The sequence below is a fragment of the Lissotriton vulgaris genome, chromosome 9 (genome assembly GCF_964263255.1).
Source record: "Lissotriton vulgaris chromosome 9, aLisVul1.2, whole genome shotgun sequence".
Classification (NCBI taxonomy): domain Eukaryota; kingdom Metazoa; phylum Chordata; class Amphibia; order Caudata; family Salamandridae; genus Lissotriton; species Lissotriton vulgaris.
In genome coordinates, this window is record NC_141697.1 from 873,329,161 (window position 1) to 873,617,518 (window position 288,358).

The 288,358-nt window shown below is 45.9% G+C and overlaps 1 long non-coding RNA gene across 1 annotated transcript; it reads left to right on the plus strand.

Annotated features, from left to right (window-relative positions):
• Positions 1-323: 323 nt before the first annotated feature.
• Positions 324-146,470, plus strand: LOC147692410 (uncharacterized). Its single transcript, XR_015299824.1, has 4 exons — positions 324-426; positions 893-956; positions 143,849-143,912; positions 144,034-146,470. It is a non-coding gene; the product is annotated as an uncharacterized LOC147692410 (long non-coding RNA).
• The last annotated feature ends 141,888 nt before the right edge of the window (positions 146,471-288,358 follow it).

Sequence of the window (288,358 nt, forward strand, 5' to 3'; positions counted from 1 at the left end):
GCAGTTGACCGTGATGCGTGAGAGTATGACGAATAATGATTGGAGAGTTGGTCATGCTCTGTAACATTTAGGCACTATATTATGTCCCGCTAAGCCATGATGAAGCACGGAAAGACATCACGTTCTTGCAACATTCTTGGGCTAGCATTATAACAGTGTTTTATAAGTTTCATGGATCGATGTAGGGAGAGTACTACATCTCCCAATAGGCACTGGGGTCATGTGCCCCGGGCAATCGTGAGCGTCATGACGTCATCATAACAGAATAGGGAGAGTACTACATTTCCCAATAGGCACTGGGGTCATGTACCCCGGGCAAACGTGAGCGTCATGACGGCATCATAACAGAATACAAAGATGGTGCTCACCTCCGCCGCTGTACCTCCCCGAGACGGCCCAGAGGACGCCCAGAGTACAGACGGAGAGGTGAGCGTATGTGTGGCGTGGGTTGAGGTGCCGAGTACGGTTCTATTAACATTACTACGAGCAAGGTTTGCTGCGCGCTCCAACAATATGGTGACTCTGCTGTTTCGCTAATACAACTTCTAGTACGAACAGTAGCTTCCTTGCTGAGCGCAACACCATGTATACATATATGGGGTTTCGCCGAGCACTTGCTACTTGCTAACTCATGCTCAGGGCGTTTTTCAAACGTTGCAATTGATATCATTTACATACCACGATCTTACATAGAAGGGGCTTACAAACAAGGCATCATTTATCCATCTACATATATCTGCCTACATTTGATTGAATAAGACCAATACATGCCATCTATTACTGTGGTTCTTTCAACATTTTTTACATTAGTAACATTACGTTGTCAACCTGATGTGACCAACACTGTGTGTGATGTTTTTATGTGTACTCCTTCCTTTTTTGTCATTCATAGCGCGGTGCTCCTCCTACCTGAGCCGCAGCCAGGCGAGGCGTAGCTTGTGCCTCCTACCTAAAAGGTAAGCAGGGGTTTGGTCTAAACAGGAACCTCAGATGCTTACAAAATGGCATCAGTGGGGATATGTAATCTGCATACCTGCATTTTGGTCGAAATGAATTATGTATCTGGCCTTAATTTGATTGTTTTGTCTGTTGTCCGTGTCTGTTGTCTCTACTTTTTTTTATTAAGGAGGACCAGTACCTGTCAAGGAACATTCTGTTCACTTGCAAAACACGTAAAGTAAAATTCTTTTTAATATACACCTCCTTTTGGAGGTGAAAGCAGTAGCGAGATGTGGTGCTGATGAAAGCAGCAGGATACCTAGGTGGGTCCATAGTCTGCAGAAACATGTCCACCGTTCAAAATCAATAATAGAAGTTAATTGTTCTTCTACTATATCTCAGCACTTATTTTTAACTTTTGGAAATATAGGAGATACCTAAGAAAGTTTTTCTCTCCTAGTTCTCCAATTTTATATTCCCTCACTATTCTTCACACCATTATTTGTTCTTTTTAAGCACTGCTTTTTTCAGTTATCATCTCACAGTTATCTGTCTTACACCGGTAAACACATCAGGGCAACCACTCTTTCAACATCAAGTGGTTGCAGGTTTGCTCTCCTCGGTGTAAGGAGTCCCAAATGATGATAAGGGCGGAACCAATCGATAACTGATGGGTACTTTTACAAATGTGGAGGTTCCCTGTGACACTTGATTCACTCTGGTCCTTTATGTTCTTTTTGAGTTAAGTCCCAGGCATTGTTCAATAGACATTACTCATAGACCCACAGTCACTCTTTGGTGTATACACAACATGCGGAACTCTTGGAGCGTCTGCAATGCCACAAATTCAAGACCCACACGGCCCGTACCCACGCTACGGCGGATAGAGCGGGCAGTCTACTGGCCTGGCTGCTGAAAAAGAAGTGTAACCGTACCCCAATCAGAGCCATACGTGCACCAGACGGGACCCTGATATACACACGTGAAATACACAGGGAGCTGTCAGATCCCTATGCAAAACTATATCAATCCAAGGGACGTTGCCGTAGTCCTGATCTAGAGAGGTTCCTTGAACCAACTCAATTGCCCACGGCCTCAGAGACACCCCAGGAGGCGCTTAATGGGCCCCTCACCGTAGAGGAAATCGGGGATGGGATTGGATCCATGGCGTCTGGGAAAACACCTGGACCAGACGGCCTACCTGCGGAGTACCTCAAGGCCTATCGGGAGTCTCTGGTGCAACGTCTGCACATCCTTTACACCACAGCCATAGAAGAGCAAACGCTACCTTCATCAATGCACGAGGCCTATCTGGTGACCCTGCTCAAACCCGACAGGGGCACGAGACCCTGGGATCGTACAGACCCCTGGTGCTTCTCAACGTGGACTATAAGATACTTACTAAAGTGCTGGCGGAGTGACTAGCACCGGTGGTCCCCGAGTTAGTTCACGCTGACTAGAATGGATTTGTACCCAAACGCAGCACATCAATGAACCTGCGGAGGTTCTTTAGGGTGGCATTGGATAGTGTGCCGGCATGACCTAGAGAGGGATGCCTTGTATTAGACCTCAAAAAGGCATTTGATTGTCTGGAGTGGAGCTATCTAGGAGCAGTACTGTTGCGGTACGAGCTGGGCCTGGGTTTCTTTAGATGGTCGACTTATTATACAAAAATCCCACAGTCCGGGTGCGATTGGGGCCGTACATCTCTAACGCCATACCAATACACAGAGGCACCAGACAGGGGTGCCCACTGTTGCCCCCCCTATTTGCACTTGCAATAGAACCCCTGGCGGCGGCGTTGCAGGCGATGCCAGGAGATGGAATCCCCCTAGGAGTCGTGGTACATCAGGTGTCGCAATATGCAGATGACCTTCTGGTCTTTGTGAGGGTCGCAGATAATATCCCAGCTCAGCTGACACACATCTTGTGTGACTTTGCCGCCCTCTCGGGACTCCAAGTTAATGCTGCCAAGTCCTGTCTTTATGCGTTCAGAGGGGAAACACAGGATCCAGGTTATATCCAAGATTGCACAAGAGTGCAGTGGAGGGCTGAGACCTTCCACTACCTAGGAATCCAAATATATCGTCAGCCGACAGATTTATTTGATGGTAATCCGGGAAGGGCCTTGACAATCATCAAGTCACAGATGCACTTCTATAAAAACGCTCCCTCTGACGGTCACAGGCAGGGTAGCACTGTCTAAGATGGTGATCCTTCCCCATCTCCTGTACTACTTTTCCAACCTACCACTATATGTTCCGGTGTCCTTCTTTAACACGTTCACTAAGCTACTTAGGGACTTCCTCTGGGGATACGCGCGTCACAGGATGGCGATGGCAAAATTGTTTCTGCCCTCTGATCAAGGGGGCCTTGCAGCACCCTGTTTTGAGCACTACTATTTGGCGGCGCAACTGCAGTGGATAGCTTGCTGGCTCGCAACCACGCTACCCCCTCACTCTCTGGATCACATCACAAAATTATTTCATCAAGCTACTAAAGCTGCAACACTGACACAGCTCCTCTTGGCGGTGGCGTATACAGGCTACCTCCGAAGCTTGTATCTAACCAGAACACTGGTCCCCTATGCGCCGGCCATACCACTGGAGTGCTCTCCTAGCGGGCCTGGGTGCTCACGTCTCTCGAACTAACAGAGTGGCACGAAGCTGACATACAGACTCTGGGGGATCTGTATAGAGATGGCACCCTCATACCATATGGCTCCCTGATTGAGGAGGTGGGATTGCCACTGGGGCAATTCCTGAGGCACCGCTCACTGATCGCGGTGCTAACCTCTAAATGGGGGGGCATGACCGCGGAGCCGAGCCAACACCTTACCATACAATACCTTCATGTCATGGGACGTGGAAGACACCTGGTTTGCTGGTTTGCGGCGTCCCTCTGCAAACATACGGCGATAAGTCTGGACCCACTCCACCATAAATGGGAAACAGACCTAGAGCGACAACTGGAAGACAGGGAATGGGACAAGATAATTAAGAGCCCTGTATGTATACCCAGAAACATGAGGTTCAGACAGATACAACTGTTCATCGTCCACAGAGCATACCTTACACCTGAGTCGATAAATAGGTACTTCCACCACGCAGATGCAGTGTGCCCTCGCTGCACCAAAACAGGGGCTGGCTTGATACACATGTTGTTGGGATGCTGCAGATTACATACATATTGGCGGGTGGTTGGTGGGCTCCTGCACAAATGTACAGGTCGAGACATACCCTTTGAATGGCCCATTTACTTGTTACACCCCTTCCACAGAACTCCGGCCACGAAGGTTACATCGCGGTTTCTTGACCTGGGAATGGTGGTGGCTAAGCGGCTTCCGACCAAGAGATGGAAATCTCAAGACCCGCCACATATACAGGCATGGAGGTACTCACTCCTAGCATGGGCCAAAGCAGAGGGAATTGCCATTCTACGGGAGGAAACACTGGGGCTCCGGAAGGAACCCATAGCGTCGCAATGGGAGGGACTTCTACGGGCCTTGAAACAAACAGAGGGAGGTGATCCTGAGGGACAACCCATGACTGAGGGAGGCATGTCAACAGTACGCGATAAACCATCCGTTGGCAGGGCTATGGTGTGCCGTACACATGCACATACGGACTCTGCTTCCTGAGGTGGACGTCGCTAAAGGCAATAAACAGCGACAGCTGGCTAGCAGATGTGGGGGGGTGGCGGGAGCGGGGGGGGAGGACAAGTTGCGAGATAATTACACAAAAGTCGGTTTATGCTGCTGTTACGGGTTTTTGTTTGAGAACTGTTGGTTTTAGCTTATAGCATCTGTTCCATTGTCCAAGTAGTATGATCTGAAAGAACTCTGTACAGCATTCTAACGGAATCGCCTCACTATTGTATGATGACTTTACCCCTGACGAATTAGACTAATGTGGAGGTTCAATTTTTATCTGGACTAAAAATACCACGGACATGCATATTATGATTAATATACGTCCAACTGTAATTTTTTGCTGACATTAATAGATGATTCTACATATGGTCAGTGTGATGCAATGTCATTTGTCTTTCATGAAAATGTATAATGAAAAACAATAAAAACAGATTTAAACAAAAAATCATATACCAGGCCAGCTTCTCACATTCTGGATCTGGGGTCATGCCCTCAGCTGAGAAAATGTGTGCAAAGAATTTGAGCTACATCTTGTGAAATTCACACTTGCTGAGATTGAGTGTAAAGCCAACCTCCGTGTGCTGCTGACACACTTGGTGGAGAGCTTTGTTATACTCCCTTCTTGTGGTGCCAAAAATCAGTGGGCCTCATTTATGAAAACAGCGATGCGTCTCTTTTCACTGCGCCCTCCTTGCGACACCAATGATGCGTCATATTTACAGTATGACGCATCATGGCGCATGGAGTTACAGATACATCAGTATTTCTGACGTATCTGTATGGCACAAAAGTGGCGCATTGCTGGAGTGGGTCACAAAAGTGAGGCAACTCCAGCAATGTGTCCTTTCACATGGGGCAAGCCCCATGTGAAAGGGCCTGTGTCAGTCTTACGCCTGCTGTGAGGCAGACGTAAATAAATTCACGCATTTGTGTCCTAGAAGTGGCGCAGTGAAATCTTATAGATTTCACTGCGTCACTTCTATTACCCTTTCTTGCGCTAGAACGCCCTCTTGCATACATTATACCTGGCGTAGGTATAATGTGGCGCAGGGGTTTACAAAGTGACGCATCTACCTAGATGCGTCACTTTGTAAATATGGTGCAACAAGGCACATTTTTTATGCTGCTGGTACGTCACAAAAAGTGACGCACCGGCTGCGTAAAAGTGTCGCACGGCCTCATAAATGAGGCCCAATATGTCATCACTATAATGGATGCCTCTGGGGACTGGACTCACCTGATGAAGTCTTGAAATATATTTCAGCAGCGGACGAGAGGCAGAAATGTGTTTGTTTTATAATGAAAGAACCCTACGTGTGTTGCAAACTCAGTGATGTATCTGCAACTTTCTTTTATCTCTAGTTAGTGAAAGCCCATTTTCAGGTCGAGTTTGCAGAATACCTTGGCTCTGTTTAGTTGGACAATCTTTTCAGCTATGTGGGGTCCGTGGTGTTGTTCCTATTGCATCACTCTATTGCATTGCTGCATGTCAGCACAGATGAGTAAGTATCACAACACAACGAGCGAGACCCATGGAGTATGCTCGGTGATGTCCAGCTTTAGGAGGTTTGTTATTTTATTCTTCATGGCCTTTTGGAGGTGAACAGCACCTGGACGGTGTTGTTGTGCCACCAGGCTAATGTCTTCATTGATGTGGAACTGAACTTGGATGCCTTTGAGTTTTTCTAGACCCCAGAATAATGACGGGAATTTTGCAATCTCTGGGCTCGTAGGTATTTGGTAATTGATGGATGTCAGTTCTATTTCCGCAGCCATTGCCAATCTAAGGAGGCAGGCACCTGATGCCTTGCCTAGTAGCACATGGATGGTTATTTGCGCAAACTTTCAGCCTTATTCATGAAGGCTAAATCGGCTCGCAAAGGGCCGGATTCTGAGAATCCGGCCCTTTGCGAGTGCGATTTTTGCATTTGGGATTCAGCATCCCAAATGCAAAAATCGCTAATTGCGATGTCGCAAATGTGCGAGGAATTACATTTAAGGAATCTCTATTAGAGATTCCTTAAATGCAATTCAACATCCAATTTAAATTTGCGAATTCGCAATTTCTTGCCGCAATTTACCGCGAGGTCAGACCTCGCGGTAAATTGCGATAACTCAGAAAAATGCATTTAAATGCATTTTACTGAGTTGCATGTTACACACACACATGTCCTTTGGACATGTGTGTGTGCAACACCTGTGTGAAATTTCATTTGAGGGGTGCTACAGGGTGTCCTGTGGACACCCCTGGCACCCTTCAAATCGCAATCTTATTTGCGATTAGCTAATTGCTAATCGCAAATAAGGAATACTCCCCATTCATTCCTATGGGCCTTTTGGCCCATAGGAATGAATAGCGAGTTATTCCTTATTTGCGATTAGCAATTTGCTAATCGCAAATAAGGAATCAGTAGGAATCGCATTTTATTATGCGATTCCTACATGATTACCGTTTTGCGAGTCCTTAATAGCGAATCGCTATGATTCGCTATTAGGGGCTCGCAAAACGGCCCCTTCATGAATAAGGCTGTTTGTCTTATGTTGTATCTTCGCTGTGAATGATCCACAGCTGAAGAGAGGTTAGTACGTCAGAGGGGGATGAGGTCTGGGATTGGTTGGAGCTGTCTAAATCAATCCAGTGGAATGATATTGATGGAGGCTCCAGTCTCAATGAGGAGTGGTATGGGATGGTCATTGACATTAAATTGAACAATTGGGCATTTGTTTGTGCGCCCTCTGACTGCATATGCATGGCCTCATCTTTTTTCTGTGGATGGTGGTTATCACTAGTCGTGTTGATGTGTCCAGGCAGATGATGCTGGGAGCTGATGAGCGTCCTTCTCTGATGTGGACAAGCGCACTGGTTTCTCTCCTTTGATATTGAAAGACTGATGTGAACTTTTGCGCACATTTCAGGGGGTGGCCGGCAGATCTTTCTCAGGGACGCTTGTACCAATGGTTCAACACCCAAGGGGCTTAGCTTCTTCTGGCCCACCATGTTTACTGAGGTCTTGCTATCGACTACAAAGTAAAAGGTTTGGTCCTCAGTTTGAACTGAAATTTTGCAAAATGGGGTTCAGGCTCGTCCATGGACATAATTAGCAGGTAGCCATTCCCTTCACTCTAACTCAGTGTGGACATATGTGGTGATTCATTGGAGGATGACCTCGGCTAGCTCTGACTTTGGATAGATTGAACATGGTGTTTCTTTTTGTTGTCTCCTGGCCTTTGGTGGTTGTATCTTGTATCTGATTTCCGTTCTCACCGTGCTTTGAGATCTAACTTTTCTTTTTTGTTTCTTCGATCGACAAACAGTCTTGAAGGGGCATATTATCAAGCAAGGGCGATACATAGGAAACTGCCGATAAAGTGGCGATAATGGGCTTGATAATATGGTCTATGGAATTCCAATCGAAGCTCATGTTAAATGGGAAGGACATCTAACATGAGCCTCGATTGGAATTCCATACAGCATATTATCAAGCCCATTATCACCACTTTATCGGCAGTTTCCTGGCGATAATTTTATCGCCCAGGCTTGATAATATGCCCCCAAGTTCCTTTGCAGCCTTTGCATGTTGGTCCGAGTAGTGCATTTCCCTATTTGAGGAAATGCAAGGTACATCGGTAGCATGACTTCACCTCTTGTCTGGGTGAGGTTTTGTCCTTGTGACGGTTTTTCTTGGGGTTGCTTCTTATGGCCAGTGCCATCTTGTTGCCCGAGAACCGTTCCTCCATCAAGGCCACCTACCGTTACACTCTTTCTTCAACTCTGACAGTTGTGAGCATCTTCTCTAGACTGTGAGTTTCCCTAAGCATCTGCCTCTGAAATAAGGCAGACAGGCATCCATCTGAATTTCTGAGATACATGGCTTCTTCATTGTTAAAGTTACTAAATCAGCAGTGCTTAATGAGTGTCTCTAAGAGTTAAATTAAGTTGTCTATGGATTCTCCAGGCTGTTGTCACGCCTTGTGAAAAAGGTAACTCTCATAGTCGATATTGGTCATTGGGTCAAGCTTCTCAGTGAAAGCCTCCTTGACTTATTTATATGAGGCAGTGTCTGCACTGGGGAGTTTACTTAGTACTATGTTGACACCCTCAACCGCTAGGTTCTTAAGGTACTTAACGATCTTGGCATCGTCGTTTTTCCTCAGGGCATTAAGGAAGTCATCAAATTATTTGATCCAGACAGATCAACGGGCTCAACTGTGGGTTTTCTTGACAGTGTGAAATGCAGGAGGTGGTTTCAAGAATGCAGCAGCATCGAACTTGGCCCCTCCGCCGTGTGCCATATTGTGGGAGTAGCTGGAGAGTTCGTTGATGGAGCAGGTACGATTGGTACAAAGGGCTGGTGGGTGGATACAGTAGCACAGCAGGTGTGCTTATTTTACGTGTTGCAACTGGGACGGGTGAGAGGCCAGCAGGTGGCATCACTGTAATAGAGCACTTTGGTGGCCCCATGAGGTTCTGCCTATGTTGAAGAGCGCTTCAGATCACCCTCTACAGGCCTGTTGGCAGCCGTGGTGCGAGGGGGTGGAAGTGTCTGGATGGGGTTAGTGGCCTCTGGAGTACTGGCAGGTGTGGACCTTGGGTGGACCTTCTTCTGCAGTGCATACATGGTAAATATCTCAACCCAGGGTAATGGCTTCTGGGACTTTTGGGTATACGGGTAACACAAAAGTTGTCCCCTGGGTCTAATTTAATTTGAAGGTTTTGGGGTATCCCTTTCTTAGGACGATTCCTCTCACCCACCCACAGGTGGCAAGCTTCATCATAGGGGATCTCCTCACACTATGAACCTAATCGTAGTGCGGGCTACAACCCAATCTCTGAAAGGGAGGAGCTCAGGGATGTTTTAAATAGAGCTAATGAGGTAGACTAAACCTCTAGATGAGCAGGGTGCACGAATGGGGGAGGTGAAAAACTGTGAAGGTGATTAAAACTAACTGTATGATATGCCCAGTAATTGTAATGTTGTATTCATAGATCAGGATTAAAAGGATATAGCACAAACTGAGGGAAATTCAAACTTTCAGAGTTGGTGACAGGTCGATATGTTTCAGCTTGAGGCTCCCCAGCAGGGATGCAGCGGCTTTCACCAGGACCATAAATATGTTAAAAAATGATTACAGTGACCACATGAATTGCCTTGAAACAGTTGAAAAATGTATATGCCAAACCAGTAGGTGGAGTGAAATGTCACTCAAACTCAGGTTGTACTGGTTAGGGTGCTCCCCACAATGTTGGGTGAGCCCATGGATACCTGTGGCCTCATTTATGAGGCTGTGCCTCACTTTTACGCCGCCGGTGCGTCACTTTTTGTGACGCACCAGTGGCGTACAAAATGCGCCTTGTTGCGCCATATTTACAAAGTTACGCATCTAGGTAGATGCGTGTCTTTGTAAACCCCTGCGCCACATTATACCTGCGCCAGGTATAATGTAAAGTAAAGGTAGCCAATGGCAGAATGGGCTGACGCATTGCCCCATGACGCATGTTGTAGTGGGTGGAATTAAAATATTAATATTAAACGTTAGTTTCCTGTAATTTCTGCATGCTCACTTCATTATAGAAATGCATTTCCAGGACAATGTAAATGCGAAGTGCATCACGTAAAGTTTCATGGAAAGCCCCTCTATTACGGTAGACAAACCGGAGCCATTTCAGCTGAGGCAAGCTCGATTCTCTATGGAGGCAGCTATTTAACTGGCTGGTCAGTAAATACTGAAAGGCAGATTTACAAGCCCCTTGCGCCACCACTACGCCACTTTTTGTGACATACTGGTGGCTCAGGGGGCTCCTCCATATTTACAAGGAGAGGAAAAGCCACCCTGCGTGACTTTTCCTCTCCTCGTAAATATGGCCCCTTCACACGCAGCACTGTGCGTGGAAGCGGCGTTCCATGGGTGTTTCTGTGGGTGTTCCCACGCAACACTCATGGAACAAGGCACATTTCCAGATTTACGAGAAATCGTAAATCTGGAGATGCGTGTGAATGCTACGCCACCCTAGAGGTGGCGTAGCGAGGCGCAACGAGGAGAAATGTTTTAATTTCTCCTCGTTTTTCCTCTTTCAATGCGTGCTGCATTCTACAGCACCCATTGAAAAAGGAAAAAGCCTCTTGTGATTGTTTTTGTGCAGGAAGGTAGGCCTTCCGGCACAAAAACGATCTCCCCACGACCAAGGCATCGTTGCAGCATGGTGCAAGGGTGCCTGTGCCGGGGCATGGCTGCAGTTTGTGCGCCAGCGCAGGGGAAGCATAGAGATGCAACATATTCTTGTAAATATGTCTCATCTCTGTGCTTTCCAAACTAACGCTGCACGGTGCAGCAAAATGACTTGCTGTACCTTGCTGCGTTACTTAGTTGTAAATCTGCCCCTGAATTTTCTCTGCTCCTTATCCCTCTGTTGATGAAAACGTATAGCTGCATAGCCATCAGTTCTCAGAAAATGTATCATAAATTTGCGTAACGCAGCAAGACACCTTGCTATGATGCATGAAAGGTTCACGACAGGAATGCACTATATTTAACATTATATGGCACATTCCTTGCTCTCTGCCTGCACCCAAGGCGGGCGCTAGGCATGGGCAGTGTGGGCAGCTGCCCAGGGCCTCACGCTCAGCTCAGAAATATGGGGCCCCCGTTTCTGCTAAAAAAGACACACTTTCCGAGTCAGTCCACCTGCTCCTTCAGGGCCCCCTCCCCAAAGCAATCACTCCGCTAATGTGTTTTCAATTGAGGTGCCTCGACTTCGCTGCTCACTGTGTGGGGTCATTCAGGGGGGTGCAGTGGTGGGGGGTGGGAAAGTGTTGTAAATAAGATGGTGATAGATGACAAGATACATCTAGTTGATTACATGTAGATTTATTGTAGGACACAGCTGAGTACAAACCTCGCCAGCTGACCAGACCATCAACTGACACGAGTAGAACACTCTGGGACAGGTTAGAACACACACAGGTATTCTAGGAAGCTGAGGCGGTAAGAACACTAAGGAAGGGCTAATGACTATTGTCAGCCATATCACATGAAGAATCAATATACAACACATCTTCCTCCTTTACAGAAAAGAAATTAAACAAAACATAAAAACTAAAGCTTAAAGTATGGGAGACAGCAACAATAATATTAAAGACAGATAGGAGGTCTAAGACGACTTGAACTATTTTAGTTTATGAAGGCAAAAGAGCATTTTGGGGCAAAGAGTGTAAAAGTGAAGTGTGAGGTGAGACACAACACTCAAAACAACTAATAGGCATCACCACTACCTACTCCCCTTAGACTGACAAAACAGGAAGAGACAGTCCACTCTCTGAAATCTGTTTCCGTCCACCAACACTTTAGGCTCTGATTTGAAGATAGACAGTTCAACCTACGCCATCATGCTTTACAAATACCACAGTCTTAGATAAACTTTGAGAATTCTATACTTAGGCACTCTTCAAGATTACTAAGTGCATGTGATGTAAAGAGATTCATATTTTGGCTTGAAGTGTTCACTTCAAAAGATGGATACATATTCCTAGGCGTGACTAGCTTTAACACTGTCTGGACAACTGTCCATCCTTGATGTTAATCCTGGAACCTTTGTCCCCATTTTAGCCTTTCCATCCAAGCTCTGTCCTGGGACGTTTGTCCCCATTTTGGACTTACTGTCTAGACTCTGTCCTTGGACCTTTGTCCCGGTTGTGGACTTTCTGTCCAGACTCTGTCCTGGGACCTTTGCCCCCGTTGTGGACTTTCTGTCCTGGGACCTTTGTCCCCATTGTGGACTTTCTGTCCAGGCTCTCCATCTTGGTACTGGGACATTCCGCTCCTTGTTCCGGGACAATCTTGTCTCCTCTTTGCACGACCATTGTCCATACTTTGTTTTTGGAACGTCCTTTGTCCAGTCCTGTTTCTTTTACCTCTGTCCTCTCGCTTCTTCGGCGCACTTATAGATTAGATTTGCCCTGCTTTTTGGCTTTCTGAAAATAACAAGTGCTAGTTGTGGAAGACTGTTCCGAGTCAACAGACGCACTTTTGGTTCAGAAACATTTACTACCTGCAGGTTCTGTACACCGTTAGTTATTGGACATTTGTCCGTAGGTTCTCTGTGTGTATTTTAGGCCCTCAGGTACATTTCCGCGCTAAAATGTCCTACTCACGAAACTATAGTGGAAAAGGATTGCTTGATCTGTTCTTAAACACTCTGTGCTGATTCTAGTTTGGATAAAACAATCCAAAGGAAAATACTTAATAAGTCCACAAGATGGCACTGTTGTAAAGGAATACCATCAAACTGTCTTCAAATACAGATACGAGTGCACAGTACTGCCGTGTTGAATGCTGTTGTCTTAAATGTTCTTCATGCAGTTTAAACTAAACACTAGCAATGGATATGGAGACTCGAGAAATACCTTCGCAAAGTGTGAAGCTTAGTTGCAGCAGTTTAGCACACACGGGAACATTTGATGAAGAATGCCAAGATTAGAAAACAAAATGAGAATGTCTTCGCTTACCTATACTTTCGGCAAGAACCTTGGAGGGCAGCAAATGGTTGCCTTCAAAAAATAACAAATAAAACTCAATCTTGGCAACTAGGGACGTGCGCTGTCTCAAGGAAATGATAATCAAAACAAGTGTGATTAGAAACCCTTGGTCTTCGCTCTCTCACACAAGTTTATTTCATTGCGTTGTGCTCCCGTAACTCCGTTGCCATGGGACCAAAAGGACACGGAGAATGAAGCTATAAAATGAGCGTGTGACGTCGCGCAGTGACGTTTTTACGCTGCGCGACAATGCGTGATGATGCACACAGTCTTGCAGCAAGGAATGATTCTATGGCAGGACCGGAGACTTCTGATTATGCTGTCTCATTTCCAGCAGCGGTGCGTCCATTGGGGCGTAGGGGCGTAGCCCCACCAGCCCACATGGAAGCATCGCGGCCGCCGAGCAAATCTACTAGTATTATAAATAACAGATCAGCCGCCGGTTGCGCAGGGGGGGTGGGCGTGGCCTGCTGCAGCTTGAGTGACAGTCCACACACTCAGGCTGCAGCAGACCGTAGTGGGGAATTTACAGTGCGCATGCTTGGGAAAGTTTGAAACTTTCTCAAGCATGCTCACTGTAAGTTCCCCTGCGGGACCCAGGGGTACTTGTTTCAGTTGTTTGGTGCCACAGCCCGGGTTTAGAAAGGCCGAAAGGGCGAGCAGCAAATATGCCTCGGTAGCCAATCCTGGAGCGGCAGCAGTGCCAGGATTGGCTGGTCCACCGGCGCAGCATCCCATTGGATGCCGCGCTTGGGGGTGAGGTCTGTCGCTGGCTCCCGTACAGTGGTCTAGCTGTCGCCGTGATTGGGACCCTTCGAAATCTTCTGGGGCGCGGGGGAGCACTTAATGGATTAATATAGCGACTTTCATGACCGAAAAAAGGAACCCGGACTCCCGGAGTAGTGTCATATGCACAAAGAATCACACGGATCCCTCCATTAGCTGGCCAGGCGCCGCTGCCCAGCGCTACTCTTGTTGCGTCCACACTGCCGCTGCTGCACCCAGAGAGCTAGAACTGCTTTACCGACTGTTTACCTTGTTCTTTCTGACAATTTGTTTAGAAACAAAGTTGATCGAAAATATCTGGAAACTTTCATTGCCTCTTCTACGGTGTGTGACTCTGGACTTGGCTGTGCCGTGACTATACTGCAGGCGTCATTCCTCATGAGGCTCCTGGATGCTTAGCATATTACTGCTCTTCTTTGCGTTCAGCAAAGTATGTAAGAATTCGCCCCAATTCTATAATATAAAAATTGCGCCTGCTGTGTGGTGGCTCTGATGTGCATATGGCTCAGAATTCAGAAGGCGAATTCAAACAAACATTCACCAAAGCAACACATCTCTGTCATGCCAACTCCGGTGAGTCGAGGGAAATTGTGGGCAAGCACTAGCATGTGTAGCTGGGCAGGCAGTATTGTGTGTAGCTGGGCAGGCACTAGTATGTGTAGCTGGGCAGGCAGTAGCGTGTGTAGCTGGGCAGGCACTAGCACGTGTAACTGGGCAGGCACTAGCATGTGTAACTGGGCAGGCAGTAGCGTGTGTAGCTGGGCAGGCACTAGTATGTGTAGCTGGGCAGGCACACCCAGAGCTACCCTTGCTAATATTAAGTCAATAAAGGCAATTTCGTGGCAGTGGTGTAACGGGAAATAATGCATCTGTGGCTGCCTCGCATGCACAGGGAGGAGCCGGAGGACGTGATTAAGTTCGTGCATAACCTCCACACACGCGGTGGCACACCCGGCAGAAGGACTTCCAGCTCACCACAGCACTCCCCAGTCCCCACGGGAGACGATATTTGTGCAGTTTGCCTGTGAGAAGAGAACTACTTCGGTGTTACACATGGCAGCAATGTCCGAGCTGAAAGTTTAGTATTAGGTGGCAGCCAGGTTCTCATGAGCTCAGAAAAATAAACGATTGAATGCGAGTAACCATCAGGGTTCAAATCTGTGAACTGCAAGTTATTCACCGCTCTCTTCGGCTGGTGGAGGTGCGTTAACCCGCTAGCTACCTTATCATTTTGGTCAGAAGTTGTACGCCTGATACTGCTGGCGTGTGCTATTGCTGTTTAGTACTAATAGTTCTGCTGCTAGTTTGAAGTCAGGGTGTGCCCTTTCCATGGCTGTTGACGAGGGATTAAAAAAAAAAACGTTCTTAACCGAAAGGTTTCGGATGTCCATTCTTCTTCCTCAGTTGCAGGTTTTTTTTAAACTATACTTTAGTTCAGTGCTTCATTTGTGAAATAAAGAGTGCCGGTGCTCACAACTCTGCTCAGAAGCTGACTATCGCACACTGAATACAAAGGCAGGTAGTCTTTAATCCACTAACACACAGCACAATCCCTGCCATTTTCTCACATGTGCAGGTTAATTTCTGTTTGTGACGGGGTTGCCGTCTTTTTCTTCCTCCGTCTTTGCTACCTGCGTATTTTTCCTCTCATGCACTCGTTATATCATAAGGAAAAATCCGTGCAGTTCGGCCCCCACCCGGTTCAAATTAAGCGCGGCGTTGGTTATGACATTTTGCGTCTCTTTTCTCTCTGGATGGATTATCAAAAAACATGGCAGCCTCTTACTCGAGCACCTGGGTGCACTTCGGCGCCTTGTCTGGTGCATGAGGCGCTAGAGACATACTACACTAATTAGTACTACCTGCCCATGTTCCAGTACTGTGTCCAGCCGTGAGGATGGGTGGTGGAGGAAAAGAGGATTGACAGTCGCCTGACCCCTGACAAGTAGGCACTAGCTAGGGGCGCAGTGAGTCATTTTTTAGCAGCTAACTATGAGTATCAGAAAGGGAACACAGGGAGAAGAAGACAGAAAGGTACAGCGGGAAAGTGGAAGCGAAAAAGCAAGAAAACAACCAGAGGCGCTTTGAACGAAGAAATGAGAGTAAGGTAAGGTAATGGAGGAAGTGTGAAAGGAAAGTACGGTGAAAGGATGAATGGAAAGATGGAAAATTAAGTGGGAAGGAATACAGTGCTGAATGGATGAGAGGATAAAAAGATCCAAGGGAGAAAGAAGAGTTAAATTCAAAGTCACAGCGTGAGCGAGAATGCTGTTGCGAACCCTAGAACTCTCTTTCATTATCACTCAGTGACTGAGTTGTTTCTGAACTTTTCTTTTAATACATCTCAACCTTATTTCAACTTCTGTCATTCTTTTTTCATGTGTGCACCCTAACTCCCTTTTTTTTCGCTTTCTTTCATTACCATATATCCTTCTTCCTTTGTCTCCCTTCTGCATCTTTCCTTTTTTATTTGTTTTCTTTCGTAGTTCGTACTTCTCATCTTCTGATGTTATTTCTCTTTCTGTTACTCCCGCGTTGCTACCTCTCCTCATCTTCACTCCGTGCTTTCCCCTTTTCAGTCCTCGCTCTCAAGGTTCCTTCTTTGTTATTCAGCCCTTTGCGCTGTCCCTGCACGTGGTACTGAGCACAAGTCTGAGCAAAGGGACAGGGGCGTAGCTGCAGGGTGTGTTTGGGATGGTTACACCCCCCCATATAAATGTATTCTGTATTGAATAGATTGGTACAAGTGCTTTAAGTTCGGTATGGTGAAGTGTTTGTTGGATTTCACTTCACATGCAGACAAGATCACACACACACACTCTTGCCTAAAGGTCTTAAAAACGGTGATTTTACAAAATGAGGGTGATAAGTAGTCCTCACAATCCGCACTCCTCTCCCTTCCTACTGATCCTTAAGGCCCCCTCCTGCATTGCTGCTCGTATAATCAGCACAATAGTTGGGAAATCTGAAGCTGACCCACCCTCCCCCATACATAATGACCAAGCGATGCCCCTGCAAAGGGACACTAAGATGATACATGCAATATGAGTGCAACACCATCAGACCTACCAACTCACCTGGTGCCACCATGTGTCACGTGATTTCGGTTTGTACTTCCCATTTTCCAGGATTGGCTGGTCCACTGGCGCAGCATCCCATTGGATGCCGCGCGTGGGGGTGGCCCGGCATTCATCTCGCAAGCCAAGGAGGACTGGTCATTGGCGCCGGCGGTGCCCGATTCTGGTTCCATGTTTCCACAGTGAGTGACTGTTTCAATTCATTTTAGCTGTGGAGTGTTGTTAAGTAGCAGCCATCCCATGCGAGCAGGCATGCTAAGGAGTGAGGTGTCCACCATTTACTTTACTAATTTACATCGCAAAGTCCTTCTCATCGTCACCTTTCACATCGGATAGAGTGGGGCTCAAGAGAGAGAGAGCGAGAGGCGGGAGCGAAGTGGAGGGGGCCGAGGGAGGAAAACGAGATAAGAGCGTGGACGGAGAGAACGAGACGCAGAAAGAGAGACGGGGGCGACGTGCAGAGAAGGGGACGAGAAGAGAGAAGATAAGAGAATGTAAGAGAGAGGGAGAAATAGAGAGGGGGGGTGAGGAGAGAAGCTAGGTCACTGCTGAGAGGGGAGGGCAGGCACGAAGGAAGAGGAAGAGCATGTGAAACATAGGGAGGGGGGCGGGGGTTGAGGGAAAGAGTGACCCAAGCAAGGGAGAAGAGACAGCTCGGTGGAAGAGAAACGTGTGAGGTGAAGGACAGTAGGAGGAAGTGAGGGAAGAGGGGACAGAACGTGGGAGGGAGTGACACAGAGGGAGGGGGTGACACAGAAGGAGTGAGTGACACAGAAGGAGTGGGTGACACAGAGGGAGGGAGTGACACAGAGGGAGGGAGTGACACAGAGGGAGGGAGTGACACAGAGGGAGGGAGTGACACAGAGGGAGGGAGTGACACAGAGGGGGGAGTGACACAGAGGGAGGGAGTGACACAGAGGGGGGAGTGACACAGAAGGAGTGAGTGACACAGAAGGAGGGGTGACACAGAGGGAGGGAGTGACACAGAGGGAGGGAGTGACACAGAAGGAGGGGGTGACACAGAGGGAGGGACTGACGCAGAAGGAGGGGGTGACGCAGAAGGAGGGGGTGACACAGAAGGAGGGGGTGACACAGAGGGAGGGGGTGACACAGAGGGAGGGGGTGACACAGAGGGAGGGGGTGACACAGAGGGAGGGGTGACACAGAGGGAGGGAGTGACACAGAAGGAGGGGTGACACAGAGGGAGGGGGTGACACAGAGGGATGGAGTGACATAGAGGGAGGGAGAGACACAGCGGGAGGGACTGACACAGAAGGAGGGGGTGACACAGAAGGAGGGGGTGACACACAGGGATAGAGTGACACAGAGGGAGGGAGTGAGGGATGGAGTGACACAGACAGAAGGAGGGGGTGACACAGAAGGAGGGGGTGACACACAGGGATAGAGTGACACAGAGGGAGGGAGTGAGGGATGGAGTGACACAGAGGGAGGGAGAGGCAGTTGTTGCAACGCCAATACGTTGATTGCTATTGGGCAGTACTTAACTTCGCAGACCACGAAATCGCATGCCCCGACAACACGTTTTGTTTTTTGTTCCCCTCTGTTTCATGTGTGAACTGCTCTTTTATCCTACTGAAATGAAATTGTTGTAAAAAAGACAAGAATACATATCCCATATCCGTCCGTATTTAGCCAGCCACGCATTTCCCAGAGTGTGCTTGCTGCCCGTCCTATAAGGCACCTGGACGCCACCCAAAGCGCTATGAAGCGCTATGTAAATATCATTACTGTTGGGGATAGTCTGGTCCGCTGTGCATGAATTGTGATTGGCTTTAAAATCTGTTCCCTAAAGTGCAATTTATATCTGTGCCTATTTCGTCAGCCACGCATTTAGCAGATTGCGCTTGCTACCCGTTCGATAAGGCACCTGTACGCCACCCAAAGCGGTACGAAGTGCTATGTAAATACCATTAGTGTTCGAGATAGTCTGGTTCGCTGTGCATAAAATGTGATCAGCTTTATAATCTGATTTCTAACATGCATTTTTCTTTTCTGCTGTGTGCCTGCAATTCCATCCATCCACCCTGTACAGACTTACATGAAGCAATTATTAAGTATTTGTTTGCAAACTATCCACCCATTCATCCATCCACCCACCCTTTGATCCATCCACATACCCATCCAGCCATCCTTCACCCATCCACCCTTTGAAACATCCATTCATCCATGCACTATTTCATCTAGCCATCCACCAATCCTTCACGCACCCACCCTTTCATCCGTCCATGCATCCAGCCACCCTTTCATTCAGCCAGCAAGCCATCCGTCATCCACCCACCCTTTCATCCATCCAGCCAGCCTTTCACCAGTCCTACCATACACCCTTCATCCATCCACCCACCCTCTCCCCATCAATCCACCATCACATTAACAAAGGAATGATGATATTGACATTGCGCACAATTTACGTTATTTGTAGCTTTGTTGAGCGTTTGCAGTATTAATGAATGCATTACAAACAATTCAATCAACTGGCATTAAGTATATGACCGTTATTAAGTATATGAGCGTTATTAACGCGCGCGTCAATAAGCTAAGGTGACATAGCCGCTGTTTAAAATAACTATGTCTTCAGCTTCCTGGAGTGCCTCTGACTTCGTTCTGTTTCTTTACTTTTTGTGACTGTTGGTCCTGCTGGGAAACATTTTCAATTTATGTTGTCTTGTTTACTGGGAGCATTGCTTTTATTTTCCTTTAGTGTAATAGGCTGGCTGGTGAAGTGCACTTCCCATAGTATGCAGTCACTTCAATTTGCCTTTAGGTGACTACCTGGCTTGATGGTGGTTTTCTATTTGATTTCATGTAACTCCTTGTCTTGATGAGTGCATTGGTTTTAGTTTGTTTGAGGTAACTGCTTCACATGCTGGTTTCATCACACAGCTGACACCCACCCTGAGAAAGCCAGAGCTGCCCTGTTATTGTTATCAACACCAGTGCGCTTAGGTTCCTTACAGCTCCTTCACTTGAAGTGGGTTACCACCTACTCGTTTACTTTTTGTATCCTGCTCGTACCAAGTCAGATCCAGACCCAGACCAGTCATTTTTCTTTCATTAAACTGTTTTACTTGCTTGGTGCTTTTATGTTGGTGCCTGCATGCTGAGGTGTACTCTTCTTCAGTTTAAATGTATGTGACTGGCCTGTTGACTAGCACCCTGCTTTCAAAGTGAAGGTTCACAGGTTCACACTTGCTTTAGTTTACTTTTGTATGGTTGACTGCATGCACTGTTTTGCTGGATGCATTGCTTTAAGTTACTACTTGATGCATTGCTTTCAGTTTGCTTTCAAGTAATTGCCTCTCATTTTCCTAATGCTTTGTGAAGGCTGTTTCCCAACTGCTGTGCAACTTCTTCTACTCTTAGAGCTGAGATTTTCATGAAAGTCTTATAGTCTGAATTCAGCACCTGAGCGTAATAGGACGGAATGAATGAAGCTCTGTGGTTATACTGAATAAGCAGCTACCTATGTTATGCCATCTATTAATGTAATAACTGCACTTTCACAATTGCTTTATTAACCTTCCTGCTTTCTCAAATTTGCTTGAAAATGCACGATTTTTCTTCTTTTTTTTCAAAATTTTCTTGGGGGGGATTATCCCCCCAAACCCCCCTTTTGGGGTTCGGGCTCGCTCGCTTTGCTCGCTCGCTACGGTGCTGTATGCAAATCACTTCACGCCCCACCACTTTGAAATGTCACCCACCGCCCCTGCTCATTTCTTTCCTGCAAAACACAGCAGCCAATGAAAGTAAAACTACAGTATTGAAAAACCACAATACCCATGAGGCTTTGAACCACGCCTCTATCATTACAGCCAATCACAGCATGCAATAACATACAATGTAGAGAGACACTAATCTGGCCTCCTCTTTCTTTCCTGCTCCGCAGCCCAGATAAGTGCCTCTCTACCTTATATGCTAAATCGTGTTATTGTACTCTGATTACGATATATTTGATTGTAAAATGTTGTTGGAGAATGTTTATTTACTTGTGCCTAGGCTTATTGTTGCCGATGTGTATAATGTCCTTGTCGCGCTGATGCGCTTTTAAGTTGTGCCCGAGTGTAATATTTCCCCTATTTTCCCCCGCGGCGTGGCCCGCTTCTTTCTGGCTTGTCCCGAAGGGTACACAGACAAAATATCGATTTTTAAATATCGATATACAAAAATATCGAAGTTTAAATATCGATGGGACAAAATATCGAAGGTAAGTAATATCGACAGTCTTAATATCGATATTAGTATGATACCAGTAATATCGAAGTTTTAAATATCGATGTCAATAATATCGAAATAAATAACTTCGATGTTACTAATATCAATTTTTAAATAAATTTAGTGTATATTATATTGTATTTATTATGTTTTATTATTTATTTTTAATGTAATTTCATTAAATATTGTCTTTTACTTCTGTAGCGGGTTGTGGGTTTATAGGGGAATAGGGTGGGAAGTAATTTAATTATGTTAAATTAATTATTAATTAGTAGGAATTATTAATTAATTAATTGAGAAATAATGTAATTCATTTTAATTAATTGATTAATTGATAAATATGTTCTGTAGCGGGTTATGGGTTTATAGGGGAATAGGGTGGGAAGTAATTTAATAATAATTAATTAATTAATATATGTTTGTACATATTTTAATCAATAATTAATTGGTAATTAATTTATATTAATTAGTTAATTAATTAATATAATTTTGTACATATTTATAATTATTAATTAGTTGGTAATTAATTAATATTAATTATTTAATTACATTAATTATAGTAATTTTTTTATATATACATTTTTGTTATTCTTAATTAATTATTTGGGAAAAATAATATTAATTATTAAATTAAATTAATTACAGCTAATGTGCTAATATATTTACTTTATTGTTATTGTTAATTAATAATTAATTGGTAATTAAATAATATTAATTAATTTTGGGTAAAGGAGTATTTTTAGGGTTCAGGGTCAGTTTTCAGTTTTTGGGTAAAGTGGTATTTTTAGGGTTCAGGGTCAGTTTTCAGTTTTTGGGTAAAGGGGTATTTTTAGGGTTCAGGGTCAGTTTTCAGTTCATGGGTAAAGGGGTATTTTTAGGGTTCAGGGTCAGTTTTCAGTTCATGGGTAAAGGGGTATTTTTAGGGTTCAGGGTCACTTTTCAGTTTTTGGGTAAAGGGGTATTTTTAGGGTTCAGGGTCACTTTTCAGTTTTTGGGTAAAGGGGTATTTTTAGGGTTCAGGGTCAGTTTTCAGTTTTTGGGTAAAGGGGTATTTTTAGGGTTCAGGGTCAGTTTTGGGTTTTGGGGAAAGGGGTATTTTTAGGGTTCAGGGTCAGTTTTGGGTTTTTGGGGTACAGGGATATTTTTGGGGTTCAGGGTCAGTTTTGGGTTTTTGGGGTACAGGTGTACAGGGTAAAAAAACAAAAATATTACATTAAATCAATTAAATAACATTAAAAAAATTACATTAAATTATTAAGTGTTTTATTTATTTTAAATGTATATGTATTACTTTTAATTTTGTTTTAATATTTTTATTTAATGTTTGTAAAAATATATGTATTTTAAAATTATTTTTACATTATTATTAATACATTTAAAAAAACAATATTTTTAATTCCGATATTTTTGTACTACGATTTTTTTTTTGTTCATATTTTTGTACTTACCTTTATGAAGATAGGATTCTGATATTTTTGATGTCGATATTTTTGTTCCGATATTTTTGTAGTTCGATATTCTGTCTGTCGATATTATCAATCAATCAATCAATCAATCAGTGACACTTATAAAGCGCGCTACATACCCATGGGGTCTCAAGGCGCTGGGGGTGGGGGGGAGCCGCTACTGCTCGAACAGCCAGGTCTTCAGCTTCTTCCTGAAGGAGAGGTGGTCTTGGGTCAGGCGCAGGTCGGTCGGGAGGGAGTTCCAGGTCTTGGCGGCCAGGTGGGAGAAGGACCTTCCTCCTGTAGTCGCTCTTCGGATGCGGGGGACGGCGGCGAGGGCGTGGTTGGCTGATCGGAGGTGGCGTTTGGGAGCGTAGAAGTTGACTCGGCTGTTGAGGTAGCTCGGGCCTTGGTCGTGTAGGGCTTTGTGTGCGTGGGTGAGGAGGCGGAAGGTGATTCTTTTGTTGACGGGGAGCCAGTGAAGGTCTCGCAGATGTCCGGAGATGTGGCTGGTTCGTGGGATGTCGAGGATGAGTCTGGCTGAGGCGTTCTGGATCCGCTGGAGTCTCTTCTGGAGCTTGGCGGTGGTCCCGGCGTAGAGGGCGTTGCCGTAGTCCAGTCGGCTGGTGACGAGGGCCTGGGTGACGGTCTTCCTGGTCTCGGTGGGGATCCACCAGAAGATCTTCCGTAGCATGCGTAGGATGTTGAAGCATGCCGAGGAGACGTTGTTGACTTGCCTGGTCATGGAGAGGGAGGAGTCCAGGATGAAGCCCAGGTTGCGTGCATGGTCTGTCGGTTTGGGTGCGGTGCCCAGGGCGGGAGGCCACCAGGAGTCGTCCCAGGCGGAGGGAGAGGGGCCCAGGATGAGGACCTCCGTCTTGTCCGAGTTCAGTTTCAGGCGGCTGGTCGTCATCCACTCGGCTACCTCTTTCATCCCTTCGTGCAGGTTGGCTCTGGCGGCGGCGGGGTCGTTGGTCAGGGAGAGGATCAGCTGGGTGTCGTCGGCGTAGGAGATTATGCTGAGGTTGTGTTTGCGTACGATGGCCGCGAGGGGGCTCATGTAGACGTTGAAGAGGGTGGGGCTCAGAGATGATCCTTGGGGGACGCCGCAGATGACTTCGGTGGCCTCTGACTTGTACGGTGGTAGGCGGACTCTCTGTGTTCTCCCGTCGAGGAAGGAGGTGATCCACTCCAGCGCCTTGTCCTGGATTCCGACGTTGCTGAGGCGCCGTACTAGGGTGCGGTGGCAGACCGTGTCGAATGCCGCGGAGAGGTCTAGGAGGATGAGGGCCGCTGTTTCTCCATTGTCCATCAGGGCTCGGATGTCGTTGGTGGCGGCGATGAGGGCGGTCTCGGTGCTGTGGTTGGCTCGGAAGCCGGACTGTGAGGGGTCGAGGGATCCGTTCGTCTCGAGGAAAGCGGCCATCTGCTTGTTGACGGTCTTCTCGATGACTTTGGCTGGAAACGGGAGGAGCGAGATGGGGCGGTAGTTCTTGAGGTCGGTGGGGTCCGCTGTTGGTTTCTTGAGTAGGGCGCTGAGTTCGGCGTGTTTCCAGCTCTCGGGGAAGATGGTGGTGTCGAGGGATGTGTTGATGATGTCTCGCAGGTGGGGTGCGATGACAGCGTCGGCTTTGTTGAAGACGTGGTGAGGGCAGGGGTCGGTCGGTGATCCGGAGTGGATGGAGTTCATCGTGCGGATGGTGTCTTCGGTGCTGATCGGGGTCCAGGCGTGGAGGGTGGTGGTGGGGGGTGGTTGTTCGGTCATGGTGTGCGTTGGTTGGTTGTTGAAGCTGTTGTGTATGTCCGCGATCTTGTTGTGGAAGTATGAAGCCAGGGAGTTATGTCAGACATTCGTCCCGAAGCGCGTGTTGTGCTGTAGGCCCCCACCACTCTCATCGCGTGCTGCCAGCAGTGCTTGGCTGCAACGTGGACGCAGGGAGAGCGGCTTGGCCCCCACCACTGGGAGCTGGGAGCACGTCGAGGCCTTTGTAAGTGCCCAGCATGCGTCCCCAAGGCTCGCGCGCGTCTTAACACGCGTGCAGCCCTGAATCAGTGCCGATCAGAGACGCCTTAACCCGGGCTGAACTGGGAATACCGCAGCAGGCCAGCAGTCGATTTGGGGCCCGTTTTTCACTCCTAATTAACTGTTTAAAGATCGGTCGATCCCCAGGCACCTGATTAACCCTTGAGCTACACAAGGCCTTAGAGCCTGAATTTTTGGGACCCTTCTGCTGGCTGCAGATAAGGGCTTTTTTCCTCCATTAGTCCTAGACTGGGACTGTGACTGTGAGTGTTTTTTCCTGGTATTTTATTGGCTCCTGCGCCAGGCACTGTTCCCATCCGACACCCTTCTTAGGGTTGGATAATTGAGTTTCCCTCTGGGGACTGTGATTTGGAATATTTTTTCTAGTGGATGATGGCAGAATTTGATTGCTATCAGGAGGAAGTTGACGCTTGCGGTGAGCAGGGGGATGATGAATATTACGAGGAAGAGTCCATGGAGGACCTTATTGACAAACAACTTGACGCCAAACTTGATAAAGCCCTATCGTCTGCCCTGCTACCTCTAGCTAAGAAACTAGAACTGCTCATCACCACGGGTCCTAAAGTTCCTCCTCCCACAGTCCCTGGTCAGATTGCATCTCCTACACCCCTTTAAGCATGGGCGAATTTTGCAAATTCGCGGTCCGTGAATTTGCGGATTTGCCAATTTGCGATCCGCAAAATTCGCGAATTTGTGCGAATTTGCGGATTCTTGTTTTTTTGCGTGTTCGCAGGGTTTTTTGCATCATCGCGAGCCGTTTGCATAGCGAAGTTACCCATGCAGTCGTTTATGGGAGAGGGAGATAGATAGATAGATAGATAGATAGATAGATAGATAGATAGATAGGAGAGAGAAAGAGAGGGAAAGAGAGAGGGAGAGAGAGAACGAGAGAAAGAAAGAGTGGCCAGATCTCTGAAGGGCCTGATTCCTGAGTTGCCCCTACAGAACATACAGCTTTTAATTTTTAGCAAAATGCATATGAAAATTGTGCTGTAAAGGTCTCTTTTAGTTTAACCCCTCCTGACAACTCAAAATGGGTGTATTTGCCTTCCTCTCCCTTCTTACTGTTTTTTATATCTGTAAGTGCTTCCTGATGAGGTTTAATTCCTTGGACAGGTGCCTCGTTGCCTACTTGTAACTATTCTCTGACCCTGCTTCAAGGGTCAGAGCAGGGTCAGAGAATAGTTGCAAGTAGGCAACGAGGCGCCAGGAAGCAATTAGCAGCAGGTGTCCAAGTTGAAGTTAATTTGTTTGTAACCCTTTTGTAAAAGGTTACAAAGAGTCAAGTCAAGTCAAAACCACTTTATTCGATTTAGTTAAAAATCATAAAAGCATTCTACAATCACATAAAAAAAGGGCAATGCAAATTCATGGGGAAATACAGTAATCAACAATCAATACTATTTACATATTCGTGGTAAAAAAGATGATATGAGGAAACATCGATAATAATTAATTAATATACAGTATAAAAAAGATACATCATAAAAAGAGTAAATACTCAATAAAAAATACAATTTTTTTTTATATAAACAACATTTCCATTTTAGTCTTCTATACAAAACCCTAGTGTTGCGTTTTTAAGTCTTCTCCTCCTGATCCTAACAGCAGCAACTAGATAATTGGCCACGCTAAACATAGCCAACACAGAGTCCAATAATTGGAGATACAGGAGGGCAGGTTTAGCCTGGTAGAAGGCTTTATCCTTCAGTAATGGTACCAGGTATTTCTGTCTGGGCGTAGTGTAAAAATTACAAAACAACATAAAGTGCATATTATCTTGTGCAGAGAAATTATCGCAATTGCAGACAGGAGCGTCTTCCTCCTTGTACCAGCCTTGCCTATCACACAAAACTGTATAAATCTGGTTAAACCGAAGTTTAACCAGAAGCCACCTATGAAAGGGGATATTGACGATGGTAAGGTACGGTTGGATAGTAAGGCTGGTAATAGTCAGGTAATGGGCTCTGACCGTGGGCTTAAGTAATTGGCGTTCCTCCCTCTCCACATTTTTCAGTTTAATAAAATTGACCTTCACCCAGTCTAGGTCCGATTTCTTTAGACCCTGAGGGGCCCAAAAAATATCAGGACGACCCATGTCCACAGAACACTTTTGTATGTATGAGAGCCAAGTGATATTTTTGTAATTGTCCAATTTTAGACAGTCCACCAATATTTTGTGGTTCAGACCTAGGTTATTATTGGTCCAGAGCCTTATCCATAGCAAGATAGGGGCCATTTGAAGGATGTCAGATATGTACCCAAGACCAACTTCCTGGTGAACTGAGAACGTGGCTGTCGATTGGGGAAGCCCTAAGGTGGAACGTAGAAACTTATTTTCTTCTCTTTGGACAGAATCACTATTTACATGGCCCCACAAACCCGAGCCATACCTGGCTATTGCTACTGATTTCGCCCTGTACAGGTTAAGTAAAGCACCCGTTGGCTTCCCGCCCAGTCTCCTAGAAAAACTTAAAATGGCGTTGGCTGAGCTCCTGACCGCTTTAGTTTTGGCTACAATTTGTGGAGCCCAGCTCCCCTTAGTGTCAAAAATTACACCCAGGTACGTAAAAATTTTGACATTAGTGATAACGTCACCATTGCAGTAGAACTGTTTAGAATTATTTTTACCAGCCCCAAAAGCCATGACGTGGGATTTAGAGTTATTTATCACTAAGTCTAATGATGACATAAAATCATTAAAAGCATTTAAAAGTTTTTGCAGACCTATGGGAGTCCGAGCTATTAAAGCTGCGTCATCCGCGTACAGGAGAACAGGAATACGAGTGTCCCCTGCACGCGGAGTATCCAAGGTAGCAGTTAAAAGAGTCTCCTCAAGTGAATTTATGTACAAAGTGAATAGCAAGGGAGCAAGGATGCAGCCCTGCCGCACGCCCCTACTGGATTTGAACCAGGCAGTACAATTGCCATCTTGGTCCATTCTAATTGAGGCTTTTAAGTCCTTATGTAGTTCTGCCAAAAAATATACAAGGGGAGGATCAAGACCTAGTTTTAATAACATAGTCCACAGCCGGGCTCTATTCACCAAATCAAAAGCCGTGGACAGGTCCATAAAAGCAACAAAAATTGACCCTTTTTTAACAGATGTATATTTCGAGATTAACATATGAAGATTTAAGCATTGGTCCTCAGTCCCCCTACCAGCACGGAACCCATACTGAGCATCTACTAGAATATCATTATCTAGGGACCAGGTGTTTATTCTAGCTAGCAGGACTTTGCCCAAAATCTTCATAGAAGAATCCAATAATGAAATTGGTCGAAAACACTTAGGGCCCCATTAGGATGGCGGGCGGGCTTTGCCCGCCCGCCATCCTGTCGGAAATCGGGACCGCCCGCCCTAAGGGCGGGGGTCCCGCACACACCATTAGGATGTGCCCCCCACAGTGGCGGGCACATCCTGTATTTTCAGCATTGTGGCGGGCGGTGCGCTCTGCACCGCCCGCCACAATGCAGAAAATGCACTTTCACATTTTCATTTGCAAAGCGGCAGGCACCGCGCGGTGCCTGCCGCTTTGCAAATGAGAATGAAGGGGGGTACCACAGGTACCCCCCATGTGCACCCCCCACCTGTACTTCACTCTGGGGGCCCGCAGGGGGCCCCCAGAGTGAAGACCGCATGCCTTTCCGTGGCGGCAGCGCCGCCGCGGAAAGCCATCTAAAAATGCCCATGGTAATATTGCGGGCGGTGTCTAACAGACACCGCCTGCATGTTACTCGTTTTCCGCCCCGGCCGCTAGGCGACCGGGGCGGAAAACAGGCGGGCGGTATTTTGCACCGCCACCTTCCCCTCCGCCATCCTAATATGGCGGGGGGATTTGGGCTTGCAATGTCGGGCGGTTTGCCTCCGCCAGGCCGGCGGTGGCCACCGCCAGCCTGGCGGAGGCAAACCGCCCGTCATCCTAATGGGGCCCTTAGGGTCAGTTCTTTGCCCCTTTTTAAAAATGGGTACAATAATAGAACAAGCCCACGTTTTTGGCAGACCCCCCTCATACACACAGTTAAAAACATTAGCTAAAATCTCAGCCCACATCTCAGAGTTGAGTTTGTATAGGTCCAGGGGTACCCCATCTGGGCCCGGGGCTTTATTTGCAGCAGAGCCTAGAATTGCCAGCTCTACTTCCGATTTACTGAAATTTAAGTTAGTTGTGGACGGTAGGGAGTGGGGTATTTTAAACGCCTCAACTGATTCATTTGAACCATATATATTAGAAAAATGGTTGATCCAGTCAGCCTCAGAGATATTAATATCAAGATCCAAGTTGTTAGTGTTAGAGAACAGGGGATTATTTATTGTGGCCCAAAATTTGGAGCTATGTTTAAGGGTTGCGGGATCCATTAAAGAATCCCATGCTTCATCTTTGATGGCTTTTTTCCGAATTTTAACTACCAAAGCATATTTTCTTCTTAACTGTGCCACCAAAGACCTGTCTCTAGGGGATTGTTTAAGAGCTTTCAGCAGAGCTGAATGTGCCTGTGAGCAAGAGCGGTCGAACCATCTACATACTGGTGCAGAACCCCTCACTGGTTTAGCTCTAAGCTCTTTTTCTATTCTAGCACAAATAGTTTCAAAGGCACTCACAACCTCACCCCCACTCCTCTCTCCATCCCTACATTTCTCAATTTCGGCTGACATATCTTGTACAATTTGACCATGAAAATCCTCTGGACAAACTCTACACCATTTGAGGCGTCTCCCCTGATCTTTGCTCCTTACGTCCCTCGTAGAGGTAGCCCTTAGTTCTCCTTTATGCAAACCAGAGAGAGCGTCCAGAACCAACAGCACAGGGTTGTGGTCACTAAACCCACTTACAAATGCATTATAAAACAATACATAACGGAGGAGCCCTGAAGACATAAAAAAATAATCGATAATCAATTCACTGCCCCTTGCGTTATAAGTGACCACACGGTTTATAGGATCTGCAAACCCTGGTTCATATAAGTCATTTGATGATAACAGGTTTTCCATTGCCACACCCTTGGGGCTATGTTCAAAGTGTGGCAGCGAAGTATAATCAGGACCGGTATCATCAATAATCTGGCAATGGGACTCACACAGATGAACATTAAAATCACCCATCATTATAAACTGAACAAAAGTGGTTTGTTTTGACATATATTTGGTTAAAAAGGCCGATAAACCGTCTAAAACAAAATTTGGGGGTCCCCCCTGCATAGAGTTATAACAATTTATTAATACAATCTTGTTTTTCTCTACAGAGCAAATTTCCACCAATTGAAAATAGTGCGAAGAACTGGGGATTTCTCTAACATTCCCTGCAATTTTAACTGAAACAAGAAATAGCAAACCCCCTCTATCCCTTCCCGATATGGAGCTCTGGGCATCAACAAAGAAGGAGATGAATCCGTCTACCCAAAAAACTTTTTCTTTCGTCCAAGTTTCTTGTAAGGCAACTATATCATGGTTCTTCACTAGTTTTAGCCAAATCTGGTCATCCTGTTTTGCCCGTAGGCCCGCAATATTCCATGATAATAACCGAATATGCCCTCCACCTAGTTGTAATGGGTCATTAATAACCGTCTCAACCCTGACAGTGGATGGGGCAGCCTCAGCATTGCCTGGGGTAGGCGAGTCAGGTTCTTGTGTTCAGGTTCTAGTCATTCAATGTCAATTCTATCAGCTAAAGCTGAAAACATGTTAGACAGTGGTAACTCATTAGGGGATGTGTTCCTTACAGCATTTACAACCCCATTGCCCTTGATTGGCTTAGTCTTCCAGACATTAATAGGCATAGGTAATATAACTTTGTCTTCTGCCCAAGTATTATCAGTAAACTGTGACTTATTGTTCTCCACTGCACTTGGTCTATAAGGTTGGCGATAAAAGAAGCCAAGGGGCATCGCCCGAACCCCTTTATTTACAGGATCCAGAGGAGAGTCATTCCAGAAAAGTCGACTAGCGACATTCCTGGATTTAAAATTAACAATGACGCAATCACCAGATACCTCTTTCTTGCTTCTGCCCACCCAATTCACCCGTCTACTTGTTACAATATTGTCAGCAATGTTACTTTCTCCCGTGCAGTTAGCATTACACCATTTCTTAACGTGCCTGAGAAGGGTTTCATGATGTTCCACCACCCCTTCTTCTAGTTTAGGCACGTTAACCAAAATTGCAACAAAGGGTGTTGCGTCCGGAGGTAAGTTTATTGGGGGTACCCTTTTTTCCACAGCCCCCAGCTGGCCACTAGGCCTTGTGGAGGAGCTAACACTGTGGGCTTTCTCCGCTATGGGAATATATATCCCATTATCCACTTTCCCTTTTTGTCACACGGGGTTAACAATGGGCAAAAGAGGGGTAACAGCCGGCCTAAATGTAAGTGGGTCCCCCACTTTGGGGGCGGGCACCTGCATAACTGTAGGGCATGGAGCCAAAGACATAAATGAAGGAGGGGCCCGAGTGTTAAGTGCATCATTTATGCGATCACATTTTGCCATGAGATTCTTGACACAGTCCTTCAAAGTTTCAGTAATGTCCGAGGCAATCTGAATTAAAGCAGTCTCCAGTCTTTCAGAGAACAGTTTTTCCAGTAATGTCATAATGCCCTCCTCCGTTACAAAAGCTGGCTGGGGAGCACCAGCCATACTCGGAGCAGAACTTCCAATATCCACAGAGTTCACTGGGAAGTTAGGAATCACAGTTTCAGGTAAAGCCGGACATGGAAGAACTGTGGCGGATTGTGACAAAGTAGGTCTACAGGCCTCAATAATAACCCGAGGCTCCAACGGAATACAGTTTATGGCAGAGGAATTGGATATATCAACAATACCAGGACTAGGAGCAAGGCCTAATTCACGCTCAGACTCCGCAATCTGTGATGATAGTTCCCCCACCTTTGTTGTTAAATAAGTTATTATACTGGTAGTGTACTTAGGCACTTTCGCTTTAGCTTCATCTGCCGTTGATGTCGCCAATTTACGCTTACCCATAATGAGTGATGTGAAGGACGTGGCCCGTCCCGTCCCTGGTCGTCCTCGGACGGCCTTAGACGGCCCGCCCTCTGCCCGAGCTCCGCCCGGTGACGCCCGCGCGCGTCCGCGACGCGGAGGTAGCTCTCGCCTTTAGTAGCGCCTCCTGGCGCTTGTGCAGGAAGTGGGCGGAGGATGATGCTGCAGGGCTCGCTGGGAGTTGTGGTCCGCTCCGCTCCGCAGCCGTGCGATGGCGCTGCACAGCGGCGGGGGCGGCCACAACGTCAGGGACCCAGCGGCGCTGTGTGGCAAGCGGCAGTGTAGGCAGCGTCTGTGCGACCCCTCCTGGAGCCGGTAAGCTGTCGGTCAGACCAGGCTCTTTTGTTTCACGGACTAGCCGGACATTAACAAGTAAGGAGAGGTTGCTTGAGGGGAGGAGGGAGCATTCAGATTAGACTGGCATGGCACACTAGTGCAGTGTTTAGCAAAGTGTCTTGCTACTGCTTTGTGGCACAGGGGAGGTGTTTCTCCTTCCTATTGGCCTCGAAGCACTGGATCAGGTTACAAGGTCATCTTTGGGGCCCCTTTCACTGGGACTTTGCCCATTATCCAGTGCTGAGAAGCCCAGGGCAGGTGGGCCTCACAGCATTCCATTAGGCTGCAAGGTCCTGGTGTGGGGCCCCCTTTGCAAGGCCTAGTATCCATTATGTAGTGCTGGGAGGCCCAGGGCAGGGGGGCCCTGTCCTTGGCCTAGCAGTGCTATACTGTTAGATCACTACATTTTATTCCACAGAGGGACTAGCATGGTTGCTTCTCAGACCAGGCCACCAGTGCTAAACTTAGAGGGCTAGAGGGGTAAATGCAGCTAAGTGCAAAAAAACTGATAACCACCCAATTCCCCAGCAGGGAGCTCTGTGGCCCATCTTTTCATGATTGTAGCAGATTAACTGCTCCATGACACACTTTGAGTCCCCTGACCCACTTATGTCCCAGGGGCTGTGAATTAGTAATTTCTTGTCCATATAATTACTTGTAGATTTCATAGATACAGTTTTGGCAGCCAATGGTGATTGCTACTCCTGGGTCTTGTTTAACAGAGCAGTGAGGGTGGGTTGCCAGGGCAGACAGAAAGGATCTACTGTAGCTAGACAAGGTTTCTCATTGTGGAAGAGTGCAACACGCTGTCAGCCAGCAGCCACGAAATCTCGCCACCTGCCTTTGCAAATGAAGAAATAGCAAGCAACTTATTTGATATGATGAGTGGAAAGACATTTAAAAAACCTATTAAGTGTAATGTGCAACGGTATAGATGTATTCTCATGAACTACTCCAGTCAAGGCCACCCTTTATCCATTGGCCCCAGCCCCCAATCAGTTCCTTATGAAAAGCCTTGAGGGTCATCACATATCCTGAATTTTTTCGTTCTTCCTCTTGATCTCTGAAGAGTTCGAAATGCAGCTGCGCACGTGATTGTTGGACATTTTTTAGTGCTACTCTGACCCTTTTTAGGGTCGAGCCTGGGAGAGCATATGCTACCTAATGTGTCTTGCTTGCAAGACACTGTTGTATACATAATAGGACTTACAGCCCACCCGTTGCTTACCATGTGTTGATTTGCGTGGCACTCTTCTTTACAGCCTCGTAATTTGTCAAGACACACCTAACATCATTTCTGTTCCTCACTGTGGTGCAGAGACCACACACTGATTGTGTCAACTTAATCAGTGCACGTCCATTGCTCCGGACGTCATTGAGGTACTATTCTGTTCTGTTTAACTTTTAGTGCCCTGCAATTAGAAGGCATGCGACTGGCATAAACATGCCCAGCAGAACAAACAATTGCAAAGATTTATTTTCTTTAGTCAAGTTTTTTTTTTATTTTGCCAAGTCTTCTTTTCTTAATTTGCACTCATGCCTTCTTTTGTTTTTGCTTGTGTACACTGTTCTCAAAAGATGAGGATTACTTTGTTGCAAAGCACAATGTTGCTTCTTTCTTATGTGTATTTTCTGAAATTATGCTTTGACACGTAATCATGCAGTACACCCCAATACGCCCAACTGCAATCCACCCCTCCCCACTTCACCTCACCCCACACCAATCCACTCCACTTAATACAATCCACACCAAACCAATCCACCCCATTCCACCACATTCCAATCCTCCCAACCCAATCTGCCCCACTCCAATCCAGAACAATCTGCCCCACACCAATGTACCCCACTCCAATCCAAAACAAACTGCCTCACTCCAATTTACCCCACTACAATCCAAAACAATCTGCCCCTCTTCAATTTACCCCACTCCAATCCACAACAATCTGCCCCACTCCAATCCAAAACAATCTGCCCCACTCAAATGTACCCCACTCCAATCCAAAACAATCTGCCCCACTCCAATTTACCCCACTCCAATCAAAACCAATCCACCCCATACCACCACATTCCAATCCTCCCACCCCAATCTGCCCCACTCCAATCCAGAACAATCTGCCCCACTCCAATCCAAAACAATCTGCCCCATTCCAATTTACCCCACTCCAATCCAAAACAATCTACCCCTCTCCAATTTTCCCCACTCCAATCCACAACAATCTGCCCCACTCCAATCCAAAACAATTTGCCTGCTCCAATCCACAATAATCTGCCCCTCTCCAATTTACCCCACTCCAATCCGCAAAAATCTGCCCCACTCCAATCCACAACAATCTGCCCCACTCCAATACACCCCACCCCACCCCACTTCACCTCACCCCACAACAATCCACTACACTTAATACGATCCACACCAAACCAATCCATCCCACTCCACTGTAGGAGAGTAGGGTCTGCTTCCTATGGTCACCCCCACTTTTTGCCGTGATTCTCTGTTTTTTTTACTTTAGTGTGGCTGTGGGCCTGCTAATCAGACCCAGAGCCCAGCTGTTCTCTCTCTAAATTGATACCATGTACTTTAGGTGCATACCAGATTGGTTACTGGGTCACCCTTGTGAGCCCCTGTATAGTGTACCATAGGTACCCAGGGCATAGATGCGCCCTAGGCCTACCAGGGGATGCAGCATGTATTGTGCAGCCCCTGGTTTGCCTTCGAAACTGACACCACAGGTCTGTTCACACAGCCTGGGTAAGGTGGTGCAATCACCCCATACTTAGATATATAATACCTATATCTACCTTTATATATAGACACATACACACCTATAAGCCACTCCTATGGTAGGCCTCGACAGTCCTGGAGGCAGAGTGCTTGGTTTTATGTGAGAGGGTGCCCTAGCATGAGCTGAGCCCCTCTGCAGCTTTCAGAACCATCTCCTTATAGCTGTTTATTGATATAGCCATACCATATACTCCTAAGCGCATTATAATCCTTGCGGTTAATGCTAACATTGGTTTGGCTTTATCAAAACATGTTGTGTAAGATGTCAAACACTTTGGAATACTACCCCCACCCCGCCAATTCTGGCAGCGGGGGTAGCATTCCACCCTTCTAGAGGGTAAAGACATGTAGCTTACTGCTTTACCCGGTTAAAGTTAAACAGAGCCTCAGCATCACAAAATGGATGCTGCTGCCACAGTCATGAGTCTGACCTCCTGTTGCTGGGGGAAACTCCAGCAAGGGCGGCCTGGACAATAGGTTTCCTGTCCAGGGAGGTGCCAGCACCTCCCCAGACAGGGGTTTTGTGTATTGGAGCAGGGAGGGCTGCATTCAGTGAATGCATCTAGACACTGCCTGGGGCACACAAGGTGCTCCATGCATAGCCTGTTTCAAACCAGTTGCTGGGGCACTCCAGGTAATCCAGCCCCCATCCTTAGTATAAGTATAGGAGCTGTATCACTGGGACTTTAGATTATCCTGGACGAATCTTTGAAAGACATATCTTGGACCTTTGACATTCCATTCCGACTGGAAGACATCTCCCTTGTGGTCAAGGAGTGACCACCCTGTGCAAACAGGCACCAACAGCATCTTCGCCAGTCTGCAGTTTCAAGGTTATCGAACCCGCAGACTCTGCGATGCAAGAACTGGACTTCCTGACTTCTCTGACCCCGATCCACATCCACAACAAAGCTGAGACCCGTGGCAGACACGAGAGACGTGGGACCGGACAGCTTGAACATCCTGCATTTTGCTACCTGCACTCCTGTCCTGAAGCCTGAGTAAGTTGTGCATTGGGGTACGAGGAGCCCCAGCCCGAGCACCATTTACACCGAATCCCAGGCCCCCACACTCTGCGAGTGTCCCGTGGACCCCGCCTTTGCATTTGAGCTTGACGCGTCATCCCGGTTCCTTGACCAGTGGCTAGTGAGCCCCCTGAAGATGCCATCTTGAATTTACTTTGCTTTCCTGGTTGCCTTAGGCTTGCTCCAGCTTCCCTGAAAAGGAGAAGTGCCACAGACCTTGCTGGTCTGCAACAGAGCCAATCTTGACATCCTGCGTGGGTTGCGGTTGCCAAGGCTTGTTGGGTCCAATCCAGATACCAACACCGCAGTCATCTAGATACATCATGGGACAGTTCAAATCCAGCACCTGGTCATCGTCGATGCTTCCTGGACCTCGTGGCTGAAGAGACAAACTCACCTTCTTCACCTTCAAGCACCCAACATCGCCTGGTTCCTTCCTGGTACCTTCCTGGTCACTGGTTAGTGACCCAGACTCTGTCCCCCTTTCTTTCAGGTTCTTCACATCTGCAATCCACCCTTGGATCCACCCGTACACTTTTCTTCTGGTCGCCTGCAGTACTTCTTTGCAGCTCTCCATAGAAAACGACGACGAAACATGACACAAAAAGACACCTATTTTTTTTTATATCTATGACATTTTTTTTCATTTTCCTAACACATTCAAATTAAGCAGTAGTACATGTTGCACTGTTGTACAAGATCAATATCGCTACGTCGCTGTAAATATAATTCCAGGTATTATCAGCTTAGAACCATAGCATAAGTAGCATCTGTGTCACAGAAATTAACGTGCATTTATAAGTTAGCATGGGTAACTACATCCCACGCATACCGTTACCTCAAATTGAGGAGCAGGGCTTGTTTATTACCTGTGACTCCCCGTGACAGTAATTGACCGTAGGCAAACATGACAATTATTACAAAGGTGCATGGCCCCTATGCAGTTCAACTCTAGGATCACAGTAGCCAACAGGACATGGGCGACAAGCAGTGAACATCATAACTGGTTACAAAATATCTACAGTTTTATTATTTGAACTATAACTAACAAAAATAAATAGAATAAAAGAAAGAGAGACATCCAGTACTTAAAGGAACGTGTATCTGGTGATGTATGCGCTCTTCAGTGGAAGTCATGCCAAGGGCCTTATGTACATAGCGGATGCAAGTTACTTGTCGCATGGACACTAAGGAATCCTGCATCTGAAGGTGTGTCTACGGAATGTCATAATGGAATGAGGGGTCATTGCCCAATCCAACAACTATGGCCGTGAGTACAGCTCGTCAGTCCCACCCAGGCAACACTCGAGGCATCATCTCCCATTTGCTGTGCTAGTGGCGTATGTTCTGTGACGTTAGCTTGTGTTAGGGCTTTCAGAATATCATCCCAGGCCTGTGAGATGGGAAACTTACGCAACCCAGCCGTCTCTTCCCTATGAAGAATAGTACTCTCTGCCCGTGCCCAAGTCTCTAAGAATTTTAACCAGTGGGGTATCTCCGGAGGGTCTTTATGTTTCCATCTCTTGGTTATCAACCGTTTCGCCGTTATTAAACCTAGAGCTTACTTTGTTAGCCTTTGTCCATTTGTAGAATCCTAAAATGCATACCACCCATGTGTTTGGTACCTCAGTGTTAGTACTGCTTGTGAGTGTTTCCGTTATCGTGTGCCAGTAAGATAGCAGTAGGGGGCAGGACCACAACATGTGTAATAGGTCAGCATCCAGCAAATGGCATCGCGGGCAACCAGAGGAGGTGATGTTAAAGTACTTGTTGATTTTGTCTGGTGAGAGATACGCTCTATGCAATATGAATGTTTGTATGAGTTTAAAACATGAATTGCATGGTATGTGTGTGGTGCCGGCTAAGACACGCTCCCAGTCCTTATCAGTCCAGGGTCGGCCTCTATCTCCAGTCCAACGTGCACGGAGTCTCTGTGACGACCGCAACATGTGCGCAAGCAGAGCTTGTACCAGCCAGTGGACCACATGTGATCCCTCTCCCATTACATGTAGATACTGCAACAACAGATGTGTCGGCAGCTCAATTGTTAAGTCTCCCCCTTTTAGCGTCAGTGTCCGCATGATGGCTGCATGAAAGAGGAATTGACCCGCTGGCAAACCAGTATCAGCCGTCAGGGTTGCAAAAGGCAGCAGAGCTCCGTCTGCATGCAGGTCTCCAAGTGTCTCAACTCCTGCTTCAGTCCAAGGCGTCAGCGCTATGTCAGATACAAAATATCTACCTCTCGGTGTCCCAATAAGTGGCAGTATTGGAGCATAAGGAGTTATGCCTTTTGTAAGTTGAAGGCTCCTCAGGTAGCATCTATGGGCCAACTCCATATATATCTGTGTCGGGCAGGGAAATGCCGCCAGTGGATGAAATAAACTATATATATGAGAGTCTGTGTACAGGATGAAGACTCAGTCGCAGTAACCGTCAGGTTCCTGCCACTCAGCCATTCAGCGACCCATTGCAGCTGCACAGCTATGTAATATAATTCTAAACGAGGCTAAACTGCTAAGCCCCCATTTTCCGGTGGTGCATACAGTTTCTGCAGTGCTATTCTGGGCCGCCTTGCATTCCAGATTAGACCTCTGACCAGTCCCTCCAACTCCCAAAACAGTCGTACCGGGACATACACCGGGAGGTTTGCAAAATAATACAACAATCTTGGTAAGACTATCATCTTGGTTAAAGTAATACGGCCCATCACATTGAGCGGTAGGGTCTTCCAGAATTGTATCTGCGCATTTACAGAGGAGATGGCGCACACCAGGTTGCCTTCCAGTATGTCTGCTGGGAGTCTGTAAATATATATGCCCAAGTATCTGAACATGGTCGGGTACCAGGCAAGCACCGTCCCATTGATGACTATGTCTGTCACAACCACATCCTCATGGAAAGAATCGGCACCCAATTTAGCCCAGTTCACCTTAAGGCCTGACACTTTCTCGAAACCACGAAATATCGCGAATATGTCTGGAGGGATAGCATGCAAGTCCCGTATGTACAGCAACAGGTCATCAGCATACAGAGACACCGTATGGAGACCATCATCCAAAGGGATACCCCAGTTCACGCCGTTCTCCCGAAGCAGAGCTGCAAGAGGTTCCATGGCAAGGGAGAAAAGCAATGGGGACAGAGGGCATCCCTGCCTAGTTCCACATCTAACTCTGATTGTGCCGGAGATAAGCCTACCTGTGTGGTCTCGTACTGTGGGTCTCTGGTACAGTAATTACACTAGCTGCAAGTACCTGTCTCCTAACTCGTATTTACGCAGAACTGCTGCAAGATAGGACCACTCCAATGAATCAAAGGCCTTCTCTAGGTCAAGCACTAAGCACCCAGAGCTTGGCCAATTCGTCGCAGCATATTTCTGAACCCTAAATAACCTACGGATGTTAATAGAGGTGCTCCTGGTTGGGAAAAATCCATTTTGGTCGCCATGGACCAGATCCGGTACAAACGGGGCTATTCGCTTAGCTAGGGTGGAGGCTAGTGTTTTATAGTCCGTGTTCAGCAGGGCCAGCGGGCGGTATGAGCCAAGGACTGCAGGGTCCCTGCCCGGTTTCAAGAGTGAGATCAGCGTCGCCTCATTTTGCGTGGGTGTGAGAGTCGAATCATCTAGGGCTGTTGCGTATACCCGCAACAATTCCGGCAGTAAACGAGCGCCCAAGTCCTCTTGCTGATGCTCCGCCAGTTGCGGCAGCATCAGGGTAGAAAGAAACTCCTGTATGTCCACTGCTGTAGCTAGCAGGTAGGACCTGTACATGGTGGAGTAATGCTCCACAAAGGCATGGTGTATGTCCCTCTGGGTATGTATTATATAGCCATGCTTGGTTTGTATAGACATCACAGGTGTGGTGACTGCATCCTGTTGTATCAGCCACGACAGCAGCTTACCAGGTTTATCTCCCTGGTGTTGGGTGCGCGCTGAGTGCGCTGCATAGTTCAAATTGCCGAGCCGGTCCTCAGTCTGGAATGTTCCCCTCTACTTCACCCCAAGGAACCATAGTCGCCTTCTAGTGCCTCTCCCTCCCTTTGGAACAGATTGTTTTCAAGGTGTGTGAGTTCAGTCTCTAGCTGTCTCTACATGCCCGCTTGTGCACAGACGCATGCACCCCTAACCTCTACCTTGAACGCATCCCATTCAATCTCAGTCGTTGTGGCTGTGCCTGTGTTTCCTTCAAAATATTGCGTGATGTTCGTGGCTAGTAGGCCCCGGAAGGGTGCATCTAAAAGTATATCAGTCTGTAGTCGCCAAGTTGGGATTGGCAGCTGGGGGTGTTCCCATGATACCTCTAATACATGCGGATTATGGTCTGAGTGTGTCCTGCCCAAATAATATACTGCGGAGATATGTGGGAGCAGCTCTTCCAAAAGCATGTAACGGTCTAACCGTACATGCAGATCATGAGCACCGGAGTAGTAGGAATACACCTTGTCGTGGGGATAACGGTGTCTCCAAATATCTCTGAGGCGCCACCGTTTTGCCCAATTAGCCAGTGCCTTCATGGCATTATGTGTGTTCGTGCCCGGAAGGGGTGGAAAGGAGCGATCCAATGAGACGTCAAGTACGCTGTTGTAGTCCCCCCCAAAAAACATAGGTATATCATGCCATGGCGCCAGGACGCGCAATATGTTGTAAAAAAAACCTGCTTGGTCCATGTTGGGAGCATACAGTGATGCGATTACGACCTGTTGGCCATCCAATGTGCCCCTAACTACCACATACCTGCCCTCCGTGTCTGCCAATGAATGTTTGATTTTGAACGGGACCCAGGGCCGCACCCAGATCAGCGCACCCCGCGCATAAGCTGAATACCCTGTGGCATATAGTTGGCCGCGCCGGCGGCGGTGTAAGCGTTGTATTTCCGATTTGGCCAGGTGTGTCTCTTGCAAAAGAGCTATTTGTATGTGATGTCGTTTAAGGTATGAGTATATCTGATACCTATGTGACGGTGTATACATGCCCCGCACATTCCATGTACAAATTTTAAGTACATACATAGTATTTACAATGTTTTAGGGGGCCAAGCGCCTGCAGCAGTCCAACTAACAGATGTAGCGGAAATGGCCTGGCAATGTGCGACTTCTCCAGCAAAGTGACTTGTGACATTGTGAATTGTGTGACAACAGCATGCAGTAAAGGATATCTTATAATAAAACCAAACAGTGATATAAACATGAGAAAAATTCCAAAAGGGCGATGGTACAACTAGCAATCGTCCAAACTCCCAATAGAGGCAACAGTCAAAAATTACCTGGGGGATGCGCTACGTACTACGCACAGATACCTTACAATGTATGTGTCCAGTGTTTCAGAGGCTTCCCGTCTTCAGGCATAATACAGCATAGTAAAAGCAAACTTTGCACCCCAGCGCAGGAGCTCCCGCCAGACAAACAGTGTGTACCGATGCCTGCGCGGCAGCGACAAAGTACAAAATCAGGTTCCACCCTTCGCTCTTATATCAAGACGCCACTCACCATACCATGTGGTACTCTGAAACACAGCAATGACCATTACACATGAGGACATCTTTAACAACTGTATACTTCTATATATTACCCACAATACCTCAGGCCACAGTCCAATCATGGATAGGATCTCGTGATGTTCATATGATAGTGTCAGCTGTCTGCGGAGTGACGTCCGGCTGTTCAGTCGAGTCCTGTGAGTTCTGCCTGCCATACACTTGTTTATTGTCACTGGAGAGTTTTCACTGACTGGAGTTGGATGCGTCCTCAGCCACCAAGGAGCTGCTGATCTCCGCCATCGCCTGAAGGGCATCCCATTGTCCGTTTAGTATCAAATCCGTGTGGAGTCCCACCACAGTTGAAGGCGGCATCCGGGCCCCGGACGATCGTCGCTCTCTCCACCGGCAGCGGAAGGGGCCCCTTAGCTTCCATAAAGTCGTTATCGCAGAGGTGTTCCGGGGTCCCTCATCAGTAAAGGTGTCCAGCCAGTCCTCCGCCTCTTTGGATGTGGTGAAGAATTGCATTTTATCACCTGCCACCACCCGCAATCGCGCCGGGAAGAGCAGAGAATATTGCAGGTTGTGCTGTCGGAGTCGTTTCTTCACTGCCATAAAGGAAAAACTTTGTCTCTGCACCTGGATGGTATAGTCCGGAAAGAAAATTATTTTATGATTGTTTATTTGAACGTCGTTCAGCTTCCTGGTTTCCTGCAGAATGGAATTGTGATCTCGGTAATTGAGAAGTCGGAGGAGCATGGGCCGCAGATTCGATCCCGTGGGAGGGGGTCTCGGTGGGACTCTGTGTGCGCGTTCCATGACAAAGTGAGGCGAGAGGGTTCCTTCCGGAAGCACGTCTCTGAGCCACTTTTCCATGTGCAGGGTGGACTCCCATCCCTCCCAGCGCTCCGGCACACCCACTACGCGAACATTGCTTCTTCGTGCCCGCCCTTCAGCATCCTCAACCCTGTCCTCCAGGAACTACACGCGGTTAATCAAGTCCTGTACCTGTTTGTCAGTCTGGGCCACTTGTGGTTTGATGTCAGTATACGCGGTTTCCAGAACTGTAGTGCGGTCTGTTAGCTTCCGATGATCTGCATGGAGATGAGTGAGGTCAATGGCCACCTTATCAATCTTGGATTCCAAGGAGGTGCGTGTCTGATGGAGAGTTTCTTCTAGTCGCTCCATTGCAGCAAGTACCGCATCCAATGTATTCGCTGTTTGATCGGCATGTCCGTGTTTCGCCATTTTGTCTGCTTCAGGCCTAGGTGGCGGCAGCTGGGCCTGTGTTCCTCCCGTTCCGGTCCACGCCCGGGTACCACCCGACATGAGTCGCTGAGGTCGCACTCCTGTGCCGCTCTGTGTTAATTGCAGGGTTGCAAGGCAATGTCCCCAAAGTGTGTGTTTCACAGCGGCGCCCGCACTGAAGTCAGTAGGTCATGAGCAGCAGCAGCAATTGTCTCGCAGTCCGAGTCCTCATTGGCGGAACACTCCCTCTGCACATAGATATTTTCACCATGGCACCACTATCGTCCACACCACGCAGTCATGTGGGTTACTCTAGGCAGCAGTGTCGGTCCCCGCCTGTCCGTGAGTGTCAGCAGGCCTCACCTCCGAATAGCGCTCAGGCGATCCGCACAGTATCATCCAGGCGTGGCACGTCAGTGCGGAAGTGGCCCCTTGCCAACAGTTCAATAGGTGGCCAGCAGTATGCGTCTCCTCTCCGGTGCAAATCCCAGGGTGTTATACGCTTGAGTGACATCACGATTGCTCAGCTGTGGCTCAAAGGGTTTATAAATGCCGCCACTCACAGGCATCAGGCATGGCAGGTTTGGGCCCCCGCATTAAGTGCCACATGGTTCCCACAGGGGCATTAACTGAGCACCTCCCATCACACTGTCACTAGAATAATGCAAGACAACAGCATCACAGTTGGCAGCACCCTAAGTGGCATCTGGGTGGGCATAGGCAGTCCAGTTACAGAGCTACAGTTTACAGCAGGCAGCTCTAGAGCGGGGCGCACGCCACGTGATCCTGTTATGAAGGTGACTGTAGTGATAGCATTCCGGGCAGCCCCACCACAAACCACCCTCCTCCAGCTCCAGTATCAGTCAGCAGCCCAATGAGAGCCCCGCCGCTCTCCAGCACACAACCCAAGGAGCAAGTGGGATAATGGCAGGGCGGGCAGCAGCAGCTCCTCTCTACCTGTAGGATTCCTCCGCCGCAACACGGGCCCAAAGGCAGTCCAGGCAATGTAGGCAGCGTTTGTAGGCAATGTAGGCAGCCCCTCCGCTGCTCACACAGCGGCAGCCATCAGCCAACGCCGGGGGTGCCACGCAACAAAAGGGCGGAATTGGCCCAGCAGGGGTCTCAATATCGCTCCGCTGCTGCCGGCATAGTCGTTCGCAGCAGAGGGTAAGAACAGCTTGCGACGACTTCAGGCGGCGGGGGTCCGCAGGTCACAGCCGTGCCGTGTGGGCAACGGCAAAGCAGGGTAGCCCGGGTGTCGCTACGGCCCACAGTCAACTCATGCTCAGTCCAGGCAGCAGCCAACACAAGAACCACAGTCAGCATGTGCAGGCAAGTGACGGGTGCTCTAATCGCGTCTCTCCACCCATCGGCATGTGTTTAATTAGGTGGCGGCAGGGCTAGTACTCACAGTCTGTTTACAACAGGGCATCGCTGCCACGCCTTTTTGCAGCCTGGTGGGCGGGGCCAATCCCCGGGCTTTCGTAGATCATGCCTGCCACAGGGATCATGCGTCGGGCGGCCCGCACAGGCAAAATCCACAGAGATAGATAAAGGCCAGATGAAATCAGCAAGGGGGGCCCGGGTGGTGCCCGTGATAAGGCTGCGTCCGACAAGAACCCCTCCGGGTGCCCATATGCAGAGTATAGGGCCTGTTTGGGCAAGCCCCTGGAAGAGCTCTACCCGGACACGTCTTCCTCAATTGTGATTGTAGCCACGCCCCCACAAAAAGACACCTATGCACCCGTCTTCCCTGGGTGAGGTAAAACAAGTACTCCGGTGCTCCCATGGGTCCCTTAACTCTCAAAGTGTCCTAGTTTAAAAGGGTTCCATCCTAGTCCATCCGGAAGAGTCCTTAAACTGTAACTTTGCAACTTTTACGAACGCCATAAAAGTCAATGTAAACCTGCGCCTGTGTTTAGACACTGCACACGGCTCCCGTGGGTCTCCTACTTCCTAACCTTTGGCTGTTTAGTGTAGCCCCAGCGATTCTACAGGCCCTAGGCCTGCTTTCTAACTCTCACGTGGTACTTATACCACTTTCTTAGTATATGTTTTGGAGGCCCCTAGGGCATAACGTATAGTGTGCAACTTATTGTATATTAACTGGTAACTTGTATTGTATTTTTACCTCTGACCTCATAAAGAGTGCAGAGGGGTTGTGTTTAGATTAAATATATATATATTTGATATATACCTTGTGTGGTGTCCTTTCATTTGGTATTCAAGGGATTATATATGGTTAAACAACTTGCTTAACTCGCCTACTGAAGTCTTAGCCTGAATACTGCTGGTTCATGCTACCACTTGGATAGCTTTCTATAAGGTTGGCTTTACAACCACCATCAATAAAGGTCGATTAGACTGGTGCAAGGTGCCCACTAGAACTAGTGGACATCATACGCCAGGCTAACATCTCACATTGGTGTGCAGCGTTTGGGATAACAGCTTGCAATTTGTTTTACCAAATAATCTTGAGATATCATCTGAAAGATCATATCAAGGTACCTGTAGGTACATATAAACCAAGTCTTATAAACATAAGTTCTACTGAACTTAGTAGTTGTAGGTTGCAAGGGCTTAGCACACCCTGACTACAACTCCTAGAGAGGTTCTAGTAGGAAACCATTTAGTGTAGGTAGGTGCACACACCACACGTCACTAGAAAATGTCCTTGGAAGCAGGACCTAGTGGGCCTCTGCCAGAAGACACCCAAGGTTGCCTTCTAAATATGACACATTTACTTTTCAAGAACTGAGAAGTCTTTGTTCAGTCAGAAGATTGAGACAATGATAGAGTCCAACCATTAACCACCTGGTATATATGTTGGTGGCTCATGATGTAGAGAATGCATCAGACCCAGGTAACCAAGGTAGTAGAGAGGGGGGCCATCCCTCCACAGAAGAGAATAATACTGGGGAAGATCCAGTGGTCTCTGATGAGGAAGTGGATGCTGACCAGGATGAGGTTGAGGAACCTGACCTGGGCAACACAGGACTATCTGGAGGTGGAGAAGGCCATGGTAGGCCCCACTCTAACCTTCCAAATAGGCCTAACAGTGGAAACAGAAGGCGCAGATCCCTTTCCAGTGGTTCTGATCTTTCTGATTCCTCAGTAGAGTCCAGTGCCTCTGCTCTGAGGAGGATGACTTCCCATCAGAGGAGAGAGCACAAAGCTAGAATGAAAGAGGACAAGCTGAGGATCAATAGGCAATAAGTTGCCCTTGTAAAAGATACCCTGGCTCTTGAAAGAGAGAAAAAGTTAAGTGGACTAGAGCACACTGGTGGCAGCATAATTCCTAGAGATAGGGAAAGGTCTCATGACCATAGAAACCTGAACAAGATTGTCCCTCCCTATCAGATTGGGGATGACATCCACAAATGGATAACTGCTTTGGAGAGGGCTTGGAAAGTACAGCAGGTACCCCAAAGTCAGTGGGCAGTAATCTTGTGGCTGTCCTTCTCAGATAAAGGCAGAGATAAGCTCCTGACAGTTAATGAACATGATGCTGACAACTACTATGTCCTGAAGAATGCTCTGATAGATGGGTTTGGCCTAACCACTGAGCAGTACAGGTTGCTGTTCAGGGATACCCAAAAGACACAGACTCAGGACTGGACTGATTTTGTAGATTGTGCTACTAAGGCTCTGGAAGGCTGGTTGATGGGCCGTAAAGTAAGTGACTATACAGGATTGTATAACCTTATTATGAGAGAACAGATTCTTAATAACTGTCAAAACCAACTATTGCATCAACACCTGATTGACTCTGATTTGAGCTCTCCACAAGAATTGGGTAAGAGGGCAGACAAATGGGTCAGAACCAGGGTGAAGCAGAAGGTACAGAACCAAGGTGGTGATCAGAAGAAGCAAGACCAAAAGGGTGGGGAGAAAGCAAAAGACCAGAAGTCTTCTCAAGGTCCCCAAACAGCTTCTAATGGTGGGGGTTCCCAACAATCTAAAAAGAAAGAAGGCCCAAAGAAACCATGGTGCAAGTTTTGAAAGGTAAATACTCACTGGACCAGTGATTGCACCAAGAAGGAGGCAGCTCCAGCCACCATTGTCCCTAAGGAAACTGTTCCCCCTAGTTCAGCTCCAAGTGGTGGTTCTCAACAGAAGGGTGTAGTAGGATTAACCCTGGTAACTGAGATGGATTCTGGCCTAGTCAGAAAACCAACTCAAGCTGTTTTGATCTGTGATGGGGACACAATTCTGTCCTCTACTGTGAGTGCCAATAACTTGGGCAAGTACAGACAAACTCCTTTGATTAATGACAAAGTGTCTCAGGCCTACAGGGACACATGTGCTAATCTCACAATGGTGACACCTGGCTTTGTGGACCCTGGACAGATCATACTAGGTGAAAATTACCTAGTGACCAATGCTAGCAATGTCACTACCACTCACAGTTTGGCAATTGTTAATTTCTCCTGGGGAGGGGTAACTGGCCTCAAAAAGGTTGTGGTTAGCTCAGACCTCCCTGTAGAATGTTTGCTTGGCAATGACCTGGAGACTTCAGCTTGGGCTGAAGTGGAGTATAGGACCCATGCAGAAATGTTAGGGATATCAGCACATGTCCTTGCTGTGACTAGGTCACAGGTCAGAAATTGCAACACTGAACAGGTACTGGATTCTGGAACAATGGACCAGTTGCCTACCAGGAGGAAAAGCAGTAGGGTTAATGCAGTGCCTTCCCCCTTGCCTCAGGAAGAGGATCAGCCTTCTCAGGAAGCTGATTGTGAGACCCAGGAGAAAACTGTCCTAGAAGAGCTTGAGCCTGATCAGGTTGAGTTTTTTGGGACAGGGGGACCCTCCAGGGCAGATCTGCCCTTCTCTTGAACCCCTCTGATAGCAAGCTGCTGCTGAGGCTGCTGGGAATGCTAGTGGAGCCCACAAAGTCTATTGAGATGATGGGCTCCTGTATTCAGAGGCTAGAGACCCCAAGCCTGCAGCTTCCAGGTGGTTGGTCATACCTTTGGCATTCAGGGGCTTCCTTCGCACACTAGCCCATGATATTCCCCTTGCATGACACCTTGGCCAGAACAAGACTTGGGACAGGCTTGTTCCTCACTTTCACTGGCCTCATATGTCAGAAGATACCAAGGAGTTTTGCCGCTCCTGTGTCACCTGCCAAGCCAGTGGCAAATCATGTGGCACCGCAAAGGCTCCCCTAATACCACTACCTGTGGTGGGGGTTCCCTTTGAACGTGTAGGGATTGACATTGTTGGACCAATGGATCCCCAATCAGCTTCTGGGCACAGGTTTATTCTGGTGGTAGTGGATCATGCCACAGGATACCCGGAAGCTATTCCCCTAAGGACCACAACAGCACCTGTTGTTAATTTCTCCTGGGGAGGGGTAACTGGCCTCAAAAAGGTTGTGGTTAGCTCAGACCTCCCTGTAGAATGTTTGCTTGGCAATGACCTGGAGACTTCAGCTTGGGCTGAAGTGGAGTATAGGACCCATGCAGAAATGTTTGGGATATCAGCACATGTCCTTGCTGTGACTAGGTCACAGGTCAGAAATTGCAACACTGAACAGGTACTGGATTCTGGAACAATGGACCAGTTGCCTACCAGGAGGAAAAGCAGTAGGGTTAATGCAGTGCCTTCCCCCTTGCCTCAGGAAGAGGATCAGCCTTCTCAGGAAGCTGATTGTGAGACCCAGGAGAAAACTGTCCTAGAAGAGCTTGAGCCTGATCAGGTTGAGTTTTTTGGCACAGGGGGACCCTCCAGGGCAGATCTGCCCTTCTCTTGAACCCCTCTGATAGCAAGCTGCTGCTGAGGCTGCTGGGAATGCTAGTGGAGCCCACAAAGTCTATTGAGATGATGGGCTCCTGTATTCAGAGGCTAGAGACCCCAAGCCTGCAGCTTCCAGGTGGTTGGTCATACCTTTGGCATTCAGGGGCTTCCTTCGCACACTAGCCCATGATATTCCCCTTGCATGACACCTTGGCCAGAACAAGACTTGGGACAGGCTTGTTCCTCACTTTCACTGGCCTCATATGTCAGAAGATACCAAGGAGTTTTGCCGCTCCTGTGTCACCTGCCAAGCCAGTGGCAAATCATGTGGCACCGCAAAGGCTCCCCTAATACCACTACCTGTGGTGGGGGTTCCCTTTGAACGTGTAGGGATTGACATTGTTGGACCAATGGATCCCCAATCAGCTTCTGGGCACAGGTTTATTCTGGTGGTAGTGGATCATGCCACAGGATACCCGGAAGCTATTCCCCTAAGGACCACAACAGCACCTGTTGTGGCAAGAGCCCTCCTGGGAGTTTTCTCAAGAGTGGGTTTTCCAAAGGAGGTTGTGTCAGACAGAGGTGCAAACTTTATGTCTGGATATCTGACTGCTATGTGGAAGGAGTGTGGAGTGAACTGCAAGTTCACCACACCCTATCATCCACAGTGCAATGGTCTAGTTGAGAGATTCAACAAGACCTTAAAGGGCATGATTAAGGGTCTCTCTGAAAAGCTCAGGCGGAGATGGGGCATCCTGCTGCCCTGCCTTTTGTTTGCTTACAGAGAGGTCCCACAGAAGGGGGTTGCCTACAGCCCTTTTGAACTTCTGTTTGGGCATCCTGTAAGATGACCCCTTTGTCTGGTGAAGGAGGGATGGGAGTTACCTCTCAAACCTCCCAAACAAGACATTGTGGACTATGTTCTTGGTCTCCGCTCCAGGATGTCTGAGTACACGAAAAAGACATCCAAAAACCTTGAGGCTAGTCAGGAATTGCAAAAGGCCTGGCATGACCAAAAGGCTGTGCTGACTGTTTACCAGCCAGTACAGAAAGTGTGGGTGTTGGAGCCTGTGGCCCCAGAATCTCTCCAAGACAAGTGGAGTGGACCCCATACTATTGTTGAGCAGAAGGGAGAAGTCACCTATTTGGTTGACCTTGGAACTCCCAGGAGCCCCCACAGGGTGCTTCATGTCAACATATTGAAAGTATATGTTGAAAGGGCAGACATGGGCTTGCTCATGGCTACAGATGAGAGACAGGAGGAAGAGAGTGACCCTCTCCCAGACCTGCTCTCTCAGAACCCTGATGATGGTTCAGTTGATGGTGTAGCCTTGGCAGGCAGCCTCACTGACCAACAGAAGCAGGACTGCAGACAAGTTCTACAGTCCTACAGACATATGTTTTCACTGACTTCAAGTCAGACTACCTGGTGCACTCATGAAGTGGGCACTGGGGACAGTCTGCCTGTTAAAAGTAAGATTTACAGGCAACCTGATCATGTCATGGACTGTATCTGGACAGAGGTCCAAAAGATGTTAGATTTGGGAGTCATTGAGCCCTGAGAGAGCCCTTGGGCCAGTGCAGTAGTCCTGGTGCCTAAACCTCACAACCAAGATGGTAAGAGAAAGATGAGGTTTTGCGTGGATTACAGAGGCCTCAATGCTGTCACTAGGACAGATGCCATCCAAGACCCAGGACAGATGAACTCATTGACACATTAGCATCTGCCAAGTTTTTGAGTACATTTGACCTGACAGCTGGCTACTGGCAGATCAGACTAGCTGATGATGCAAAGCCAAAGACAACATTTTCAGCCCCTGGTGGGCATTATCAATTTGTGGTGATGCCCTTTGGTCTGAAAAATGCACCTGCCACATTCCAAACGTTGGTGAACCAAGTCCTCTCAGGTCTGGATGACTACTGTGCAGCTTATCTAGATGATATTACTGTCTTTAGCTCCACTTGGGGAGATCACCTGAAGAATGTTTTGGAGGCCCTGCAGAAGGCAGGCCTAACTATCAAGGCTACCAAGTGCCAGATAGGGCAGAGCCAGGTTGTATACCTGGGCCACCTTGTAGGTGGAGGCCAGGTTCAACCATTGCAGAGCGGGGGCGTGGCTAGCCGAGCTGCGAGATGGCCGCTTTCTGAACGAGCTCCGCCGGCCGGGGAAATAATCCTGTTTTTTATCCTGTTCCAAGTACTTTTTTAAAAGTGCTGCGGGCTGTGAGCTGGTGGGGAGAAATCACTGTACGCATGTAGGCTGGAGCGGAAGACTTTGTTGCGGCTGGGAGGAAGATCTGAGGCGAAGTGGGGCTAAGGGAGACCGAGGCTCGAGCGCTGACCCAACTGCCGCCGGATTGACTACACACTCGAGCCCGAGGCGGAAGACTTGCCTGCAGGCCGTGATTCAATACACATGGAGCGGAGACGGCGGGAAGAAACGCGGTGAGAGGCCGAGACCGGGCGCATTGCGGAACTCCCCACCGGCAAGTGATCGACACATTGGCTTGCTGAGCTGGAGAATACCGAGGAGCAGAAGGCGCGAAACTGGAGTAGATGACTGAAAATTTGGTGGCCCCATGAGGACCTATGGAGATAGGCTCCTTGTGGTGAGGAGAGGAGACCCATGGGGCCGTCTGGCGCTGGAGTGTGCTCACTGTGGAGCTGCGGCACAAGTGTGAGGAGCTGACTGATTTTGGCGCTGAACTTTAGGACTAAGTTGTGACGCGCTATACTGCGTCGGCCTACTTTGGGGATCTTGGCCGCTTACAGGGGCGAGTAATACCAGCCTGCATGTGTGCTGAAGTGTGCTTTGAGATATTTGGTGGACAACTTGTGGACTATAACACAGTGGCACGACTGTGCTTGAAAGCGTCTGGTGGTGAAGCAGAGGACTTTTTCCGCCTAGGGGCAATGTCAGTGAAATTAGTCAACAAAATGAAGAGAGGATGATGGAGGTGAACAGTGCATAACGCAGGGCTGAGGACACTTGCAGCGCTTGGGCACTATTCGGTGGAGAGAGGGGTGTACTGGTGAGTCTGACGGAGGTGGGATACGCTAGAGCTATTGCACTCATTGAAGTTTCTGTTTGCAACTGTGTGAAGATTGCGTCTGGGTGCTCTCCTGTGAAAGCTGTTGAAGTGGGCGACGTTGGAGGCTCACTGGGGTCCCACTGCACCAGTGCATGAACATACCCTTTGGACGCCGTGGCTGAGACAGGAAGTCTGACCTTGGGCAAATATGGGGAAGCAAGATCCTAAACAGCCAAAGATAACTTTTGACGCACGTCGTTCGACCAGGCAAGCCGACACTGAGGCTGGAGCGCAGGGTGGTTCAGACATGGATGTACAATCTGGAGCGGGAGACAAGGATGTAAAGACCTGCTGCTGGAAATGTGCACAAGCCTCAAAAGTATTGATGCCAATTTGGACACACTAACTCAACAGCTGGATAGTGTGAAAACCCAGGTCTCTGTGCATGAAACACGACTAGACGGCCTGGAAAACCGGCAGGTAGAGTTCCTCGAATTCCAAATGGAGACCAAGGACCAGCTCTTGCATATGGACAAGCTTTTAGGAGTAATAAGGGCAAAGAACGATGACTTAGAGGCGAGGTCTCGAAGAAGCAACCTCCGTGTCACGGGCATACCGGAGACGACAGCAATGTCCAAAATGGAGGACTACATGGCAGATCTCCTACACGCTCTATTTGATCCACACCGCTCGAAGGTGTTCACTTTGGAAAGGGTGCACAGAACATTGGGCCCAAACCACCAGTGGGTGGTACACCACGGACTATTTTGATTAAACTGCTAAATTACCAGGATAGAAACACCATTTTCAGACTAGCGAGAGAGAAAGGTCAGATTACACATCAGGGAAACTCCATATCTTTCTATCCAGATTTCACGCCGATAGTGCACGCCGCTCAGAGAGAATTTCTACCAGCTAAAAGACTCTTGCTGCAGGCGCAGATACCGTACTCCTTGTTGTATCCGGCCAAATTGAAGGTGTTGCATGACGGAACAGCGCATTACTTCACAGATGCGAAATCAACGCTAAAAGTTGCCAAACATGTTGCGGGCAAAGTGCCTAAGAAAAGAAGTGATGGAACTGAGCTATCAACGGACAGGCTGAGTGATAACAATTAAATTGATTTTCTTCCAATTTGCATGTTAAGAAATGTTGTGTTGTCCCCTACGTTGCATTATCCCGCAGTACGCCCATACGATACACTGATGGGGTTGTAATAGATCCCTGCGGAGTTCCCTGCTTGAGAAAAGATGTACTTCTTAAACTGACCCTGTACCATATGAGGAACGTATGCTGTAGTAACCCCGGCCACCCTGCGAAAGTGGGGGCTTATGCCGGTCTACCCTCGCCCCCTCTGGAAGGTTCCCTAGGGTCTGTTTGATGTTTACAGATGTTGTTCTTGGGTGGGATATGCTACAACCTGATTGGGGGGGTTGGTGTGGGTGGGGGGTGGGAAAAGGGTTGGTTTGTTCTTATGTGTGAGCCAGTAAGTCACAGTCTTGAATGTAACACAAAAATATGGTTGGTTCCATGTTCTATCCAGATTGGACGGTGCAGTACACCTTGTTTGACTTGGGAATGTCGTGCATTACTACTCTGAATGTTGCAACCTGGAACGTTCGGGGGTTAAATGATGGACGCAAGGCGAGACTAGTCCATGCATATTTAGTAAGGCCTGCTATAGATATTTGTTTCCTGCAGGAAACCCACATTAACGTAACACAGTCCCAGAAACTTAAACATAGAAGGTTGGGGGAGATATATTCAGCAATATATTCTAATTATGCTAGGGGGTTGCTGTTTTGATACGGAGAGGATCTGATTGGAAGAGTGCATACTCCTTTGTGGACCCGGAGGGTCGCTTCGTGTTGCTGAATGGGAGATTGGGTGGTAGGGAAGTGACACTGGCTGCTGTGTACGGCCCAAATACGGACTCTCCTGATTTTTTTAGACAACTGTGGTATAGAATTAGAGCAATAGGATGGCACACTATAATCTGGGGTGGGGACTTCAACGCGGTATTCTCAGACACTGCGGATAGACTGGGGACTGCTAGAACATTACACCCTCAAGCACGCACTGCTCTACACGACATAATGGTAGATGGGGACCTTTTGGACATTTGGAGGGAACAGAACCCCGCCCTATGAGAGGTTATGTGTGTATCGACCCATCACCGGGCCTGGTCGAGGTTAGACTTCTGGTTGATATCGCGGGAGGTGGCAACTTAGACGGTGGAGGTATCCCATATGGCAAGATCGCTGTCAGATCACGCACCTTGTGTCCTCCGATTGCTCCTCCACGTGCTTTCGGCTGGCGACTGCCTCAGCATGCGTTGCTAGATGAGGCATGCAGGGAGGAGATAAGATCAGATATTAAGGCATACTTTGATACGAACACTGGTTCAGTGGACTCTGAGGCCACTTTATGGGATGCATTCAAAGTAGTCATAAGGGGACAATGTATTGCTAGGCAGGCGGGGTGCTAAAGGCCATCAGAGGGACATTGGTGCGATTATAGAAAGTAATTAAAACCTTGGAGAGCCAGCTATACTTGCATACGGAGCCTGAGACAGCAGGCCTGCTAAAAACCAAAAAACTTGAATTTGAAGAAGAGGCTATTAGGGAGGTGAAATTCTTAGGTAAATATGCGGAGGCCTGGCGGTACGGAGAAGGTGACAGGCCGGGACACACACTGGCAAATATGATTAGGCCTACCAGAGATATGGCATTTGTGCACAAGATAAATGATATGAAGGGAGAGGCTGCCAGGGGGCAGGAAGGGGTGCTGACTGCATTTCGTGATTTTTATTCTAATTTGTACAGGACGGCTGAGATGACCGACGTTGACAACATGTCGGAGTTCTTAAACTCTATTGCACTTGCGTGGTTTAATGATAATCACAGATTATATATGGACCTGTCTATCACCAAAGAGGATGTGGCACAAGTAATTAAAAGTCTTCCGTTGAATAAAGCCCCAGGTCCGGATGGCCTTACGACGGGCTTTTATAAGGCTTATGCTGAGGAGTTGGCACCTCGACTGCTTTCAGTGTACGAGGAGGCTTTGGAGGTAAAGGTTGTGCCCCAATCCATGAGAGAGGCTTTGATCATTACATTGCTGAAGCCAGATAAGCCAGAATTAGAACAAGACTCCTATAGACCGGTGTCTCTGATAAATGTTGATGTCAAGATTTACGCAAAATTGTTGGCGAATCGTCTGCAGCCAATGTTACCCATGATTGCGCTCCCTGATCAATCGGTATTTATCCCAGGGAGGTTGACGTCGAATAATTTGCGCATATTGTTTTCAGTTGTACATTATTTGCACTCGAGTGTACAGGCAGCGGCAGTCTTTCTCGACGCCACTAAGGTGTTCGATTCCTTGGAGTGGCTGTACTTGTTCTTGGTATTACAGAGCATGGGGTTCAGCCCTCTATTTGTAAAGAGAATAAAGTTGCTATATGAGGCTCCAAAGGCCCGTGTCAGGGTGAATGGCATGGTGTTGGATCTCGAAGGGTACAAGGCAGGGGTGTCCGCTGTCGCTGTTATTATTTGCCATAGCTATGGAACCGCTGGCGGCGAGAATTAGACAACATCATACGGCCAGGGACATAGGGTTTGGCACACGTAGCCTCTTGATATCGTTATATGCAGACGATGTCTCCCTATACATACATGACCCGGAGGTGAACCTTGCTCCGGTGCTGCGGGAGTTTATAAGATTTGGGGGCTTTGCAGGAATATCCATAAACTGGACCAAGTCAGTGATTTTCCCACTAACTGATGGTACGAGGGAAGTTTGCTCTGAGTTCCCACTACGATGGGAAGCCACAGAGGTTAAATATTTGATGCGTACTCATGGCTGGAGGGTAAGGTTGCTATCTGGTCTAAGTTGCCTCTATCGGTGGCAGGTAGGGTGGCACTGGCAAAGATGGTTATACTGCCCAAATTTCTGTATTTATTTGTGAATGTGCCAATTCCTCTTACTAAACATTTCTTTGGGCTCCTACGCTCGCAATTGTTAGCCCTAATATGGGCAAATAGGCAAGCCAGAGTATCATGGAACCTTTTGACCCTCCCCCTTAAGCAGGGTGGACTGGGAGCCCCTAATATGCACGTATATGCCTTATGTGCGCGGACTCAGTTTCTACATTTCTGGGTGCCTGAGACACCATTTCAGCTCCATGTCGCGGTTGAGAGAGACGCGGTGTCTCCATTGCCACTGGACGTTGCTTTGTATCAGAGTGCGAGTCGCCCGGGGACAGACGTGGACACTTCAGGAACATTGCGCTGGGTGTGGCGTGAGTTGCAGAAAAGGACGGGTATTCAGATGCTATATATGCACCATCGATGGTATTGGAGCATAACCCTCTACTGCCTTGTATGGAGAAAGGTGTTAGCATGACGCTACTTACCGCAATGTAGTTAAATACGTTTGCTGACCTCTATCCTGACGGAAATTTCTGACCTCCTTCCTTAGAGGAGGAAGATCATGAGAGGCCGTTTGCTGAAAAGTTTTTATATCAACAAATAAGCACAGCATGCCGTGCGCTGTATCCGGGATTCCCCGAGGCCCCACAGACTATGCTAGCTCTGGAAAATGTTCTTAAAATAAAGTTGTCTAGGAAACTAGTCACTAGGCTCTACACGGTCATGCAATCTGATTGCCCAATTCTGAAGCCAAAATTCATGGAGCTTTAGAATAGTGAATTGGACCCGTAAATGACGGAAGAACAGTGGGAATATCGTTGTGGTCAACTCGCTGTATTGTCCCCGAACTACCGTTTGAGACTGATACATTTCAAATTCCTACACAGGTATTACCGAACGCCGGCTAACTTGCACCGTATGCGCTTAAGGGAGGATGCGCGATGCTGGAGATCAGGCCACCTTTTTACATGTGGTTTGGGAATGTCCGCATTTACAATTGTTTTGGGGTGAGATATTCAATGTAGTCAATCAAATAATTGGCAGGGAGGATCCACCTTCGCCTATGCTGGGTCTTTTAGGATATGTACGTGATACAATACCCAAGCGGCGTAAGCTACACGCACTTCTGTTGCTTTATGCCCGCAGACAGATTGCTACTCGCTGGGGAAGGAGGCGGGTTCTGGATTTTAAGGGTTGGTTAATGGATGTGACCTATGGCCACACTCAACTAGAATTATTTTGGGATCAGATACTCTCCACGTCCCGTCCGACTGATATATGGAGGCCCTTTTTGGATTGGACACGATTGACCACTAGTCAGGCTACACAAGATGAGGATACTGAAGTGCATGATGTGGGGGCTAGCTAAATTGTGAAATTGATATGTTTGTAAATGCATGGAGAAATCTCAAGACCGCTGGTAAATTCCATTGGTGATGTAATTGCTGCTTTGTAACTGTACCTAGAGATCTGGCATGCGCCATAATGATGAAAAGGTTGCACTGTTTTATGTTCCCCTGACATTACGTACTGTAAAGGCAATGTAATGTGTCCAAGAATCTGGTATAAAGCAATTTTGAACTATAGAACCTGATGCTGTACTGGGAAAGAGAATACTGCATTTGAACCTAAAATATGTGTTGTAAATGTGCTGTGACTGGCTAAAAGTTAGCGCCCTGCGCTTTTGTTTTGTAATCTGTTGAAAAAAATCGATAAAAAAATAAAAATAAAAAAACCATTGCAGAGCAAAACCCAGACCATAATGGACTGGACTGATCCAACCAACCAGACTCAGGTCAGAGCATCCCAACACCGCCCGCAGCAGATCCCCTGCAGATGCTGGAGCAAAGCCACCACAGACCAGCTAACCACATCACTGAGCCAGAACCCACCAACCAACACTGCTGAAACCAATGACGCAGTGCGCAACCTCACACCGTGGATCATCAACTGCGCCGTCGCCCTTGCACCACTAATGAACCCTCCAGGCAAGCCCGGCAACAGGAAAACCACATGGTTCACCGACGACCTCAAATAATCGAAGAAATCCTGTTGAACCCTCGAGAAAACCTGGTGCCAGAAACAGACGACAGAACACCTGACAGCCCTCAAGAACGCCACTCAGAAACACCACCAGCTGATCCGCACCACCAAAAAGACATTGTTCAAAGAGCGGCTGGACAACAACATACACAACAGCAAGGAACTCTTCAGCATCGTAAAAGAGCTCTCCAACCCCAGCGCCATCAGCAACAACATCACACTGTCGCAAGACCTTTGAAACTCCCTCGCCACGTTCTTTCACCGCAAGATCGCCGATATACACGACAGCTTCGGCGTACAGACTCCGACCCCAGCCACAGAGCCAACGCCCCCTACAACCACCCTCAGCGCTTGGACTCCTATCAGCATAGAAGACACCGCCCACGCAATGAACACCATCCACTCTGGCTCTCCTTCCGACCCATGCCCTCACCACTTCTTCAACAAAGCTGACACCATCATCGCACCCCACCTACGGAACATCATAAACAACACCCTCGCGTCCGCCACCTTCCCAGAGAGCTGGAAGCATGCAGAGATCAACGCCCTACTGAAGAAACCCACAGCGGACCCTAAAGACCTCAAGAACTTCCGCCCCATCTCTCTTCTTCCCTTCCCTGCAAAAGTTATCGAGAAGATCACAAACAGCTGACCACATTCCTCGAGGCCAATGACTGCCTCGACCCATCCCAGTCCAGATTTCAAGCCAACCACAGCACCGAGACCGCCCTCATCGCAGCCACCGACGACATCAGGACCCTGCTTGACAATGGGGAAACAACCGCCCTCATCCTCCTAGACCTCTCAGCCGCCTTTGATACAGTCTGCCATCGCACCCTAATAACCCGCCTCCACAACGCCGGGATCCAAGGTAAAGCCCTGAACTGGGTCACCTTGTTCCTCTCCGACAGAACCCAGAGAGTCCGCCTCCCTCCCTTCCGCTCCGCTGCCACCGAGATCATCTGAGGCATACCCCAAGGCTCATCACTCAGCCCAACGCTCTTCAATATCTACATGAGCCCCCTCGCCGCCATCACACGCAAAAACAATCTCAACATCATCTCATACGCCAACGACACCCAGCTGATACTCTCCCTCACCAAAGACCCAGCCACCGCCAAACTCAACCTCCAGGAAGGAATGACAAACATCGTGGAATGGATGAAACTTAGCCGTCTGAAAATGAACTCAGACCAGACGGAGGTCCTCATCCTCGGACCATCCCCATCTGCCTGGGATGACTACTGGTGGCCCACAGCACTGGGCACCGCACCGACACCCACTGACCACTCACGCAACCTGGGATTCATCCTGGACTCCTCTCTCGCGATGACCAAGCAAGTCAACGCCATCTCATCCTCATGTTTCAACACCCTGCGCATGCTCCGTAAGATCTTCCGGTGGATCCCTACCGGAACAAGAAAGACGGTCACCCAGGCCCTCGTCACCATCCGACTAGACTACGGGAACGCCCTATACGCAGGAACCACAGTCAAACTTCAGAAAAAAACTCCAGCGCATACAGAACGCATCCGCATGACTCATCATCGACATCCCTCGCCACAGCCACGTATCAGCCCACCTGAGAGACCTGCACTGGCTCCCCGTCAGCAAAAGGATCACGTTCAGGCTCCTCACTCATGCACACAAAGCGATCCATGACATATGCCCCAAATACCTCAACAACTGCCTCACGTTCCACACTCCAACCAGCATACTCCGCTCCGCCAGCCTCACCCTCGCCACCGTCCCACGGATCCGCAGAGCCCCCACCGGAGGAAAATCATTCTCCTACCTGGCGGCTAAGACGTGGAACTCCCTCCCCGTCCACCTATGACTTACCCAGGACCACCTCACCTTCAGGAAACATCCCAAGACCTGGCTCTTCTAACAGTAGCAGCACCCCCCCCCCCCCCCCCCCCCTCCCTTCAGCGCCTTGATACCCTTACGGGTGAGTAGCGCGATCTATAAATGTAGTGATTGATTGATTGAGAGATTTCTTGGGCCTGAATGGGTATTACAGGAAATTTGTCAAGGGGTATGGTTCCATACTGACACCCCTTAATGACTTAACTTCCAAGAAAATGCCAAAGAAAGTTCAGTGGACAGTAAGCTGTCAAAAGGCATTTGATGACCTGAAGCAGGCCATGTGCACTGCTCCTATTCTGCAAAGTCCAGACTACTCCAAAGAGTTCATTGTTCAAACAGATGCTTCTGAGTTGGGGGTAGGTGCTGTGCTTTCACAGCTGAATAAAGATGGTCAAGACCGGCCAGTAGCTTTTATTAGCAGAAGGCTGACCCCTAGAGAGAAACAATGGTCAGCTATTGAGAGGGAGGCCTTTGCTGTGGGTTGGGCCCTGAAGAAGATGAGGCCATACTTGTTTGGTACTCACTTCAAGATTCAGACAGACCATAAGCCCCTTCTGGCTAAATCAGATGAAGGGTGAAAATCCCAAACTGCTTAGGTGGTCCATTTTCCTACAGGGGATGGACTTTACAGTGGAACATAGACCTGGGACTGACCATGCCAATGCAGATGGACTATCCAGATATTTCCATTTAGAACATGAAGACTCAACTGGTCAAGGTTAGTTTAATATCCCTGCGTTTGGGGGGGGGGGGGCGGGTGTGTAAGAGAGTAGGGTCTGCTTCTTATGGTCACCCCCACTTTTTGCTGTGATTCTCTGTTTTTTTTACTTTAGTGTGGCTGTGGGCCTGCTAATCAGACCCACAGCCCAGCTGTTCTCTCTCTAAATTGATACTATGTACTTTAGGTACATACCAGATTGGTTACTGGGTCATAGTGTACCATAGGTACCCAGGGCATAGGTACATCCTAGGCCTACCGGGGGCTGCAGCATGTATTGTGCCACCCCTGGTTTGCCTTCGAAACTGATACCACAGGTCTGTTCACAAAGCCTAGGTAAGGTGGTGTAATCACCCCTTACTTAGATATAGTATACCTATATTTACCTTTATATATAGACACATATACACCTAAAAGCCACTCCTATGGTAGGCCTCGACAATACTGGAGGCAGAGTGCTTGGTTTTATGTGAGAGGGTGCCCTAGCATGAGCTGAGCCCCTCTGCAGCTTTCAGAACCATCTCCTTATAGCTGTTCTGTGATATAGCCATACCATATACTCTTAAGTGCATTATGATCCTCGCGGTTAATGCTAACTTTGGTTTGGCTTTATCAAAACATGTCATGTAAGGTGTCAAACACTTTGGAATACTATCCCCCCCACCACTTCTGGTGGAAGGGGTAGCATTCCACCCATCTAGAGGGAAAAGACATGTAGCTTACTGCTTTACCCGGTTAAAGTTAAACAGAGCCTCAGCATCACAAAATGGATGCTGCTGCCACAGTCACGAGTCTGACCTCCTGTTGCTCGGGGAAACTCCAGCAAGGGCAGCCTGGACAATAGGTTTCCTGTCCAGGGAGGGTCCAGCACCTCCCCAGACAGGGGTTTTGTGTATTGGGGCAGGGAAGGCTGCATTCAGTGAATGCATCTAGGCACTGCCTGGTTCAAACCAGTTGCTGGGGCACTCCAGCCCCAGCTCCGGTGCAAAACTGGACAAAGGGAAAGGGGTGTAACCACCCCCTTCTCAGGTCCACCAATAGGAGGGACCTAGTCAGGTAATCCAGCCCCATCCTTAGTATAAGTATAGGAGCTGTATCCCAGTGACTTTGGATTATCCTGGACGAATCTTTGAAAGACATATCTTGAACCTTCGACATTCCATTCTGACTGGAAGATGGAAGACATCTCCCTTGTGGTCAAGGTGTGACCACCCTGAGAACACAGGCACCAACAGCAACTTTGCCGGTCTGTAGTTTCAAGGCTCCTGTCGGAACCCAAAGACTCTGTGACTCAAGAACTGGACTTCCTGAATTCTCTGACCCCGATCCACATCCACAGCAAAGTTGAGACCCGTGGCAGACACGAGAGACGTGGTACCGGACATCTTAGACATCCTGCATTTTGCTACCTGCACTCCTTTCCTGAAGCCTCAGTAAGTTGTGCATTGGGGTAAGAGAAGCCCCGAGCACCATTTGCACCAAAGCCCAGGCCCTCACACTCCACGAGTGTTCCGTGGGCCCTGCCTTTGCATTTGAGCTTGATGCATCTTCACGGTTCCTTGCCCATTGGCTAATGAGCCCCCTAAAGACGCCATCTTGAATTTACTTTGCATTTCTGGTTGCTTCAGGCTTGCTTCAGCTTTTCCTGAAAAGGAGAAGCACCACAGACTTTGCTGGTCTGCAACAGAGCCAATCTTGACATCCTGCATGGGTTGCAGTTGCCAAGGCTTGTTGGGTCCAATCCAGATACCAACACCGAAGTCATCTAGATCCATTGTGAGACAGCTCGAATCCAGCGCCTGGTCATCGTTGATGCCTCCTGAACCTCGTGGCTGAAAAGACAAACTCACTTTCTTCACCTTCAAGCGCCCAACAACGCCTGGTTCCTTCCTGGTACCTTCCTGGTCACTGGCTAGTGACCCAGACTCTGTCCCCTCTGCTTACAGGTTCTTCACATCTCCGATCCACCCTTGGATCCACCCAGACACTTTTCCTCTGGTCACCTGCAGCACTTCTTTGCAGCTCCCCATAAAAAACGACGATGAAACCCGACACGAAAAGACACCTATGCACCCGGCTTCCCTGGGTGAGGTAAAACGAGTACTCCAGTGCTCCTGTGGGTCTTGACTCTCGAAGTGTCCTAGTTTAAAAGGGTTTCATCCTAGTCCATCCGGAAGTGTCCCTAAACTGTAACTTTTACGAACTCCATAGAAAGTCAATGGGAACCCGCGCCTGTGTTTAGACACTGCACGTGGCTCCCGTGGGTCTCCTACTTCCTAACCTTTGTTTGTTTAGTGTAGCCCCAGCAATTCTACAGGCCCTAGGCCAGCTTTCCAACTCTCATGTGGTACTTATACCACTTTCTTAGTATATGGTTTGTGAGGCCCCAGGGCATAACGTATACTGTGCAACTTATCGTATATTGACTGTGTGACTTGTATTGTATTTTTACCTCTGACCTCATAAAGAGTGCAGAGGGGTTGTGTTTAGATTAAATACATATATATTTGATATATACCTTGTGTGGTGTCCTTTCATTTGGTATTCAAGGGATTATATATGGTAAAACAACTTGCTTAACTCGCCTACTGAAGTCTTATCCTGAAGACTGCTGGTTCATGCGACCAATAGGATAGCTTTCTATAAGGTTGACTTTACAACCACCATCAATAAGGGTATGTTAGACTGGTGCAAGGTGTCCACTAGAACTAGTGGTAAGGTAATCATTTATTTGTACATGATTAATTAAAATCTTTACAAAATTATTAACATTACTAAAAACTATGTTGAAAGTTAATTTGTGCGCATTCTCCTCAAATTAAAAGTTGTAGTTAATATCAGTTCATGATTGTCCATGAAATCTTTTTTCTGCTAAATCAAAAAACTTTACGATCTGGCAGTTTAATTTGGTGTTGCTGGGATTAACACACAGTTTAACAGCCTGCCTGCATGTCCGAACGCCGTATGATTTGAAAAAGGACCGTAATAAATTGTATCTCAAATCCTTTAGTTTGAGACAAATACAGATCGCGGGGACAATGTCTTCCTTGTCAGTTTTACACAGGCGGCACTGCTGTGAAAGGTTTTTTCTTGCCCAGGGTGGTAAATGTGGGATTACTGGAATTACGCCGAGCCGTAGTTTTAAAAACATTTCTTTAGTTTTTAGATTCATGCCAATGTTAAGGTATGCTTGTGGTTGCATTCTTCCGTAGTCACTGAGCGTGATCCAGCCATGCGCTCTTTTTGGTAATGCCTCCTTGTCCTCAATAGATGAAATAATACGTGCTGATTTTTTCGTAACTTTTTTGAAAGACGAGAGGTCTATTGGGGTGTCCCAGATATCAGACAGACCTAGAGCTTGAAGCAAGTCAAGTAGATAGTCTCTGGCTGAGGATTTAGGATGTCGAAGCAGCTCTTCCCATACGTTGGATTTAAGGAGCCAACCTCCGCAGTGCGAATCTTATAACAGCTGGTGACGTACGCACTCTGCCTTTCTAGTGTTTGTATGAAAATACCGAATTCAAGACGGATCTGTGCAGGCGAGACGTATCTTGGCAGGTTGAAGATAGCCCTGTATGAGTTAGCTATAACTATGTCCAGTAATGCGGCGTCCTTCCCTTGAAGGGATTCGCTTCCATATGTGAGAGTCAGCTGTAACTTTGCACACAGGATCTGGAGGAGAGGGTTGAGCGTTAAGTCAGGGAGTTTGGCCTTTAAAGATTTTATAGCCAGGTGGGTTATGGTTCCCTTCCCTCGTGAGGAGTCCAGTTGAGGTTTGAACGTATTCTTGGAATCCAGAATTACACCCAAATACCTATAGGTAGTTACCAGGTCCAGTCGTTCTCCGTTTAAGTGCCAATCGATTTTCCTTTTCTTTTTGTAATTCACAGCCATGACCTTCGATTTATTCAAATTTATTTTGCAGGGCATTCTTTATTGAAAAGGAGTAGGCTACATTCAGGAGATGCTGGAGGCCCGCAGGTGTCCGGCTTATCAGCACCAAGTCGTCCGCAAATAGCAGATTGGATAGGGGGATTTTCCCTAGTTTGGGTGCATGACTAAGGCATTTGTTGAGTTCCCCTGGTAGATCTGCATGGAAAAGATTGAATAAAATTGTTGCTAACACACACCCCTATTTTAGCCCTTTTGTCTTCGGAATGGGTTTGGAGAGGTGTGTGCCTGCTCCTAGTTTAACTTTAATCCAGGTGTTTGAGTGTAGGATTATCAGCATATCTATGAGGTTTTTGGGTATTCCCCAGTTGTCCAATTTCTGCCAAAGTTTGTTATGATCCACATGATCGAATGCAGCAGTATAGTCAATGAAGGAGAGATATAGGGGTTTTTTGATCTCCTTTGCTGCTTCCATCAGCAGGGTCAGTGCCATGATGTTGGTAGTGGTCCCTTGGCCCCTGCAGAACCCTGTTTGATTGATCGGGATTACTGCGTTAACTCCTCCAGTATGGTTCCCGCAAAATACTTGGCTTACACGTAGGGCGATAAGCCGATAATTGTTTGGGTGTTTCTTGTTGCCATGCTTAAACTCCCTCTGTGATGTAATTTCTCCCCTTAATGAATTAACAATGTGTATTTTCCATTTTGAGTGTTCTCCGTTGAGACTTCCATGCCGTTTGACTAAAGAAATCTTATCCTTTATCACTAGGTATTTTGCCCACCCCGGCCCTTCTCTCCCTCCATTGTCCTGAAGAAGACCCGCCTAGCAAGTTGCAATCTCCTGCACTACATGTTTGGTCAAAACGTAGACTACCATTTCACCCCACCAGTCTCCGCCGCTAGCATGATTTCTACGGCTGTTATAGGGGCATGGTGTTTTTAAAGTGTTTCATATTGATTTATACTACATCTTTGACCCTGGAGATCACTTTACTACTATCACAAAAGTGGATTAATTACTTGCTTCTATTTGTTCAAGTGGAGTTTATAAAATTGTGTGTATATTCCGACTTGTTCTTCCTTTGCACCCTTCCCTTCCCCCCCCCCCCCCTTTTATTCCCCCCTTGAAATTTGGGTATGACTATATAATGAATTCCATTTGAATGTATTTAAATGTATAGTCATTGATCGTGACTTTCAGTGCATTGTAAATAAAAACTCTGCACTCCATTCTTTGTTTCTACGTATGTATTTTTTACTGCTTTGAAAATTCTTGTTACTTTTTCCTTTGTTGTCCGGGACCATTCTGTCCATATCATCTACTACCCATGTCCCAGTGACTTTTTGGGTTCAACCCTGTTCTCTATACCTTACTTCGTGCAGGCACCCGCCTGCGAGGTTGTCTCTTTCTTGTTCTTAAGAGTACATTGACTGTTCACCTACCAGATAATGGTAGATAATGAGATTCTTACATACATAGAGGACTATATTCAGCAGTTACTGGGCGATCTCAGTAACAATTTTCTTTCCCCCAATACCCCTGCAATAAATTTTACTCTGAATGATAAAATTGCCCAACTAGAACGCCTGGAGAAAAAACTCATCAGGACTAAATGCCATGGACATTTCCTTGCACAATGCCTGCAATTTAACATCATTCCCATAGGATTACAGGTGAAGGTGGAACCAGCGATCTTTGTTGACATCCCCAAGTTTAGGGAGGGTTTTAGCTTTGTGGCCAACAACTGCTCCCGGCACTGGATGGTGCTGGGGATTGAGACCGCAGCAGAGCAAGTTCAAGCCCTTACTCAACAAATATCCGCCCTCAAGGCAGAGATCACCGGGGACGCTACTTTCACTAATTCTAAGGATGCCTTATCCAAATTGGTAATCAACAAGAAAATGCCAGTACTGCACTTCAATTTAATGTTTTTCTAATTGAGTAACAATCCTCAATTATAAAGGACCAATCTTTTAGTCTTGTTTTTTGAATCGTTCTTTTTATTATTAGAACATTATTCCTTCTGTTTTTTATCTATTTTTGTTGAACCTTGTTTCACAACAAGAATGATATCACAAAAATGGAGACTTGGAAAATAGATTACAAAATACACACAATATGTCAAAAAATTCTCACTATTCCACATTGTATGTATCACATTGCAAGAAAAGTAGACACGATAAACATTCAAAAGACAACATTACGTGAACTTGGTAGCCACACTCCAAGACTTCGAAACCACCACGATACAAAAGAAATTGGAGAAGCTAGCACGTGACGTACATTTCTATGACAAAAAGAAAACTAATCCATACCTCCAGGACGACTATTACTGCCAAGACTCACAGGGCCGTTTTTCCAACTGTGGCCGTGGATTTGGGCGAGGTAGACGTAATTACACAACTTTCTCCGACTCATCTTACAGCTCTGGAGAAGAGGCGGAACAAGCTGGCCCCAGTGCCCCTTACCGGCACCAACAACCATTCGGTCCACCATACCAACAGGTTTCTTTTTTAGGACAAGGAGGATGGAGACCCCCACGTGGGCATGGGAACCAGTGGAACAGTGGCACCAGTGGAGGCCCACAGAACATATCACAGGATTGGGACAATGCCCGAGGAAGAGGGGGGAAACAAGTCAGGTTACCCCAGGAGGAACATGGCGAGAGATCAACACGATGCAAGAATTACAGGTGGTGAAACAACCTACCACACCTGTGATCAATATCTCTTCTTACGAGATGAGCGATGATGAAATGAAGATACTGAGTAGGGGCCTGTCATATGTTCCAACGGCATTGCCGAATGAGTTTAACACTCTTGCCGAATTACACAGATTCTTTGGAAAGATCAGGCTGCGCTATTTCTTTAGAGATACTCCATCTCACAATAATACATCTGCCACAGGCCTGCGACCACCGTCGACTTTTGTCCCTCCCACTCATGCAATGACACAGAGAATACTGGCCTACGAAAGTTTGGTAACACGTGACGTTAAAATCATTCTTAAAGAACGCAAATATATCAAATTTAATGTCAGCAGAAACGAAAAGATGGCCCTTGCTTCACTCAAAGAGAATAAGCAGATCACTGTGAAACCAGCTGATAAGGGTGGGGCCATAATCATACAGGATGTATCTAACTACAAAGCCGAAATCCTGAGACAACTGAATGATGGAACCAGTTACAAACTACTTGCAAAAGATCCATCAGCTGATTTGGCAATCGAAATCCAACTAATAACAAAGGAGGGCTTGGATCAGGGTTTCCTATCCGAACAAGAATATCTTTTTTTTAACAAAAAAGACCCTCGCCTAACTACAATATACACATTGCCGAAGGTTCACAAGGACATGCAGAGACCTCCTGGCCGTCCCATAGTTTCCGGCTGTGGTTCGCTGCTGGAACCTCTTTGTGTCTATGTTGACTTTTTCCTTAAGCCTTTAGCGGAACAAACTGTAACTTATCTACGGGACACCACTCATACCATCAACATTGTGGATGGCCGTCCTTTTAATCCCAGGGAACAACTTCTGGCATCGTGTGACATTGTGTCACTTTTTACAAGTATTCCGCAAGATGAGGCATTAGAAGTTGCTGCTGCTGCTCTTAATCGACGGGTGATGCCAGCACGCGTCCCCACATCCTTCATCATATTATTACTTAAGATCGCTATGAGGCGAAATTTCTTGGGGGCGTGGTTTGGGCGCCGAGCAGGATGGCGGCGTGAGCCTGAAGCTCCGCGCGGGATCCCAACATTTATCCTGTGTCCTGCCACACAAGCACCAGTCGGCGGCCGGAATTTCCATCGGCGGCGTCCTAAAGGTGCGGAGCCTTGATAACGAGCCAGTGGGGGCCGGAGGACAGTACAGACGGCCGAGATTGGGAGCTGGACAGAGCGGACTGACAGAGCCAAGATGGTGGCAGCCCAGACCTGAGGCGGCCGAGCGGAGCACAAAGGAGCAGCAGCCCACAGCGGGATTACAGCGACGGAGGAAGCAGGCTGGGTGTGGACGGCTGGAGAGCCCACCGATCGGACCTCCTGAGGCAGCGAGAGAGTTGGGGAGAGCGCAACGCCACCTTTCCTCTCGGCGGAGGGGACGCCCATCCCCCATCATTGCCATAGCGGAGGCGGAGGCACTGCCCTGCGATCGAAGGGCGCCCTGGGCACAACGGAGTCCCTTGCACGAGCGGACCTCCGCAGTGGTGCTGGTTGGGCGAGCAGGGAGTGGAGCAGAGGACGAGGTGGTCTGGCGCTCGATATGGGGGCCGCCTGCAGCGACTGAGCAGGAGCCCTGAGACGGTGAGCGGGTCCTCCTGAACGGACTATTGACTGCTGTGGGTGCTCCTGGTAGGGGCGAGTGGTGCTCGAGACACGGATCTGACCACTGAGTCTGCCTGAATTAGCCCGACGATTCCTGGTGGCACACGGGCACTGCGGAGGAGGGGCGGCTCACTTGGCTGAGGGTGAGAAGTGCTGCGTAAGAGGCGGACCGTGCCTGGGTGAAGGTGGTGCTATTGGACGCGGCCGATTGCTCCGGCCCCACGCAAGTCTCGCCACGAACTGGCTGAGAGCCCCTTGCGACCCCCTTGTGAGGAGGTGCTGTCACTACGCTGGCTATACCAACAGGGCTATAGGGAGGCTGGCTGGACTTATGGGTGAGCTGAACTATTCCTGTCGGCCATTTTGACGTGGTGCTCCGGATCAGAGGTGGTGGACCTACTGGAAGGGAGATAGCTACGGGGAGAGACAGTCGCCTTCACTACGGACACTGGGGCCCGCTGCTCGACTAGCGGTTGGAGGCAGGGACGAGACCCCTCCGGGACCCGAGCTATAGCGGGTGCGCGCTGAACTCAAGATGGCGGCCACGGAGGGCGACCTGCAAGGGCAACAGAGGACGGCCATGACGCGCGCTCTGGAAGCGAGTGGTGGGTCGCAGGGCGCCACGGATGCAGACGCACAGGAACAGCGGCTGAACAAAAGATTGGATGGAATACTAGAGGCCATAACGGCGACCAAGGAATCACTGCACCACGATATCGCGCAGGTCGCCACGGGACTGGGCCTCCTCAAAGCGGATCATGCCAAACTATCAGACAGGGTGAAGGAATCCGAACAGCTGCTGCAGGAGCTCAAACCAGCTGTGGTGACCGCGGAACATAAATTATCGGACATCCTGGGACGCTTGTCAACACTGGAAAAACGAGTGGAGGATTCCGAAAGTCGCAACAGAAGGAATAACGTGAGGGTCGTAGGCCTTCCGGAAAAAGTTGAGGGGGAGGACGCAGTGGCCTACATGGAAACTTGGTTTAAAACAGTAGTGGCCCCGGAGGGTCTCTCGCCATTCTTTTCCATGGAGAGGGCGCATAGGGTCCCGGCCCGCCCACCCACGCTCGATGGCCCTCCCCGACCAATGGTTGTCAGACTGTTACACTTTAAAGACCGAGACTTACTGATCCGGAGGGCGCATTCGGAGGGCCCCTTCCAGGTGGACAATAGTTCAGTTACAGTTTTCCCGGACTACACCCAGGAGGTCCAGAAGAACAGAGCGTCCTTTTTGGCCTTCAAAAGGGAACTGAGAGAAGAGGGTATACAATACTCCCTTCTTTTTCCAGCAAGGTTAAGAGTGATCCTAGATGGCAAGACCCAGTTCTTTCACACACCTAACGAAGTGTGGTCGTGGCTTGAACTGTACCGTGCTGGCACGGACCGACAGCACAGGGGTGAAAGAGAGCGCCCGAAATCTGTCCCTACTCGGAAATCGCAACGTATCCACAAGAAAAACAGACTCAAAAGGGCGATGCGGGAGGATCAACTGGCAGCGGACAGGAAGGGTGCGGTGGCGGCGGCGGCTATCATCACGGGGTCGCAACAGGGGAGCATATCGATGGGCTCGGACACCGAAGACGACAGCAGGAAATCGGGAGGCGACGTCTCGGAAGTGGACAGCTCGATGGGTCCAAAGGTCACCCCGCAGACAGCGGATGGATTGTTTAATGAATGACAGCGGGGATAAGGACTCTATTGGTTCATCCCGTGGAACTGGCTTACCTTACAGGTTGGCGCGCTGACAGGTACTGTGTTGCAACAGCAGTATGGGATCGTGGGCGCGGGGCGGGCGCCGGTTTGCCCCTGGTCGGCCCTGAGGTACCCTCCTATTGCCCTTAAGGCTTTCTGTAGTGGCGACTACAGGTTAGTAGAATGAGTGTGGTGTTACAGGTTTGGATGGGGGCTGATGCTACGTTATTAGGTCCTGTTCTGGGGTGTGGGGTTTAGGAAGTTTTCTGGGGAGTTTTGAGTGGGGGGTCATGCTGCTCTGATATGAGTGTTCAACGGACATGGTGGAAATGGCGGGAAATTTGCTGCTATGGGGACATTACCTAATTTGAAACGTGTCACATGGAATGTCCGAGGACTTCGAACAATGTCTAGACGATATAAGGTACATGCCTATTTGGTGAGACGGGGTGTACAAATAGCAATGTTGCAAGAGACTCATCTAACTAAACAAGAATGTATGGCGTTACAGAAACGTTGGCATGGGCAGGTGTTTGGCACCGCATACTCTGCCTTTGCAAGAGGGGTGCTGATTTGGGTGAGAGCGGGGGTCCCGTTCAAGGTCACGAACCAATTAGTGGATCCTGAGGGGAGGTATGTGGCAGTGGAGGGGAGACTCTATGGCAGGGATGTGGTTTTATGCAGTTTGTACGCTCCCAATGTTGATCAGGCCCGCTTTTTTGATGGCCTCACCGGTTCGCTTGCACACTTCCTGGAGGGGCCCGCCATCGTAGGAGGGGACTTTAACTCAATCGCTGATGTGGCGCTAATCAGGTCGCATCCGCCATTGACTGATTCCCCGGTCCGCAGATTAGCCACACACAGGAGGGATTGGCAAGAGAGGTGGGGACTGGTGGATGTATGGAGAACGCAGCACCCGGAAGTTAGGGACTACTCCTTTTATTCGGCTCTTCATGCATTACATGTCAGGATAGATTCGGTGTTGTGCGTAGGGCCAATGGCCGCACTGGTCCCACACACGGAGTACTTGGCCAGGACTATCTCAGATCACAACCCCTTATTGGTGAGGATGCAATGGCAACAGGCGAGGTCGGCGGTCCCAACATGGAGGCTGCGGCCTGACACGCTGGAGGACTTGGTGTTTAGTGATGCGATCCAGCAGGGTATTGAGCGCTATTTTGGTGAGAATGAGGGCTCGGCTGCTACGAGGTCGATAGAATGGGATGCGATGAAAGTGGTGGTGAGAGGTGTCTGCATGGGACGGTTCTCGAATGTGAGGACGGTGGTACTGTCTGAGCTGGAAAAGGCGGAATGCAAGTTGAGGGAACTGGAGAGGCGTAGACCTGAACGGCCGGAGTGGCAGGATCGGCTGATGGAAGCGAAGGAATTGGTAGCAAAGGAGACAGAGCGGCTGCGATGTTATGACTACAAGCTTTACAATATCAAGGTACATGCAGAAAGGGATAAGGTGGGCACTCTGCTGGCGAAGCTGGCCACGCCGGAACCTAGGGGATGTCCTGTCCTGAGCCTTAGAAAGGCATCAGGGGAGATGGTATACTCTCAATAAGCGGTTCTGAAATGCTTCAAGACGTATTACACCACACTATACGAGAGTCAGCTTGGGGTGGAAGTAGCAGAGATAGATGATTACCTGGAGGCAGTCCGTCTTCTGGTGCTGGATAGTGAGGATGCGAAGGATCTAGGAAGCCCAATAACCCTATCGGAGATCCGAGTGGCCATCAAACAAATGGCCAGAAATAAGACAACGGGAGTGGATGGCCTCCCGATCGAGTTCTATGTGAAATACATAGACAGTCTGGCTCCCAAACTACTGGCGGTGTACTCGGAGGCTATGGGGTTGGGCTGTTTGCCTGAATCGATGAGGGAGGCCCTGGTAGTGCCGCTGCTGAAGCCCGGCAAGGTGGCTTCGGATGTGAAATCCTATAGGCCCTTGTCTATGCTGACTGTGGACTACAAGATATTAAGTCGTATACTGGCTACTAGGCTGCTGCCACACATGACCACTCTGATCCACGAAGACCAAGCCGGGTTTATCCCGACGAGGAACACTTCCATAAACACACGTCGCCTGATCCGTATTTTAGATGCCTCCCAGGACTCGGACCAGAAGCCAGCGGTGCTGTCGGTGGACATCGAGAAGGCCTTCAATAGCCTCGAATGGAAGTATTTAGATGAGGTCCTGAAGAAATTCGAACTGGGAGATGGATTTGGGCGTTGGACGAGGGTTCTGTACTCCTCTGCAACGGCCAGGGTGCGTTTGGGATCAGTGGTTTCCGAGGCCTACCCGGTATGTAGAGGGACGAGACAGGGTTGCTCGCTATCTCCTCTGTTGTTCGCTTTAGCGATGGAGCCGCTAGCGGCGCAAGCACGGCGGGGGGTAATGTACAGCGGGGTCAGAGGGGGAGAGGACATACATTATATTTCCTTATATGCAGACGATCTGTTGCTCTACCTGGAAGACACGGAGAGGGCATTGGAGGGGGCAGTAGAGATGCTGTCCGATTTTGGGAGGCTTTCGGGCCTCAAAGTGAATTGGAACAAGACTTGTGTGTTCCCGCTGCGAGCGGGGGTGTTATACCCTCCTCTTGCGGTGGAAGTGGTCTGGGAAGGCATGTCCTTCACGTATTTAGGCGTCCGGATCTACCACGACGCCGCCAGCCTGTTGGAAGGGAATATTGGACGAAGCATAAGGGCATTGAAAGGTAGCATGTCCTTCTGGGCCTCCCTACCCCTATCAGTGCAAGGCAGAGTGGCACTGTTGAAGATGGTGGCACTGCCACGGCTCCTATACTACTTCCGTACTCTACCAGTCTGCATTCCTCAGCGGATTTTTCAGGATTTGAGGTCAATGGTCAAAGGATTCCTTTGGGGACAGGGGCGACGTAGGGTGGCATTGGACACCCTGATCAGGCCTAAACAGGACGGGGGACTGGCGGTGCCGGACTTCGAGCTATTTTATCTGGCGGCACAGCTACAGGTACTGACCCAAAGCGTTGCTAGGGAATTCAGAGGTCTGGACCACTTGCGGGGGACAGGTATTCAGCGGCACATATTGTCATATATCGTAATGCAGCAGAAGCTAGAATTGGGTGCCCTAACCATGGAGGAAAAGACGCTTCGGTTGTGCTGGCAGAGGAGTCTGGCACGGGCGAAGGTGGCTAGGCTGTACGCTCCGGAGATCCCTCTTGGAATGCTGACGGCACTTCCGCACGGGGGCGATTGGTCTCCGTTATTAGCTTGGGAAGAGCTGGGACTACAGATGGTGGGGGACCTTTATGTAGATGGGGAGCTGGCTCCCTTTGGGGAATTACGTGATCAGTTCGGTCTCCCGGAGGGGCACTTTCTCCTGCATGCAGCGGTAATTGCAGCGATTCAAAAGCACTGGAAAGGAGGGCTGGCAGAACCGGAGGTAACTATGGCCTGTCAGTACGTGGTGATGGCTGGGGGCACAGTTAAAGCAGTGACCTGCCTTCACTCCCGAATGCTGACCGAGGGTCTGGAGCCATTGCACACGTTGAAATCAAAGTGGGAGGAGAGCATAGGAAAACCCATACCGGATACAGTCTGGGGTCACATATTGAAACGGACATGGAAGGGTAGCAGGAACGCCCGCTTCCAACAGATACACTTCTTCATACTACATAGAGCCTATCTGACCCCGGGGAAACTCAGGAGACACTTTCAGGTGCAGGGGGCAGTCTGCCCGAGGTGTCTGGCATCGGAGGTCGAGCTGGATCACATGTTGTGGGGTTGCCCAAAGTTGGGGGATTATTGGCCCGAGGTGGGAGAGCTGCTGAATGCAGTTACAGATCGAGAGGTGGAATTCGATATGGCATTGTGCTTGCTGCTCTGGTTCCCCCACACCACAAAGACTAAGGTTACGAGTAAGTTTATTGATCTGGGACTTCTACTGGCCCAGAGAGAAATTACATGGCACTGGAAGTCTAGGGAGGGACCGTCAATGCGGAGATGGACGAATGAATTGTTGAAGTGGGCCAGCTGTGAAAGTGTGGTCAGAATGCGGCAGGCTACTAGGATGGACAACGAGAAGTGCTTAGAGATGGCAAGGGCTTGGGAAGTGGTTGTGCAGGCTTTGAGAGACTACCTGATTGAAGACGACGAATAGGCATTTTAGGAGCGAGGAGTTACATGGAGACAGGATGGTAAAATGCAAATACCCGACTAATATTGAACCCTTTATTCACAATTGACGGTTGTAAACAGTATCAGCAGCAAGTTGGGAGGGTGGGGTTTTGTAGGGGAGTTACTAGAATGCCGTGGGAACGTTAAGGGGAGTGCCAGTGGTGAGGGTTCGGGGTCGTGAACACGGGGTATGAGGCTTTGAGCAACATCCTGGGAATAGCAGTGAGTTACGGTCGGAGGTCATCAGAGCTATCCACTGCAGTGCGGTACGGACCGGACCTGCTCCAGAGCGCACTGCTACCACTGGGGTTGCCCACACAGGGGGCATTACCGACTAGGTCAACGGCTAGTGGGGGGGTGGGGGGAGTTTGGGGTAAAAAGCGGATACTAAATTGTGCTGACACCCAGTCAACTCTGAGATGTTTAATATGATGGATTGCAGGAAGGAGTTGTTGCGCCGCCCAGCCTCAGGGATGTGGGCTGAATGGCTGTGTACAATCTTAAACGGCAAGTGGATGTGTTATGCAATACCATGACGGGGTTGGGTGACTTGTTTCAATGTCGTGCATGTAAATCTGCAATAAAAACAAATTAAAAAAAAAAAAAAGATGCGAAATTTCTTTGTGTTCCAAAACTGTTTCTATCTCCAGGCAAAGGGAGTCGCCATGGGCGCTTCTTTTGCCTCAGACTTGGCAATTCTTTTTATGGCCACTTTTGAAGACACCTTTGTACTGAATGATACCAACCCTTTCAGGGCCAGTATACTATTGTGGATGCGTTACATCGACGATATCCTGCTCATCTGGTCAGGAAGAGAATTGGAAATTGGGGCTTTTCATGGTTGGTTGAATGGTAGATCATCGGACATTCAATTCACTTTTCAAACCGACAGTAAAAGAATAGACTTCTTGGACCTGTCTATTGTGGTGGAGGATGACAAACTGTATACGACACTCTACAGAAAACCTTCTGAAAGAAATTCTTTGCTTCAATATTCTAGCCATCATCCCAGATATTCTAGCCATCATCCCAGAGGCCTCAGAGACAATCTTCCCTTCGGCCAATTCCTCTGGATCCGCCGTAATTGTAGCAAAAAGGAGGATTATATGGCCCAATCAGACGTTCTCATGGTCCGTTTAACCGAACGTGGATACCCTAAATGACTCGTTAAAAAAGCCAGGAAGCGAGAATGGTTTAACCACAGAGACTCTCTCCTGGAACCATCTGAACGCAACAAAAACATTGAACATCGGTTGATATGTGTTACCGCTTTTTCCACCAAAAGTAATGCTGTTAAACGCACAATCAACAAATATTGGAATTTAGTTGCAGAAGATCTAGGAATTCCAAGTACTCCAATGCATTCTTTTAAGAAGGCCAAAAATATACGGGACCATGTGGTGTCGTCATTTTTGACAATGCCTGACAGTCCGACCTTAACAACTGTGTGGCACCTACCACCCATTACTGGGCATTTCCGGTGCGGCTCTTGCAAAGCCTGCCCACAAACTATTCAATCAAAGGAATTTTGCTTCAAACATCACCGGCCGGGTCACACTGAAATCACGCACCAATTGTAACACCACGGATGTGATATACTGTGTTACTTGTCCCTGCGATTTAATATACGTGGGTCAGACTCAACAAAAAGCTAAGGTACGCTTTTTACAACACTGTAGCCGCATCAGGTGCGGAGTTTTGGGAGCCCCGATGGTGGAACATTGCATAAAAAACAAGCATGCCCCTAAAGTTTTGAAATGGATTGTTTTGGAACATGTGAAGCTCGGTCCCAGAGGTGGCAGTGTAGCCCCTATCCTTAACTTGAGAGAACTGAAATGGATACATTTCTTTGATTCGGTTCTCCATGGCCTAAATGAATTGGAAAGTAGTTTCGCGCAAATGGCCAATCTCTGAAATATCTCCTACCTCTGACTTTCAAATAACCATTATCTCTGTTCTATCACACTGAATCTTCGTAGTCCGCATTTTTACCACCATGTAGGTAGGTACATGCGCCTACACTCAATAACCGCTACTTTCTAACCTTCAGGTGATTGTGATGATATCATATGTTGATATTTACAGTGTGATTGTGACTACCCTCCAGCGAATTTGCTAAGGAATTTGGATTTGCACTTTTACCACCGTGTGGGTAGGTACGTGCATTGCTTATTATGTAACTGTAATTGTGATACATGAATGTGTGCCTTCTCAGTACCTCTTATCATCAATCTACGGCACTCCACAATTTGCACCTTTACCACCGTGTGGGTAGGTACGTGCATTTTAAATATGCCATGTATATATTTTTTCAATGGAATACCCCATCATTTCAGCCTTGGATATATGCAATGTAATATTTTGGTAACGAGTGGAGCGGGAATTCACAGTACGTTTTTGTTTCATCATACAAATTATCATTATGAGTGCCCTGTATTATTATTATACTCCATTCGTTCTCATGGACAGCTGTGATCCCCTTTTTTTCTTAGTGTTTTCTGTCGATTGAAGGTTTTCATGCATTTGTCCCTCCTTTGTTACTGTTACACTGAGCTGTCGTGACGCCCCCTTGGTAACTCCCCCTTGAACTATGCTCCAATATGTGGTGTCGCGCTCTAGTTTACCAGCGTGTACGCGATGACGCGTCACGTGGTAAACGAGAGCGGAGGACGTGCGCAGGCGCAAAGGGAATAAACTGGAAGAGCGCGAAGGCAGAACGGCAGTTGGCGACCGGAGCGGAGGCTATTCATACGCTCGGCGCTCTATGACCTTTCCACTTGTGTAAAAGCTGAATAAACCAACTATCATACACCCGCTGACTCAGAGTGTTGTGTGTAGGACACAATAACATCATTACACAATAGTGCATCTCCTTATTAGTATGCCGCTGCCTTTTGGACGGCGTTGCAGGCACTGTGTTTCGTTCTCGGAGATCGCCGACACGGTAAGAGAAATCGCGTGTCCTCCTTTCTCTGCGTTTTTTGTGATGCATTTGCATGGACCGATATTCCCAACTGATGGTTTATTCTTACCCTTTAGATGTCTTGAATTTGTTCAGTGTGATCAAGTCGCATCCGTCCCCACCCGGTGGAAGTGGTGGTCATACAGGAATAGCATGCACGATCAGCAACCTTCTGTCAGCCTTACGTTGCGTTGATAGGTAAGACACATGGCTCTAATACATTTTGATAGGAGTGTCCAATCCATCCACATTAGGTGCATCAGTTAACGGTTCCCCTGATTTCTGCTCTTTAGATACCCGCACCGGTCCTTGGCACATTCGAAGTGAGCTACTGAGCTTGTGTCCCGCATTGATCTCCCACTACCCGATAATGTCACAGGTGAGACCAGGCATGACAAATGAATGTTTCGCGTTAATAGTACGCTGGGATCTATTCATGTTTTAGTGTCTGATCTGGTCCTTCCCCTTTCCGTTTTTATAGACTACACCTATCAGACCCAAGCGGTGCACAGTCCCCCGTCACGAAACGTTTATAGCATCTCGAAAAACGATCGAGGTAAGACTTCACTTTTGAAGTATGTCAGAAAGTTACAATGATAGGTCTACAGCTAGTGACCTTTGTGTTTTCCGTCCCCTTTTCAGACTCTCTGGGCAGTTGAGTCTAACCCCTGCACTAATGACGACGGCGAATCTGCTCATGTGCCTGCATTCTGGCAGGTGAGCCTCAATTACCCACTCCAGTCTTTGACTATACTCCCAATTGTCATAGCATTTCAATTAAATGCTCCTTTTCTTTCAGAAATACTGGCTTAAGACGTTCCAATTTTTGATATCCTCACCTACTCTTTCCGTCTCTGGAATCACTGATGGGTAGGTAGGATGCAGTTTGCCGTTACGATTATTTATTAATTTTTAATTTTCATTTTTATTTTTATTTTTTAGTTCAGGATGGAGCTGTTCACTTATATATTGTTCAACTTTTTTATAAATGTTTTTATAACTTTATCCAAACTAAGGGTATGCCATCAAGTTAGTACACCTTTAGACTGACACTGTTAGTCTTACCAAGGTTCACTCCCTCTCCCTCTGTGATGTAATTTCTCCCCTTAATAAATTAACAATGTGTATTTTCCATTTTGAGTGTTCTCCGTTGAGACCTCCATGCCGTTTGACTAAAGAAATCTTATCCTTTACCACTAGGTATTTTGCCCACCCCGACCCTTCTCTCCCTCCATTGTCCTGAAGAAGACCCGCCTAGCAAGTTGCAATCTCCTGCACTACATGTTTGGGGCAAAACGTAGACTATCATTTCACCCCACCAGTCTCCACCGTTAGCATGATTTCTACAGCTGTTATAGGGGCATGGTGTTTTTAAAGTGTTTCATATTGATTTATACTACATTTGTGACCCTGGAGATCCCTTTACTACTATCACAAAAGTGGATTAATTACTTGCTTCTATTTGTTCAAGTGGAGTTTATAAGATTGTGTGTATATTCCGACTTCTTCTTCCTTTGCGCCCTTCCCTCCCCCCCCCCTTTTTTCCCCCCCTTGAAATTTGGGCATGACTTTACAATGAATTCCATTTGAATGTATTTAAATGTATAGTCATTGATCGTGACTTTCAGTGCATTGTAAATAAAAACTCTGCACTCCATTCTTTGTTTCTACGTATGTATTTTTTACTGCTTTAAAAATTCTTTTTACTTTTTCCTTTCTTGTCCGGGACCATTCTGTCCATATCATCTACTACCCAGGTCCCAGTGACTTTTTGGGTTCAACCCTGTTCTCTATACCATGCTTAAAATGCTGATGACTGACCCATGCCAGGACTCAGGAAGAGTCTGGGTGTTCTTTATGCTGTTAAATATTGGTGTTAGTGCTGCGCTCCAAAATTCTGCATCAGATTTATACAGCATTGGTGAAATGCCATTTGGCCTGGTGGCTCCTGTCGATCTGCCCCTTGCTATTTGCCTTTTGACGTCGGTTGGCGCTGTCGTCAGTAGTCCAAACTCAGTATAGGAAGTATAGGAAGAAGAACTTTGTACAGGCTTTAGTTTATCCGATCTGGGTGGGAGCATGACCCCATTCTCGCGTGTTTCTTGGGTCCTAGTCGCCAAGTGGCAGTTGTTAGGTTTTTCCCTCACAGCTTCTTTACTGAGTTTTTTTTGTCACCACCTCTTCAAGGCCATCCTCATTGTTAAAGTGCTTGAATAGATATTTTGTCTATACTTCCTCCGATATGTTTGAACTTAGGCCGAGATGCTCTGGATTCTTTATTCTTTTAATCATTTGCCAGAACCTTGAGCTATTTTTCTGTTTTGCTTCATAAAGAAGTTTCGCCCATAGGTCATCATTTTTTTGTTTCTGTTTTTCCCATTTCTTCCGTTTCAACAGTTTTTTCGCTTTACCTAAGACAGTTTGCAAGTTGTGACTTGTTGTATCCGTTCGCATCTGCCTCAATGTTTTGTTTATTTACCATTTTTGTGTTTTCATTTCTAGGGTAAATTGTAATTTATTTGGAGTTCCATTTCCTTTCCTTGGCGTAGGCAATTTGGTGAGTTTTTTTAGCAATTTTTTTTTTTTATTTATTTCAACCGATTTTATTGAGAAATTTTTATAATACAAATACAGTACAGTGGTAATGCAAGGGGCGATACAGGTATTATCGTTGGTGCCTTTTGTGGTTAAATTATGCATGTATCTGGGTAGGTTGGTCCGGGTGATGCGGAGTTCCTGTAATGCCCCCAAGAGTGAAAGAAGAAAGAGTGAGAAGAAAGAAGGGGGGGGGGGGAAAGAGGGTAAGGGGGGAGGGGCGGGGGACCTGCCCATATGTTGGTTATAACCCTCCTGCCTTTGGCGTACGTGCAGGAGTCCACATTCTGTGCCTCTACGGAGGTTTGTGTAGCCCCAGGTACGCGTCTAGAGAGGCCCACATTTTGCTCCTCGTTGTGTGGTCGGGCACGAAGTTGGCCGTGATATTGTCCGCTGCCCTGAGGAAGGTGACCCAGTTGACCCATCGCTTAAATGTCGCTCTAGCAGTGTTCTTCCAGTTCGTTAGAATGATTTTGACTGCTGCTGTTAGTAGGATGTCAACCAAATCCCTGTCTCCGCTGCTTCCTAGGTCTGGGGCCATGAATGCGGTCGCTAGTCCTCCGAAACCAGGATGTATGTTTCCTCCCACTACTGTGCTAATTAGGTCGCACACTTTCTTCCAGAATGTTTTAACTTTCGAGCAGTCGAATATGAGGTGTGTTAGGTCTCCCTTTGCTTTCTGGCAGTTCCAGCACGTGTCGCTCCCTCTAATGCCGACCTCTGCTAGGCGCGCTGGTGTCCAGAACACCCTGTGCAGAAGCCAGTATTTTGTTTGGGCTAATTGCGGGGAGACCTTGTTCTTCGAGGCTGAGACCCTGAGACCCAGAGGCGGCTCTTTTCCTCATTGCTGAAGTAAGTGTCTGTTGTGCAGTGTTTCCCAGAAGCCAATTGTTTTGTTGTTTAGGTTGGACGTGTTGTGGTGTAGGAGTTTGTATAGGTGGGCTGGTGTCCGATCTTGTTGAGATTGTGCATGTATTGAATGATGGAGGGTGTCTCTTTGCTTAGAATTGCTTTGGTTATGGCTGTTCTTACCTTTAGGAAGTTGTAGAATTTTATGTTGGGTAGGTTGTGTGTCAGTTTGAGGGTGTCGAAGGTTAATGGGTAGGGGGCGTAATTCGCGAAGTAGCGCTACTTGAAGCTACGCGAAGTGCACTTCGCACTACGTGAACTTCACGTAGCACTACGCGAGCTGCGTAGTAGCATGTTTGCACTGTGCAAGATGCATTTTAAATGATTGCACAGTGCGGACAAGCATCCCGCACTGTGCAATCATTGAAAACGGCATCTTGCACAGTGCGAGCTGTAGTTTTCTGCTGCTCGAGTAGATTTTTACTCAAGCTGCAGCTTTCAACGCGAACTGGTAGTTTCTCGTCCTGAGCGGTCGCGAGCATGCGCAACCACTCGCAATGAGAAACCTGATCTCCCCGCATTGAGAATCTCGCCGGGATGTAATTTTGCTTGCTCGCGGTCGAGAATATGACGTTGAGGACCGCGAACAAGCAAAAAATGACCGCTGCACTACGCTACGTTGCACTACGCGTGTTTGCACTGTGCTACGTGCAGCTCATGTAGTGCGAAGTTGCGCAAACTTCGCTAATGACGCGAGCGTAGCGTAGTGCTTCGCCCAGGGTTATTAATGAGTTGTTGTCTTTTTCTAGTTGTATGGGTGTTGTGATCCCACTCGTATACCAGGTTTTGTTGTCTAGTATTCGCCCTTTGTATTGCATCTTGTGTTGAACCATATTGATTCCCATCGTGTCCTGATGCTTTGCTGCATTCTCTTATCCACCTTCAGTAGGGCTGTTTTGGTGTGTTTGATGATTACCTTGTTCCCTACTGGGTGTTTGTTGGCTGTGAGCATGGCAAAAGGGTCTAGACCTCCCAGGGTGTCTCTTTCTAGGTCTAGCCATACTGGAGTATATTCTTGCGATGGGATGAGCCAAGCTATCCCCTGTTTTGCCAGGCATGCCGTTTGGAAGACTTTAAAGTTTGTGATATTTAGCCCCCCTAAGCTTTTGTGTAGTCTCAGTTTTTGCAAGCTGATCCTAGGTTTCATTTCCTTCCATATGAACCTGTTTATCATGTTGTCTAGTTTCTCGTGGAAGTCATCCGACATTGTTAGTGGCAGCATGCCTAATATGTAATTGATCATAGGTGTCACCATCATCTTTATCGTCTCCACCCTGCCCCACCAGCTGATGTATTTAGGGGACCAGGAGTCTAATTTGGCCTTGACTTTCATTAAGATGGCTTCCTCGTTGTACGCCAGAGTCATCCTCAAGTCTCTACCAAAGAGGAGGCCCAGGTATTTTAAGGGTTTTGTTTGCCAAGCCAGTCCTGAGGTGCCTAGGACTGCCTTCGTCGTGTGGACGTTCATGGGTTTACACTCTGATTTTTCCCTATTTAGCTTATAGCCTGATACCCGCTCGTACTCCTCTATGGTGTTCATTAATGCAATATGGAGGTGGTCGGTTCCTTTGTTATGATCAGTACGTCAACCGCGTACGCTGCCAGTTTCACTGTGTTCTCCCTGATTTGGATGCCTTTGATATTTGGGCTGTTCCTTATCATGGCTAGCAGTGGTTCTAGTGCTAGCAGGAATAGGGCAGGAGGGAGCGGCACTCCTGTCTTGTCCCTCTTTCTAGGGTGATTGGCTCTGACGAGCCACCATTTACTACGACTCGGGCCTCGGGCCTTTTGTACAGTGCCATGACCATATTTCGGTTCCTAGGCCGAACTTCCCCATGCATAGGTCCAGAAAGGGCCAAGAGACCCTATTGAAGGCCTTTTCTGCATCTAGTGCGATCATAACTGCCTGATCTGCGCTATTTGCTGTGTTGTTGATGAGGTGGCAGAGGAGTCTAGTGTTGTCCTGAGACAGCCTATTCTTCAGGTATCCTAGTTGCGAGTTGTGGATTAGAAGTGGCAAGAGCGCATTAAGCATTAACGCCAGAATTTTGTCGTAAATCTTACAGTCTACATTTATTAGCGAGATTGGGCGGTAGTTTTGAGGGTATTGAGGGTCCTTGCCCTCCTTCGGGATAACTATGATGTTTGCTTCTGCCATAGAGTCTGTCATCCGTCCCTCGCGGACGCAGCGAGTGAAGACTGCAACCAATGTGGGTTTGAGTAGCTGTAGGAATTGTTTATAGAAGGCTGCTGTGTAACCGTCAGGCCCTGGCGCTTTGTTTGCTTTGAGTGCTATTATGGCCATCTCTATTTCTGCCCCTGTTATGTCTGCGTCGAGCGATGTCCTCTGTTCTGCTGTGACCGTTGGTAGGTTACGTTTGTCCAGTAAGACCGAACCTCTGTCCGCTATTAGCCCCGCGTCCGCCCTGTGCAGCTCTTCATAGAATTCTTTAAACACCTTCAAAATACCTTTGTTAGTTGTTTGTGTTTTCATAGTCTTGTCTGTTATTGCAGCGATTGCGTGTTGTCTTTGTTTTGCTTTCAGGTAGGTTGCTAACACCTACCCTGCCTTGTTGGCCGAGCATAGGTTTATGGATTTATATTTGTTGATCCATGTGCCTGCTCTTTCACTTAGTAGCTTGTTAAGTTCGTACTTCCTATTCGTCAGATCCGTCAGGGTGTTTTTGTTTGCTATGTTGGCGCAGTGGCCTTTTTCAAGGTCTTTGATCTGCTCCTCAAGTTCGGCTATTTTCTTGTTCCTGCCCTTGTTCATTCTGGCTTTGATGTTTATTAGTTTGCCTCGTATCGTGGCTTTTAGGGCTTCCCAGAGGGTGCCCTTGTCTACCTCTGTATTGTCATTGAATGCTAGGTATTCTGTAATGGCTACTTCAATTTCTGCTATGTTTCCGGGGATTTGTAGGATGTAGCTGTTAAATCTCCATCTACGGCTCGGCGTCTCATTGTGCCTGCCACTAACCGTCTGGGTGATGTGTGCATGGTCTGAGATTGTGATTGGGGCTATTTCCGTTTGTTCTATCAGGTTCGTGTGAGAGTCAGACATTAGGATATAGTTGATTCTGCTGTATGAGTTGTGTGGGTGAGAGTAGAAGGTGTATTCCCTTGCGTCTGGGTGTTGCAACCTCCAAGGGTCTCTGAGTTGAAGTTTGGCACATAGGTTCTTTAGGATGTTGGGGACTTGTGACTTATGGCTTGGTCTGCACGGGTGCCTGTCTGTGGCCTGGTCTAGTACCTGGTTTAGGTCGCCTGCTAGCAGCAGTAGCTCGCCCTGGGGGAGGACGCTTAGTCTGGACTCTACATCGTCCCAAAATTCCTTATCGTCTGAGTTGGGCCCGTATATGTTGGCAACGTGTATCGTCTCCTCTCCTCTCTTAAGGCTTGTCACCAGAAATCTGCTGTCACTGTCTGCGTAGCTCTCGTGTAGGGTTGGATTAGCTTTCTTGCTTATTATTGTGATGACCCCTCTTTTCTTATGTATGGCTGGTGAGCAAAAGACCTCCCCTATCCATCCCGCTTTAAGGCGTTGTGCGTCCTTGTGAGAAGTTGGCCTGATATATGATGTTTCCAATTCTGTAACCACCTTGTATCAGTCCAAACAATCCCTTATGGTGTCTGGTTGTAAGTCAACCTTATAGACAAGCTATCCTAGGGGTAGCATGGACTAAGCAGCCTGAAAGGCTAAACTCAAGAGGTCCTGTTAAGCGAGCTGTTTTACCAATCACAATCCTGTAATATCAAATGAAAGGACAACACACAAGTATATATTATAAAAATATATGCATTTATTACTAGAATAATCCCATGTACTCTTTATGAGCAAAGGGGCACAAGCGTTTAAACAAAAGCACAGTATAACATATGAGAGTTGCACAATTATGGATGAGGGCGGGTGGCCACTCAAACCATATATTAAGAAAGTGGTATAAGAGATACCAATCGAACAGTGGTTAGGCCTAGGGCCTAGGGAATAGCTTGGAGCAGTCGGGACTAGCAATGCTGAAGTCGGGAAAAGCCAGCGGGATTCGGGTGCAGCTCTTAAAGCACACGCATGCACCAATGCAAAGTCAATAGTGCGCAAAAGTTACAAAGTTATAGTTTAAGGATACTTCCGCTCAACCTAGAAGGATACAACTTTAGACACAGGCCCTAGAGATGTGTACCAGTGTGGGAACACCGGCGTTGCTGAGTTACCTCACCCACAGGAAGCGGGTGCATAGGGTCGAAGTGGCGTCGGGTTTCGTCACGCAGGTTGATGGTGCTTGAAGCTGAAGAGGCTGCAGGCGCTGTGAAGGAGAAGTGTCCGGTGTGATCCAAGGGTGGATCAGAGTTGTAGAGTACCAGAAAGCAGAGGGGACAGAGTCTGGGTCCCTCAGCAGTGACCAGGTTGGAACCAGGACGGAACCAGGCAATGTCGGGCGCAATCAGGTGGTTGTCGAGGAGCTTCTCTCCACTGCCACGTGGGCTCTAGGGCATCTGCGATGTCCAGGAGCGGGTCACGAGCTATCCCACAAAGATTCTCGCCGTCGGCGCTGTCGGCTTTGGGATTGGAGCAAACAACACTTGGCAAGAGCAATCCATGCAGGACTGGAAGATTGCTTTTCACTTGGACCAGGAGGGTCAGAGCGGGTGCTCCTTTTCAGAGGAGCGGGTGCAAGTCTGGAGCAACCAGAATCACAAGTCGGATTTCAAGTTTCGTCAGCACAGGGGCCACAAGCCAGCAGGCAAGTGACCGGGCCGACGCGGTGCGCCAAAAGAAGCAGAAGGGCCTCACGCAGCACTCGGTTAGTGTAGAGAGGTGAGCTTTACTGCAAAAGTGGCTCAGGGCTGGGGCTTCTCAAACCCCATTGTACAGCTTTGAGGGTCACTCGTGGGCTGCACGGTCAGAGTCTCGTGGTCTTTTCAATATGGCGGGCCCCACGCTTCCTGTCGCCTCCACGGGTCTCAGCTCTGCAGGGACTGTAGAACGGGCTGGTAGAAGGCAGGCAAGCTTGATCTTGTTGATCTCTGTTGCTCGAGTTCCAGCGGGAACTGCAACAAAGCAGACGTCAAGGTGCTGGATGGTGCCTGTTTGCACAGGGTGGTCACTCCTTGACCACAAGGGAGATTCTTCAGTCTTCTACGTCGAGAAGGATGTCGAAGGGTCCAGAGTTTTGTTTCAAATGTTTCATCAGGATAATCTGAGTGCGTTGGCACTGCTCCCATTCTTATACCAATCTAGGGGGCTGGATTACCTGCTAGGTCCCCTCCTATGGGTTGGACCCAGGAAGGGGGTGGTTACACCCCTTTCCCTTTGTCCAGGGTTGCGCTGGGATCGGGGCTGAGATGCCCCTGAACCGGATTGACCGGATTATGCAAGGGGAAGCCTTGTGCTCCCCAGGCAGTGTCTGGTTTCTTTCAAACCTCCCTGCTACAATCCACTATCTCCTGTCTGGGGTGGTGTGACACCTCCCTGCGACAGGAAAGACTTTGTCCAGGCCTCCTCTGCTGAGTTTCGGTCAGCAGCAGGAGGTCAGACTCGTGTCTGTGGCAGAAGCATCCATTTTGTGGATCTGAGGCTCTTATAAAAATCAACCGTGTTTCAGTAAAGTAACATGTCTTCTCCCTCTAGAGGGGTGGAATGCTATCCCCGTCGACAGGACTGTCGAGGGGATAGTATTCCCAATCGTATGACACCTTACACGACATGTTTTGATGAAGCCAAACCAAAGTTAACATATAACCGCGAGGATGATAATGCACTTAATAGTATATGGTATGGCATTATCCCGGAACAGCCTAGGGAGTTGTTCCCGACAGCTGCAGACAGGCTCAGCTCATGCTCGAGCTCCATCTCACATTAAACCACGCACTCTGCCTCCAGGATTGATAAGGCCTTCCATAGGAGTTGCTCACAGGTTTATATGTGTCAGATATAGGTTTAGATATAGGTATACTATATCTAAGCAAGGGGTGATTACACCAACTTGCCCCAGCTGAGTGATCAGCCAGTTGTGTCAATTTAAGGACCAGCCAGGGGTGGCAAAAGCTATGCTGCAGCCCCTGGTAGGCCTTGGTGGCACCTATGCCCGGAGCACCTATAGTGCATGGTACAGGGGCTGACAAGGAGTCCAGTTCCAATTGGGTTATGTACCTATAGTACATGTATGTGAATTTAGAGAGAGAACAGCAGGCTGGGGGCCTGATTAGCAGGCCCACAGCCTCATTAAGTCGAAAACCAGGGAAGCAAAAAGCAAAAATTGGGGTGACCATAGGATAGCAGACCCTACTCTCCTACAGTCCTCCTCAGAGATTTTAGTCTCCTGGAGGACGCACACGTCCCCTTTGAATTTCGCCAGGTAGTCTAGTGTCTTCCTACATTTGATTCGGTGATTGAGGCCCTTTACGTTAAGGGACACCACCTTGAGGTCTGAGCTCAGTTGGCTTTGTGTTTGCGTTGTCATGGCTGTTTATCCCTCCAGCTATCTAGTTTGGTGTGTTCCGAAGGTACTTTCTCTATCGTCTTAGCTTGACTGGTCTTAGTGTATGACCACGCTTTGCTATAACGGCTTAGAGGTTTCATCTTGATCCCTGTGGTTGTGGTTCTGTCCCCTTGGTGTGTGCTAGGTGTGGGTAGGAAAGTGAGTATAGAAAAGACATAGAAAGAGAAAAACGCATATGACTGTACTGGAAACATTCCCCGCCCCCGCTCCCCCCACCCCCCATAGCTGAAGCTGTAGGCGTGCGACAGCAAGGGCCCTCCCCCCTCCCGCCCCCCGAGTTCAAAACAAATGTAACCCTCGTATTTGTCAGACCAGGGCTGCTTCTCAGTTATCGTGCTGCGTGTCCCCATATTGCGATACAAAAGGGGGTAGTGATGGACGGAGCATCTGAATCAATCAAACACTCACACCCAGTCAAAAGATCTGGGTTTAATCCATCACCGTTCTTTAGCCCACTCTGCCACCCCAGTTTAGACATGGCTATATGCAAATCAGTCTGACCCTGTGTCTCATGGGAACAGTCCAGCCCGAACTGCCAAGCCATGTCTTCTCTGGACCGGAAACAAGCTTCCGAGGACCGGTTTCTGGCATTCCAGCCGTCTTCAGCCCGGCTTGCTTGAATCCAGTGGCAAAGTGAGCAAGGGACTCACGTCTGAGCATACCCTGCCACACTTATGGCGGCCAAAAGCGGTACAAAAGGGGGTGGTGATGGACGGAGCATCTGAATCAATCAAACACTCACACCCAGTCAAAAGATCTGGGTTTAATCCATCACCGTTCTTTAGCCCACTCTGCCACCGCAGTTCAGACATGGCTATATGCAAATCAGTCTGACCCTGTGCCTCATGGGAGCAGTCCAGCAAAGACATGGCTTGGTAGTTCGGGCTGGACTGTTCCCATGAGGCACAGGGTCAGACTGATTTGCATATAGCCATGTCTGAACTGGGGTGGCAGAGTGGGCTAAAGAACGGTGATGGATTAAACCCACATCTTTTGACTGGGTGTGAGTGTTTGATTCAGATGCCTTGTCAATCACCACCCCCTTTTGTACCGCGTGTCCCAATATTGGCCTGGCAGCCCAGCGAAAAGTAAAAAGACATTGGTGCTTCTTCTTGGTTTGTTCTGTGGCAAGAGTCGATTGAGGTAGTGTGTTGCGCATGTGGTATAGTTCCTATTATCTTGTTTGAGTTGCAGTTTGCGCAAGCATGAGGTAGGTAGGTTGACCTCTTATAGTCAGTGTTTGCATCATTCTGGTCCTCCTTCAGCATTGTCCGGTGGAGCTCTTCTCTTGGTTGACCCTTGGCCCTGTGACTCCATGTCCTCTGGGTCCGGGCCGTGTAGGTACTTCCTTAGTTCGTTGGGGTTGTCGAAGATAAAAGTTCCGCGTCTGTCCGTAATCTTCATTCTTGCCGGTCCTGCGAAGTTGAAAGTAATATTATCTTTCCGGAGTTTGTCTCTCAGGGCTAGGAATCCCTTCCTGGTTTCCACCTTTAGTCTCGAGAAGTCTTGTGTTATGATGATCTTCTGTCCGCTCCATCTCAGGTTCTGTCCTTTCCTGGCAAAGGTGAAGATTGCTTCTGTGTGGTTTGCGCGGAGTGGCTTACATATGATTGGTCTTGGGCCTCTTCCCTGTTGTGGTTTGGTCGCTGGCACCCTGTAGGCCTTATCCACTTCAAAAGGTCTGTCGAACTTCAAACCAGTTAGCTTCAGCAGGAGGTCTTCGAGTTGGGCTGTGCATGAACCTTGAGCATCCTCTTCCCCTTCAGGTATGCCCAGGTGCCTTATATTCCCCTTCCTGCTGCGATCGTCCTGCTCCGCCAGCAGCTTCTGCAGATTGTTTGTTGTCCTGGCCACGTACCCCATGTCCTTGTGCGCTTTAGTGGTGTTGTCTTCTAGGTTGCTCATTCTCTTTTCCGCTGCATCTATTCTACAGTTTGTTTTGCATTGGTCTACTCTTATGGCGGCCAGCTCTAGTTGTATGTTGTCTATTGTCTTTTTTGTGGCTTTGGCTAGCTCATTTCCTTAGTTTATTTTCTTTAGGAGTGTGTCCAGTGTTATTTCGTTTTTGTGGTCTTTCAGCTTTATTGGCGATTCCAGTAGGTCTTTCCTGACCTTTTTGTTGTTGTTGGCGTTTTTTTCGTCGCGTCCCGCCATGGTATCGAAACCCCTTCTGGCCTGGTATGTGTACAGCCTGTCGTTCTTCTGCTGCTTTGCCGGGTCGCTTTTTGTGCCTCTCGCAATTGCCCCCTAGAGTTTGGGTGCAATATCCGAGCGGAATCTACTTGGCCCTCGGACCGTTCTTATCCTTGTCTTGGCCCCCGCCAGCTCAACCGTGCCTACAGCTGTCCCTTGCCTTGCTGGCTTAGGGCACCTTGTCCACGGTAATCCCAAGTTCGAGGCCGGAAGCTCTCTTTAGCTAGTTCCAGTTGGCTCCACTTATGGGCTTGGTTTTAGTGTTCCCCACACGTCAGTTGTGCATGTACTCATCTCTTGGGTGCGTCTATCTGTTTCTCTGCTGGCCCTGTGGCAGTATGCGCACTCTTGCTGGCGCTTTTATGGCCAGGCCCTTTTCCAGTTACCGGGTGATGCCTGCCGGCGTGTTTAGCCTCCGGTGGGTCTGGTGACTCTCTGCCTTCTCCCTGCCCCTCGTTGATTACAGGAGCATGGGCATTCCCCCACGTCGGCTTCTGTGTGCCGCTATGTTGTCTCTGGCGTTCCCTTAGGATGGCCGCGCCCAGTGTTCTTTTTGGTTTCGTTTTGGTTTCGCCTCTTGTGGTCTTTTACCATACCCATGCTGGTTTCGCCTCTTGTGTCTGCCTCCTCTAACGACTGTGGCGTGTTAGCTGTGTCTCTCCATTCACGCCGCCCTGCTGTGCAGCTAGTTTGTTTTGCCTTTGGAGCTTCTCCGATCGCACAGACTCACATGTTAGCCTCTGTGCGCCGCCATGTTGTTTCTGGTGTTGCTGTAAAATGGCTGCCTCCGTGATGCTTTTGGTTTCATTCTTGCGCTTGCGCAGTCGCTGCTTTAACTGGGTGCGATGCTTGTTGCTCTGTGGGGCTTCTTCGCTAAAGCGCTGCTTGTGGCTTTGTGGGCACTCGGTATTCAGGCTGGACCGTTCTGGCTTACCAGGTGCAGGCTGCCGGCTTATTTGGTCATCGGGGCTCTTCAGCTCTGCGTCTCACGTCTTGCGCGCCAGCTTCCGGGAATAGCTCTGAAGATTGCCGCGCCCAATACAGCTTTCGGTTTCGTTCGCGCTTCCAGTACCGCCTCAGAGTGTGCATTTCCCCGCGGTATTGTGTCCGCTTACCTGTTTGTCTGTTGTACCGCTGACCGGTATGGCTCAGGTAGTGTCACTCTTGCAGCCCTTCTGCTGCCTGGCTGCTTCGGTTCCCTTTTAAAATTGGGTGTGTTCCTGGCCGGCTCAGTGTCCCGCCATCTTGTGCTCGTCCCTTCAGCTCCTCGCCTGCACCTTTCCGCTTCTTTCTTGCTTGTTTCTCCTTTTTTTTCAGGAATGGTTCCTACGCTTTGTGCTCCGTTGCTTCAGACACCCTTTCTTCTCCTTTGCGTTCGAAAAGGGGGTTATTTAGTTCCAGAGTTAGCAGTTTGAGTAAAAATAATTTTCGCTGCGAGGCTTATAGAGTCGATGTTATCGGCATTACACCGAAGCCGCCTTAGATTTGAAGTCACTTCAATGTCAATACCTTTGTGTGGGTCAGTTTCCGGTTGTAAGTTGACTTTTATTGTAACTTCCTGGGGCAGGTGATCACTAAGGTCGCTTGCCCCTATTCGTTGAATTGACTTCCAGTTGAGGAGAGTGACTGGCGAAACGTGACCACAGTTCCTTGGCTCTTGTTCAGATAAAAATGTTTTTGTATCTTGGGGGTACGCCCTTGGAGAATTGCTCCTAGCTCCTTTCAGTACTGAGTTGGTATTTTTTCACGCCGACACCCTGATAAAAGGTAAAAAAGGCGTCGGTGAGCGAGGTTGCTTTTCAAGGCTCAATTTTATCCCCCATTGTTGGAACTAGTGGACATCATATGCCAGGTTAACTTCTTACATCCACCACATTCCAATCCTTCCACCCCAATCTGCCCCACTCCAATGTACCCAAACTCCAATCCAGAACAATCTGCCCCACTCCAATTAAAACCAACCTGCGCCACTCCAATGTACCCCACTCCAATCCAAAACAATCTGACCGACTCCAATCCACAACAATCTGCCCCACTCCAATCCTCAACAATCCGCCCCACTCCAATCCACCCCACTTCACCTCACCCCACACCAATCCACACCACTTAATACAATCCACACCAAACCAATCCACCCCACTCCATCACATTCCAATCCTCCCACCCCAATCTGCCCCACTCCAATGGAAAACAATCTCCCAACTCCAATTTACCCACCCCAATCCAAAACAATCTGCCCACTCCAATTTACCCCACTCCAATCCAAAACAATCTGCCCCACTCCAATTTACCCCACTCCAATTCAAAACAATCTGCCCCTCTCCAATTTACCCCACTCCAATCCACAACAATCTGCCCCACTTCAATCCAACAATCTGCTCCTCTCCAAATTACCTCACTCCAATCCACCAAAAATCTGCCCCACTCTAATCCAAAACAATCTGCCTCACTCCAATCCACAACAATCTGCCCCACTCCAATCCACTCCTATCCAATCTGCCCCACTCCAATCCACTCCTATCCAATCTGCCCTACTCCAATCCGCCACACTCCAATCCACCACACCTCACTACATTCCACCCCACTCCAGTCCACCCCATTTCTGTGCACCACACTCCACTCCAATCTACCCCACCCCATTTAAATCCACCTCTGCAGTCCACTCTACTCAGGTTCACAGCACTCCTGTTCACTCCACTCCATTCCACACCACCCCATTTTAATCCACCCCAATCAGTCCACCCCACTGCAGTCCAATCCACCCCAATCTGCTACAATCCACCTCACTCTACCCCAATCCAATCCACCCACCCCAGTTCAATCCACCCCACAAAATGCAATCCCTCCAGCCCACTACATTCCAATTCACCCCAATCCAGTCCAATCCACCCCACTACACCAGTCCAATCCACCTCCTCCAGTACAGTCCAATCCACTCCCTCCAGTCCACTCTAATTCACCCCACTCCAAACCACCCTACTCTAATCCAATCCACCCAATCCAATCCACCCTACCCCAAACCAATCTAATACACCCTACTCCAATCCACCTCAATCCAATCCGACTCACCCCATTTCAATCCACTCAAGTCCATCCACTTCAATCAACCGCACTCCACTCAATCAAACTCACTCTACAGTCCAATCCATCCCTATCTTCCCCACTCCACCCGATTTAAACCCAACCCACTCCACTCAGTAGCACTCCGCTCTATCGTACTACACTATATGACACTGCACTCTGCCACTGAACCACACTCCCCTCTACTCAACTGTATGACAGTGTACTCTCCCCACTCCACACTGCAACACTCTACTCCAACAAATCCAGTCTATGACACTCTACTCCATCACTCCACTCAAGGGCACTCTGTGCCACTAACTTTTAACCATGCTGAACAGCAGCCACGCTAGTGTACAACATGCCAAATACACATTGCCAAAGCCAAATGCTCTTATAGGCGAGACCTATTGGCTTTGCCAATGCTTGTTATTGATTATGTTATCCTGAGCCTTTGCCTAGAATATTTACCATGAAAAGATGCAGACAACACATTGGGTATTAACACAGTGGTGAAAAGCACAATACCTATGTGGTAGTGTGCCAAAGGTATTTTTTAGCTTTCATTTGAACTACCACTACCATATAAAAGTGTTTCATTCCACTTTTATCTAAGGAGTCTCTATTAGACTATTTAATGACGCTCAGATAATGGACCCTAGAAGGATGATTGTGCATTGATAGATTCAAACTACTGATCTGCAGTTATACAGCCAGGGTGCAACTCGCTCAACTATTCTGCTACCATCTGTGAAGAAACAGAGGCCTTTGCTTGCCTCCTCTCCAGGCTTTGTTGGTCAACAGATTTACTATCCAATGCAATTACTCAATTATTAGTGACCACACACAAGGATCAAGGCCTTGCACTTATTTAGCCTTGTTTGTTGCTGGTACTGAGCACAAACACACTTTGTGTAGCGGGGGAGAGGGAATGAAATTAAAAAAAATACACGCTTACCTGTGTGCCGCTCGCCATCACCGCCGCCTCCTCTCGGTCCTCTTCCCCGCTTCCAGGGCAGGAAGCAGGATGCATCCCGCTCCCAGCCTCCTGATGGCCAATCACAAAGCTGCAATGCAGCGTTGTGCTTGGTCTGAACACCATGGATCGGTGCTCAGCCAAAGAATGGGAGGCTGGGCATGCCCCAATGGCGGGCAAACGTTAATGCGCACGTTAGGGAGTGCAATCCACTCCTCCAGTCCCCTGCTCTGTCAGCAGAGCAGCCACAGCCCATCCCTTCCGCAAAGCTGCCGCAACAATGAAAAATAAAATAATAACTTAGCTGTTATAATTGTATTTTTCCTTAAGTGACACTGCTTAAAAGCAGTGGGACGACCCTCCGCCACTGGATGTCGGTTTTCCATGATGTCACTTCTTGTGATGTCACATGCAAATTAGAGGGTCCTCGCATCTTCCATTTCGCCCAGGGCCCCGCAATTCCTAGGACCGGCTCTGCCTGCACCAGCGCACAATCTGCTGCCCAGCACGAATGCAGGCAACTGTGCAGGGTGCACAGGGTGCCTGCATTGTAGGTGGGAATGTTTTTGTGCAAGAATGGTCTTTTTCCTGTACAAAACCATCCTCTGATATTTATCCTCTTTCTATGTGTGCTGCAGAATGCGGGACACATAGAAAGAGGAAACAACAATGAGAAATAAAGATATTTCTCCCTGTTGCGCATTCCCTGGGGAGGTGTAGCATTTCGACACATTGCCAGGTCTACCAGTAAAGGTAAATCTGGGAATGCGCCAAAATGTGTGGTTGGATGCGTGGGAACACCCACGGTCCACCCATGGAATGTCTCCCTGGGCAGAGTAACGCAAGGCAGCAATTTGTGCTGCCTTTCATTATTCCAGACTTATCAAGCCATGCAGGGGCACGCAAGTTGGTCTTGCATGGCTTGATAACTCTCTCTAAGGTTTTGCAACCCCCATGCGCCCCATCGCATGGACCAAGGGCGACATAATGGGGAGGGGGGTCTATTAGTGATACAAATCTCCAGCAGCGCCTTCTTAGTGCCACAGGACCACAGCAGTATGATAATCCTCTAGCAGTGCCATCCATTTAGAAGCTGAGAACCGAGATATCCTAGATAAGTATTAATACGGAACAAATATTTGCTGTCAGCCCTGTACAGATTTTATATTATTGGATGGCCAATGCTGCCATCTACTGTCTGGAATTGTTTTGTACGCTTTTCTCAGAGGGAAGTAGGCTGCTAATAATCCATACTAATATAATAAAGAGAGAGCCCAAACCTTTGAGGCGGGTAATCTCAGGAACCACAGCACCAATCGCAACACCCAATACAGCGTTGGAAAGGGCAGTTACAGCAGAAGGACATAGGCTTTGCAGACACCCACCATATACATTTAAAAGGTAAAAGAACTGTGCCAGCAAAGTAGTCCCTTGTGGGCGTGTCTGCTGTGGGCGTGTGCTGGGGGCGTGACAAACGCTGGGGGCGTGTGGTACGTTCCGCCCTTCATGCCATGTCTCATATTGTGTGCTAATCCCACCCTGCTCCCTTTAAATACCCCTGCACCCCATAATCATAACCCACCCTTCCTCCTTAAAATACCCCAACACCCTTAAACACTAACCCATCTTAACCCTATAAATATACCCTGTACCCCAAAACCTAAACCTATCCCTAAACCCTAAAAATACCTGTGTACCCCAAAACCCAAACCTAGCCCTGAACCTTAAAAATAACCCTGTACCCCAAAACCAAACCTACCCCGGAACCCTAAAATACCCCTGTACCCCAAAACCCAAACCTAGCCCTGAACCCTAAAAATACCCCTGTACCCCAAAACCCAAACCTAGCCCTGAACCCTTAAAAAAACCCTGTACCCCAAAACCCAAACCTAGCCCTGAACCCTAAAAATACCCCTGTACCCCAAAACCCATACCTATTCCTAAACCCTAAAACTAACCCTGTACCCCATAACCCAAAACTATATCTGAACCCTTAAAATACCCAAACACCCCAAAACATATACCTCAGTACCCCAACACAAATGTAAATGTAAATGTATAGGCATTTATATAGCGCACTACTTACCCGTAGGGTCCCAAGGCGCTTCGACCGCTGCAAAACCCTTCCTGGCTTCCCTGAGAGATGGTCCCTTAATGGGTATCTCCAGGGTGAGACCAGGCATCCCCGGCGGTCTGGTAGGGCCGTTAGTGAAGATGAGGCAAGCTAATGCCCAGAGTTGCCGAGTGTGATCGCTGATCAGAGTGGGCACCGAGGCGAGAGAATTATCGAGTCCGCTGACCCTGGTCCAGAAACCTGCGGCACCAACCCCGGGCCGTCCTCTGCTCTTGGGTCTGCCGCCTCTAACCAGTGAGCCACACTACTTCGCTATATATACCCCTATACCCATACTTACCTTATCCAAACATTAAAAAAATGCTTTTACCATTCATGTATTTACAACGAATTTCGTTGTAAATGTATGCGTGGTAAAAGCATATAAAATGTAATGCCATGCGTTATAATGGCAATCCTACAAAACAACATACTACTGGCCAGCAGCAATTCATACCCGGACAACGTCGGGACGGGCTGCTAGTAATTAATATGCAGGGCGTTCTGTCTATGCCTCATCCTAGTACGTCTTTCTTTTCATTTGTGCAGGATTGGTACCCGCGAATATGCCACACCAGCTTTTGAGGTACTGATGGAATTGACTGTGGTGGGGCAGGGCAGCTTCTTGTCGGATCTCCTGGCCACTGGCCTAACGCGAAACAAAATGCTGCATGCCTCTCCCACACAGAATGCGATGAGCGATCACAACTTTCCCATATAGGGCCTAATTTGTAAAAAAACAAAAACAAAAAGTTAAGAACCCTTGTCGGTGTAGTAATGCCCCCTGCGTCTCAGCGACGCTACAGTCGGGAGGCCACCTGCACCACCCATTGCCCCTACCAACGCAGCCAATTACAGTACCAACCCAACTAGCCGTCACACACATACAAGTGTGACAATTCAGACTATTACAGACCCCAAAATCTTAAATGTATATTGAATTATGTTGTGCTGATCTCTAAATTAGACGAACAGTGCCACCATGTGGCAGACTGTCGCAAGTGCCAGAGTTGACAATTAAGTTCCAGAGCCGAGCACGGTTGTTCTGTAATATCTGATATCCCCATCGTAGAGTGTGCCCCCTGCCCTTCCGCACCCCTCGAATCGAAACTCAACCCGGGCAGGTTCAGAGAGAAGCAACTGATCACTGCTCGGGCTGAGTTAGGGGGATATACGAGTCAACACTTTGCCAACTCGACTCGAGTAGAGACAGACAGAAAGCGCAATTATTACAAAGAGGGAAACCTGATTTAAAGGGCAATTAAGTTAAAATACATTGTCAAAGTAAGAAACATATTTACTGGAGCGAATGATTAATAAGGAAATAATCGCCAGGGGAGAAAATTAAATAGAATAGAAACAAAAGCAGGGGTAAAATAGAGGGAAAACCAAAATCAAAACGTGCAAAAGATTAAAAGGTGATTGTAAAAAAAACAATGAAAAAAAGGAAGGTATAACAAGCATTTGCAATCAAATAGGTTTCGCATTTTGGAAACTTGGACCTATTGCTATTGTAAATGACCATGCCTTTTTATTATTGCAGTTTTTTTAAGACAAATTGTCATCTACAATGCCAATAGCTCAAAATCTCGCATTTGCGAGACCTATTACATTGCCAATGCTTGTTTTCTTTGCACTCGAGGATTATGAGTCATGTTTACCTCCTTATAAAATCCCAAAGTTCCAGAAAGAAGGAAAACACTCGGATTTGATGAGCAATTCACACATGGACCTATGGAATTTGAGATTAGATTTGCTGCATGTCAGCCAGTCATGGCTTTTCTGCTATAAATAATTGTTTTCAAGTTAGTCCATCCAATGGGGACAGCTGAAACAGGCACTCAAACGAAACTCCACCACTGGTTTATGTTACTATGACAATATGAAGCGAGGTCCCTGTCCAGTTGAGGTGATCCCAAATCACAACTCCCAATATGCATTATTAGGTTGTTCAATGATTGCCTCAGAACAGAACTTGGTGGTCCTAATGACTTAAAATTAAGACAACTATTTTGAGGCAAGGTACCGTTGTCCAATAGGGTCCTATCTTTTGGAAGAAAAAAAACATATGGCATTCCTGAGCGACGTCTATTTTGTAATTGAATCTATAGAAAGCGTACAAAGACATTTGAGAAAACATACGCGTATGGGCCCAACATTTTACGGGGATGTTGCAGGAACTTCAGAATATCGGGTTGTCGAGTACAAAGGTTCCGTACGTTCGATTCCACCTATTGCCTCTTCTACAACCCTACGCTATCTTTTATCTTACTCATGCCGGTACCTTTTTCATTTCCGCGTTCTCCATTAGTCAACTTTCCCTTCACTTCCGTCTTGCACTTTGTCAAAATACCCGCAGAAGAGAGCCGGAATCCACTACCTGATATCACTGGCACATATGAAAAGACTGTGAACACCTTGGCCTAGATGTATCAAGCCTTTTGCGATTCCTTAAGGCCGAAATTCTGCGAATTTCGGCCTTAAGGAATCGCAAACGGACATTTAGCATCTTTTGGGATGTATCACACATTAGCAAAATAAGGAATCGCAAAAAATTGCGATTCCTTATTTTGCTTATGCATTTAAGGAATCGCAATTTTGCGATTCCTTAAATGGCATGTATGAAACTTTTTTAAATTGCGAATTTGGGTTAAGGAATCGCAAATTAACACCAATTTGAGGTTCGTGTTAATTTGCGAAATCCTTTTAAAAAACAAAATATGACTATTTTGAAGGTGGCATGTGACACACATACATGCCCATAGGGCATGTATGTGTGCCATATGCACACACATGTAAGTTTCAGGGGTGCAGCAGGGTGTCCATGAGACACCCCTGCACCCTTGAAATAATTCTCAAATTGCGATTAGCAAATTGCGAATTCGCAATTTGAGAATTACTGCACAATCATTCCAATGGGCCTCCTGGCCCATAGAAATGAATGGGAAAATTATTCCTTAATTGCGATTAGCAATTTGCTAATCGCAATTAAGGAATTTTAAGGAATCGCTAAAAAATAGCGAAATTCTACATACATACCATTTTGCACTTCTCAAATAGCGATTCCTTAACAATCGCTATTAGAGAAGTGCAAAATGGTTTCTTGATACATCTGCCCCCTTGCCTTGTGTTTTGGCATTTTCTTAGCTCTTTGTCCATTCTCAGTTAACGCACGTCGCTTGCATTTCGAGGACAAAGCACAGCAGATCTTTCTGTGTTAAAGTGAAAAACAACAAGCATTTGCAATGCAATAGGTCTCGCATTTACACAAGTTTGAGCTATTGACATTGTAAATGGCAATGCCTGTCATTTTTGTTTTTCGTTTTTAAAACATAAATAAAAAGCATTGTCATTTGGAATGCCAATAGCTTAAACTCGCTGTGAGAAGTTGGCCTGATATATGATGTTTCCAATTCTGGAACCACCTTGTATCAATCCAAACAATCCCTTATGATGTCTGGTTGTAAGTCAACCTTATAGACTAGCTACCTTAATGGTAGCATAGACTAAGCAGCCTTAAAGGCTAAACTCAAGAGGTCATGTTAAGCGAGCTGTTTTACCAATCACAATCCAGTAATATCAAAGGAAAGGACACCACACAAGTATATATTATAAAAATATATGTGTTTATCACTAAAAATAATCCCCAGTACTCTTTATGAGCAAAGGGGCATAAGCGTTAAATCAAAAGCACAGTATAACATACAAAGTTGCACAATTATGGATGAGGGCGGGTGGCCACTCAAACCATATATTAAGAAAGTGGTATAAGAGATACCAATCGAACAGTGGTTAGGCCTAGAGCCTAGGTAATCGCTGGGAGCAGTCGGGACAAGCAATGCTGAAGTCGGAAAAAGCCCGCGGGATTCGGGTGCAGCGCTTAAAGCACACGCATGCACCAATGTTAAGTCAATGGTGCGTAAAAGTTACACAAATAGAGTTTTAGGATACTTCCGCTGAACCAAGATGGACAAAACTTTAGACACAGACCCTAGAGGTGTGTACCAGTGTGGGAACACCGGCGTTGCAATGTTACCTCACCCACAGGAAGCGGGTGCATAGGGTCGAAGTGGCGTCGGGTTTCGTCACGCAGGTTCTTGGTGCTTGAAGCTGAAGATGCTGCAGGCGATGTGAAGGAGAAGTGTCCGGTGTGATCCAAGGGTGAATCAGAGTAGAAAAGTAGCTGAAAGCAGAGGGGACAGAGTCTGGGTCACTCAGCAGTGACCAGGGTGGAACCAGGACGGAACCAGGCAATGTCAGGCGCAAGCAGGTGGTTGTCGAGAAGCTTCTCTCCGCTGCCACGTGGGCTCTGGGGCATCTGTGACATCCAGGAGCAGGTCACAAGCTGTCCCACGCAGGCGCTCACCGTCGGCGCTGTCGGCTTTAAGATCAGAGCAAACAACACTTGGCAAGAGCAGTCCACGCAGGACGGGAAGATTGCTTCTCATTCAAACCAGGAGGGTCAGAGCAGTTGCTCCTTTTCAGAGGAGCTGGTGCAAGTCTGGAGCAACCAGAATCGCAAGTCGGTTTTAGGTTTTCGTTGGCACAGGGACCACGAGCCAGCTGGCAAGTGACCGGGCCAACGCGTCGAGCCAAGGCAAGCAGAAGGGCCCAACGCAGCACTCCTCGAGTGTAGAGGGGTGAGCTTCAGTGCAAGAGTGGCTCAGGGTTAAGGCTTCTCAAACCCCGGTGTACAGCTTCGAGGGTCACTCGTGGGCTGCACGGTCAGCGTCTCGTGGTCTCTTCAAGATGGTGTGCCCCAAGCTTCCGGTCGCCTCCACGGGTCTCAGCTCTGCAGGGACTGTGGATCGGGCTGTAAAAAGGCAGGCAAGCTTGATCTCCTCTATCTCTGTCACTCGAATTCCGGCGGGAACTGCAACAAAGCAGACGTCGAGGTGCTGGATGGTGCCTGTTTGCACAGGGTGGTCACTCCTTGACCACAAGGGAGATTCTTCAGTCTTCAACATTGAGTAGGATGTCAAATGGTCCAGAGTTTTGTTTCAAATGTTTTATCAGGATAATCTGAGTGCGTTGGCACTGCTCCCATTCTTATACCAATTTAGGGGGCTGAATTACCTGCTAGGTCCCCTCCTATGGGTGGGACCCAGGAAGATGGTGGATACACCCCTTTCCTTTGATCCAGGCCACGCTGGGACAGGGGCTGGTGTGCCCCAGAACCGGTTTGGCCGGATTATGCAAGGGGAAGCCTTGTGCTCCCCAGGCAGTGTCTGGTTTCTTTCAAACCTCCCTGCTACAATCCACTATCTCCTGTCTGGGGTGGTGTAACACCTCCCTGCGACAGGAAAGCTTTTGTCCAGGCCTCCTCTGCTGAGTTTCAATCGGCAGCAGGAGGTCAGACTTGTGTCTGTGGCAGAAGCATCCATTTTGTGGATCTGAGGCTCTTTTAAAAATCAACCACGTTTCAGTAAAGTAGCATGTCTTCTCCATGTCTTCTCCCTCTAGAGGGGTGGAATGCTATCCCCGTCGACAGAACTGTCGAGGGGATAGTATTCCAAATTGTATGACACCTTACACGACATGTTTTGATAAAGCCAAACCAAAGTTGCTATATAACCGCGAGGATTATAATGCACTTAATAGTATATGGTATGGCATTATCCCGGAACAGCTTAGGGAATTGGTGCCGACAGCTGCAGACAGGCTCAGCTCATGCTAGAGCACCATCTCACATAAAACCAAGCACTCTGCCTCCAGGATTGTTAAGGTCTGCCATAGGAGTGTCTGATAGGTATATATGTGTCCAGATAGGTTTAGATATAGGCATACTATAACTAAGCAAGGGGTGATTACACCACCTTGCCCCAGCTGAGTGATCAGCCAGTTGTGTCCATTTTAGATAGCCAGCCAGGGGTGGCAAAAGATAAGCTGCAGCCCCTGGTAGGCCTTGGATTCACCTATGCCCTGGGCACCTATAGTGCTCTGTATAGGGGCTGATAAGGTGACCCAAGCCAATCTAGTTATGCACCTAGGGTACATGGAATCCATTTTACAGAGAGAGCAGATAGTTGGCCTGGTTCCCTGCTAATCAGGGCCCCAGGCTAAGTCGAAAACCAGCTAAACACAAAGCAAAAAATCTGGGGTAACCATAGTCAGGTAGCCACCGTCCTACATAACCCCCCCCCCCCCAAACGAAAGGAGATAAGGCTATCCATGGCCAGGTAAGCCTATATTGCCTGAGTGGCCATATAAGAAAGTACCTGCACTAGCATGGGTACCCCCTGCCTCATGGTCCTCTAAGCAGTCCCTCACCCTTGGGGTATTAAAGGGTCTCCACTGTGCTCTCAGGGTCAACCTCTGGCTACCTAAAGCTGGAGGCGGGGTCCCTCTGTTTGGGTTGCTGGAGGGACAGTTCAGGTTTGGGCCCTTTGGGTCCCAGGTTTGGCTGTGCCCAACAGAATCCATCTGTGGGAGGTCCCTAACTACGTTTAAGGGGGTTCCCTCAGGAGTTTTTAAAGTTTTCACCTTACTAGGGCTACTAGGTTTGGTGCCCCTAATCTGTTGATGGTGGTGCTTTATTTGACAGGGGGCCCTCTGGGTCTCACTGTCCTTCTTGTCCTCTGCAGCCCTGGGCTGACTAAGGCAAGGTAGATAGGGGCTAGTTACCTGCTCCATACTGGGTCCCACCTGAGAAGGGTCCACTGCCATCAGAGGCTCTGTCAGGCCAGGCCTAACAACCTCTGGGGCAGTTCCTTCATCAGGGGTAAGATCAGTTCCCTGAGGAGGCTGATCCTGTCCTAATGTCTGGTGAGGGGAAGATTTCTCCTCCTCCTCCATGCTCTCAGTTTGGGTGGAGTGATCCATCATTTCAGGCTTCACAACGCACATATCTGTTTGAGTTTGGGCTGTGGCCATCACAGCCCCACCAACCTTTTCAGGAGGAGACTCAGTTTGGGTATCTGCTGTTATCATAACAGCTTTGCTATTCTATTCAGGAAGAGCTTCTGCTAAAGATGGGGCAGAGAGTTGCTCAGCCCTACAAACCTTTTCAGGAAGGACATCTTGGATTGGGGCTGTAGCCATTACAGCCCCACTAACCTTTCCATTGGTTTTTACCATTCTAGAATGGATTTCCTGTTCAACCTCAGCCCAGGATGAGATCTCTAAATCATTACCAAGTAGGCAGTCTACAGGCAAGTTTGGTGACACTGCCACTCTCTTTGGGCCAGTGACACCTCCCCAGCTGAGACTTACTACTGCCATGGGATGATTTGCCTGGATTCCATCAATGTTTGTTACCTGGTATGTGGCACCTGGTAAAAGTTGCTTAGAGGGGACTATACAGTCAGCCACCATGGTGATGCTAGCCCCTGTGTCTCTAAAGGCTTCAACTTTCAAACCATTGATGATGGGTTCTTGTCTATATTTACTCAAGGTGTTTGGGCAATCAGAGAAGTTGGCAAACCCCATGCCAGTCTCATAAACAAGATCATTTGGTGATGGGGACCTGGATAGGCCAGGGTCCACCAGGGCTCCAAAAGTAAACCCACCCAGATTCCTGGGTGTGCTCCCACTTCCTGGGGGATTACTGCTGACAGTAACAGGAGGTGTTGGAACTGGCTTTGGAGGTATATTCTCTTTATTGCCATTCTTGGGACAACAGTGTCTGTTTTGTAATGCCCAACCTGGTTACAGGCATGACAATAAGGCTTTTTCTGAGTTGAAGAAGTGTCTTGGGACCCACCCCCATTCTTGGAGTTTTGGGGCCCTGGGGAAGTCTTTTCCTTACTTTTATCCCCACCCTTTTCTTGAGGCTTGGTAGACTCCTTCTGGTTACTGTCCTGATTCTTAGGCCTAATCCTGGTTCTGACCCATTTATCTGCCCTCTTTCCCAATTCTCGGGGAGAGGTCAAATCTGAGTCCACCAGGTGCTGGTGTAAGAGCTGGTTCTGACAATTACTTAGGATCTGCTCCCTCATAATCAAATTATACAATCCTGTGAAGTCATGTACTTTGCTGCCATGTAGCCAACCCTCCAGAGCCTTAGTAGCACAATCTACAAAATCAGTCCAGTCCTGTGTCTGTGTCTTCTGGGTGTCTCTGAACTTCAACCTGTACTGTTCAGTGGTTAAGCCAAACCCATCTATTAGAGCACTCTTCAGGACTTTGTAGTTTTTAGCATCCTCATGTCTGACAGAGAGGAGCTTATCTCTCCCTTTCTCTGAAAAGGAGTACCATAAGATTGCTGCCCACTGTTCCTGATGAACCTGCTGTACCATGCAGGGCTCTCTTAAGAGCAGTTATCCACTTGTAGATGTCATCCCCTTCTGTGTAGGGGGGCACAATCTTTGTCAGGTTTCTAGTATTATAGGACCTGTCTTTCTCTCTAGGATTATTGTTGCTGCCACCAGTGGCATCTAAGCCACACATTTTCTGTTCCCTTGCTAAAGCAAGTTTAGCTTGGGCCAAGGCTATCTCTTCCCTCTCTATTTGGAGTTGGACAGCCCTCATCCTGGCCTTATGCTCTTTCCTCTGGGGGGGGGAAGTCATTCCCCTCTGAGATTTTCTTGAGACACTAGAAATGTGAGAGTCCCCTGATGGAGTCTCACCCTCCTGTTGCCTGGGGGAATTATGTTATGGGATCTGGGGAGGTGCTGGCCCTCTCCATTCCCATGTAGGTCTAAGTTGACCTGGTTAAGCCTGGCAACTACAACCTGGTCAACCCTCTGATCCTGATCCTCAGGCTCATCTACTTCTGAGCCCTCCTCCTCCTCTTCCTCCTCTTCTTCCTCCTCTGGAGTGGTCTCATTCTCAGGGGTGTTCACTCCATCTCCTAATCTAAGGGAGCTGCACTTGCCTTATCTAAGTAATCCTTTTCCAGGATGGCTATCAGGGAAGGAATGGTGGGGTTTCTGCCCCTTTTTAGCCCCCTTGCAGTGCACAAGGCACTCAAGTCTTTGTGGCTAAGTTTGTCATAGCTGGAAGTTGCCTTGGTAAGGTCAACTGTCACAGGGGCAGAGCCTGAAGCTCTTCCTGTGTCAGACATGACTGGTAGTGAGGTGCAAGTGGTGCACTTACCTACACTAAGTGTTTTCCTACTGTACCTTGCTAGTGAGTTGTAGTCAGGGTGTGCTAATCCCTTTAATCTACAACTACTAAGTTCAGTAGAACTTAATATGCTAAGCTTTTGATTTATATGTACCTAGGGTACTTTATGTGATCTTTCAATTTGATAAAAAGATTGCAATGGTAAAACAGCAAGCTCAAATCTGCACACCAATGTGAGAAGTTGGCCTGTTATATGATGTTTCCAATTCTGGAACCACCTTGTATCAGTCCAAACAATACCTTATGGTGTCTGGTTGTAAGTCAACCTTATAGACAAGCTATCCTAGGGGTAGCAAGGACTAAGCAGCCTGAAAGGCTAAACTCAAGAGGTCGTGTTAAGCGAGTTGTTTTACCAATCACAATCCTGTAATATCAAATGAAAGGATACCACACAAGTATATATTATAAAACTATATGTGTTTATTACTAAAAATAATCTCCAGTACTTTTTATGAGCAAAGGGGCACAAGCGTTAAATCAAAAGCACAGTATAACATACAAAGTTGCACAATTATGGATGAGGGCGGGTGGCCACTCAAACCATATATTAAGAAAGTGGTATAAGAGATACCAATCGAACAGTGGTTAGGCCTAGGGCCTAGGGAATCGCTGGGAGCAGTCAGGACAAGCAATGCTGAAGTCGGGAAAAGCCAGCGGGATTCGGGTGCAGCGCTTAAAGCACACGCATGCACCAATGTTAAGTCAATGGTGCGTAAAAGTTACACAAATAGAGTTTTAGGATACTTCCGCTGAACCTAGATGGAAAAAACCTTAGACACAGACCCTAGAGGTGCGTACCAGTGTGGGAACACCGGCGTTGCAATGTTACCTCACCCACAGGAAGCGGGTGCATAGGGTTGAAGTGGCGTCGGGTTTCGTCACGCAGGTTCTTGGTGCTTGAAGCTGAAGATGCTGCAGGCGATGTGAAGGAGAAGTGTCCGGTGTGATCCAAGGGTGGATCAGAGTAGAAAAGTACCTGAAAGCAGAGGGGACAGAGTCTGGGTCACTCAGCAGTGACCAGGGTGGAACCAGGACGGAACCAGGCAATGTTGGGCGCAATCAGGTGGTTGTTGTGGAGCTTCTCTCCACTGCCACGTGGGCTCTGGGGCATCTGCGACGTCCAGGAGCGGGTCACAAGCTGTCCCACGCAGGATCTCACCATCAGCGCTGTCGGATTCAAGATCGGAGCAAACAACACTTGGCAAGAGCAATCCACGCAGGACGAGAAGATTGCTTCTCACTCGGACCAGGAGGGTCAGAGCGGGTGCTTCTTTTTAGAGGAGCTGGTGCAAGTCTCGAGCAACCAGAATCGCAAGTCGGTTTTAGTTTTCCATCGGCACAGGGGCCACGAGTCTGCTGGCAAGTGACTGGGCCAATGCGTCGAGCCAAGGCAAGCAGAAGGGCCCCACGCAGCACTCGTCAAGTGTAGAGGGGTGAGCTTCAGTGCAAGAGTGGCTCAGGGTTGGGGCTTCTCAAACCCCGGTGTACAGCTTTGAGGGTCACTCGTGGGCTGCACGGTCAGCGTCTCGTGGTCTTTTCAAGATGGCGTGCCCCACGCTTCCGGTCACGTCCACGGGTCTCAGCTCTGCAGGGACTGTGGATTGGGCTGTAAGAAGGCAGGCAAGCTTGATCTTGTTGATCTCTGTTGCTTGAGTTCCAGCGGGAACTGCAACAAAGCAGACGTTGAGGTGCTAGATGGTGCCTGTTTGCACAGGGTGGTCACTCCTTGACCACAAGGGAGATTCTTCAGTCTTCTACGTTGAGTAGGATGTCGAAGGGTCCAGAGTTATGTTTCAAATGTTTCATCAGGATAATCTGAGTGCGTTGGCACTGCTCCCATTCTTATACCAATCTAGGGGGCTGAATTACCTGCTAGGTCCCCTCCTATGGGTGGGACCCAGGAAGGGGGTGGAAACACCGCTTTCCTTTGATCCAGGCCGTGCTGGGACAGGGTCTGGTGTGCCCCAGAACCAGTTTGGCCGGATTATACAAGGGGAAGCCTTGTGCTCCCCTGGCAGTGTCTGGTTTCTTTCAAACCTCCCTGCTACAATCCACTATCTCCTGTCTGGGGTGGTGTAACACCTCCCTGCGACAGGAAAGCCTTTGTCCAGGCCTTCTCTGCTGAGTTTCGGTCGGCAGCAGGAGGTCAGACTTGTGTCTGTGGCAGAAGCATCCATTTTGTGGATCTGAGGCTCTTTTAAAAATCAACCGCGTTTCAGTAAAGTAACATGTCTTCTCCCTCTAGAGGGGTGGAATGCTATCCCCGTCAACAGAACTGTCGAGGGGATAGTATTCCAAATCGTATGACACCTTACACGACATGTTTTGATAAAGCCAAACCAAAGTTGCTATATAACCGCGAGGATTATAATGCACTTAATAGTATATGGTATGGCATTATTCCAGAACAGCTTAGGGAATTGGTCCTGACAGCTGCAGACAGGCTCAGCTCATGCTAGAGCACCATCTCACATAAAACCAAGCACTCTGCCTCCAGGATTGTTAAGGCCTGCCATAGGAGTGTCTGATAGGTCTATATGTGTCCAGATAGGTTTAGATATAGGCATACTATATCTAAGCAAGGGGTGATTACACCACCTTGCCCCAGCTGAGTGATCAGCCAGTTGTGTCAATTTTAGATAGCCAGCCAGGGGTGGCAAAATATATGCTGCAGCCCCTGGTAGGCCTTGGATTCACCTATGCCCTAGGCACCTATAGTGCTCTGTACAGGGGCTGATAAGGTGACCCAAGCCAATCTAGTTATGCACCTAGGGTACATGGAATCCATTTTACAGAGAGAGCAGATAGCCTGGGGCCCTGATTAGCAGGGAACCAGGCCAACTAAGTCTAAAACCAGCTAAACACCAGGCAAAAAATCTGGGGTAACCATAGTCAGGTAGCCACCTTCCTACACTCGCCTACATGCAAGACCCATTGCATTGCAAATGCTTGTTTTACTGGTTGAAAACTGAGGGAGGAATACCTGAGCTTTGTCCACAGTTTTTACCTAGACGTGTGTTTGTGTACATTTATAATGAACCATTAATCATGCTGTCAGTTTGGTAACGTAATTATTTTGATTGTTTACTCACTCATGATAACCATATTTAGTGCATGAAAAATTTCTTGTCCTGCAGTGCATTTTCATGTTCGTTTGTGTAATTATGAACGATTATAAACTCAGTGTTCAGACTCCATATTAACCATGCGTGCTTCTAACATGGTGCCCGCTGCGACAGTAACCTGTTGTGCCTGGTCCTGGGTGGTTACAGTGGGCCTGCCTTTCCTTGGGGCACTACTAAGCATTTGCAACTCAAGCCTGCAAGAACTTCAGCACATGTCGTATTTGGTATTCTGAGCTTTAACACAATACAGACTGTAGTTTGAATGAGTCCTTTTAAAAGCATGGTCTATCCCCAAACCTCAAATAATAACAATCTTCTTCAACAGCGGGTTTGTTTCTAGTCCAGCTACATCATGGCATGTAGAGAGCGTTAAGCCATTTATATAGCTTTGGCAAATGCATTGCAAGAACCACTACAGATAAATGTAAACAAAATAGAAGAGGCAAATGTGTGTAAATAGACTGGAAACATTCAGCCAGGACATGACCTCTGTGCACAAAAGGGCCACCCACTGGAATCGCAAATGGAGGGGGGGACACAAAGGGCAAATGGATGGGGAACCAGATGAAAAGGAGGCTCATGAGAGGCGCAATATTAGTTTAAGGAAAGGGCGCATCTGGTGGCATGTATGCGAGGATGCCATCTTCAGAAATAAAAAAGTTCTTTAATCGTCCATTCAGGTGCTAAACTGGAGGTGAGGCCTCATGGGAGATGGTGAAGGTGACCGGAAGAAGGTGGGGGAGTGGGAGAATGGTAATCGGAGGGAGGTTAACTAGAGTAAAGGAAAAAAGATTTTATAGATAGCCTGAAAGCCTGAAGCGCTTGCTGAAAATACACAGCCCGCGAGTGGTCCGCGCGTGAGAGATATGGGGAGCAGGAGGTGACCCCGCGAGTGGCGTGCGCCCGCTTGGGAGAGCAGTCTGCTCATTTTCAAGCTCTTCAATTGTGCTTGTGTTGCGCCGCTGCTCGCTCCCACAAGGTGGGTGCCGTCACAAGCATGAGTGTGTGCTTGAAAATGAGCAGAGCGACGGCTAAAGGCCCTCCTATGCAGCGCATGTGCGCTTCGTAGGCTGCGTAGGCGAGACCTAAAAACAGGGAAATAAAGTGTTTTGATTTTGTTGTAATGAATATGTTGCAAGGTGTTAATGACAAACATATAACTTGCACAGTAAGTTGATTAATAGTGCATGTTTGGTTAGACTCATACATCCTTGTTGACATTTTACCAGTCTGTCTTAACATAACAGAATCTGGTGGTCAAAAGTTAGAGAGCAAAAGAAGAGACGTCAAAGGTTACCACAACTGAAGTGTAAGTGGGGTCAGAAATTACACAACAGACTTGTACATACTTGCCTAATACAACAAGGACCAAAGAAAATTGGCACACTTTGGAATTTGCAACAAGTACAAGGCAATTTTCCCTGTGGAGCTTATGCCATCTGCCCAGAAACCCAACAAACGAAAACGTTGGACATTGGGTTATCCAAACCATGGAGACAAACAAGTTTCTTAGGTAAGAGAAAGCGTTCCCTTAAGGCACAGATAAAGACAGGTATAAAATAACGTACCTTATGACTTAACAAATACATACAACAAAATATGGAAAAGTTCAAAATTCATTTATTTGAATATATTAAAAAAACAATCAATAGGGATAACTAAACTAAATCCCTGAACTAAAACAAGATAAAATTGAAACAATACATATAATTGCGACCTGCACAATTACAAGCAGACAGAACAGTTACAACATGCATTTGTTGGATACAGGTTTGTATATTCTTTCTCCACTCTAATATCACCAGAGTAGTATCACTACTAAATCAGCCTATCTATTATGGTGTTGGAGACTTGAATTATACGCTTTAGGTTGCGGCGACGCATTTCGGTGATAACTCCTTATTATGATCACCTTAATCAAGACATAAATTTTGTCTGCCAGAACCAGAGGGTATGTAAAATCGCCCTAGGAGTAAATGTCATGCAGAAAATCAGCATCATTTTTAACTCAGTGGACTTATAGCATTACTGTAGTTAATACGTGGAAAAAATCACAACCTATTTACAATTCATTGTCTTCTGTCATCTCTATTACTTATGTTGGTTACAATGGACACCATTTTTTCATAAGGTTAACATGTGCATATTTTTCAAAATATTAGAAAAACTTTAGAAAAACAGAGAAACGATTTACTGAAAGTGGCTAATGGCTATTGACTTTGTCGCTCTAAATTTGGCCACATGGTTTATCGACAATAAAAATTACTGCAAACATATCCTGTATTTTCCCAATATATCTTGAGCTAACAAAGCAGTAAGTTAGGCTATTTATTCGGAAAACGTTTTAGAACCCTTCATAGGTAACCCTATTATACTACCTAGATTCCACATATAAAGATTTTTTCTAGAAACGCAGGTAAGGGGCACTTGGGGCCTCAGATTTCACTATTCTTGGAACAAAGTGGGGGGTACGGGTCCACTAAACCAGTTGAATTGTAACAAAGAACACCCAAGTTTCAGAGATAGACGTATGGCGTAGTCATATTAATATCTTACCCTTGGCTAGTATTGACGATCCTTTATACGGATCACTTCACGTTTCCTAATTGGAGCGTGGGCTTCTGTGGTCGCCTTATACAATGCTGCTGGTAGTAGTATATTTCTGTGGTAACATGGAGTTTTGCATTAATGCATATCTTATATAATGCTACATTGTTAGGGATAGAAGAGATAGTTTAGATTCATGCCTACCTGTTCTGAATAAATGCGATCTTTTGTTGTCCCCCTGACCATAGGAGACCAAAAAAAACGAAAAAACGTCAAATCAAACTTGGCAGCAAAAACGCCTCCTGGTTCAACGATGATCTTAAGAAATCGAAGAAACTCTGCCGCTCCCTCGAGAAGGCCTGGAAAAAAGACCCAAACACCAGCACCAGGGACGCCTTCAAAAACGTCACCCGCATACACCACCAACTGATCAGGACTGCCAAGAAAGCCGCACTCAAAGACCGACTAGACAACAACGCCCACAACAGCAAGGAACTATTCAACATCGTCAAAGAATTCACCAACCCATCAGCCAACTCCAACGACATCACCCCTTCCCAAGCCCTCTGCGACTCCCTAGCTTCCTTCTTCCACAACAAAATCACAGACATCCACAACAGCTTTGACAACCGACCCGGAAACCAACCCACCCAACCTTCTGCAGAACTACCTCACATTCAGAAAACAACTTAAAACCTGGATATTCGACAAGTAATTCCCATCCCCTCCTCAAGCGCCTTGAGACCCTCTGGGTATGTAGTGCGCTATATAAATTTCTGACTTGACTTGACTTGAAGGAAAAATGGTTGTGTTGTAGACCATAAGTATTATATGCAATCAGGCCACAATTGCCTGCCTCATAAGACAAGAAAGAAAAACCAAGGAATATGGGTTAGCTAGCGAGTTTTAACATAAAGCTCGAACAATCAATAGCATCTGTTGAAAGGAAGTTACCATGAATAAATATAAATATCACGAATTCTCCACTTCTGACGGGTTATGTTGCAGAGGGTTGTGGTTGTAATTCTCTTTTAGGCTTCACAAAGATAACCTAAAATCAATTTAAGACGCAATTTAGCTGTTTTTTTGGCTCTAAATTACTCTCCAGATATACTAACCTAATTGAGTAAGAAAATTAAGATTGCTTACCTAATGGGACGATCTAAGGTTTCACTGTCCCTTGGTCATCGTGATATGACCAAACATAATGAGAGTCTACCTGTAAATAAGTTATAAACAGGCAGTCAAAAGTTAGAGCTATACCGGATTTAAATAAGACCTACAGTCTCTATTAATTTCCTTCAGAAATCAAAGTAAGGCCAGGATGTTCACTCACCTAGTTAGTAGATAAAGGTTCTGCTCTCTGTGGGGGTCCAAGTCGTGTGTCAGGACTAGCAGAGTTGCTTGCGGTTATATCTATGGGACTGTTGCCTGATTGGATATTGAATCGACCAATCCGGGACAGGATACTGGATACTGAGTATGCTAATGAGTTTCTTAAAGGGAAACTGAGTCTATTGGATCTAACTATCCAATCAGGGGACCGAAACATGGTTTCCTTTCTGGTCCGTAGTTTAAGCCTCTGCTCGTGGGACTGTTGCCTGATTGGATATTGAATCGACCAATCCGGGTCAGGATACTGAATACTGAGTATACTAATGAGTTTCTTAAAGGGATACTGAGTCTATTGGATCTAACTATCCAATCAGGGGACCCGAAACATGGTTTCCTTTCTGGTCCATAGTTTAAGCCTCTGCTCGTGAGAATATGCTTGGGAGGTCACGCCTAAACTAAACCCGAATGATATAATGTGTGGCAATAGGTGGGATTGTGCAGAGTTTTAAGGGCCAAAGCAATCTTTGTGTAGGAAAAAATAAATAAAGTAATTTTACTCATAGATAGACTGTGACGTAGACTGGCACATGGTATGTTGATGCGTCAGGTGGCTGTCTTAAAGGTGTCAGCCACAGAAATAGCTGAGATCAGCAATATCGCTAAGCTGCAAAGATTAAGATAAAGGTTAGTAAAGATGAAAACAATATGCAGAACTAAAAAGGGCAGGACTCGTGGTCAGATTAACCACTAAAATATGCATAATCTGTCGATCTAAGACAGAATTCTTGTTGGGGGCATGTATTAAGTGAGAGGACTCACACGAGATAATCCGGTCAAGTTTGAATTTCCCTAGATTTAGTCAAAGGCAGATAATTGTGACATACCGATATCACAATTGTTGTGCTGAAAAAAGCACCCGCTATGGGTGAGATAGCTCAAGTTAGTTATGGCGGTTGTGTGAGTCACATAGTAATATATGGAGAACAAGGAACCCTGTTTTTAAGGACCAAGTTCGCACAAACAAAGACTACTACAGATTTATATCTATTACTACGCTGGCAAAAACACTCAATTCAAGTAATCTAAATATCTATAAGCATTTATTCCAATCTTCCCGACTATTTAAGCCTTGATAGATTGTATTTAAGTGGCAAAAATACCACTGTTCCCTCATCTTTCTGGTCTTGTTGATATCACCACCTCTCCTATTGATTCTGATTTTTTCCAAAATAAACCACCTGAGGTCATCACACGTGTGTTTCAAAGTTTCTCCAACTGTAACAGTGACCATCTTATCTATCTGATTCAATGTCCCTGCCAGAAGCAATATATTGGGATGACTACCCGGAAGGTGAGACTTAGGATGCTGGAAGACAAGAGTACCTTTAGGTTTAAGAAGACCAATACCAAGTTAACGAGACATTTTGCAGAAGCAAACCACCAGCCCGATGAGTTCACATGGACGGTCTTGGAGAAACCATTTATACCATCTCATGTTCCTGACAAAACCACGTTTCTTTTTTGTAAAGAACAGAAAAGGGTGTTCAGACTCAAGAGCGACACCCATGGTCTCAATGATTCGATACCATGGGTATTACTGTAGTTTATTTGAACACACTTTGAATCTGCTAACAAGGGTATATCCCTTCATGTAAACGCTGTGGTCTTTTTCGGGAATGGGAATTCACATGTGCTTTTCAAACATCTGATGTAGTGTGTCAATTATGAGCCCGAATTGGCACAGGTTTCAGAGCTAGAAGAATATTGGGAACTACCTGTTCTTGTGATGCACATGCACTTTACATTACATTTTTCTAAATACAATCACTTAATTAAGGATTTTAAGTTTTGCGCATCATTCCTAAGTGACAATGTGTCGCTGGGGTAAATCCCTTAGTGGTTGTTTGGATACTTTTCCATTAGTTTTTTAACATTTGAGGGAGGGTCTCTTTACCTTCAGGCATCTCTTCCTTTGCTGACACTGGGCTAGTTTCTCTATGTCAGATATAACTATGAGTGCTTATAACTGAATATACATAATTGAACATACCGGCAAGAAGGGACACCATATCGTGGTTGAGCCATGGCTATAGCTATGAGGATTCGCCAGGCTGTGCTCTGTTTATACATCTGTTTACACCTCTATGTGTCGTGACGCATATGACGTCATTTTGTAGTCATGAGCAGAAGCCAAGCTAACAACTAACGTCACTGACCTGTATGGTCAGGGACGCCGACCACCCCCTCCCTGTTTGCGCACCACCACCACCTTACCCCAAAGCCATTAGTCATACTATGAATTTCTTTGGAAGGCAGGGGGCCTCACGACCCCCCGGCGGTATTTATTAAAAGATAAAAACAAATTAAAATGTGTTGAAAATAAACAATATTTACACAGTCATTTATATACAAAATTCTGACATTAGTTTACAAGCGATGTCAACAGGTATCCAAGGGCTATGTAATAGAAAGCGAGAACTACCCTGCCAGTGTATGAATACATGGTCCCATCAACGAGATCCAAAGGGAGAAGGAGGGGGTGACATAGATTAACGCTTCGCAGCCAATTATATATCAAAACACATTCAGAGCAATTTGTTGAGAAGATAGAAAAGTTTTTATTTTTTAAAATAACAATTCATAAGTAGAGTCCATGAGAAAACTTTCTAAAGCATATATACAAACACAGGAAAAAAATGTTTTTCTCTTCGGGCTAAATAAGTATCATCATTAAAAAATCATACAGGGAAAAGAGTTTATTAACGTCCCACGCACTCCCACAGTCATTCACTAAACAGACATACACATCTCAATCTCACTCACTATAGAAATAATGCAAACATACACCTACAAGCATAGAAGGACCTAGGGGCCTGCAACACCACAATCAATGGTTGCTAGGGTAGAAAAAACAACATAGAGGCAGTTAAAGATGAGGTGCAGTAAGTTGTAATAATACACTAGAGGCCATCCATGTAGATCACGCCAACGCGAGTTTCAATGCAAGGCCAGTTTAGGCTGCATCTTCATCAGGGCACTGAAGACCAGGGAGGGGGAAATACACACTTATGAGATGGTAGATAGCGAGCACATCTTTTTCTGGTTTCCTTCACGCACGGCGCATCCAAAAGGGAGACACTCTGAGGGGAGAACCATACGCCGATTATGGAAACGTTCAATGGGTTATCATTTAGGCACAATCTGGAAAGGTCAGGGATGGAAAAGCCAGATGGAATGGATGGGGAAAACAGCAGGTCCTCTGCAGCCGCCAGGGTCGGCGTCCCGCACCGCGACCGGGCTATGAGGCGAGACCCTTCAGTTTCCACTTGGCGATCAGGGGTGGCCGAACATAAAAATCTGGATAAGAGGAAGGGCTGTGGCAGGTCGCAGGGTCGGCGTCCGTTCTCACTGGCGGCATGTTTACATCTAGACTAAGAAACTACAAGTTGTGATGCATATGACGTTAATTTGTAGTCATGAGCAGACGCCAAGCTAACAACTAACGTCACTGACCTGTATGGCCAGGGACGCCGACCACCCCCTCCCTGTTTGCGCACCACCACCACCTTACCCCAAAGCCATTGGTCATACTATGAATTTCTTTGGACCCCCCGGCCGTATTTATTAAAAGATAAAAACAAATTAAAATGTGTTGAAAATAAACAATATTTACACAGTCATTTCTATACAAAATTCTGACATTAGTTTACAAGCGATGTAGACAGGTATCAAAGGGCTAACCTTAACAAATGTCTAATACAGCGTGTTTCCTAACCGAATCTAACATCCTACGTGTGAATTTTGCATATCCTAGCTTTTGGGCCTACGGCAAGGTCGCTAACCGGTGCCAGATCCCTATTAACCAGCTACACCCTCACGTATGAGTGCGCATTCGCAGAGGGCCCGTTTACCGGGAGAGTATTTACCCCCCTCCCGGTTACCCCCGTATGCTCCCTGAACTCCATCAATCAAAAAGGGGGCCCTTTCACTCTGCGCCGTTTAATGACTTCATAGTGTACGTTCGGGGTGACTAAGCAGCCGAAAGAAGAAAGCGTAACTCCTCCCTCGCCCGCCCCATCCAACCAAGCGGATATCCCGCCCCTGGAGTTCCAGGAGAGACCATTGGCCCCTCCCTCTGGGCGACCCCCTTCAAGAATGGTGACGCCCCCCAAGGACCTTCACTTGACTGCTCACCGATCATGACCTTACCGCCACAGGCCAGTATAGTTGACCGACTATCTGGCCCCCCCCACAACCTCCTACTCTGAAAGGTCATGCCTCCCTCGAGAAACCTACCAACCATGCTACAATCTTTTCTGACAGTAATTAATTCCCTGACCTAGACAGGTGGACCCCGTCCTGCAAATAATAGTGTTCCCCCCAGATGCACCGTGTGGAATACTCTGCAATTGAGGTGACCGAAAAAGCCTCTGTATCTTGTTGTTGACCCTCTTTACCGAGTGATTCAACGCCCTGACAGAGTCCTCCCCTCCATTCCATGCTAGGAATCATTTGAGACCACGCTATAGTGCAGCCTGGGAGTCCTTTTGCTACCCAGTTCGATGCAGAGATCATTTCTTCCAGTAAGACCCTTCTGCCCAATTTAACCAAATTGTTGCCTCCCATGTGTAACTACTGATGGCAGTGGGGTGTGTTTCTCGAGCAATTCTCTAAAGTATACTCTAAACTGACTGAGGCAAAGACCCCCCTTTTCATGGAATGATACCTTTAAGCCACCCTGCTCCGCCCTCCGTCTATAATCACCTGAAAAGAAAACAGATTTAGCACGGTTTACATACAAGTGACCTACTACCCATACAACTCGTGTCTTCTTCCTGTGTCCTTCAGTCCGCCATGATGAAAGTACTTGCTGTTGCTGACCCAGTACCAGTTTCCGCCCTGCGTGACAGGCTTGTGAAACTGAAAATCCATATAAACAAAAGAGAGGGGCTCGTAATAACCCGTAGGGAAATAGAGCACCAATATACTTTAACTCATTATACGAACGGTGATCATACAGACGCCACGTTTGCAGCCCGGGAAAAATAGCTGTGTGAAATAAATAGCCACGTGCACAAAACTACCCGGCTGCGTGAAAGGAACCTTTTCCGAAAAATATCATTTTATCATTGTACCAATACAGAACAGATATTCGCCTGGTGGCATTAATATATACACGCCCCATGAGAAAATTGCAAGGAATTTGAAGATATTACTGAAACCGAATTTGCAATAAAAACCTGAATTGAATTTGGAGGCCTTATATATTGAGGACTGTGGTAGACCGTGAACATTAGAACGCGACCACAACTGGAACACTACGAACGAAGTAGATTACTTCTTGCAGTACAACTGCATTGGTGTGATACAGCTTTGTGGAGAAAACATATAGAGACTGTCCTGAAGAAGGAAGCCATTATCAACTAAAGCTTCCGAAACGCGTCGACGCACTTACAACAAGTCATATTCGATGTTGCCAACAAATAACCTGGTCATAAGGAAAAACTATTCCCCCCATTGTTGTCAAACAAGGGCCCGAAATGACATGATTAAGACAGATAGCAGTGTCTTTTCCAAAAAACTTTCTCCATACCCACACTAGGTGGTTTTATTTGTGTATTATATGTTTTTAACTAGCCATACATAGGAATTCATATGTTTTTTATTTAAAATAAATTGTATATTTTTACAAATAGACTGTTTCTCTTCCCTTCTGGTGAGTGTTTTCCTAGCCAACAAAATGCAAGTTGAATGAGTGTTGAAGACTGAGTATGCCGTTTTGAGTCCTGGTTTAGGATCAGGAAACAATACTTCCCATAGGGAAAACATTTTGCTTTACTTTAAAAACTGAAAATCCAAACAAAAAACAACAAGCATCAGCGTGACTTACTCGTAACCTCACAGCATGTGCGGCCGCACATAACGTTTATAACAGTTGGAAGACCATCTCCCAATGCTTTTGACATTGCTAGCATGCAACCCTGTTACTTCAGTGGCGGCCCCTATTCTGAAAGAATGTGTCCCAAAATCTTTTGGATTCAAACCAGCTTTGGCAATTGTCATTGACAGCACCCTCTGAAACTGAAACTTGGTTAAGGGGGTACCATCTGCATGCATTAGCAATGCCCCCCACCCTTGTGCCTACCTGTTGCCTAAAGAAGGACTCCACGTGGAATACCGGGCAGCATGGATTAGACCGTGCCCGATGGAGAACCAGACTATCCCCCCGGGCCTCCTGATCCGTCTTTGATCTAAGTATGGTGATCAGCAGTGTGTCCTCAAGTATCTTTGTGTGTTCCAGCCGGAGACCACCTAGCATGTCCTTCTGGCTTCTGGCCGCCAATTTACAGACCCGTAAGGCCCCATAGAAGGCCAGTGAAAAAGAGGCTCTGAATAAGAGTTCCTACCCTGGTGAACTACAGGTGTCAACTAAGGTGTTTAATAGTGCTGCCAACCGCTCTAGCCCTATCGGTTGTGTATAGTCCTTCCCATTTGCTTGCAAGCGCCGCCATCCCCTCAATGCCTTCCGCACTATGAAACAGTCCGTTGGATTTCTGGTCCCTCTTAGCTGTGCAAAGAAAGACACAGCTGCCCTATGTCTGCTAGCTGTTGCAGCTGAGTGCCCTTCCTTATGTAACATACCCATGTACTGAATGAAACTCCCCTCCTGACACCACCTTGCCCCCAGTCCTGTCCCAAAAAGGAACAATAAGACATAAACGCCCCTTCATAGGCAGTCCTTGTCCTGGGTGCTAGGCTGGCTGCGCGAGGTTCTGTAGCTGGGGGCACCAATTTGCCAGAGTGTTGTTGGAAAGTGTGTCGGTGTCGCCTCTGCGGATGATAAATGCTCCCTGAACACCTGCATCTTAAAGCGAGAAAGTGCATCAGCTGCGTTATTCAGCACCCCTGGGACATGTTTTGCCCTAAACTGTACATTCAGTTTCAAACAAATCAACACAATTTCTTTCATGAGGCGGAGTATTAACTTACACCGTGCCGCCTGTTGATTGATACTCTCCACCACAGTCATGTTATCAGACCAAAAGATGGCCGATTGGTTGCACAGCTGTTCAGGCCACACCGTTAATGCCACCCAGATCGGGAACAGCACCAAAAAACCTATGTTATTTATTTATTTATTGACATTTGTAGAGCGCGGCGAATACCCGTGGGCGTCTCGGCGCTAGTTAAGGGATGGATCAGCAACTGGGGTAAAGAAGATATACAAGGCTATTGGTCAAATAACCACGTCTTTAGCTGTTTGCGGAATGTGAACAGGGAGGGACTTGCTCGGATATGTGCAGGAAGGGTGTTCCAGAGTCTAGGGGCGGCAACCAGGAAACGCCTGTCGCCCCAGGTGACTGTTCTAGTGCAAGGCACAGCCAAGAAGTTCTGAATAGAGGAACGAAGAGATCGGGTTGGGACATGATGGAGAAGATTCTGTTTGAGAAAGTGGGGACCTTGATTATTGAGTGACTTGTAAACAATACACAGCGATTTGAATTTGATACGGCTGCGTATCGGGAGCCAATGGAGATCCCTAATGATGTTTGTAACTGGTGCGAACTTGGGGATCCCAGCCAGCATTCGTGCGGCTGCATTTTGGATTGACTGCATCTTATTTGTCACTCGGACTTGGGCATTTAAGAATAGAGCGTTACAATAGTCCAAGGAGGACAGGACTAGTGAGCTGACCAGTGTTTTCCCGGCCGTGTTCGGTAGGAAAGGTAGTATTTTCCTAATCATTCTCAATTTCATATGAGCTGAAGCCGCAGTTTTATTCGCATGTGCCATAAAATTGAGGCCAGCATCGAAGATGACGCCTAGATTTCTCACTCTGCTAGCTGGACTGGGCGGGGGACCGAAAGATGGTGGCCACCAGACAGGTGACCAGCCCGGGGAGAGGTGACCGAAGATGACCACTTCAGTTTTTTCTGAATTGAGTTTCAGACAATTCGTGGCCATCCAGTCACCTATTGCCATCATTCCTCTCGTGAATCGATTGGCCACTTCCTCCCCGTCCCCTTTGATAGCCAGTACCAATTGGGTGTCATCGGCGTAGGAGGTCAGGCTCATCCCAAATGCTTTGATGACATTTGCAAGGTCCGACACGTAGATATTAAATAGTGTCGGACTCAGGGATGAGCCTTGAGGGACCCCACACGGCAGAGACACCTTCGATAATTGGTAGGGTCCTAGAGATACTGCTTGTGATCTATTGGCCAGAAACGATACAAGCAGGTCCAGAGCAGTTTTCTGGACCCCCAGTCGTTCGACACGGTCGACTAAGATCTTGTGGTCGACCGTGTCGAAGGCCGCCGAAAGATCCAGCAGTACCAGGAGTGCTGTCCCCCCCTGGTCTCGTATGGCTCTGATGTCATCCGCAGCCTTTAGAAGGGCAGTTTCCGTGCCATGACATTTGCGGAATCCGAACTGGGTGTTATCGAGCAACTGGTGCTGCTCCACAAATTCCGACAGTTGCTGATTCATGGCTTTTTCTATTACCTTAGCCAGGAAAGGAAGACTGGCTATCGGACGATAGTTTTTCCAGTCATCTTTATTCAAATTGGCTTTCTTTAAGAGGGGTTTGACCAACGTATGTTTCAGAGAAGCCGGGAAAATTCCGGAGCTAAACATAGTGTTGCAAACATGAGTTATAGCCGGTATCAACGTGTCCATAACTGGCATAAGAACTTTGAGCGGACACGGGTCTAATGCAGAACCTGATTTGATTCTTGAAATAATACTCCTTGTCTGATCCATAGTGAGCTCGACAAAGCAGGTCAGTGTGTTATCCCGTGAGGTGGAGGACAAGGATAATGGTGTAGAGTCCGTGTTTAGAGAAAAAGCCTGATAGATGTCGTTAACTTTTTTGAAGAAAAAATCAGGTAAGGCGTCGTAAAGATGTTGTGAGGGAGGTGGTGTGAGGTCGTGCGTGCCACCCGACAAACGTTTAGTGATGTCGAATAACTCTTTGCACGAGTTTTTGGCAGTCTCAATTTGTGCAGCATAATAGGCTCTTTTCGCCTCTGCGATCATCTGTTTGTACCGGGCAAGTGAGTCTTTATATAATGATTTACTTTCTGGGTCATAGCGCTTCCGCCAAAGTCTTTCTCTTTGTTTATTTAATTGTTTCTGTTTTTTAAGTTCATCCGAGAACCAGGGAGCACTGGGGGAGGCTCGATTCTGGGAGATAGATTTTACGGGCGCTAGCTCAAGTGTGGCCTGATTGATCCAGGTATTGAACTGATTTATGGCAGCGGTGGGGTCATCTGACAGCAATGGCGATGTTCTAGCCAGGAATGTGTTCAATGTCCCCGCCTTTATGTCCTTCCATGCTCTCACCTGTTTGGGGCTATTGTTAACAGCCCTCCTCTTAGAGGCATCGGGGATAGCTAAATGACTTAAAATGGCGTGGTGATCGGTCCATGCCAGGGGGAGGACATCTGCAATATGTAGCGACTCAATATTAGTAAAAATGCCGTCAAGAGTGTGACCAGCGTCATGGGTAGGGGCAGAAATACGTTGATACAGACCTAGTGTTTCCATGTCCGCTAAGAGGCATGCAGTGTCTGTGTCACTACTTGATTCAAGGTGGAAATTAAAATCGCCTAACACTGCAAAGTGATCTTCAAGGGCTATGGATTCCAATATAGACCCTAGGCTGAATAAAAATGGGGCACGTGCTCCAGGTGGGCGGTATACCAGTACGCCTTTAAAATTGAAGAGGGGTGTGAGCTTAATACTAAATAGTAGGGCTTCGCAACATGTGGATGGTATCGGTGTGGTCCTGATTGGGAGGTAGTCCCTGACAATAATTGCTACCCCACCTCCCCGCTGGCCTACTCTGTCCTGTCTATGTATGGTGAACCCACTAGGGACTGCTATAACCAAGTCGGGGTCCGAGGCACCATCCGTCCAGGTTTCCGTGATAAACAGGACGTCCAAGTGGGCATCTGTTATTAGGTCTGCAATTTCTTGCCTATGTTTGCACATGGATCGGGCATTGATAAGTGCTAAGTGAAAAGTGGTGGTAGGAGGGGGCGGAGTAGTCAGGGCCTTAATTTTGGAGTTGACAATGTGTGTCCGAAATGAACAGTGTGAACAAGATAATTGGTAGGATACATCGGTGATAGAAAGTGGGTCATAAGTAACACAGCAATCACTGCTTGGTGACCGAAGTAAAGAGAGGGATGAGGACGAGTAGACCAATCTGGTCGCTGAACCAGGGGTTTTGGCACTCAGCACGGGCCCAGCGCGGACGGGCGCAGACGGGCTGGACTTTGGCTCGACTTCGGCGCGCTTTCGGCGCGCCCGCTGCACCAGCCCGCTGCGCCGTCTGTAGGGAATACACATTTATAGGTAGTGAGGAGTTAATCCAGGGCAAGTAGCGCTTATGGCGTGTGCTCCTCCGGATATGTTGACAAAACTTCTCCTGGGCCAGTTGTCATATAATTGAAACAAGCAGTCACTAGCTCAATACTGCTTCTGGACTTCCGATAATGTAATATTTTTTTAAAATATAGACTCAAAGTTAATTTCTTCTTTTATTCCGCAGACTCTCCAAGAACTGTTAACCTGATCGTAGTTTTATTTCAAGGATATTATGCCTTCTTTGTTCTGGGTTCTAGGTACTGTAAGTGGAATAAACAATCCTCTTCCTGTTACATGACATTTGTCTTTGAGCCACCACTGTACCGTCCCTTTTTATTTCTGAAACAGACAGTTCCTCAAACTGCTAACATATAGAGACACAGAATAATTGCTTCTTAAACGAGCTCATATACACTTTTTAAATTTGGATATAAAGTAAACCTCCACAAGGTGGCAGTGTTGTGGAAGATTTTATGCTGAAACGTGATTCACTTCAATTAAAGCTAAAATGTCACGAACATGGGTTCTGGCATAAAGTTGAATGTGTTTCGAACACTTGGGCAAACTGTCATTCCACACGATTTATGCTCACTCGGCCTGCGGGTGAAAATTGCGGCCCCTCACCTCGTTCCGTCCTCCCGCTGCCAGCACCAGCTGTCGGTGGTGCTCCAGGCCTAGTTTACGGGCAGGGAATCTTGTCTGGCCCAGTCGCAGTTCCCCCTACCCAGCAGGGCCTCCGGCGATGGTTTTGCAAGTTGGTTAGGCAGCGCTGGCCTCGCACCGATTAATTCCAAGGCTTCAGAGGGCAGGTGACATGCAGAGCCCAGTAGAGGCTACTGTCGGCTTTTTTTCACGCAGAGCAGGCTCACGGTGTTTCCTCCGGTCGGCCGTCCTACTCCTCCCAGGCCTCACGTAGATCAGCCGGCCGTCCTGGTGCTCCGCCCTCTAACCTGTCCCTGCCGTACGGAGGGCTTCTCTGATGATTTTTGGCGCGGCGTGGCAGCTTAGGGGCTCGAAGGTCGCCCACGGCAGCAGCGCGTGTTACCTGTCAAGCCGCTCTCTTCCCATCAAGCCGGCCACTGTTGGGCCACCCACCTGTTACCAAGTATGGCGCCGAACTCCATTCTGCCCGCAGCATCAGTCCATAAACCTAACTCTGCTGACGTGGTGGGGGGACCACTCCACACTGCTCTGCCATTGAAATCCTCCAGGAATGCCATCCATATACGCATGTCCTGGCGAACCTCGACCGACAACCTAGTGCGGTGGTGCTTCTCCCGCAGGCCAGTCATAGCCTGAGCGATGGAGCGAGAGAAGGGGCGAGCCATTGGTATTATCCTTAGCGCGAAATTTAGCTGACCCACCGTCTGCTGTAACTGTTGGAGCGTTACTTTCTCTTTTCGCAAGCATTGCTGTAAAGTTGCTCTGAATTTCCTGATTTTTTCCTTTGGTAACCTGAAACAGCCCTCCACTGAGTCCAATTCTATGCCTAAAAATTCTAAGGATGTTCCTGACCCAACCGTCTTCCCGGGCGCTAGCCCGCATGAGCACGCAAAATTCCTGCAGTGCCCCCGCACACTCCTGTGAGCCCGCTGCGCCCTGAAAAAGAAAGTCGTCCAGATAATGCATGACATGGTGGTGTCCAGTTGTTTGTTTAAAAACCCATTCCAGAAAGGAACTACATTTCTCAAAGTAAGCACATGAGATAAAGCACCCCATCCGCATACACATATCCATGTAGAATTTGCCTTGGAATGAGAAACCTAGCAGGTGCTGATCCAGGAGGTGCACGGGCAGTAATCGAAAGCAGATTCAATGTCTGATTTGGCCATCAGTGCTCCAGGACCGAGAAACCTCAACATTTCCACAGCTTGGTCAAAGGACTTATACCTCACACTACAAATGTTCTCATCTATAGCATCATTCAATGAAGCGCCCCTAGGTGCTGAAAGGTTATGTATGAGCCTATACTCGCCCTTCTCCTTCTTTGGGACCACTCCAAGGGGTGAACAAACAAAATTAGGAACGGGGATGTTAGTAAAAGGCCCGCTATCCTCCCCAGGTGTAACTCTTTTTCAATTATTGTAGCCACCACCCCTGGGTTGTGCCTCATCGATAGCTGATTCCTACATTCTGGTGTCCCAGTAAATCCCCCTACTGGGATCCTGAAGCCCTGAGAAAAACCTTCCTGCAACATTCTTGCGGAGACATGATCTGGATACCTGTTCAGCCAAGGGGTCATAGCCAGGATGTCAATGGGTGACTGTGATACCAGCCGCCCCCTCCCTTACTCCTGTTTCCTTCTTCCCTTTTTTCCAGAGGCATTACCCTTAGAGCGACAGGCTGTTTCTGGATGGGAAGGGTGGCCACACAGGGCACATGCGTGCTTAAATTTGCAAGTGCCATTTGCTCTGGTGCAGGATTGCTTGTTAAAATCCCAGCACACTGAGGAAATAGAAATTTTTAGGTAGTCAATGTGTCCCCCACTCGCACCCCATCCATGCACCCATGTTCCTTGTATGTCATGTAATTTCCTTCCTGTGCATGCTAGAAAGACGCATATGCATTTGCGTCCAACGTTAACATGTCAGTTACATAATTCTCCAAGAAAATCACGTTAATTAGGCTTCTAGGCCTATGGTGCCAGCGTCTTTACATGGTACACTTTTGAATCTCGTTTTTCTCCATGTTTCCTGGCTCAGTCGAGCTAGGCCCTTAATTGAGACTCCGAGTCTCTTCTGTCTCTGAAAGCTGCAGTTTAGGTATGCATCCCTGACCTCTGCCTTACTTCCTGCCCAGTGAAGCGTTGCCCGGCTCAGCCTGGCCTGCCTGCCAAGATAGTATTTTGCCTACAAGTTATCTGCTCAGCCTCCTCGAAAACACATTCCAGTCTAGTGAAATAGGTAAACATATTCCCGGCTGCAGAGCAAAGGGCCCGGCCTTCCTGTCCTCCTTGCAAGTGATTTACAGAACCCGTTACCATGGTAAGCCCATGGCCCCGCCCATTGCACCAAGGCACGTATGCACGCACTAGCATTCAGTATTGAACGCCCTCTGCTCGAGAGACCTTTTACTTCAGACGACACTTCCTCCAAACATGAGATACCAGATATGCTATAGGTACAGGTCATTCTGACATCCCAGATACCAAGACTCTTCTTCTAGAGCTAAAGTCAAGCCCCCAGTTCTCCCCAGTTACACGTCTATACCACGTCATGCCCAATTGCGCACGCACCCGTGCCAAAGGTTTCTGCTGACCCTGCAGGAATTCACTATGTATCCACCCACTTATGACACTTCATGTGACGTATTCGGTACACGCCTACGTGTACGCCCTTTTACACGCCTCCTGTTACGCACATGTGTTCTTATCTTTTACTTTTCACTTGTTACGCCTACTGTATTCATTTCAATTATACTGTTTTACTATATATAATGTGTGATGTTAATAAAACGTTGAATGTCCCTTCCTGAACCTTAGTGGTGAGGGAACCCGATGTCCCATGCCTCGAGGCATTTCATTAAAGCCCGTATGACTCAGATACCACGGACTCTGCCTCTCATTTGATTGAGCTATCCTTATTGTTATTTAATGTATGGAAAAATAGTCCGGTAATTTTATTTACCACAACACGCCCTTACGACCACCACTGCCCCCCGCCCTAGTGGACATGTCCCCACTCTGTGCTGACCGAAAGGGCTGCTGGGGTTTGGGGGGGAAGTTCTTGTTCCAGCTTGTGTTGGGGCCTGCACTTGCTGGCAGCCCGGCCGTAAACTGACCATACCATGAGACGGTGTCTACCCTATCCCAGGTTAATGCAGTATCAAATTCTTTTGCTTTCCTGAAGGTCATGTCATACTCCTTCCACCCATCTCCCCCATATTTCTCGCTGAAAATGGTGATCCTACATGACAATTCTGCCTGCAGATTAGGGGAGCCCTCGGCCTTGATTGCCATAAACACAGAGAAGGCCCTATTCCAGTTAACCAGTGTCTCCTCAAACCTGAATCTTATAATTTCTCCCGCCACTCACTAGGCAACATGCAGTCCTTCTGTGTCTTAGCATACTCCATTTCGCTATTATCCATTAGCAAAGAGACCATGTTAACATACTTGCCTGCCCAAATTAATTCCTTCACATTTTGTGAAACATGCTGTGCAAGATTTTCCCTCCTGGAGGGTATTGTACCTTCCCCTAGCACCGGTTATGCCACCTCCTAGCTACTTTCCGCGTCTCGCGTAGGGTCAACACTCTTGTCTGTTCCCGCGTCGCTGCCTGCACATGTTGCTTGGGAGACATTAGGAGCATTTGGCACACCACCCCCACCACTGGCCATCATGATCTTTACTACCATCTTCTTTGCCTCTGCAGAAGGATCCTCCCCAGCCTCTTTGGCACCCACAGAGGAAGATAACATCCCCCCAATCCCTAGCCAAAGGAGTACCGCTGCTATCTGTGCTGCGAGCTCAGGGGGCACCTGGCCAACCATAGGCGACATAACCACTGGGATGAGTGATCCTAAGACCGGAACTGCGGTAGGTGCCGGATTCACCACTGGTACCGTTGGGATAACCCCTGGGACCACCAAGGGCATTACGTTTGTGGCTGGCGGTGGTGTGGCCGGAACTGGTGAAACTGGTAGACAAACTGGGGTTGGTGGACTAGGTATGGGTGCTACTGGTGGTGAGGGTACTCTGACAGGTGACCCCCCCTACTACTCGCGTCCTGGGAGCCCGACTTTTACCCTTCTTGCCTCTAGGCAAAGCATCCAACTCCCCCCTGGGCTGCGGCAGCACAATAACTCGCTTGGATCTCCCTGAAAGCCCTGCCTGATCATCAAACCTCTGTCTCAGCTCGGCCACATTCTTCCCCAACTGGTCCACTTTCCTCAGTCTCCTTTCCATAACTGACATTTTGCCCATCATGTCCTGCAGCATCATTTTCATACGGGAACGCTTAGCGCCATGCCCACTAGCCATACCCCCTTCTCTACGCGGTAGGAAAGCCACCGGAACCTAATGCCAACTATGAGCACGATGTGCTTTTGTACCTGTACAAAGTTGGAGGCACACAGGCTGGCCGTAAGCACCACGCAACTGTGACCACGAAACACCAGCTAGCCTGAGTGTTTGGGCGAGCGTACTTAAGCCCGACGGTCCGACAGAAGCAGTGAAATGCAGGCCTGCCCGTGTCCTCTGATAGTGTTGTCCACTGCGCCACCTTTCATCAGCTCAGTCCCCAGCACCTCCGTGTGATGGGAGAAATAATCCACACAACCACCTACGATGAAAGGAAAGTTAACACACAGTACTGTCCCTCCCGAAATACCAATTGGAACCTTGTAGCTGAAAATTCCTGCCCCCCCCCTCCCCTTTGCCCTGCACAACACTGCCAACGTATTACAATACTACCACATCATGAGTTAAGCACAAGCCCCTATATTGATAATAATTTGCTCAGGTCAACACAGCAAATCAAAAACCCTGTGCGATTAGTATTATGACGTGCCCGCAGTATCCAATAAACACACCCTGCATTTATCGATATGCACAGCACCAATGCCAGTTAACACGATTCTTTGGGCAGAATTTATTTGAAGCCTCAGTTATTATCTGACTCTTATGTGGCCTCCCATCCACGTACTAACCATGCCTGACCCAGCTTTGCAATGATTCCCACGGTGCAGTGTTTAGGTATCCCAGCAGCTTATCTGAATCCCCAAAGGCTGCACAAATTACGTTTCACAATAACAGATTCATATTCAGTGATTTGCTCGAGGCTCGAACCCTGGTCTCTAGCGCCAAAGTTGACAATCTAGCCGCCTGACCACATCCGCTCCTCGCGATCCTTTACGCACAGCTCACGGTGCGCGCGATGCTCCTAATGAGGATCGGCTATAACAAGAGGCCGCCCCGCAAGCTCCCGCCCACGTCCCTGCCGTACTGCTGGCTGCGTGTCAAAACGGAAGCGCGCCGCATGGAGTGGCCCGGACCACACGCCTCGCTCCCCGTCTATGCCTCTCCACCGTGAGATGCACTTCAGCGGGGACGACTCCCAGCATGACCTGTAGTAATAAATAAGAAAAAGCGAAGCTCCGTCGTCGATCGCTGTCTCCAGGCAAAGCAATTCTGCGACTTCAGCACGACCTGCAGCAATAAATAAGAAAAGCGAAGCTCCATCGCCGATCACTGTCTCCAGGCGAAGAAATTCCACGACTCTCAGCAACCCTGATGGGAACAAAAACAAAGATTATTCTGCCCTCCTGGGCGAAGACGAAGCCTGGAGAGCGCTGGAACAAGAGGGCGCCTCCCGCGCTCTCTCGGCTTTTAAACCCGTTTGGGGGCCGACCAGTTCCCACTGGTCTGCCCCCCCTGGCTCCGCCCCCTTGCCTCAGAAGCAATTTGATTGCTTCTGGGTCAACGCCGGAGCCGTCACCAATCAGTGGTGGGGCGCTCCCACCGCGTCATCAGGACGCGGCAAAAGGGCACGTCCCACCACCGAGGGTGCTGGGGAAAGGGGAGGCCGGCACCCCGCCATACGTGCGGGAGGACCGAGCGGCCCCCCCTTTCCTTTCGCGCTAAACGCGCACAGCACATGCTATAACTTTCTATCCCAGTTTGTCTTATACATCTTTGAGACAGGAGATAATTCTTGTGCCATAGGACGGGATTAGCTGTGACCATGTGTGTACTTCTGTAAGAAGTTGTTTCTCGTCCATATCACAGTAGATACTTCATTGAACTACAGTTTAGACGCCGAAGACGTCACTTTGTAGTTCCATCAGGAAACGCCCTACACGTTTCTATTTGAATGGCGTCTTCCGGGTGCCTCGGGACCTCCCAAGATCTCAGGGAAAGCCAGAGGCACCGACGAAGAGGTAAGGCCATGAATCGTTTACAGTTGTTTACGTTTTTTTGCCTTATTGCCTAATTTCATAAAATGCCACAGTTGTCGGCATTTTCCACCCGCAATCAAATGCGGTAGGATCGTAACACTGCATTATTACTTCATGTTATAGCAGGGTAGGTCTGTTGATGTGTGTATTTTCCAATGTTAACACTCCAAGGTCATGATTCCACCAAAACATTTTGCTTATCTCTCCTTCGCCCCTTCTAAGAGTGAATCCAACCATCCGCAGGCTGAGAAAATCTCTGCAACCACATACTGCCCTTTTACGAAATTCCCTTTGCTTGATGAGGAGTCATTGCATACCTTAATGCTAAAAGTGTCATCTGGCTCTCCTACTGGCCCAGCCCCTCCTCGTCATCTGCTACTAGCCGCAGATGTAATTAGACCAGCGGTTCTGAGTAGACTAAATGCCTCCATTGCCACAGGAACAGTGCCGCTGGCATGGAAATGTGCACAAGGTAGAGCCCTATTGAAAAAAAACAATCTTGATCCTGTAATTATGGCTAACTACCGCCCGATCTCCCTCCTGCCATGGCTCGGCAAACTGTTAGAGAAGCACATCAATCTCTCTCTGGTCAACCATTTGGAGTCTCACAACCTACCAAATCAATGCGGAGGAGGGAGGGAAATTTGTGATCCGTTCAATCCCCTGGAATCTAATATCAACTAATCAAAGGAGAAGGATCACTTGTCCTGCATAACATTGGGTATGTGTGAGTGGTTCTATCAAGTCCCAATAAAAAACCCTCATGCACGTGTTGGTTGGTGGTAACGTTGAGCGGTATATCTTTGTTCTCCACTTTCCCTCACACGTGTCTGCATAATCATAGGATTTAGTGGTTATGCCACCTCCACCAGGAGGTGATACCCTTTGTTAAAACAGTAGTGACCAGAAATGGTGCTCGTGATACAGTGAGGTGTGTTAAAAGTCTCTAGGTTTTAGACACAATTCTTTTATTCATTCCGGTTTCAAAGAGGCAATAAAATCAATATAGGTGACTTAGAGTTATTATGACTCATTCACACTAGAATAGTGAAGTAGGTCGACATGTTTCAGCCCTCAGTCGCCAGTAGGTCGGGCAGGCTTTCTTCAGGACCAGGGGGTGAGGTGCAAAAAAGTGAAAATTACTCCTAAGTACTGCTTAGTGTAACTGTCTGAAGGAACCTTAGTTAATTGTAGTTCCTAAAAGGGCCTATGGTACCTGTGAAGAATAAAGATTTATATTACAGAAACTTTACAAAGGGATGGGTTTTTTGGGGGTTACACAAAACGTTTGAATTGGTATTTATTATACCAAGAACCACTAAAAATGCTCAAAGGTGTAGCAACTAAATAAGTGACTATACTTCAGATCTAGCTCCCTATATCATGGACAAGGTCAACTCTCTCAATTATGGCAAACATCGTATTTTAGGCACTTGTTTTACTGTTCAATTTAGATTTCTAGCTTCATTTCATGCAATTTTATCGTTAAAAGACAGTTTAAAGAAGGCGTATTTCATGTACCTTCAGATGTAATATTCCTGCACTCGTGTTCGTTAATTATCTTGCTTTCAAAACATAACACTCATGCTTATGAAGGCGTGTTTCATGTACCTTCAGCGGCGTTTCCCATGCACACAATAAGGTTTATGTATGTCCAATTGTTTTTAGATTGGGAAGGCGTATATCATGTACCTTCTAGGGGTAGTGTTCAAGGACTCAATGTTGTTAGATTTCGCGCTCACAAGCCACTACACACATAATCGTTTTTTTTAAATTTCTTTAAAACAGACCGTTAGGCTCGAAATTATGAAGGCGTATTTCATGTACCTTCAGGGGCTCGTCCCATGCATACAGCTAGATTATGTCAAACTCTGACGCGTTTAAACACATTCGACGTACCTTTTAACGGTTTCGTTAAAACTTCATCGGGATCCACGTGGGTCAGCGGTGCCTGCTATATTAACAGGTTAAATTTCAGTTAAGTTATCGCAATTTTAATACTTTACGTGTTTGCCGAGGTTGTGTCTCCTGCTACCTGCGGTCACTCCGTCATGCGACTGGTTCTGACTCTGCCACTGCGGTCCCGGAAACAATACTACTTCCGGGTTCATGTGTTTAAGTAAGGAAGGCAATGTAGACAGACCGTCGTCTATTCATAGTCTTTTTTCTGTTTAATGCCAATCTTTGCTGTAAGTGGTATTTGAAAAAATACGAGATATCTCTCAATGGATCGTTTTTAGGTGATTTAAAACCATTGCTGAATTCTTGTCATTTCGATATTTATTAAGTCTCTAACAAAGGTATTTGGTCTTAGTTTTCACCCAGTTTCTATGTATGGACTTATTCACAACACTATATTACAGCAAAGGGTAGTACTGTGATTTTCCTTAATTTCTGGATCATGGACAAGGTCAACCCTCTCAATTATGGCAAACATCGTATTTTAGGCACTTGTTTTACCGTCCAATTTAGATTTCTAGCTTCATTTCATGCAATTTTATCGTTAAAAGACAGTTTAAAGAAGGCGTATTTCATGTACCTTCAGATATAATATTCCTGCACTCGTGTTTGTTAATTATCTTGCTTTCAAAACATAACACTCATGCTTATGAAGGCGTATTTCATGTACCTTCAGCGGCGTTTCCCATGCACACAATAAGGTTTATGTATGTCCAATTGTTTCAAGATTGGGAAGGCGTATTTCATGTACCTTCTAGGGGTAGTGTTCAAGGACTCAATGTTGTTAGATTTCGCGCTCCCAATCCACTACACACATAATTAGTTTTTTTAATTTCATTCAGACAGACCGTTAGGCTCGAAATTATGAAGGCGTATTTCATGTACCTTCAGGGGCTCGTCCCATGCATACAGCTATATTATGTCAAACTCGGACGCGTTTAAACACATTCGATGTACCTTTTAACGGTTTTGTTTGTGGTTCTGAAAATTCTGGACCCTGCTATAATATGGTACCCAGGCCCAACACTCGTGTCACAAAATATCATCGTACCATGACGAATTTGGTGTCAGCAGACCGGTAATGATTAGGACATTATCCCTATGCATTTGCGTCGTGATTGAGTGATGCTATCACCCTTAAATCATGGTTTCCGTCTCGAACCCTCGGGTTCCATTTTGTGAACGGCATCCATCTTGTGGCTTGCCCTCATATAGTCAATTGATTAAGGCCGAGTTTGATCTGAAAGGACACGTCCACCTTAGCTGACTTCCCCATGACCTGGCCGAGCTGACTCCTCTGCCTCCAGCCAAACCTGTTCGGGCAGTTCCTCGCCCAGTGGCCGAGTAAGATAACATCAAGGCACAACATGCCATAAACCATTCACTACATACAAACCATGTTATCCACACACATACACCTGTCCATGTTTCTTGTTTATGGCCGGTTTTACGATGAGGAGGTGCCCGATTTTATTGGGGTTTCATCGATATCTGATGGGAGTTCTGGGCCTGGCTGGGTAATCCATCACGAACTAGACATCTAAAATATGGGTTTACCGTCATGACTTTGCCTTTTTCAGTATTTTGGAAATATGTATATGACCGTATTGTGAACTTAAGAATTTTTGCCTGCAGCTGTTATTTTAGTATAAAAGGAGAAGGCTGGCTCTGTAAAAACAAACAGTCTCCTGAGAACTTACATCCCGTGCTGTTGTACTTCTAGGACGCTTGTTACTTGGTTGCAGCCAATAAAACTCGATCTTTGACTTCACCTAGAAGACTTGTGTTTCTGTGGTCCAGAACAGGGAGAACTCAGAGGTCTTCGGGTGTTATCCCCTGGCACCACCGGGTTCCTAAAAACCCGGCACCTCAGTTACCTCAGTTGGCGCCCAACGTGGGGCGGTATAAAGCGGTGACGGTCCAAGCCAGATGTTCGTGAGGAGCTTCGTGTGAAAATTCCAGAGGACGGCCAACCGCTTCAGCGACCCCTGTATGTCGACGTGGTTCCGAAGGTCTTTGCTGCGAGGTTCCCCGCGTCCCGACGGCTACGAAGGACTGCTGCCCTGACTATCGCCCTGTTTTGGACCCAGTGATCCTTGGTAGAGCAAAACGATAGACGAGTCTTCTAGTGACATCATCGATCATCAATACTTCAGTTAAGTATAAGTGGAGCGTCTCCCAGTCCTTAGTTTGATTCTTAGTCTTGGTATCCTTGAGATACACCTTGTTTGGAACTTGCAAGCGCCAAAACCAAGGGATTCGTGTATTCACGAAAATATCGTATTCGATAATCCTTTGAAGTTTGAAGCTAGACTAGTGAGCGAAGATGCCTGGTCTTAGCAGACTTGGAAACTTGTTTTGTCTTGGTTGTAGTAAGGACTCCCGATTAGAGGATTCGTGTCCGGTTCCTCCGATTGGAACTCCAACATATGAGCTCTATATAAAGCATGGAGTAGGCCCTATCACATATAATGAAGTGTGGATAAAATACACCAGAAAAGATGGTGTTTTAAAATGGCCCCAATATGGTTAGCTTTGACGCAGAAATTTTAGATAATCTCGAGATCAAACTGTTTAAGAAGAAAGCCCGGCCGGCGATGTTTGACTCTTTTCGCTTATGGCGCAAAGAAGCCAAACAGAAAGAAATGAAATTAGCAAAGAAAAATAAATGAGGTATGTCAATGGTGCAAGCCGCCGTTGCATACAGGGATAATGAGGAAGAGCAAGAGAGTGAACAAATGCTCAGAAGCAAGAAGTTAGCAGTAGATAAATGCTACCCAATGTTGCCGCATGAAGGACAAGGTTCAAAAGAGACATCAGAGAAGGATCCATTAATGAATGTCCCATTTACTGAGTTCACCACCCCCACATGCACCAAATGCTACTGCACCCCCGAAGCGCTTTGTTATACCGCGCCCCAGTGCACGAACTCCAGTTCTTACACAAGCACCAGCTCCTCTTCAGCTGGTTCCTACTTCTCCGGCGCAGCCCTCTCAAGGGCCGCCGCCTTTGCTACTTACTCCGTCTACTGTTTCTACGACTTTGCCTACTGCTCCAACTGTTTATCATGATACGACTTCCTCTGCCGCTGCCTCGACTTCCTCTTTACATCAGCCTGTCTTTTCTGGCACATCTGCCTCTCCGCAAGCTTCTCCTTCTGTTCGACAGAGAGTGGCAAGTACTGTCACTGGTCTGTTCTCACCTTTCTTTGGGTCGCCTAAGACGACCCCTAAAACAGGACGTAGACAGTTGCGTAGTCAACTGCCCGATTATGAGGAAAGAGTAGTGCTGAATGAGTTAGCACGTAAATGGGTTACTGATACTGTAAAGTATGATGTTCAGTCTGTTATGGAAGTTTTCCGTCAGTGGGATGCACCCACTCAGAGATATGTATTCGAAGAGATGTGTGTATACCTCTGTGAAGATTTGCAAGACAATGATCCAAAACGCAAAATGCAGGAATTATTCCGTATGCGATTCAAGTTCTATGAAGGCATGATTGTAGGTGCCGATGTTGAACGAGCAATAGATTTGTTGTTGTCTTATAGGAGTAAGGGAAACGTCTCTAGATCACTGTATGAGGATGACATATCAGGTAGGAAAAAGGCGCAACAGTACCCCATGAGAGAAGTTCCTCCAGAATACAGCAATTCTGCCACATTTCCAGCGTGTATGGGTACATGTCCCCTGGAAAAGATCTGTAGTCTTAGCGCTCAAGCAGACATTGCCTGATCCCCGTAAAAATCCTGCAGGATATTATAAGGAGTTATCACAGACTGCCAGCTCATGTATAATATAATATAAACTAGCGCCGAGACGCCCACGGGTATTCGCCGCGCTCTACAAATGTCAATAAATAAATATAATGAATTTAGCAGATGTAGACATGTTGTTTGGGAATGTTGTTCCACAGCCTTTATTGGGTAAGATTCGTCATGCAGATCATGATCAAGAATTAGGTGACACGTGGGCTAATATTGCTGCTGCTGATGCTAGACAAGTTGGTGGCTCTAAACCAGAGCCTCTAGTAGCTGAACTTCCTGGTAGAATTATCACATATATGAAAACTTTAATGCCTGAATTACGTGTAAATTGGGATAAGTTATCTGCGTGCAAGCAGAAAAAAGATGAGAATGTGTCTGACTTTTTCACGAGATTTGAAGAGACTTTCGTCGATCATAGTGGTCAGGATATGGCTACCGAGGGTGGCCAAAGATTGTTTGTAGACAAATTCGTACATAATCTGCTTCCTAAACTATGTAATAAATTGAAAGATTCAGAGAGTGCTTGGGCTGTTTCCTTGTCAGCGCAGATTTTAGCCACAGCCCAGTACTACGAGAATAGACGCAAAGATGAGCTAGATAAAGCAGACAAAAAGACTAAAGATTTGAAGACTAAAGAACTTCTCCAGCAAGCCTATCCGCCTCGCACTACTAGTCAGCCTGATTATCAGCAACCACAGCAGTATTCGAGAAACTCCCAAAGAAATGAGTCTTCTCAACAGCGTTTACCGTATGGTCCGAATCAGTGTGCATATTGCAAGGAAGAGGGTCATTTCAAGAATAGTTATCCAGCTTTATTGCGACGTTTAAATGGTGTTTCTGGTGCAAGAGGTGGAGGTGTTCAACAGGCTCCTAGGGGTAGGGGCTGTGGAAATTTCCCCCAAAATGCTACTTCTTTTCCGCCTCAGAATTCCATGAACAGCTTTGACCAACAGAATAATGCGTCTTCTAGGACAGCTCAGTAATATGCTGATGACTACTATGCAGAGAACGAGAATTAGGGTAATAATTGCTAGGACAGCCATGGACAAAGAGAGGGAGTTGTTTCAGTTCCAGTAGATCAGAATGAACCTTATGTTCAGGTGATTACATCAGGAGTGTCAGAACCTTTTCTGCTGGATACTGGTGCTACAAAAAGTTCTATTATGCACTCAAAACTTCCTGGCGCACCTTTGTCTGGTGAAATGAATGTTTCAGTAGGTTTTACTGGCGCCCCGCTTAGAAACCCGATTTCTAGTCCTATGCCCCTTTCTGTTGGGACATGTGAATTAGAAGCACCCCTCATTCTTACAACAGGTTGTGGTGAAAATTTGTTAGGTTTGGATTTATTAAAGAGATTATATGCGACTTTGTACTGTTCTCCTTCGGGAGTACAACTTACCCTAGGTAAGAAAGTGATTTCCCCAATGTATTTGTCAAAGGAGAATATTCCAACTGAATTGTCATCTCTTCCAGATATACTTTGGGCTACTGGTTCTAATGATGTGGGTCTTTTGGAGATAGCGCCATATGTCATAACTTTGAGAAAGCCAATGTTAGGTTGCCACGTATTCCCCAATACAAGATCTCTAGCGAATGTGAAAAGGCGTTGTTAACGATCGTTTACGATCTGATTGAGAAAGATGTCATTGAAGAGACAACAGGCAACATTTGTAACAGTCCTATTTTGCCTGTTTTAAAGCGTACTGATCCTTCACAGCCACCTGTGTACAGATTTGTGATTGATCTCAGAGAAGTGAACAAGATCGTTGTGCCACAATTTCCAGTTGTTCCTGACATTACTGCCCTATTGACTATGGTTCCAGCTTCAGCCACTTGGTTCTCGGTGATTGATTTGAAGAACGCTTTCTTCAGCATCCCTATTGCTGAGGAGAGCAGAGATATTTTAGGCTTCAATTTAGGAGGTCGAAGCTTTCGCTTCAAACGCGCTCCTCAGGGCTACTCTGAAAGTCCATCTATATTCAGTCAGGCTCTGAAATCACAACTTGACACGATTGTTCTACCTGATGGTACGACTCTTATTCAGTATGTAGACGATTTGCTAGGCGCTGCAGACACTGAGGAGGTTTGCAAGCAAGCCACATTGTCGTTGTTGCGTCATTTATGTGACATGAAGCACAAAGTCTCTCTTTCGAAATTGCAATTTTGTCAACAAGAAGTGACCTACTTAGGTCACATCTTATCGAAGGAGGGAAGGAGACTGACCCCAGAGAGAATACAGGCAATTGCAAGATTGAGTGTCCCAAGGACACAGAGAGAAGTGCGTGCCTTTTTGGGCATTACATCATATTGCAGACAATGGATACCAAACTTCTCATTGTTGGCCAAACCTTTGCTGGCACTAATCTGTAAAGATACACCCAATCCTATGCCTTGGTCTGAAGATTGTCAGAAGAGTTTTCACGAGTTGCGTGATGCATTGTGTTCGGCTCCTGTGTTGGGCAACCCCGACTACAGTAAGCCTTTCACATTATACGTCCATGAGAAGGAAGCTTGCGCATTATCAGTCCTGACACAATCCTTTGGGGACAAACAGCGTCCATGCGCGTATTTCTCAGCGACTCTAGATCCTGTAGCTAAGGCATTACAAAGTTGTTTGAGGGCCACTGCTGCAGCAGCTGTCTGTATTCGACAGTCTGCTGGGTTAGTAATGAATAATACACTGATCGTTATGGTCCCACATGCAGTAGACATTTTGCTAAACAGAACAAAGACACAGCACTTAACTAGTGCTCGACTGTCGAGTTATGAACTGACACTGTTAGCGAGTCACATACACATAAAGAGGTGCGATACACTCAACCCAGCCACGTTATTGCCCATTCCAGCAGAGACAGATGAGGTCGAAAAACATGATTGCTGTTTTAGGACAGTAGAAGAGACAAAAGGGAGAGTAGACTTACAGGACACTCCCCTTCCTGAATGTAATGATACTTTATGGGTTGATGGTTCATGCTTCAAGTTGCCAAATGGTGATACGACTGCAGCATATGCTGTGACAACATTGCACACAATTGTAGAAACTGCACGTATCCCATACAATTCTGCGCAAGCAGCAGAGTTAATTGCACTTACAAGAGCGTGCGTGTTGGCAAAAGGAAAACGAGTGAATGTGTATACCGATAGCCAGTACGCCTTTGGCGTGGCTCATAGTTTTGGACGATTGTGGCGTGAACGTGGGTTCCTGACGTCGCATGGTACAAAGATCCAGCATGGTCAGCTAGTTAACGAGCTTCTCGAGTCACTGACCTTGCCACTACAAGTTGTGATTGTGAAATGCAGTGCACACAGAAAGATTCAAGATGATGTTGGTCGTGGGAATGCATTTGCAGATGAAGTTGCGAAAGAGACTGCAAGGAACACAATGAGTCGAATGTATGTTGTAGGTCCTGCGAGATGGATTGCTGATGTGGGTATGTGTGAGGACACTATTGAAAGTGTGAAGTCTATACAGTCCGAGGCCACTGAGAAAGAGGTGAATGAATGGAGAGAAAGCAAGGGTAGATTGGATGCGAATGGTTGTTGGGTCGAATTGTCAGAGCATCAAAGATGGCTGTTACCCGACGTATATGTACTTGCAGTGGTGACAATGGCTCATGGGATGGCTCACATCAGTGTGAAAGGAATCTGTAAGTTGTTGGCCCCAGTATGGCAGAATAGTGGCATCCCAAAATGTGCAGAGAACTTGGTCAAGAACTGTATGGTGTGTCTGAAATACAATCCAGGTAGGGGAACTCCAACTCCAGCTGGTCATTTTGCGCCTCCAACGTATCCGTTTGAGGTTTTGCAGCTCGATTTCATCCACATGGAAAGGTGCAACAATCTGAAATACGTGCTTGTTGTTGTTTGCGCCTTCTCCAGGTGGGTGGAAGCGTATCCCCTTAGGGACAATACTGCTTTGTCCACAGCCAAAGCCCTGGTTAAAGAATTCTTCCCTAGATTTGGTATGCCTAGAATTGTCTGGAGTGATAATGGAAGTGAATTCGTGGGACGAGTGATGAAGAGAGTGTGTCAGTGTCTAGGCATACACCAGAAGTTCCACGCTGCGAACCACCCCCAATCAGCTGGATTAGTAGAGTGCTACAACGGCATGTTAAAACTGAAATTAGCCAAGATCCAAGCCAGCACAGGTCTTAAATGGCCTGACGCCCTGCCTTTAGCACTCCTATCTACCAGAATGACTGTCCATTCTAGACTTGGACTTAGTCCGCACGAGATAGTGTTCGGCCACCCAGCTAATATATGGGGTGTGCCAAGGCCCAAGAAACTCAGCGAGATAGAGCACCCTGTACTGCTTGACTATTTGCATGAATTGACAACTAAATTGCGTGTTTTACACCAACAGGTCCACAGCTCCTCTCCGCCAGCGTCTGATGATCCAGGCCACACCATTGAACCTGACTCCTGGATCCTAGTGCGGAACTTCCAGCTGACCAAGAACGAGGAGCCTCGTTGGACCGGACCCTTTCAAGTCCTACTGACTACCCGCTCTGCAGTACGCGTCCACGGCAAGAAGAATTGGGTGCACGGCGCCCACTGCAAACAGGTCCCGCTGCCCCTTCCCTATGACCGGTGGGTCCAGGACGGCGTCGCTGACTCAGAGACTGAATCCGTGCCCCGCTTTGTGCCCTTCAGTGATGCATGATTGAAAGGAACTGGTACAGAAAAGGAGAGCGACCAAGTTCTGCAAGGATTTGTGCCACCGTCAATGCAGTTGGACACTACAGAACCTGCAATCTTGTTTGAAGACCACACCGTACCTGGGAAACAACGGTATAATCTGAGGCCAAGAAACACGGACTAATAAAAGTAGACTAATGAGATTTTTCTTTCCCCCAAGAACAATTTTTTGATTGTGCAGCTCTCTCGCCCAGGGAACTTGCTCATTTTTGATTTTTGAACCGCCATCCGGTTCTGCTGCTAGGATCGCGGTTGACAGTCTTTGGAAGTGCAGCTGGAGACGTTTAGGTCGACAGTTCTGGTTGGTCTAAGGGAATTACCCTGGACTGAACAGAAGCACTCCTTAGCAGAATCAATCTCCCACCGCGGGCAGCAACTAGAGGATGGAGTTTCCAAGGGTAGAGAGACCTGTTAGATCTACGAACTTTGAAAAGAGAGTATGCGCTGTGATGGCAAGAAAACAATTTTTAATAATATGCATTTTAATGTTGTGTAGCATAATGATGTTTTTGATTGGCTATACTCTATTTACATTTTGAGTTACCTTTGTACATAACACTCAGCCCACACCTCCTCCTACTGTCTCCCCGCATTCTTTTAACCCTCTATCCGAACACGAGTCTGCCAGAAGATTAAAATTTGTAAATAATTCATTCATCCAACTCCTACGCCAGCACCAATCTGTAATAAACACCACAAACTGTTGGGTATGTGGACTTATGCCACACACAACAGATAAGGGTATTCCGTATTTTGTCCTGCCATTTGGCTATCATGGTTCTCTGTGGGCATTTCGAGCAATGTTCCTGTTTGCCCTCGAACCATATGTCCCAGGGAAAAACTCAAGCAACAAGGCATTAGTGGTGGGAATTAGAAATTTGAGCAGGGATGTCGAAACGTACAAAACGATTCCCAGAGATGAATTGACGCCTTACAGCAGATGGAATATAACACAATATGAGATTTCCTTGGCTGAGACTCAGAAAGCAAAGAAATCCTCCCCAGTCTGGATAGTCCCCCACCAAGGTCACCTATGTCTGCAGGGAAATGGCAACAACCCTAGAGCTCAGAAAGGGAAGAGTGTCTGCACTGAGACTTCTGTTTTCTCATCTCAGAACTCCCCCTCATTCCTAGCGGCTAAAGGCACCTATTTCGTCTGCCACGATACAGCGTATACATGGTTGCCCCCTGACTTCTCTGGCACATGTTTTATCTCGTTTCTGCTGCCACCCACCTACACGGCCGAGGCAGATTACCATCGGACAAGGACAGTTAGGGGTGTCGTGAGTCAAGACGACACTGCGGAACAGGAGTTTGGAGATTTCGCTAAGGGTTTTCTGCCGTTTTGGGGGCCTATGGTGAACAGCAGGAACATTCGCCAATTGACGAGGGTAGTTGAATCCGCCGTGACTGAAACGGCCGGTGCCCTTAGTAACTTGACTGTTGAGCTCCAGTCGGACCGACTTATGACTCTTCAGAACAGGGTTGCCCTAGATGTCATACTTGCAGACTGTGGCGGGGTATGTAGAGTGATCCAATCCAGTTGCTGCATTTTCATCCCTGATAATGCTCCGACAGTGTACCAGGCCATCTCCAAACTGCACAAGATCTCTGATTCCATTCATGTGGACAAAGGAGATTGGTCCTTGCTAGGGTGGTTCTGGTAACTGATATCTGCTTGGGGATGGAAGACACTGATATTCATTGGGATGATCTTAGCCATTCTGTTCCTGTTCTGCCTCTGTGTGCAGTGCGCTCCTGCAATATGTGGCCTCTGTGCTACATCATGTGTAAGGAAGCCTGTGTCAAGGGACGAATTGAGCAACAGGATGATGCTACAGCAGCATCTCCATGACTTCATGAATACAGATTTGGACTCAGATTAGCATGAGTTATTGCCTATATAAGGGCAAAAGGAGGGTCTGTGGTTCTGAAAATTCAGGACCCTGCTATAATATGGTACCCAGGCCCAACACTCGTGTCACAAAATATCATCGTACCATGACGAATTTGGTGTCAGCAGACCGGTAATGATTAGGACATTATCCCTATGCATTTGCGTCGTGATTGAGTGATGCTATCACCCTTAAATCATGGTTTCCGTCTCGAACCCTCGGGTTCCATTTTGTGAACTGCATCCATCTTGTGGCTTGCCCTCATATAGTCAATTGATTAAGGCCGAGTTTGATCTGAAAAAACACGTCCACCTTAGCTGACTTCCCCATGACCTGGCCGAGCTGACTCCTCTGCCTCCAGCCAAACCTGTTCGGGCAGTTCCTCGCCCAGTGGCCGAGTAAGATAGCATCAAGGCACAACATGCCATAACCATTCACTACATACAAACCATGTTATCCACACACATACACTTGTCCATGTTTCTTGTTTATGGCCGGTTTTACGATGAGGAGGTGCCCGATTTTATTGGGGTTTCATCGATATCTGATGGGAGTTCTGGGCCTGGCTGGGTAATCCATCACGAACTGGACATCTAAAATATGGGTTTACCATCATGACTTTGCCTTTTTCAGTATTTTGGAAATATGTATATGACCGTATTGTAAACTTAAGAATTCTTGGCTGCAGCTGTTATTTTAGTATAAAAGGAGAAGGCTGGCTCTGTAAAAATGAACAGTCTCCTGAGAACTTACATCCCGTGCTGATGTACTTCTAGGACGCTTGTTACTTGGTTGCAGCCAATAAAACTCGATCTTTGACTTCACCTAGAAGACTCTGTGTTTCTGTGGTCCGGAACAGGGAGAACTCAGAGGTCTTCGGGTGTTATCCCCTGGCACCACCGGGTTCCTAAAAACCCGGCACCTCACGTTAAAACCTCATCGGGATCCGCGTGGGTCAGCGGTGCCTGCTATAATAACAGGTTAAATTTCAGTTAAGTTATCACAGTTTGAATACATTACGTGTTTGCCGAGATTGTGTCTCCTGCTACCTCACAACCTACTCCATGATTCCCAAGCAGGCTTTCACCCGAAGCTCGGAACAGAAGTTGCCCTTCTGGCAGTGATAGAGTCAGCCGGGAGAGACATGGATCAAGGAGGCACCACAGCAATTATCTTGTTAGACCTGAGTGCCGCCTTTGACACAGTGGATCGCAACATCCTGCTAGCTCGTATTAGATGCCTCGGAGTAACAGGGCTAGCTCTCTCCTGGCTGCAATCCTTCCTGGAAGATCGGGTGTTTCAGGTCTCAGAGGGTGCCACTCAATCTAAGCCATGGCCCCTCAACTGCGGGGTCCCGCAGGGTTCCTCTCTAAGTCCTACCCTTTTTAATGTTTATATGGAACCTCTAGCAGAGATTGTGCGCCCGTTCAGCATCGAAATTGTCACCTATGCAGACGACACCCAACTGGTGGTTGGCTTAAACCATCCCAGGGGCTCGTCGAGCACTCTGGGCATCTGCTTAGAAGCAGTAGCTAACTGGATGGCACTTTCCCATCTGAAATTAAATGGGAAAAAGACGGACCTGATGTTCCTGGGGAAGTCTCCTTCTCCCAGATCAATTATTGACTGGCCGACCTGTATGGGCACCATACCAGAACCCAAAGATCAGATTAAAAGTCTTGGAGTATGGCTTGATAACACCTTAGGGTTTAACCATCAAGCTACCAAGCTTTCAGCAACCTGCTTCGGTCTGATGAGAATGCTGAGGAAAATGTTACCGCTCCTCCCCTTCCAGGCCCGGAGGATCATGGTGCAGGCTATCATCTTGTCCCGCCTTGATTATGGGACCTCCTTGTGTTTAGGCGCCCCGGCGAGTACCATCAAAAAACTGCAGGTCACTCAGAATTCTGCAGCTTGCCGACTGCTTGGACTGTCTCGTAGACAATCAGGGTCAGCCGCCTTTAAAACACTCCACTGGCTGCCAATACAGGCTCGTATCCAATTCAAGGCAATGTATATAGCCCACAAAGCCATGTGGCGCACTGGTCCAGCATTAGTCTGCTCCCTAGTCTCCCCCTACCATCCGACAAGAATGTTACGATGTGGGGGTAACTGCCTGGCAGTAAGTTGCAAAATCAAACGAGCTAGGTGGGGGAGGCGTTCGTTTTCTTGGAACACCGCCTCCCGCTGGAACTCCTTGCCCCTCACCCTACGTAGTGAACCAGATCTACTCAAGTTCCGCAAACGGCTGAAGACCCTTCTTTTCCTGTAACTTGCACAATCTGACAGTTGCCTCCACCCACCCGTCCTAAGCACTACGAGGCCTCAGGGTAGAAGTGCGCCCTATAAAACCCCATTACATTATATTACATTACATATCATGTCTGTTGCATGTTGATCATGAAATGTTTTTGCTATTTAAAACAGTGGTCTGTCTTGAGTTAAAAATGGGTCTGTTTGACATCGTCTAACGGGCTATGAGTAGGAAACATACAACAAGAGCAATATTTGTCTTATGGCACAATAAACACTCCCCTTTAATGAGGCCAATTTTGATTCTAAAGATTTTTAATCTTGACTTTACAGAAAGGCTACGTTTATATTCATTTGCAATGAGTGATTTGAATAGTCTTAAATGCTGAATAGTGAAGATGAAGGCCTTTTGACTAGTGGTGCTTTATAGATCCAATCTTTGAAGGTTTGTGCCACAGCGAGGTCGGGTGATACCATAGAGAGTAATGCCCTTACATGACTGCATTACCTGAGTGACTGAACAGCCAATAATAAGACTAGTATTATTGGACCCAAGATGTTTTGTTTGGTATCAAGATATGACATACAGATATGGATTTAGAATTTTTAAACCTGCAATATATTAGATCCCCCTGTGACAAGTGACTTCATTGTATTACAGGGCCGGGTCTCTTACTCCTGAGTAGGTACCAGGTGAGGGGAGGCCTAGACCTCGTACAAAGCAGGTGAGTGTAACCACTTTGTTGTTGTTTTTTGTCTTAAGATAGCCAACCTTAGATAGAGATGGCATTCTTCTAAAGAGATGCATACCTCACAACTTGTATTTATGTCATCTCTCTTCTACAGGTGTGAAGATCGGCAACTCCAAGACAAAATAAGTCAATATAAATGGACACAGATATAAAATCAGAGACTTTATCAACTGCAAAAGCACCAATATAATATACTTGATCACTTGTCCGTGTGGCAAACATTATATTGGGACCTCAAGGAGACCCCTTAAAATTCGCATTCAAGAACATTATCGGAATATCCATAAAACAGACACGAGACAATCACTAGTGGAACACTATTTACAACATCATGAACACAACCTAACATTCTCCTTTGTAGGCATCAAAAGACTAAAGACACCGAAACGTGGAGGTGATGTGGACCGCCTCCTACGAAGAGAAGAGAGCTCACTGATTATAAAAATGGAGACAGTGGAAAAGGACCTAAATCAAGAATATGAATGGCACCATTGGCTGGAGTAAATTGTGCCTGTGAACTAGATCTTGACACAAGGACGTTATGGTTGTGAATTGTTCACTATTGTGAGCAACTGCCTTTTACAACCATAGAAACATACTGTAAACATCAGACTGGCTAAATTGAGGACATTATCTCTCCTTTTTATGTCAACCAAACATTTTTGACTTTGGTACATATTGATCCGAGCTATAAATGAAAGAGTAAGCTATGTAATGCCCATCTGACAAAACTAATATACACTGACATTGGTGTTCCTACATGTTAACCTGAGTGTGGGTATCTCTTACCCCACTTGACATTGCCGTAGACCACTTCGGTGCAACTTTGCACACTTCCTCCGTTAGTATAACAACATCGAAAAATAATTCAAATACCCCTCTTGCAATCGTTGCAATAATACGTTGCTTTACGGACACTTGCCTTGTCCATTGCCACCACCAATCATAGAATTCATCTTAATAATATCACTCTGAAATGGCCAAAAAAAACACGATCTGACGCCTTAAACAAGTCCGTTGTTGATTATGACTAAAAATACGTCAGCCTGTTTGAAACTTCCGGGCCAACTAGCGATAACACTTATACATGAACAAATTAATAAAATAACATGTTTAGCTACTAGACACTATTGAGTTTACCCAATTTAGAACGTATACCTTGTATGTCCTATTTTGAAGCACAAGAAATAAAGTAAACAAACACTCCTCGAGCAAAACAATACTGACTCTGCCTTCCGGGTTAATTTCTTTTCTTCCGGTTTAAAAGAGGCAGTGTGCAGTCATACACAAAACGCGAAAGCGGAAGGAACGACCTGCAGGCTCCCGACGACGCAACTTAGGGATTTTCCCCTCACAAGTAAGTGCGCATACCGTCGTAATGGACAATTTTCCTTCTGTAAAAATCCCTCTGTGTCCGCACGACCTCACCTTTGCCCAAATATCGGATCACTTTTTCTTCCGCACGTGGGCAACACGCCGGCATTTAAATCTTGCTAGCGTAACACTGTATCAACACCACATACTGTAATCCACATGCCAGACTATAAAAACCACTCCCAACTACCAATTTGCGCTTATTAGTCTTAAAAAACAATGTTCCCTCTTTCTCGCTTTAGTGCTAAAAACTTCGGCGTGTAACAACAAAGATGACTTAATTCACCCAAGTCCACCCCTTTTGACTAAACTATATACATCGCTGTGCACTGTGTCTCAATTAAACCTGCCTTAAAGATGTCAAATACCCTAGAATATAGATAATGGCTTGTATTACTAGTACTGTGGAGAGAAGGCAATGAGATGGTTCGGCAATATTTCATACTTCAAAATTTGAATCCTTGTTTGGTAAAGAAAAACGTTTAAATGCAATCTTATGAATATAGCGGACAAAACTTTCTAAAAATGTAAATGTTGTATTAACAGATTCTCACTTTGAAAAACCGGATTCTGTTTGGAAAGTAGCACAAATTATGATGAAGAATTGTAAAGAACAAACTATATTGTAAATAGGTATGCAGCACTAACTGTAAAGCTTTTTTCTTTCGCTTCACATCCCTCTGGCATGTCATTTCGATCACTTGGAACTACACTATTCTGTTTAATCTGTTTTAATTTTATCATTTTGAATCTCTTTTTGTCAATAGCCTAATTAACCACACCTATGATTTACATACAAAATTCCTAAACACTCATGCATTAAAATCACAGAGGTGAATGGTCCTCTCTTGCATGCATCCACCTTCTCTTATGTTCTAAACTTGTCACCGGGGCTCATCATTTCACTGATCACAAATCAGAAACCTAAATTAGGAAACTATATTAGCGTTTTTCTGTCTTACATCATTCACTTTTTCTTTTTATCTCTATCTCACTGGTATTGGGGTCAAAGGCTAGTTTTTTCAAACCACCTGCGTTTATAAATGTATCTCTGATCTCTTACAGCCTTGAAAAAGCCCTGGCGCAAATCGCCACAGGGGGCGAAACACGTGTCGGCTGTTCATGTTTTTATCTAAATTAATAAAGAGCATTTTTCTACACAAAATGGACTTCTGACCCTAACTATATGAGCAAGGATTCAGCCTAAGGATATAAAGAACTGTTGCTATTATTATTATTATTATTATTATTATTGCATTTATTGAGCGCACAGCTACCCGGAGGTTTCCCGGCGCTTGCCTTGGGAACCCGTCCTGGCTTTTCCCTGTGAGATAGCCCCTACAGGGCATCCCCAAGGTGAAAGCCAGGCATCCCGCCGCAGGGGGCCGTTGTGGAGATTAAGCAAGCTTAATGCCCAGAGTTGCAGAGTGAGAACCCATGATTAGAGCTGGCACCGAAGCGAGAATTATCGTGTCCGTGGACATTTGAGCTCAAGACCCTGCCGCGTCGGGAATTGAACCCTGGTCCCGGGTCTGACCTCAGCTTCCGGGTCTGCCTGCTCTACACCGTGAGCCACACTTCTCTACACACACTCACTACCCCCCTTAAGACTTTATTGTTCAAAACTCAAGAGGTCCAGAGTTTTTATGAGTGTGTTTTCTTAACAAAAACCATGTGAAAACTGATATGGACTTGGATTTTCCTTTGGACCACCCCTTCTCTCTAGAAACAGGTGTGAAGATCACCCTGCCGGTATTGAGGTACTCTTTGTATATGAATATAAGTATGCACATTTGCACATAATAAGTATGCAGTAGCTGAATTATAATCTAGGTCCTGAAGAAAGCCTGGGTGCAAGGTCCGAGAGGCTGAAACTAGTTGACCAGCTTTTGATAAGCGGCCTATTTGTTGAAAGCCACTAACTGACACATTTTTACTAGGATCGGAAGAGATGTCAGAATAAAAGTAGTTTACTTTTCAGAATTCTTTTTCATGTTCACTCACTTTGCACTGCACTATCTCCTTTTCCAACACCTACCCTATCTTTTATATTTCATGACTGTGTGGGTCACGGTTTTGTAACTTTTTCTACACCTCTTTCTGCGATCATCAAGAGAGGTGGTGGTAGGATATCCAAATGATGACACTGGCCACTGCGGGCAGTTGATGGAAATCCGACTTTTCCTTATTGAGGTCACCTCTCAGTATTCTTTACACTTCAGTTGTGGTAACCTTTGACGTCTCTTCTTTTGCTCTCTAACTTTTGACCACCAGATTCTGTTATGTTAAGATATAACTGAATTGGGGATTGAATCTGTGAGTTGGTCGGTAAATTGTCCCTAGGACCCTTTTCCCGTTGCGGAATTGTTTTGCGATTTTACCAGTCTGCCCTATATTTTTCTGCCCATGTTAACTAAACAAGCATTTGCAAATGCATCAGTCTTGCTTTTGTGAAAGTTAGAGATATTGGTATTTAAATGCCAATCTTTATTTTTTTTTTTTTTTCCTGTGGCATGATAATTTAAAAAATGAGAGTTAGAACTATTGATGTTGTAAATGTAAATATGAGAGATAAAATTCAATTTGTCTATAGTTATAGAGGTAAAAGGTATCGTGTTAGCATGATGTACCTATATAAATGTTTATCGACCCTGCCTGTTATGATTCCAAAAGGTTAAGTCTAGTTAAGTAAAAGTTTCCATTTCTCTTGTGCTCTACCATATGATCCGAGCCAAAAACCACACAGACGCCATCTTTGCTTTGTCCGCATCAGGCCTGAGCATGGTCACGTGCTATCCTCCACGAGTCAGTAGGCCCTGTTAGTTGAGTTATAGAGGACAGCTGAATGCACACTATTCTTTCTCTATCCTTAGACCCAAGGTCGCATCTGGCTTCAGAGGTGATAAGCGCATTCCTGTAGGCGCCGTGCCTACGCTCCCAGGCACCTGGACGAAAGGGAGTCACCCCTCCTGACCCCCCTAATAATAGCAGAAGCAGAGTTTCGAACTAATCCTGTGTACCATATATGGTCTTTCCTTAGAGCCTTAGAGCCAAGTAGTACTTTTCCATGTATGGTGACTTCACGTGTGGATCTGGAGGTATATATGCAATGTATTGACTGTAAGCTGGCAGTCTTCTCCGCGCCCCTGATGGGTGAGGATGAGAGAGCCTCCTCTATAGAGTATTTTGTGTAATAAACAATTGACCTTTTTTTCACTGCTGACTGACTGATTATTTGACAGCTTAGTATTGGGGCTATTGGTAGGTATAGCCCTTTATGTTATTTTTCATGGTACATCAGTTGGCGACTCTGGTGGGACTCCGCGTTTGGGGTCATCCTCCCGTAGCCGGGGAAAGAAGGACAAAAAAAGGGGAGCTCTGGTTGAGGGGGTGGACTGACTAAAGATTCCGGCTTACTCCGCTCTCGTGATCAGAGAGCCCCAGCTGCTAGTGACCCTTCGCCGGAGTCCTAAGGGCGTAACCCAGGAGCTGACCGTGTTGGTCTTGAGGAGTTGGAAGTGGAGAACACGCAATCATACCAGTGTGCAGCAGGTGACTGTATTGATTTTGTTGTTTTTAGATTACACTGTTGAGCGGCGTTTTGGAAGCAGTTAACTGTATTGGATTTGGTGGTCGGCGCACCCCGGAGAACTTTGGAGGTCTGACGGGGTGGCATTGTGAATGCACGGGCGGAAGCTCCACGGACTTGTTTGGTGAATAGTAGAGGTTTTGACTGGACGCCTTGGTGTGGCACTTGTGGTGCGCACCCGGCAGGACTGCTCTCGGAAAAGCCTGCGGTTGTACCCGGTTAGCCTTTAGGACATATCTGGAGCGACGCTAAGGCAGCGGGCTTATTCAGAATAGTCCTGAGGGTGAACCGGGAAGATCGGGGGATGGTCTGTAGGTCGGTCTGTGGTTAATTCCTGTCTGATAGCCTTTTGGTAGTCTCTAGACTGCCTAATCTTGGTAATTGGTTGGTCTGGTGATTTGAATCAACGAGTTCTCCATGAATGGTAGTCGACGGGCTCCATTCCTTGGTTTTAGAAAAGGACATGTCAATTTTGAATTTGTATGTTTTTGTTTGTTTTGTGCTGTATGTATTCTGTAGTGAAAGGTTAAGAATGTATGAACATGGCCATGTTTGAAAGATTGTTTTCTTGAATGTAATTGAATTGCCAGTGCATAAAGATGTTGTGTTTTAGTAAATTGTGTTTTGTGTGTTGTTGCTGCCAAAAAGGCGTGCGATTGGATGAAAGTCAGCCTGCACCGCCAGAGGGTAGTCTGAGTTTTGATATGTATGTTGAACATGGCATTTCATCTATTTTGTTTAATAATCTGTGGCATAAATATACCAAGGATAACATGGAACTGCAATGGCCTTTAACCGGGTCGTTTGATGAGAAAAAGATACAGTATTTACAGGATCTATTATTTGCAAAATGAAGCTGGCAATCAATGTTCGGCTCTTTAAATATGTGGCAGAAAGAAGCAAAGCGCAGGCGCATTAGAGAGGAGAAGATATGTAAAATAAAGGGAGGTCAGACCATCACACAAAAAGCTATAGCATATGATAAAGAACAGACTGAAAAGAGCATTGACTGTATGAATAGGCAATTTAGGTTACAGGTGGATAAGAGCTATGCAGCTCGAACAGAACCTGGGGATGAGATAGAGGATTTATTGGAGGTGCACCTCCCGCCTCCTTATGCTCCCCAGCGCATATACCCTGCGGTTCCTCTAACTGCAGCCTCGGCCCCAGCTGCCTAGGCACCTGTCGCATCTACTTCCCCTGCCCCTTTGGGAACTCCTCACGCTTCATCATCTTCGGCACCTGGAATGACTACCCTATTAACGGATGCATTGTCATCTCCTGCTATGTCCCCTGTGGTACTGGCTTCCCCAATCCCGGCTTGGCCATCGCTGTCTGCAAGTTCTACCCCTACCGTAGCTGGTTCAACCCCACCTCATGTCCCGGGAACTCTTAGTGCGCGACAATTGTTTACTCGATCAACGGTGGGGTACGATGAAAGACGGCTAGTAGAGGATCAGGCATCTCAGTGGATACGAAACCCCATTTATTCTATCAAAGATATATGGAGTACTCTTAGAGATTACGAGCCGGTTATGCAGCAGTACGCGTTGGAAAGTATAGCCAACCGTTGGATTTCCCTATGGGAACAGTGTTTCTCTGACGGGGGAGCCCCTCAGGTTTTGTATGACATTCTGGATCGAGCACATAAGTTTGAGTTAGGACAGGAAGATGTGTACAGAAATGTTGAGCTTCTAATGAGATATAGAGAACATTTGCATTTGAAATGCCCAAATTGGGATTCTCAGCATCCTATGCGGGAAGTCCATCCTATTTATCATCCTGAGTTACCGGAGTTAAGAGATGCCAATGATCAAGTAACTAGAGCACGTGTGGAGGCACGATTTCAGGAGCAATGGGTTTATACTCCTTGGAAAAGGAAGGAGGTCCTTTCTCTGAAATCACAACTTCCTGATCCCCGAAAGATTCCCACTGCCTATTACAAAGAGCTCACTGAGGCTGCTTCTTCGGCTGTAATGACTCTGGCTGATATAGAGTTATTTTTCGGTTTTCTGGTTCCTGTGGGTGTGTGGCGCCAGGTGCATGACCAGAATCATGCCACCGAATTAGGGGGGACCTGGGAGTAATTTAAGGATTGGGATCGGGACCGGAAACCTGGCGATAAACCTAAACCGGAGATTCTGGCATTACCAGGTCGGATCATTGCGTACATGCATACTCTGATCCCGCCCCAGAAAGTAGACTGGGATAAATTAACCGCTTGCAGACAGAAGAAGGACGAGAGTGTGTCCGATTTCTTTACTCGGTTCGAGGGGGTGTTTATCGATTTTATTGGGCAAGACATGTCAGTGGAAGGTGGTATACGGCTGTTTGTTAATCATTTTGTGACTAATCTGTTACCCAAAATTTCTGCACGGCTGCAGAGAGTACTTGGGCCACTTCTACCCTTTCTGTCATACTAAGCATGGCTCAGTATTATGAGCACAGGGAGAACAAGAGTAAGGACGAGTCAGAAAAGAAAGCAAAGGATCTCGAGTGTTGTTGCAGCAAGTAATAAGGGGACGAGGCAGAGATGGAGGCAGAAGAGGGTTCGTCCTGAGGGGGGCGGGAGCAGGGCAAGGCGGAGGTCCAGCTGTTGCTTTGGGAGTGAACCAATGTGCTTATTGTAAACAGGAAGGGCATTGGCGAGCTCAGTGTCCTTTGTTACTAGCCCAGAATGGAGCAGTAAGGGGAAGAGGAAGAGGAAGGGGTCGAGGTGGAGTGGATTGGAGCGATATGAGAAGAGAAGAGATAGCACACAGTGAGTCAAGAAGAAATTGTTTTAATAATCAGACAGGAAGGCAGAATTATAATGAGGATTGCGTGACCGACGGGACAGATGGGTGTGTTTATACATAGGACAGCCACGGACAGAGCGGGGGCCAGGTCTCCTTACGCGTTGATCAGCGAGGGCCTTATGTCAGGAGGCGATTAATGGGGACTTCCGAAAGCTTTCTAGTGGACAAGGGTGCAATGAATAGCTCTATTGCTCATTCGCTGGTCCCAGGGGCTGCTCTGTCCGAGCAAAATAACGTTTCAGTAGGATTCTCTGGAATCCCGGTGGTGAACCCCATCTCTAAACCTATCCCGATTACTATAAGTCCAGGGACAGTGGATTCTCCATTCTTGCTGACATCCCATTGTGGAGAAAATCTACTGGGACTGGATTTGCTAAAAACATTGCATGCAAAGATTCATTGCTTCGCTGATGGTTTGAAGAGAAAAAGATTACCCCGCCTCCTTATGCTCCCCAGCGCATATACCCTGCGGTACCTCTAACTGTAGCCTCGGCCCCAGCTGCCTAGGGGCCTGTCGCATCTACTTCCCCCGCCCCTTTGGGAAGTCCTCACGCTTCATCATCTTCGGCATCTGGAATGACTACTCTATTAACGGATGCATTGTCATCTCCTGCCATGTCCTCTGTGGTACTGGCTTCCCCAAAAGCGGCTTGGCCATCGCAAGCTGCAAGTTCGACCCCTACCATAGCTGGTTCAACCCCTTCTCATGTCCCGGGAACTCTTAGTACGCGAAGATTGTCTACTCGATCAGCCGTGGGGTACGATGAAAGACGGCTAGCATATTCGACAGTGTTTTGCTAAAACGAACCCCTCCCTCCAGAGTTCGCTGTTATCCCATCAACGTTGTGGGTGATTGGAGATACCGATGTTGGTCTTTTAAAGATTCCGCCTGTCTCTATCTCTTTGAAGCCTAATGCTCGCTTACCACGTATTCCTCAGTATAAGATCTCGCCGGCTGGTGAGAAAGCTCTATAAGCTATTTCACAGGACTTAATTGACAAATGTGTAGTGGAGGAAACGGTCTCTAATTTATGCAATAGCCCCATATTACCGATCTTGAAGAAGGCTCCTACTGAAAGCGACCCTGATTATGCTGATACATATCGCTTTGTAATTGATCTGCGGGATATTAACAAAATAGTGGTACCACACTATCCGGTGGTTTCTGACATTACTACTATCCTTACCATGATTCCCCCGACGGCCAAGTATTTCTGAGTGATTGATTTAAAAAATGCTTTCTTTAGCATTCCAATCCACCCTGATAGTCGTCATATTTTCGGCTTCTCTTTATCTGGGCGCAGTTTTAGATTTTGCCGCGCTCCCCAGGGGTACACTGAGAGTCCTAGTATCTATAGTCAGGTTTTGAAAGCAGTATTGGATTAATTAACTTTGCCCCCAGGGAATGCGCTTTTCCAGTACGTGGACGATTTGCTGGTGGCCTCAGACACTGAGGAGGGTTGTAAGGAAGCCACTGTTAAATTATTGTCTCATTTGGCAGTTAACGGTAATAAGGTATCTCTCTCCAAATTTCAATATTGTCGACAGGAGGTGACCTATAATTGGTCATCTACTGTCAAAAGAGGGAAGGAGTCTAACTCCTGAGCGTGTGGCTGCTATTTCTAACATGTCTGTACCTCGTACTCAGTGTGATGTTCATGCATTTCTTGGCATAACCTCTTACTGTCACCAATGGATTCCCAATTTTTTTCTTCTTACTAAACCTCTCCTGTATTTAACCACTAAAAATGTGTGTGAACCTCTGTTTAGGACCGATGAATGTCAGAAAGCTTTTGATTCTTTAAAATCTGCACTCTGTTCTGCACCTTTCTTAGGAACTCCTGACTACAAAAAGCGTTTTGTGCTTTATGTACACGAGGTGGACGGTTGCTCGCTTTCTGTGTTAACACAAGGATTTGGTGGTAAGCAAAGACCTTGTGCTTATTTTTTGGCTGCGTTGGATAACGTCGACAGAGCCCTTCCTAGCTGTTTAAGGGCTACTGCTGCGGTGGCGGTGGCCATTCGACAGTCGGAAGGACTCGTTTTAAATACCCACCGGACAGTGATGGTACTGCACTCTGTGGATGTATTATTGAACAAAACAAAGACCCAGCACCTTACGAGTGCACGTCTTACTGGATATGAATTGACTTTGTTTGCCCCTCATATTACGATCAAAAGGTGTGCCACTCTGAATCCAGCCACGTTACTATCCCTCCCTTTGGATGAGCCAAACAATGACGTACATGATTGTATATTTCGAACTGAAGAAGAGACGAAGGGACTGGTAGACCTCACAGACACTCCTCTATCTGATCCCCGAGGGGAATTGTATGTGGATGGCTCTTGTTTCAAAATACCAGATGGCACAACAACAGCTGCATGTGCGATTACCACTCTCCGCACTATAGTCGAGGCTTCTCGAGTAACCTACCAGTCAGCACAAGCAGCTGAGTTGTGGCATTGCTGCGAGCTTGTGAGTTGAGCGAAGGATTGAGAGTAAACATTTATACTGATAGCCAACACACCTTCAGCGCTGCTCATAGTTTTGGCAGGTTGTGGGTGGAGAGGGGTTTCCACACTTCTCATGGTCAACGGATACAACATCCTCATTTTGTTCCTTTTTCTGACGCCCAGGAGGTTGGAGAAGGGCAAGGAGAAGGAGTGTTGGGCATGAAAGGGGCTTTGTCATCTGCACCAGTAATTGCCACGGATTCTGTTGCCCCCACAGTTGCACGAGAGGTTCCTGATACTCTAATTGCCGCGAATGTATCCCCTTCTGTTTTGTTTACTGATCAGGAAATACCTGGCCATGATCGATACAACCTGCGGCCCAGAAAACGACACGGTACCCCAGGTGAAGATGGTAGGAGATAGGGAGAGACTTGAGTAATAGGGTTTGCTAGAATCTATCTGGGGTACTGAGCGAGACATTGGACTGAACACATTAAGAGCCTGGAATATTGGATCGCTCTGTTCAGAAAGAAAGACTAAAACGTAGAAAAAAAAGGGGCCCAGGATTGTGGTTTTCTTACAGAATTGTGTGGAATGTAACTCCAGCATGAGGATTTGCCTTGTGATTTCTTTTTGATGAACGATAGGAGCCTGCCTGTGAGGCTCTAGACGGGCACAGGAAAGAATCACCCTCTGGCAGGTTGGACTGCATCGCCCTAGTTTAGTTTTGAACTTTTAGTTAGTATGTACCCTTTTGGTCGTTTTGTTCCTGAAGAGGAACGGCCCCTTGCACATCGTTATTTGCCTATATATATGTCCCTGTGTTTTCTTCTTGGACCATGCGTGTATAAGTAGCTTTCGTAGTCACAGTTGCAATTTTATTGATTATATTAATGAGTGTATTTGTGTATTTAGAATTTCGTCATCCTATACATATCATATTGGGAACTACTACCCCGCCTCCTGAATACTTCTTTTTTACCCTAGCCCCGCATAAAGAAAGCCATCGTCAGACATATGTTAAAAATGTATTCGTTGAAATGCTGCACCAAACGCATAGTGCTACTAATACGACAAATTGTTGGGTTTGTGGTCTTCTACCCTCTGTGATGCACAGGCATGATCTATTCATTTCATTACCTTTATCATATTTGGGAAGGTGTGAGGCCTGGTTTAAGTTGCTATCGATGATGTACCTTCAAAATGCTGTAGATACTGCTCGAGGGATTACAAGATGATTTTGGCCTATATAGAAGTACATCAAGGTTTTGACCCACAGGGGAATGATGGGGAGGGATCATTAAACCCAAATGCCTGCATGAACCAATATACTGAATATGAGAATGTTACTTAGCTGCGAAACAAAATACTTGATTTTGTAGAGTTTAAATTTACCCAGTATTTTTAACAATTTCAAGACAGGAATCTTACTGATGACAAAGCCATCCCAGTACCCATATTAAATAGTACTTCAGCATTTTGTGTCCAGGGAGCAGGACAGATTTCAGTAGGAGACAGTCGGTGCAATTATACTTATCGGCTGCGCACCTTTAGCAGTCCACCATTATTAACACCTCCAAATGTATATTTGTATGTGGTGAAAATGCTTACACCTGGCTTCCCCGGGGTTGGACAGGCCATTGTTATTTGTCATTTCTGTATCCACCAGTCTATATAGCCACCTCTAACTATCATAAGGATCATCGATTAGATGCGCAGGGTCTGTCAGCAGTTCAAAACAAAAGAGAGATCAACACTACTGAAATAGATCAAACTGATACCCCTGAACAGCACTTTATTGATATCGCAAAGGGAATATATCCTGTCTGTCTAGCAAAGAAGTGAGGCGTCTGTCTAGGGTAGTCGAGAGAGAAATCAATACCACTGCAGGAATATTGGCCAACTTAACAGTGGAGCTTCAAGCTACGAGGCTCGTCTCGCTTCAGAACAGGATGGTTTTAGATGTTATTTTGGCAGATTGAGGCGGAGCATGCCGCGTGATTGGCAGTTCCTGCTGTGTATATATCCCTGACTCAGCCCCGTCTGTTCATTTGGCAATCCAAAAGTTACATCGTTTGGGTTCTGAAGTACATGCAGATACTGGTACTTGGTCCTTATCTGGGTGGTTCTGGGGTCTGTTATCTACTTGGGGATGGAAGATCTTAATGATACTAGCAGGCATAGCAGGTCTCATCTTTACCTGTTGCCTTTGTATGCATTGCGGGCCTGCTTGCTGTTCTTACTGTGCTGCAAAAATTACTTCCTCTACAACAAGTTCTCCTCCCACTATAGCAAAGGCTCAAATGGTCCAGCAGGAAATAAAGGATATTATGCAAATTGATAAGAGCCTCTTCGAGGACTACCATCTTTTAGTTAGCTACATCATGCTAAAAGGGTGGTTCTGAGAGATAAAATTTGATTTGTCTATAGTTAAAGAGGTATAAGGTATATTTTGTTAGCATGATGTACCTAAATAAATGCTTATCGACCCTGCCTGTTATGATCCCAAAAGGGTAAGTCTAGTTAAGTAAGGTTTCCATTTCTCTCGTGCTCCACCATATGAGACAAGACAAAAACCACACATACGCCATCTTTGCTTTGTTCGCGTCAGGCCTGAGCGTGGTCACTTGCTATCCTCCAGTCAGTAGGCCTTGTTAGTTGATTTATAGAGAACAGCTGAATGCACACTATTCTTTCTCTATCCTGAGACCCAAGGTCGCATGTGGCTTCAGAGGTGATAAGCGCATTCCTGAAGGCGACGTGCCTACGCTCCCAGGCACCAGGACAAAAAGGAGTCACCCCTCCTGACGCCCCCAATAATAGCAGAAGCAGAGTTTCAAACTAATCCTGTGTACCATACATTACATTATATGCAATGTTTTGACTCTAAGCTGGCAGTCTTCTCTGCGCACCTGATGGGTGAGGATGAGAGAGGCTCCTCTATAGAATATTTTGTGTAATAAACAATTTACCTTTTCTTAGCTGCCGACTGACTGATTATGTGATAGCTTAGTATTGGGGCTATTGGTAGGTATAGCCCTTTATGCTGTTTTTTATGGTACGTCAAATATTTATGAGTTATGGAGTGGCATGGTTTTATAAAGTGTGCAGTGGAATTATGTGGTTACCATCCAGCTAATGTGAGCATTTAAGAAGCAGAGGCGCAGTTAGGGTGGATGGGTTGGTGGAATGATAGCTGTTTGTTTGAATGCATGAATGGATGGATAGCTATATAAGTGTATGGGTGGATGTATTTATGATCAGATGAATGAAAAGATGGTAGGTAATGCATGGGTTGGATAGTTAAAGATAGTTGGTATGGAAACAGCAAGATGGATACATAGGGAAAATATGAATAAAAAGGAAATGATAGTACTTTAATGGACGTTTGGTCAAGATGATATATCCGGTTACATGGTGGTCCAGATCGCAACAAAAGTAAAATCCCATTTTCAATTCAGAAGTTGATGGTGGTTTTGTGCCCTTACCCTGAAACTATGTTTCCTTGTCAGCTGCTTGGATGCCTACTGATTCTGCAGACTTCCAACACTGTATTACACTTGGACGCAGGTCTAACCAATTCACATTTTAAATGGTGTGCCCCATCAAACCTTATAGGAGACAGTTACTAATTGTGACTGATGAAGGAAAAGTGTGATGACTGGTCCCATTTATAGCTCTTGCATGTGGTGTTTTGCAAACTGCAAGGACACGTTGAGAATGTCCTGTTGATGAACGCATGTCACTCTGTGGCATTGAGACTGCCAAATCTAGGTCTTTTTGTAAACTCTCTGGTGCATGTGATGCTCACAAAAGGCTTGCTATACCTTGCTGGAGCCTTGCAACTTCTAACCGTATGAAAGCAAGGAAGGGATGGCATGACTGGCACAGCAGGGGCAGCATCACTGTCTTTTTGTTCTGAGTACTGCAACATTTCCAAGTGAGCATTCACAGCAGCAGCTTTCCAGTATCTCTCTAGTGCTTACTTGATTGCAAGACAAAACAAATGATATCATGTTCTGGATGTTTAATGTACTGCTTTAGTTGAGGGCTAGGTGAAACTCCTTATGCTTTCACTAAACAACTGAACTATACATCATTAAAGCGCTACGGGGAAGAAATAAGTCTGTGCTGCGTTCTGAGAAAACATTAGTCTAGCCTCAGTATTCAGAAATATAAATATACCCAAATTATGCTTCAAAAACAGCCTTTCATGCCTTACAAAGATGCAGAATATAGTTTCAGGTGTTCAGCATGTATTTCATTAAAAAGCACTTCTGCCAAACTTGTGATGCTGTACCTGCTGTACCTGCCTGCACAAACCACAGCCCCTGCCCTACCTAAACAAATGGAGCTCCAAGGACTGGCCCAGATTCACCTGCTGCTGCAGTGCCCTGGGCCCTGTTGGCACATTGCTGCTTTCCACGGCCTCCAGCAGCCGGCAGCCTTACTTCAGCAGCTTGGCCAGCCTCAGGGACAGAAGGAAGACAAAAACTGGATTATTTTGACAAGCGCAGCCCCCGTACAGTGTCATCCTAAGGGCACCATATTAGTTAAGGTACTATTAGCACTTAAGGTAATCAGCAGAGAACGCGCCATCTTGGTTAAGGGCTTGCAATCTGCATCATCGTGGTTAAGGGATTGCAAATGTAATACTGCGGCAGCAACCCAAAACAATCAATGGCGAGAGAAACAACACACCTCTTAGCAGAGTCACCATCATATGGAGGGCAGACTTTGTGCATTTACATTCACAGCGTCCAGGTCAGCCCCCACTCCTTTATTCTCACCACTGACTGATGAGAGAAGTGGGGGGTATGGGAGAGACTGGGAGTGAGAAAAATGCAGGGGTCGGAGGCAATACACACGACCTGCGGTTTACATTTGTTGCGCACATGCACTGTGATAAAGCGCAGCATGCCGTGCTGCAACAATTAGAAAAAAGAGGTCTCCCCAACAATAGATGAAGTACACAAGCAGAAAGAAACTGTATTTATGCGGTGCTCCTTTATAAAAAGCTGAAGTGCGGTATCACTGCGTGAAACACTTAGGACGCAACAAAGAGGAGCGTCACTGGACTGAACCAATGGTAGGCAAAAGGCGGAAGAAAACTCCTTTTCCAGTACAACAGGTCTTCCAGAAAGCACATGCATGTTGCAGTGGAGTCTCCTCCGCTAAGGCAGAGGTGTGTCGCCCACTGCCATGAAGCAGCAAATGAAAGGAAAAAATAAAATGATTATAGTCTATGTTATTATCATTTTATTTTGTCCTCCTGCTGCAGCAGTGTGTGTGAGGGGGTGTGGCGGGGCTGCAGAGGAGGTGTGATACAACCCTCCTAAGTGCACAGTGACTGCTTGGTCGGCCCTCTTGGGCCGCCCAAAACAGTCATGCGCACTTTCTCTGTCCTCCATGCAGGCTGCATTACAGCCTGCATGAAGAATATTCCCACCCCTATATCCCCTGGCTGAGCACCATGTCACAATGCTCAGACCAATCAACACGGTGCATTGCAAAGTTGTGATTGGCTGCGGAGAGCGTGGGAGCCTTGGTGCTTCCTGCTTCCTGTTTCTTACAAGAAGCCAGGAAGAGGACGAGAAGGGACACAGGAGAGGTGGCTGCGACCGGCCAGCAGGTAAGTGACTATTTTTTTACATGATTTCCCCCCTTCCCCCGCCCCTTCGCCCCCACCCACCCCACTGCTGCTTCTAGGGAGCAGCCGCAACTGGCACGTTGCATAGGATAGGCCTAAAAAGCAGTGCTTTTTACCCACTGACCAATTCAAGTTGCCTTTTATTTGATAGCAGATTACAATAATTCTTTGCATTTTTCATTTCATGCCACTAGCTTTCACATCCAGTTCCTAGGGGCTATAATATTTGGTATCCTCTATATTTCTCGGGTTAGAGCTTATCAGGATTCAGTTTGACATGGCATTCTGTTTGCTTGGTGCACACAGAATTTTCTTGCTAAATAGCACCCTCCCCTGTGTTTTCCATAATATAGCCCAGGGGGATTCCACATATTACGGCTTCTGCAGTGCTGTAATATCTAGAATCCCCTACTAATCAATGGCTACTTTTTAGCCACTGTCTTTGAAAATAACAAGGACCCCCTGATAAGTTCCAATTTCTAGGACAGAACAAAACACTGTGTGAATTAAATTCCTAGACAGTCAAATGCGTACTCAATCTAATGAAGGAATATGGGGCCATATGTATCAAGATACCCATTTGCGATTCTCAAATAGCGATTTTTAAGAAATCGCTATTTGAGAATCGCAAATGGGTATGTATGTACAAAGTCGCATTTTTTTTGCGATTCCTTAAAATTCCTAAATTACGATTAGCAAATTGCGAATCTCAATTAAGGAATACTTTCCCATTCATTTCTATGGGCCAGGAGGCCCATAGAAATTAATGGGAAGTTATTCTCAGTTTGCGATTCGCAATTTGCTAATCGCAAATTGAGAATAATTTCAAGGGTGCAGGGGTGTCCAAAGGACACCCTCTTGCACCCCTGAAATATACATGGGTGCACATGTGGCGCACATACATGCCCTAAGGGCATGTATGTGCATCACATGGCACTTTGAAAAATGCAAAAATGTGCGTTTTTCAAGGAATTCGCAACTTACCACAAAATAGAAGTTGGTGGCAATTTGCGATTCCTTAAGGGCATTTTACAAATTTTTTTTGCTACATACATTGTATTTAAGGAATCGCAAATTCTGCGATTCCTTTTTTTGCACCACATTTTTCTTAATACATTTCATTTAGCAAATTTGCATTCGCAAATGCGAATTTCGGCCTTTGCAAAGGCGAATTTGCTTGACACATATGGCCCATTGTTTCTCTTGGGAACAGAGTTCAATCTTATTGGGCTGAGTTGACTGGATCAAACTGTCCAGGAGAGCTATCGGTTAGGTAGGTATTGGGTGGTTAAAAACAATAATTTGATCTTATGGTAAAGAAATGGCTCATCCGGACAACATTAAAACCCAATGGTATGCCTTGCAACAGATGGCAGACTGTAAATATTGATGTGGGGAATATGCACTTCGGATGTGGTGTCCTTAGATAGCAAGTGCAGCACCTAGTAGGATCTGCTCACATAGAGACACGATCAATCTTCTTTTGACGATATTCCTTCATTCCGGATTATTTCACCGGAATCACAGGTTTGGCTTATTTCTGATGAAGGCTTCACTAACGCCGAAAAGCGCGTCGAAAAGTTGAAAAATTAAACAGTTCTGCCACAGCACCATCTTTCTCCAATAGCACTGAATTTTAAGACCTTGTGGTTTTTAATATATTTGTATAAAACAGTATCATGCATTATGTGTTTGTACTACTTTTTTAATTAGATGAATGACTTCATGAATAAAATATTTTCATAGTTTTTTATATCTGTTTATGACCTTTTTTAGTTACTTATGTATAGAATTTGCCTTACATTGACTATTGTAACACTGCTTTTATATAGATTAAGTACGCATTTGACTGTTTAGGAATTTATTTCACACAGTAGTCAGTCAGTCAGTCAAAACCACTTTATTCGATTAATTAAAATCATAAAAGTTCACATAAGAATCGCATATCTTAAAATATAATAGGGTGATACAAGAATAAGAAAACAATCTCTTTTTTTTTAAACTTTTTTTTTTATTGAATAGAGCAACAGGTAAACCAAAGGTACAGAACATGATATACTTTAGAATTCAATAATCACAAATTTCCAATAAATTTCTCAAATAACAAACAAGAGATAAAAAGTTAAAAAGTTAAAGACGATATGCAAAGATAAAAGGAAGGTTCATCGAGATAGAAAAAGTCAGCCTACTACAGCATTAAAATTTTTCCCAGGACATTGAGTGCAAAATATGCAGTTTATAACGTGCAACAGCAAAGACGTGCAAAACTGCAATAAAGTGCAAATGCAAAAGTGCCAAAAGTACAAAAAAGTACTATCTTAAAAAGTGCATAGTGCAATCTGATATAGGAGAAAGTGCTAGTAAATGTAAATGTCCTGGAAATCAGATAGAAGGCTATCAGATAGAAGGCTATAAAAGAAGAATCATCTCCTCACAATTTTCTTCACGAATCATCCTCCCTTAATTACTTCTAGAGTCTCAAATAAGAAAACAATCTCAATTAAAACAATGTAATGATTTTTAAAAATACAGTAACATTCATATTACAATCATTGCTGGGCATCTTGTTTTTCTCATCCGAACAGCAGCTACAAAACAATTTGCGATAATAAAAATATTCCAGGGGTTATCCAATAAATGCAGGTACAATAAAGTGGGTTTGACCTGTAGAAACCCCATACCTCATAGAAGTGGAATAATAAACTTCTTTCTGATATCAGAATAAAAATCACAAAATAATATAAAGTGCGCAGTATCCTGAATTGAGCTGCGGTCACAATCACAAAGTGCTGCATCCTCTGGTTTGCTCCAGCCGGGGAAATTCCCCAATGAAAGGTGAATCAGATTAAAACGGAATCTTATCTGTAGCCAGCGATGGAGAGGCTTTGTTACTAACCTTAGGTAGGGCTCAATAGATGGTGATGTAATTAATAGAAAATGAGCGCTAACCAGAGGTTTTTTAATTCCTCACTCTCCCGTTCCTGTACCCTTAAACCCAGGAAATGTTCTTTAACGCAACTAATATCACCTTTAACAATTCCTTCCGGTATATCATAAATTTCTGGGCGCCCAAGTTTTAAAAACATTGCCTTAACCTCTTCGCCGCTAATGACAAGGGTAACTCGTCATGGACTATAAGAGAGCCACGGTATATCAGTAGCTCTATCTAAAATGACACAATCTTTTAAAATCTGACGATTTAAAGTGAGTTCTAGGTTCAACCATGTTTTTATCCAGCAAATTAGGGGAGCCATGCTCATCAAGTCGGAAACATATCCCATCCCCAGCTCCTGATGGATGGCAAAAGTTGGGGTTGATTGGGGGATAGACAGAAGTGAATGTAAACATTTATTTTCGGCCTTCTGTACCCCCTTCGCTTGCTTGTACCCCCATATTGTTGCACCATTTGTCGCTATCGCCAAACATTTCGCCTTATAGATAGAGAGAATTGCCTCACAGAGCTTTCCTCCTAATCGTCGGGCGAAACTTAATAGAGCTGATAAAGATCTTCCTACACTATTTCTTTTTGCTAAAAACTGGGGGGCCCAAGCGCATCTATCATCAAACAGGACTCCCAGATAAGTAAAAACCTTCACCCTTGTAACCTCTGCCCTTTTACAATAAAAGGTTCTGACTTTATTTTTGCGTAATCCCATAGTCAGAACATGTGATTTAGCAATATTAACTACCAGGTCCAGAGAGCTCATAAACTCCCCAAAGGAGTTCAGTAGTTCCTGTAGACCTAGCGGGGAATGAGCTAGTAGGACGGCATCATCCGCGTATAGGAGAACCGGGATGGTACTGTTCCCTACACACGCAACGTCCTGACTAGCATTGCCCAAGGTTTTATCTATAGCATTAATATATAGTGTAAAAAGTAGAGGGGCCAGGATACACCCTTGTCGAACTCCTCTGCCAGATTTAAAGTGTTTTGCGCAATTGCCCTCCTGGGTCACCCTCATGGACGCAAACAGATCCCGGTGCAGATCCGCTAAAAAGTATACCAAACAGGGGTCAATCCCCAGGTCAAGCAAAATGGTCTAAAAAACAATCGAGGAAGTGTAGAGGCAGTGGTGATAGAATCACCCTCCTAAATGGTATACATAACCAATGAGATTCTATCAATGTGAAGGGAGAGAATAATGTATTGGTTTTTCAATTATTGGTAAAGGTCTTATATCTAAAGGTGGTGGAAAACGCTCTCTTTGCAAATGGCAAAGTGGGAAAACTATGTGCTTTTAAAATACCCCTAACACACTAAGAATCCCTTAGTGTCATGCTTCATCATAGGGGTCTTCCCGTCCCTCTACGGGGCGGGGCGTGCTGCGACCTGCGAACTACGCGGGAGCACTTAGTTTTTGACAATAGGCTATGTGTGATGTGTAGGACAGTGAAAAATGATTAGGATAAAGTGTAGGGACCTATATAAGTGAAAGGTAAAAAATTAAAAATGCCCTGGCTAGTAGAAAAAAATAAATTTAATGACTTCTCTGGCTGGGAACAGTAAAAAAGGGGTTATAAGTAGGGCGAATTACGCTATCTACTTGGTCGACATGACATGTTTCGTAAGCAGTCCCATCCTGATTACTCCTCAGGACCTCTGCTGGTCCCTACTAACAGTACTAAATTCTAATTAAATGTAATATGCCTAAAGTCCTAAAACCTAGTAGCAAAAATCGGCTACTTGGTTTTGCTTCTGGGCTTGAGTGGGCCCTCTGTGAAGCGGAAAAGAAGGGAAAAAGAACAAGAAAAGACCTATTGTGGTCCCTGTGGAGAGAAAAAGGAAAGAAAATACAGTTTGTAATTTTACTTAAAAAACGTTTCATATAGTTCTCATAGTCCGCTTGTTGCGTGAGTCACACTGTAGCATTGTATCCATTAAGTTGAGAGACATGGCATTATATCCATTGAGTTATAAAACATGGTTATTCAAAATCACTCTAGAGAATAAACCAGTGATATATTTTTCTCCATAATTCTGTTTTTTGGGTATATTAGCCCTCCAAGATCTCACACACACAATTGCACCAACCTCAATACATTCCACGCACACATCCAGCCAGGATCATATCCAATGTCAGTTTTGATCGGAAGAGGAAAGTCGGCTTATAGGGTTCCATTTTAGAGTAAAGAGACGTGAAGTTATTAAAAAACGAGTAAAGTCAAAAGTGCGTTTTTTGAAAAAACGGCAGAAAAACATGTTGCACACACACTCATTAGTAGATACATAGGACATATACATACAGTTATTTCACATATAGTTTGCCCCATGAGCCTGCATCTTAGGGTTTTGTCAGGCGGTATACTGCAAAGAAAAAAAAATGCATGGTATAGTCACTCGAGATGTTCGTCTTCCGAGTGTGACCCATTTTAACGTCTGACCAGGTTTTTAAAGACCCATGATCGAGGTCTTACTTATGTGACCGCTGGCAAAAGTCTGCCTTAATCCTACCCCTCAGCAGTTCATGGACCATCTATTTATCCTAAGTTTGCATCTGCGTGGGAAACACTTCGTCATCCTCGCCTCCTCTGTCAGTGGTAGAAAGACTGGTACGCTAACAAAAATGGCCGCTTGTTGTGGCAAAAAGGGTGGAACAATATGCGGTCATGTAGTCTTTCCAAAATTACTATTTCAGATTTCTAGAGGAACAATATTAACCCCGTAATATTGTTAAATTGTCCTATGAGCATTGGGAACGTCCCTTATTAGTCTTAACTGCGATATTCTCGTGAATCAGAGTCGTATGTATGATTCTTTTCCACCACCTTTAGATATAAGACCTTCACCAATAATTGAAAAACCAATAAATTATTCACTCCCTTCACATTGATAGAATCTCATTGGTAAGGCAAGCAAAATGGTCCACAGCCTCGATCTGTTCACCAGATCAAAGGTTGTGGATAAATCCATAAAGCCCAAATAAATCGATCCTTTAGAGGCTATGGTATACTTATTTATTAATAGATACAGATGTAGGCACTGATCCAGTGTGCTTCTGCCTGATCTGAATCCATATTGAAGATTGGACAGAATCCCATTTTCTGTCACCCACTCTGAGACCTTAGTCAGGATCACTTTGCCTAAAATTTTAACAGAGGAATCTATTAAGGAAATAGGCCTATAGCACCTGGGATCCCCTCTCTGTCCTTTTTTAAAGACAGGAATGATGATAGATTGGGACCATGAAACAGGAAACCCCTGAACAGCACTGGCATTGAAAACATTAGTTAAAATATTGGCCCAAAGTTTTACGTTACCCTTATAAAGATCAGCAGGAACGCCGTCTGGTCCAGGAGTCTTATTACTTGCAGATTCTTTTATTGCCCTCTCAACATCCTTCTCATTAAACACTAGTACAAGCAATGTAAGACTACTGGCAGGGGCCAGAAAGGGTTCAAACACCTAGTTACTTGCATAAATACCTTCGAAGTGAGTCAGCCACTCTTCTTCTGGGATATTATTATCAAGTAAACCTTCTCCTCACCCAAGAGCAACGGGCTATTAACAATAGCCCAAAACTTTGAGCTATCCTTTAGGACTTCTTCAAACGTTAAGGCATCCCATGCCTCCATTTTAATTTTGTTTTTAAGAGTCTGTATAGTTAGTTTATATTCTTTTCTAAGACTAGCTATACGGGCCTTATCCCTAGGATTAGCTTTCGGAGATTTTAATTGGTTTCGATGGGCCCTAGAGCATTTAGAATCAAACCATCTTTTTTCTTGTTTTGCTTTGGGCCTAGAGGTAATGGTTAGGTCTGTAGCGACCTGGCTACAAATAACTTCAAAGGCTAAACTAGTTGGCCCCTCTGGGCTAGAGCAACCTGCACATTTCCTGATGTCATCTTTGACCTTCAAACTTAAACTATCAAGGAAGTGATCAGGGACTACTTCTGCCCATTTTAATCTCCTCCCTTGATCTTTAGTAATCACAGTAATAGGCCCCTTCATGATAGGTATGACATCTATAAGGCAGAAGCCCTTATCCAGCTCTAAGATGACTGGATTGTGATCACTAAAATGGGAGCATATGGCATTATACAACAGTACGTTCCCTAAGAGTGCAGGAGATATAAATATATAATCAATAATTGTCTCACTTTCCCTTGCTTTAAACGTTACAACCCTCTCACTGATATAAAAAAACCTGGCTCATAAAGGTCAGCATATAAGAGAGGTTCTTCAAGGGCCTCCCCTTTAGGGGTATGCTCAAAGTGAGGTGGCGACGAATAAAGGGGACCATGAGTTTCACCAATTCGACAGTTAAAATTACACAAATGAATATTAAAATCACCCAAAAGGATAATGTAAACATAAGTGGTTTGCTGCGTTTTATATGTTTCTAAAAACCGTGTCAGGTAACAAAGATGGTCGTTGGTATACTGACTCTCCCCAGAGTTATAAAAAATAATTATCAATGTTTTGGGATAATTCGGGGTAGTGAGCTCGGCAATTAAACAATTAGGAGAAGCTGAGTCTAAAATTGTTACAGAGGCCTTTAATTTTACAGAAAAAAAGAAGCATCAACCCTCCCTTAGCTCTACCCGCTGGTGTTGGGCGGGCGGGCGGGCTGAAAATAAGATTTAAAACCATCAACCCAAAAATTATTGTCCTTATCCCAGGTCTCTTGCAGGGCTATAATATCACAGTCGCAAACAAGCTTTAGCCAGTTCTGGTCATCCCTTTTGGACCGTAGCCCTGCTATGCTCCAACCCATTAGCCTAAATTTAACACCCACCTCTGCAGGTATGCCAAGCTCAGTGGTAGGGAGTCGAGGGATAGTAACTATTAGCTTTAGTCAGTCATTCTCATATAGCCAGGACAAAGGTGAAAAACCTATTAGATAGAGCTAATGTCTCCTTTTTATTGGTTGCCTGACTACAAACTAATTTGGACAAAGAAGGGACTCTGGGAGTACTCCAGCCAGACTGATCTTTCCTATTAGGGGCACTAAAGATGGTCCAAGCTAAACTCCCATATATCTGTTCTGGTCGAGATCTCCTAACTGCATTTAAGCATCTGGGGGGGGGGGGGGGGGGGGGGTAAAAAAAAAACAATGATAAAGCCCTGATGCTACCTTCCTCCCTCTTCAGATCTGAAGCATCCCACAACAGACGGGCAGCATTAAAGTTAACAACAACACAGTCCCCTTTGACTACCTTACGAGAACTTCCTAGCCAACCAACCCGCCTGGCCATTATAATATTGGGAGAAATTTCAGAGTCACCAGAACAATTAAGATCACACCATTTTCTAGTTACTGACAACAGAGCTTCTGTTGATTCAACCTCTCCCACCACCAATGGCGGAACTCTTACAAGAATTGCCACCAGCGGAGCTGCTTCAGGAGGGAGATTAATAGAGGGTTGGATGACTGTATTACTCCTAGGCTGTAAGTCCATGGTTTTCCCACTACACCTGGATGGAGCTAGATTACTGTGTGTCCCAGAGTTCCTTACTGGACTCCTCTGTGACTCCCTATGTCCATTGCTTGTTATGATAGAGCCAAGCACAGGGTTCTCAACCTTTGGGGGGCTCAAAATCATTGACCCTTCTCCTTCCCCCATAATTATCCCAAAGCCTGTTTTAGGAGTACATTTAGGGGACACAGATATTCGAGCAGAACCAGGTACACAATTGGGCACAGTTAAAACTGAGTTAATACGTTCAAATTTTTCTAGTAGACTGGCAACACAAATGTTCAGAGTATCAATAATGTCCTTGGTGACACTGGTTAGGGCCTTCTCCAACCGTGAGGTAAAAATTTTCTCTACCATGTCCCGTACAGTTGACTCTATAAAGTTAGTTGAAACAGGTCCTTGTTTCAAAGAGGCACTTTTAGTGGCTTTGTCCCGCTTATTCAACCTCTTTGATGCTCTCTTTGTTGCGGTGCTCTGCTTATTCAACTGCCCTTTGTTAACTGTGTCCTGACTGGGAAATTTACAGGGAGTATTACTTACAGGCACCACAACCCTCTCCTCAGAAACAACACAGGGTGACTTCTGGACATAAGATGGGTTGTTTACAAGTACAAGGGGCTCCAGGGGAACCGGGTTTTTCATAACCGAGGGGGAAGAACCAGCTACTTGTACATCAGTAGAGTCCAGCCCAAGTTCCCTCTCTGCAATGTCAATTTCTGTAGTCAAAATGCCCACTGCCGATGTTAGATAGGAAATGATAGATGCAGATTTCCTCAGGACTTTGGCGTTAACCCCCCTGATCTTGTGAAGAATGGAGTTTCCTCTTACCCATGATGGAATTTCAAGGTGAAGAGGGGTGGCCCAGCCCGGCCTCTTCTGGCCCCCGACGGCCACAGACGGACTGCCCTTTGCCCGGGCTTAGCCCGGCGCCACCCGCGCGCGTCCCGCGAGGCGGAAGTGAGGCATTGGTTATATCCTCCCCGGTGTCCAGGGGGAGGGGCTGCCAGTCCCCTGCTCGCGGCATCCCCCGCTCTCCCTCCACAGACCAAGTGCTTTGCTGGTTCGCAGTGTCTCCCGCGAAGCGGGAGGCGCAAGTTGTTTTTAACCCCTTCCCTGCTCATGACGAGCTCAGCTCGTCATGAGGCACACGGGAGCTGTGCTTATGACGAGCTGAGCTCGTCATGAATAGAGACGAACAGCAATTTCCAGCACAGGATAGGAATTGCCTTAGCAGCCAAGGTGTTAAATGTCCCCGGTGTCCTGGGGGAGGGGCTGCCAGTCCGCTGCTCGCGGCGTCCCCCGCTCTCCCTCCACAGACCAAGTGATTTGCTGGTTCGCAGCGTCTCCCGCGAAGCGGGATGTGCAAGTTGTTTTTAAATGTCCCCGGTGTCCTGGGAAGGGGCTGCCGGTCCGCTGCTCACGGTGTCCCCCGCTCTCCCTCCACAGACCAAGTGCTTCGCTGGTTCGCAGTCTCTCCCGCAAAGCGGGAGGCGCAGTTGTTTTTAAATGTCCCTGGTGTCCTGGGGGAGGGGATGCCGGTCCGCTGCCCGCGGCGTCCCCGCTCTCCCTCCACAGTGCTTTGCTGGTTCGCAGCGTCTTTTCACACAGTACTTTTTAGCCACTGATCAACTCAAGTTACCTTTTATCTGATAGTAGTATATTTTCACATTTTTTATTTCATTCCACAAGCTTTCACATTGCGTTCCTTTGAGGGATAGCAAATATAATGCCTCAGAAGTGCTATAATATTTGGTGTCCCCTATGTTCCTCTGATTTGAGCTTACCAGGATTCTATTTGACACAGCCTTCTGTTGACTTAGTAAAAACAGTATTTTCCTGCCAAACAGCACCCTTCCCTTTGTTTTATATGAGGGGGTATGACATATTATGGGTCCCACATTGCTTTAAAATCCCTCCAGTGTCCCTTCCGGCGTTTTCCCACCTCCCAGCTGTCCAGCCCCCCACAGCCCTACTTAATAGTGCGCCAGCACCAGGGACCCTGGTTCTAGGAAATTCCATTGCTACAATGCTAGCACCCTCCTTGCCCTCAACCCACCTGCCATCTAACATCACTGAAGAAGACCTAAGGATCCTTCACCTACCAGAACTGCAGCCGAGCCTTCACTGATGCCAGCACGACAGCTCATGTCTCCACACAGCTCACCAACCGGCTCAACTGCATCCTCCTCAAAGTGCGATCCAACACATGCATGCTACAGAAATCTGACACCTCCCAAATGCCACTTTTCCTGACATTGCTTTCTTCATGGAAACCTGGACTAACCCCTGCTCTGGAGCAGACATCTCCATCCCTGATGGCTACAAAATCACCCACAAGGACCACCCCGACCGCTCAGGATGAGGCATCGTCCACGTCCACAAGAACACACTCTGACTAGCCACGCACTCTAACGACCGAACAAGGACCAAAAATACCTCCACTTCCAGATCCAGATGACCCCAGCACCACCCTCAGTGGCACCTTCTTCTACAGTCCCCCCGATCATCTTTCACCGACGCCATCGTAGACCTCAATGCACCCCAGGCTCTCGCATCCACCAACTATATCCTACACGGAGACCTCAACTTCCACAGCCAGACATATGCACAAACCCGTCTTCACTGCCAGTTGGAACATAAGCAACATCCACACCACTGAACTCTCCTGGACCAACCAGCACTGTGTACATCTCGCCTTCACCACGCCCACTGTACACCACCACCCTCATTGCCCCCCTCACTGACGTAGCTGGATCAAGGCCACGAAGAACTTCTAGTTGACTTCCTCAGCACAATCAATCCAGTAACCACAACGGATGTCAGCACCGCAGCACACAACCTCCACCAACTGTGCCAACACCCTGGCACCTCTCAGGAAAAGACCAGGCAAGTAACACTCCAAGAAAGCCAGTTGGTTCACTCCTGCCCTTCACGAGTCCAGACACACCTGCAGATGACTCGAGAAGAGATGGAGGAACAACAAAACCCCAGAAACCAATGCTACTTACAAATCCACCCTCAACACACACCACCTCCTCTTCAAAACCACAAAGAAAATGGCGCACCAAGACAGAATCAATGCCAACACACACAACAGCAAAGAACTATTCTCCATCATTATGGAGTTCGCTACTTACAAATCCACCAGCAACACACAACACTTCCTCCTAAAAACCACAAAGAAAACATCCCTCCAAGACAAAATCAATGCCAAAGCACACAACAGGAAAGAACTCTTTGCCATTGTCAAGGAGTTCACCAGGCCCAACAGCGAGACCACAGACATCCCTCCCTCTAAGGAACTCTACAACAAACTCAGCACCTTCTTCCACCACAAGGTCAGTCAGATCTACAACAGCTTAGACACCCTAGACCCAAGCACCATGCAGCTACCACTGCACACAACCACGCTGCACCCCAACAGACCGAGCTCTGCTTGATCCGTTCACAACAAAGGACACACTCAACAACACGAAGAGGGTCAACTCAGGAGTCCTGTCAGATCCTTGCCCATACCACATCTTCCACAGAGCAGCCGTCGCCATAGCCATCCAGCTCCGCAGCACCATCAACCGCTCCATCGAAACCACCACACTCCCCGATGTCTGGAAACACACCAAGATCAAACCCCTGCTGAAGAAGCCATCATCTGACCCGACAGACCTGAAAGACTTCCGATCCATCTCCCTTCTCTCCTTCCCAGCCAAGGTAATTGAGAAGGCCACCAATGCTCAACTCCCGAGTTCATCGAATTGAACCACATCCTGGATACCTCCCAATCTGGCTTTCAAAGCAACCAGAGCATGGAGACCACACTCCTCACCGCCATCGATGACATCCGCTCCCTTATCGACTGGGGTGAGACCGCAGCCCTCATCCTACTGGACCTCTCGGCCACCTTCGACACCGTCTCCCTCTGCACCCTAATCATGAGACTCCACAACGCTGGCATCTGCAACAAGGTACTGGCCTGGATCCACTTCTTCTTCACCAGCCGGACTCAGAGATCAACTGCCGAATAACATCTATGCACACAGCTATCATCAGAAGCCATGTACTCAATATTGTCTCCAATGCCAACGACACCCAGCTGATCTTCTCCCTCACCAATGAACCCACAACCGCCAGAACCAACTTCCAAAGCGGAATGTAGGCTGTTGCTACCTGAATGAAAGACAGCTGCCTCAAACTCAACTTGGACAAGACCGAAGTACTCATCCTGGGATCAACCCCTTCAGCCTGAGATATCTCCTGGTGGCCAGCTGCTCTGGGATCCCCTCCCAACCCGACAGACCACGCACGCAACCTCTGCATCATTCTGGAATCATTACTCACAATGAACTGCCAAATCAATGCAGTCTCCTCTGAGTGCTTCCACCCTCTCTGCCTACTTTGAAAGACATTCAGATTGATCCCAACAGAATTCAGAAAGACAGTCAACCAAGCACTCATCACCAGCAGACTCAACTAAGGCAATGCACTCTACTCAGGCAGACTGATCCTTGACATCCCCTGCCATAGCCACATCATGCAACACCTCCGACAACTCCACTGGCTCCCAGCCACTCTTTACTACTATGCTCTCCACAACGAAGGACCAGCTTATCAGAACCGCCATCTCGCATTCCAACTACCCGCCAGACAACTCTGTTCAGCCCAAATCACCTTAGCCTCTGTCCCCAGGATCCAGAAGACTAGAACCGGAGGAAACTCTTTCTCCTACCTCACCGCCAAGACCTGGAACACCCTACCCCTCTACCTCAGGCAATCTACGTTGTTGACCCGATTCAAGAAGGACCTCAAGTCCTGGCTCTTCGAATGACATGCCACCCAGAGGGACCAGCAGCCCCCTCCAGGACCTTGAGACTCTCACAGGTGAGTAGCTGCGCTCTACAAGCCCCTGATTGAATGACTTTTCAAGGGTTACCATTTAGCTGTGACCTATTCAAGTTGCCTTTTATTTAATATCGGACTGTGGTCCCTTTTCACAATTTTGATCTAATTCCAGAACCTTTCACATCAGGCTCTTTTGGGGGATACAAAATATAATGACTCGTATGGGTTATAATATTTGGTGTCCCTTATGTTTCTCGGGGTAGAGCTTACCAGGATTCAATGTGACATGACATTCCATTGGCTGGGTGGATAAAATATTTTCCTTCCAAATAGCCTCCTTCCCCGTTTTTTCCATAACCTTTTACTGTGGGGCTGACACATATTACGACTTGTGAATTGCTGTAATATTTTGCATTCCCTACTTTTTAAGGATTACTTTTTAGCGACTGACCTACTCAAGGTGCCTTTTTTTTAATAGCAGACCACAGCATCTATTCACATTTTTTTCTTCATTCCACATTCTGGTTCTTTTTGGGGTATACCAATTATAATTTAGCATAAGGGTTATAACATTTTGTATGCCTATGTTTCTCGGGTTAGAGTTTACCAGTATCACTTTGGGCATGGCCTTCTCTCGGCTGAGTGAACACAGTATATTCCAGTTAAATAGCATCCTTTCCTGTATTTTCCAACATATTTTGATGTGGGGATACCAAATATTATGGCTCTTGCATTGTTGTAATATCTGGTATCCTGTACTTTTCAAGGGTTATGTTTTAGCCACTGACCAATTACATTAGCCTATTTTTATAGCAGATTACAGTCATTCTTTGCATTTTTCATTTTATTCCACAAGCTTTCACATCTAGTTTCTTTGGGAGATAAGACATATAATGCCTCATATAGGCTATAATATTTGGTATCTCCTATGTTTCTCTGATTAGAGCTTACCAGTGTTGTGTAATATTCAGTATCCCCACGGGATTATGTATCCCCTGGCTTCGGCAGACTTTTCCAATTTGACAGCTCAGGCGGGGGGCCACCAGCAGCCCCGTCCACTTCAGGAGAGGGGAGCCTCAGCTTTAGCAGACAGAAGCAGCAGCGCACTGAGCCGAGCAGCTGCAAGGAATGCACACTTCGCATTGTTTAGCGCTCACTGGGACACTCAGAAAAGGTCTCAATAAAGAACTTTACTGTTTTGTTTGTTTATTCTGACATGGTCTCTGACTATTTGACAGCCTCAAGATATTAACTAAGTTAAAACAAAGGAGAAAAATAAAATGAGATCTCGAATGCTGAAGGAAATAAAAAGATTAGTTTTAGGAAATGGAACAAAATAGAAACGAGTTAAACAGAATTAAAAGGGAGAGGAAAGCATCACAGTAATGGAAACAGCAAGGAAATAATGCAAAACCTAGGGTGGGAACAAGGATTGAAAAGGAACAAGAGAGAATGCATGAGACGAAAATGGGGAAAGAAATATTTTGGCTTTTTAATAATAAAACATATTCAAAGCCTTAGAGAGTTGGAGGTATGGTGCAGCAACCAGGGCTGCTGCCTTCGTAGATTGGGACTCACAGTTCAATCCCTGGCGGCAGCTCAGCATCATGTGACTCTGGGCAATAGCTCACTTAATCACCCCCATGGCCCCCAATGCCTTGAGACCCTAAGAGGTGATTAGTTTGTGCTTTACAAATGCAGGACTAATTGAGAGCTACTACATGAACAAAAGCAGAAAAAGACTTCCTTATTTGCAAGTAGAAATGTTCCTGATGGTGATATCTATTTTGACACCTCTCTGACTCCCTATTCAACCCAGATGTTACAACAAAATAACAAGAGCAGCCGAGCCAAGGTAAAGCCTTGGGTCTTAGAGCTCGTGTACGAGCTGGACTTTGAAAAGGTTTGTATTAACATTTGGAAGCTTCCACATTAATAGGTCACATGATAACACTGTACTGAGAATTGTTTATGAAAAGTGATTGTTTTCGTCTGAGGCAAGATGGCGGTCTGAGCGTTAGACCGATCAGTAGCACTTCGCTGAGCTCCGCTCCGCTTCACCAAAAAGATCATGGTTAACTAACCCGCCGATGAATCAACCCCTGCTGAAAAGAGATTGCTTTCAAGACGTTTTACGGAAGGACGAGTTAACTGGAAATGAGCTTCTGTTCGACAGGCTCCCCGTGACTGAATTAAAAGGAGTCTCCGACCGGCGGCTGTTTTACGAGGCAGAAATACGAAGGGAACAATGTATCAAGCTGAGGACAACTTTCGTTCTTATTGACATTCCCGCTTTGATTTTTCTGCCGCTTGTGTGAATGAAATACGAGCGATATGCTACAGGGAGTAGTACATCTTAATAGGAACACGAGAGCCCCCAAGACACTCACAAACTTACTTGGGCTTATACGGAAGGACCTGGCTTCCTCGCACGCCCGTTCAAACGGAGTACAAGCTCCGCTCCGAGCCCTGCCTGAGACCATTCAGTTGGGGAGGGCGTGTCAGGCAGTGCAGCAGCCGCCGTCTCAGAGAGACTCTGTGTTCGTGTTCCTGCTCACTACGAACAGCTTGTGTGAGGCTCTATCCAGTGAAAAGCATCCGTTAAGGAAAGAGAAGCCGAGAATTAGGAAAATAACAAGGATGCCCCCGAAAAGTGCTTCAGCAGCTGCTACCAGAACTCGAGTGGCAAAGGCAGCTAGAGCACTACGCAAGGAAATTGAGAGGCAGCAACAAGAAGGCTTGCAGGATGGAGGAGAATCTGATGGTGCCCCTGCTAGAGCAGCAAGATCAAAATCGAGGAGACAGCATCCTACAGTGTCTACATCTAACACCCCGAGACAGGAAGCCATCGCATTGCGCAGAAAGATAAGTACTACTGGGGGGAAGTCAGTGCTTGATTTACTTTTTTAAAAACATACTGTTCAGCTTAATCCTCAGGACGAGACTGAATCACCATTGCCTCAATCCTGTATCGATGATCAAAGTAGTAGTCATGAGGTGCCCCCCCCTGTTTTACCTGTTACGCAGACAAATGATTCTCTGGGTGTTAACAATGCAGTAACAGAACCTCTAAGCGCTCCCCCCGTTCTTCAACCTATTGGGAATGTATCAAACACTCTGGCCGTTCCGGAAAATGAATTATTTTCTGAATTAGCTAAAACTTCTGAACCCATACAAACCAGCGAAATCGTAGATGAGTTAGAAACTAACAGAAAGCAGATTGAGGAGGGGCGTTCTATGTCCTTCACCGGCCCAGGTGGAAACATCTTAGGAGTGCAGAGTGAACTGGCCAGCGGTTCTGGGGAGACAACCATAAATCAGACTTTACTAATAACACCGACTCATCTGTTAATTACCTCCGAAGAATTAATACCCGGAACTCTACACTCTGGTCAAACTGCAGTAAATGTAAATGTATTACACGATATTGTTGATCCGACAACCCACTCAGATGCAGCTCAGACTTTGGAGATTGAGAAGGATCCTAGTGAGTTCTACTCATTCTCGGATGAAACTGGGGAGGTCGGAGCTGATGTAGTAGGGGAATGGTCAGAGAGCTTTGTCTCTACGGAAGAATAAGAGGAAGATGATGAACTAGAATCTCACCCCTACTCCTCAGAAGACAGCTATGGGGAAGAAAGAAGGAACATTAATACAGTTAAATCTAAAACAGGCACTAGAACTATGCAAAATAGCTTAGCTAAAGAATGCTCTGATAGTAACTTTGGTGCCAATTCTGCTTTCTCTGAGATTCCTCCTACTGCGGTTGAGACTATTCTACAAGCAATCGCCGCCCATAGGGAAGAGACAGCGCTAGATAGTAAAAGATCCCAGGCAGCCCTTCGTAAAATGCAGGAGGTCGTCAAGAAACTTTCTAAAGCATGTAGCAATATTGGGGAGAGAGTTACTGAAATCGAAACAAGGGTTATGACAGCAGAAAAAGAGTCCACCGAGAATTCAGATAAAATAAAGCTACAGGAGGCAGAGCTAATGGATATAAAATGGAAGCTGGAGGATTTTGAAAATAGGCAACGTCGCAACAATCTACGCATCCTAGGAGTGCCGGAGAAATTGGAGGGGGAGAATATGCGAGCCTTCATTGTTAAACTTTTTAGTGCTTCTATGCCCGAAGTACAAAATTGGAATTGGGAATTAGAAATACAGAGGGCCCATCGAGTTCCATTTAATCCACCACCCAAGCCAGGGCTGTACCCACGAGCCATATTAGTATATTTTGGGAACTTTTTGCTCCGGCAAGTGGTGGCTGAGACAGCGAGACCAGATCATAAACTCTCTTTCAATGATGTCTCTTTTTTTTCAAGGCTTGACTATTGCCATGCAACTGTTGAAAGACGCTGGCGGTTGCGTCTACTAATTAAACCTTTCCAAGAAAAGGAAGCCCTGGCTTACCTGAACAATCCTGCTAAACTTAAAATCATTCATGGTAGCACAACAAGGTTTTTTCAATCAGAAATTGAGGCAAAAGCTTTTCTTGATGAAATATCGTAGAGGGACCCTAGACAATCTGTAGTCAATTGTGGAAAGCAATCCTAATTGTTTATTTAAGAATATCTTGTTCTTATGAATGAATCATCTTTTGTAATTAACCATGGCTAATTCTATATTAACTAGTTGATTGGATTGAGAAGCTTTAGGCTTGACAAGTTACCGGACTTCTCTGAGTAAGGTCATGGTACATAATGGCTTGTATTCAGTATTTAGTGGTTTTTTCTTCTTTTTTCATTCTTACATCAGGGAAATTTTCTTTTCTTGTTTATTTTCTAATTTAGGAAGCGGTAGCTCAGCAGAAGTGCAGCGCTCCATCACACAGACTCCAAGTGGAGTCTGAACGCCTACGAAAAGGGGAAAGGGGAGGGGGGCAGTTGGGGGGGACCAGGGGAGGGATTGTAGGGGACACCGGGAGGGGAAGGGCAAAGGGGGGAGTGGGGGAAGGGGGCAAAAAAATAAAAAATGAACCAGGTTCAGTGACAGGAGCATTGCTAATTTTCGTATTAAAGAGAGAGGTGATACTACAGGACAAAGAACACAATATGAATAAGTATAAGAACATCTTTCAATCTTTTCAATCTTTTCATTTCGATAATGGGTAAATTTACTGTGCAATCCTGGAATGTAGGGGGGCTCCTATCCAGAGATAAACGTAATAGACTGGCTGAGTTAATTAAACTAATTCCTGTAGATATTTTGTGCATTCAAGAGACACATATTCCATGGAACAAAAGAGCCTTATTAAGTCTTAAGGGGTATAATCTGTTGATAACAACATCCCAATCCTCAAATATAAGGGGAGTAGCAATTTTTGCGAAATCTTGCTTTGGCCAGGGAATTCGCTTCTTATCGGATACACATGGAAGGTGGGCAATTGTTAAACTTGCTAATGGAGTTACTATTTGTTCCGTTTACGGATCTAACCATGACGATCCTGCAGTATTTGATTTTTTAGAAACAGAATTAGCTACATGGCAGGGTCCGTTAATTTTCTGTGGTGACTTCAATATTTCATTACCCCCGGCATTTATAACTCAAGCACCGGAACAGAAATATATGGGTCGGAAACCAAGAGTATACCGTGCAGTTAAGAACTTAATATCCAGTATGGGATTGATCGATATATGGCTTTTTAATAAACCAAATGATCTTGGATAAACATATTTTTCCCATCCACACCAAAAACATGTTCGGATAGATTATATCTTCACTTCCAGAGAATTAGCAAACCATTCTAACATAACCAAACCACCTAAGATAATTTCGGATCATAACTCATTAGTATTACTAACCACGTATGGTAATAATCCCACCCAAACGCATTCTTGGACCTTTGATAGGAAACTGCTAGTTAATAATGAATATATCAATTACATTAAAACCTGGACCAATGAATTTTTTAATATGAAGCGTTATAGTGCACCAAGAAACATTGTTTGGGATTCGTACAAAGCTGCATTAAGGGGTGAGACTATTAGCTACCAAAATAAAGCTCGAAAAATCTTAAAAGTGAATGTTGATCTGAAAATTGCTGCCTTAGCTAAAGCTGAGGAGGAACACACTCTTAAAATATTGCAAAAGCAAGAAGCAGGGAATTTGTTGACCCAGATAGCAATATTAAAATCAGAGTTAAACATCAGCCTCAGCCAGAAAGCGGCCCAAACGTATCAAACACACAGAAAGTTAATTTATGAATGCGGAGAAAAAGTGGGTAGACACTTGGCTCTTTCTACACGTCAGAGAAAAACAAGGAATAACATTCCCTCAATAGTAGAAAATGGACAGATCTTCACACATGCGACAGATATCAACTACCAATTTCAAAGATATTATCAGAATTTATATACAGAAGATACTCCGGCTACCGAAAGGGATATAATAGACTATTTGGATAATTTTCTTACTAATATGGAGGCTACGAAGTTGTTAGATGATTCCAGCAAGGAAGATCTTGAAAAAGAAATATCATTGGCAGAGGTGGAGGTTGCACTATCCTTAATATTTTCTGGCAAGGCAGCTGGTCCTGACAATATTCCAATTGATTTATATAAGATTCTAAGTCAACAGCTGTGCCCTATTTTACATGATTTATTCCTTGGTATTCAATATAATGGTGCTCCACCAATATCTTGGGACGAAGCTAAAATAATCGTTTTTCCGAAAAAGGGAAAGCCCCCCGAGCAATTAACCTCATATCGTCCCATATCCCTGATTAATTCGGACTCCAAATTGTATGCAAAAGTTATAGCGCTCAGACTCAGTGGGGTCATTGAACGGCTTGTCTCCCCGTGGCAACATGGCTTTATCCCTGGTAAAGGGACTACAGAACACACTCGTCAAGCAATTACCCTATTCGACGCCATGGTTGCCACGGGGGTCAGATGTCAATGATCCTACTTGACGCTGAGAAAGCATTTGACCGCGTCTCATGGAACTTCCTGTGGGAAACGTTGAAACGTAATAATTTCGGCCCTAAATTTATTAAATCTATTAAGTCAATGTACCTTCAGCCCAAAGCAAAAATACTAGCGGCAGGACTTCTATCTGAAAATATTAATATTGCTAGGGGTACTAGGCAGGGTTGTCCTTGTTCACCCCTGCTTTTTGCTTTATATATTAACCCCCTTATTTTGAATCTATTAGAAAACAATATTATTAAACCGGTCATTAGCTGTCAATTCGAAACTAAAGTATTGGCTTATGCCGATGACATCGCGGTTATTACAACAGACCCGATTGAGGCTATACGTGAAATAGAAAAGCTGACTACTGAATTTGGACGCTGTTCGGGCTATTCACTTAACAAAGGAAAAACGATTATCTTGTGTACGGATAATACCATCTGCACGGATCAACGAAGAGCCAGAAAGGCTACGTATCTAGGAGTTGTTATGTGTGCAGATACTAAATCACTATCTAAAGTTAATTTTGATCCATTACTGGCTAAGATTAAGAATGATTTTGAAAGAGTCAATAGTCTACATCTGTCTATCATAGGCAGAGCCAACTATGTTAAAATGAATACACTGCCTAGATGCTTGTATCTCTTTCGGGCTATTCCTTTAGCTATCGATCAGGAAGCGTTAGAGGTGATTAATTCACTTATTTCTAAATTTATGTGGCAGAAGGGTAAGATTCGGAGATCCTTGGCGCTACTATCATTGCCCGTGGATAGAGGTGGCCTGGCAATTCCCGATATTGCTTTGTATTATTGGGCAGCATTTTTAAAACAACTCACACCTATGATTAATGGCTATAGTTCTGAAGGAGTTGAAAATATTCCCTCAATTTATGAACTTCTTATAGGTCAGGAGGCTAAGGGTTTACTTCTACGGAAAACTGAGGCAAGAAATTATAAGGCTTTCAAGGGTGAAGTTACAAATAGCGCATGGAGGGTTTGGAAGAAAGTGACTAAATATTTGCATATTTCCAAGATTAATCGATATACGCCTCTTTGGCGTTCAAATGTCATTGGGGGTAAGGAATTCAATGTTGTCCTAAAGAAATGGGAAAAGGTTGGAATAAGAACAATCGGTGACTTTTTAGTAAATAATTTTGACTCCACCTTTTTTGATTTAAAAGTTAAATTTAAGTTATCTAATGGAGACTTTTTGAGTTTCGCCCAGATATTCGCTAAATTAAAGGCCAAAGAGTCCTTAATCTCCCTATCTAAAGTTGAAATTTTGGATGCAATTCCCAGAATAAACACTAGGGGCCTTATTTATGAAGCACTTGCGCCGCCGATGCGTCACTTTTTCCCATGTTAAAAGTGACGCACCGGCGGCGCAAGTCCTTCATAAATAAGGCCCTAGGATTGGAACCCTTTATAACATTCTTCTGACTCTAAAACATGATGATCTTGACAAAATTGAAAATAAATGGAACACAAAATTAAACAACCCTAATGTCGACATTGATAGAGTCTTGGAGATGAGCCAGAAGTTACTTATGGCTAGCAGCCTCAAAGCACAACTCTATAAAACTGTATTTGACCTGTATTTTACTCCCGCCAAATTGTTTTCATGGGGAAAGCGGGAGAATGATTTATGTCCTAGATGTAATCAAGGACCTGCTTTGCTAACACATATGTTTTATAATTGTCCTGATTTGATAGTAATCAAAAATATGATTTCAGCTTTTTGGGAAGAGGTATTCAATCATAAAATACCAGAATCAGAAACCGTATTCTTACTAGGACATGATTATTCTCTAAATTTAAATAAATCTGAAGAAAGATTAATTTTCTTAGGTACGGCAGTACTAAGACTCATCTTATCAACCCGCTGGAAAGAAAGAGATCCTCCTAGCTTTCAGATGTGGCTAGCGCGCTTCCTAGCAGTTTATAGGTTTGAAACAGCTATTTTTGAAACAAGAGGAGCCAAATCAAGGGCTCGTGGGGAGGCACTTTGGCGTCCAATAACTAGATGGAAGGCAGGCATTATACCTAGCGGTATTGGCTGAGTCAAAAATTATGTTTATATTTTACTTGTCTGAAACATTTATTGCTGTACTTATGTTGACTTTGTTTAACATATGGTTTCCTCTTTTCTTTGAGTAATGGTCCAATTTGTAGTACCTGTTGTATAGTTAACACTTTATTCCTTTCTGTCATGGTGTGTTTTTCATTTTTTGTTTCTTCAGTAAAATTGCTCCTGTTATTTTTCCTGGTTATAAATAAATTTAAAAAAAAAAAAGAAAAGTGATTGTTTTTTAAACATGGATTTTGAACCACTTCTGCCCCTCCCCAACACCGGTGACAGTTCCATTAGTAAAGCAAGAGGCCAGAGAGTTGTTATGTGAACCCTGACTGCGTCCCAGATCATTATCAAGCAACATTACAGTCTATTAAATCAAACACAGTAGGTTTTTGTGCAGCTGGTATTCTGAAATCACATGTTTGAAAGTGCTTGTGAAATAAAATATATGCCTAAGATCACAAAACGCAAGCAGGGAAGCTGCGATTTATCCAGGCATTTTGGTTTTACTTTGTAAAAATCAGTTACTAAAGAGGTATGATTTTGTCTTCTTATTATGTTAAGGCTTTGTTCTAACCTCTTTGTGCATTTTTCTGCAATTTTTAAATAACGCAAACACAACCCTGATTCTTTTATAGTGCTTTATATCAGCAATATTTACATTAAACAAGGTCACATTTTTTTTCAACAGGAAGTTAAGTGATTTGCCCTCAATTGAGACTTGAACCTCGTTATCCAGTTCCAAAGTCGACAGCCCTGGCCGTAAATGTCAGAGCAGAGCAGTATAGCACTGCAGAGCAGAAGGATAAAACATTTGCTGCCTGCTGCTAATGTCCTGGGTCACATGACTGCAACTAGCTTAGCTGTTGGGCTTTGTCTATTCCTCCCAGTGAGACAAAAGGGGATTAGGTGCAGCGGCACCTGGCATGTTCCAAGGGTGGTGAGGTGGCTTGGGGGAGTACATAAAAAAATTAAAAATAAAACGCACATATCTTTCCGACAAGCGCTACGTCCTCCTCGAACCTTCTCTCCTTGAGGCAGGCAACAGGCTGGTTCCCGACTCCCAAGCCAATCTTGGCTCTGCTCTCATGCAACATGAGAGCCACGCTAGGGTTGATGGAAGAGCACTGGAGGCCTTTGCTTTCTCTAACCCAGCTGTGTCAAGCAGCTTGGTTCCAGAGGTTTAACCCCTTCGATGCTCATGACGAGCTCAGCTCGTCATGAGGCACGGTTGAGCTGTGCTCATGACGAGCTGAGCTCATCATGAACAATGGGAAAAAATAATAGTCAGCATAGGAGGGGAATACCATCAGCAGCGATGGTGTTAAAGTGCACATGCCTGGCTGGCTGTCACAAGACGGCCGGCCAAACAGACAAGTGCATTTTAAAGCTCCCTGCTGCCACTCAGCAGCAATAGCCCCACCCCATGCTAACGCTCATTTCTGGCTGGTCGGTTACTGAAAAATAAAATGGTAATAAATACATTTTATTACCATTTTATTTTTCCGCTCTAGCCTGGGGCTTTTGATGTGGGCCAACGCTCCAGCACTCAAGCGGAGTCACCACCCCTGAATATGTGTTGTCAGACTTTGCCAGGCTGCCAGGATGGCTGGGGCAGAACTGTTTCCTGTCCACCAACAGTTCAAAGGGGTGCCTACAGCACACACACTAAGGAACCTGGTTCTGGCCTTATTTCACCTCAGACTTCTTGGAGCCTTGGTAGGTTAAGGGAAGAACTTTCCAGATCCAGATGTAGGAGTAGCATGGGAAATTCCCTCCAGTGGCGTAACAATCCCCCCCACAGCCCCAGCGGAGTAGGGGGCTCCCAGTCTTCAGTACATGAAGGGGGCCCCCTCAGCTCATCTGTAGAGAGCTGTGTGTGTATTGCACTCTTGCTCTAAAGCAGCTGCAGTGTGCAGCCTGCTCTAAGCTCCTCGAGCTGACCCTGAACTGAAGAGAAACAAAGTAACAAGTTGTTTCTCTTCAGTCAGAGCCAGGCCCGGAACAAAGATGGGGGTGGGGACCCTCAGAGAGAGCATTCTCCACAGGGCACTGCTACTCTGAGAAGGGATGAGGCAGCACAATGCTGACTGGGGCAGGAGAATGTTTGCAGCTCCAGGAACAGGATCTGCTGGGACGCATTGGAAGGTAAACAAACATCTGCAATGCAATTGGTCTCGCATTTGTGAGAGTTAGAGCTATTGACGTTGTAAAGGACAATGTATTTTACCTATGAGTTTCATATTTGGAGTGGAGTGAATGTGTGTGGTGTCAAGTGGACATATGTGGTTTGGATTGGAATTGTTAGCTGTGGAATTGTGTTATTTGGATTGGATCTGTGTAGTGAAATAATGTGGCATGGTGTGCAGTGTAATTATGTGGATAGTAATTATGTGGTATTGAGTGTAAGCATGGGCTGAAAATCTGTTCCGCTCGCGGAACTTGTGAATTTTTGACAATTTTGCGGTCTGCACAATTGTCAAAGAATTCGCAATTCGCGAGTCGGTGGATTTTTTTTGCTTGGTTGCGCTTCAAAAATACAATCTTGCGCGCGCGACGTTGACTTACCGTTATTCTGAGTTCGCTGAGTTGTTTTCCTCTCGGTTTGCGTGCGCTGCGCCATTTTCGATCTTGCTGCGTGATCGCGTGAGACTTTTCAACCGCGACTACGTCATAGCGTCCTGCCATCTTGCACTGGAAGAGTTGCTGAATGCGAATACGTCATAAGGGCCCACGATCATGCACCGTGGGAGAAAACAACTGCGAAGACGTAGATGCGACGCGCAGCTGACATCCGGCGGGAGATGTGAACAGCTCGTTTACCCGAAAATGCACAAATTGCTATTCTGCTCAAGAAATCTATCGCTGGCAGCATAAACCTCCTGAAAATGACGATTTTGATCAGATTGACATTTGGCTGCATTGTTTTGTGCAAGGAGTCAATTTTTTGGGGAGGGGGGTGGAAGGGAGGAAGTGCCCCACAGTCTCCAACTTCCTGTTCCTGTCCAGCAGGCTCCTCCCAGTGCTTTGTCCATGTCCTGGTCACTTTTCATTTGGATCTCGAGCTGGAAGGATTACTCTTTGTGGCTGTTGCTGGATATTTGTATCTGAGGACTTTTTTTGGGGATCACTTTTAGATTTCAGGTTTTACAAGTAAGTTGGTGTTGTTTGTTTGAGGCATTGCAGTTGCTGCAACTACAATTTGTAAACTTTTTCACAACTTTAAAAAATATATATTGTGGGTAACCACAGTATCCATTAGGCCCAGGGTTAGTCATGGGTGCATGATAAACTGTTTCTGTGAGTTTTGTTACATATGTGGATATTTTTTTACATTTTGGGTTGCGTGTTAAAGCCACACTAGCCAGTAGGCCCAGGAGTAGTCAGTGGTGCATGGGCCAAGTCTTTCTATTGAATTTAAACATCATTTAGGGCATGGATGGCATTGGATTGGGGTGATTTTTGTGTGTGTTTCAATTTTTTGTGTGTTGTTGGGGTCTGGTTCAGGGCCTGGCCATGTGGGTGGGGGCCATTTTGAGACCTGGTCCAGGGCCTGGCCATGTGGGTGGGGGTCTAGGGGCCATTTTGAAGGCAGGCGGTGTGCGTTGTGCCATAGGCCTGCACCCAGTCTGCCTTGCTTTCATCCATTATGCCCAGTGGTACTCAGTGGTGCATGGGCCATGTCTTTCTGTGGGGTCTCTTGAATTTTAACATCCTTTAGGGCATGGATGGCATTGGATTGGGGTGATTTTTGTGTGTGTTTCGATTTTTGGGGTGTTGTTGGGGCCTGGTCCAGGGCCTGGCCATGTGGGTGGGGGCCATTTTGAGGCCTGGTCCAGGGCCTGGCCATGTGGGTGGGGGTTTAGGGGGCATTTTGAAGCCAGGCAGTGTGCTTTGTGCCATAGGCCTGCACCCAGTCTGCCTTGCTTTCATCCATTATGCCCAGGGGTACTCAGTGGTGCATGTGCCATGTCGTTCTGTGGGGTCTCTTGAATTTAAACATCATTTAGGGCATGGATGGCATTGGATTGGGGTGATTTTTGTGTGTGTTTCGATTTTTGGGGTGTTATTGGGGCCTGGTCCAGGGCCTGGCCATGTGGGTGGGGGTCTAGGGGCCATTTTGAAGCCAGGCAGTGTGCTTTGTACCATAGGCCTGCACCCAGTCTGCCTTGCTTTCATTCATTATGTACAGGGGTACTCAGTGGTACATGGGCCATGTCTTTCTTTGGGGTCTCTTGAATTTAAACATCATTTAGGGCATGGATGGCATTGGATTGGGGTGATTTTTGTGCGTGTTTTGCTTTTTTGGGCGTTGTTGGGGCCTGGTCCAGGGCCTGGCCATGTGGGTGGGGGTCTCGGGGGCATTTTGAAGCCAGGCAGTGTGCTTTCTGCCATAGGCCTGCACCCAGTCTGCCTTGCTTCCATCCATTATGCACAGGGGTACCCAGGGGTGCATGGGCCATGTCTTTCTGTGGGGTCTCTTGAATTTAAACATCATTTAGGGCATGGATGGCATTGGATTGGGGTTATTTTTGTGTGTGTTTCGATTTTTTGGGTGTTGTTGGGGCCTTGTCCAGGGCCTGGCCATGTCGGTGGGGGTCTAGGGGCCATTTTGAAGCCAGGCAGTGTGCTTTGTGCCATTGGCCTGCACCCAGTCTGCCTTGTTTTCATCCATTATGCCCAGGGGTGCTCAGTGGTGCATGGGCCATGTCTTTCTGTGGGGTCTCTTGAATTTAAACATTATTTAGGGCATTGACGGCCTTGGATTGGTGTGATTTTTGTGTGTGTTTCGATTTTTGGGGTGTTATTGGGGCCTGGTCCAGGGCCTGACCATGTGGGTGGGGGTCCAGGGGTCATTTTGAAGCCAGGCAATGTGCTTTGTGCCATAGGCCTGCACCCAGTCAGCCTTGCTTTCATCCATTATGCCCAGGGGTACTCAGTGGTGCATGAAACAAATCTCTCTGTGTGGTCTCTCTTCTATTAATTTAAACATCTATTTTGGATTAGAATTGCAATTTTTATTTTGGGTCTTTCCGTTTTTGGGTGTGTTGTGTTAATAATAATAAATGCCTGGTTGCAAATATTAATTGAAGCACGACATATGCAACATTTATTTAACTGATGTTCCTCTGGCTTCCTTTGCTTTTAGGTGCACAAAGAATGAGAAGAACCAGGAATCATCCTCATGATAATCACTTGTTGTAGTGCCAGGAAAAAGTCCTGCTGCGGTGTGTGCACAACGTCACTTGTGGCCACAGACAACTCTGCAACTCGTGCCACTGCGTCCTGCTGTTCTGACATCTGAAGAAGCTGGGCCCAAAGAAAGGTGGCCGTAGCTCCTCTACCAAGAAAGTTGCCAGTGCCACTGCCAGTAAGGAGTAGAAGAAGCAAGTGGCACCACTTACCAAGGAGACTAGTTTGCTGACAGACACATTTTTGGGGGGAAAAAACTACGCCTGCAGCAGCGGTGTCCACCGGGGACCAAGCTGGGAGCAGCACCTCCGCTTCATTGGTCTCAGTGCCACCACGCCTAGTTAGGCCCAAGCCCATGGCTGCCGCAGAGGCAGCCACTTTAATTGCTCTTTCACCATCGACCAGTGATGTTGGCGTTGATTCATCGCAAAGTAGCATCCAATCAACGCAGGGTGTAACTCATCTGATGAGTGTTCAACCACAGCCGCAATGACAACCACAGGTGCAACAAGGAGAGGCACAAGGAGAAACGCACGGAGAGGCGCAAGTAGAGGTGCATGGGGAGCCGCATGGAGAGGCACAACTGCCAACAATACTTCTTCCTCCAGAAGTAGCGGCACATGAGGAAATCGAGATTCATGCAGAGGTATCAGCCGAGCAAGCCACTCTGAGTCCTCATGATCCATTGTCTTCCAAATCCCCAGCAAGGAAAAGGAGGGCTAGTACAAATTCTTCTTCAAGCCCCCTTCCTTCTGATGATCTAGATCTTGATTGGCAGCCATTAATTCAGTCTGAGAGGGAGGCACGCCATGAGCCGACAAAGCTGGGTAAAAGGAAGGTTCCCGCAAGGCTTCCACTTATGGGTGATGACGAAGAAACAGTAGAAGTGGTGTATTCTGCTGCTGATGAAGAGTCTGACGATGACGACCCAGTCATCACAGTCGTCACTCCAGCTCCAGCGGGCATGCAGCAGACAGACATGTTTACCCTATCCCGAAATGCTGCTGAGCGGGATGTGGGCGGCGTATCACTGGTACCACCACCAACACAGGTAACTGCTACACCAACACGACCTTCAGCTGCCATATTTTCTCTTCAGAAGGGCCGGCAGAGACCTCCATCCAGCTCCACCTCCGTTACCTCAAGTGGTGGTGCTGTAACTGTAAGTGCACAACAGAGTCAAATTCGGCCACGCCCATCCTCCACTTCATCTTGCATTGAAAGTAGCACCTCCACCGCCACCACCAGAAATCTCAACTCCCCAATTTGGGACTTCTTTAAAAGGCGGAAAACCTAGTTATTTGTTCGATTTGTAAACAAGTAGTTAGTCGGGGTAAGCTTGGTACCAACTATGGTACTGGAGGGCAGAGAGGTCATCTCAAAAAACACCACATTATCCAGTGGGAGGCGCACCTAAGTAAGATCCGGAAAGCCAAATGTACAACAAATCCAAATGTATCCATTGATATTGCATCTGATGATGACGAGGGGCTGATCGTGCAGTGGGGAGGTGAAGAAGCAACAGACATTTTTTCTGGTACACACAGTACCCCTGGCAGCAGCACTGCAGTGGTAGCGGCCACACCCTCTACCCCAGCAACATCTATGAGGCACAGTAAGAGTCTGGTAGAGACACCAATGCGAAAAAGTACATCAATGAGCCTAACTGGGTTGAAGAAGTCTGGATCATCATCATCACATATGGAAACGGTCCAGACCACCATTAAAAGCATGTTTTGGTCGGAGGCGCCATTTGAACGCAACCACCCAACGGCACGTCTGTATAATGCACTGCTGGCTAAAATGCTAGCGCTGGACCTTCTCCCTTTTTCTTTCGTGGAAGGGGTGGGTTTTCTAGAATTTGTGTCAACAGTCTGCCCTAAATGGAAGGTTCCTAGCCGGTCCTATTTTGCCAGAGTTGCGGTTCCAGCACTACGTGAAGATGTGCTAGAAGTGATTGGGGCAGCTTTGCAGAAGAGTGCTGTTCACACTATCCACCTGACAACAGATATGTGGACCAGTTGCCAAGCCGTTGATTACATGTGCATCACTGCACCATGGGTCTCTTTTGAGGGGGTTAGAGATAAGATAGCTGCAGGTGTTGACAGTGGCACAATTTTTCAAGCTATTCAGAAACATGCAACAGTAGCCATGTTTGCCTTTGAGAAATCTCATACTGCAGTAAACATTTTGGAGGAGTTTAACAGTAATGGCTGCATCCAAGAAGGCGCATGATTGGTTATGTTTCCATGGATAATGGCAGTAATATAGTTAAGGCCATGCATGATGGTGGCGACAGCATTAACGTTGTTGTTCAAGATTTCTTGAAAAAAGAAAACACAGTCAGCAAGTTACTGTCCACCTGCCGAAGAATCTGCACACATTTCAGCCATTGTTTTAAGGTCCGGAAGCAGCTGAGGCTCATTCAATGTGACCGTCGAGTGCCAGTCAGAGGACTCATCCAGGAGGTGGCAACACGTTGGAACTCAACCTTCTACATGCTTTAGCGTCTGTTTGAGCAGTACTTGGTAATCAATGAGTATGTCTTTAACGCAGCCTAACAGACATGCTTCGTCCTTTTGAGGTCTTCACCCGTGAAGTCAGCAGGGAGGACTGTAGTTTGGGCAAAGCTATCCCATTGTTGCGCATGCTAGAGCACCAACTGAAGGGGGGGACTTCAACGATCCAAGTTGATGCTGAAAAACAAGTCACATATGTGTTGGCGGAAAGCTTACTAAGCCGCCTATTTGACAATGAAAGGCTTAAACCAATACATTCAGAACAACATTAGATTTGTTCCACTATTCTGGATCCACGGTACAAAAAGGCACTGGCCAGCAATGCATTCATTCCTTTTTCTGAAGACAATGTTTCAAGTACAAACATTGGCTAGCTCTGTCAGCCACCTCGGTTTGAAAAAGAGCGGCAGGAAATTGAAGGAATGGCCACAAGTACTACGGAAGCAGCAGGCCATCCGGCGTCAAAGTCCACTTCTGTGGCCGAAGGCATTCACTTTCCTTCAGAGCCGTTAAAGATACGAGCAACCGGATCATCACCTGCACCAGGCCCAGCCATAATATTGTCGGAAGCGGATTGGATAACTCATCAAGGGTTTGCACGTTCCAGTGCTGATGCAAAGGCGACAGATGGTACGCAAAGTGGAGCACCCATGGAGGACCTTGAGCGGATGGTGCAGGCCTATCTGGGGTATTGGTATGGGAAAAGGCCTCAATGGCCACTGATCACCAGGCTGGCTATCAATTATTTGGCTTGCCCACTCGCAAGCGTGTCTTCTGAACGTGTTTTCAGTGCTGCTGGTGCCATTGTCACTTCAAAAAGGACCCGCCTCTTGCCCAAATATGTGGAGAGGTTAACAATGATCAAGATGAATCAGCACTTCGTACCATCAGATTACAAAATACGTGAATCCATGCAAGAGGACACCGACTTAGGTGACAGAAGTTCTTCTCTGTTAGCTGACCTACTCCATGTTCAATTCACAGAGTTTGAGGACGAGCTCTACTTCCCTGACAACTAGGCATGAAATACTTACTTTTTTTTTCTTCCGTCCTTATTGACTTTTATATCTGTGTATCTTTCTTTGATTTGCAATTTTTTGCACAACAAAACTTTAATCACAACAAATCCATTAGCAGCACTGTCTTTGTCTTATTTCCATATTGAAGGTGCCGCTGTCTGCATTCCTGAAGTTCACAAGTTCACAACTCAGTCATGCTCCTCTATCTTCCTCCTCCATACTCCCCCTATCCATTTCCCTCAAGGCAGATGGCTGGATTATGCGGAATCAAGAAACTGTCGCTTCGTAGATGAGTCCCCTCAAAAGAAGTGGGACTGGAATGACTGACTATGCTGACTGTTACTTCTGAAATTGACATGACAGGATGCCCTGTGGCCCATCAGTTAAGAAGAAGATGCTGACAAGTGGAACAGGTAATAAATGATGAGATGGCATGCAGTGGACAACACTGGCTGTCTGGCTCTGATGAAAGCAATTGTTGTTTGTTTGTGCATGAAGTGAATCCTATCTATGTGTTCTGTTATTATTATTTAATCTTTTACACACTAAATGTAACTCAAGTGTACTCTGTTTACCTTGTTTAATACAGCATGGCACTGGCCTTCTGTGTGCTAATTACTATCCTTGAAAAGGAGACTCAGAGTACGCACTTTAGAAATGGTGCTTGCATGTAATACTGGCGCCTCTGAAAGTGAAAGTGTTATTTTTGCACTACATACGTACCTTATATTTTTTCTCTGTAGTGTTTTAATATCCCTTCCTGTTTTTCCATCGACAATTACAGGCCGGCTTTTACCCTGTGCGATGGGAAAAGACATTAACTCAGGCTTACCATAGCAATCCGCAAATCCGCATCCGCCAGGCAGGCAGTGGACAGTGTGTCTGGTCACCGAGATTGTCGACGGAGCATCAGATGGAATGGAGGAGTACCGCAAGCAAGAGGAATGGCTGGATGCATGCAACTTTCCAAATTGAACAGGACAACTACAACATACAGTTACAGTATCCTCTTCACTTCTCCTTATCTTTTAAGTAATGTTATTGTTGTGAACTTCTATGAGTGCGACTCTGTGCGTTTGCTTTCTGCTTCAAATTCATCCCTACAGCTATTTGATAAGTTTCTTTGCTATTTTTAAAACTCATTTTTTAATGTACTAATGCGTGTTTATTCTCTCTGAGGGTAGACAGGCAAGTGAAATTGCGTAATTACTGCAGCCCTGTGCTGTGAAATTGTTTATTCAAAGTTAATAAGTTGTAGTAACTACTACTTTTCAGTAACCTAACCATCCATTTAGCAAACAACTTCATGCATGCAGTGCACTTCCTTTATGTCCCTTAATAGATTTATGGATATCTTCGTATCCAAAGATTTGTTTTTCTTCATTTGTTTGTCCATGCTGGTTTTTTTTCCTCTCTCCACAAAACTTTCCCAAAAACCCCCATTCCCATCCAATTTTCTAACCCTAACCCTCTTCCCCCGGGCTGTGTGGTTTTCATTGAAGTGTGACAGACTAGATGACAACAATAATTCCACACACTTGCTGGGGAGGATATGGTCAAAGCAACAGAAAATTAATTTCAAGGCTGGTGAAGGAATCCGAGGATATATTCTTATTCTTATTCTGCTTGACACACACCCATGAGTATTTGCAAATCAAATCAGAATTTCATGTGCGCCATCGAGTGGATTCATCAACAACATCCTCCTCCTACACGTGACGAATGCTTACGCTGCTGTGTCCTTCACCTTCAGTACTATTTCTTGTAGTAGTCATACTCCACGCAACTAGTAGTTATATTTTGAATACTTTAGCATTGCCTAGGCTATAATTTATGGCACTGTTCTTGTGTACTGCACTATCTATTGTACTGTTCTAATGCTCCGCACAGGCAACTCAATGTTTCATTTCCTTTTTTTTCATATGCTGCTACTGCCAGTGTGTACCACTACTACTACCACCACAACAATGACATTTCATCCGTCCAGGATTCCATAGCCAATCTTAATCACCATTTGCCAGCCCTGTGCCTAGCCCTAATCTCAAACACGAATCACAGGTAAGATAAGCATTTTGGAGAAGGAAGAATAATGGAGTAGGAGGAGAGGAGAGACTGACGGTAGTACTAGTAAAGTAGTAGGTCAATTGATTTCACTATCTCTGTCAGTGGCCCTTTTGCACAAATTTGGGCGATTAGACAATTTGAATCAACCAGCCAGTTAAGTTTCAGGAAAACAAACGTACAGTTGACCCCCCCTGCCTCCCCACAAAACAGTAAAAAATGCGTATGCTATGTTTAAGTTGAAATAAATAATTATTTGAGCCCTAACAAAAATAAACTATCCCACAAGAAGACCCGACCCACCCCCCTCCCTAACCCCAACCAATGTCCATGAAATTAGTCCTCAAAAGTAAAAAAACTCCAACGTCCAACTCCCACACCCCCCACCCCCCCCCCCCAAAGTCTTTAAAAAAGGGGCAAGGGACAGTCTCCGGCGGCGATGTCCTTTGGCCAGGTGGTCATGCTGCTCTCTCCGGAGGTCCTTGAGCAGGGCTTTCACCCTCGCCACCTCCTGCTCAAGGTTGGACACTCGCAGGGTCAATCGGTGCACATGAGCCTTGCACTTGTAGGTACTGTGGGGGGCAGTTGTTCTTTTTGCTGCTCAGCGGCAGTGGATGCCTGCCGGACCACGGCTACGTACCGCTGGAGGTTTGCGCTGACTGCATGACCCAGGGTCAGCGGAGGAGGATGCATCTGTTGTGGATGTTGTTGACTGCAACTGCGAGTCATCCTCTTCCTCTTGGGCCACCAGGTGCCGATATTCGGCGACAATTGCCTCCAGCTTCCGTTGCCGGGCCCGTCTAGCCAACTCCTTCCTTGTTAGTTTAGAAGGAGTATTTATATGCAGAAAGAAAAACATACTGTAATCAATGCTTTTTAGGATTAACACAAAATAATTCCGCAGAAAGTTGTGACACAGTAGCATTAGCAACTTGCAAGCACAGTACATAACATTTGTGGCATGTATCTATCTAACCTCCCACTTCGTCGGCCTCTGCTTTATCATTAGTGGGAGTTTCAGGAATTCTACTAGCACTATATGGACTCACTACATTAGACTCAGACAGTACACCAGTCTTCTTCTTCTCTCTTGTTTAGCGAAATTGGTACATAAACTTGTGGAAGCCGGCATAATGCCAGCGCATTCAATTGCACCCGAGAAAAAAAGACGCAAGCCATGATGACACAGACTTGCGTTACTGACTGTTACCAGTCCAGTACATGCAGGTGGTAAAGCTCTTACTTTTCTATTACGGGTGGCACTGGCCATACTCTGTTACAAGGGCTACTGCTTAATTAATTTAACTTTCACCCTGCCCTGCCCCTGACTACTACAAAAGGAAAATGAAGAAGATAAATAATATGATCATCTATCCCTTCACAGGATATTTGCTTAAATATGGGATGACTTTAGGTGCTTTGTTTTTGATTGAGTGAACACCGATATGCCACACATGAATGACAGAGTTGTAAAAAAAATTATTAACAGAGGTAGTGAGAGGTCCCCGTAATCGCCGGATAAATGCTGTGCTTGCAAACTACTGTTACTAGTCATGGTAGTATTCTGAAAAATTACAACTTCTATCCTCGGCTTTGCTACTCTGGCACGGACGTGCGGTGTTACATGCTCTTCAAAGTAACACTCTTCATCCAGTGACCGTCTACTCTGTCTACATACACCTATGCTATCTATGAGGAAAATACCATCCAGGCATCCATCCATTCAAAGTAAATGTCAATCATTCTTCTTAATGTCTCAACTGGACAAACCTTACATTTTCTCAACGAAAAACCTTTTTATTTTATTTTGTAAACTGCCAGCCATGCATCTGTGCTTGACTTGCATTTGAATTTGAACCAAAGGATATATTGCGCACACATACAGTTTCTGCTTCACCCACCCAGGCAGTCCTCTTTTCTTTCTCCTTCCACCCATCCTTGCTTCAGCCTTCAACCGGCCATGCATCAGATTCCCAGCCACCTCGGGCAGCATTCTAAAACACGTATCATTCTTTGCCAGTCATTAGTTTTAACTCACTCCCTTTTTGTTCATTCCATCCATCAAGTTCATCTCTGATCTGATTTGGCTTCTCAATAAAACTTTCCCAGCTGAGTTGAAGTCAAATTTAGAGGAGGCCATTGGTTACTCGTCAACTCCCGCCACTAATGCTATTGCTAATGCGAATTCAAGGGTGACTGTCTTATACCTGGTTGACAAAAACGTAATTCAAAATTAGTAAGTCTTCTTAACAGTAAAGTGTACTTGTACTGTACAACATATACACCCCTGCAGAGAGCCCACTCTGCAATATCAATAAGTAAGGAATATAATAGCTTACGACTGCCTGCCACTACCGTGGCATCCCCCACAGCAATTCCTGCTGGCTGTGGCACCGCATCTGCCCCTGGAGTGACCACCTCTGCGCTGGCCCCGGCACTGGTAGTGGGCTGTGCCGATGGTGCTACGCCTAGAAAATACATTTAATATTTTTAGATGCCATATACACCACTCCCTATTTTGTCTAGGAATGTAATAATATGTTACTAGTACTACATAAACAAATTTAATAATTAGTGACTCTCTAGTCTAAACTAAAAATGTCCCTTTCTACAGGGAAGGGTGTTTTTTATTTATGCTTAGCCATAACATGTGATGCTACACTTTTTGGCACAACTGATGAATGCTTGCTTTTTAACATGCACCATTTTTCTTCATAACAGACAGAAGCTTCCCTTCTACGAACAAGAGCAAGATCATATGAATATTAGTCGGAGTCGTCATCATCACCACCAAGACTTTAAGTTCCAACCAGGTGAGGGGTCTCCCACAATTGCTGTGTAAATCAGCTAGTGTTGAGTTTTCATGAGTTTACCGTTTATCTTCTATGAAGTTAATTTTAATAAATGTTTTTATTGCCCAATTTTATACAGAATACACACAGAGCTAGTTGTTTTACTTTTAATAAAGCTTTAAAACTTACATAGACTCTGTGGTTTTTAGTCATGAGTGAGTGAGCGAAAGGGTTTGCAATTTGCAAGCATGAGTCCGTGACTCTGGGAGGTCGGGACTCTGACTCCGTAGTCTTATGTTCTGGGTTGTATAATCATGGGGGATCATCGCTGCATTCGGGAGCTAAATAATGACTCTGACACCCTAGCTAGTCAGTAAGGAGATTGGGGGTTCAACTTCTGTTATGACTGAGGTATGTGGAAAGTCTAACTGCTCCTATTATCACCAATGCCCTATTTCTTGTCCATAGTTCTGTATGTGCAGAATAGTCCCTGCAACAGTAGTAGTATGTCCTCCTATCCAATCAAAAAGTAAACTAGTATCTTATTCTTTGTGGCCATTGATAATTTATTGTTGAGAATTGTCAAAGCATAAACATTTAGAAGACTTCAATAGATATTATGGACAACCCAGAGGACTGCACTCAGTGCCTAGACCTATTACTGAATAGGAGTTTTGTTTAACACCTTTTGCCAACTGTGCAAGCTTAGCTAGCTACATAGACAGACTAATAATAATCTAGTAGTAGCACAGAGCGTCATAGTAGAGGCAGGATAAGAATTTAGAAACAGTCTACAAGAAGATCAAAGACGATTTAGGGAAAAAAAGAATCATGAGGAACGTTTGGAATAAATAGGTGCTGTAAAAGATAGGGATTTACGAAAGACAATGGTCCTTGACAAAGGGATAGAAGGGTACAATAATTATAGGCCACAATGTGCGCTATAATAGCAAAAAAAGTCCAGCCGGACTTGCAAAATTTATTCAATAATTCATATAACCAGTTGAGAGGAAGCAATAAAACAGTGGGACACAGTCCTGTATCCACAAAGCTTACACAGACTTAAAGACAGTACAAACATATACAAATACATCAGGCATGTAAACGAAAAAATGGAGCAAGAAGGGAACTCTGTGATATACTTGCTTCACATATGTGGGGAACAAAACATATTATGCACATAATAGTGAACTAGTATTGAGCCCACATATCATGTCGACGGCGTTTCGATCCTTTCATGGGTAACGGATCATCATCAGGACTATCATTGTATGCCTGAAAAAAGCCTGCAAAACGTAGACAAGGGGAACATATAACAGGGAATTAATACCATGTTATCACGTGGAATACCTCTAAAGTCAGCAATCCTCATTCCATGCTCTTAAGGTGTTGCTAATTCATACTTGTGTGGAAGGTGTCAGACACACTGTGCTGATCATACACAACGCAATGTGTTAAAACCATGCAAGACGAGCAAGGTGTGTAATAATTGTGACTCACTGTGCAAAAACCTGCCATTGGTGTGAATCACTAGTTGGGATTAAAGGTGATGGTGGCGTAAGAAAAAAGGAAGGTTCCAGTATAATTACATTAGCTTGGTGAGTAGGACATAAGATTCCAAGGTGTATGGATGTAGTTGCGGTGATTTAACCAAGGTACAACTGGGCGCTGGTAACTACAAAGAAAATTACCAATTGCGGTGATCAATTGGCTTTGTTAGGCAGCTAGATAAAAGCTAATTGGAGGGGGCACGGGGGGTGGTTGGACCACATCCCATGGGTACAGGCCAACGCTTACCTGTATCAACAGTGATCGATAGCGTGTGATTATCTAGGAGAGGGCTCCGTGGGATTCGGGCAGCTAGGTTCCTATCAAGGATGGCTGAGCGTCCTGTAGTCTGCAGCGTGGTCCTGGCATAATGAGGGAGGGAGACGGGTCAGGACCTCGGGGGGGGGTTTTTGGTTATTGTAGAAGTGTAAGGCGGTCCGTTTGAACTCACCAATAAGGCACTGCTAGGAGGGGCAGTGAATAGGCGCTTCTAAGTTGGTAGAAAACTCGCGATGAGGCGGAGGGCGGAGATCCAATAGGGATTGGCCTGGGGTTAAAGGAAATATTTTATTACCACTGGTGAAAGAATTCTTAACATTTAAAGTGGCGCCGCAACCGAGATCGCGAGTGGCGCGAGGAGGGGGAATTCTTACCCGCAGTTCCAGCGAGGGATGGGCTGGATCGGTACCTAAAGTGAAAAAGGAGAGGCCGGTCTGAGTAGACTGTCGGCTGCCTCTCAGTGGGGTGGGGGGGGCCCGCGGGCGGCAAAATGAGGCTTACCTGCGTTCAAAATAGAACGGCAAGGATGCGTCCCGGTGCAGAGTCGCGCCGTGGATAGAAGGGAAGTGCACTGAGGCACCGGATATAAGGGGCTCGGCCATATTGGGCCGAGACTAGTTCTAATGGACCCGCCATCTTGGAAGGGTGAATTTGGCCCGATAATGTGCAGTACCGAATAAGCACTCATCCTGGGCAGAATAATTACTAGGAGTTGGTGATACTGATATTGGGTAATATTAAAAAGGAGGTAATTAACCAGAATTGAGGAGTCTAGGCAACCATGAATATTATGTTGCTCAGTCAATTATACTACCCGATGTGGAGGACTTGGCCATATTAAACGGAGAATTGATCTAATGGAGCCACCATCTTGGAAGGGTAAAGAATACCTGGATTTTGAATTGAGCACTCATCCACGGCTTCAGGCCTGCTGGCACCCAGGCATAATTTAGTGGGACAATTGTGTTTCTAATTGTGGGTGATTTAAAAGTGAACTAATTTAACCGACAGTGAAGATGCTTAGGCAGTCATGCACAATTTACTACACAGTCAAGTATACAAGGAGAGCAGGTGACCCTGTAATTCCATTAACCCAGACAGTAATTATACTCCTGTGGAGGCCAGAATCTCCAGTGCTATATCAATATCCATGAATCAATCACAGGAGTGAGGTCCAATCCTCGGTGCGGTTCAAACCATTGTGGATACTGTCAAACAGGAGAATCATTTTGAGTTCCTCTTTGTTGAGTAAGAGTCCGATATCTCCTCCACGTGGTGGCAGTTTCACACTCTTCAGGACAGTCCATTTTAGTTCATTGTCTGAATGTCCTTTTGCACAGAAATGGTCCACCAAGGGGGCGTTTGGAGTTTTGCAGCGTATTCTGCTGCGATGTTGGCCAATTCTTGTCTTGACTTTCTGTCTTGTTTGCCCGATATATACAAGTTTGCAGGGACATTGGATTAAATAAATAATATCAGTGCTATTACAATTCGTGAAATTTCTGCATTCAATAGTGACTGTATTAAATACAAAGGATTTACCCTCAATAGTGAGTTCACAGACATTACACGAGCCACATTTTGCATGTCCTACCAAGGGAGTTTGAGTCCATAGGGCATCAATTGTACTCAGATTTGGGGGGCTAGGGAGGGCTGCTCGAACTAAATGATCCTTTAAATTAGAGCTCTTTTTATATGCAAATAACGGCCGGTCAAATTGCAGAATACCTGCATTAAGAGTGGGCCAATGCTTCAGTATACTCTTTTTGAGCTCATTGGATGAGGGAGAAAAAGTAGTAACACATGTCAGTCTTGTGGTAGATTCCTTATTTTTGGGAGATAGTAGTGTTTCCCTGGGGCAGTACCAGGCCCGTTTGACAGCTGTTCTTACCAATCTATTTGGGTACCCTCTTTGTTTAAGTTTGGTAGACAAAAAGGCAGCTTCCCTGAAGTAGTCCTCCTTCGCATAACAGTTTCTTCTAATGCGGAGGAACTGGGAATAAGGTAGAGAGTCTCTAAGGGCTCTGGGATGGTTGCTATTGTAAGCTAGAAGTGTGTTCCTCTCTGTGGGTTTGCGGTATAGTTTAGTGTACAAATGGCCATCCAAGTGGTATATGTTGAGGTCCAGAAAAGGGATGGATTCTGTTTCAATGGTACTGGTAAATGTGAGCCCACAACAATTATTGTTTAGCCAATGAATAAAGTGATTTAGGTTGGTCACATCACTATTCCAAATTAAAAAAATATCGTCAATATAACGTTTCCAAATAACAATGTTTGGTGCAAAGGGGTTAGAAGTCGTTAAGATTGAATTGGACTCTATTTGATCCATGAATAGTATGGCCAGATTGGGGGCAAAGACAGCCCCCATGGAAGTCCCCTTGATCTGTTGGAAGTATTGTTGATCAAAACAAAAGAAATTTTTAGTTAAACAAATTTCCAGTAATTGGAGTATAAACACTGTGGGCATACGGTGTGGTCTTGGTCTGGTATCTAGGATGTCGCGAATGACCAAAAGGGCAGCAGTCTGGGGAATATTTGTGTACAAGGACTCCACGTCCATTGTACACAATAGCTGGTTGTCCGCGCTGAAGGGTAATTCTTCTATGAAGTTGACCATGGCCATGCTATCTTTGACATAACATTGGGTATTTGGTACAAAATCTTGGATGAAATGGTTAATGAATTTACCCAAAGGTTCAAGAATTGAGCCGCAGCCAGATACAATAGGACGACCCGGTGGCGCTGTGGTGCTTTTATGTATTTTGGGTAAAGTGTACAATACTGGCATACGTGGGGATTTGATGTTGAGGAATTGGTGCTCTTTCTGATTGATAATTCCAAGATCAAGTGCTTCAGTAGTCACTTTTAGAATGGTGGTTTGGAGTTCCTTCGTGGGATTGGATGGAAGTTTCATATAATGGTCAGTGTTGGCCAATTGTCTTAAGATTTCATGAGTGTACTGGTCCCTATTTTGTAGGACAATACCTCCACCCTTGTCTGCACTTTTGATGACGAGGTTTTCTAGGTTTTTTAGTGAATTGATGGCTTTCTTTTCTTCCAAAGGTAAGTTATAGGGAATAAATCTCTTTCTAGTTTTTATGGTGTTAAGGTCATTATTGACTAGTTTCTCAAAGGTAACTACCTCCGGGGGCACCATAGATGCTGTTGGCAGAAAGGTAGAAGGAGGCCTAAATGGGGTATTGGATACAACCAATGGAGACGGATTAAGTTGGAAAAATGCATCCAAACGTACCTTACGGTAAAATCTTAAAAGTTCCGTTTGGAGTTCCAAGAAGTCAGTGCGAATGGTAGGTACAAAGGAAAGACCTTTACTGAGCAACGAGGTTTCAATACAAGAAAGGTTATGCTTAGACAAATTAAATATAGGGATGGCTTGTGAATCAGGCATAGTGGACTCTACCATTTGTAGAATTTTTGTCTCGTTTGGCGTTCGCCCGGAGGGTTGTGCCAGCGGGGGACACGTTTGCCTCGTCCCCTTGTAGGAGTGTTGGATTGGCCCCTGTCTAAAAAAATATTCCTATTTTGGGGGGGGTTGTTTCGGTTAGAAGGACCAGGGTTATCACTGGAATCTGAGTTGTCAGATAGGTCAGCGGAGGAATCTGAAAACCCTACCAATGTTTGGCGTTGATTGAATCTACCCCAGGGTCTTGAGTTGCGGGGGTTGGAATATGCGCGTTCCTGGTAAAAGTCTTTCTGAAGATAAGGATACGCTGACTCAATGTGAAAAGATTTGATGTCTTTTTTCACTTTGTTAGTTTTTTTGTTCTGCTCTATTCTGTAAAATTCATCAACAGTTTTCTGAATTTGGTCTAGTAGTTTCTTAGAATCAGGGACTAAGGTATCGTCCTTGATTTTTTTCTCGATCTCCTCAATCTCAGTTAGTAAGGTACTTAATGTCTCTGTGGCTATCTCTATCCCTAGAACCAACCAATGTCTGGAACAAGTAGTTCCAATATGGCTGAATCCCTGGATGTATTTAGGATTATCGGTAAAAATACCGGGGACGTTTCTCACTATCAGCCCTATAGGGATGATTTCCGCTTTTAAGTATTGTCTAAGCATTAGGGTCATTAATTCCAGGCGGACATATTTCTTCTTGAGTTTCTCTAGCTCCTCAGGGAGAGTAGATGGTGTGGCAGTTGGATTATTATCGGATGGGTCAGAGAACAGGGAGGGACCCTCACAGACTTTCTGAATGTATTCCAGTGAATACACAGGGGGAGGTACGGACATGATACGGACAAGGTAGACGGATGGGGTAAAACAAGCAAGGGGGTACAGAGTGGGCCCACTTCAGGAGGAAGTAGATAGGATTATATCCCTTGCAATCCAGCGATTGCGCAACATACTACTATAAAGAACAAGGGAACCCGCTAGGTAGGCAAGGACCTGGGGTATCAGTTTTACGAAAGACAATGGTCCTTGACAAAGGGATAGAAGGGTACAATAATTATACCAGGTATTCTTTACCCTTCCAAGATGGTGGCTCCATTAGATCAATTCTCCGTTTAATATGGCCAAGTCCTCCACATCGGGTAGTATAATTGACTGAGCAACATAATATTCATGGTTGCCTAGACTCCTCAATTCTGGTTAATTACCTCCTTTTTAATATTACCCAATATCAGTATCACCAACTCCTAGTAATTATTCTGCCCAGGATGAGTGCTTATTCGGTACTGCACATTATCGGGCCAAATTCACCCTTCCAAGATGGCGGGTCCATTAGAACTAGTCTCGGCCCAATATGGCCGAGCCCCTTATATCCGGTGCCTCAGTGCACTTCCCTTCTATCCACGGCGCGACTCTGCACCGGGACGCATCCTTGCCGTTCTATTTCGAACGCAGGTAAGCCTCATTTTGCCGCCCGCGGGCCCCCCCCACCCCACTGAGAGGCAGCCGACAGTCTACTCAGACCGGCCTCTCCTTTTTCACTTTAGGTACCGATCCAGCCCATCCCTCGCTGGAACTGCGGGTAAGAATTCCCCCTCCTCGCGCCACTCGCGATCTCGGTTGCGGCGCCACTTTAAATGTTAAGAATTCTTTCACCAGTGGTAATAAAATATTTCCTTTAACCCCAGGCCAATCCCTATTGGATCTCCGCCCTCCGCCTCATCGCGAGTTTTCTACCAACTTAGAAGCGCCTATTCACTGCCCCTCCTAGCAGTGCCTTATTGGTGAGTTCAAACGGACCGCCTTACACTTCTACAATAACCAAAACCCCCCCCCCCGAGGTCCTGACCCGTCTCCCTCCCTCATTATGCCAGGACCACGCTGCAGACTACAGGACGCTCAGCCATCCTTGATAGGAACCTAGCTGCCCGAATCCCACGGAGCCCTCTCCTAGATAATCACACGCTATCGATCACTGTTGATACAGGTAAGCGTTGGCCTGTACCCATGGGATGTGGTCCAACCACCCCCCGTGCCCCCTCCAATTAGCTTTTATCTAGCTGCCTAACAAAGCCAATTGATCACCGCAATTGGTAATTTTCTTTGTAGTTACCAGCGCCCAGTTGTACCTTGGTTAAATCACCGCAACTACATCCATACACCTTGGAATCTTATGTCCTACTCACCAAGCTAATGTAATTATACTGGAACCTTCCTTTTTTCTTACGCCACCATCACCTTTAATCCCAACTAGTGATTCACACCAATGGCAGGTTTTTGCACAGTGAGTCACAATTATTACACACCTTGCTCGTCTTGCATGGTTTTAACACATTGCGTTGTGTATGATCAGCACAGTGTGTCTGACACCTTCCACACAAGTATGAATTAGCAACACCTTAAGAGCATGGAATGAGGATTGCTGACTTTAGAGGTATTCCACGTGATAACATGGTATTAATTCCCTGTTATATGTTCCCCTTGTCTACGTTTTGCAGGCTTTTTTCAGGCATACAATGATAGTCCTGATGATGATCCGTTACCCATGAAAGGATCGAAACGCCGTCGACATGATATGTGGGCTCAATACTAGTTCACTATTATGTGCATAATATGTTTTGTTCCCCACATATGTGAAGCAAGTATATCACAGAGTTCCCTTCTTGCTCCATTTTTTCGTTTACATGCCTGATGTATTTGTATATGTTTGTACTGTCTTTAAGTCTGTGTAAGCTTTGTGGATACAGGACTGTGTCCCACTGTTTTATTGCTTCCTCTCAACTGGTTATATGAATTATTGAATAAATTTTGCAAGTCCGGCTGGACTTTTTTTGCTATTATAGCGCACATTGTGGCCTATAATTATTGTACCCTTCTATCCCTTTGTCAAGGACCATTGTCTTTCGTAAAACTGATACCCCAGGTCCTTGCCTACCTAGCGGGTTCCCTTGTTCTTTATAGTAGTAAAAGATAGGGAAGCATAATTAATAATATTAACAGGAAAACTTACTGGGGCCAGCTGAGGAGCCCTCTGCAGACCTATCCTGGCCTTCCTGTTCCTGCTCCGCCGGCGCCACTACTTCCTCCTCTGTCCTCTTGCCCCTGGGGGGAGCTGATGTACAACATGAAAGAAAGACACAAACATGGATGATTGTTGTCAACCAAATCAAACATTTCAAAAAAACAATAACAAATTTTTTCGGGGAAATAGACAACAATTGCACTGAATTTATTGACCTATCTGATGTGGTCTACTAGGATATTAGTATTGCTGGATTCGCGGACCGTCTACTTGGAAAGTTCTGTAACTCACTAAACCAACTACAAAAGGTTCTACAAGGACTGGCAGGCAGCACTACGCAGCACACATAGTGACAGACACAGTCCATCATGATTGCAGACCACTAAAACGTTTTCTATTAAATAACCAGTCATAATATACTCAAACTATCAATCCACCACCACTATCTCTTCTTAGTGGCAGGAGTACAAAGGAAGGACTGGACTCGAGTCTCTAGTGTCTAGCATTACGCAGTTCTGTAAAGTACACTGATACATAATCATTCAGGCCACATGAGCACAAAATAGAAAACAAGTAAGCATAGTAGCACTGCCAGTGAGCAGGTGAGCACCTGCAATCACAGAAGCTTTTGAAACATAATTTACCTGCAATGTAATCGGCAGCATTCTTGCTCTTCGGAAAAAACAAATATTTGCAATATCATAACACAGAGCAGTAGAAAACAAAGTAGTGATTAATAGCTACTACTTCTCACCAAGCCCAGGGATCTCAACGCCAAGCAGGTCGAGCAGGTCTTGTTCCCGGTCCAAGATGTCGGACCCCCGGTGTCTCGCCTGGTTGTAGGTGCGCAGGACCCCAGACACCCGATACATGGCAAGGCACACCTTCCCCCATAGCTGGCAACGCTCCCGGAGCCAGTACCTGATACCGGGCCTGCTGCCTGCCGCGACGGTCTTGGGGAGGTGGCGCTGGACAAAGAAAATCAGTGCGGCCACCTCCACCACGCTGAAGATCTCCCGGGCAGTTACTGCCTCCCCCCTTAAGCGCCCGAAAAGGAGTGCGGGACCCTTCCCCTTCAGGTTTTTGCCGGCTCCCTTTGCCATGGTCCTAGACTGTTAAAGGAAAATAAAATAGGAACGAATAGGGAAAGTAAGTAAAAGAAAAGAGAGTTTAAAAAAGTAGTTTTAAAGTAACCAAAAGTAGAAAAAAAACACAAAATATAGATGTACAAAAGTAAAGAGATAATGAGTAAAAAAGATTTTTAAAAAGTTCAAACAAAGGATTACATAGATAAAAGGAGGATTGAAAAAGCATGCCCAAAACCATAGCAATGAATGAAAAACAAGATGGTCGCACACATTGCGACCACGTGGGTAAGTTTGCGTGATATTTCCCCCGCGAGCACGCAAAAACGGACGCGAACACCCAATTGCGCCCTGCACGTAGGAAATGCACAACGCGAGCATGCAACTAGCGCCCGGAAACGGAAATACGCAACGCGAACACTGAAAACAAGATGGCCACGCCCATGTATGACCGCATGGGTAACTTTGCGGTAGCCGCGCTGAAAAAAACCCAGCGAACACGCAAAAATAAAAACATCTGCAAATACGCACAAATTCGCCGATTTTGCAGACCGCAAATTTGTTTTTGCACGAATTCACGTACCGCGAATTTGCAAATTTCGCCCATACTTAATTGAGTGCACTGGAATTATGTGGAGTGGGATTGTGGATCATGGAGTGGGATTGTGTGTCTTGGAGTGCGATCATCGAGAATGTTATTTAATGTTGTGGAGTGGTATGTAGTGAAGTTTACTTATGTGGTGTGCAGTTAAATATTGTAGCACGATGTGGAATTTTGTGGTGTAGATTGGATGTATGTGGTGTGTTGTGTAATTGTATTGTTGGTTTGAATTTTGTAGATTGTTGTTGAATTATGTGGTGTGGAATGGAAATGTGTAGAGTTGAATTATGTGACGTGGAAGTGTGCGCTTTTGAGAGAAAATTACGTTGAGTGGTATTATGAGATGGTGTGAAGTGTAATTATGTGGAATGTTGCTACATGGCATAGACTGGATTTATGTGGAGTATGTATGTAATATGGAGTAGACCATAATTATGTGGAGGTTAATTATGTAGTGCTGAGAAGTATTATGTGGAGTGTAATTATGTTGTGTGATGAATTGTGTGGGGAAGATTTGTGGAATTGTGTGACTTGTGGAATTATGTGGCATGGTGTGGTGTATAATGGTGCAGAGTGAAACTATGCAGTATGTTGCAGAGTTGTATTTCGTGGAGGGTAATTATGTGTTTTGGAGTTGAGTGTAAATATGTTGTGTGAAGTATAATTATATGTGTTGAACTGGAATTATGTGTTGTTGAATTTTGTTGTGTAGAGTGTAATTATGTGGTTTGGAGTCGTATTAAGTTGAGTGGAATGTTATTTTGCAATGTGAAATTATGTGGTATGGAGGGAAGTGGAAATATGTGCTTTTTTAATTTTCAGGATTGTAATATGTGGTATGAAATGTTGTAGGGTTAAATTATTTATAGTTGAATTGTGTGGCATGGAATAATGAGATGTTCAAATGTGCTGTGTGTGGTAGAATTAGGTAGCATGGATTTGGACAAGCTTGCACGCTAAGGCTTTTATATCATGGGGTATAAAGTTGGTGATTGTCTATTTTTCTTTGTAAAAATAATATAGGCTGTTTCTTTACCTTCTGATACATTTCTGAACAATGTGTTAAGCTAAATTCAGTAATAACTTCCACACTTCTAAGCAGTAATTCCAGTCCTAGAATGAGTTACGTGTTTGCTTTACAACAACAGTTAATAAAACAAGTAAGTGCTTTGCCAGCCTGTATAAGTAGCAAAGGTTTTAAAGGGACTTGTTTTCGTGCAAGTTATTGCTTTTCCCAGTTCGCGGAAGAGGTAAAAAACATCTTCAGATAATAATTGGGTTGACAGGATGGTGCAATAGCAGATTATTGATACGTGTGGATCTGGTGAGGACTGCGGGCAGCAAGTGCTTGATATGCTATTTGCATAAGAAAATACTATATATTCTTTTTGTTATCCTCCATTAGTTATTAGTAAGGGAGGGGGAAGAGCAGCATTCACTGACAGCATTCAGTTAGACTTAGGGAGACAAAGAATGCTGTGGTCTGTGGTAGATGCCGCGCCAAAGGCATAGGTATATGTATCAGGAGCTGCCAATGAAAGGAAGTGGAAATGCGCTTTAGACATTGCCTGTATTGATGGCTACTGTGCTGTTGCAGACTTAACTGGGCTGACAGTGGGTGGGGAAATGCTATTTTATTACTGTAGGTTTAATTACATGAATCGCGCATTCTCTCTGGTGTTTGTCCTTGGGGTACTTTCTGACTGGTGCTACAAGTTCAAGTTCAAGTTCAGGAATTTGTATAGCGCACTACTCACCCATGGGGTCTCAAGGCGCTTGAGGGAAGGTGGGTGCATTAAATATCGAAAAGCCAGGCTTTTAGCTGCTTTTTGAAGGAGAGGTGGTTCTGTGTAAGGCGGAGGTGAGTGGGGTGGGAATACCAGGTTTTGGCCGCTAAGTAGGAGAAGGATCTTTCTCCCATTGTGGATCTCTGGATGCGTGGAATAGCGGCGAGGGCTTGATTGGATGATCGTAGTTGGCGGGTGGGTGTATAGAAGGACAGTCGTGTGTTGAGGCATTCGGGTCCTAGGTCGTACAGGGCCTTGTGTGCATGGGTGAGGAGACGGAACGTTATTCTCTTGTTGACGGGGAGCCAGTGGAGGTCTTTCAGGTGACCGGAGATGTGAGATTGACGTGGGATGTCCAGTATGAGTCTGGCTGAGGCGTTTTGGATGCGTTGGAGTTGTTTCTGTAGTTTGGCTGTGGTTCCGGCGTAAAGGGTATTTCCATAATCCAGTCGGCTGGTGACCAGTGCGTGGGTGACTGTCTTTCTTGTTTCGGTGGGGATCCAGCGGAAGATTTTTTTGAGCATGCGTATCATGTTGAAGCATGAAGATGAGACGGCGTTGACTTGTTTGGTCATTGAGAGGGAGGAGTCCAGGGTGAAGCCTAGGTTACGTGTGTGATCTGTGGGTATGGGTGCAGTACCAAGGGCTGGAGGCCACCATGAGTCGTCCAAGGCAGAGGGGGATGATCCTAAGATGAGGACTTCCGTTTTGTCAGAGTTAAGTTTTAAACGGCTGTTTTTCATCCATTCGGCTACTTCTTTCATACCATCTTGTAGATTGGTTTTGGCGGTGTTTGGGTCTTTGGTGAGGGAGAGGATCAGCTGAGTGTCGTCTGCGTAGGAGATGATGTTGAGGTTGTGTTGGCGTGCGATGGAAGCGAGGGGACTCATGTAAATGTTGAAGAGGGTTGGGCTGAGTGAAGATCCTTGTGGTACGCCGCAGATGACTTCGGTGGCCTTAGATTTGAATGGGGGGAGGCGGACTCTCTGGGTTCTTCCGGCGAGGAACGAGATGATCCAGTCCAAAGCCTTTCCTTGAATTCCAACGTTGTTGAGACGTTGTATGAGGGTGCTATGGCAGACTGTGTCGAAGGCGGCGGAGAGGTCAAGTAGGATGAGAGCAACTGTTTCTCCGTTGTCCAGTAGCGTTCGAATATCGTCTGTAACTGCGATGAGGGCCGTTTCGGTGCTGTGTTTGGCTCGGAAGCCGGACTGTGAGGGGTCGAGGGAATTGTTGGATTCGAGGAAGGCGGCGAGCTGATTATTGACGGCTTTCTCAATGACTTTGGCAGGGAAAGGGAGGAGTGAGATGGGGCGGCAGTTCTTAAGTTCAGAGGGGTCTGCTGTGGGTTTCTTCAGAAGGGCGCTGAGTTCGGCATGTTTCCAGCTTTTCGGGAAGGTAGCGGAGTTGAAGAAACAGTTGATGACATCGCGGAGATTGGGTGCTATGATGGAGTCTGCTTTGTTGAAAATGTGGTGGGGACATGGGTCTGTTGGAGAACCTGAGTGGATGGAGTTCATCAGGCGGATGGTGTCTTCAGTAGTGATTGGGTTCCAGGCGCAAAGGTTGTGATAGTGCTGTATTGGTTCGGATGTGGGTGGAGGGGACTGCTCTTCGGACTGGTTTTCAAAGCTGTTATGTATGTCGGCGATTTTGTTGTGGAAGAAAGAGGATAATGAGTCGCAGAGGTCTTGGGAGGGAGTGATGTCGTTGGTGCCGGTGGTGGGGTTGGTAAATTCTTTGACGATGTTGAATAGTTCCTTGCTGTTGTGGGCGTTGTTGTCGAGATCAGGTTTGCCTTAGACAGGAGATATGGTTTAGATATGGTTTAGTGGGGTATATAATGTAAATTAATGTTAGCGTGAGGAAAACAAGAATCAAACCCTTTCAATGTTCCCTCCAATGTTTTCCTCTATGTGCAGCAGTGTGCGCTACAATTAACATGAATATTCCAGCCCTGCTAAGTAGCACGCTTAAGGCGTGGTCTGCAACACCACACTAAAATGCATTAATCACGCATTTTTAGCACCTTGACAATGCCTGTGTAATAGGAGTCAGTGATCCTGAGTGTTGGGGCAGAATTTACAGCAGTGCAGCACGTGTTGGGCATAGGGTGCTATAGGTGGGAAACTGGATAATGGAACATGGGGCTTCCTGCTTGGGTCATTGTTCCCAGTAAGCATTTTACGTCCTGTCCGATTACTCAGCTCTAATGTTGTGAGGCCGAGCGTTAGAAGCGCTGTACTGCGCATGTCTGCCTTGGAAAGGGCTCCTGGTGAACGTTGTATGCACTCACAGGTAAAAGCATGTGACTTGCGCACAAGCCCTCAGTAGCCCTGTCTGGCGTCAGGCACTGACAGGTGTGCGTTGGCTCATGAGCCCCACGGATCCCAGGTGCAACTTGAGAAGAGGGGGGCGCAGCTCGTGCCCACAGGCTGTGCACCGGCAGCAGCTCAGGTGTGAACAGGTAACCTCGGAAAGCAGGCTTCCATCTGTGAGGGGCCAATGTAAGGGCTCCTTCATGCACAGGAACGATGAGGAAAATGCAGGTTTGTAAAGAAAGGTTCAACCTTAAATACAAAAATATGTGCATCCACAGGATTGCTGAGCGGGATATGCCGATTTGTAAAGTGTGTACTTTAAATACAACAATATGTGCATGCAGAGGAACGTCTGAATGTCGGGTTTCGTCTATGCACAGTATAATGCCATAGCAGACCGGGGAAGGGGTTACACAGCAGAACAGAAGCATTGCACGTGCGCATCTTGTTTGTTGCTGTGTGCCTTCTTTATGCTGAAGGCCCAGAGCTGCTTTGCTCAGCGGTGTTGCATGTGACTCCTCACTATGGCCGAGGCCGTTAGCAACACCGGAGTGTGGCAGTGAGACAATAGGAATTTATAGGATTAAAGCAGAGGAGCTGAGGGTGAGGCCTGATGTCTCATGCTCCCTCCCACAGATCCCAGAGAAGGCGCTTTCCACCTGCCACTCCACTGCACTTGTGTCAGTCTCAGTGCTGTGCGTCCTCCACACCCCCTTTTGGCCGGGCATTCTTCAGTGCCTTGTCTCGCCAGGGTGCAAGGTCACAGGTGACGGCGAGATCTGCACGAGGAGGTCTTGCTGGGGCCCCAATGTAAAGAGTAAAATAACACCCACAGCTGGCGCTGAGCCCTTCCCAGCCCTGTGTGCTGGTGTTACTGCACCTGCTGCACCTCTGGTAGCTACACCCAGACATAAATACAGTAAATGTTTCCATTTGCTGGACACCTATGCACCACCTGCACTTCGAAGACCTACCCTTCTCTGGCAGATAAGACCAGCCTCTCTCTGATACTTCCCTGACCAGAGCTGACAGGGACTCAGAGTTATCACAGAGTTGTTCTTCTCTGTTAAGGAGGGGGCTACACAGGAAAGCAGAGCACACACTGCACAAATATCCTCACAGGCCCCTGGCGGGATCTGTGTGGATCCTCTCCCTCCCTCCAAGCAGCTGTTAATACCACCTTTATTAAAGCAACTCCTCTGTAGTTTTCAGGTAGGCTCCCTATGCCTTTCATTTGGAATTACTTTTAAAGACTAAAACAGCGAGAAGGTTTTGCGGTTTTCAATGTAAGAAAGATGATAATGACTTGTCTTTTGTGATGGCAAGAACATTTTGAAAAAAGAGTGGGCAAATGGTGCATTTTCAAGTACATTTGATGAAACAAAAAGGTAATAGAGCAATTGTGAAAGTTCAGTTATTACATTAATGAAGAGATGTCATACAACGTAGGGAGCTGCTTATTCAGTATAACCACAGAGCTTCATAACATTGGTGGAGTATTGGGGGCTAGGGTGGGGGTGGGGGTCTAAGCATAACCAAGTGCACCTGGCTAGCAGATTGTCGATTTTTGTCAATGATGTGTGTTGTTACAAAGCAAACAATATCATAATTCTCATGTGACAGAAATTGTTATTGTGTCCCAGAATGGGATGTTCAGTGGACCAGGAAGCATCGCCACCAGACAGTTACACTGCGCCCTCGCACTGGCTGGCACGTGAAAGAGATACATAATGTATTGATCTGATGGTGGCACAGAAAGGGCAGTGGTTTAACATGAAACAGCCGAGGAAGGGGAGGGCGGTCTTCCTGTCTGTGCCCAGACTAGACCCACCCAGCCCGCCGCCCTGGATGGGACACCCTATCACAGCGGTCTTCAATCTGTGGGGCGCGACCCCCAGGGGGGTCGTGGAGTCCTGGGAAGGGGGTCGCATATTCTGCAGAGTGCAGTTCCTGGCATTGGGCTGATCGAGGGTGCTCACGGCGGAGGCCTAATTCACACCGAGGTGTGAAAAACATCAACGCCTCATTAACAAGTGAAAGGTCTTTTAAAGACCTGTCAAGTACTTGGGTGTGACTGTGTGTGTGTCTCTGAAGCTTTTTCAGCCGGGCTCACATACACGAGCTGGGGGGAGCTGGGGGGACCGGGGGGGGGGGGCCTGGGGGAGTGGCTGTAGTTTAGCCCTTTCAGTTCAATGGATGTTGCGCACCTGGAGCTGTGGGTCCAGTGACACGTCCCCCGCCCCCAGCAGGGAGGCACAGAGATGCCATCCCATGAGCTGGAAAGAAGAAGGACGACGACGCAGAGAGATACTGATCCCCCCGCCCCCATGAGAGAGGCACAGAAAAGGTGGGTGGATGAATGATGGGTGGATGGATGGATGTAAGGCTGAAGGATGGATGGATGTGGATGAATGGAAGGCTGAAGGATGGATGGATGTGTGAAAAGGTGGGTGGATGAATGATGAGTGGATGGATGAATGAAAGGGTGGATGGATGAATGATGTATGGATGGAAGGATGAAATGGTGGATGGATGAAGGATAGATTGGTGAAGGATAGATGTATGGATGGGAGAATGAAAGGGTGGACGGATGAAGGATGGATGGATGAAAGGGTGGATGGATGAATGATGGATGGATGTGTTAAAAAGATGGGTGGATGAATGAAGGGTGAATGGATGGGTGAAAGGGTGGATGGATGAATGATGGATGTATGGATGGAAGGATGAAAGGGTGGCTGGATAAAGGATAGATTGGTGAAGGATAGATGTATGGATGGAAGGATGAAAGGGTGGACGGATGAAGGATGTATGGATGGATGTGTGAAAAGGTGGGGGGATGAATGATGGGTAGATGGATGGATGAAAGGGTGGGTGGATGGATGGATGAAAGAGTGGGTGGATGGATGTATGGATGAAAGGGTGGATGGATGATGGATGGGAGGATGAAAGAGTGGATGGATGAAGGATGGATGTATGGATGGGAAGATGAAAGGGTGGGTGGATGTATGAATGGATAAAAGGTTGCATGGATGAATGATGGATGGATGTGTGAAAAGGTGGGTGGATGAATGATGGGTTGATGGAAGGAAGGGTGGATGGGTAAAGGATGGATGTATGGATGGAAGGATGAAAGGGTGGATGGATGTATGGATGGAAGGATGAAAGGGTGGATGGATGGATGTGAGAAAGTGCGGGTGGATGAATGATGGAGGGATGTGATGAGGTCTAACAGGCGCATTTATGGTTGTCAAAAGTTGATGATGAGGAGTACCAGTTTCTAGAAACTTTTGTCGGAAGGGGGTCCTTACGCCTAAAAAGGTTTTACAAGGGGGTCTCGCCATCAAAAAGTTTGAAGACCTCTGCCCTATCATGAAGGAGCAGAGCTCCCCGCTACCCTTCACATGGACACATGACTTCTTTGCACCTTGGAGGGTCCGGGCAGGGTCGAGGGTTCCAGCGACCACTTGAGTTAATGAGCTGACCGTAAATCACGTAATATGTGCGCGAGTCAGAAATCCTATAGCTGAAAAGAAGGGTTGAGTGTTTAAGTGTGATAATTTGTGTCATTGCAGTAGGTACAACAGCTGTAGCCTAGGGCGAAACATCAAAGCAGGGCACCCTCACCCCTGTTTACCCCACGTAGAATGAAGGCTTTCTTTTCCCATTAGAGCTTCTGAGACGGGTGCATGTAGCGCACATTAGGGATTGATCATTAAGGATTCGCTTGGCGCTACATAAACTTGGTAGAAAGAATAGAGTGCCACAAATCTCTCCCATGCCCCTCACACGTGCCCACCCAGAGGCTGAGGCCGATCCGGTGTCCACAGGCACAAACCAGCCCTGTTGCCAGTCCTGTTCACAGAGTGCCAGGTGCCAGCCTGCCCCTTCACTGCGGGCTAGGGAGCACCTCTTCCGGGAGGGGTGGGGGCCCAAAAGCAGCTGGGTGAGGTGCACAGGAGGGGGAGGATGGAGCGAGTGGAACAGGGGGTTATGTGCAAAGCATAAAATGAGGTGTAATATATGAGCACGGCCTCTAAAACATGGTCCTGTTAGTCTTCCACTGGGAGCCTCACTCGGAGGCTGAAGAAACAGGAGGGAGGAATAAGAAGGGGGTTCATGGGAGATAGACAGGGACGATGGTGTGGGGAAAGAGGCATGGGAGGCATGCATGGTAAGAAGGATAGTTAAGGGATAGAGCAGAGCAAAGTAGAGGAGAGCTATAGAAAGGATGAGAGAAAGCAGGTATTCATTGCAGGCAGTAAGCACGCGCAGATTAATGGGACATTGAATTAAAATGTATCTTAAAAAGTGAGAGGAAACAGCGCATTCTGGAAGAGGATGAGAAAAGCACGTACATACTAGACATGCACACAGACATGCTCACACAAGCACACATACACGCACTCACACGCACATGCACACACACCGGCAAACACGAACATACAGAGGCACACTCACACACATGTACACAGGCACACACATTTACACATTCTCATACGCACACTCACTCATATAATATACACTGAGGCCAGTCCTTTTCCTGTTCTCATGATAAATGCATTTATATAAGCCTGAACAAGGCCTGTCTGAAACATGCCTTGAGCGCGTGTGGCCCCATCACATTCCGTGAAGGGGTCCCGCCCCCAGGTAATAAGGACCTGTCAGCAGTGCTGGCCCGTTGCGAGGGGGGGGGCTGAGTTCCTGGCTCAGTAGCTGCCTCCAGATGTCTGCCTCCCTGCAAACTGTACGTATAGCAAGCATACCCCTATACACTGCACATACAGCAGGTGCCACTTTAGAGGTACCCTGCCCCCCTTAGTCAAAGTTCAAAAACACAGGCTGCACTGCTCCCTCCCCCCCCCCCCCCTCCAAACTCCCGCAGCGCACAGCAACTGCCAGATCTCGGGTGGCTTCCCTGGATCAGCTAAAGATCGTCCTGCCTGTGAATGTGACTGAAACTAGCAAACATCAGAGCCCGGACCCACAGCTAGCACGGAAACCAGAAGCAAAAGCCCCAAAGAGCCAGGCTGGGAGAGCGAAAAGCACAAAAGTGCCCTTACCTCCTGGAGATAGTATTCATGTTAATTTCAGTGCCTGTATGCGCTGCAATTAACATCAATACTATTTTAAAGGCACAAAATCAGCCCCGCAGCTGTGCACTATTAATAAAAGAAATGCAGAGTCTCCAACAGGACGTGTGCCTTCAGAGTCTGAAAGCAGAGACTTAAAGGGAACAGTGGACCCTTTGTACATTTACTATAGTCTGCATCCTGCAGAGGATGAACAGTAGCAGGAACGGCTTTGATGCTGTAGAGCAGTGGGTCCCAAACTTTTTTGACCCGTGGCTCCCTTGACCTAATTGGCAGTTAGCGTGGCTCCCCACAATTTGTTTTACCGGTGGGCGGGAGGGGGGGTGATGTAATCACGACCTCGGGAGTACTTACTGTTGGCTTCCTAAAGTAATTGGGATGCAATGAAGGTATTATAATCATATTTGTAACAAAATAAAAAGATAACAGTTGTTTAATAAGAACTCGTTAAGTGATAAACGATACTACAAGATTAATAGCCATGTGTTTCCATGCACCTTTTTTAACGACACAATTGTTAAATTAAACTTCTTCATCAATGCTTGTTAGTTGTATAAGATAAAACAAAAAATCGACAACTCTATGGCTGTTGTTTTATAATATTGAAAATGTTTCAGTTGTGACATAATGAGACTGTCAAAGAAACATAACGAGTATTTTTGATTTTACATCAATGTCCTTGAAGGGTGGTACTGCTGCAGAATTAAGGTTTTTTTTTCACCCAGATGGTGAGGGCAAAAATGGAGAGCCCGAAAGAGACCCGTCTCAGCACCTGCTTTTCAGAACTGCCAATGTGCACTGGCAGGACACAACCCACTTAAAGCCCTGCATTTGGCATTTTGTTTCCAGAGGGTTTTATTCAGCGCGAACTGGACCCGAAGGTTTTAGAGCGCTTTACATTGAGTAGCACTAGTTGATCTGGACACATTCCTTTTTGTTCAGCACTGGGGAGATTAAGGGATTTTCCCCTAGATTAGAATCACAGGATATTGAGTATTCCAGCTAAAACTCAAACCTTGGTCGAGGTCTACCGGTTTAGCTGTAAGAGGCCACATCATCTCCCCAGTTGAGAAATCACCGATGCTTAACCCACATGTGTCTGGATGAAGAACTGGATTATTCGGAGTTCACATCCACAGGTTGCAAGGGGAAGTAACCGGGTTTGATAAATCTATGCTCACATTTGCAGAAAGTGTTTACTTTACTAATTGTCCTACTTCTGCAAAAGCAGGTATTTGATTAAAAATGTTACTGTGAAAATGGTGGGCTCCATGGAACGAGTAAAGCACAAATCGTACTTTTGAAGAAGAGGGACAATTAGTAAAGTAAACACTTTCCGTAATGCCAGCGTAGATTTATTAAACAAAGTTACTTCCCCAGCAACTTGTGGATGTGCACTAAGAATAATCCAGGTGAGTTCTTCATTCAGGCACACGTGGGTTCGGACTGGGTTGGGGAGTGGAACTTGTGTCCACAGTGAACTACATTTAAAAGGTACATCACACAGGATCCGCAACAACTGAAGTAGTGAACAACTGCACTGTGCAGCCCTCACTACTCCCCCCCTTCCAAATCCCCCTCCCGCCACCCTACTTCCAGCGCCTTTGTTCTAAAATCAAATAGACACGTCAAACATGACGTCGTGCACGTACATCTAGATGACTTTTGGCACTAAGTTGAAAATAAAGTTTTAAAAAATATACAAGGTTCTTTGTCCTTCATTTAAACGAACCGAAACGCTACCTCAAAATTTGCATTTTCTCCTGTTGTATGTTTAGGAATAAAACTGCCTCCGGCCCTGCTTGCCCACTCATTAAACAGAATCCTTGTTATTTTGGAGTAAATGTATCTTGGAAGTGGTGTTAGAGGTGCTGCCCCTGCCTAGCCCTAAAACGTAGGACTTCCAAAGAGCTTCACCAAAAATACCAAAAGAACTGACAGAAGACAAGGAGCTACCTGAAAGTCGATCCACCCAAAGTACATTGCCAGTTGGTCTGACTCTGCTACTTTATTCTACACAGCAGCAACTTATGTTCACCAGCATCTCTCACTGACAGTGTCTGGCCTCAGGGAGCCCTCTTCTGCTACAGCTTGTAACCCTGGCCCACTGGAGGTTTTTGACTTCCAAAGAGTCTTTACGGGTTCGATGGTGACCAGCTCCTCATTGATGCCAAAAAAATCCTCAGCCTGGAAATCCTGCTTCTTCTGCTTAGAGTTTATTCCAGCCCATTGTCAATGGCTTCACCGAGACTTCGTCCAACGTTTCCCAGCAATGACAACTCCTCTTTGGATGCAGCCTGCTGCCTTGCCCGCTGAATTTTTCAAAATGTAGTCTTAGTCTGAAGGTCAGCTGAGACCAGGCCCAATCCTCCTACTATATCTGACTTGTGCCCCATCGTGGTCAACCTTAAATTTGCACTTTTTCCCAGTCTCTTGCAACCAGATGCGGGCGGTTGGCACTTTGGTCTTTTAGGTGCTAGATTTAACTGAAAACTTTAAAAGAATCTGGTTGTACGATAGGATTTAATTTGTTTTGGTGTTGCTTTATTTATTAAAATGTATCTTATTTTTCAGAATTGGGTTGGCATTTTTCTTGTGTTGTGTTTTCACTTTATTACTGTTTGCTGCATAAGTTACTTTACACAGTGACTCTAAGCTAAGCCTGAAAGAACTTTGCTCCAGGCTACCAGATGGCAAAGCACAGGTTAATTCAGTGACTTTTGTGGTTCATGCTGACAAGGATTATGGTTGTTGCTTGAGTAACATTTCTTCCCCCTCAAGCAATAACCCTATTAATTACAGTATCATGAATCTGTATTTTAAAAAGATAGTCTTCTGCTACTTCTGAACAATCAGGGAGAGGACCTGTCCATATTCTTACACTAAAATAAGTTCTTCATTACAGCTTGAAGTCATGCTTCTTCCTCACTGTTAGAAATTGGGTTTTTGGTTGCCAGAGATATGCACCATGTCCAAGCAGTAACCACAGTCCCAATCATGGTAAGTGTAGTACACACTAAATGTTTACCTCTTCCCACCCTCTGGCAGCCTGGCACAGAGTAGTCAGGCTAAACTAAAGAGGTAATGGGTAAAGTATTTGTGTGTTTATACACACTCACACACACACACGGTTAGACAAATAGCCAATATGTATCTGAGTAAAAGAAGATCAAAACGACAAAAATCCAACATACACAAGTCAAGATATGAATTTTTCAACATTAACTCAAAATATGGTGCTTAGAAGTCAACAACTCCAGCTGGGGCTATCTGGTTGCGCTTGACTGGGGCAAATCCAAAAGTTCTATTTGACTGCGGTGGAGAGTAGGCTGGAGACAGGAGTCAGGCAGAACCGATGACAGCCCCTTGGATTTGTCGATGCTCATGGACGTTGCAGTGCGCTACGGAGAGGATGCATTGGGGGTGCAAGTGAAGTGTCGGTTCCTGGAGGCACTGCAAGGTGGTTGAGGGGTTGGTGGTCGGGGACAATGCATTGGGCAAAGGAGGTGATACATCGTTTGTGGGTGTGAGGCTTTGGTTTCCAAAGACGGTGCAGCATCAGTGATGTGTCAATGTGAAGAGCAGGTGTCGTAATTGGCATGGCCGCGTTAGCGATTAGCTGAAACTACACGTTTTCCTGCTTAACTTGACAATACACGAAAACGCCATTTTGAATGTTACAGCAGCCATCTTAGATCATGAGCGGCCTCGTGGCTAGCGTGCCCTTTAGTCCGTTGTCCGTACCACTGATCACTTCAGTCTGCCCAGCAACAGGCTATTTTTAGTACTGGTCAAGCTCGTACATGCGCAGTCCCCACTGACCAGTCACCCCTCAGGAATGTTCCGCCAAACTGACCAGCGGAGTTGTACCCCCACCAATGAGCTGGCTGTGTTCCAAAACATGACCATATATGTACATAATGTATTGTAACTTTGTGCCGCCTATCTTTATTACCTGAAACTGTATAAAAGACGGGGTCACACCGATGTTCGGCGTGATACCTCTTGCATTACCGAAGGGTGCTGTATGAGTGTACCACCACCCCATGGGGTCTTAATAAACTTGTTCTTTGACTTTTACAGTTTCCGTGCCAACAGTTCTTGAGAGTAAGTGGGTTATCTACGGAGCATGTAGGCCTTGGGAACCCTGATTACTTCAAATTGGCGACCACGAAGGGACTCATCGGCGACTCGGATGCCCGAAGGAGAGGTCGTGACGAAGGCTTGGAAACTCGCCATGGACGCGCGCTGCCACTGAGTGACCCGAGTCTTGGCACCCACGGTGTTTCTTCCTTTCCTTCTGATCTGACCTTCCAGGTGGCGCCGGTCTCCGACTGAGTTTTCGATCGTCTGCGTTGCTGGGAAAGTGCCGTTTGGCTGATTTGATCACAAGACCTTGGCAGTTGGAATCTGGACATTTGAGATTTTGGGTAAGATTTGTGTTCGGTAAGGTAGTCTTCGGACGCTTACTGAAGTTCTATGATTTGTGTTCGGTAAGGTAGTCTTCGGACGCTTACTGAAGTTCTATGATTTGTGACCGGTAAAGGTAGTCCTCGGACGCTTGCCGGAGTCCTATGACCTATGATTTTGATTTGAGTTAGCTAACGTTTGTGAATTTGTGAACTTTGAATCTATATGTGTAGTGCACTTCACATAGGCAGGCATGTAGAGATGTTTCTCTAACTTTGTTTTTTTTCCTCTGAGCGGCACATTTGTGTGAAGTACTGTAAGTGCCATTTTATACGGTGTCACGCTTTCGTGATACCTTTTGAACATGCCTGTTTTTAGCACACTCCGAGGGATGTGCTGTTTTGGAAATGGTACCACAATTAGGTTAGCAGAAGCACAGCCGGCTCCCCCAGAAGGCACACCGAACAGAGATATGTACATCAAATTTGGCCTTCCCCCTATAATGTACAGCAAATTATGGCATAAATATACTAAATCCGATCCTGAATTGCAATGGCCTCTACATGGGTCGTTCGATTTACGTAAAGTGCAGTTTGTGGAACAATGTTTGTTTCAACGCAGGTCTAGACAAAATATGTTTGATTGTGTGCGAATGTGGGAGAAAGCGGTGCGTGAACGAATGAAGCGTGAAGTTGCCTTGGCGGACAAAGAGCAGCGTAAGGCTGCTCGGGATAAGGCTTTACAGCTTGAGGAAAAGGAGGCTCAGGAGAAGAAAGAGAGGGAGGAACGGGAATGCAAATTGCAAACGACTGGTCAATTTCCTATTCGTCGACCGCTTTATCCTGTCCTTAATAATGAAATTGATGATTTTTCATTGCTAGATCGGTCACCGCCTCCGTATGTTTCGCCTACGGCTCCAGATGCAGATTCGGAAGATGATGGGCAGGATAAGCTGGAAAAGAAGGGTGTATCTGCTCTCAGGTTTACTGCGGAGAGGTCCGCACATTTACGTAGTTGGGCTCGTAAAGTGAATAAGAACTGTGTTTCTCAGTCTGAGGTGATTGCGGAAAGGGGTAGTTGGACGGATCAGGAATTGTTGTATTTTCTGTCTACTTTGGCGGATGAAGTTGTTACCGCGTATCAGTTCATCGTGAGAATTTGGATAAAGGTTTATTTGCTCTTACAGATGTTGATGACCTTTTCAAGCAACTGGTCCAGCTGCGAGATGAGACCACCAGTTTGCGGGAGGAGCGGAGAAGGAGACAAAAGGAGTCCAGGTCGGAGTCTAACGTGCAGACTAAGGAGTGTTCTCTCCGGGGCTCAGATAAGAGTTCTGCGTTGAATGTTATGCCTATGCGTGAAGCCGCACCTTTGTATGTCCCTCCTAAAGGGCAAGGTACAGATGATGATAAATTATCTAAGGATGCGAAGGGATATTTTATATATAACTGGGTGTATACTCCTTGGAATAGAGCAGATGTTATGGCCTTGAAAAACTCTTTACCTGACCTACGGAAAAATCCGGCGGCATTTTATGAAGGGGTGGAAGGGGCCATTTCGTCTTGTGTAATGACTCTTGTCGACATAGATCTGTTCTTTGGGTTAATTCTTCCACCTGATATGTGGAGACAGATTCGTAAAAATAATGATGAAACAATACTGGGGGGGACATGGAAAGAAATAAACCAAGCAGATTTAGATAGGGAACCTGCATGTAAGCCATGTGATTTGATTTTAGACCTCCCGGCGGCTATCCTGACTAAACTAAAAACGCTTGTTCCTTCTAAAAAGATTGATTGGACCATGTTAGCTTCGTGCAAACAAAAGCCTGATGAAACGGTTTCTGATTTCTTTACACGCTTCGAGGAGGCGTTTCATGATTACAGTGGTCAATCTTTAACAGATGATACGGGTAGGCATTTGTTTGCAGATAAGTATGTGGCTAATCTCCTACCGGAGATTGCAAAGCGATTGAAATCGAGTGAAAGTTCCTGGGCCACGGCGACCCCTGCGTCTTTGTTAACTATGGCTCAGTATTATGAGCGGCAGGAGTTAGAGGCTAAAGAAAGTGTTGATAAGAAGGCGAAAGAATTGAAAACGAAGGTGATGTTGGCTCAGGTTCGGGGAGCACAGGGTAGAGGGTATGATAGAGGTAGACGTGGCGGAGGAAATGCGTCGTATGGTCGTACGGATATAGCGGAGGATCAATGTGCCTATTGTAAGGAGTTTGGGCATTGGGCTGACGATTGTCCGGTACTTCGTGAACAGCGTAGCCAGCGTGGTCGAGGAGGTGGTAGGTCGAGAGGCAGCTATACGGGGGCGAGAGGTGGTGGTGGTGATCGTGGAAGGGTTGAGGAAAGGGGCCGTGGCCAGGACGAAAGAAACACGTTTGATAGACGAAACCAATATCAGATATCGGAGGGTGAGAATGTGGAGCACCAGGATTATGTGCATGCATAGGACTGCGTAGGATGGGGTACGGAATCAATTGAGGTGCCAGTAGATCAGAAGGGTCCATATGTAACAGCGGGTATTCTGGGTTCTACTGATCAATTTTTAGTCGACACAGGAGCTACTCGTAGCGCTTTGTCAAAAAACTTGGTTCCGAGGGCTCCCCTGTCTGGCGAAATGATAACATGTGTTGGGTTCGATGGCACACCCTCCCCTAGCCCATTGTCAAAACCCCTTGCACTTTGTCTTGACAAATTTTTCAGTTTTGGTAAATTTTTGTTATCACCCCATACACCAGATAATATCCTGGGCATTGACTTGCTTAAATATTTTCGAGCAACGATACGGTGCGCTCCTGAGGGAGTGCGGGTTATCTTGAATGACAATTATCCTGATTCAGATAGGTTTTGCACTATATTGGACATTCCAGCCTTGGCCTCTCTACCGCACACGTTATGGGCAACCTCAGATACGGATGTGGGAGAGATGCGTATTCCACCTATTCACATTACTGTTAAGGAGGGGGTCTCTCTACCACGAGTGCCACAGTATAGGATTTCGAGAGAAGGTGAAATTGCCTTGACACACATTGTTCAGGATTTGATCATTGCAGGAGTGGTAGAAGAGGTTCCTTATAATGTCTGTAACAGTCCGATTCTTCCGATCCTTAAGAGAGATACTGACGACAAAGTCTATCGGTTTATTATTGATTTGAGAGAGATTAACAAAATTGTCATTCCCCAATACCCGGTGGTGTCCGACATTACGACCTTGCTTACATTGGTGCCACCAACAGCCACGACCTTTAGTGTAATTGATTTGAAAAATGCGTTCTTTTCCATCCCTGTCCATCCTGACAGCAGATATCTGTTTGGCTTCACATTAAATAATAAATCGTATAGATTTTGTCGTGTTCCCCAAGGTTACACTGAGAGCCCGAGTATATACAGCCAGGCTTTGAAAAGACAGCTTGATTCCTTTGAGTTACAGACTGGCGTTGTCCTCATCCAGTACGTGGATGACCTTCTGCTTGCCGCAGACTCTTATGCACAATGTGAAGAAAGTACAATTGCGTTGCTTTCCTTTTTGGCACAGAACAATCATAAGGTTTCGAAGACAAAGCTCCAATACTGTAGACCCAAGGTGACCTACCTCGGTCATCTTTTGTCTAAGGAGGGGCGTGCATTAACATCTGATCGAATTCAAGCAATTTTAGACACACCAGTCCCCCGCACACAGAGAGATGTACGTGCCTTCATAGGATTAACGTCTTTTTGCAGACAGTGGATCATGGGGTTTTCACACATTATAAAACCTTTATTAGCGTTACTGTCCAAAGCTACACCAATGCCCCTTGAATGGACAGATGAATGTCAGAATGCTTTCGAACAATTGAGACAGGCTCTTTGTTCTGCACCCGTGTTAGGTACACCAGATTATACAAAACTTTTTACATTATACGTGCACGAGAACGATGGGTGTGCGTTGTCAGTGTTAGTGCAAGCACACGGGGATAAGCAGAGACCATGTGCGTATTTCTCTGCCATTCTTGATCCTGTAGCACGAGGGTTGCCTGGGTGTTTTCGAGCAGTGGCAGCAACAGCAGTAGCCATACGACAGAGTGAGGGAATTGTGTTATCACACAAACTGTTGGTGTTAGTTCCCCATGCAGTAGATGCTCTGTTAAATCAAACAAAGACCCAATATCTTACGAGTTCACGGCTAACAGGATATGAGCTTACACTTTTGGCGCCACATATCACACTGAAAAGATGCGCTACCCTGAACCCTGCCACTTTATTGCCCTATCCGGTCGAGGAGGGTCAGGAAGAAAAACATCATGACTGTGTTTTCCTGACCGAGGAACAGACAAAGGGTCGTGTCGACTTACAGGATATGCCACTTCCAGATGTGGATGGGGAACTGTGGGTTGATGGATCGTGTTTGAGGCTGCCAGATGGTACGACTTCCGCAGCCTATGCGATCACTACACTTAAGACAGTGGTAGAAACAGCACGGATACCATAGAAATCGGCTCAGGCAGCAGAGCTGATAGCTTTAACAAGAGCCTGCGAATTGAGTGCTGGCCTATGTGTGAACATATACACAGACAGCCGGTACGCCTTCGGAGTAGCACATGACTTCGGGCTACTCTGGAGAGAGCGTGGGTTTTTGACTTCTCACGGAGTACATATCATGCATGGAGAACTGGTGCGTGATCTCTTAAATGCGTTGCTTTGCCCGAAGAAAGTAGCGATAATCAAATGTAGCGCCCATAAAAAGATCACCGACAAAGTGGGCCAAGGAAATGCCTTCGCAGACAGTATAGCGAGACAAACGGCTATGTTTCGGACTGACTCCCCCATGTATGTGACACAATCACAGGCTGAGCGATGGAGCGATGCTAGAGCAGAAATCTTGGATATTCAGAAATCAGCTACTGAATTAGAACTTGCGGCATGGGCAGCAGATGGGGTACTAGATGATGAGGGTTGTTGGAGAAGCAAGGACATGGAAAAATGGAAATTGCCTGCAGCTTACTTGCAGGCGAGGGTCCAGATGACACATGGATTGGCACATGTCGGAGCCCTTGCAATCACTCGACTGTTAACACGAGTTTGGGAACATCCCGAGATTGCTAATACTGCTAAGAGAGTAGTGCAGACCTGCCTGGTGTGTTTACAACACAATCCTGGAAAGGGGACCCATACTCCGAAAGGAGGGTTCGTTCCACCCTCTGCACCATTTGAGGTACTCCAAATGGATTATATCCAACTCGAGCGCTGCAACAACCTGAAGTACGTCCTAGTGGTGGTATGTGCCTTTAGCAAATGGGTTGAGGCCTTCCCCACGAAAGACAATACAGCCCTAACAACGGCTAAGGTGTTGCTTAAGGAATTCTTTCCTCGCTTTGGAGTTTGCAAATTTTTGTGAAGCGATAATGGGCCTCATTTTGTTGGGAAGATTGTGGAGTATGTACTGAAGGGGTTAGGGATTCAGCAGAAGTTCCACGCTGTCTTCCACCCTCAGTCGGCAGGTCTGGTTGAACGGTACAATGCTACGTTAAAACTCAAATTGGCCAAGATTGTGGCATCCACGTCGTTGAAGTGGCCTGACGCTTTGCCACTAGCACTGCTCTCTCTTAGATCAGTACCCCATTCACGAACTGGCCTCACACCATATGAGGTGGTGTTTGGTCGCCCTATGAATATCTGGGGGGTGCCCAAGCCGCGATTGATACATGATGTGCCTTGTATAATGATGAACGATTATTTGGCACGATTAACAAATGATTTGCTTTCTATTCATCAACAGGTTCGTGAAGCGCTCCCCGACAACTCTACTGGAGAGGGCCATGATCTTCGCCCCGGCGACCATGTGATGATCCGGTCGTTTGAGAGAGCGAGCAGTTTGGAGCCAAGGTGGAAGGGCCCCGAACAGGTCCTCCTGGCGACCCGGACCGCTGTACGAGTGACCAATAGGAAGCGGTGGGTGCACTCGACACACTGCCGTCGGGTCTCTCCTAATCTGGTGAATCCTGCTGTGTTGACTGACTACAAAGAGATTTTGGAGAAAGAAAAGAGCCCAGCTGTGACGTCGGCCGAAGTAGAGGGAGCCTTCCCGGACCACGCCGTTGCTGGACGAGAGCACTACAACCTGCGTCCTCGATAAGAAGATTTTTGGTTTTTTGTACGTGACTGGTTGGTTACCGCTCCAGGTTTGTGAAACGGAGACCGGGAATTCCAAGGGGGGGGGATCAGTTCTGCCAGTGTAGCGACACCCGTCTTGGCCCGGAGAAGAAAACAACGGCTACCTCGGAGTTCAGCACCGTATTTTTCTTTTTTTTTTAGGTATACACATATGTGTATTTGAGACTTTGTGAACAATTTGCACTATTTGAGACTTTGTAAAGAACTCTTCTGAACTATGGCGTCATCTGCCTCACGAGACAAACGAATACTAGGTGCCATTCTCTTTGTCTTGACTATTGTGGTGATAGCTGTAATAGCCTGGGTAGTTGAACTTGTGGTACCTGTACGTGAACATTTGCTGCCGACTACCCCGGCTCCATCTGAACATTTTCACTTTACCCTACCTTACCATGAAGAACGGCATCGGCAAACGTATTTGAATAACAGTTTTATCCAGATTCTTCATCACACGCATAATATGACCAATACTTCCAATTGTTGGGTGTGTGGGATGTTACCGGGACACCAGAAGAGAGGGGGCACCCCACTTATTCCACTCCCGTTCTCACATAATGGATCCTGCAATGCCTGGTACACTCTCCTCTTTACTCTGAGATGGCCAACAAAAGGGGGGGTGCTTTTCCGTTTGAATAAAATATGCTTCCATGACAAGGATGGGTTTCCACGGGCTGAGGGTACTCGATTTGAATGGGAGGAGTACCGGCCTGATAACATATCTGCCCCGCGTGTGTACAGCAATCAGCGAATTATCAATGTATCAAGCTCACATGTTATCACTGTTATTGCTACTAAAGCCGATTTGTGTATAAGAAATAAAGGTTCGATTACGGTAGGGAAAAGTGAATGCAATACCACACTTACCTTTGATAGCCCGAATGGCATCTCGTTTGTAGCATCTCGAAATACATATTTCATTTGTGGAACGAAGGGCTATCATCAGCTTCCATTAGGATGGTTGGGCACGTGTTATGTATCGTTTGTACTACCCCCTGTATTCATTGCCCCGCCGATGTATCATAATGACTATGTCCTGTATCACGACTTTGTCCTGAATAGAGTCAAGCGGACTGTTGTTCTGGAGGACATCGACCAGATTGATACTGCCTTACAGCAGTATGTGGATTTCAATTTGGGACTGTTTTCCTTTGTGGGGGCTGCATTGAACAGTCAGAAAATAAGACGATTGACACGTGTTGTTGAGGCTGTAGCAAATGATACTGCAACTGCACTTGGAAATATTACTGAGGAGCTTCAGATTTCTAGGATCGTTACGCTCCAAAACAGGATGGTGTTGGATGTAGTTCTAGCTGACCGTGGGGGGGCGTGTAGAATTATCGGAAGTAGTTGCTGTGTGTACATACCTGACAATTCACCATCTGTTTATGATGCCATATCGAAGCTGCATAAAATAGCAGCTGAAATACATCCGGATAATGGAACTTGGACACTTTCAGGATGGTTCTGGTCAATACTTACTGCTTGGGGCTGGAAACTGTTAACGATTCTATGTATCATTGTAGGGGTACTGTTCCTTGTGTGCTTATGTATCCAATGTGGCCCAGCTCTATGTTCTATGTGCTTATCAGCTTGTGTACCATCAAGACGAGCTCTTGCTCATGACAAAATGATGCTTCATAAAGAAGTGACGCAGATAATGTTAATAGATATTGAGGACGAACATCCTGATTATGTTCACTATGAGGTAGCTTCAGCTAAACGCTAAAAGGGTCGTCTGTCGTAATTGGCATGGCCGCGTTAGCGATTAGCTGAAACTACACGTTTTCCTGCTTAACTTGACAATACACGAAAACGCCATTTTGAATGTTACAGCAGCCATCTTAGATCATGAGCGGCCTCGTGGCTAGCGTGCCCTTTAGTCCGTTGTCCGTACCACTGATCACTTCAGTCTGCCCAGCAACAGGCTATTTTTAGTACTGGTCAAGCTCGTACATGCGCAGTCCCCACTGACCAGTCACCCCTCAGGAATGTTACGCCAAACTGACCAGCGGAGTTGTACCCCCACCAATGAGCTGGCCGTGTTCCAAAACATGACCATATATGTACATAATGTATTGTAACTTTTTGCAGCCTATCTTTATTACCTGAAACTGTATAAAAGACGGGGTCACACCGATGTTCGGCGTGATACCTCTTGCATTACCGAAGGGTGCTGTATTAGTGTACCACCACCCCATGGGGTCTTAATAAACTTGTTCTTTGACTTTTACAGTTTCCGTGCCAACAGTTCTTGAGAGTAAGTGGGTTATCTACGGAGCATGTAGGCCTTGGGAACCCTGATTACTTCACAGGGTGCATCGATTTCGTGGTGTCGTAGTCGAACCGCTGGCTGAAAGCATTGCGCCAGTCGAACTGTTGCGGGTTTATCTAGGTTCCTGATCGATACTGTGACCTTATGCCCCTATTCGGCTATAAATCCATTTATTCCCTATATTGGCATAACCGTTCAAGTGCGATTTTCTGAAAAGTCATCTCTGGCCTCACACGAACAGAGCCACATTCCAGCATAGTTCCCTCTGCCACTTCCTTTGCGACCAATTAGTGCAATGACAGAGCAGCAGTCACTATCTGATATTCCTAGATAACACTCCGAGTTCTTCAACAAGATAAAAACTTAGCAAACCTGGAAATCCCCGCTTGCTATGTTTTGATTAGTAATGGAACTCTAATGAGCAACTGATAACTATCACTTCCTAGTGACATCTTTAATTGACGTCTTATGTCCAGCAAACTTGCGTCAAACGCGGCACCTGTCAGGTATAAATATTACCAACGTTGCCTTAAGCAATGCCTGTTGTACGAGCTACTGAAGCCAGCTGCCTGCACGACCCCGTGTTGGTAAATCTAGCACTCTGTCGCTGCAGCCTGCTATCCTGTGGTGGTGAAGCTGCTGATACCATTATCGCCGCTAAAGCGCGAACTATGGTGCAGTACGCTTAAGGAGCTGAACAGCCGTCCTCTGCGAAGACATCCAGCAGACTCCAGCTGCCCGCGGACGCTGTCCCCCCTCCTTCCTCGACGCGCTGAAGAGAAGCCGCTGCCTTTCTCGTGCAGAGAAATCCAGTCACGGCGTTTCCGGTTCACCCTCGCAGGTGACTGGGATATCGAGAGAGACCCCTGAAGGAGATACCAATCCTCCATCATTCTATTCAGAGGTATGGTGTTGACTAAACCCTTAGACGAGAATTCTTGAAACAAACCTTGGCAAAACCAACTTAACTTAAAGCTACTTACTTACTCCCCTTTCACGTGTTAGGCTTAGGTCAGGCACACTGGGGTAGGCTTAGTTAGAAGCACCAGTTGAGTATGTTAGCCTAATGTATATATGACTGTATATATGTTTTATTACTTTTAAACCATTGTATGGCTAAGAAACCATATCAATGCTTTTACAGTTCTATTTCACAATACTTATCTTACTGTACGTACTTTTTATAATAACAATTATTGCAATTGTGGCAATACATTTCTCTTGTACGAGAAGAAAGACTGTTCAATAAATATTAACCCTTTATTGACAAACGCCCGTCTCTCTATTCTCTACATCTCGTGAAAGGAAACTGCACTAGACTGACTGAGTGAAATACATGTCTATTGTTTCACACGACCCTAGAGATTGACTCTTGATCTGAGGAGCAAAGTTGTCATGTTGCACGGTTGTTGGAAAGCTGAATCCCTTCTTGTCTGTGCCAAGGAAGCTGATCACTTCCTATGCAGAGAAGAAAGTTTCCAGTGACATCTGAGCTAGTTGGTAACACAACCCAATTAAGTTTAGCATAGTCAGTGGAGGCTTGGAATATCCGCAGTTCCACGTCGATACTACTGTTTATGTTATTCCAATGCGCAGGGCCTAGTGGGAAACTAGGAACTACACTACAGAACACCACGCAAGGCCAGGAATGCGTCGGAGTCGGGCGGTTTACCGCAGATGTCAGTGATGCGGTGTCCGAGACTCATGCAGCAGCAGTTCTTCAGAGGTCCTGTGGCAGAGTCAGGGCTTCGTTGAAAGTCGAAGGTCAAGGTTGTAGTGTCGTGAACTTAGTGAGCAGCATCCACGCTTTGGTACAGGCAGAGGCAATGTGTTCCCAAAGGTGAAGCCCCTCCTAGAATCAGTGTTGAGGGGGATAATTCAATCTATGGTGCCCAAGTGTATTTTAATGGTTGAACACCCTGTTAATGGAACCCTCTAAAAGATGTATTTGGTTGTACACTACCTTTCGTTTTATCTGAGAGTTTTCTTTAAAAATAGTGGCAGACTTGATTCCTCTCCATACCTTCCCTTTTAGAATATGTGGTACTGTAGAGTGTACACTTCATTTCACAATGCTCCAATGTGAACTGCTCCCTCAATGGTTCTCCAGGGTGGCCTCACAGAATAGGTATCTTGAGAGACGTTACACTCTGAAGCATCCTCTTAGGCCAGGTTTTGGGATGGACACTGAGCTCGGTTAGTGGAACTCCTGGAGTAGGTGTTGTGGTAGAAACTGCTGTCAGTAGTGTTCCTGAATGAGTGCCTAGCTGTGTGATTCCAAAGGATGGGATGGCGCATGCTCTATGGAGTCTCTGCAAGTGTTTGCAGAATGGGTTGCTTGACAAACACTATTTCAAGAGAGTTCCAAGGTGGCCAATGGGATGTCAATCCTACCAGGAGCATCTTACTGGTGTCAGCACAGAAACTGCTCTCCTTGTGATATCATGACGCCCTTCTAGAATGGGCTATAGTGTGGAACATGCCATTCTTGCAGTCGCATAGTAGGCTTACTAAAATAGATGTCTGTAGGAACACTCATCTCCACTGTGTTCCAGAGTGTCTGCAGAGAATATGTCCCAATAAATACCATCTTGCTTGGTGCAACATGAGTTGACTTCAACAGGTGAAAGTCTTGGACACACTACAGCATCACTCATTGTTGGCCCCCTTTTTGCAGAGACAGCAACACTCATTGCTGGCCCCCTTTTTGCAGAGACAGTTTACAATTACTTTATGAACTTTCTTGTTTTCTCGAATTTGCTTGAAAATGCACCATTTGCCCACTTGTTTTTCAAACTTTTACCTGGAGGAGAAACCTCCAGGAACCACCATGTGGCAGAGTGGCTCACTCGAGGTCCAGAGGGCACTCATCCCAAACGTTTACGCACTCACCACTTTCAAATATCACCAGCTGCCACTGCAGCACACTATGCTCCCCTGATGCCCATAGCTTTTGCCCCTTGTTCTACGGTGCACTCCTGTTATTCCATATCATTATGTGAGAAATTGCTCCAGTTAAGGTCTTCCTCGGATTTCTGGTGCTTGATGCAGGGCGAATGTCTGACATAATATCGATGTCGAAAATATCGACGTCAAAAATATCGGAGGCGAATATCGACATCAAGAATATCGAAGTCCTATCTACATTAAGGTAAGTACAAAAATATTGAGAAAAAAAATATTGTAAAAAATATTGTTTTTTTTCATGTTTAAAAATAATATAAAATTAATTAAAGAATACATATAATTAAAATATAAACTAAAGTGGGCCTGCAAAGATTAATTGATCGTATATCAATGTACGCAAAAGAAAATTAAATGGTAATAAACGAAACTAAGACCAAGGTAATGGTAGTTACAAAAAATACAAGATTTAAAAATGAATGCAAATGGACATTAGAACAAACTCGATAAGAACAGGTTGATTCCTACCGGTACCTTGGAGTTATATTTAATGACAGTGGAAAATGTATTCTGCAGAAAAAAGATATTACCAGGAAAGCTAATAGTTTGGTTGCAGCATTTAGGATTATACAAAAAACACTACCTGCATTGTCCTATTGTCCTTTACTAAAGATCATACCAGTGAAATTACTACCTTCTCTGACATACTGCTGTGAGGTATTAAACGGGAAAGATGCGGAGATAATTAATAACGCAGTTGCTAAAATGTATAAGATCTTATTTCGCCTACCGAACAATGCCCCGCAAGCGCAGGTGAGGTTGGAATTTGGGATAAATACCCAGCTGATTGCATGAAAAGGTCAAGCCCTTAAAGTGTGGAACCAAATAAAAAACGATCATGAAAACCAAATGTCCCAGATATTATGGGAGGAAGTTAAAGACAATCGGAAACTACAAGCCTGGGCATATCCAAATAAAGCAAAGAAAGAATTTGGTGTACTACCAATTTGGGAGAATACAATTACCCAGAAAAGTTTTAAAGGAACAATTAACAAACTGACTAATGAACTGTTGCTGATAAAAGATAAAGATATATTTGTAAAAAGAAGACACACATGGCCAATTATAAATGGATTCAGGAAAAAAGAAGCCCAGGAATACCTTGAAACATCATGGTCGCAGCAAAGTAAACAAATCTTTATCAGAGCACGTTTTGGATTATTGCTGGGTTTATGTCATTTACCTTCATGGAATAGCAATGAGGAGAAAAATATGTGTAGGTTATGTAAATGAGGACAAGAGGATATTATACATCTATTATGTCTTTGTCCTGAATTAGAAATTGAAAGGAAAATCACCCTTAAGAGACTATTCAATGTTCGTGAAGTAAGGACATGTAGACAAGCATTGATGGCATGCCTAAACTCTAAAGATATATTTATGAACTCTGCATTTGTAAAATGTTTCTGTGTTGTTGGTACAGAACTTGAAGATATTAAGTCTTGAATTTTAGTAACTATGCAATGTTAAAAAAAATCGTGCATATAGTGTTTTAAATTCTTTTATACTTGCTGATATTTTAAGCATTTTTGTAAGATGTTAATTAATCAAACAAATAAATTTGAACTTCAACCTTAAAAAAAACCATATAATTAAAATAAACATCGTTAAAAATATGTTTAAAATTATAAGTAAAACATATAATGTAAAATAAACTTAGCATATACGTATAAAATATAATATATATACTTACTTAATATTTACAATTAATTACTCTAAGCACTTTTAAATTGTTAAAAAACTTTGATCATTTATAAATACATACATACACATACAACAATAATATAAATAAAAATATCAAAACTATATATACCAAATGTTAAAAAAGGATTTTAAATAAATTAGACACTGCATTAACTAAAACAGTAAATATTGGATAGCGTAGGGGTAAAAATTACTGTTCCAACTCTAGAGAGTGGAACAGTAGGGTAAAAGCTGGATAGCGTAGGGGTTCAAATTACTGTTTCAACTCCAGAGGGTGCAACAGTAGGGAAAGTGTTGGATAGCGTAGGGGTTAAAATTACTTTTCCAACTCCAAAGGGTGCAACAGTAGGGAAAGTGTTGGATAGCGTAGGGGTAAAAATTACTATTCCAACTCCAGAGGGTGCAACAGTAGGGAAAGTGTTGGATAGCGCATGGGTTAAAATTACTATTCCAACTTCAGAGGGTGCAATAGTAGGGAAAGTGTTGGATAGCGTAGGGGTAAAAATTACTATTCCAACTCCACAGGGTGCAACAGTAGGGAAAGTGTTGGAAATTGTAAATTGTAAAAAAATTGTAAATTGATACTTGTATAGCGCACTACTCACCCGCAAGGGTCTCAAGGCGCTTGTACGAATACCGCTGTGGAACCCACCCTGGCTTTCCCTGTGAGGCGTCCACTCCTGGGCACCCCCAAGGTGGAGGCCAGGCATCCTTAGCGTTGTGGGGGCCTTTGTGGAGATTAAGCAAGCTATTGCCCAGAGTGGGTTTAAAATTACAATTCCAACTCCAGAGGGTGCAACAGTAGGGAAAGTGTTGGATAGCATAGGGGTTAAAATTGCTATTCCAACTCCAGAGGGTGCAACAGTAGAGAAAGTGTTGGATAGTGTAGGGGTTAAAATTACTATTCCAACTCCAGAGTGTGCGACAGTAGCGAAAGTGTTGGAAAGCCTGAGGGTCAAAATAACGTACTAATAATCAAAATAATATTTTTTTGTAAAAAAATAATAATTTAATTATTAAATTACAACAAATTAATTGATAATACCAATAAATATTTATTTCAAAATAATTGCCAACTAATAATTAATTAACAATTAAAATAAATACAATTAAATAATCATTATTAAAAATGAATTCCCAAATAATAATAAAATAAAAAAATATTAGTAACATCAATATTTTTGCTATTGATATTACTAACTTTGATATTAACAAAAACAATATTTCTCACCTTCAGGTCGATATTTTGGTCGTCGATATTCTTCATTTCGATATTCTGTCCCTTCAAAATTTTGAACTCGATATTATTGTATATCGAAATAAAAAAGTTGATATTTAGACTGTTTACCATGCAGGGCTGTTTTAAGGCATGGGCAAATTGACCTCCAGCACCCAAAGGCCACCCTGGTAAAATGATGAAGATAGCCAGAAGGACAGATTTTTTTTAGTTTGATGGTCATGCACACTTCAGAGAATCTTATTTTTTGAAACATTTGTTTATTGGCATTTTTATTGCATACACATATGTAGACATGATATTGACAGTTCTGGAGTTACATTGTATGTTAATTTTGTATACTCCTTGACTTCATAATTGTAGCTTACATAATTCCCGATATTGACTCTCTTACTGTCTGTTTGGTGTCTATGTGCGAGTATGTCGTGGTGGGGGAAGTTGTAACTTGCGTATTCCTGAGAGCGAATGGACTGTCTAATGCATTTTGTGCTGTAACATTCGTGCAGTTGCCGTAGAAGAAAAAATGGATAGCTAAAATAAAATAGTAAACTCTAAACCGTAAACCTGTCTCTGCAGAGGGGTCTTACGTGGTGATGGCATACAGAGAATCTAAATGGGTGTTTCTACTCCAGCGGGACAGAGATTAGTGATCCATGGTAGATAATGCAACCTGCATGGAGGCCGAGATAATGGCACTGGAGCGCTATGTAGTTCTTTTATGGGTGGGCTGTACTTTCTATTTGCCTATGTAGCTATGGGTTATCTTTCGGGTGTTTCCCCTTCCCCAGCCACCACATCCTCACTTCATGTCTGTATTGAGAACTCCAGGCACGTACCAATTCTTTCCATTGATCAGCTATTGGACGATGCCTCAGACCCCTCGTCTCTTCTCTAGATAACGCCCAACCCTCAGCCTCAGCCCAGTTGGTGACATCACATTTCCAGGTGTCTATCTGTGACCCTTTATTAGACTTCCAGGCCATTGCTACTCACCATTTGGCCAGGGCCATTGCCAAATCTATTAATTTGTTCCCTACTTTCCTTTTTGGTGGGTGGGGGAATAATCTAAGCAAGCACACTTCGATGAAGCTATCTATCGCACTCTCCAGTGCGGCCCCTATCCACGCAGTTACCTCATTCCAGAATGGGCGCAGTACCGTGCAGTTCCAAGCCATGTGTATGAAATCTGCATCCTGATGGTTGCATCTTGGGCAATTATGCATTTCTCCCCCATGTATAATCCGATGTCTATGTGGGGTCATGTAAGTAATGTGGATGTGGTTGAACTGTGTGTATTTCAGTCTGGTGTTGCAGGATATCTTCTTGGGTGATGCCAATGCCTTGCCCTACCACCGATCAGTGAGTTCCCTGTTTAAGGCTTGTTCCTAATGTCCTCTAATCTTGGGCAGTGGTATGAAAGTTGCCTCTGTCAATGCTATGCAAAACCATTTTACCTGAGGCCCGGCTGTGCCCAGGGTGAGTAATGTGTGCAGTAAAGTATGCATCGCTGGCTCCTCCCGACTTTTGCCCCACATTGTTCCAAGGGTGTGTGCCAGGGCTTCATACTGTATGAACTGCCTACTGGGAAACCATAATGTTCTACAAGATCATCAAAGGGAACTAGGACATTCTTCTGATATCAGTCTCCTACTGTCACCAGACATACTTCTGTCCAGGTTAGCAGTTGTTCAGGCATAAATATCAAGCATGGGACTACGTGGGGCAGGCCAACCATTGGTAATATCTGTGTATATTGGGGGACTCTGCTATTTTTGACATACATTGTTTCCAGCATTGCAAAGCTGTGGTCTGCAGCAGCGACCAGTAGGGGGTCACCACTGTGTGGTCGGGCACCTTAGCCAATAAATGGGTGGGGGGTACATTAGGTTCAGATAAGAATGTCCCCTCTGTGTTTACTCCCTCCAGCCACTGCGCTAACCATTGCAACTGGGAAGCTAGTTGGTACAACTCAAAATTCAGTACCCTCAAACCCCCTTCCCCCATAGGGTGCTGCTATGTTTTCAGCTACACTTTTCTACTGCTACGTTTTCAGCTACACTTTTCTACGTACACCCCCCAGATGAGGTCCCTCATTAGGGAGTCCAGTTGACAAAACCATCGTCTCAGCATCAAATATAGGAGATTAATAAGGCAATATAGTAGGCAGGGTAACATGACCATTTTAGTCAGAGAGATTCGTGCCATGACTGGTAATCCCAGGGAGCTCCAAAATGATACATGAGATTTGAGGGATCTGAGCGCTCTGTCGAGATGTCCCTCTCGTAAGTCATCTAGGGCATGGTAAATATGGATTCCCAGGGATCTGAACGTGATCCGGGCCCAGTTGAGGTCATCTGGCAGCGCTGGGGTCTCGATAGGTATCCCAACATTGGGAACAAGTAGGTTTTAGTCTTGTTGAACTGCAGTCCTGACAGGAGAGTAAATCTTCCCATGAGTCCCATGGCTGTGTCAGAACCAACCACAGCCTCATTCAGATAGATCAGGAGGTCATCAGCATACAGGGAGATAGTGTAAATTCACCTGTCTATATTCAATCCCATCCCTTTCCCACCCTGGCGAATCAATGCAGCTAGCAGCTCCATTGCCAAGGCAAACAGTACAGCTGACAGGGGGCATCCCTGTCGGATGCCACGGGAGATTCCATACTGGGTGGACACTGTTTTGCTCATTTTGACTCTCGCCGTGGGTCGGGTGTACAGCATTCCGACCCACTTGATGCATTCCTCCCCAAGAGCCATGCGTTCCATGGTCCCAAATAGATAAACCCAGCTCACGGTATTGTAGGCCTTCTCCAGGCCTATTGATAAAATCTCTGCTTGTGTGAGTGCTCTCTCCCCGGAATGATACAGCACGGAGTAAAGTCTCCTCAAGTTAAATGAGGTGTTCCGGGATGGAATGAACCCATTCTTGTCACTATGCATCAGCAAACACATATGAGGTAGCAACCTGAGCGCCAGGATCTTGCTTAAAATCTTAAAGTCCATTTTAAGCTTGGGTAAACGTCTATAATTAAGGCTTCCGGTTTTCCATTTTTACAGATTTTTACAGATAAATGCAGACAGAAAACAATGTGTTTACTGTCTGTATTTATTTTTAAAAGCGGAAACATATGGTAGATGATGCTTCTTGTTAGAGTCGCTCCATGCTGCCTGTCATGAATCCAAAGCAACTGCTGATAAGATAGACAGCATGAAGAGTTAATAAACAGGATGAGATATCCTTAAATATGGGCATATGTTTACATACATTTGTAGTTTAATGCTAATATATACCTGTGAGTGTAGTCTTTTGTTATCCTAGGCTGCTTAACTTGTTAAAGCAGGACAGGCATCCATGTATGAGTGTATACCCAAGAGATAAATAAACATGGAAATATACAATTTTACAGCTCCATTTATTCTCAAAACACAAAATAAATATGGATAAATAACAATAAGATAGTCCCAAAACAAATATGGATAAATACATACCGAAATGTTAAAAAATGAAATACCATAAAACAGGGAGCTCTATCTATAATCAAATATGCGGGCTCTAGAGACTATCATCTTGGGAAGTGAGATTACTATCACATGTTGTGTTGATTCAGACAGTCGTACAATTCTTAGGGGCTCAGCATAGATGGTCACCAGACGAGGTGACAACTTAGAGGCGAAAGCCGAATAAAATTTAGCAGGGAGCCCATCTTGCCCCACTGTTTTCCCCGTGGCCATGAAAAACATGGCCTGGCAGACCTCCAGTAGTGTCACTGGGCCACCCAATAGCCCTCGGGTCTGTCTATCCAATGTTGCAAGCTGGAGGGGTGCTAGGAAGTCCCTAATTGTCTCTTGTGTAACTGTGGGTGGGGTTGTGTATAGCACCTCATAGTATTCACAGAACAGGACGTTTATTGCTTCGGGCTCATATATGGACATGCCTCCCTCAGTACTAACATGCGTAATCTGGGTTTCCCAAAGTTCTGGTTTGATCAGCCTTGCAAGTAGCCAGCCAGGTTTGTCCTCTGCCTCCTGGACCCTAGTACTTTTGCAGTCGTATCTGCGTAGGCGTTCCGGCGCCTCATTTTATAGGGTCTTTAAGTCCAGTAGGTTTGTTGATGCTGTGGCATCTGTGCCCAGTATGTTATCTAATTTATGCAGTTGTTCTTCAACCGCTTCTAGCTCTCTGCAGAGCACTCTCCGTACTCCGACTGACTGACCCAGACAGTGTCCCCGGACCACTACCTTAAAGGCTTTTCATTCTACCAACAATGTGGAAGCTGTATGTGAAAAAGGTCTTGCTGCAAGAGCAATTCTCTGAAGGGGGCATCCTCCAGCATCGCAGGATTAAACCTCCATAGGGGGCTTGGGGGACTCCTCCCCAGAGGTTGGTGGGTTATTAATCCCTTACATGCTCATGACAAGGTCAGCTCGTCATGGGTGTTACCTGCGCTGTGCGTTTGACGAGCTGACCTTGTCATGATCCATGGACTATTTCAATTTTCAGCACAGGAGGGGAAAACCCCCTAGCAGCCAAGGTGTTAATAACGGGCTATGATCCAAAAAAGTGCATCCCAGATAATCAGTGTGTAATGGCCCTGCTCAGGTCCGAAGAGCAGAGAAAGTCATCAAGGCTTGTGTGTAATTGGTGTAGAGGGGAGACAAAAGGAATATTCTCTCTCTGCTGCCAAACATCTACCAGCCCCCAGTGTCCCCTCCACTCTTGGCATCCCATTGTCGTGCAGTGAGTTGGGGCCCTGGACAGAGGGGGATGTGAGCGGTCTAATGTTATGTCTGCAACACAATTGTAGTTCCCACCCAGTACTAAGGCCCCAGGTGCAAGCTCAGCCAGCTGGGCCGAAAGATCCAGCGGGAAGGACAGTTAATCATGATTGGATGCGTATATGCTACCAATTTTGACATCTCAATAACTCAATTTCCCGGTAAGTAACACGTCTCCTTTCCTTATCGAGCTGGGTGTTTGTTACATCCAAGGGAACTCCTGGCCATACCTAGATTAATGCCCCCCTAGCATAGGCTGAGTAATAGGTCGCATAGATCTGCCCCCTCTATCTTCTAAGCAATTTCTCTACTTCGCCCTGCAAAAAGATGTGTTTCTCGGAGCAGTGCTGGGCGCTGCTCCTCTTCAGGTAGCTATGTATAGTGTGCATTTTACTGATCAAGCCCATTCCCCTAATGTTCCATGTTATGAACTTAGGGCCATATGTATCAACATCCTCATTTGTGATTCCCAAATAGCGATTTTTTAGAAATCGCTATTTGAGAATTGCAAAAAGGGATGTATGTAAAAAATCGCAATTTTTTTGCGATTTCTTAATATTCCTTAATTGCGATTAGCAAATTGCGAATCGCAATTACGGAATACTTTCCGATTCATTTCTATGGGCCAGGAGGCCCATAGGAATGAATGAGAAGTTATTCTCAATTTGCAATTCACAATTTGAGAATCGCAAATTGAGAATAGTTTTAAGGGTGCAAGGGTGTCATAAGGACACCCCGATGCACCCCTAAAATGTACATGTGTGCGCATATGGTGCACATACACGCCCTAAAGGCATGTATGTATGCCACATGGCACCTTTACAAATGCCAAAAAGTGCATTTGGGAAAGAAATCGCAAATTACCACCAACTTCAAGTCGGTGGTAATTTGCGATTTCTTAATGAGAAATCGCACAACTTGGGTGCTTCATACATAGCATTTAAGGAATTGCAATTTGCGATTCCTTAAATGCTGATACAAAATTAAGGAATCGCAAATTTTGGGATACGAATTTAATCATACATCGCATTTTCCGATTTTTATGTTGCAAACACTGCTTTTTTACAAATCGCAGCGTTTGCAAAAAAAAAACGGAAGATACACATGCCCCTTAATTGTAAGTAGCGTTAAAGTCATGGTTGGTGGCAAGATTCATCATCCCTCAACCTTCCACCACCCTGCCAGATCCTCTCCCAGGCATGCTAATCCGACATTTTGTGCTATTTTAAGCATGAAATGCTTTCTTACATTCATTTTGAGGGCCCATTTGACACTAAAAATTGAACATTTGCATGTGACGTGAACAGCTACTCTATACATTTGCATTGTTACTGTGCTCCCTGAATCACATTTTTAAATAAATAAAAAACGAATATGCAACATGGTGTAATTCTTTAATCATGGGCATTTTGTGGAACAAGTATGACGTGAAATGCAGGAAAGTTTGTGAGATTACGTTATTGTAAACTACATTTTGCCCTTGCCTACCTTTTACCCAAGTCGATAAAATGAGAACCCCTGGGTTAACAGTAAACATTGCCATCAGTATCAAGAGATCACTTTGGGAGTCATAGTGTACTTTACCAAGAATATATTTCCACACTGACCTTGTTGAGATACTCCAGTCACAAGATCTAAAACAGAGATGGCTCACTTGATGGGGATTTATGCAGTGATTCATTATACGTGTTCCAATTTTACTTTAAAAGTCTAAAATTGTGCAATATTGCTTTAGCACCACAGTACCAGACCCTCACAGTGATAGCTAAAAAAACTGCCAACTTTGTGTTTTATAGCACACTGACACACTGGAACTCTGTTAGTGATCAGGGGCCTGAAAACAAAGTCTGCAGCTCGCTTTATGCCAGTACTTGAAAGCAAATTTCAGGCCCTGCATCACACTTACAATGTGATTACACAACCAATCACCAGGCAGATCAAGCCACATGTTGGTTTACTGTTTTATACGTCCTGGTACTGTCAATCACCTTGTAAGGGATACAGGGTCTTCCACACGGCGGGAAGAGAAACTCAGGGGAATATTTACAAGAGGATATGGCCACCAGAATGTCACTTTCAGTGATGATCTGGTGGAGATATGCCCTTTTCCATATTAACAAAGCGGCATTAAGCCACTCTTTGTGCCTTAACTCCATCTTGTAAATAAGGCCCCTTTACATGCAACACTTAGCATGGAAGGGCCGTGCAGTGGGTTTTGCTGTGGACATTCCACCGCAACACCCATTTCTTTCGACACTGCTCCATGATACAAGGAGTTATAAATCTGAGGCCACGGCAAAAACGAATGCCATCCAAGAGCAGGCATTTGAATGGCGGAACAAGGAGAACTACTTTTATTTCTCCTAGTTTTTGCATTTCTATGTGTGCTGCATTCTGCAGCACACATAGAAAGAGCAACATGCCATTAATGATTGTTTATGTGAAGGAAGGTTAGTGCTTAGTTAGTAATGCTGTAAGACGTTTTTAAAGTCTATATTCTGATTTGTTGAACATGTGTTTCCTTGCTCACACCACTATTACGCAGTTTTCATACTATTCTATGGGGAGATTTCCTACATAAATGCCCGATTTTGGGAGTGAGTCAGAAAATCTTTCCTATGCTACTACTAGTGATGTTGACTGAGTTCTTACTGATTTTCCTGCATATTTAGAACTTGGTCTTTTATGTATTTTTTCTATTACTCTGTATTGTTCTACTAAAGAGAGCCTTTACTGCAATTACTTTATGCATATAAATGAGATAAGTTGCATTTTCACTTTACTATTTCATATTTTGTACATTTTACATTTTTCTAATAAATCTTTATAAAACTTCTAATTCTGCCCTTTAACTAACTTATAGAGTCTGTTGTTTCTTATTTGACTGTATTTTGATATGCTGATTTGTACATTATTTTGGGACATATTGCCTCATGAAATTCAGGTTAACACAATTCCTGATGCACAGTGGGAGTGTTTTTTTAGCGTAAGGTTTTAGGAGCTCAGCACACACACAAAACTCAGGCCAATAGACTGGAGGAATGTAGAACACCCAGTTGAATGATGTCCAGTACACTTAGAAATTTTGCATGCCTTCACACCACTGTGGGATCGGTCTAGAGACACTACTACAGTGCAGTAGATTTGCAAACTATCCTAATGATATGGTGGAGTTTGCCTTGGGCCTTGGTGTTTGCGGAGAACTACCGGTACAGGACTGCGAGGACCAGCTGCCCCGTTACCCAGTGCAGCTGTGTGCCTCTTCCCGTCCTACCTGCCTGCTATTTTACAACTCGCAGCTCCCGCTTTGCGGGAGCCGCTCGTGGAATTTGCCTTGGACCTTGGTGTTTGTGGAGAACTACCGGGACGGAACTGCGAGGACCAGCAGCCCTGTAACCCAGTGCAGCTGTGTGCCGCTTCCCGCCCTACCTGCCTCATCCGAACGTATTTCATTGGACAAGGCTACCGCTTCACGGAACGCGCGCGGGCGCACCGGGCCAAGAGCGGGACCGTTTAAGCCCCTTGTAGCCCGGAAGGAGACCGGACTGGGCCACCCCTCTAACTCCTGCTTCTTACAAGGAAGGACGCATTGTTTTGGTAAGTACCTGCTCGAAATTTTACTCCTGTACTAGGTTAATGGTGGGGCGTGAAAGTAGGAGTAAAACTACAACGGGAGGTCATGTTGCTGGGACCCTGGACAATTTTATTGTGAGGGCAAATTCATTACTGGACCACGAAATAACTCTGCTTGAGCGCCGGCTCTCCCAAGATATTGCCCTTGCGAAAAGATCCTCGTTGGGCCACCTTGCGAACGTTTGTACAGCAGAACGCCGCTCCCCACTATCTGCTAGGGATGAGCCGGATACCAGCACAATTAATGATACCATCCAGGGTGTGGGAAGACCTATTCCAAACATGAAACGCAGCCACTGCCAGTAGTTGAGAATAATATACCAATGACCTTAGAACCCAACCAGGGAATAGGTGGACCGGATGATCCTACTATACGCCAGCTAAGAGGGAGAACGGAAGGGGCTATACCCAAAAGGAAGCGCGGCGGCGCAGCTACCTCTGGCAGAAAGCCTAAAATTGCTAAATGCTCGGAGAATGTGGCTCCAGGGCCAGTGGGCAGGCTTCGAAGACCGCAAAGGCTAGAGGTAGTGGGTCAGCTCCGCCCTTACTGCCCCCGGCAATAGCACCCACCCAAGAGGGGACAAACACAGCAACTTTATCACCAACAACGGAGGACTCGCTTTTGGCAAAATTGGGCTTCCTTCTCCACACTTCACTCAAACAGTTTGAATTGAGACTCTCACGGATAGAGCAACAACTGTCAAACATTGAAAAAGTTACAATAAAGACCATGGACTATGCTAAGCTACATAGTGTGAGCTTTGCCCAAACTCCAGTTGGACAGGGGGGGCTGCATGTTGCAAAATTCTCTAATGTCTTCTGACTTACCCTCTGTCAGGCCCAACGCATGTAGTTTCTGCTGTTCCACCGGCTAGTTTGCCCTCTGTAACTAATCATGGGAACACAAGTAATACTCCAAGTACATCAATTAGAATTGATTTAACCCCAGAATCGAGCCTGTATGTTGTGGTCTTAGCTGGGGTACCCGAACATCTCAACATCAGAGAAGAATCCCATCAATCCCTAAAAAACAAAGCTATAGACTGGTTGAGCAGCAATAGACCGCTCCCGGCCCATACCAGTAGTGAAATTTTGCTAGTTCGAAGGGTAGCTTGGGTCAGGCACAGAGCTAAGAATATCAAGGGAGACTGCGTGCTGGTAAATTTTAGGGATGCTCGTACGGTATCTCACATTTGCGGGTGGGTGCAGTGTAATTCTGAGTCAGCAATACAATCCCTGCCATTGTCATATTTTTATCCCCCAGGCCCGTCCGCCCAAGGCCAGGCTTGAACCTGAACTGGAAGACTGTGGGGTCCTGTGCAGGGGTGGGATATAATAGGGAGAGGCATGGAGTCCCACCTGTACCCTTAGCTATTTGCACCCAAAATAGATACAGCTGTCTGAACATGGTTGACTGACTGGAACACAGGGATGCAGACTTTATTGGGGCACCTAGAGGGAGTCAGAGGGTTGAAGGACTTAAGGGGACAAGAGGGATATGTCCAGGTACTTCTAGCAACATTAGCGCAGGACAAAGTCTGCTGAACTTAGCTCCCCTCGCCCCCTATACTATCCATCAGGCACCTACTGTAAGTGACCCCGAACTCGCACTAATTATATCACCTAGGCCACTGCTGACCATCCCGGCTGAAGGTAGCCCATTGGGCCCCATGCTTTCTGGCACAGGAACTCCACAAGGTGACCAGTGGAGTGGTGTGGCTCACTGGTTAGAGGCGGCAGACCCGAGAGCAGAGAACGGCCTGGGACCAGGGTTCGATTCCCGACGCGGCAGGGTCTTGGACCAGGATCAGCGGACTTGATAATTCTCGCCTCGGTGCTTACTCTAATCAGGGATCACACTCGGCAACTCTGGGCATTAAGCTTGCCTCATCTCCACAACGGCCCCTCACAAACGCCGGGGATGCCTGGTTTCACCTTGGAGACTCCCAGGAGGGACTATCTCACAGGGAAAGCCAGGACGGGTTCCCCAGCGGTCTACAGCGCTACGAGGCCTGCGGTGCGGGTAGCAGTGCGCTTTACAAGACACACAATTAATTAATTAACGAGTTGATCATGGGCACTGATCAGGGCAGGAAGGCAGGTACGATTAAGATACTGTCATGGAATGTGGCTGGTCTGCCAAACAAAATGGCCTGCCCTGACTGGGGATCTTTTGTAGAGGACAACGATGTGTGTCTCTTCCAAGAGACATGGGCCCGTGAAGAGCAGTCCCGGGGGAGGTTTGCTTCATTCCATGTGCCAGCACTTGGAGTGGGAGACGCCGACAATCGGGAGGCCTCACTATGTGGGTTGGCTCCCATTTGGAATGTAAAGCCTCGACACTAGTAACCTACTCCAATGATGTTCATTGTGTGGTACTCACATGGGCCAACCACTTGAAGCTTGCCCTTATTAATGTTTACTCCCGTCCTGTGAGTATAGCCAGTGAATCTAGAACTATTGAAGAACTGTCCAATTTCCTGCAAACACTCGCGAGTGATATCCATCTGTTGGTAGGGGTGAATTGAATTGTCACTTCGAGCCACTAGAGGGTTTGAAGGACGATGTCTTGGCAGCAGATGAGTATTGGTCCATACCCTCGACCCAGGCCCCATCCCCGAGAGCATGGTCCCCTCTAGCTACACAGATCATGGCTCTAACATTAAACCACTCTTTGCGAGCCTGTAGTGGTCGTACCCCCTCTGATAGTCCAGCCAAGTGTACTTTTATCAAATCTGGCAAGATGTCACGTCTGGACTACATCTTGGCGGAAACACGGTTATGGCCATTAGTTATTGATCTTAATGTAGTTACGCGAGCAGAGAGCGAGTACAATCCATTGATTCTCGAGCTAGGTCCGCTTGGTATCAGTAGGAGTTGCATTTTGGCCCCCGGGGATTGCTGCTGATATATTCATTCTTACCAACGACAGGCGCAGAGTCAGATGGAACAAACTCGCTGATAATCTGTAAGAACTCTGCAAACTTTATAGCAGGATTGTTCCCATATTTACTGAGGTTGATGTGCTAATTACGCATCAAGTACTTCCAGACCATTTTACCAAAATGCAGGCGCTTCATTTGGCTCTAGTATCCAACTTGGCGGAGGTATTCAATCCTCAGGGAACAAAGAAGAGTAAAAGGGCCAGGCAGCACTCATGGTATAACGCAGCTTGTAGGAGGGCTAAGTCTGAATTAGTACAGGCACTAAAAGAGAACACTGACAAAATTGGAATTGCAGCCAGGAGAATACATTATAAAGATATGATAAAATGTGCAAAGCAGGAGTGGGATTATGAGAAGTGGGCTAACCTATCCACTGCGTTAAGACACAAAGATCCCCGGGAATTCTGGTCAATAGTAAATAATGGCTCGGGAGAACCAAAACCGGCCATTGAATCGAATATAGCACCTCAAGCCTGGGAAAACCACTTTCGGGCTTTGTACCAAAGTGAGGACCAGTTAGATGTCCTTGAATCAATAATGGTACACCCAGCTTTTAATTTACACCAAGTGGTAGAGGCTGATTTTACGCTTACTGAAGTATGCAATGCAATTTCCAAATTGGCCTCGGGTAAAGCTCCCGGGCGACCTATTTAGGCAGGAACCGAGGATATGGGGGCCATATTTCCTGATCCTTGTTAATGCAGTCCTGGGAGGTATGGCGGTGCACTGCACTTGGCTGAGTGCGGAGATAGTCCCTATCTTTAAAAAGGGTTCTCCTCTGCTCCCAGCCAACTACAGGCCCATCAGCTTCGTAGATGTCCCCCAGAAGATCTTTGCCAGGCTAATCCTGGACCGATTTCAGTATTGGATGGAGGAGCACACAATCCTTAGTCCTTACCAAGCGGTGTTTAGAAAGAGCACCTCTATCATGGACCAGATCGTTCGTCTATCCCTATTATTTTGGAAAACAGTAAATATAGAGGGTGGCAGCCTCTATATGGTGTTCGTTGACCTTCGCTCGGCCTTTGATTTAGTCCCACAGACGAAACTATGGATTGTCCTCCTCGAACTGGGCATACCAGTCCCACTTCTGAAAATACTAATGAGGCTCCATGTGGTGAATTTCTCCCAAGTCAGATGTGGGAAAAATGGTGCATTATCGTCGAGATTTCCTGTTGACAGGGGGGGTAAGGCAGGATTGTGTGCTTGCACCGACCCTGTTCTGTCTCTATGTCAACAGGGTAATCTCACACTTGAATGGACTTCAGAATAATGATGCCCAAAGTTGGCTGGCAGTAGGGTCCGAACCATCATGTTTGCCGACTACACCCTCTTGATTTCTAAGTCCCAAATGGGGATCCAGCTTATATTGGACGGTTTTGAGGACTTTTGTAGACTTCGGGGTCTGGAGATCAACTCGCTTAAAACAAAGTTTATGATTTTCAACCCCCCAGTAACCACCCGTCCAAACCCAAGTCTAGGCACATCAAGCCTGGAAAGGGTTTAAACTTTTGATTATCTGGGGGTTACCCTTAACGAGAATCTGACGCGGGGCCCCCAGCTAATCAAGTCTCAACTAAAATTGTCCCAAATCGCTGGCAGTATTTTGAAACTATCCAATACCTCCTCTAACAAACTGGTTTGGAGGTAAACAAGATGCAAGCGAGGGGTGCGATTGTCTATGGCGGGGAACTATGGGGATACTCATGCAGGACCGCAATGACAAGGATAGAAAACAAATTCATAAGGCAGTTGTTGGCCCTACCTTCTAGCACTCCTCTTCTGCCATTAAGGCTTGATTTAGGACTTAGGCCTAATGATGAGGTGTAAGCGCTCAAACCCCTAAGATTCTGGCGCAGGCTCTGGGTGACTCCGGAGTTTGCAAATTATAGACAGAAACTAGCAGAATTACTGACCCTCCCTGGGGTAGGGAACATTCCCTGGTTCAGATTCATAAGGAATGAATGTCAAAGGCTAGGATTAAATGCCCTATGGTCTGACCCAGAGAATGGTTCTAGAATGATCACTCAAAAAAACCTCACTAAGATCTACTACGAAAACCAACATACTGCTGCTTTGTCCTATTCTGGAATCGGCACCTTAACTGCTTCATTTTTAACTGTTAAAGATTTTTAATATTTTGAAGAATTCATGGATGAAATTTACCCTATTTTAGCTAGAGAATTGTATATACATTGGAGATTCAGGGTTTTACCCCTGCAAGCTTTTACTAATAGGTGGTCCCCAGTAGAGATTGAAAAATGTCCTGGGTGCAACTGTGACAGGGAAAATGATCTGCACGTTCTCTTCTTCTGTCCAGCTTACTGTAAGCCTAGGAAGTACTGGCTTGTACCCCTTTGTAAGAATCTAGATTTTAAACACTGCATGCATGCTTTTAGAGGTTTTTAAAACAAATACAACTAGACTAATTGCCTTTGCTGTGTCACAATTTTTGGCAGCAATGTGGCGCAAACAAAGGTTTTTAATGAATGCAACCCCGACATGAATGTGACATATAGCTACCACATCAAGGATAAGTTGGATTTTTTTATACTTGCAATTATTTTTGCTTGCCACACTGTATTATTTTTGCAACTGCTGAGACTTTATTCTCTTTTCTTGCTGTAGTGAATGAATTCTCACCCATGAATTATTGTTTTTATGTATTGTGTATCTTTTATGGCATATTGCCGAAATAAAGATTTTATGATGATGATGATGATATCATACGTGCATGATTGGAAAAGGTTCACATGCCTGCCTTGCGGATTTACCTGAGGTAATAAAGTAGCTGCAGAGTGGTGAGGTACATGGGCCTAATGGGATTTCAATTCAATGTTATGATGCTAATGATGATTTAATAAGTCCCCACCTACTTAAGGAGTGTGAAGAAGCCATTCTGGAAGGGGAACTTCCCACAATGACATGAAAGGGCATGTGGATAGCACTTTTCAAACCAGACAGATTAGAAGGCCACTCTGCAGCATGTAGACTACTGTAATTGCTTTACATTAACTATACAACATTTGCAAAATTCCTAGTTAGTAGATTAAAACCACCTATGTCATCTCTGGCACTTCCAGATTTTATATCAAGCCTCCCAACTTTGTTAAATTTAAGTACTCTCCCAGCAGTGATCTTTTAGACCATCAATTACCAGCAGTGTTGCTTTTTCTTGACGCTAAAACAAGCATTTGACTCCATGGAATGGCCATATATGTTTCAAGTATTAACTAAAATGGGGCTGGTTAGGTGTTTTATTAAAATTATCTTGTACCGTAGGAAACCCTTGGCCAGAGTGTTTATCAATGGCCAGTGGCACCAGACAGTGTTACCCCCTGTCACAACTCCTATTTTCCATTTCTGGGCAACCCTTGGCCCTTGTGTACAGGCAGCTGCATGCACATTGTGGAATTTATGTTGGTGACAACCCATAGGTTGTATACCTGTACAGGGACGATGTCCTTCTGTATTTACAGAACACAACTGGAAACATGAATCCAATTGTTCAATAAACCATTTGATTCAGTGTTATCTTAGGACTAAAAATCAATTGTGCAAATCAAAGTCGACAGAGGGGCAATTTTTGTTCATTTAGCATCGACATGTCCATCCGTAACTAAGTTTGGGGTGGGGGGGTGATGACTTCACTATTCAAGATGAGATAAATCCTTTCACCGTTGTTCCCATTACTGACACTATTGGGCTTGAGGATTTGGAGCTGTAGCTCGCTCTAATTTTGTCAAAGTGTGGAATTGCAGTGTGATGGATGAAAGGTCCAACACCTACATCTAAAAAATGGACACAAGACTTAAGGTATTGAATTGATTTGATGGGCACAAATTCAGGACTGCCCCACCCAGGGGCAATATCGTGGGACTACAGGGACCCACTGAGAACATAACTTTTTTATACAAATGTCTTTATTGGCTTTACCACAAGTAGAAAAGGAAACAAAAAACCATAATAGTGACAATTCCTATGTGTCACTCACAAACTACATCACATCAAACAGAATAACAAACATAAACAGTAGAGCCACAATAGCCCAGTCATGTCGCACTCCCAACCTCAGGTGTGGCAGCATGTCATAATGAAGAAAGCCCCTGAACGGACATGGGTCGCAGTACAGTGTATCATAGCAATAGTCCCTGGGGGAATAACATGATTGGTAAGGGCATCCAGGAATGTGTGCACGCTAGTACAGGCTAATTCGAATATAGAGATATAGTAAGATCCTTCAGGCCAGTGCGAGTGGTCGCTACAGGCCAGGACACCAATTCTGGAGTACCCGTAGGGACTCCCTTCTAGACCCACATCCCACGGTAGTAAGGGACAATGTTGGGGTGGCAGTATTAGCCAAACTATCTGTGGAATCTGCAGAGGGTCATGGTCCCACTATCTCATGTGCTGGGATGGCACATCACATGAGCTGTAGGATGGGACAGAAGGGCCTCGGGTAGTGTTCAGGATGGATGTGCATCATTTTTTGCCACCGCATTTCTGCTGTAGGTATCCCAGCACCCACCTCCAGCATTTCCCCTCCATGTGTACCTACCACTGCAAGGACGTTTCGCTCAGCTTTTGTCCATTTCAACAATGTGGAGAGCCAACACTGTATATTGGGGGCTGTATGAGCCTTCCAAGACATCATGATATGCCGTTTGAAGAGTATGATGGCTAGATTGAGGAATCTATGAAAGTACTTATCTCCCTTAGTCTTGGGTCTAAGACCGACTAGGCATGATTGCAGTAAGGGCAGGACCAAGTGCTCCACCAAAATGGCAATAATTCTGTGACATTCCCCAGACCCACTGCATTACTAGACACTCCAAGACCATGTTGTATAAAACCTGCCTCGTGTGCTGTACATCTGGGGCATGCAGAGGATGCAGTAAAAAAACATGCGGTTGATGCATTTCGGTGTGAGGTGTGTTTGATGCAATAGTTAAATTGTGTGAAAAGGAAACCAGGATTATGTGAAACCTCTTTTACACGTTGTAACGCCTGGGTCCAGAGACTGTCTGTGAACTGCGTCTGAGGTCCGCCATCCTTTGGTCTTTAGCCTTGTCATCTGACCAGCAGTGGGAAAGAGTGCAATGCAACATAAAGGGCCATCATAATTTTCTGTGTGCCTATGTTTGACAGGATTGTGTACAGTAGTGGTGTAGTGGTGGGATTGCATGCTGTGAGGTGTGATACATCAAGAAATTGATACATCAAGAAATGGCCTACCACAATGCCAAAAGTGTCATAATCTCCTGAAAGGGCTTTAGTGCATCTGCCAGGAGAAGGTCCCACATTTGATTAATCTCTGCCTCTCTCCAAGGTAACATGTCATTGTGTTGGGTCACCATCGAGAGTGCCAGCAACTGCTAAATGGGGATCAATGGGAGTAGAGAGAATGGGGCCCATTGCCTTGCTCATATGCATGACAGCAATGATGTACTATCTTCATCTGATGCGTCGTATGCAGTATGCGAGCCCTGGGATCCGACAGTCAAATATATATGAATGTCCACCAGAGGAGCCTGTGGGTGGTTGCTCTCTCAGGTCAAGGGGCTGTGCCCAGCCAACGCATCACCCACTGTAGCTGAGCTGCTGCATAGTACAATTCATAATTGGGGGTGCTAAGATCTCCCTCAAGAAGCAGGCTCCGGAGTATGAAGAGCACCACCCGCCTCCTGCCTGAGCCCTATATCAGCTCCAGCAGGAGGCCAAGGAGGTCCCTAAAGAATCACTTGGTGAGGGAAAGTGGTACCGCTGTTAAGAAGTAAAGGAGCCGTGCCAGGATAAGGATCTGGGAGATCACCACACGGTCCAGTGGGGATAGCAGCAAGGACAACCAAAAAGGGAGGGACGTACGAATCGGGTACAAGGCTCTACCCATGTTAACGTTACCCTCCACAAGGTACTAGTCCGAGTGGTAGATCTATACACCCAAGTACTTGAGCGTGTCAAGGCGCCATTCCAGGCAAAACTGCAACAGGGCCCTTCAGTAATCCGCAGGAACTGAAGAGATGGGGAACAGGCAAGACTTAGACCAATTTACTTTGAGGCCTGACAAAATGCCAACTTCCGCCAGTGTCTCCATAAGGGCTGGAAGTGTGACAGTGGTATCGCACAGATAAATAAGGACATCATCTGCTAATAAAGAGATAATAGAGTGTTCATCATGTTCCAGGAGACTCCAAAGTTGCACATGCAAATGCAGGCAGCAGGGCAGTGGCTCCATGGCCAGGGTACTATCAGCAGGGAGAGGGAGCAACCCCTCCCTGATGCCCCTATGTATGTCAAAGATGTCAGATATCAACTGTCTCAACCTGACTCTTGCTGTCGGGTTCTTATAGAGGGTGTGTAGCTAACTAAGGTAGGCCAGCCTGATGCCCATTTCCTCCAGCGTTGCCAGTAGGTAATCCCACCCCAGTATGTCAAACGCCTTTTCTAAATCGAGCGACACCGCCAACTGTTGTCCTGCCTAACTCTAGGCATCTTTCATCAGCAAACGTAGTTGTTGCATGTTGAGGAAGGTATTGCATTCTGGAATAAACCCATATTGATCTACGTGCACTAGGGTGTTAGCAACAGGGAGCAGCCTATTGGCCAAGATCTTCCCTAAAATCTTATAGTCTATGTTTAAGAGGGAGAGCGGCCAATATGATGGGACTTCAGGGGGATTCCGGCCCAGATTTGACAGAACCTCTATCAGCTCCTCACGGGGCTAGTCTGGGAGCTGACCCTTAAAAAATGTCAAAGAGATTCTCAGGAAGGTGTGCACTAAAGGTGGCATAATATTCTATTGTGAGTCCACTCATACCCAGGGTTTTATTTCAGCCAATGTGGGTGATAGACACTGGTATCACATCAATTTGAAGGGGTTCATCCAGTTCCGCTCATTAGAGAGGAATCAATCGGGGTAACGGTAGCCCATGAAGAAACCCGTTGATCCTATCAACCTGGGGGCTTTCTACGTCTGCATACAGAGAGCGATAGTACTCTGCAAATGGTCACTTGCATATTAACCACTGTGCCACCCCCAACATGATTGCTCCTCTCTATGGGTGTGCCTGGTCCTCTTTAACCAGCCACGCCAATAGCCTGCCCAAGTGATCCCCTCCACATGGAGAAGGCCAAGGCAGTGACTATAGTCATGTTTCCCCAACCGTGCCTCTAGATCCCTGTGACTCTCTCTCTCAGCATGCGGAATGAATGGAGAGGTTCATGACAGATACTCGCAATTGAACCTGGATACTGATTTACTACACTCCGAAGAGAAATAGATATACCTAAGTACTTAGACAGAATTATAAAATTATTACTTGACTGAAGAGTTTACAGATGGAAGAAACCTTAGACCCGTGCTACGGGACGCATAGAGTTTTGAATTAAGCCCTGAAGAAGTCTATTGTCAAAGACTGAGAAGACGAAACACGTGTTGGCTGATGTTGAAAGAAGAAGGAATAAAGAAAAGAAATTTGAAGAAAGAGACTTTATTGAAATTTGACTTTCATTAGATAATTTGAGTGCTTGGAGGATTTTTTGAATTTGCTGTACAGCCACTTTGTCGCTCTACTTTTTAGTCGTGGTAACCGGCTCCTGTCCCCCTTGAGCACCATTGTTACTGATCATACTTACTTACCTATACCCGTAGTGCGCTTCTAATAACTGTTACCGTTTCTATTGCAACTCTCTCTCAGCTGCTTGTGTCTTTCCGTCCCATCAGCCCACCATGACACCTCAGTCTCAAGTAGTCTCAACTCCTGCCCCTTGTCAAGAAGATCCCCGCACAGGGCCTTACGGACCCCCTCCAAATAGTGGCAATGCATTGCCCTCTGATGAACACCTTGTGGGCATCCCAGTCCAGCGCTCTGGAGGGGGTGATGTCCGTGTTAAGTTCAGAATATTGGGTAATATGTGTTAACAGGCCCTCCCTGAAGGGGTTCTGAAGTGCCTCGGTCTGGAACCTCCAGGTCTGTATTGTAACGTTATCAGCAGTGGGCAGTGTTCTGAGAGGGTATGCGCCAAGGACTCCGTCATAGTTATCTGCATGCCCAATGGTTAATTAAAAAGACAAAGATCAAGCTTGGTGTAGAGGTCATGGACCAGGCAATAAAACAAGAAGTCACTGGTGTCTGGATGGTGCAAGTGCCACATATTGAATACGCTCTTGTAAACCATCCAGGCCCAAAAGTATTGTGACACCCTGAAACACATAGCGCCATTCAACAGAGGGGTGGAGTAGTCCCAGGCAACATCTGGAACACATTTAAAGTTGCTGCCCGATATGCTGGGACTGTGTGGGCCCTAGAAAAGAGCTGGGGTGAGGAGAACTAAAAAAAGCACAGTGATTAGTGTTGGGTGCAAAAACAATCACCATCATGAGGGGGGCACCGTCCATATGTCTGTCAACCACCACATACCTACCCTCAGTGTCAACTCTATGTATGTCATTCACAAATGGGACCCTCAGGGCAATCCATATCATGATCCCCTTGAATATTATGATTTCGTAGTGCCATACACATGTCCCGTCCATTTTTCATGTACTTTTTGTAACTCTGCCAGCGCTAAGACGCCTCGGCATAAGTGCGCTCTATAAGTACCTTCAGTCAGTCAGTCAAATGCATCTCTTGCAAAAAAGCTATGTGTACCTCTTTGTGGCCCTTCAAGTTCCACATCAGCAAGTTAGAGTGTGGGGCAGTGTGACCTGTAGGTGTGCCCATTGGGTATGGTGGTAAGTAGGGATGCATTGCGTTTGTTGATTCCTATTCCCCACAACTACAGTGTGCGGGTCCCCTGAAAAACCCAGTTGACGATCAAGAGACCAGTACTGTACAGGGCAATGCCACAGAATTATATGTAGGAAACATCATCTGTATGTCAAAAGAAAATACAAGTTTGTAACCCCTCCTCCTTGACCAGGACTCCTCTGAATGCCCAGACATAACCATCCAATGAATGAACAACAACCAAAGAGAAATGTGTAATAAAATACTTGTGCTATTGAAGAGGTCAGGGCTCATGGACACATGGGTCTTTTCCAGTAATATGGGGATCCTAACCTCTCTCATGAGGCCCCAAGGCGTCTTCAATAGGCACCAGTAAGTGTTATACACCACTTATCACACAGGAAAGAGCAAACTCCCACCCCTCATAGCAGATTATCTTCCACCCATGGTATCAAATTCGCTCTGGGTCCCCCGCTCCTCCTACACTTCAGTTACAACATCAGTCATTTACCAGCGTTCCAGCCACCATCGCAATTCCCTTGGCATGTAACCAGGTTTATGCATCTCCAGGAGTCAATAAAGAATGGGTTCACTCATCATCCATCACCTTAAGTTTAGCAGGATAGAGAAGAGCATTCTCCTGGTCCAGCTCCCGGAGGCGGTCTTTGACCACTGGATGCGAGTTGCCAAGATGCTGCACCTCCACAGTAAAATCTGGGTAAGCAGTAATACTGCTGCCCTCGAACTGCTAGGGATCTTCCATCCAAAACAACTGCAGAATCAAGTCTGTGTCCCTATAATTAAGTAGTTTCACAATTACAAGACTTTGCTGGGCCCCTGGTGGTGGCAGCCTCCCAGGTAAACAATGTGCTTTCTACACAGAGAAGAGTGTGTGTACATTGCCTGTCAGCACTTTGGTCATCAACCACTGTTCAAGGATGAATTCCTTACTCAGGTCTCCAAGCACTCCAGAAATCCCAAGAAGTGGACATTATTATGCCTCGGGCAGCCCTCTGCATCTTCCGATGTAGAAAGGTCACCTCTGCCCTCATGTCCTTTAATTGGGTTTGGAATTCCTGCTATGTGGGTCGCATTGTGTTTAATGTAGCTTCAGCATCATCCACAGGGTCCACTGGTTTCCTATGATCCGTAAAGAGCAGGTTCACATTCAAGGAGACTGCATCAATCTTGGTTTTCAGCGAGGCTTATGTGACCAGAATTGCATGCAATATATATTCCAACTGGACAGAATGACTTTAGAGAGTGGCCCAGAGTGCCAACTCCATTTTCAGGAGGGGCGGAAGGGCCAGCTGCATCCCCAAACCTGGGGTGCGGTTCTTAGCGGATTTTGGCATCACAATCATGGCAGCATTGGTATCAACCCCAAGTGGATGCTCCAGCAAGTTATAGACAGTGCAGCATTGCCTCCGATTCCCCGCCAGGTTCAGGCTGCGGTTGAACTTACTGCAATGCTGGAGCTGCATGTGGTTTCCGCCGGGCCCCTTCAAAGGAACTGAATGTGAAAGTTTGTGGAATGTTATCAGAAATTTGAAAAAAAGACTATAACCTGCTATCAAATAAAAGGCAACTTTAGTTGTTCAATGTCTAAAGAGTAACCCATTAAAAGTACGGGATTCGAGATATTACAGTCCATGCAAAAGCTGTAATATTTGGTATCCCATAGTAAGAGATGGTAGAAAATTCAAGGAAGGGAGATAGTTGGCAAACAAATACTGTACTCACAAAGCCAACATAAATCCCATGCCTAATTGAAAAAATCCTGGTACGGTATAACCCTAGAAACCTTGGGGACAACAAATATTATAGTCCTTAGGGGCCATTATATCTGGTATCCCCAAAGGAACCGGATGTGAAAGTTTGTGGAACAAAATCAAAAATGTGAAAAGAGATTGCACCCAAAAGGCAACTCCAGTTGGCCAATTACTAAAAGGTAACCCTTGAACAGTAGGGGATACGAGATATTACAACAATGTATGAGACATAATGTGTGGTATCACCATAGCAACAGGCAGTTAGAAAATGCAAAGAAGGGTGTCAGTTGGCAGAAAAATACTCTGCTCACCCAACCAACATAAGACCATGCCAAAAGGAATCCTAATAAGTTCTAACCAGAGAAACATAGGGGATACCAAATACTATAGTCCGTATTGGCCATTATGATTGGTATCCCCAAAGGAACCAAATGTGAAAACTGTGGAATTAAATACATAATGCAAAAAGATGCTGTAATTGGCATCAAATACAAGGCAATCTCAGTTAGTCAATTGCAACAGTTTAACCCATGGAAAGTAGGGGATACAAGATATTACAGCCTTGCATAAGCCGTAATATTTGGTATACCCATAGTAATGTTCGAAAACTCAAAGATGGGTGCCAGTTGGCTGAAAAATACTCCGCTCACCCAGTCAACATAGGACCAAGTCAATTTGAATCCTGATAAGATCTAACCAGAGAAATAGAGGGGATACCAAATATTATAGTCCCTATTGGCCATTATATTTGGTATCCCCCAAAGGAACCAGATGTGAAAGATTGTGAAATGAAGGGTGCTCTCCCAACCAACATAAGACCTTATCAAATTAAATCATGGTAAGTTTGAACCAGAGAAACATAGGGGATACCAAATATTATAGCCCATATAGGCCATTATGTTTGATATCCCCATAGGAACCGAATGTGAAAGCTTGTGAAATGAAATTGAAAAAATGGGAAAGACTGCAATCTGGTATAAAAAATGCAATCCTGTTGGTCTATGGGTAAAAGGTAATCCTTGAAAAGTAGGGTATACAAGATATTACAGCAACGCATGAGCGTAATATATGGTATCCCCATAGTAAAAGGTAGTGGAAAACTCAAGAAAGATGCCAGTTGGCAGGAAAATACTGTGCTCCCCCAGTCAACATAAGACTATGTCAAATTGAATCCTGGTAAGTTTGAACCCCAGAAACATACGGGATACTAAATATTATAGCCTGTAGGGGCTATTATATTTGGATCCCCCAAAGGAACCTGACGTGAACGTTTGTGGAAGGATATGAAAAATGCGAAAAGATACTATCATTGGCTATCAATTACAAGGCAATTTCATTTGGTCAATAGCTAATGAGTAACTCGTGAAAAGTAGGGTATACAAGATATTATAGCCTTGCATGAGCTGTAATATTTGGTATCCCCATAGTAAGAGATGTTCGAAAACTCAAGGAAGGGTGCCAGTTGGCAGAAAAATAATGTGCTCACCCAGTCAACATCAGACCATGTCAAATTAAATCCTGATAAGCTCTAATCAGAGAAACACAGGGGATTCCAAATATTATAGTCCGTATGGGCCATTATATTTGGTATCCCTCAAAAGAAACCGAATGTGAAAGATTGTGGAATGAAAACAAAATTGCGAAAAGCAGCTGTAATCTGGTATCAAATAAAAGGGAACTACAGTTGGTCAATGGCTAAACGGTAACCCTTGAAAAGTAGGGGATACAAGATAATACAGCAACGCATAAGCTGTAATATGTGGTATCCCAATAGTAAAAGGTGTTGGAAAACCCTAGGAAGGGTGCCGGTTGTCAGACCAATACTGTGCTTACCCAACCAACATAAGACCATATTAAATTGAATCCTGGTGAGTTCTAACTCGAGAAACACAAGGGATACCAAATATTAAAGGCAGTATAGGCGATTATATCTGATATCCACCAAAAGAACGGGTTGTAAAGTCATGTGGACTGATGTAATAAATCTGAAAAAATACTGTAGTCTGCTATCAAATAAAAGGCAACTGCAACTGGTCAATAGCTAAAGGTAACCCAATAAAATATAGAGGATACACAATGTTACAGCAATGCATGAGCCATAATATTTGGTATCCCCATAGTAAACGATGTTGGAAAGCAAAAGGAAGGGTGCTATTTGGCATAGAAATACTGTGCTCACCCATCCATATCAGACCATGCAAATGGTATCCTGGTAAGTTCTAACTCGAAAAACAAAGAGGACACTAAATAATATAGGCAGTATAGGCCATTATGTTTGGTATTCCTTAGGGAAGCGGATGTGAAATCTCGTGGAATGATGTAAAAAATATGAGAAGGTATTGCAGTCTGTATTAAAATAAAAGGCAACTTCATAATGGTCAATGACTAAAGGGTAAATGAAGTAATTTCAATATACACATTGAATGAGACAAATTGAGAACTTGTCCAACATCTAGCCACTATATTTTACTTAGAATAATGGATTGTATGCCTATTTGTTTTTGTGTTCTATGTTTGAATTGAAATACAGTGAATTATGTCACAATTGTCTGTATTTTGATTTTCTGTAATTATGTACGTCCCACAAATTTTGATCTATACAGCTTTTAACATGAATTTATATTAATAAAAAATTTAAATATTTTAAATAAATGTTTAGTGCACTGTAGTTTATAAATATATCAATGAGCCTGTTGTAGGTCGCTCTATGACCAGTTAATTGTCTAGGTTTTTGTTTCAAATCAGTAATTTCAATAAATCACAGACGCAATGAGTGAAGAGCAGCGCGTCTTTATTTGCAGTCATCCACTCTCTCTAAACGGATCCACTGTCACTTACCAACATTCTAAGGTGAAATTCATGGGGAACGTTCCACATTGAGGGGGAGAATACAAGAAAATGGAATATGTGGCAAGGGAAAGAGGGTAGAAAGAAAGATTACAACACATCTCCCAACAATATACAACATAAAGGTTTAGTTTTGGTTCATATCAACTTTAACAATATTGTCCCCGCTCCATACCTGATCATTGTCAATTTGAACTAAATTTTTGTTGATTCTGGTCAACTGGTGTGCCGGGTTAAAAATTTGGTGTGATTCATTTTACATCTTGTCGGTATTTTGACTGACACAGAGTCACCAATTTCCGATTTGCGTTCCTTGACACCATGTTTCTTCTCGTACCAATTCTTGTACTAGAGCTGGTGTTGTTGTGCCCTTCTTTTAACTTATGTGTTGGTTGTAACTGGTTTTCCCCAACCCAACTATTTGGGGTTTATTTTTGTGCTGGGTTCCCTCCCTCTGATATAAACAAAAGGAGATATTCCAGTCACTTAGTTAGGTGAAGTGTGGTACAGCTAAATGCAATCTTGTAAGGAATTATCCACATCATGACCATTAACCATGGCCAGTTGAATGTGTTCTTTGATCATTCGATTTGTCCTTTCAACTAAGCCATAAGCTTTAGGGCAGTACAGAGCTGTCTTCTCTTGTTTGATGCCCAGTTCTTAAAGGAAATATCTAATCTCCAAAGAAGTGAATTGGTCTCCGTTGTCGGTCAGCAATGTTTCAGGTATGACTTCACTTCTGAATATATCCTTCAAAAAGTCAATGAGAATATGTGTAGTTGTGCATGGTAAAAATGAATACCCTATCCAATGTAATGTGTAGTCAATGAGAACAATCATAAACTTCTTATGAATCCCCATATACTCCAAAGGACCAATAATGTCCATTGCTAATTTACTCAATGGTATGGTTGGTACATTAACAAGGGATAAAGGTACTTTACGTAAGATTTTAGTCTCATCACTCCTTGCACAGCTTATGCAACTCTTAACTTTCTGCTCCACCATAGAATCCATATTGGGAAACCAAAATCTGTTTCTTATTCTACTCTTTTTGATATTCCTAAGATGCCCTTCCTGTGCCAAATCAATAATTTGGTCTCTAAGATCAAAAGGTGGTACAATTTTCCCATTACAGCAAATGTTGTCATCCAGGACAGATAACTCATGTCTTACCTCTCAGAACCCCTTGAGTTCTTCAGCTACAGCCTTGCATTTTTCTGACCAACCATTAATAATCATGTCCTTGAGTATGTTCCAACTGCTTTCCTTGCACACGCTTTCCCCCCATTCCTGTTATGACATGGCTGGTAAATGTACTGCTGGAATGGGAACATCCAGAGGATCATCTAAGACATCAATATCTAAAGGAGACCTGGAAAGGTAATCTGCAATTATGTTTTCCTCACCTGTTAGGTATTCTGTTTTGAAACAGTAACCTTCCAACTCTAGGATCAATTTGGATAAGCAGGCGGGAACCAAAGTGCGTTTTCCTGACGGGGGAACATGAAGATGAGAGGTTTATGGTCTGTGCGAATAGTGAACTTTATGCCCCAAAGGTGAAACTTGAAATGATGGACAGCTCAGAAACAGGCAAGGGCCTCTCTCTCAATTACCAAATAGTTACGTTTGGCTATGGTTAAGCAGCATGAAGCAAACGCTATTACAGTCTTTCCATGTTTCCCTCTTTGTGATAATGCCGCACCCAAACCACGATAGACGCATCAGTAGTAAGGATAGTTTTTTTCATAGGGTCAAATGAGCCAACTACTGGAGAATGTATGATTTCCTCTTTCAACTTATTTACAGTGTCACTATGTTCTGTCTGCCAAACAAACTCTGTGTTCTTTTTCAGAAGGTCACAAAGATATTCACGCTTCTCAGAGAAATGTTTAAAATATGTGGCCATCCACTCAATTAAACCCAAAAAAGACTTTAGTTCTTCTTTGTTCTTTGGGTAAGGGGCATCCTTAACAGCTTGTATAAAGCTATATTTGGGCCTGAAACCTTCTTGTGAAAGTGTGTGACCAAGATAATCAACAGAACTTACTCTAATCTTGCATTCGTCCAATTTAACAGTCAAAACAGGCTCTGTCAATTTTTTTAACACTAATCTCAAGATAAGGTCATGATCTGCTACAGATGACCCATACACCAATATATCATATTGGAAGCAAAAGGTATTCTCTATGCCATTTAAAATTTGCTGCATTAATTTTTGAAAAACTACCACAGCAGAAGCAAGGCCAAAAGGCATCCCCACAAACATGTATGCCCCAACGGGTGTGGTAAATGCCATAAGTGGTCTAGACTCAGGATGGAGCTAAACCTGATGATATGCCATTGATAGGTCGATTACAGAGAAAACCTTGGCATTACCCATAGGACCTAGCATCTTTTTATATTGGGAAGAGGAAATCTTTTTACCCATATGTTGTCATTCAGGCTACTTAAATCCACACATAAAAGGATACCCTCCCCGCCAGCTTTGGAAGCTAGAACGATGGCGGCCAATCATTCAGATGCTTCAATGGGTTGTATAACACCCGAATCACACAATTTGTTCAATTCTATATGTAAGAGCTCCCTTAACATCTCAACATCAGTGGAACTGGGCGAGATTTGTCTACAATAGGTTTTGCACCATGTCTTACTTTTATCCTATGTTCTAAATTTTCAACAATCCAATCTTTTCAGAAAACAAACTTGGGTATTCCATGCAAAACTCACTTGCCCTATTTGCACGATCAAGTAGAAGAACTTGTTATTTGTTATTAGGATCTAGTATGATGCCTAGTTCCTTCTGATGATTCCAACCCAACAAGTTGCTTCCCCTTTCCACAACATACACCTTATCTACAGTGGATCTGCCTTTGAAATCTATAAGCATTCTTATCATTCCTACTAAAGGTATAACCGTCCTGGCATAACACTCTGGAGAGATGTCAGGGTCTTATTTGGAAAAAATGGGGCCCCTGATAAAAGGACACTACCCTATCAAGGAAACAATCAGTCAGGGTCTGACAGATCCAGATTCAAAACATCAAAAGTGTTCACAAAATATTCTTGATTAATTAGAGTGAACAGTGAACAAGAATCAGCAAACATGACTACAGGCTTATTGTTAAGGAAAACTGTACATTTTGGATATTTAGAACTGAACTCACACTCTTTATCCTTTAATTGAAATATATATTTAGGAAATTGTTCACCTTCATTACAAATAACTTTAACTTGGCTATTTTCCACATCTCTGCAAACTCTGGCAAAGCGCCCTCTTCTATTGAATTACTTACATGTTACATTATGAGCAGTGCAATGAACTTTGTTGGCTGGATGGTTACTACTGCCACACCTAAAACATTTCAAATTGCTACTTTTCTTATTGGGCTTAACAGCTCTTACGTCCCTAGATTTAACTTTGAGCACTTTATTGTCTGCTGGATGTTCCTGTGTACCAATTGGGTCCTGAATGTTGGCAACTACCTCATTTGACGATTTCATTTCCTTCATGCATTTAGCTATGTGCTCAATGGACTGTGCAATATTAATTGCTTCTCTTAACTCCAGATTGTTTTGCTAATAGTTTCTCTTAGATGTGACCATTGTTTGTGCATGTAACCAATAGGTCCCTTACCAATAAATCATTGAGGTTCCCAAAATCACATAGTTTAGGTAGGCCCCTTAGAGCAGTTACATCGTTTGTGACTGACTCTTGTTTGCCTTGAATGCGACTAAAAAGCATATGTCGTTCCAAAACAACATTTACTTTGTCTCCAAAATGAATCTCTAATTTCAAGAAGGTAACACTAAACACATCCTGTTCCTCATCATCTTCCAACTCTGGCTCTGGCATTGTCTCATATATTTTCCTGCCCTGAACACTGAGGTTATGCAATGAAATGTGCTGTATACGTGTAGCAGACATTTTTCTCCACCTATAGCAATAAGATGTGACTCAAACAAATTTATCCTTCCAATGAATCTCTGGTTCTCAAATTTCATTTAAGAAGGAAGGTGGTTGACTCATAGAAGGTACAGCCATATCGACAAGGAGAACAACGCAGTGCTTGAAAAGTGTGAGAATATTCAATTGACATAACAAAAGCACCAAATATCTTTTACTAAGTACACTAAGATTGCCTATGCTGTGTTGTACAGGCTGAGGAAAGTAATAGGGTATGAAAAGAAAACTTTCCTTTTTGAGCAATAATTACCTCAGGAAACAGATGTAGATGTGTTTTAAACTTGGTGAAGGTGTGCGTGTCACCATGATATCCACAGGTACACACAATAGAGATGAATGCATTGTACAGGCTGAGGAAAGGAATAGGGTATGAAAATAAACTTCTCCTTTTTTAGCAATATTTACCTCAGGAAACAGATATAGATGATTTTTAGACTCAGTAAAGGTGTGCATGTCACTGTGATATTCACACGTACACACAATAGAGGTGAATGTGTCACTCTGAAACTATTTTCCTTGAGTATGGTGTGTTTATCACCGTGAAACTTGAAATGAATTTGTTCCCATACCTCAGATTCCATTGAATTCTCACCTCCACTGCTTGCAGAAACACCCGTAGTATATGGTAGGGTGAGACAAATGCGGAAAAACAGAGATTTACACAGCATAACACGTGACGTGATGAGAAGGAAAAAAATGTATTTCGCATAGACGTGACTCCGTAACTGAAGAGCAAGTCATCCGATCGTCGAGTATTTCCTGAACGAGGTCCCTCATGCTGCCTAGAGGCATGCCCAGAGGCCCCTGGAAGGATTGTAGTCTGACGGACGAAACACCACTGTCCGTCACACACCTGATCCAAAGAGATCCTCCCTTGAAAAGAAACAAAGCTTCCCGCCTCCCGCTGTACTGACTCAGAAGATGTTGAAGACTTTGTGGTACAGGAGAGGAGCACATGCTGTAGAGGACAACGACATGCAGCATCCGTATCACGAAGGAGAGAGAGAGCATAGAAAGGGGATGAAGAGCACAGCGTCTTTATTAGCAGTCATCCATTCTCTCTAAACAGATCCAAGTGTCACCCACCAACATTCCAAGGTGAGCTTCGTGGGGTGGGGGGGATATACCAAAAGGGAAGATGTGGCAAGGTAAAGAGGATAGAAAGAAAGATTACAACAGTAACCTGTGAAACGTAGGGGATATGAGATATAACAGCAATGCATGATTTATAAGATTTGGTAGCCCCATAATAAATATTGTTGGAAAGCAAAAGGAAAGGTGCTATTTGGTATAAAAATACTGTGCTCACCCATCCAACATAACACCATGTAAAATTGAATCCTGGTAAGCTCTAACCCGTGAAACACAGGGAATGCCAAATATTATAGCACTTATGAGGCGTTATATTTGGTACCCTCCAAAGAAAACCATTGTGAAAGCTTGTGGAATTAAATGAAAAATGTAATAAGATACTGTAGTCTGCTATCAAATAAATGGCAACTTTAATTAGTCTGTCACTAAAAGGTAAACCTTAAAAAGTAGGGGACACCAAGAAATCACAGCAACACAGGAGCCGTAATATGTGGTATTCCCACAGTAAAAGGTGTTGGGAAACACAGGGAATGGTGATATTTGGCATGGATAGACTAGGTTCACCAGTCAACAGAATGCCATGTCAGATAGAATCCTGGTAAGCTCTAACTAGAGAAACATAAGGTATACCGCATAATATAGCACTTATGAGGCAATATATTCGGTATATCCCAAAGGAACCTGATGTGAAAGTTTGTGGGATGAAATCAAAAATGTGACAAAATTCGGTTGTCTGCTATCAAATAAAAGGCACTTTGAGTTGATCAGTGGCTAAATGGTAACCCTTAAAAAAATGTAGGGAATACCAAATAACACAGCAATGCAGAAGCTGCAATATGTGGTTTCCCCAAAGTAAAATATTATGGAAAACACAAGGAAGGATGCCATTTGGCAGGAAAATACTTTGTCCACCCAGACAACAGAATGTCATGTCCAATTCAATCCTGGTAATCTCTAACCCGAGAAATATAGGCCATATGAGGCGTTATATTTGGTATCCGCGTAGGGAACTGCATGTGAAAGCTTGTGGAATTAAATGAAAATTGCAAAGAATTGGTGTAATCTACTATCATATAAAAGGTAACTTGAATTGGTCAGTGTCTAAAAGGTAGCCCTTGAAAAGTAGGTGATACCAGATGTTACAACAATGTAGGAGCAGTAATATGTGTAGGCTTTCCTGTTTTCAGTTTCTATTTTTGGTGAATTCTGGTGGGGTTTTTGTCAGTGTTTTCCAGTGACTTCAATACCTTAATAAAACAGTGCTTATCAGTGGTTACAAATTTTCGCGCCATTTAAAACTACAGAAACAGTGTTTTTCGGGTGTTTATGGAACGTTTTGCTTTTATTATTGCTTGCTTTCTGCACTGATAGTGCATGTCATATACACAGTGAATGTACAGAGTTTAAGCAGTCCAAATACATTTAAAAAAATAAAACTTATTGTATTAGACCATACAATACTTCATCAGTGAGTCTTTGGTCATGTGCATGTGCATGCTGGTGCACATTTGCGAAACAGATTCCCAATTGGCCGATCGGCATGGTGTAAACTGGTTCCACATTGCACTAAGGCATGTCTCTGTCGTTTGTTCACTGGGCTCTGAAAACACAGGGAGCTGGGGCAACAATATTAAGCATACTATCCAGTTTAAAAACTAGTGTGGGTGCAGAAATGTCTGTGCAGAAAATGGGCCAGTTATTGGGGTCAAAATGTCTCACACCGCGAGCAGCAATGCCAACCCATTACCAAGTATGGAAGCAAAGTCTCAGTAATGCTGTAGATACGATAATGATTGACAGTCGGCATTATGTAAAACAGAAGTGTCCACCATAGGCGAAGAAGGCCAAAATCACAGTCAGATGTTCAGAACATCCACATAAAGTTACATAAAATAAATTAAATGTATTAACCTAATGCATCGTAGTCCTGAAAATGTGCAATGGATGTAGTTGTTGGGAACTCTTGTGCTAAGAAATGCTCTTCTGGCATTGCTCTAATGAAAGATAAGTTTTGCTTTTGTTAAAACAAAGAAAGCATGTTGGGACATTCTAGGAAGAATACGATTTTTATTTGGAAATACCTACAATATATGTGGCTTATCACTCCACATTCCACTACATTGAGAAGTGAAAAACCAAGGGATCAAAGTTAAAACATCCAGGTAACAACCTAAAAATAATCACCTTCATTTCTTGTCAATATTTAAGAACACATGTTTATCATAAATTCTGGATGACAGAAATAATCGTGGGATACCAAAATGAAAGGAAGAGGTGTCTTATACGAATCCAATAAAAGCCTTGCGATTGTCAGGCTAAACATCACATGCAAAGTGACAAAAAATAAAAGAAGCACACTAGCTCAAAAGAGAGCTCGTATATTCTGACATTGTGGGTTATAGCCTGAGGACGTGGGGGCCAGGATTTGAAAATCAGTAGAAGCATAGTCTCCATACTAATATACTGTAGATTATGTTTGCATCAGGTGAAATAACATGCTCGGTAAATTTCAGGTTTATACAGGATTACGTCTCCAGTAACCGACTACAACACAATGTGACAGGTGCCCATCCCGTTGTGAATGATTTTCAATATCCCCTCGACCCAGTTATAACTGGAAAACAGTTACTGCGCGATTGTGTGGCAGTGGCAAGTCTTTCCCACCGGTTTTGATGCACATTTCAATAATCCCCTCGCTCCGCAGTGTCGGATACCCTACACTCCCCCATGGGCTTCCAAGAAATGTCCCCTGGTGTTATGGATCACATTCCATTACCAACGAGCTCTATTGTAGCGTCAACCACCAGGTCACTGATGTGACTCTGGTGCAGCAAGTGCTGCACAGTTTAAAGTTAAAAATGTGCACATTTTTAGTCAGAAAGAGGGCGGCTTCTTATTTTCCGTTAAAAACACAAAACTGGTTACGCTGGCATTAGGAATATGAACGAAAAACGCATGCATGTGCTGCTGCGGGGATAGGAATTGGGGAGGAATTCTCCAAAAGGGTGTGGGGATCGCTCCAGGCGAAGAGTCCGAGAGTATAGCTCTTCTCCCAAGATCGGCCCTCCAGAGCTCAGCATGCAAGCATCTCTCGGAGCACCAGCCTGAGTTCCTGTACACAATCAGAGAACATGTGTGCACCCCAGCCGAGGCTGCACTATTTATCGAGCAGTTTACCCTGGGACTGAAATAGGGATTAGCAAAGTGATATGGATCCCTAACTCGAAGACAAAAAGAGACTCCCAGTGCACGAGGCATTGAAAGGAAACTTTCAGAATGATGAAGAAAGGATCGCTTAAAGCACGTTAAGCCAATGTTAATCCAGCTGCAATCAAAATAAATCACAATGTTTACTGTGCAAAGTGTTGCGAAACTGAGGCGGGGGTGGGTGGGATTGTCAGTGAGAGTACAACAACATCCAGGCTGGGCAGATGAGGTGTCTGTTGGAACAGATTTATCTCAACCACACCCTCCCCCCACATGAGCCAGGCTGGGGGCAGGTGTTGCTGTGGCCCTTGAGCCATTCACACCGGCCGCCCCCCCCCCCCCCACGCCTCTCCCCCTCCCCCATGTGTCGGACAGTCCAATCAGCAGTTTCCCCTCCTCCCCGTCAAGCCACCACATTAATTCAGGCCATATTGGGTGAGGAGGTAGAAATATGCATCGGCCTCGCTGGGGGCCAAGTATTGTCACCTCGGCCCCAGTGTCATTTAGGCCTTGGTGGAATGGGTGTGCCGTTGCTTAGGCCCTGCTGTGATGCCACTTTTCTTAGTAACAATACTTCTTTACTTTGGGATTGCAGGTAAACTTTTACGTCATTGGGCCCACACTGTTAGCTTAGATAGAGCCCCCTACCTAGACCAGATTAGGACAAAGGCAGGTAGGGCATAGCTAGCGAGATACATCTGGCACCCAGGTTTCATTAAACAAGACTGGTCACCTACACCCATACGAAATACCTTGTCTGTGCACTTCATTGTTCATTCTACTATAGGGCCTTTCTTCATAAACGCAATAAACATGTTTAAGATCACAACTCCGCCAGAAGTGCTAGGATTTACAAGTTTTATTTGCATTTTACTTCAATCCACGAGCATCCCCTAACATACTTAAATGCACTCCATATTCCATTATTTTCAAAAGGTGTAGCCCTTGCTAGATTTACGTTTCTGTGTGTCTGATTACTGTCTCTTCTCTGGTTTCAAACCTTGTCCTCACTCCTGGAGCACGCATTTCACTGCTCGCTCGAGCTTCCTTTGTAGAGACTGATTACTTGGTCAGTTCTGTTGGATGAAGTAACAAGTACCCAAGAAACTGGGGTACCAGTAGTAGATGATAGTACCCCTTCCCTTCCCCCAATAATTTTCTATACTCCGCTGACTGACTCAGATAAGAGGCGCCCCTGGCTTATCACCGCCAGTTGGATGCAGGAGCCCTAAAGTTTACATCTCTCCTCTGAGTGCATAGTCATTGTTCCGAGTGGAAGCTGAGATACCCCCCCCCCCCACCCCCCTCTCCTCTGAGTGCATAGTCATTGTTCCGAGTGGAAGCTGAGATATCTCCCCTCCCCCCCCCCCTCCCCGTGGCTCCATTTTTGGTACAACCTGTGTGTTCTGCACACAACCGTGCTCTTGTGACAAGTGCTGCGCTCTGACAAGGCTGACTGCACAGGTTGATATGCTTGCAGCATGTATTCTTAATGGATGGGAACAGCTACACCTACGGCTCAAAATCCGAATTCATGCTATGTCCCTACTTTTGCGATATTGGCCTGGCAAACTCCCATTCTTGAACACCAGCAGGCAAAAATAAACTGTAAAGCGTTACGGGTTCCCAGAGTTATTGTTTTCCAGTTCCAGCTAGTGTTGCAACCAGTTCGGCTTTCTACCGGCATGAGTCCCAGCGGTGCCTCAGCATCGTGTGATTCAGGGCAACTCACATAATCTGCTAAAGCCTTAAATAAAAAATAGATTTCATCTCGTGTAATATAATTGGCACATTTGTAAATCGCTCCCAATCTCTTAGGGCCCAGATCACGCTGTATAAAACTACACAAAATATCTGGCGTTTGGCCATTCTAGGTCCTCCCTCAAGTCGATGGTACGGCTGGCTCACTAACTGGCAGCCTGCTGGGCCGCTCTGCATATTTGTGAGCAGAGGGGACGCGCAGAAGGAGAGGGTGAAAAGTGTGATTAAATAGCTCCCTTGCAGAGCTTACCTGCTGCGTTTTGGAGCACTCGTGGGCGTCGTCTCGTCATGACATCTTCTGCATTGTGATGAGGTGTGAAGGGGCCATAGTCCGGACAGCAATGTAAATAAAAGATCCCGCCCACCAACCTTGCTAAACCAATTTGTCGCCCCTAGTTTAATGGGGGTGACTTACATTGCCGTTAGTTTCTAAAGTGCAGTTTTCAGTACAGAACCAGTATGTTTGTACTGCGCTGGCGCCCTCAAGTGGCCAAGCGGTGCAACAAATTTGAAAAATCAGTAACACTCGGTTTAAACCGGGTCCGCTGATTTTGAGTCGGTAGGGTATTATCGAGCACAATCGGATTAAACCGAATTCCGGAAAGCCTAAATATGTGATATCCCCACAGTAGAAGATGCTGGAAAGCACAGTGAAGGGTGCTATTTGGCAGGAATAATCTGTGTTCATCTAGCCCAAAGAATGCCATGTCAAATTAAATCCTGGTAAACTCTAACCCGAGAAACTTGGGTGACACCAAATATTATTGCCCTTATAAAGTATCATATTTGGTATAAGGAACCTGATGTGAAAACGTGTCGAATGAAATCAAAAATATGTAAAGATAATGCAGTCTCCTATCAAACAAAAGGCAACTTGAGTTGGTTGGTCGCTAAAAAGTAACCCTTGAAAAGTAGGCAATACCAGATTTTACAGAAATGCATGAGCTGTAATATGTTGTATCCCTTTAGGAAAATATGTTGAAAAACTCGATCAAGGATTCTATCTGGTAGAAAAAGTAATGTGTCTGTAGAGATAACAGAAGGCCATGTCAAATTGTACCCTGGCAAGTTTATTCTCCAGAAAAATAGGGGATATTAAATATTATAGGCTATACGGGCCATTATATTTGGTATACTCCAAAGGAACCAGATGTAAAAACTTCTGGAATTATTTCAAAAATGCAAAATGAGACTGTAAGCGTCTAACAAATAAAAGGACATTTCACCTGTCAGTGGCTAAAAGGAAACCTTTAAAAAGTGGGGACTAAGGGCCAGATGTAGGTAGCCAAATACCGGTCGGTAACAGCCGAAAATACCGAATTTCGGCCGTTACCGACCGTTATTTGGATATTGAGATGTAGGGTCACAAAAAATACGAGTCGGTAATTTTACCAAATCAGTAATTTTATCGAATCAGTAATTTACTGATTCGGTAATTTTACCGAATCGGTAAAAAGGAAATGCTGAGATGTAGGTAACTTCTAAAATACAGAATTTCATGAAATTCAGTATTTAAGAGTCCGTATTTTCCATTGATTGAAAGCAGGTGGTAACCTGGTGCAGCCTATAAAAAAGGCCCAAAATGCAACAGTGTGACCAGAATGGCAGCATTCTACGTGATAGCAAGGCGGCTACGGCTACAGGCAGCAGGAGAGGGGGTCTGGAGAAGGGAGGAGCAAGTCAACAGGCAGAGGATAACGCTATTTCAACTAACTGAGCCAGAGATATTGCAAAGGTACAGGCTACACCCCCACATCATCCTGGACTTGATCAGGGAACTGCACCCTCTTTTGGAGCACCCAACCCCAAGGGCGCATGCCATTCCACCCCATGTGCAGGTGCTGTGTAGCCTACACCTGCTTGCATCTGGGAGTTACCAGAGTGTGATTGCTGCAGTAGGTGGGGTGTCTCAGAGCTGCCTGTCCCGTTTCTTCAGGAAGTTCCTAGAGGCCATGATGCAGAGAAAGCATCATAACATCAGCTTCCCTGAAACTCATGCCAAACTGCTCAAGACCAAGACTAACTTTAATCAAATTGCACATTTCCCACATGTCATCGGCTGTATTGATGGCACCCACATCCCAATATGCCCACCTGCTGCCACAGAGTACATTTACAGAAACAGAAAGTCAACCCACACAATAAATGTACAGGTAATCTGTGATGCCAAGAACATTATCACAGACATAGTGGCCAAGTTCCCAGGAAGTACCCACGACTCCGACATCTTTCAGAACACTGGGATCTACACACGCCTGACAATGGGGGAATTTGGCGAAGGACACCTGCTAGGTAAAACACTGTGTGACACTCCCTTGATACATATTGCAGATGTATGTGTATGTGTGCATGTGAGTAATGGCTTTCTCATTTTCAAATAGGGGATAATGCATATGTCGTCCGCTCTTTCATCCTGACACCTTACCCCAACCCTTCAACCCCCAGCCAGAGACGATACAACGTGGCACACAAATCTACTAGGAACATTGTGGAGCTCACCTTTGTGCTGTTAACCGCATCATTGCTGCAGCAATTCCCGTGCTGTGCTGCAATTTTAAAAATCCCGCGTTATGTGACAAGGTCAACTCGTCACACGTACAGCGCAGGTAACGCCCATGACGAGCTGACCTTGTCACATGCATCAAAGGGGTTAAAAAGCAGGTTCCGCTGCCTCCACAAAACAAAAGTGGAGGGGCACGGCAGTACTCACCAATCATCTGCTGTAAGATGATTGCAACTTGTGTAATATTGCACAACCTTGCTAATAAGGAGGGCACCGAGGTGGAATTGAGCGACTATGAGGACCAAGATGATGAACATGCACTGCCTGAACCCAACACAGCAGGAGTTGCGACACCAACAGATAGCAGACACAGACGGGCAGAGATCACACACAACTACTTTTAAGTAAGTAAAGAGACACAGACAGGTGGAGTATGCACCCAACGTAGTTTAATATTTGGCACTACGCAAGTACTCAAAAGCACAAAGTGCAACACAAATGTAATCCATTTAATAATGGTAGTCCTGGGTCACTTCACCATTTACTGTACAAGTAATTTCCGCCCACGCCTACCAGTGCCAGATGTAAGTGGCTGGCTCTCTTCACTGTGTGTTTGGGCTGTTGGCTCACCATGGCGCCTGCTGCTCCTCCGTGTCTCAACAACTAGGGGGCTTGTCATGCTGCTCCTACTGGTGCTTTCTTCACTTTCCGGTACATCCAGAGCAGCAGTTTGTGCTGTCTGTGCATTAATCAGCACCTCTACAGCACTGGTCATCCTAGCAATGCCCCTAGACACCCCATTGCTGTTGTGTGTGAGTCCCTCTTGCATGTTGATGCATCGTCTACATAGCAGGGAAGTGGCTGTGGCAGGCGGTTCATTGCCTTACTTTGTTGCTGCGCATGCTGCCTCTCCTTGCGCCTTGCTAACATGTCCTGGTCCAGTTTATTGCACAGAAGCTGCACCGATTGTGTCATGTCCTGCATCCCTGCAGCCATCTCCTTGTTCACATCAACCAGTTCTCTGATGCTCTTCTCTATGTCTTCCATATTTGTGTTCAGGATCCTCATCTGGCGTTGCACAGACTGGATGCCTTCCCCTGCATCCTTTGAATCGTGACCATGCTACCCTCAAGCCCACGGGGCCCTCCACATGTGCTGCAACACTGCTATCTCTGGGCCTGTGGCGTCTGGTACCTGTATGGGCACCCCATGCACTGGACTGCTGTGTGGCAGTGCTTCCTTTCCCAGCCAAGGTTTGAGTGTCATCCCCCTCCATGTCACCTGCTGATGACTCCATTTGGACTAGTGGGGCAACTACATGCCTCTTGCTCTTTTGTGATGCAGGTGTTGTTAGAGGCAGTGACGCAGGCAGTTCAGGTGAGGACAGTGGCAGAGGGGATCCTGAACGTTCTGGGAACGCCTGCAGATGTGGAGACATTTCAAGGTCTTGGGATGGTGGCTGTGTTGTTGGTGCACCTGTGTCCTCTGTGACATTCTCTGTACCTGTGGCTGCCTCCTGGCTGTCATCCCTCTCTAGTGCCGTGCCTTCCGTCTCCCTGGTACGCCTGCGAGACGTCTCGCCTGTGGACATATAAGCGTACATTAGCTCTGTGCTCCTGCCTCACAGCCTCTACAATTAAATAATTCACACTGAAACACTGTACATGTTGCCTGCGCTTGATTATGTCTGATATGATTTGCCTAACTTGTTGCTTGCTGTGCTTTATGACATGCTGTTTCATTTAATGACTACATGTCCCACAATGCATTGCTCCAGTATAGTGCTACCTCTACTGGACTGGAGTTAACTTTGCCACATAGGGAAAAGGGATGGTGATGGGGTGGGGGTGATTGCTGTGCATGCCTCTTACCTTTTCTGGTTGCAGCTCTGGCTGAGCTGTCTGCATCTCCCAGTCCACAAACGCTCTCTGGTTCAATGGTGGACCCCACCAGCTCCTCCAGCTCAGTCAGGGGGGAGGGGCACGGTTCTTCCCTCCTCCAGTTTTGTTTGCCTCTTTGTGGAGCTCTGCACTTTTTTTCTTAGTCAGGCTCCTCAGGTCATACCACCTCTTTTTCAGGTCATCTATGTCCCTTGGAGTCACTCCTACAGCATTCACCTTTGCTTGCATTTCTAGCCAAATCTTCCTTTTAGCAGATTCAGCCACAGTCAGGGACAGCTAGCCAAACAATTTCTGGTGTTCCTTCATCACCTCCTCCACGAGGACCTGCAGCTCCATGGTGCTAAATTTTATTTTACTCTTCCTCTCCGGAAGTTCCTTTTCACTCTGCTTGCCATTTTTAAAGTTTAAAAGAACAAAACTTTTCCTGTGGCTCAGGGACTCAGCTCAACTTTCACAGCCTCTCCAGAAGCTTCTAATTACTTGCAGCTGCCTGTGTAGCCACTTCCTGGTAGGGGGGGTGGGGTGGTGGTAGCACCTGATTGGCTGCCTACTTAAGTCTCACTTTTATTTGCTTTCCGATTCGGTATTTACCGAATCGGTATTTACCGAATCGGTATTTCCCATTCATTCCTATGGGCCTTTTGGCCCATAGAAATGAATGGGAAATACTGATTCGGTAAATACCGAATCAGTAAATACCGATTCGGTAAATACCGAATCAGTAAATACCGATTCGGTAAATTCCAAATGGCAGATTCCGAATTTTACCGAATCGGTAACAAATACCGAATTTTTATCTACATTGCATTTACCGATTCTGAAATACCGAATCGGTAAAATTCTGTATTTTAGAGTCAGTAAATAGCAATTACCTACATCTAGCCCTAACATACATCAAAGCATGAGCTATTTTGTTTGCTAACTCCATATAAAAACATATTGGAAAACACAACGATTGGTTCACATGGTTAGAAAAAAATATTGTGTTCACTTAACCAATATGGACAGTCTTGTTACTTACACATTTCAAATTTTTGAAAATGTGAAATACAAAATGCTACAGAGCAAAGGGAGAATGTGCTGTAACCAGTAGCACCCTAGATTGGCTGCTGGTCACTAACCAGATCAAGTAAAGGAAGTATTCACCACTTAAAACCAAATAACATATTGAGGCTAAGGATATTTTTCGCTTTCAGTTTTTAAAATATTTGCAATCGTTTCCCTTGAATTAGGCATCCCCTTCACTTGGCTCCTGAAGCAACCACCTAGTACACCTATATCTATAACTATAAACCGAGACACTAACTTTTAAGTGTTAAAGTGAAGCTTGTGCTTCAGGTGTTTGAATGTCTGGATTCTCTGTGGGTCTTTGACCATTGCACTGTCCCTTGCCACACGCCACTTTTAGTGGACGTAAGCCAGCCAGTCTTCTCTTTTAAACTACAAGAGTGCTCCGCCTGCTGCTTACCATTGGTTCAGTCCAGTTTTGCTCTTCTTTGTTGCCTCTTAAGTGGGCGACGCAGTGAGCCTCTCTTCAGTTTTTCACAGAGGAGCAGCATCTAACTACAGTTTCTTTCTACTTGCAGTCTTCCTCTGTTGTTGGGGAGACCTCTTTTTTCTAATCATTGCAAAATGACACCCCACGCTTTATCACTGTGCATGTGCGCAACAAAGCTTGTATGTAGTGCCTCCGACCCCTGGATGCTTCTCACTCCCAGTCTCTCCCATTCAACCCGCCTCTCTCATCAGTCAGTGGTAAGAACAAAGGAGTGGGGGCTCGCTAGGACACTGTGAATGTAAATGCACGATGTATGCCCTCCATATTAAACTTATGTCAACATTGAATGGGTTGCTTAGATTGAGCCGCACATCTTAAATTGTTACGCCAAGTGTAAAGGGGACATCAAATCGTTATGCAATTGCAACTACGGCGAGGGTGCTGAAGGTATATGACACCTACCCACCAAGGTGTCGTTTCGTCCCAGGATCAGAAAGAACCTAGGTCATACATACAAGAATAGAATACCTCAGCACACCCTTCTCATTATTTCTAATACCAGTAGTATAAGTGTTGCTTCACAAAGTCTTAGTAATCTCAGTGCCCTATGTAATTCAGTCCAAGAAAAAGTTACAGTCTCAAGAGGTAAAGATGAAATAGTCCAAACAGGTCTTCTTGGATCGAAGTCTGTTTATTTTCATATATCACAGGAAGAAAGCAGCCGACGCGCGTTTCGCCCACAGGGCTTTTTCAAGGCTTGTAGTTATACTTCATCTAGTGACTAAAATCCACAGAATTCCTTGTTGAAACCGACTCATATGGGAGTGGAAGATATTCCCAATGTTTGTGTTAATGATTCATGTCAATCATGGAATATATATTGTATCAGCTTTTATCATTCACTCTATGTTAGGTTAAAGATATATCCAATATGAGAGAATATGTTCGTTTCCTTTCCAAATGGGTAATCAAGAACCCAAATTATATAATATCCAAAACCAAGGTACAGGTTTTTCCCATGAATCTTGATAAATCCAATGGTGTATCTATCCGAAGCACCGAAGGGCAGTGTACCGCGCCCAAACGAATCCAATGCACATTTGGGTTCTTGATTACCCATTTGGAAAGGAAACGAACATATTCTCTCATATTGGATATATCTTTAACCTAACATAGAGTGAATGATAAAAGCTGATACAATATATATTCCATGATTGACATGAATCATTAACACAAACATTGGGAATATCTTCCACCCCCATATGAGTCGGTTTCAACAAGGAATTCTGTGGATTTTAGTCACTAGAAGAAGTATAACTACAAGCCTTGAAAAAGCCCTGTGGGCGAAACGCGCGTCGGCTGCTTTCTTCCTGTGATATATGAAAATAAACAGACTTCGATCCAAGAAGACCTGTTTGGACTATTTCATCTTTACCTCTTGAGACTGTAACTTTTTCTTGGACTGAATTACATAGGGCACTGAGATTACTAAAACTTTGTGAAGCAACACTTATACTACTGGTATTAGAAATAATGAGAAGGGTGTGCTGAGGTATTCTATTCTTGTATGTCTGCCCTCCATATGATGGTGCCTCTGCAAAGAGGCATCTCGTTTCTTTCACCACTGAGTGTTTTGTGTTGCTGCCGCAATATTACGTTTACGAGCCCTTGACCACGATCACGCAGTTCACAAGCCCTTAACCAAGATGGCGCATCCTAAGCTGATTACCTTCAGTGTTGATAGTACCTTAACTAATATAGTGCCTTTAGTGTGACACTGTATGGGTGATGCGCTGGTCCAAATAATCCAGTTTTGTCTTTCCTTCTGTGCCCGAGGCTAGCTGAGTTGCTGAAGTCGGGCTGATGGCTGCTGGAGGCCTTAGAAAGCAGCAACGAGCCCAAGGAGTCCAGCTCGCTGCAGCAGCAGGTGAAACTGGGCCTGGCAAATCTGGAGCAGGCAACGCGCATGGTCTCGAATCTCCATTCGTTCAGGTAGGGCATGGACGGTGGTCTGTCGAGGCAGGTACAGCATTACAAGTTTGGCAGAAGTGCTTTTTAATGCAATACATCCTGAACGCCCAAAATTATATGCTGCATCTTTGTAAGGCCTAAAAGACTGTTTTTGGAGAATGCTTTGGGTATAGTTATACTTCTGATTTCTGAGGCTAGACAACTGTTTTCTCAGAAAGCAGTGCAGACTTTTTTCTTCTCCATAGCACTTCAATGAATGTATGTGTCGTTTTTTGGTGAAAGCATACAGAGTTTCACATAGCCCATTAAGTAAAGCAGTACATTAAATTCAGAACATGATATCATTTGTTTGGGCTTGCAATCGAGTAAGCACTAGAGAGATACTGGGATGCTGCTGCTACGAAGGCTCGCTCGGAAATGTAGCAGTACTCAGAACAAAAAGACGGTATTGCTGCTCCTGCTGTGTCAGTCATGCCATCCCTTCCTTGCCCTGACAGGGTTACAAGTTGCAAGGCTCCGGAAATGTGTTGCAAACTTTTTGTGTTCTTTACATGCACTGTTGAGTTTACAAAAAGACCTAGATTTGGCATTCTCAAGTGACAAAATTGCATTCATCAACAGGACATTATCAACGTGCCCTTGCAACTCGCAGAACACCACATATAAGTGCTATTAATGGGACCCGTCGTAACACTTTTCCTTCGTCAGTCATAATTAGTAATTGTCTCCTGTAAGGTTTAATGGGACCCAGCATTTAAGATTTGAATTGGTGAAGACTGCGTCCAAGGTTAATACTGTGTTGGAATTCTGCACATTAGGCAGGCATCCAAGCATCTGACAAGGAAGCATAGTTTCGGGGTAAAGGCACAAAACTACCATCAACTCCAGAATTGTAAATGGGATTTTACATTTGTTGTGATCTGGACCACCAACTAACCTGATATATCATCCAGTTTTGACCAAATGTACAAAAAAGTCCTAGCATTTCCTTTTTATGAATATTTTTCCTACGTATCAATCTTGTTGTTTCCATACCAGCCATCTGTAACTATCCTACCCATGCACCACCTACCATCTTTTCATTCATCTGATCACACAGACATCCACCCATGTACTTATATAGCTATCCATCCATTCATGCGTTCATACAAACAGATATTATTCCATCAACCCATCCACCCTAACTGCACATCTGCTTCTTAAATGTTCACATTAGCTGGATGGTAATCACATAATTCCACTGCACATTCCTTAAACCCACTCCATTCCATAACACATAAATATTTTCATTTACAACGACAATAATTCTAACTCTCACTTTCTAAATTATCACACCACTGCAAACAAAAAAAATAAGTAAAATAATATTGTCATTTACAACACCAATAGCTCTAACTTTCACAAACGCAAGACTGATTGAATTGCAAATGCTTGTTCAATTAGCATGGGCACAAAAATATAAGGCAGACTGGTGTAGTGTTGCGGTCTAGCCTCCCGGCAGTCATGTGACCTGCCGCAAGGCATTGCAGGAGTGACGTGACGCTGGCGGCCATTCTGACCGCAGTGTTGAAATGAGCAGTCCGGCTCTCCCCTACAAAAGAGAAATAAAGTACTGTTTAGCAGACCTACACTGTCTCCAATCCTCCTTCCATAGGGGCCTAGTTCCCTACACCACAGTGGTGACAAGGCGGAGGAACCCGAGCACCAGTCCCACTGCCATCCAGGTAGAGGAGAGCATGTTCTGTGGCAGGCACGCACCGTTCATCGCGCTCCGCCGGGCCTGCTCATGTGGTGGCAGCTGATTCCGCCTTGCACAATCGGTGCGCATTTCAGTGTGCGGTGTGCGGCACACGCCCCACTCAGCACTGCTAGGCCAACGAACAAGAGGAGCCACCTACAGGCCTAAGCACAAGGGGAGCCACCCCCTGTACCATGGCAATTTTGGCGCGCACCTTGGCGCGCAACACCCACACCAGCAGTGCTTCAGGAGGGCCGTGGGACCCACCATCCACTACCTCAAAGGGCCCAGAGCTAGTCACTGCCACCAAAGCCACCTGGCTGCCTGCCAACCAGCACAAGAGGGGCCTTGTGGCAGCACCCCAAAATTTGCACCTCAGCACGCAGTGCCCTTCCAGCCCACGTAGGAGTGCACCGCCCTGTCCTTTGTGCACCTTGAGGATCCACTTCCTTCCACACCACACGCACCATGTGCGCCCAAACCTTTTCCTTAACCAATCCGGTGCCCTTCCTGCCGAAGACCGGGGAACCAGCCATGAAATGGGCTGACTGGAAGGGGTATTTCCTTAACTAACTCTCAGCGCTGGAGGACGAAGATAAGGAGGAATTCTCCAGCAAACGCCAGTAGAAAATCCTATTACATAATCTGGGGCTGGAGGGTTTGCGCGTGTACGACCAAATGGTGAAGAAGCCCAGGGCATCATTCGACGACGACGTCTTCCAACACGCCCTTGAGGACCTAGACAACTATTACCAGCCAATGATATGCATGCCCATCGACCATTACACCTTCTTCCAACGAAAACAGGCAGAATCTGAATCAGTGGGGGACTATGTTGCGGCCCTCAAGAAACTGGCCATCAACTGCAAGTTTGGCACCCTGCATGATGACCTTATACGGGACCAACTCATCATGCACTCCACCCATTCATGTGTCCAGTAGAAGCTCTGAGTAAGTGGCGAAACGCCCCTTCCAGAGATCATCGTGATTGTCAAACGAGCTGAGTTATCCAAAAGTTAGGGTCTCGCGGCCAAGAAAGTGCAAAATCACCGACCTGAAGGTTCCACCCTCAAAAGCCACGACGGACGCCGCCTCCACTCTGCAATCTACGCCCAAAGGCAGAGGCCCCGGTCGCACCCCTCAGGGCAAACAAAGCACCTGTTACCGATGCGGCAGCCACTTCCACATAGGAAATGACAAAAAATGCCCAGCGTTCCACGTCAAGTGCTCTTTCTGTGGCATCACAGGACATTTCGGCAAGGTCTACCGAAGGAGGCTCAGAAACACTGCTGTCAAGTACGTCCAGGATACCTCCGATGATCAAGAGGGAGCAGATCTATCCAACCAAGACAGCATTCTTTTCATTAAAGACTTCATTCTGGGCATTGGGGGTGTCGCAACCAAAAAGCCTTCCGGTAAGTTGGTGATTGGGGGTGTTCAAGTCGCCATGGTAGCTGACTCTGGTTCACCGTACAACATCATCCAGAAGCAGATTTGGGACCAAGACTTCGCCCACGCGGTGGGGGACCATTTCCACCCCATGGACATCCATCCAGTCACATACACGGGGAAACGGATTCCCATGGTGGGATCCCGGCTGCTCCTGTTAGAATTCAAGGGCAGACACACGACAACGAAGTTGTACGTGGCACAGAAAAGCCCATCTGTCCTGGGATGGGCCGACCAGGGAGCGCTTGGCATCCAGCTCAACCCCGGTGGTGACATACAAGTGCCCCTGATGGAAGACACATCCACGCCTGCCTCGCTCCAAGCAGAGTTCCCCACAGTTCTCCCACAAGATCGTTCTCAAAGACGGAACAGTACTAGTCTCCCACAAAGTCAGAAACATCCTGTTCAACTGGAGAGAGGCAGTGCAGCTGGAAGTGAAAAGATTAGAAGACAGCGACATCCTCAAACCAATCGAATGCGCTGAGTGGCTCGCGCCTTTGGTGGTGGCGCGCAAACAGAGCGGGAAGATACGCCTTTGCATTGATCTACGCAAACTTAACAAGAACATCATCGTGGACAAGTTTCCATTGCCCAAAATAAACGAACTGCTAGCCCAGACCAAAGGTAATAAGTGGTTTCTCTACCACTGACCTCAAAGCCGCCTACCACCAGGTATAACTCCACCCGTCATGCCGGAAACTTACATCCTTTATCACGCCCTTCGGATGCTACCGATTCAGATGCCTGCCCTTACGGGCTCGTATCTGCGGGTGCCATCTTTCAAAAACCCATGCTCAAACTGTTCCAAGGGGTCCACGGAGTCCTCTACTTTCAAGATGACATCCTCATCATGGGGAAATCCAAGGCGGAACATAATCACATTTTGCACACCGTTCTACACACGCTAGCAGCCAACGGCCTCATGGCGGAGTTCGAGAAATCAAATTTGGTCTCCAAAAAGTCTCCTATCTGGGGCATGAAATTATCGACACAGGAATCACCCCTAAATCTGCAAACGTGGAAGCCATCATGTCCGCACCCTTGCCCAAAACCAAGGATGATGTTTGATCTTTCATGGGGCTGGCGGAGTCCTACAGTAAATTAGTCAGGAAGTTTGCAACAAAAAGGCATAGCCTACGCCAACTGCTCAAGGTGAAGAATGCCTTTTCCTGGTCGGAGGAGATGGAAGCGGAATTTTCTGCCATCAAACAAGATATTTGTGAAGCTGTTCCCCTACAGGGATTTGACGGAGCCACGGCCATTATCCTGACCATGGACGCCAGTGACAAAGAACTGGGAGCGGTCCTTTCCCAGAGAGCTACAGATGGTACCAAGACAATGGTGGGGTTCGCCTCGCAATCCCTCACCCCCAGTGAAGAGAATCAAGCATAATCAAGAAGGAAATGCTAGCATTCATCTGGGAGATGGAGAAATTCTGACAATATCTGTGGGGGTCACGATTCATGCTCCGTCCCGACCACAAGCTCCTGATCAAAGTTCTCACATCCAGCGGCAACGTGACAGACACCCTATGCATTGCAAAAATGACACTGCATCTCTTGGACTTTGTCTACGATGTGAAGTACATCCCCGGCCCGCAGAACAGAGTGGCCGATTTCCTGAGCAGGGCAGCAGCCATGGAAGAACCCGTCACACCATCGGATTGGGACGACTACAGCGTCACCTTTATGATGGATCACAAACACACCATCAGTGCCCAGGATTGGGCAGAAGCCTACACACAGGACACAGAACTCTCCCAGGTCAAGTTGTACGTAATGCAGGGCTGGCCAGAGAAGAAGCACACCAAAAGCAACCTCAGAAACTACTAGGAGGTCCACGATGAGCTCTCCATTGGTGAGGACTCCATATTTCTGCTGCGGGGTGACAGAGTGGTGCCCCCGAAGGCCCTATACAACTGCATTCTCCACTCAACCATGAAGGCCATCTGGGCATCGTAAGGGCCAAAAGGCGCCGACAAAACTCTCATCACCCTGAGACCCTCCACGGTTGAGTTCTACACTCCCAACAATCCCTGGGAGGACTTATCGATTGACATTGTAGACCCTTTCCTACACACCTGGGGTACTCCCAAACACCTCATCGTAGTTGTGGACCGCTACTCAAAGTGGCCAGAAGACAAAATCAGCAAATCAGTAGATTCCAATGTCGTCATCACCTTCTTCACCAACATCTTCTTGAGGGAAGGCATCCCCAAGTCCATCACCAGTGACAATGGACCCGAGTTCATGTCAGCCAAATGGACAGCCTTCACCAACCACAATGTAATCAACACAAAGCGCACTCCTGTCTACCACCAAGCGGGCAAAGGCCAAGTGGAAAGAACTTGGAGTCCGAAGTCAGAAACACGGTGTGGGCCTACCGCATCACACCCACCTTGACAGGCTACAGCTAGTTTAAGATCCTCAGAGGCAGAGAACCCTTCACCAGAGACAACACCACCTGGATGACCATGCGACTCCAAAGCAAGTGGTCCCCTGCCCTCGTCCTCGTCCGCAGCAACATAGGAAAGGCACAAAGCATCTACAAGGCACATTATGACAAACTGAATACTGTGTAGGAAGCCTCACTGGCGGTGGGCGACTGGGTCCAAGTCATTAAAGGGCCAACCAGGACTAAAAGGAGACAGCAAGTTCAGTGAGCCCCCTGCGGGTCATAGAAGCATACACCTGCTCTGCCTTGTTGAGCAACGGCAAGGTCTGGTCACAATCCAGGATGGCCAAGTGCAACAAGATCTTGCAGTGGGGCATGAACAACAGCGATCTAGAAGAAAGCCCCAGCGTCGCGGGAGCGGCAGCACGATCTACAGACCCAGTGAACGAGGGGATGGGAAGGTGCAACAGGAGTGAGGCTGGAACCTCAGCCAATGCGGAAGGACAGTAAGCCAGACGGCCGACACGGTATCCGCCCAGCCAGGACTCGGACGAAAGGGGCATTCCGTGTGAGACACCTAACGCCCTCTGTGGAGACCAGGAGGAGGGCACGAGGTCAGACTGACCCCGCGGAGGAAGAGAGCAAGGGATCGGAACGCACACCTCAAGGGCCGTGCGGTGAAGCTACTGAAACACTTTAGTGACTTTCAGTTGTGAATTTCTCTCTCTCTCTCTCTCTCTCTCTCTCTCTCTCTCTCTCTCTCTCTCCTTCCCCCACACCTGTGATCCTCAGTTACATTTATCACCGCCATTGTTAAGGGGGAAGATGTGTAGTGTTGTGGTCTAGCCTCCCGGCAGTCTTGTGACCCGACGCAAGGTATTGCAGGAGTGACATGACGCAGGTGGCCATTCTGCACGTGGTGTTGAAATGAGCAGTCCGGCTCTCCCCTACAAAAGAAAAATAAAGTAATTGTTTATCTGATCTACACTGTCTCCGATCCTTCTTCGATAGGGGCCCAGCTCCCTACACCACAACTGGTAAAATGCCAAATATGATGTATGAGTCTAACCAAACATGCACTGTTACTCAACTTACTGTGCAAGTTATAGGTTCATCATTAACACCTTGTAACATATGAATTATACCAAAATCAAAACACTTTATTTCTCCGCCTTTATACTTAGCTTTTTTTCATTGCCTTTTTTTACCTTCACCCTTAAATCTTTTGCACGGTTTGATTTTTGTTTTCCCCTTATTTCCCCCCTCATTTGTTTCTATTCTATTTCATTCACTCCCCTCGTGTTTATTTCCTATGAATCGTATATCCCCTAACTCAGCCCGAGCAGTGATCAGTTGCTCCTGTCTGAACCTACCCAGGCTGAGTTTCGATTCCGAGAGCTGCCGAAGAGCAGGGGATACGCACCAAGCGCCTGATTCACACAACTTACTTTAGACAAAATCCTAAACTTACTACTTTTGGAATTCGCAGAAGTTAGGATTTTGTCTTAGGTTTGTCTTAAGACAGACTTGAAACAAACTTAAGACAGACTTAAGAAAGACTTAAGACAGACTTAAAACAGACTTAATTCAGACAGACTTGAGTTAGGATTTTGTCTTAAGTTTGTCTTAAGTTTGTCTTAAGTCTGTCTCAAATCTGTCTTAAGTCTGTCTTAAGTTTGTCTTAAAACAAATTTAAGACAAAATCCTAACTTCTGTGAATACCAAAAGTAGTAAGTTTAGGATTTTGTCTTAAGTTAGTTCTGTGTATCGGCCCCTACGATGGGGATACCAGATATTGCACAACCGACGTCAGCTGCAGTGTAACTTAGGGATCGCACCACTGCGCGGAAATGCAAACAAGAATATTAAACAACATTATGAAACCACTATCGGCGCTGATATTAGTCAACCACCGATCAGTAAAAAAAACACTGCGGTGCTCAGCACTTGCATCAACAGTAATAAGACAATACAAAATTCACTCCTAAAGTAAACTCATAGAATGCACTTATCTGGCCCTTTAGCGGAACTGTGCAATTGTGCAATTCCTTCACAGAGTCAGGAACAAGATTGGCGCAAGGGCTCATCTGTTGTAGGGAAGGGAGGTGACCAATCAAAACATAGCTTAATAACTTGCACTATATATTAATAACAGTTACTGCACCTCCCTCACCCCTTGTCCTCAGTCAGTATCAGCAGCAAGGCACACATAGTCTGAACACACAACGTATTCATCGAACCAGCTGCACCTGCACGTTAATGTTATTATTTTCACTGTAGCACTCTGCTCTCGCCCCTATACCTTGTACTTAATATTCTTCTATTATTTATAACAGGTCATTTATGGAAGCATAGGTGCTAAGGCGCCTTTGCTTCAGTATCTGCACACTACTGCTTCAATGACACTGTATCTACACTTTATATTCATCAAATCTACTGACAATCTCGTGCCGCCGCCGGATGCAGATTTTCATACATGTTGCCTAATTTACCTGCACTTGAATGCTTATTAAGCGAAACCCCCATGGCACCTTTGCTGCAGCACTCGCACAATACTGTTTCAATGCTACTGCACTTTATCTCTTGCACTTGCACTTTCTGGTTACATAGACTGTAGCATATGGATTTTTTTAACATAAATATGTAGCCACTCGAAGCCGCATTCACACGTGGAACCAGTTGTTTAGGGCATAAGCTACAAACCCCTTCTCACCGCCAATCCATCAGGCCCTGTAGCCTAGGGGCTAATTTTAGACCAGTTTAAAATAGGGCAAGAAGGTCGCCGCCTTTCCATTCCTCCAAAAAACATCTCAAACATATGGATTTCTTGCTGAGAGGATGGAATTGTTTTAATGTTTATTACCTATTAGGCACACTTTGTGAATTTTACTAATATTTTTTTGTGGATGGTATTGCAATGGCTTTATAAGGAATCGCGCAATAAAAATGAGGACACAAAATGGAGTCGTCAGTATTTACAAGGGCTGCTTTATTGTGATTGGGCCATGTGATATTTAACATATATGGGTTACATGGGTAAAGTAGTTTTGTTTATCTAAATGTGATTGGCTGCTGAAATATTACAGTAAAGAAAAGAGAAGCATAATCAGAGACTCCGGTCCTGACATAGAATTCATGTAAATGTTATGACAATATACAGCATCCTTTGTTTTCATTCCATTTAGTGAACAACTGTGTGATATCTCATATGTCATCAACCCCTGTGTTTTGCAAAACTTTTTACAATATTAGTTAATGCATTGAGCTTCCTTGATCTAAATGTTTTGCTGGTTATGGCCTTGTTTTTTTCCTTTCTTTGCGTCTTTTTTTGTTAAAGGGAGAGGGGTGGTATGGCCTGTTTCCTTTGCAAATGTTTGCCATGTCATCTAGGTGGAATACAAAATTGTCTAGCATTCGCAACAAGAATTTTCAATTCTGTTAAGGACATGGAGGCGAGGATTATGCTTCTCTTTCTTTTACTCTAATTTTCAGGAGGCAATCAAAGTAAACAATTCAAATACACTACATTTCCAAAGATGCCGTATATAACACTTGACCAACTACAGAGAACCAGCCCTAAATAACCGTAGAATGATCATAATCACTCCTCTTTCCTTGCCCCAGTCTAATGCAGTAATTAACAACCATAGACCGTGCAATGACAGGATCCGTAACCAATAGACAAAAGTCAGCATCAGCTCCAATGGGAGCACTAAGTCCAGAAACGATTCAGAAAAGGGGGTGGTGATGAACAGAGTGTCTGAATTAAGCAGACCACTCTTACCCAGTCCAAAGATCAGGGCTAGATCCATCACCGTTTTTTAGCTCACTGCACCATCCCAGCTCAGAACCTGGCTACATGCAAATTAGTCTGTCCCTGGCCCAGTGCATCATGGGAACAGGGCAGACCAGACTACCAAGCCAATTCTTCACTGGAAAGGAGACAAGCTTCCGGGGACAGGTTTCTGGCATTTCAGCCGTCGTCGGCCCGGCTTGCTTGAATCCTGATGGTGCAGTGAGCAAGGGACTCATGTCTGAGTATACCCTGCCACACCTTTAGTGGCCAAAAACGAATCAGAAAAGGGGGTGGTGATGAACAGAGTGTCTGAATTAAGCAGACCACTCTTACCCAGTCCAAAGATCAGGGCTTGATCCATCACCGTTTTTTAGCTCACTGCACCATCCCAGCTCAGAACCTGGCTACATGCAAATTAGTCTGTCCCTGGCCCAGTGCATCATGGTAACAGGGCAGACCAGACTACTAAGCCAATTCTTCACTGGAAAGGAGACAAGCTTCCGGGGACCGGTTTCTGGCATTTCAGCCGTCGTCGGCCCGGCTTGCTTAAATCCTGATGGTGCAGTGAGCAAGGGACTCATGTCTGAGTATACCCTGCCCCACCTATAGTTGCCAAAAACGATTCAGAAAAGAGGGTGGTGATGAATGTTAAATATTTTGTCCACCCTAAGCGTGGAAGGGTATACTCAGATGTGAGTCCCTTGCTCATTGCACCATCAGGATTCAAGCAAGCTGGGCCGACGACGGCTGAAATGCCGAAACCGGTCCCCGGAAGCTTGTTTCCTTCCCAGTGTAAGAATTGGCTTGGTAGTTTGGTTTGCCCTGTTCCCATCATGCACTGGGACAGGAACAGACTAATTTGCATATAGCCAGGTTCTGAACTGGGATGGTGCAGTGAGCTAAAAGACGGTGTTGGATCTAGCCCTGATCTCTTGACTGGGTGAGAGTATTCTGCTTAATTCAGAAACTCTGTCCATCACCACCCCTTGTTGTTAACACCTTGGCTGCTAGGCGTTTTCCCCCTCCTGTGCTGGATTTTGCCATTTTGCTGTTCCCATGACGAGCTCAGCTCGTCATCAGCACATGACACCCGTGGGTGATGACGAGCTGAGCTCGTCATCAGCATCGAAAGGGTTAAATAGCACTAAGTCCAGAACCTGGAACAAGAGACCAAAGTCATCAGACTGTAACAGCAGAAGACCGCCTACCATGATGAACTAGAGAAAACAGTGAGGAACATCCCCAACATCTGGTCTAGAATAGCAAGCTACAAAAACTGTTCCTCAAAGTAAAATGCATAACAAATCAACAATCTTACGTGGGAGGGTAAAGGGCAATATATATCAACATATAATCAGGCAAAACACATAAGTATGTAGAAATATAATGTAATGTACAGGTGGGATAATCTGCACCTCTGTGTCCTTAATAGAGTTACAAATTCTTGGCGCAAATGCTAGCATTTGTTTTAATTCTATGTCAGAACCGGAGGCTTCGATTATGTTTGTTTAAAGCTGAGATACCACCACAGAAGCAACATCAACAGTAGGCTTATAATAAAAAGATTTAAAGGTGGATAGATTCTGATGACCAATCTGTCACATTTAAAATATCATGCAAACTAGCATCCAAAGCAAATGATTTTTAAGTCATAGCCCCTCAAGTGGAGTGAGTGCCAAATAAGGCTATGTCAATACCGGCTTCATTCAAGAGCCAACTCATCCGTTTGGCCAGAGGGGCAGATGCCACTGGACAAAAAGGTTTTTGCAAAGCAATCAGCAATTATCCTCTCATATCTATATTGGATTCAGCAGTGCTCACCTCATACGCCTTCAAACGTTACACAACACAAAGTTTAGAATTATCAGGAAAACTGGGTAAGATACTGACCTGTAATTACATTTGGTCCGTGTTGTAACGAGAAAAGTAACACCTTCAGGAGAGAAGACTCGCCCCACCAGAGTTAAAGCTCTTACGTAAGACACAGGCTTACATCAAATCAAGCACAAAAGCATGGTCAGTTTAGCTGACAGCTATTTCCAAGAGAGATATTTGTTCTCCGGACAGGACATAAAAATTTGAAGGACTGAATGGACTTCCTATAAAACTGAGTACTTAGATTGAGAGGGTGTACTGACCGGGTTTTTGGTTCTATTTCTGAGTGATGGTGACTTTAAGCTTGCTACCATCCTAGATCCCTATTCTCTTATACCTCTTTTCTGCTTTGATCCCTTTGTCCATGCAAGGGAATTTCCCCCCATCCTGGGTTTGTTGTGGGTGTTGCCAGGCCGAGGCACCTGGCCTATTCACTGTGCAGGGCAGGGTCTTCAGCCAATGTCGTGACCGGGTTTTTGGTTCTATTTCTGAGTGATGGTGACTTTAGCTTGCTACCATCCTAGATCCCTATTCTTAGCTTGTTTTGGTCCTTTTCAGGCCTCTTTTCAGACCTAAAAGCATAAACTAGAGGATAGCCGCTTTATATGATGATAGATCCCTTATTTCTGACTCTAATCCATCTATTGCCTATTGGCTTTGACATAATTATGTGTCCTTTCATCATTCTACCTATAGTAGAGGGTGGATCCTGTAGTTCTGACTTTATATTATCTATTGATATGGTTTGTGTATAGAGCTAAGTGTCTAGTTTATCCTTTTCGGGCCTACAAGGCCCAGAACCAGAGAGACTCCATTTTGCTTTCTGCCTCTGCAGACTGAGATGCATGTAGGTCAAGTGTGATGTTTTAGTTATGAGGTATTGTTCACTTGGGGAGAACCGGCCTGGGCCGGCCCTTATCGGTAGACTGTATTTTTCTTTGTGTCGAAGACACCACAAAAGGCCGGCCGGCTGGGTGTG